The 288,358-nt window shown below is 40.1% G+C and overlaps 6 protein-coding genes and 2 long non-coding RNA genes across 13 annotated transcripts; 7 read left to right on the top strand and 1 right to left on the bottom strand.

The window, feature by feature from the left end:
• The first annotated feature begins 10,889 nt into the window (after positions 1 to 10,889).
• On the top strand, positions 10,890 to 20,262 carry LOC127547692 (chymotrypsinogen B2-like). The gene is made up of 7 exons (XM_051974660.1): positions 10,890 to 10,941; positions 12,147 to 12,258; positions 12,730 to 12,801; positions 12,920 to 12,998; positions 15,243 to 15,423; positions 18,124 to 18,257; positions 20,055 to 20,262. The coding sequence occupies exons 1-7, from the start codon at positions 10,890 to 10,892 to the stop codon at positions 20,166 to 20,168; spliced, it is 744 nt and encodes a 247-aa protein (XP_051830620.1). The 3' UTR covers positions 20,169 to 20,262.
• Positions 20,263 to 54,129: 33,867 nt separating this feature from the next.
• On the top strand, positions 54,130 to 64,368 carry LOC127547689 (chymotrypsinogen B2-like). Its single transcript, XM_051974658.1, has 7 exons — positions 54,130 to 54,181; positions 55,364 to 55,467; positions 55,929 to 56,005; positions 56,125 to 56,203; positions 58,451 to 58,631; positions 61,345 to 61,478; positions 64,128 to 64,368. The coding sequence occupies exons 1-7, from the start codon at positions 54,130 to 54,132 to the stop codon at positions 64,287 to 64,289; spliced, it is 789 nt and encodes a 262-aa protein (XP_051830618.1). The 3' UTR covers positions 64,290 to 64,368.
• A 5,930-nt stretch (positions 64,369 to 70,298) lies between these two features.
• Positions 70,299 to 78,075, top strand: LOC127546401 (chymotrypsinogen 2-like). The gene is made up of 6 exons (XM_051973530.1): positions 70,299 to 70,411; positions 70,530 to 70,614; positions 72,255 to 72,435; positions 75,086 to 75,219; positions 77,127 to 77,167; positions 77,997 to 78,075. The coding sequence occupies exons 1-6, from the start codon at positions 70,299 to 70,301 to the stop codon at positions 78,073 to 78,075; spliced, it is 633 nt and encodes a 210-aa protein (XP_051829490.1).
• Positions 78,076 to 90,908: 12,833 nt separating this feature from the next.
• On the top strand, positions 90,909 to 102,188 carry LDHD (lactate dehydrogenase D). Its single transcript, XM_051974650.1, has 11 exons — positions 90,909 to 91,684; positions 93,579 to 93,691; positions 94,438 to 94,579; positions 95,998 to 96,139; positions 96,522 to 96,681; positions 98,810 to 99,009; positions 100,288 to 100,416; positions 100,614 to 100,741; positions 100,958 to 101,048; positions 101,229 to 101,340; positions 101,627 to 102,188. The coding sequence occupies exons 1-11, from the start codon at positions 91,613 to 91,615 to the stop codon at positions 101,790 to 101,792; spliced, it is 1,455 nt and encodes a 484-aa protein (XP_051830610.1). The 5' UTR covers positions 90,909 to 91,612; the 3' UTR covers positions 101,793 to 102,188.
• On the bottom strand, positions 102,008 to 196,366 carry ZNRF1 (zinc and ring finger 1). 4 transcript variants are annotated; one of them, XM_051974654.1, is made up of 5 exons: positions 195,623 to 196,366; positions 134,277 to 134,372; positions 112,994 to 113,099; positions 111,330 to 111,420; positions 102,008 to 102,811 (listed from the first exon to the last, which is right to left on the bottom strand). In XM_051974654.1, exons 1-4 carry the CDS (start codon positions 196,047 to 196,049, stop codon positions 111,363 to 111,365), a joined length of 687 nt encoding a protein of 228 aa, XP_051830614.1. In that variant the 5' UTR covers positions 196,050 to 196,366; the 3' UTR covers positions 102,008 to 102,811; positions 111,330 to 111,362. The 4 variants fall into 4 exon arrangements, with proteins under 4 accessions (XP_051830614.1, XP_051830612.1, XP_051830615.1 ...); XM_051974652.1 differs by lacking the exon at positions 102,008 to 102,811 and adding an exon at positions 109,196 to 110,409; XM_051974655.1 differs by lacking the exon at positions 102,008 to 102,811 and adding an exon at positions 109,196 to 110,404.
• Positions 102,818 to 109,457, top strand: LOC127547686 (uncharacterized). Its single transcript, XR_007950251.1, has 2 exons — positions 102,818 to 106,165; positions 106,367 to 109,457. It is a non-coding gene; the product is annotated as an uncharacterized LOC127547686 (long non-coding RNA).
• LOC127547685 (uncharacterized) lies at positions 133,065 to 137,567 on the top strand. Its single transcript, XR_007950250.1, has 3 exons — positions 133,065 to 133,605; positions 136,122 to 136,160; positions 137,402 to 137,567. It is a non-coding gene; the product is annotated as an uncharacterized LOC127547685 (long non-coding RNA).
• Positions 196,367 to 204,150: 7,784 nt separating the features above from the next.
• Positions 204,151 to 273,996, top strand: WDR59 (WD repeat domain 59). Of its 3 annotated transcripts, XM_051974647.1 has the most exons (27): positions 204,153 to 204,249; positions 221,555 to 221,604; positions 223,674 to 223,809; positions 227,086 to 227,171; positions 230,230 to 230,310; positions 232,211 to 232,248; positions 237,380 to 237,468; positions 241,322 to 241,438; positions 242,611 to 242,688; positions 244,418 to 244,574; positions 246,708 to 246,787; positions 247,799 to 247,931; positions 250,195 to 250,319; positions 251,577 to 251,741; positions 253,791 to 253,886; positions 254,008 to 254,164; positions 255,163 to 255,232; positions 255,724 to 255,877; positions 259,775 to 259,831; positions 264,590 to 264,723; positions 265,407 to 265,488; positions 267,784 to 267,896; positions 269,324 to 269,471; positions 269,571 to 269,643; positions 270,447 to 270,573; positions 271,166 to 271,308; positions 272,005 to 273,996. In XM_051974647.1, exons 1-27 carry the CDS (start codon positions 204,196 to 204,198, stop codon positions 272,238 to 272,240), a joined length of 2,979 nt encoding a protein of 992 aa, XP_051830607.1. In that variant the 5' UTR covers positions 204,153 to 204,195; the 3' UTR covers positions 272,241 to 273,996. The 3 variants fall into 3 exon arrangements, with proteins under 3 accessions (XP_051830609.1, XP_051830607.1, XP_051830608.1); XM_051974649.1 differs by lacking the exon at positions 221,555 to 221,604 and having other exon boundaries at positions 204,151 to 204,249; XM_051974648.1 differs by lacking the exon at positions 259,775 to 259,831.
• The last annotated feature ends 14,362 nt before the right edge of the window (positions 273,997 to 288,358 follow it).

Genomic DNA, 288,358 nt, shown 5'->3' with positions numbered 1-288,358 from the left:
CATTCCTAATAAAAACACTTGAGAGGACAGGAATAAATGGACTTTTTGTTAAAATAGTCAGGAGCATATATTTAAAACTGTCAGTAAGCATCATATGCAATGGGGAAAAACTGGAACCTTTCCCAGTAAGACCTGGAGTGAAGCAAGGTTGCCCACTATCACCATTATTATTCAATGTTGTATTAGAAACGCTAGCCTCAGCAGTAAGAATTGAGAAAGAGATTAAAGGAATTAGAGTATAATGAGGAAATCAAGCTATCACTCTTTGCAGATGATATGATGGTATACTTAGAGAATCCCAGAAATTCTCCTAAAAAGCTATTAGAAATAACACATAACTTTAGCAAAGTTTCAGGATACAAAATAAATCCCCATAAATCCTCAGCATTTTTATATGTCACCAACAAAATCCAACAGCAAGAGATACAAAGAGAAATTCCATTCAAAATAACTGTTGATAGCATAAAATATTTGGGAACCTATCTACCAAAGAAAAGTCAGGAATTATATGAGCAAAATTACAAAAAATTTCCACACAAAGTCAGATTTAAATAACTGGAAAAATATTAAGAGCTCTTGGATAGGCTGAGCAAATAAAGATGACAATACTCCCTAAACTAATGTATTTATTTAGTGTTATTCCAATCAGACTCCCAAGAAAATATTTTAATGATCTAGAAAAATAACAACAAAATTCATATGGAAGAACAAACAGTCGAGAATCTCAAGGGAATTAATGAAAAAAAAAAAAAAACCAAATGAAGGTGGCCTAGCTGTACCTAAAACTATATTACAAAGCAGCAGTCACCAAAACCATTTGGTATTGGCTAAGAAATAGATTAGTTGATCAGTGGAATAGGTTAGGTTCACAAGACAAAATAGTTAACTATAATAATCTAGTATTTGACAAACCCAAAGATCCTAACTTTTGAGTTAAGAATTCATTATTTGACAAAAACTGCTGGGATAACTGGAAATTAGTATGGCAAAAATCAGGCATGGACCCACACTTACTACCGTATACCAAGAGAAGATCAAAATGGGTCCATGATTTAGGCATAAAGAACGAGATTATAAATAAATTAGAGGAACATAGGATAGTTTATCTCTCAGACTTGTGGAGGAGGAAGAAATTTGTAACCAAAGATGAACTAGAGATCATTATTGATCACAAAATAGAAAATTTTGATTACATCAAATTAAAAAGTACAAACAAAACTAATGCAAACAAAATCAGAAGGGAAGCAACAAACTGGGAAAACATTTTCACAGTTAAAGATTCTGATAAAGACTCATTTCTAAAATATATAGAGAATTGGCTCTAATTTATAAGAAATCAAGCCATTCTCCAATTGATAAATGGTCAAAGGATATGAACAGACAATGTTCAGACAAAGAAATTGAAACTATTTTTAGCCATATGAAAAGATGGTCCAAGTCATTATTAATCATAGAAATGCAAATTAAAACAACTGTGAGATACCAGTACACACCTGTCAGAGTGGCTAAGATGACAGGAAAAGATAATGATGAATGTTGGAGGGGATGCGGGAAAACTGGGACACTCATGCATTGTTGGTGGAGTTGTGAAGGAATCCAACCATTCTGGAGAGCAATCCAGAATTATGCCCCAAAAGTTATCAAACTGTGCATACCCTTTGATCCAGCAGTGTTTCTATTGGGCTTATACCCCAAAGAGATACTAAAGAAGAGAAAGGAACCTGTATGTGCCAAAATGTTTGTGGCAGCCCTGTTTGTAGTGGCTAGAAAGTGGAAAATGAATGCATGCCCATCAACTGGAAAATGGTTGGGTAAATTGTGGTATATGAATGTTATGGAATATTGTTATTCTGTAAGAAATGACCAGCAGGATGAATATAGAGAGGCTTGAAGAGACTTACATAAACTGATACTGAGTGAAATGAGCAGAACCAGATCATTATACACTTCAACAACGATACTATATGAGGATGTATTCTGATGAAAGTGGATTTCTTTGACAAAGAGAAGATTTAATTCAGTTTCAATTGATCAATGATGGACAGAAGCAGCTACACCCAAAAAAAGAACACTGAGAAATGAATGTAAACTGTTTGCATTTATCGACAGAAGCAGCTACACCCAAAGAAAGAACACTTGGAAACAAATGTAAACTATTTGTATTTTTGTCTTTCTTCCCGGGTTATTTTTACCTTCTGAATCCAATTCTCCCTGTGCAACAAGAGAACTGTTCGGTTCTGCAAACATATATTGTATCTAGGATATACTGCAACATATCTAACATATATAGGACTGCTTGCCATCTAGGGGAGGGGGTGGAGGGAGGGAGGGGAAAAATCGGAACAGAAACGAGTGCAAGGGATAATGTTGTAAAAAAAAAATTACCCTGGCATGGATTCTGTCAATATAAAGTTATTATTAAATAAAATAAAGTAAAATAGTAAAAAAAAAAAAAAAAAAAAAAAAAAACTGTTTGCATTTTTGTTTTTTTTTTTTCCTTCCCAGGTTATTTATACCTTTTGAATCCAATTCTTCCTGTGCAACAAGAACTGTTTGGTTCTGCACACATATATTGTATCTAGGATATACTATGACATATTTAACATGTATAGGACTGCTTGCCATCGGGGGGAGGGGGTGAAGGGAAGGAGGGGAAAAGTTGGAACAGAAGTGAGTGCAAGGGATAATGTAAAAAAATTACCCAAGCATAGATTCTGTCAATAAAAAATGTTAATTATTAAAAAAAAAAAGAAAAGAAAACTAGAATTGGGCAAAGGGAAGCTAATGATATTTGAAGTCACCAAGAAATAATAAAACAAATTAAGAGAATGAAGAAATAGAAAAAATGGGAAACATCTCATCAGAAAAACAACTGATCTGGAGAACACAAAGAAGAGAAATAATATAAAAAGTCAGATTACCTGAAAATAATGATTAAAAAAAGAATCTTGATACAGTATTATAAAAAATTATCAAGTAAAATTGCCCTGAAATTCTAGAACAAGAAGGCAAAGCAGAAATAGAAGAAAAAAAAGTCCACTGCTCACCACCTAAAGAGATCTCAGGAGGAAAATTTACAGGAATAATATAGCCAAGTTTCAAGGCTCCCAAATTAAGGAGAAAATATTAGAAGCAACAAGAAATTTTTTTTTTTTTTACATTTTGGAGCTGCCATAAGGATTATACAAGACCAACAACTAGTACATTGAATAACTGTAGATCTTGGATTGCTACATTGTATAGAGCAAAAAAACTGGGGATACAATCAAGGATAATTTATTCAGCAAGGTTCAGTTTAATCCTGAATGGAAAAAAAAAAGAGAGAGCCCATTGCCTCAGAAGTAATGTAGATAGAGTTATGTAAATAAACCAAAATTAGGATTAAGTAATTGTTCTCCTAAGGCACTGAGAGAAGACTCCAGGAAAGAATTGACTTCCAGAGTTTCTGCCAGGGTGAAGTACAAACACCCCCAGGCCAAGTCTGCTGTGGATCAGCAGATATCAAGCTTTGATCACAGCTGGGTGGGAGACAGCTTCCGATTTAGGAACTTTCATCACTGGCCCTTTTCAACAATACAACTATTCAAGACAATTCCAGTGGACAGGCTATGGAAAATGCCATCTGCATCCAGAAAGAGAATTATGGAGAGTGAATGTGGATATTTTCACTTGTTTGCTTGCTTTTTCTTTCTCATAGTATCCCCACTTTCAATCTGATTTTTCTTGTACAATATGACCAACATGGAAATAGGTTTTAAAGGATTGCATATATTCAATCTATATCAGATATCTTGTTATCTTGGTGAGGGGAAGGTTAAAAAAAAAAAGGAGCGAGAAAAATTTGGAACACAAAATTTTACAGAAATGAATGAAGGAGCAGCTAGATGGCCAAGTGCACAGGCTTTGAAGTCAGGAAGACCTGAGTTCAAATTCCACCTCAGATATTTAACACTGTGGTGTGGTGTGGTGTCTAGAGAGTGACTCTAGACAAGTCACTTAACCATAATTGCCTTGCCAAGAAAAAATGTTGAAAACTATTACACATATTTGAGAGATTAAAATATTGTTGAGGGAAAAAAACCTTTCATGTCCCAGATTGGAGGGAGGAGGGATTGATTTAGGAGCAGAAGATTGAAGGACTTTCCACTGTTGATGGATGCTAGAGCCAGTTGTGCTGACCAAATGTGTCCTAGGCTGTGGCAGCCACAGCAAGAAAGTAGCAATTAGCACACATCTGATGGATATAGAAGCAGAGGGGCTGTCATACTTGCAAAAGAGAAAGTTCCAGGGCAGAGAGGACAGATATAGTTTGTAGCTACCAAAAGACCAAAGGATACAAGATAGTCTGTGGGACAGTGTGGCTGGGAGCCCTGTAGGGGAGAGGAGAGTCCAAGGCTGGGTCCCAAGGCAGACCTCAGAAATACCAGCAAAAGGACTCCTATGCTTCAGGATGTTATACCACAGTTCTCTTTTATTATCCTGACTCAATTTCCCTGCTTCTCAGTTCTGCAAAATCTCTCTTCCCTCTTTATCAGAATACTTAGTAAGGATAAAAGATCTTATGTTTTAGAATATTAGAATGCCTCTCCCCATCCCAAGCTACCAGAATGTCAGATACCATCTTATCAAGATGCCTCTCCCCATGTCTGGGGAGCCTCCCCCAATTATGTCATCCCTCTCCAGAGGATCACCCCACCCTATCAGAGTCCCTTCTGGCTCTCAGCACCCTGACTCTGCACCTGCCTCAGCCTCCCCTCTGAATCTGAGCCACGTGTATATATGTCTTTGAGAACTCACATTGATTGCTGGATTCTTGGAGACAATAGTCTCATTCAGCCCTGAGACCAAACCATGGATCCATTTAGTCCCAGTAAATCTCTCCCATTTAATAAATTATTAAATGTTTTCTAAACTCTATCCTGCCTCAGTTTCTCCAGCATTACATTTTGGAAGTCCCACCGAGATATTAGAAAATGAGCGGATTAGAGATAAGAGACTTTGGGGTCTCCCCTTGGGCCTCAGGATCTGAATTCTTTGCCTGGAGAAGCCAGCCCCCTGGATTTTTTTTCTAGAGCCTCAGGTAAAGAGAGCAGTTTCCAGCCACAACTACCTGAAGGTGGACACCCCCATTTTGACCATTGGAGAGTAAGTCTGTCTTTGAATACCTTTTGAGGTACCATCAGGTTAAGTCTTAAGACCTGCTCTGTTCTGTCTGTATGCTAGCATCTGGATTCTTAGAATTATGAAATCCTGACAGGCATAAATTCTGGGCGTGATGTCCCTAGACGCAGGGGACATCACCTGAGTGTCTAAAGACACACCTGGTTCTGTGTGCCAATTGGCACAACTCTGGGCATTCCAGAGTGTAAATCTGGGTGTCTTTTTTTTAAGACACCATCTGGCTAAAAAAAAAAAAAAAAAAAAGAGCTCTGTTTGGATTCTGGGAGGGAGCTGACAACTTCCCTCAGGGCTAGTCTAAAATTTCCAGATAGCCTTGGTCTATGTTAAATGTTTTCTTTTATATTGTCACTGCTCAGGCAATGTCTGTGTTTTATGTGCTGTTTGTCTGTCCTGTTGGTTCAGAGCTCTGCTAAATTAAGAAATTTGGGAATTAGCTAAAATTTACTTGTGATTTTAAACTTCAACAACTGGCACTCAGGTAGTTTAATTTAGGTGTAGCTTGAATGAAGCTACCTTAGGTAAGGCCTCTGGAGAACAAAAGTTTATGCTAATTGCCTTGAACTCTGGCTGGAGAAAACATCTGATTAGAAATGAGATGATATGTTGCTCTCTAGAAGTACTGTGTAATTTGTTAACTATGCTCTGTTGGGTATATGTATTAAGTTTTATGAAATTTGGTTTTAAAGTTTTTTTAAAAAAGTGATTTAAAGACAAGGGACAAGAAAGGTTGATTACAAATGCAATTAATAGTTTAAATGGAGCATCTAGTATTGATTTGTTTAAAGCATATAGGAGAAGGTTTGAGCAAATAAGCATTGAAAGGAGAGAGAGAGAAATGGGACAAGAAGAGATGGTGTGAGAGAAGGAAGAAGAGAGAAGAAAATAGCTTTCCAGAAATGGGGAACAAAAAGGCACAATTCCCTAGTGAATTTGCCATTTGCCATGGGAAAGGAGATACCCCATGAGATTGGGGTCTGTCTTTAGCTAGCAGATTGGCTCCTGGGGGAAATGACACCCTAAAAGGTTAGCTGTGAGAAGTTGGGACCAGGAAGCATGGTGGAAGATGGTGAGTTCTTTTTTTTTTTTTTGACAAACTACAGCTCCTTCCTGGTTGAAATATTAATTGCTTCTACTATTTGATATTTTTACAAATCTTTCTGATTCTTTTCTGTTCCGTAAGTAATAGTTTTTCCTTGGCCTTTTGAAAATGTTTCTGTTAAATATGAAAGCTGACTTGTGAACTTACTGAAACCATTTTATTACTATTATCAAGATGAGGTTATGGTATTTCTAAAAGTTTAATATTTTAAAGAACCTCTTGGATTTGTATGGAATAGAGAGAGATAAGGTGAAGAACTTACAGGAATGTATGAATTCATTTTCTGTATTTTATTTTCATTATTTCTATGTTTCCCCTATGATGTATATAATATGTGTAGGCTCATATTTACTTAAACCTTGGCAAGCTAGAAACATATTTACTTAACTTAAGCTGATGAAATTTATTGGTATTTGACATTTATCGATATTTAGTCTATTAGCTGGACCACCCTCTGCTTGATTAAGCCTGAAGGCCTGATTTTCTGTTTCCTAGAAATCAGAAGATTTCAGGGAAACAGAAACCTTCCATTCCAATCTCTCCAAATAGCAACAACCAGTTAGATGCCTCCTCCTTCCCTTCTCAATGCTCTCTTACTTGTGATGTAATTTCTTGTATAAAAGCTATGTATCTATACTACTTCTTTAGCCCTCCTACCACGAGCTTTCTCTTTCTTATCTTGCCATGGGATGGTTCATCCTCCAAAGGTTTTCAATAAACAGCTTTTCTGCCTTCTACTGAATGATTTCTGAGTAGTCATTTTGAATAAGGGTCTTCTACATCCCTCACAGATTCTTTTATGTGATATTAGGATGTTCTGTATAGGATATTCTAACTTTTAATTGATTGTATTAGGTCATTCTAAAGTCATTTAAAGAGCCTCTGAAAATAATATTTTTTTTGTCATTTTGAAAATGTTGCTGTTATGGACAATATATAATTTGAATATTTGTTTATGTATTGGGTATTTTTAAAAGCAAACTGATTTTTATGTATAATGCTCACTTATATTCACTTCATCTACTTAGATATGAAAGAAGTGAACTTAGAAGATAAAAATATGCAGTTTGATAGCCCTTTGGGCATAGTTCCAAACTGCTCTCCAGAATGGTTGGATCATTTCACAACTGCACCAACTATGTATCAGTGTCCCAGTTTTCCCACATCTGTAATGTTCTCTGGTTCGATTTTCTTGTGATCTCTGGAAGCAGCCTTCCTTTCAGTTCAGTAATCACCAGGAGAACAGCCAGGTGTTAAAGTCCAAATCCTTTGTTGTCTCCTTGCCTGGGGCTAGACAGCTTTCTTAGAGGCCTTCCAGAGTCTTGATTTCAGTGGAGGAAATGCAGGAGGCCAGGCCAGAAACCATGAGCTTGACTGAAGATCGAAGATGGAATGAATCTGGTCCAGTCCTTGCTGGCTGTTATATACTCCATTATCATAGGTGTGAATCTTGTGGAACTATATTAAGTACTAAGTACATGTAAGCACCATGCTAAACTAGATACCTATTCCACTGGCTTACCACCTTATAAGAATCCTTGTTTCACTGAATGGATGCCCACCAATTGGAGAATGGCTGAATAAATTGTGATATATGGATGTTATGGAATATTATTATTCTGTAAGAAATGACCAGCAGGAGATTTCAGAGAGGCCTGGAGAGACTTACATTAACTGATGATGAGTGAAATGAGCAGGATCAGGAGATCATTATATACTTTAACAACAATACTATATGATGATCAAGTCTGATGGACCTGGCCCTCTTCAACAATGAGATGAACCAAATAAGTTCCAATGGAGCAGTAATGAATTCAAACAGCTACACTCAGGGAAAGAACTCTGGGAGATGACTATGAACCACTACATAGAATTCCCAATCCCTCTATTTTTGTCTGACTGCATTTTTGATTTCCTTCACAGGTTAATTGTATACTATTTCAAAGTCTGACTCTTCTTCTGCAGCAAAATAATTGTATGGACACATATAGACATGTATTGTAGTTAACATATACTTTAACATATTTAACATATATTTGACTACCTACCATCTGGGAAAGGAGGTGGGAGGAAGGAAGGGAAAAATTGGAACAAAAAGTTTAGCAATTGTCAATGCTGAAAAATTACCCATGCAAATAACTTGTAAATAAAAAGCTATAAAAAAAAATCATCATCTGAAAATTCTCTTGAACTCAGATTTTCTGATGCCAAGTCTAGAGCTCTGTTCAATTCACTGCCCAGCTGCCTATACTTCTTTCATATAGAAACATTAGTGAGGAAACCCTTCTGTTACAAATTGGTACCGGTTGTACTAGGAAAGTCTCAGGTTGTTACTCGGAGTACTGAGAAGTGGTGACTTGCTTGAGTCAAAATAGTGCAGCAGAGGTGGATTTGAACCTGGTTTTCTGTCCCTATAGCACACTTCCACACTGAGTGGAATATTGTGCAACTCTGTAATAAAATTAAGACCAACACATAGAAAGAATACAAAGATATTGGCCAAGATTCATAAAATAATGCAAAGTGAGGGGGCAGGAAACTGAAGCAGAAGGCATGTTAATTAATTATAAACCCCATAAGAAGAAAAGTGAATGAGAATGAAGAGAGAATCCTGAAGAATACTTAGAGGAAATCACTAAAATATGGCTTGGATAGAATAATGGAGCAAAATTCACTTGCTTAAATATGAGCAGTTATTAAGCAAGTTAAGTTGGTTGTACTAACTGTTTTTTAAAAAAACATTTCATAAAGCAATATGTATTACTAGGAAGCCAATTTTCTGACAATGAGCCCCAACTTTGCTAGGCTAGTCCCTGGATGTTCAATTAGTCAAGTCAACCAGCATTTATTAAGCCCTTATAGTTCATCATGCATCCCTGGGTCCATTTTCAACACTTTTTCAGCTTAATAGGGTATGCTTAAATTTTTTGAAATATATTTTTTAAAAATTATTTTGGTCATTTAGCCAACATTTATTTTCTCTCCCTCTTTCCTTAACCCCCTCCCCCCCAATTTCATTCATTCTTTATTGGTTTTTAAGACACATTGCTTTAAAACACATGTTGGGAGAGAAAAATCAGAACAAAAGGGAAAAACCATGGGAAAGAGAAAAAAAAGTTTTTTAGTCAGAAAAAAGAAGTGAACCTAACATGCGTTGATTCAATTTCCATAGTTCTTTTTCTGGATGCAGATGGCATCTTCTATCCAAAGTTTATCTGGATTACCTTGGAGTACCCCTACTCCCCAATTTTAAGCCCTGCTGGCAATTTAAAACCCTTTCAAGAACTCAAATCATATGTTACCATAAGTGCCTAATAAATGCTTGTTGCATTGAAGCTTCCTTTACCAATCTGGGAGCTCCTAGGAGGCTATATCTCAGATTTCTCTCCATTAGTAAGCTCTCTGTAAATATTTTTTGAATGAATAAGTGAGGTACTTGGAATAAAGGAAAGAAAAGACTGGGAAGCAGAGGGCGCCATTTTGAAAGGTGTGACCAGAAGGATAAGATTTATTTGCCTAAAATCTTCAGGGCATGTATCAGGTCCTAACAGAAGGCAATGGGATGGATTCCTTGACTTCTGCTGGTAGCCCCAAGATAGCAATTCTGAAGGGTCCCTGAGCATCCAAAGAGGGAAAACTCAATTTCTGGAGCAAAGTTGTAGGGTAAGAACAGGAGGCAGGTCAGGACAGGGGAGGGAGCAGGGGAGGCAGAGCTGCAGATGGGGAGAAAAAAGAACTAGACCCTTGGCCCTTGGAGAAGGACTCTTTGGGAGGAGGAAGAGTAGCAGCTGGCTGTAATGGGCTGAGGCTTTCACCTGAGGTGCTTTCACCTCCTTTCCTGAGAAGTCAGGGAGGGTGTGATCACCTCCCCTTGGGGGCTCTGACCTCCCTGAGGAGTCAGGGATGGCATGACCACCTCTGTTCTAAAACAAAAGAAAGCGGGAGATGTAATGGGCTGAGGCTCGAGTTGATGCACTGAGGTCCCAAGCACATCAGGCTAAATAGTAATTGGACTGTACTCTATTAATATATATGCTTGGAGAAAGAATGGCCCCCGCCCACTCTTTGTGCAACTCCTGATGTGTTGTATAGGAAATGATGATTTTGGTGGGTGGAGGCAGGGGAGGGGAAAGGGAAGTGGAAAGAGAGACTGCTGGCTGGATTCTTGACACAGCTGCTTGCATTGCTATCAGGACCACCCTTCACCTCCAATCCCCCTTTCACCTGCAATCCCCCTTCACCGCTGCTGGCTGGCTATCACAATCGCCCTTCACCTCTGATCCCCCCTCTGCTAGCTGGCTTCCTGTCGCAGCTGCCCATATTAATATTGCAATCCTTCTTCACCTCTACTGAGAATAAAGATTGAAGATTTTTCTTTTAACCTGAATTCCTGACTCCGACTGATTTTAAATATGCAGTCATCACAGCTGGCCCACCTGCTTATCACTGCAAGGTATCTTGGAGCTGGGGGAGGGCAGTGGAGAGAAGGAAGGTACATCTCCGGACTCTTAGGAGGGCCAAGGCTGTTGGCCCAGTGCCCCACTGGTGAGGGAAGGCAGGGATATAAGGAAGGAGGGAAATGCTGGGCCAGCTGTCTCACCCGGGCACCATGGCATTCCTTCAGCTCCTGTCCTGCCTGGCCTTCGTGGCTGCTGTCTCAGGTGAGTCCTGTTCCCTGATTCTCACCCAGCAGGCCATTCTCAGCCTCAGTGAGCTCTAGCAGAGTCAGGGAGGTCCCTGGAAGTAGATACTGCCTCTGCTACTTCCTACCTCTGTATCCCAGCACAAGTTGCTTAAACTCTGAGGAGAAAAGGGGGTTTATGGATGGCCTCTGGGGTCCCCTCCAGCACTGAATGTCTAGGTTTGGGACTCAGTTGATGAGACTGGAGGGACCCCTGCTTTGATTTCTCTCCCTGCCCCCCACCAATACTGGCATTCCTCAGATTAGAAATTCACTTTGGAAGGTAATAAGTATTTTCTTTTTAACTTGCACTTATCCCTGAAGGGATTTAGAGATAAAAGCTTACAGCTTAGTAAAAATTAGTCTGAACTTTTGCTATCTTCCTAAAGTGGTGTTGAAATGAGCTGTTAGTTGGAGAAATTTGGAGGAAAAAGTGATTTTAGATCTGAGTAATGGAGAGCTCCTGAGGGAGCATGGGGGCGAGGGGAGGAGAATGGGGTGGCCCAGAGTTGAGGAGCTACTTTCAAATTTCAGTCCTGGGTGGGTGGGGCTCTGGTTTCTTTTGCTTTTCCGGGATGGGGAGGTAGCTGTGGCCTGGAGCCCAGGGACAATATCTGGGCACCTGAGAGGGCTCTCTCCACTCCCCAGACCATGGCAAGGAGAGCCCACTGTAGGGAGAACCTTGTTCAGGGAAGGCTGATGGGAACCGAGGGGACTTCAGCTGCTCCTAGAGGCAATCCTTCATTTCCAGCCCCCTCTCCTCTTCCCATTCTCTGGCAGAAATGGGACTGAGTGTTTCAGGGGAGAGGGAGGAAGTTCCTTCCCTCATATACCAGAGCCAGAGGATCCCTTAAGAGCCCTCAGGGTGAACCTGGCAATGGGCTTTCTTTGTCCCTTGAGGTTTTGAGTCCTGGCTGGCATAGACCCTTTCCCTTCCTCAAACCCTGGACCAGGTGTGGGCCTCCAGCTCCCCTATCCCCTTTCTCCTATTTCCTGCAGGTGAACTGGGTTCAACCCAAAGCTGATTATTCCTAGGAACAAGAGGCTGGTCAGGGATGGGAGGAGGGGATCTCCAGTAGCAGCTAAGACTTCAGAGGCCTGAGAGACTGGGGGGGATAGTTAGGGCCCATCCAGCTCCTCCAAGGCCAGGAACCCTAAGCACCTTTATTTTCTCCATGTCCCTAGGCTGTAGTGTTCCTGCCATTGAGCCTCTCTTGAATAATATGCTCAGGATTGCCAATGGTAAAGAAGCTGTTCCTGGTTCTTGGCCCTGGCAAGTCTCTCTGCAGGAGAGTACCTAGACCTGCTTCATGGGGAGTGGAGCTATTACCCGCCCCCTCCTCTTCCTTCTCCACCCCCAGATCTTTTCCTCTCCCTACAGGATAAAGAAAAGTGGGTTGAAGGTAGAATGGCCAGTGAGGGAGAAAAGAGGGATTGAGAGGCTCCAGGAAGCCTCCTATGAGGTTGGCAACAGTCGCATGAACATCAGCCTCTATGACCCACAGCAACTTCTGCCCTATTAGGCAAGGAGAAAATGCCAGTTCTAGCTGGTGTCCAGCTTGGCAGGAGACCCAGCCAGTCTTGTCTAGGATCCTTCTTCATCCCAGTCTCCCGGTCCTGCACCCCAACTATGGTTCTCTGGCCCAAGGCTTGCTGGACCTCTTGTCTGCCTCTGAGACTGTCCCTCGGTGCCCAGAGGAGGCCCCTGAGCTCTTGAAGTTTTCAGAATGCATATGATTCCTGTCTGTTCCCTTCCTTTCCAGAGAAATGGTGCCCACTTCTGTGGGGGCACCCTCATCAGTAACAAATGGGTGGTCACAGCTGCTCATTGCAATGTCAGGTGGGTCAAACACAGGTTTTTCGTTCCCTCCTTTGGAGGGTGGTGGAGACGGTGAAATGGGACGAGTTCTTGGGCTATCCGGTGACCTTTGATCCATGGGCCCTTCCCTCTGCTTTAGGAGAACAGACAAGGTGGTTGCTGGAAGGCATGACCTGATGTCTCATAGAGAAAGGATCCAAGTTCTGTGGATTGCCAAGGTACAGTCTTGGCCCAGGGAAGGGGATGGGAGGAGTGTGGGGTATGCTGGGGATGTGGCAGCTGGGGCTTCCTGCATGATCTATGTATATACAAGGGAGAATTCAAGCATTTATGGCGAGCAGGCCCCGTGTAAACAAAGGTCAGCTCTCTGATGGGAACTAATAAAATTCGAGCTATGATTTATGATTATTAAAAGTTGGCATTTAAAAAGGGCTTACCTGTATAGTTGGCCAACAAGCATTTATTAAGTGCTTCTTATGTGGCAAACATTGTGCTAAGTTCTGGGGAAACCACAAAAACCAAAAAACAAACAAATGAACAAACAAAACCCCAAAAAAACCCAACCCCCCTAATCGAACAAAACAAAACAAAACAAAAAAAACCCAAAATCCAAAAGTCCAGGATCCCTACTCTCAAGGACCTCACACTCAAATGGGGAAGACTATGTTTAAATAATTGTGTACATAAAGGGTAAATTGGAGGCAGTCTCAGAGGGAAGGGGCAGGGGAACTTGCAAATAGTTCTATAGCAATTTAAAACTTGGAAAGCACTTTACAAATACTATGTTCTCAAGCTACTTTGGGAAGTTGATACACTTATTATTCCTATTTTGTGGATGAGGAAACTGAGACAAGCAGAGATGAAGTAATTTGACCAAGTTTATCCAGCTAGTCAATATCTAAGGCAGAATTAGAATTCAAGTCTCCTTGACTTTCAGTCTAGCCCACCATCTACTGTTTCATGCAGCTGAGTCTCATGCAGAGGGTAGGATGGAGCTGAGTCTCAAAGCAAGCTGTGTATATTTGAATTTGATCCCTTGTGAAGAAGGGAATGCAGGTCTTTGCCTTTTTCCAGATGAGGAAACTCAAGCTCAGTGAGCTTCACTAACCTAGCCATGAGTACACAGAGATGACCTAAGTTGTTCCCGTGGGAATTTTATCTTTCCACGGATGGGAAGGAAGTTGAGAGGAAAATGAGGATTTGGATAGGAATTTTGGTCTTGTCCCAGAGTCACACACAATCCAGGGGTTCCAAGGACTTCAATGGCCATAGTCAGTTCTAGAGATTGGAGGGAAGAAGAGATGATCAGCCAGTTAAGTGATTCGTGGGTTCAAACTACAGAGAAGTGGGAAAGGACTCTCCTTCTCTCCCTAGACAGAGAGAGGTAGAAAAAGAGAAAGACTTGGAGAATAAAGGCAGTCCATTATAGGGTTCCTTGGGAATTGGTGCCATGAACATTCGTGATTATTTCAAGTCTCTAACAGACAGCCTCATGGCAGGATGATTTCTATAATCCCTACAGCTCAGCCAGAGTCCCAGCCTCCGCATTGGTGGGGGCCCTTTCATCAGCCTGGAATATGTGATGGTAGTCAGAACTCGTGCTCCAGTGTGCAATGAACCTGCACTCTCTGGGGCAGTCTGGGCTTCAGACCTCTTCCCAGTGAGGTAGTAAGGAGAGCTACAACTAAGTTTTTTCACTGAGATGAATTCTGAGGGTGCAAGCATACAGTGGAACCTGCCATTTTTTCTTTCAAGATGAAATCCTCCTTAGCTTACACCAATATAGGCTGTTGAGGAGAATACAGCAGCTGGAGAAAGCTGCTTCTCTTTTGGAGGGAAGGGGAAGGTAGAAGAGACTTAGGCAGAAAAGCAAAGTTGAAGACAGCAGTTCTAAAGATAGCCTTTTAAGCTGGTCCTGAGCCAGGAATTCAATGGCTGAGTTTCAGTCCCAACTACTGCCTGTTCTAGCCATGAGCAAAGCAGCTAGGTGGTGCAGTGGATGGATTGCAAGGTCTGGTGTCCTCCTCGCGAGTTCCAATTCAAACTCGGCCTCAGAAACTTCCTAGCTGTGACTCAGTTTGTTTCAGTTTCCTCATTTGGAAAATGAGCTACAAAAGGAAATGACAGATGATTCCATTCTTTTTGCCAAGAAAATCCCAAATGGATGTGACCAAAATGACTCAGTAATAAAGAAGAAAAAGCTTCCTAATACTTCGAGCAGGGTAAAGGTGGAGTCTATGTTCTTGTGAGGTAGTGAGTCTCTCATCATCAGAAGTCTTCAAGGAAAGTCTGGATAACAGTGGTCAGGAAGGCCATAGAAGGGATTCCTCCAGATATTTAGCTGGACTGGGTTACCTTTGAAATTCCTCCTAATTCTGAGGTACTAGGAGGTGCCAATGAAGGTTTGGGGATAGAGGGGGGCGGGGGTTGTCTCAGTCTCCTGTCCCTGGTCTTCCTTTCAGGTCTTCAGGAACAAAAATTATGACAAGAACACTCTTAGCAATGACATTACTCTGTTGAAACCGGCCTCACCTGTCTGCTTCCGGAAAAATGTGTCCCCTGTCTGCCTGCCCAGTGCCAATGATGACTTCCCTGAAGGCACTTCCTGTGTTACAACTGGCTGGGGCAAGACCAGGTACAATGGTGAGTGTGAGAGGGGCTCACTGGGCACTAGATACTTCCATATCTTCCATAATTTGTTTACAATTAAAACCTATTAGTCCAATTCACATACCCCAAACTACAAGACCATGGATTTTATTTTGTTTGAGAATTAAAAAACACATTTATTATGTCATCTATTTTAGATTGACTTTACTTTCACGCAGAACTTTTTAATTAAATAGCAAAACCCTTCCATAATTTTAAGGCTTCAAGCTCAGCATAAATACAAACGAACAAAATAACAAAACAAAATAGAAAAAAAAAATGTGGATGTTTTTAAGAATCCTTCCCATACCTGCTGACTGCCATTTGTTCGAGTCCATTTGTTCAAACAATTTGTAAGAGTTTCTGGTTCACTTGAAATCATCACAAAATATCAGAAGCAAATCCAGTACTTAGTTCTTCAACCTGGATTTAATTATAATATCATCTCAATAAAATAAGGACTATAATTATAAAAATTATAAACATTAAATTGCTTTTATTTATAGTTATAATAGCATAAGCTTTAAACAAATAAGAACCATATTTGCTCCTTGTCTCTTTCCAATCTCTTCTGTATGTGTTCAATCCAATTCTGTTTTGAATATACCTGTAAGCAATGCGTGTCTTTCCCTATAGGGTTATTACTATTTTTAAGTGATATTGATATTTTTTTAATTTTTATATTAGTTCGGATGTATTGCTCTTTGCTCTCCCTCCCATGTCCTAATTGTCATGCCTTCCTGCAACAGAAGAAAACAATTAAGGAAAAATACTATTTACAGTGACCTAATTTAACAATGAAAATATAATTTTGTCCCTTTAGACCCCGGCCTCTCTCCTCTCTGCTAGGAGGAGAGCATGTCAGATAATGGTTTTTTTTTTTGGAACCAATATTTGTTTTATGCATGTGTTTTTAGTAATTAGAATTTGATTTCACACAGAATACTCCTTTTAAAAAATGTTTATTTTTAATTTTTAAATGTTTATTTCCCCCAATTATATGTAAAAAAAACCATTTTTTTATACAAATGTAATGCAGGAGAAACTGAGGCAGAATAGAGATTAGAGTGTATTTAATAATTTATTAAATGGGAGAGATTTACTGGGACCAAATGGATGCATGGTTTGGTCCCACCCAAAGCTGAATGAGACTATGGTTTCCAAGAATCCAGCAAACAATGAGAGTTCTCAATGACCTGTATACATATGTGGCTCAGACCCAGGGGGTAGACTGAGGCAAGGGCAGAGTCAGGGTGCTGAGAGAGGAATGGGACTCTGACAGGGTGGGGTGAGCCACAGGAGATGAGATGACATAATCAGGGGGAGGCACCCCGGATAGGGGGAGAAGCATCTTGATAAGTCCATATCTGACATTCTGCTAGCTTGGGATGAGGAGAGGCATTCTGATATTCTAAAACATAAGAGCTTTTATCCTTATCAAATATTCTGATAAAGAGGGAGGGGAGGTTTAACAGGAATGAAAAGCAGGAAAACTGAGTCAGGACCGGGTCAGGATAATTATGGCAACTGATGAGGGCAAGTAGCTAAAGTGAAGATCTCTCATAACCATTGACTAAAGTAGGCAAAGTCTGCAGACCTAAGTTTCAGCTTCTTAAATATCATGTGGTAGGGGGGAAAGACCGATTTATAGCCTGTCAAATTCCAGTTCCTAATCAGGGAACAGAACCTATATAACCAATCAGAATGTATATGAGGGGTACTGGGGGTGAGTCAGGGCTTTTTCTTGGGTTGTTCTCTATAAAAGTTGCAAGTGGGCACTGGTCAGTGGCTCTCTCCTGGCTCCAAACACATCCCTTTTGCTCAGAGTTTGAAGGACTCCCTGGCTCTGGTGAGATCCTGAATAAAAGTTTTGTTCTATACCTTGAGAGTTTAATTTTGGATAAAATTGTCCCACATGCTAAGAACTGTGGCATAATGTACATACAGTCATTTAAAAAAAAAACCTATTTCCTTATGTATCATGTTGGGAGAGAAAAATCAGAACAAAAGGGGAAAATCATGGGGAGGGGGGAATAAACCAGAAAAAAAAAGTGAATATAGCATGTGTTGATTTACATTCAGTGTCCATAGCTCTCTGTGGATGTGAATGGCGTTTTACATCCAAAGTTTATGGAATTTCTTTGGATTACTGAACCACTGAGAAGAACCAGGTCTTTCCTAATTCAACATCGCACAATCTTGCTGTTACTGTGTACCATGTATTCCTGGTTCTGTTTATTTCTCTCAGCATCAGTTCATGTCAATCTTTCCAGGCCTTTCTAAAATCAGCCTGCTGATTGTTTCCTATAGAACAATCATGTGCCATTGCTTTCATATAGCAAAATTTATTCAGCCCTTCCCCAACTGATGGGCAACCACTCATTTTCCAATTCCTTGCCACCACAAAAAGCTGCTACAAACATTTTTGCCCCCGTGGGCCCTTTTTCTTCTTTTATGCTTTCTTTGGGATACAAAGTAAAAACATCTCTAAAGAAAGTACTGAGCACCCTTTAAGCGCTCTTTCACAAAAGTGAATGAGAAAAGGGGGAGAGCCAAGCTTGAAGAGTCTGACATAATCTTCAGTCCAGACTCTATCAGAATCCCTTCTTTTTGAATCCTTTACCTATACTCCACCTCTGCCTGTTCAATTCACCAGCTCTATTTAACCTACTCTCCTGTCTTTTGTCTCTGCAGCCCCCAGTCTCCCAAACATCCTGCAACAGGCAGAGCTGCCCCTGTTGTCCAATACTAAATGTAAGACATTCTGGGGGAACAAGGTCAAGTACAGCATGATCTGTGCTAGAGCCAATGTCATTTCTCCCTGCATGGTACCTGCCTCTCTCTGTCTCTCTGTACTCTGGTTTTTCTCCTCTCTTTTAGAATCACAAATGTGGTTGCCCTGAAAAGGATCTTATTATCTATATTATAAATGAGGAAACAGAGGTTTAGGAAATCAAAGTGATATAGCAAAGTGAATAAGCATAACTTATTTAGTTAATAAGTTGCAAAACCAGTCTCAATCTGGTGATTCCCTCCCACCTCCAGTTCCATGACATTCCTCCCCTTCATCAATCACTCTTACAGAAGGAGAGTGAGAAGGAACCTCAGGATGTCTAATACATCTTCAGTCTCCCTACAAACTGCCTGTCATAAGTGGTCATCCATCTTTCCATTAAAACTACTCATAAAAAGGTACTCCCTGCCTACTCTACTTTTACACAGATTTAACTGTGAGGAGCAGCTAATTGGTGCAGTGGACAGAGTTGTGGGCCTGGAATCTCAGTTCAAATCTAGATTCAGACACTTACTTAGCTGGGTGACCCTGGGTGACACATTTCACCCTGTTTACCTCAGTTTCCTTATCTGTAAAATGAATTGGAGAACAAAATGGAAAACCATTGGCCAAAAAGACTGCGAATAGGGTCACAAAGTGTCAGATATGACTGACAACAATTGAACAACAAAAACTCTCTTTTGTCTGGTCAGTGACACTGCTGAAAGTCTTAGGTCCCACTTCCATCAGACTGTCAGGAAAGTTCTTTCTCCCCTGGTCCTCCCCATGAGGACCAGGACCTCATGCAAGATGGCACTTCATTCACATCTCCCCTTAATCTACACTGCTCACCCACATTTTCTGCACTAGAAAGAAATAGAAAATCTGACTTCTACTCTCAGCTATGCTACAAGCTCATTAAGTAACACAATCACAACTTTATCAGACTCAGTTTTTTTATTTCAAATAAATGGAGATCAATAGCCATACTCTTTCTACCTCCCTCTGTGGGAGGTCACAAAGAAGAACTGAGATCATATGGAGTAGCTGGATGATGAAGTGGCTAGAGCTCCAGCCCTGAATTCAGGAGGACCTCAGTTCAAAATCTGGTCTCAGACACTTAACACTTCCCAGCTGTGTGACCCTGGGCAAGTCACTTAACCCTGTCTGATTGCTTCAGAGGGGGAAAAAAAGAACTGCGATAAACACATGAAAACATTTGAAGAGGCAAAAGCACTTGGATAAATGTAATCTTTATTATTTTTGTATTTTCCTCCCCTCCTGTAATTGAAAAGTTCAAAACAAGTCTCTGAGATGTAATGAAAGACTCTAATCATGGTGTCATGATATTAATACCTGGAATAAACCACCAAATTTTCAGTTCTTTATCATTTTCATTTATTTCCATATCACCTTACAGCTTCAACAAGCTTCTAAGGCAGAAAAGATGAAGTAGTATTATCTCCATATAATGGTATCCTTTTTTGCCATCCCATGAAGCCTCTGGTCACATGACAACAAAGTATCAGCCCCAGGATGCAAGAGTCTAAATCATGAGTCTAAAAAAATTTGGGGGGGGGGGGAGAGGAGGGAAGGGAAGGAAGAAATCAGAAGAAAAAAAGTGAATATAGCATGTGTTGATTTACATTCAGTGTCCATAGCTCTCTCTGCATACGAAAGGCTTTTTCCATCCAGAGTTTACTGGGATTTCTTTGGATCACCGAACCACTGAGAAGAACCAGGTCTTTCATAGTTCACCATGGAACAATCTTGCTAGTTGCTCTATAGCACCCTGAGCAGCTTTGGGATGCTGACAGACTCTTTCAACCTTTCTTGTGTCTTGTCTCCTTAGGGTGACTCTGGTGGACCCCTGGTCTGCAAGAAAAATGGCACCTGGACCCTGGTTGGTATTGCATCCTGGGCATGTGCTCAGTGTCTTACCTACACCCCTGTTGCCTATGCCTAAGTCACCAAGCTCATCCCCTTTATCAAGGAAACCTTGGCCAACAACTGAGCAGTTTCCTGCCCAAGAAAGCTGGTACTTTTAACTCTCCCCATCCCCCAACACCAATAAATGTATCTATACAGGATCATTCAGCCTGTTTTCTTTGCCTTCAGTAGAGACGTAAATGCCCGTCGCATGTAGAACAACCCGTCCTCAGAGAGCCTGGCACAGTCCCAGGAGGCCAGAACTTTGGCAGGAGCTTCTGGGATACTGGTTTCATTTCTAGTGATGATGTTGCTGAGAGAGTTGAGAAGAGGCACAGGACTTATTTCTGAGACTCCACTTGGCAGAATGTAACATCTAAGCCTCGAAGTTGGGGCTCAGCGAGTGCCCCTCTTTTAGGAAGAGCCAATACCATCCCAGTGACTTTCCTCAAGTGCCTGACTTCAGTTGGGTACTTCTGGACACTCATCTCCCCAATTTTTCCCAACAGACACATTCCCCACATGCCCATTCATTTCCCTTAATGACTTCTTAGGGCACCATATTCTAGGAAGGACATTGCCACAAACTGGAAGAAGGGGAAAAGACTGGGGACCAGGCCATATGCTGATCAACAGCTAGAACTAGAGCTATTTAATTTTAAAAAAGGAGAATGGGACATGAAAGCTTTCACCCGAAATTTGAAGAGCTGACTGGAAGTGGATGTACTGAAACTGTCTAGAAGTTTCATGAATAATGGAAAGAACTGTTAACTCTAGAAGTAAAGGACTTGGATTCAAATTCTGTCATCAGAAGCTGCTTCCTGCCTGTTGGGCTATGGGAAAGGAAGGGATGAAGAACACTGGGTAAAAGCAGCAGAGAATCAGATTTAGGTTTAGTGTAAAGAAACACTTCCCAACAAGTGGGAACTCTTTTCCAGAGTGAAAGAAATAGCTTTAGGAGGTATTGGGTTTCCTTTTATTTCTTTTTGTTTTTTTAAGCTTTTTATTTTCAAAACACATGCCTGGATAATTGGACAACATTGATCCTTGCATAGCCTTGTGTTTCAGATTTTTTCCTCCTTCCCCCCAGCCCCTCCCTTAGATGGCAACCAATTTGGATTTCCTTTTGATGGAGTTCTTCAAAGATGTTCTGGATGATGCCTTGTAGTCTGGGTATTACTCTACAGGTATAGGTCATATGAGATGGACTCCAAATTTTCTTTTTTTGGAGCCAGGGATCTTAAGAGGTAGCAATGATGAGTGAGAACATTCCAGCTGTGGGGCAAAACCCATAAAAAGGCATGATGCAGATGGGCCACTGAGTATCCAATTGGAGAAATGGCAAGAAAGTATAGGTTGCTGAATCCTAAAATGAGTGGAGGTAACTTTTTTTTTTTTAAATGAGTGCATAGGGGAGAGATTCTGGGAAGATAGTGTGATGGGGCAGAACATTTCTAGTTTTCCAATTTTCCTGACAAAATAAATAAACAAAAAATAAAGAATAAAAACAAACCAAAAAAAAAAAAAAAAAGACAGCCCATTGCCTCAGAGGAAATGTAGGTAGAGCTATGGAAAGAAATGACAATTAGTATTACGTAATTATTCTCCTAAAACACTGAGAGAAGACTCCAGGAAAGAATTGATTTCCAGAGTTTCTACTAGGATAAAGTACAAACACCCCCAGCCAAGTCTGCTGGATCAGCAAATATCAAGCCCTGACCACAGCTGGGGTGGGAGACAGTTTCCGCTTTAGAAACTTTCATCACTGACTCTTTTCAATAATGCAACCATTCAAGACAACTCCTGTGGACAGGTGATGGAAAGTGCCATCTGCATCCAGAAAGAGAACTATGGAGAGTGAATGTGCATAAAACATAGCATTTTCACTTGTTTGCTTGCTTTTTCTTTCTCATGGTTTTCCCCCTTTCAATGTGATTTTTCTTGTACAATATGACCAACATGGAAATAGGTTTTAAAGGATTGCATATATTTAATCTATATCAGATGGTTAGTTATTGTGGGGAAGGGGAGGTAAAAAAAAAAAAAAGAGGGAGAAGAATTTGGAACACAAAATCTTATAAAAATGAATGAAGGGACAGGTAGAAGGTCAGGTGCACAGGCTTTGAAGTCAGGAAGACCTGAGTTCAAATTCCATCTCAGACACTTAACACTTACTAGTGGTGTGACTTTAGACAAGTCACTTAACCCCAACTGCCTTGCCAAGAAAAAATGTTGAAATTATAACACATATTTGAGAAATTAAAATACTGTTGAGGAAAAAAAAACTTTCATGTCCCAGATTGGGGGAGAAGGGATTGGCTTAGGAGCAGAAGATTGAAGGATCTTCCCCTGTTGATAGATGCTAGATCGAGCTGTGCTGACCAAATGAGTCCTAGGCTGTGGCATCCACAGCAAGAAAGTAGCAACTAGCACACACCTGATGAATACAATAGCAGAGGGGCTGTCACACTTGCAAAAGAGAACAGTCCCTGGTTTCAGTTCCAGGTGCATGGAAAATGTGAAGAAGTTACAGATCAAGCACATATTGCTCAGAGACTGTTAGCTAGATTAATTGAAGCCTTAAAGGCCTTGGTTTTGGCTTCTCTGGAAGCATGTGGTTTTAGATAAGGCCTGGCCTATATTTCATTGTTCAGAGGAGGATACATGGTGAGGAGGCTGTACATCACATTATCTCCTACATTCCAGTAACCAAATAGGGGAATGGAGACTTATGTAACCAATCACACCATATAGAGGCTGGGATTTGAGGGTTTTTTTGTCTGAAATGTATAAAAACTGTAAGCATTTTCAAGGGAATAGCTCTCCTGCTGTGAAATTCGGCTCACAGACCAGACTGGGTCCACTTCTCGAGATTCTAATAAATAATTCTGCTTTTTCTGAGTGATCTCTGTAGTAGTCAATTGGGGTACATCTCTTTTTGTCCCAAACATTTGGGAGCTCTCCAGAATGCAATCTTTGGGGATGGTGGATGTGCACCCCAGACAGGGACAGGAGCCCATGGAGCAGGTTTTTCCATGGTCTCTGGCTCTGAGTGAGCAGTCTCCCTCTCTCTTAGACAAGGGTCCGAGATAGTCAGTGGAAAGCAGAATTGAAGACTGAAGGAAGTAGAGTCTTGATGGCCAGCAAAATGCAATCTGGAAGACTTACACGTGTAATTTGAGGTACCTCTCCAGGGTCTGGAGGTCCATTGGCTTGGTCAAAGGGGACCCCGAGAGAGTAGCCCTCCTAAATTTGTTTTTGGTGGGGACTGCTGTTGACTCCAAGGAAATAACTACCTGAGTAGGCTTTCGGATGACTGCGAGCATGAGGGTGTCTTCCATGGATAATGGATAGCAGCAGTCCAAGAATTTTTGTCAGGATGGTAGCTAGGTATAAAAGGAAAAAAACAGGGAGGATGTTCCCAAGACCATATGGGTATATGTAGAAGGTGAAAATAGAGCTCTGTGTCTGTCTGTCTGTTATGTTTGTTTACTTTGCATTTTGTGTTCTGTGTTCAAAGAAATAGATAGGAATTCAGCCCTCTGTGTTGCAGGCTTAGAAAAATATCAGGCTGAATTATTGGGAGTTGGAATTCATTCAGAGTAGTGCTTCTTTCAGAGTGGCTTAGAATGTATTGGTCTTAGATCATGGTAAGGTAATTTGGGAACTAATTTGGGCTTCTCAAGATAGAGCAAGAAAAGAAGTTTGAAAAATCTTTTTCTCTCTTTCTCTCGCTTCCTCTACCTCTGGATGACTGCAGCAGCTTTGGGGAAGGGGCAGGAGGGAGAAAAGTGAGAAATTAAAACATAGATTGAAAGGGATTTAAAGTTTTAAAAATATATAGAAGAGCAGTGTGCCAACATTTAAAGAAAAGAAGTTTGAATAGAATATCTAGGCATTCTCTGTGAAGGCAGAGAAATGCACTAAATGGGCTTAGAAGTTTAAAAAAGCTCTGTTTGGATTCTGGAAGAAAAGAATTTCTAGCTGAAACAAACTTCTCTCCAGGGTATTCCTGGGGAAAACCCCTAGTCTGTTTTGTTGATTTAAAAGCTCTGTTAAGTTTTAAGAACAATGATTAAGAAATCTGGCAATTGGCTATTATGTTACTTCGTATAAAATTTTACTTGTGATTTTAAACTTCGTAATCTATTGTATTTTAAGCTGAGAGGAAAATTTTTCCCTTAAAGAAGGTTTTCAAAGCCTGCTAGAGTAAAGAGTAATAAAACCTTATCTGCTATTTTAGGGATGGCAGGGGAAAAAATCAGCCTGCTTTAGTGAGAGAGGAAGGAAAAGAGTGTTGGGAGCCACAGTCTCTAAGCTGATTGGCAAAGCCCAGCACTGAGATCAATTGTGCACAGCACTCATGCAGGAACATTTCCTTCTATGATTCTCATTAGTGGACTACTATTTCCTATATTATTTATAATTGGCTTGATTACAGCACTAAAACATTATCTAAAAAAATCTGGTGACAAGGGGAATTTGGGCAAGTGAACTAGAAATGATTCCACATGCATATTCTGTCCTAATAAAACTAATCTCTCACTGAGACAAATGATAAAGAAGAGAACACCATGGAGAGCATTGTCACCGTGGGAGAGAATCCAAAGGTCCAAGAAATAATGGTGTTTACCAACTTAGACTCAGAAAAGATCAGTATATCTAGGAACCAAAATATGGTTAAAGTATAACTAGGATTTGCTCTAAATGCTTATGTACACTAAGTCAGGGAAACAGAGGAATCAAACAATCCATAGAATTGACAAAGACGACATAAGTAAACTAATAAAATTCACTGACATTGAATCTTGTATAACATTTACTTTTCATTATTGGCTTCGCATAATGTAATCAATAATTAACACTTAATCATAAAAAACTTACTCAAATATTAAATGTCAAATGTAGTAACATATAAAGGTCAATAAGTCAGACACATGTCTGAAGACTAGTATATGATCTAAAGTATATGATCATGATATAATATAAAAATAAAGCCTGAAGGAGCCTGAGAGAAGTGAGAGCATCACTTTCATCAGTTCCTCACTCAAACTACCCCACGACTCCTGTCTTCCTTTGACACCAACCCTATTTCTCCTGCTCAGCCCCCTGGACCCCTTGCAGAGGCTGGACCCCTGCAAAAGAACAACAAAATTCAAGCTCTGCCTGGAGAGATAAGAGATGCTAATTGCTGCCAGAAGACTACTCAGGCAGAAGACAAAAAAAGAGGAAAAGAAAAAAAGAAAAAAAAATCTTTTGTAAGTTTTGAAGGGACAAATGAGAGGGAATGCAGGAGATTTATGAAGTATTGATTTGTTGGAGAAAATTGAGAGCCTGAATGATTTCACGGAGTCAGTTGGAAAAAGAAAAAAAATAAATTGATTGCCTAAATCTTGAGAATTCCTGTGTAGGAAATTGAGTGGAAGGAAAGGCACAGTGGAAAGGTGCCTTTGTTTGTGCTACAGCCCAACTGCTAAAGAAAGTAGTCTACTCTTTTAAAGGGACAGACTGTTCTCATAGGGTGTTAATTGACTGAATATTTGTTTCTTTGAAACATAATGGTTTTCATGTTTAAGGAATATGATCATAAATGCAATCTGTAGTTTGAAAAGGTTATTTCAAAAAGTTTAATTGGTGTTTTTAAGAACTTTTCAGGTTCTTTTATATGAATGATGCCAATTATTTAAAGGAACGCCAAGAATAATAGTTTTTGCCTTCTTCCTTTTGAAAATGTTTTTGTTATGGACAATATGTAGTTTGGGATTTTTCTGTGTGCTGGGTATTTTAAAAGCAAAATGATTAGTATAACCTTCAGTTTATGGAACATCTACTTGGGTATGTAAGAATTGTGTGAACATTCTGGGATAAATTTCTTACTGTTAAAAGCCAATTATGCAAAGTTATGCAAAAGTTTGCAATATCTAGATGATCCTCTTGTGGCAGGGAGGAAAAAGAGTCACTATCAGTTTGCTAAATTATTTAGGAGCACAAGGACTGAGAATTTCTCAAGACAAATTGAAATTTGTGAAACGTCAGGTAAAATATTTAGGTTATTGTATAAGTGAAGGGAAAAAGAAATTAGATCCTGTAAATTACTTGAGGGAAAGAAGGGAAACAGTAAAAGTAAGGGATTGGCACACAGGGCATTGATCACTGAAATTTTAACCAATCATATGTTACCTAAGAATGTTGTAGTGATTCATGTGCAGAGACACCAAAGAGGAGATTCATTTGAGACAAGGGGAAACCGCTTTGTGGATGAGGAGGCGAAATGAGCTGAAGAAGAGGAATCTGGATAAAGGCCTCATTTCCAAAATATATAGAGAACTGACTCAAATTTATAAGAAATCAAGCCATTCTCCAATTGATAAATGGTCAAAGGATATGAACAGACAATTTTCAGAGGATGAAATTGAAACTATCACCACTCACATGAAAGAGTGTTCCAAATCATTATTGATCAGAGAAATGCAAATTAAGACAATTCTGAGATACCACTACACACCTGTCAGATTGGCTAAGATGACAGGAAAAAATAATGATGAATGTTGGAGGGGATGCGGGAAAACGGGGACACTAATGCATTGTTGGTGGAGTTGTGAATGAATCCAACCGTTCTGGAGAGCAATCTGGAATTATGCCCAAAAAATTATCAAATTGTGCATACCCTTTGATCCAGTAGTGTTTCTATTGGGCTTATATCCCAAAGAAATACTAAAGAAGGGAAAGGGACCTGTATGTGCCAAAATGTTTGTAGCAGCCCTGTTTGTAGTGGCTAGAAACTGGAAAATGAATGGATGCCCATCAATTGGAGAATGGCTGGGTAAATTGTGGTATATGAATGTTATGGAATATTATTGTTCTGTAAGAAATGACCAGCAGGATGAATACAGAGAGGACTGGCGAGACTTACATGAACTGATGCTAAGTGAAATGAGCAGAACCAGGAGATCATTATACACTTCGACAACGATATTGTATGAGGACATATTTTGATGGAAGTGGATTTCTTTGACAAAGAGACCTGAGTTTCAATTGATAAATGACGGACAAAAGCAGCTACACCCAAAGAAAGAACACTGGGAAACGAATGTGAACTATCTGCATTTTTGTTTTTCTTCCCGGGTTATTTATACCTTCTGAATCCAATTCTCCCTATGCAACAAGAGAACTGTTCGGTTCTGCAAACATATATTGTATCTAGGATATACTGCAACATATCCAACATATAAAGGACTGCTTGCCATCTAGGGGAGGGGGTGGAGGGAGGGAGGGAAAAAAAATCAGAACAGAAACGAGTGTCAATATAAAGTAATTATTAAATAAATATTAAATTTAAAAAAAAAAAAAAGAAGAGGAATCTGTAAGTATGGAGGAGATAATGGTGCTAATTCTGGCATTTCTACCTCCAATGCCTCCCCCTTCCCTTACCCCAGAAGAGAAGCAAGAAATCCAAAGCCTTGGCGCTCAGAAGGATAAAGGGAAGCACTGGTTCCTCCCTGATGGTCGAAAGGTACTGACCACAGCAGGTATGTGACATGTACTCCAGCATTTACATCAGGGCAGTCATTGGGGTGTCCAAGACCTTTGTGATGTGGTGCTGAATAAGTTTGTGGCACCGGCTTGTACACAATAGTAGGCAACTTGTCAGCGAGTGTCTTGTGTGTCAAATAATAAATAGGGAGGCCCAACAACAAGTCTAAAAAGGAGGAAGGCCCCCTGGTATTAGGCCTTTCCAAAGCATTCAAGTGGACTTTACTGAGCTGCCATCAGTGGGCCGTAGTGGTCGTAGTGGACCATCCGACCTCATGGGTGGAGGCCTTTCCCCTTGCCTGAGCAACTGCCTTGGCAGTCATAAAAGTCTTCCTTGAGCATATCATTCCAGGGTGTAGGTTGGTGGAGCAGGAAGATTCGGACCAAGGCACCCATTTCACAGCTAAGATCCTCCTATCTATGGCCCAAGCTCTAGAAATATCATGGGATTTACATACCTCATGGCATCCACCCTCATCAGGTAAAGTGGAAAGGATGGATAAGGAAATTAAACAGCAACTGATTAAATTGGCATTAGAGACACAATTGTCCTGGATCAAGTGCCTTCCTCTTGCCTTATTAAGAATTAGGACAAAACCCCGAAAGGATGTGGGATTATCACCTTATGAATTATTGTATGGTCACCCTTATCCAAAAGGGATTCAAAATTCTTCTTTGGACCCAACATTTGAGACCAAGGATTTGTTTTTAAGGAAATATATCAGGTCTTTACTGCAACATCTGAAAGCTTTACAACTAAAAGGGCTTATTGCTCAGACTCCTCCCTTAGATTTTGCAGTGCATAAGTTCCACCCTGGAGATGGGATACTGGTTCGGGCGTGGAAGGAGGACAAACTGACCTCGACTTGGGAAGGACTGTCCAGATCCTCCTGACATCAGATACAGCAGTGCATACAAAGTCCAGAAATAAAGGACCAGTAAACACTGAGAGGGTGTGAACCTCAAAGCTGAATCTGGAGAACAAGTTGAGACAAACATTGAAGAGGAACTGATGAACTGTGCATGTAAAATCTTGATAGTGGTATTGAGCTGGGGTACCTTACTGGGGCATTGCCTAAATCAAACAGGTGCAGGGCCATAGATGGAAGAGAGTGAGTGTTAATGGACTTTTACTCATCAGCCAGAGAGGGTAGATATTATAGATTGTGGTGAGCATAGAAACAGATGGAGCAAGTCAAATATTGTTTGTGATGATGGGTCGGTGCTTAATCGTGTCCACCAGCATTCATTAGGGAGTAATGAGGAATGTTTGAAGGAATTTAGAAAGAACCCTATATGTCAAGTACCCCGTAATCTATTCAAACTGGTGAAGCTAATGGGTAGGGAGATGCCTGGCCCCCAGCACAGATTATCAAGGAATATGGTCCAGTGACATGGGTTCAAGATGGTGGTTGGGGATATTGGACAACTATATATATATATATAAAACAAATTAATTCAGTTGCAAGCAGTCTCAGAAGTAATGACTAACTAAACTGCTCAGTCCCTTGATTTATTAGGTGATCAAGCCACCCAGACAAGAGAAGTGGTTTTATAACATAGATTAGTTTTAAATTATCTGTTAGCAGAGGAAGGAAGGCTCTGTGGGAAACAACCTGTCTACCTGTTGTATGCAAATTGATGACAACGGACAAATAGTAAAAGAAATTACTAAGGGCATTCGAAGGATAGTTCATGTGTCTGTACATGTTTGGAAATCTCCCTTCACAAATAGCTGGTGGTCTTGGTTTGATGGTGGCTGATGGAAATAGCTCTTATGGTATAGACTTATTGCAATCAGTGGTATTATTCTGTTGCCACTATGTTTACCCTGTATAATTACATTGGTCACAAGAATAGTTCAAAGATCATTGTTAAGAATCTTACAGAAAATATAGGATGCCGTTAAAATAATGATTTTACAGAAAGGAGGATGGGAGGCAGTAGCAGCAAATGATCCAGAGAGGAGATTAGTAAGCAATGTGTAGAGATGTTAATTGAATTTCACCATAATGTTACTTCTTCATGAGGAAATATATATGTATATATATATATTTATGAATAACAGGGGGGATTGTGTGAAAAGGTGAAGAACTTACAGATCAAGCATATATTGATCAGAGACTGTTAGCTAGATTAATTGATGTTGGAATCTTTACAAACTGCTAACTCATTTGAGTTGAGGTTTTGGGCCAGAACCTGAAACAAGGTACTTAGAACTAATTGATACAATGCTTGTGTTCACCTTTACTCATTGGAATTCACAAGTATGGGAGATTCACAAAGTTAACTGTGTAACTTTGTGAAGTCACACCTCCCTTGAAGCTCTTAGGGCCAGAGAACATTCTGGGAAGAAACCCATAATCTCTCTCTCTCTCATCCCACAATCCCTCTCTCTCAAAGTAGCATAAATAGAGCTTCAATGGGCCAGTCAAGGAAGTTTTTCAGAGTGAAGAAGCTACAAGTCGAGAGTTCAGCTGAATTTAGATTGAGAGGGGAGTGTCAAGTGAGTTCGGCCAAAAGCCCTCTCTCTGACGCAAGAGAGATTCATGGCATTTTCTACCTGGCTGGCTGGAGGCTGAAGGACAAACCTTTGGATTTAGAGACATTCAGAGGGAGCTCTTGGAACCAAGCAGAGAGATAGGCCTCTCAACTAACCGGGCTTATTTTGGAAGGAGAAAATAAACGTTTGCATTTTTACCAGCTGGCTGCATTTTGGGTGATTATTACTCTTAATTGAAACTAAGGCTGCCTCCAGAAAACCTCCCCTGAGAAACCTGCTTTCTACCAGAGAGAACAATTATTTTAAAAGAAGAAAATCACCACAAATTGAAGTCTTAAAGGTCTTGGTTTGAGCTTCTCCAGATGCATGTGGTTTTAGATAAGACCTAGAATATATTCCATTGTTCAAAGGAGGATGCATGGTGAGGAAGCTGTACATCACTTTATCTACTACATTCCATTGACCAAATAGGGGAATAAAGACTTATGTGACCAATCACACCATATAGAGGCTGGGATTTTGGGGGTTCTTTGTCTGAAATGCATAAAAACTGTGAGCATTTTCAAGGGAGTGGCTCTCTCCTGCTGTGAAATTCGGCTCACAGACCAGGATGGGGTCTGCTTCTCGAGATTCTAATAAATAATTCTGCTTTTTATGAGTGATCTCTGAGTAGTCAATTTGAGTAGGTATCTTCATCCCAAACACAGGGCAAAGAGGACAAGCATAGTTTGCAGCTACCAAAAGACCAAAGGGTACAAGGTAACTTGTGGGACAGTGAGGCTGGGAGCCCTGTAGGGGAGAGGAGAGTCCAAGGCTGGGTCTCAAGGCAGACTTCAGAAAATACCAGCAAAAGGACCCCCATGCCTCAGGATTACAGCTTGATTATACAAATATTTACTACAAAATAAAACAAAAATAAAGAAAAATGAATAAGCAAAAGACAAAGAACACAATCATAGGGAGTTACTATAGGGATAGAGAAAATATGGGTTCACATTCAGAGAAAGATAATGGAGTTAAAACAAAAGTTATTGCTTTTTCAATAGGAATTGTCAAATAGCCCCAAGCAAAAATTCTTTTTTTTTTTTTAAATAATTTTTTATTGACAGAACCCATGCCAGGGTAATTTTTTTTACAGCATTATCCCTTGCACTCACTTCTGTTCCGATTTTTCCCCTCCCTCCCTCCACCCCCTCCCCCAGATGGCAAGCAATCCTTTACATGTTAAATAGGTTACAGTATATCCTAGATACAATATATGTGGGCAGAGCCGAACAGTTCTCTTGTCCAAGCAAAAATTCTTGAAGGAACTTCAAAAGGACTTTAAAATCAAACAAGAGAAATTCAGAAAAAGAAATTAGAAGAAAAAGAGATCAATCCAAGAAAAATGTAAAGGAAGTCAAACAAATTGAAACAGAGAATCAAAAACTCAAGGAAGAAAATAATTCCTTGAAAACTGGAAATGGGCAAAGGGAAGCTGATGATATCCGATGACACCAAGAAATAATAAAACAAATTAAGAGAATGAAGAAATAGAAAAAATGGGAAACATCTCATCAGAAAAACAACTGAGCTGGACAATACAAAGAGGAGAAATAACATAAGAAGTCAGATTACATGAAAACAATGATTAAAAAAAGAATCTTGCTACAGTATTATTAGAAATTACCAAGTAAAATTGCCCTGAAGTTCTAGAACAAGAAGGCAAAGCAAAAATAGAAAAAAAAAAAAAAAAAAAAAAAAAGATCTACTGCTCCACCTGAAAGAGATCTCAGGAAGAAAACTTACAGGAATAATGTAGCCAAGTTTCAAAGCTCCCAAATTAAGGAGAAAATATTAGAAGCAACAAGAAAAAAATTTTTAAAAATATTTTGGAGCTGCCATAAGAATTAAAAGAGACCAGCAACTAGTACATCGAATAACTGTAGATCTTGGATTGCTATATTTTATAGAGCAAAAGAGTTGGGGATACAACCAAAGGTAACTTATTCAGAAAGTTCAGTATAATCCTGAATGGAAAAAAAAAAAAAAGATAGCCCATTGCCTCAGAAGTAATGTAGATAGAGCTATGGAAAGAAACCAAAATTAGGATTAAGTAATTGCTTTCCTAAAACACTGAGAGAAGACTCCAGGAAAGAACTGACTTCCAGAGTTTCTGTCAGGGTGAAGTACAAACAGCCCCAGGCCAAGTCTGCTGGATCAGCAAATATCAAGCCCTGACCACAGCTGGGGTGGGAGACAGCTTCCGCTTTTAGGAACTTACAAGACTGGCTCTTTTGAACAATGCAACCATTCAAGACAATTCCAATGGACAGGTGATGGAAAGTGCCATCTGCATCCAGAAAGAGAACTATGCAGAGTGAATGTGGATCAAAGCATAATATTTTCACTTGTTTGCTTGCTTTTTCTTTCTCAGGGTTTCCCCCCCTTTCAATGTGATTTATCTTGTACAATATGACCAACATGGAAATATATTTTAAAGGATTGCATATATTTAATCTATATCAGATGTCTTGTTATCTTGGTGAGGGGGAGGTAAAAATAAAAAAAGGAGGGAGAAAAATTTGCAAAACAAAATCTTACAGAAATCAATGAAGGGGCAGCTAGATAGCAATGTGCACAGGTTTTCAAGTCAGGAAGACCTGAGTTCAAATTCTGCCTCAGACATTTAACACTTACTGATGAAGTTTAGATTTAGGGAACCCAAATGAAATTAGGGTTTCTGGTGGTCAGGGAGTTAAATGATAAGGTCTAGTGGAAGGTTCAGGGTTCAGGGAGCTAAATGGAGAGGTTTGGCTCCCCTGCACCCCCTTGGGATTCAATGCAAGGGCAGGGAGTTTTGGGGACTTCCTTCTGGTGGCACAGAATTTCTCTGTAAAGGAATTTACAGATCCGAAAACTTAGATTGATAAAAGAGATTTATTATGGGGATTGGAAGTATGGTTAAAGTCTGGTTAAGGAAATAGATGTGGGTAAAGAGAGGATGGAACTGGAAAGAGTATTCCATTGGACAGAGGCTCATTGGGATGCCAAACATGATATAGCTGGCATATTTGGAACTTCTGCAAAGACAGGGTTTTGCTTTGGCTGTTTTATAATGGGAGCTTTGGCTACAAGCTGAAGGGGGCTTGTGGGTGGAGTTCCAAGTTGGGTCCTAGCTGGGTTTCAGCTTCCAGCTAGAATTTGAATTGAATTCAGTGAGTTTCAGGACTGAGCCGACTCTGCTGAGATAACAAAGATGAAACTGTTTGTTCCTCAGGGCAAGGTCCCTCACTGAGGCAAAGTTGAAGGAGATGTTCTTCTTTAAGGATTTTCAGAGTTTGGGGGTCCCCTCTTCATTCCCCCCTCAAGCAATTAAAATATAAATTCATTTAAGGGAAAAAGAACTTAGGGCAGGGTCCCTTATTGAGGCAGAGTTGAAAGAGATTTTCTCTTTCAAGGATTTTCCAAGTTCCAGGGTCCTCTCTTCATCCAAATGTATTTGGTATAAATGGGTGACGATCTCTTCTTAACTGCTTCAAGCGGGCAAGAGTCATAGTGATTTTGAGGGATTTATTCCAGGAGGTGAGGCATGAGGTGTGGGGTTTGGGGATGGCAGCAGAGCATCTAATGGGTGTTTTGTAATGCTGGAGAAACTGAGCAAGACAGAGATTAGAGAACAATTTAACATTTTATTAAATGGAGATATTTTCTGGGAGCAAATGATCCACGTTTGGTCCCAGGGCTGAACGAGATTATCGTCTCAAAGAATCCAGCCCTGAGTATCAGACAGCAAGCTTTTTTATAGAATAATAAGAACAATGACATAATGGGGGAGATACCTGGATGGAGTTAACCTAATGGGGTGAGGCACCTAGGATGACATAATGGAGGGAGGTACTAGAAAGGTTACTGATACTCTAATGATGTCTAAAATAGATAGACCTTTATCCTGTCAAAACATTAAGAAGCAATGATTATAGCCTAAAGATAAAAAAACATTTATCTCATCAAACATTAAGAGGAAAAGGTTATAACCTGAGGCAGAGTAACTAAATAGGACAATTAGAGAAACTGGGTCAGGACACTAAAAGGCATAACAATTTGTCCTGGTCAGTCATCCCCAATCAGTTGTCCCATGTTCTCCAGGCTGAAGGACAGTTGAAAATCCAAAGTTTGAAGCACAGAGAAAACAGATCTCAGGAGCAGATTAAAAGTGGGGGGTCATCCAGGGTTGAGAGGGCGACATTTGGGAATGAGGCCTTTAGCAGGAAATGGATCAGGTTCCTTCTGTGGGCTGCCAGTAAGAATGTTGATAGTCCATCTTCTTTTTTTAAAAAATAACTTTCTATTGACAGAACCCATGCCAGGGTAATTTTTTCATCATTATCCCTTGCACTCACTTCTGTTCCAATTTTTCCCCTTCCTCCTTCCACCCCCTCCCCCAGATGGCAAGCAGTTCTTTACATGTTAAATAGGTTACAGTATAGCCTAGATACAATATATGTGTGCAGAACTGAACAGTTTTCTTGTTGCACAGGGAAAATTGGATTCACAAGGTAGAAATAACCCGGGAAGAAAAACAAAACTGCAAATAGTTTATATTCATTTCCCAGTGTTCTTTCTTTGGGTGTAGCTGCTTCTGTCCATCCTTGATCAATTGAAACTGAATTAGCTCTCTTTATCGAAGAGATCCACTTCCATCAGCATACATCCTCAGTATCGTTGTTCTGCTCATTTCACTTAGCATCAGTTCATGTAAGTCTCGCCAGTCCTCTCTGTATTCATCCTGCTGGTCATTTCTTACAGAACAATAATATTCCATAACATTCATATACCACAATTTACTCAACCATTCTCCAATTGATGGGCATCCATTCATTTTCCAGTTTCTAGCCACTACAAACAGGGCTGCCACAAACATTTTGGCACATACAGGTCCCTTTCCCTTCTTTAGTATCTCTTTGGGATATAAGCCCAGTAGAAACACTGCTGGATCAAAGGATATGCACAGTTTGATAACTTTTTGAGCATAATTCCAAATTGCTCTCCAAAATGGCTGGATGTGTTCACAATTCCACCAACAATGTATCAGTGTCCCTGTTTTCCCACATCCCCTCCAACATTCCCCATTATCTTTCCCTGTCATTCTAGCCAATCTGACAGGTGTGTAGTGGTATCTCAGAGTTGTCTTAATTTGCATTTCTCTGATTAATAATGATTTGGAGCATTTTTCATATGTCTATAAATAGTTTTAATTTCTTTGTCTGAGAATTGTCTGTTCATATCCTTTGATCATTTATCAATTGGAGAATGGCTTGATTTCTTACAATTAGAGTCAATTCTCTATGTATTTTGGAAATGAGACCTTTGACTATAAAAATGTTTTCCCAGTTTATTGTTTCCCTTCTAATCTTGTCTGCATTAGTTTTGTTTGTACAAAAACTTTTCAATTTGATATAATCAGAATTTTCTATTTTGTGGTCAATAGTGATCTCTAGTTCTTCTTTGGTCATAAATTCCTCCTTCTTCCATGGATCTGAGAGGTAAACTATCCTATGATCTTCCAATTTATTTATAATCTCATTCTTTATGCCTAGGTCATGAATCCATTTTGACCTTATCTTGGTGTATGATGTTAAGTGTGGGTCAATGACTAGTTTCAGACATACTAATTTCCAATTTTCCCAGCAATTTTTGTCAAATAATGCATTCTTATCCCAAAAACTGGGGTGATGGTCCATCTAACAATATCGAATGCCAAAGAAAAGTATAAGAGAAAATGCTAGGAGCAAAAAATTTAGCCATTTCCCTCCAATTTCCAGGAAAGCTAGTTTCTCCTGGGGTTGGGTCAGAGTGGTGTGGATTAAGCGTGTGGACTCAGAAAGCAGGCTAGGCAGGAAGCCTTGATATCTATTAGTCTTAATAAGCCACTGATCTTTTGTGCGGCAGGGTCTAGGGATGGAAGTGTTCCCGCTTGTCAGGGCTGCAAATGAAGATAAGAATGCAGTTTAAGCTTTTAGAAATCTCTTAACTGTCTGTGCTGCTCTTCAAAAAAAAAAATGCAGAGTTGGTTCTTCAATCTCACCAGAAAAATCATCAAAATGGTTAAGCAAAGATCCTGAACCTTCTCCAACTATCTCCAGTCTTTATGGGGGAGAGGTGGAAGGAGCCAGAGGGAGTGCAAAGTAGCAGTGCTGCCTACCCAGCTCATCAGCCCCCAAGATGTTTGGGTTGTCCTGGTAGATAAAAGGGGAAACAGGGCCAGACCCCAAATTCCTACCAGAGAGCAGGACGCTGGGGGAGGGGGGCAGTTCAATCCCTAGTGTTTGCTGTCATGGTGGAAAGACAGTTCCTTCTGCTTGAACTCAGGACAGGAACTGGGGTCTCCATGGACAGTTTCTGTGGCACCAACAGCATGAACTTTTGGCATTCCCAGCCTAAGCCTGGGAGAGATTTGCTAATTTAACAAGGCACCTCTGCTCTGAGTGCCCTTTCAGGAGGCAGAAGTTGCCCTGAGAAGAAAAGAGCTGAAAGTCTTAGATTTTTTAGTTCAGGTGAGAGAGTTAAAGGAAAACCAACAGCTGTTTGTAGCAGCAGAGTGGGAGAAACATTGAGGGCTCAGAATGGGCTCTTCTAGTTTTGGCCTTACTACATTGGCCTTGGACCCCCTGAAAAAGTTAGGGGGAGGGGGGATCCCAGGTCCCTCATTAGGTTGTAAGTTTTTTTTTTTTCAGCTTTGAAAGAGATGATTCTACTGGATGTGTTTCAGCTAGCAGCTTTTTGTCTGAGGGCAGAAGTGTTAGTCCCAGGATTTGAAAGAAAAAAAAGCACTTTTAAAATGCAATGGAGACTCCTTTCAAGGGCTCTAGAGAGTTGGTGAGTGGAGGGAGATTGGAATTCAGCTAATTTAATCAGTGTTCAAATTTTGAAGTTGAGCCATTTTTTTTCAAGAGGATTGTGTCTCTGCATTAAGAGACAGCCTAAAGGTAGGGGAACAGGTCCCAAGCACCCTGATTCTATAGCTTTCCTCTTCTGAGCATCCCTAGAGAGACAGATATGAAAAAAAAAAAACTTAATTTTTGTCAATTTCCAGAAGTTTTCTACATAAGCATGCTTATGGGAAAGACTCTGCTGAACCTTAGAAGGTCCAGACAGCTCCAACCGTGTCCCTGGATGTCAAGCTGTCCCACTTTGCTATAGAAAGGGTGAGGTGGTGGCTTACTGAAGGAAAAAAAAAAAAAAAAACCTCTGGTGAATAGTCACCAAATGGAAAATCAGAAAGACTGAAATCCTTGACTTCTAGGGAAAAAAAAGTTTTAGTATTCTCCATTCAATAGCTCCTCGCTTGACTCTAGACAGTATCCAGGTTATATAGCCCCTTGTCCTTCTCTAGAGAAGGAGAGCAACAAAATGCTCCTTGAGCTGTAATGCCAAAGAAACTGAGGCAAAATATCAGTTTAGGGAAACTGAGGCAAGATAGAGGTCAGATTAGGGAAACTGAGGCAGTTGTAATGCCAGAGAAACTAAGCAAGATAGAGATTAGTGAGTATTTAATAATTTATTAAATGGAGAGATATACTGGGATCAAAGTGGGTCCATGGTTTGGTGCCAGAGCTGAATGAGACGATCGTCTTCAAGAATCTATCAAATGATCAGAGTTCTCAAAGACATATATGTATATGGCTCAGACACAGGGGATAAACTGAAGCAGGGATGGAGTCAGGGTCCTGAGAGGCGAAAGGGACTCTGACAGGGAGGGGTCAGCCTCCTGAGATGAGATGACATAATAGGGAGAGGTACCCCCAGAAATGGGGAGAGGCATCTTGACATTCAGGTAGCTTGGGATGGGGAGAGGCATTCTGATAGTCTAAAATATAAGATCTTTTATCCTTATCAAGCATTCTGATAAAGAAGGAGGGGAGGTTTTGCAGAACTGAGAAGCAGGGAAATGGAGGCAGGACTGAGTCAGGATAATTAGGGAAACTGAGTCAGGAGAATAAAGAGAACTGTGGCATATCATTCCACACTCTCTCTCTTCTGAATATTCAAATAATTGAATTACCTTCCTCTAGAACAGGGGTCCTCAAACTATGCCCCAAGGGCCAGATGCAGCAGCTGAGGATGTTTATCCCCCTCACCCAGGGCTATGAAGTTTCTTTATTTAAAGGCCTACAAAACAACGTTTTTGTTTTTACTATAGTCCGGCCCTCCAATAGTCTGAGTGGCAGTGAACTGGCCCCCTATTTTAAAAGTTTGAGGACTCCTGCTCTAGAAGGTCCTAGCACCATAATTTTGATTATGTAAAGCATATCAATCAAACTAAAACTAGAAAAATGCAAGGACTTATGGCAAGGACCAGTTTCTCCCTGATAACCCCAGAATTATTAGCATCAAACAGCATTCCTCCTTTAGGGAGACACACAGGCCTCCCTGTTCAGGTCCTCTGCAGTTGGGGAGCATCTCAGGCAGAGGTGGACAGTTTGAGGCCTGTGGCCATTTGTGCATTAATTCAGCCTCTGTTAAATAGCAGTGCTAAAGACAGTCCTGCTACCCTAAGAGGGCATCCCAAAGCTGTCAGGGACTCCAAAAGGGAAAAAGTGGGGCCTGGAGTAATTCCACCTGTCCTCTCTCTATGGAACAGGAGCTGCTACTGGGAGACAGATTTCTGAGCAGATTATGAAGTTACACCAAGGCAGAGAACCCCAACTATTAGAGGCATGATATCAAAATGCTGAAATGCTCATTAAGGAAGTGGGGTAACAGGAGTGGAGAAACAGATTGGAGAGACTGCCAGTCTCAGGACAGGTGTCTGATTTTGGTTGTTTCTAAAAAAATAATCCCCCAAACTGAGTCTGCCAGGGCAATTTCAGCAAAATAAGGGAATTCAAAGTTAAAACATAACCAGCAAATCATAGTCCAGCAAATTTTAAGCAAGGAGTTAAATAACTTCCAATTCAATCTGAACTAATGAAATAGGGGGCAGGGCAGAAGAGCCTAAGAAAAATACAGCAGTTTTTCCCCACAATTGCCTGACCAATTTCAACCAGTTTTCTTGCTCCCTTTTTTTACATGGAAAAGAAATGATCAAATTACCATTCCACATATAAATCCCAAGAGTGAATCACAATTCCTATACATAACAGACTAGTACAGTAAGTTTCCTAAAAATCCCTCAAAAATATAGCAATAGTTAAACAGTTTTAACAAATCTTAAACACGGTGATAGTTAAATTTTAACAATAATTTAACCACTTTCCCACTCCCCAATGTCAGTCCAAATTACATCAGTAGCAGTAATCTTCTCAAAAATTGCTTTATGCTGAGGACTCCAAAAAGGGCATGGCCATACTGCCTGATAAGTTAGAACCCTAAATTCACATCCGAGCAGCTATAGAATAGAGAACAAGCCTAGAGAGAGACATACAGGAACCCCAACAAGGGAATCCTGCAAAGTAGAATAAAGGCAACAGGAAAGGCCTTTTTCCTTTTTAAGAGGCACCAAACTGAAAATAGTTAAGGAGTTTTCAAACAGTTTCACTCTCTCCCTCTAACTCATTTCCCTGCTGCAGTCCGGGAATGAGAAGAGAAAGCAAAGAAAGAAGCCATCTTCACTCTCTTAACAACTGAATTTGCTTTGAAATTTTATTCCCCAACCATCATTCTAAAGGTCTTTCTTGAATCTGCAACCTGGCCAGGGTTGGAGCTTAGAAAAGAAACCCTTAATTGCTGGCAGGGGCATAGAATGCCAATCCAGAAAAAAAAAAATAGGAGAAAGAGGTGCTAAGAGCAAAAGATCTTGGGACTGAGAAAATTAGGAGCAAAACGTTCCCACCTGTAAGATTGAGTAGGAAAGTGAGAGAAAGGACATAGCCGCCTTCCACAGCTAGGCTATTCATCACCCCACAAGGAGCTGAGGAAAATTTAACCAAGTGCTCTGAGACTAGGAAAAAACCAGAGAGTAGTTTGGAATCCTCCCTCCACCCCAGGTTTTGTTAACATGAGCATGAGCACACAAAAGCATAAAAGGTGTGACAGGAGGCCCTGCTCTAATGCAGGATAGATAGAAATTAGGGAAACCAAGTCTGGTTTTAAAATGTATGGGACGAGCATGATTCCTGAGAGGGCTGGAAGCTGTGGCTCCTTTAAGAGCCAGGCAAAGGGTCTGGGAGGGGCATGGCCCATTTGTCCAGATTGCGGGTAAACTTCTGTTAATTTCAAAGTTGGTGGGAAAAAAAACTTTTCTGGAGATTTGAGAAAATAAGATTGTGTCCCCAGTCCCCCCACTGTACACTACCCCAATAAGGGGACAGGATAGAAGCATTTAAATGGCAGGTGGCCAAGTCTTGTGGGAGAGATCTGAACCAGGCCTTGAGTCCTCTGTAATCCCCACTTTATGGGGGAGGGGGAAGGGAAGGAAAGACCAGAGGTGCCCAGCCAGGGAGAACTTACCTGGCGCTTCCTGAATAGTGAGGGCTCTGCTGTCCATGCTGGAACTTGAGAAAGGTTGGGGGGAAAGAGGGGGGAGGGAAGAGGGGGCGTTCATCTAGGCCCTCAAATCTTGCTGGGAAAGCAAGACCTGAAGGAAAGACTGCTTGCCCCTGTCCTGGGAGTAGTAGCCGTGGGTAGAGACATGTCTCTAAGCCCACCCCAATTCAGTGACCTTTCTCCATGTGGCTAGAGCCTGACCATTAGAGACTCCATTGCATTTAACAGTGGCGTGGGAGAAGGGCTCAAATATGGCTTCTCTTAAGGTTCTCTGGTTATCTCCCTGCAACAGATCAAAGAGAGCGCTGGCCTGGAACCCCTGAGAGGGGTCCCTAGAATAGCCATGAGTCTCCTTGGTGGTGGTGATGGTGGTGGTGGTGGTGGGTCTAAAAGCCTGAGGGCAGGGCTTTCTGGTGAGAGAAAAAAAGTTTAGGAGTTCCTTGAGATGCAAAGGAAGGGCCTTTGTCTCTGTAGGGGCTGGACAGAGGGAGTTTACTCAAAGCAAGTATCTCTGCACAAGGAAGGATTTTTAGAGGCAGAGGTGTTTCTAGATTGTGGAAGGGTAAAAGGTTTTACTCTTCCCAAATTCTTGCAGCACCTCTGTCTAGATTCGCTACAGAATAGGGAAAGAAAAAAAAAGTCCTTTATCTTGTCTAGAGTTCCAGAATTCCTGGTCCCACTATCTCTAAAAAGAGAATGTGACAAAAAGAGGCCTTTTAGCCAGAAAATGCAAATATCTCTCCCCCTCCTCCCCTCCGGGGAATAAGGCGCACAGCCCAAGCCCTGTCTGGGTGCCCACTACCTTTAGAGATAGAGTGAGATAAAAGAAGGAGTTCAGGTATTCTTCCTGGAAGAATAATAGACTAACAGCTCAAAACCCAAATTGGTTCTGAGTGTCCAGAATTTTACCATTCTAGTTTTTGGGGTTCAAATCAAAATCATCAAATAATAAGGTTTAGATTTAGGGAACCCAAATGAAATTAGAGTTTCTGGTAGTCAGGGAGTTAAGTTATAAGGTCTATGGCAGGTTCAGGTTCAGGGAGCCAAATATAGAGGTTTGGCTCCCCTGTACCCCTTTGGGATTCAGTGCAAGGTTAGGGAGTTTTGGGGAACCCCCTTCTGGCAGCACAGAGATTCTCTGTAAAGGAATTTACAGACCTGAAAACCTAGATTGACAAAAGAGGTTTATTATAGGGATTGGAAGTAAGGTTAAAGTCTGGTTAGGGAAATAGGTGAGGATAAAGAGAGTATAGCACTGGAAAGAGTATTCCAGTGGACAGAGGATCCTTGGGATGTCAAGCAGGTATAGCTGGCATGTTTGGAATCTCTGCAAAGAGAGGATTTTTGTTTGGCTCTTTTATAATAGGGGGCTTTGGCTACAAGCTGAAGGGGGCTCATGGGTGGAATCCCAAGTTGGCTCCTAGCTTCAGTTTCAGCTTCCAGCTAGAATTTGAATTGAATTCAGTGAGTTTCAGGACTGAGCCAACCCCACCTAGACAACAAAGATGAAACTGTTTGTTCCTCAGGGCAAGGTCCCTCACTGAGGTCGAGTTGAAAGAGATTTTCTTCTTTAAGGATTTTCAGCGTTTTGGGGTCCCCTCTTCATTACTAGTAGTGTGACTCTAGACAAATCACTTAACCCCAATTGCCTTGCCGAGAAAAAATGTTGAAAACTATTACACATGTTTGAAAAATTAAAATACTGTTGAGGAAGAAAAAAACTTTCATGTCCCGAATTGGGGGGAGGAGGGATTGACTTAGGAGTGAAATGGACAAATCCCTCCTTTCCGCCTGGGGCCAGCAGAAGAAAGTTTGCTCAGCTAGATTGGGGGATTTCTTTTGCATTTCAAAAGGCTGGCTCAACAATGCCCTTAAGGGTATCTGTTCCAGGTGGGTGGTACTCAGCAGTACTCGAAACTGATATATCTATGTTAAAATATCTGCCCCATCCTCCTATTGTAAAATGTGAATCACAGATTAAAATGTAACAAACTGAACAGAAATGCTTATAAGGCTGTCTTCAATCATTCCGTCCGGAGCTCGGTACCAAATAAATTCTAAATCTTCCTCATTGCGGCTGTCTTGAATTTTATTGCCTGGGCTATTTCAGGAGCAGAAGATTGAAGGACCTTCCACTGTTGATGGATGCTAGATCCAGCTGTGCTGACCAAATGTGTCCTAGGCTATGGCAGCCACAGCAAGAAAGTAGCAACTAGCACACACCTGATGAATACAGTAGCAGAGGGGATGTCACACTTACAAAAGAGAAGAGTTCCTGGCTACAATTGTCAGAGACAGACAGGGCAGAGAGGACAGATATAGTTTGTAACTACCAAAAGACCAAAGGATACAAGATAATCTGTGGGACAGTATGGCTGGGAGCCCTGTAGGGGAGAAGAGAGTCCAAGGCTGGGTCTCAAGGCAGACCTCAGAAATACCAGCAAAAGGACCCCCATACTTCAGGATGTTATACCACAGTTCTCTTTTATTGTCCTGACTCAGTTTCCCTGCTTCCCAGTTCTGCAAAATCTCCCTTCCCTCTTTATCAGAATACTTGAGAAAAATAAAAGATCTGATATTTTAGAATATCAGAATGCCTCTCTCCATCCCAAGCTACCAGAATGTCAGATACCATCTTATCAAGATGCCTCTCCCTATGTCTGGGGAGCCTCCCCCTGATTATGTCATCCCTCTCCAGAAGCTCATCCCATCCTGTCAGAGTCCTTCTGGCTCTCAGCACCCTGACTCTGCACCTGCCTCAGTCTTCCCTCTGAGTCTGAGTCACGTGTATATATGTCTTTGAGAACTCACATTGATTGCTGGATTCTTGGAGACAATAATCTCATTCAGCCCTGAGACCAAACCATGGGTCCATTTAGTCCCAGTAAATCTCTCCCATTTAATAAATTATTAAATGTTCTCTAAACTCTATCCTGCTTCGGTTTCTCCAGCATTACATTTTGGAAGTCCCACCAAGATATTAGAAAATGAACAGGATTAGAGATAAGAGACTTTGGGGTCTCCCCCTTGGGCCTCAGGATCTGAATTCTTTGCCTGGAGAAGCCAGCCCCCTGGATTTTTTTTCTAGAGCCTCAGGGAAAGAGAGCAGTTTCCAGCCATAACTACCTGAAGGTGGACACCCCCATTTTGGTCATTGGAGAGTAAGTCTGTCTTTGAATACCTTTTGGGATACCATCAGGTTAAGTCTTAAGACCTGTTCTATTCTGTCTATATGCTAGCATCTGGATTCTCAGAATTATGACATTCTGGGCTTAATGTTCCTGAACGCAGGGGATACCACCTGAGTGTCTAAAGACACACCTAGTTCTGTGTGCCAATTGGCACAACTCTGGGCATTCCAGAGTATAAATCTGGATGTCTTTTTTTTTAAGATACCATCTGGCTTAAAAAAACAAAAAAAAGAGAGAGCTCTGTTTGGATTCTGGGAGGAAGCTGACAACTTCCCTCAGGGCTAGTCTAAAATTTCTAGATAGCCCTGGTCTGTGTTAAATGTTTTCTTTTATGTTGTCACTGATCAGTCAATGTCTGTGTTTTATGTGCTGTTTGTCTGTCCTGTTGGTTCAGAGCTCTGCTAAATTAAGAAATTTGGGAATTAGCTAAAATTTACTTGTGATCTTAAACTTTAACAACTGGCACTCAGGTAACTTAATTTAGGTATAGCTTGAATGAAGCTCCTTAGGTTAGGCCTCTGGAGAACAAAAGGAGTTTATGCTAATTGCTTTGAACTCTGGCTGGAGAAAACATCTGATTAGAAATGAGATGATATGTTGCTTTCTAGAAGTACTGGGTAATTTTTAAACTATGCTCTGTTGGGTATATGTATTAAGTTTTATGAAATTTGGTTTTTAAAGTTTTTTTTTAAAAGAAAGTGATTTAAAGACAAGGGACAAGAAAGGTTGATTAGCAAATGCAATTAAATAGTTTAAATGGAGCATCTAGTATTGGTTTGTTTAAAGCATGTAGGAGAAGGTTTGAGCAAGTAAGCATTGGAAGGAGAGAGAGAGAAATGGAATAGGAAGAGATGGTGTGAGAGAAGGAAGAAGAGAGAGGAAAATAGCTTTCCAGAAATGGGGAACAAAAAGGCACAATTCCCTAGTGAATTTGCCATTTGCCATGGGAAAGAAGATACCCTATGAGGTTGGGGTCTGTCTTTAGCAGGCAGATTGGATCAGGGGGGAAATGGCACCCTAAAAGGTTAGTTGGGACCAGGAAGCATGGTGGAATGGGGGAAGAGCAACCACATGGAACCTTCCTCCCCCCATTAAGATGGTGAGTTCTTTTTTTTTTTTTTCTTTTCTTTTTTTTTTTTTTTTTTTTTTGACAAACTACAGCTCCTTGCTGGTTCAAATATTAATTGCTTCTACTGTTTAGTTGATATTTTTATGAATCTTTCCGATTCTTTTCTGTTCTGTAAGTAATAGTTTTTCCTTGGCCTTTTGAAAATATTTCTGTTAAATATGAAAGCTGACTTGTGAACTTATTGAAACCAATTTATTACTGTTATCAATATGAGGTTATGGTATTTCTGAAAGTTTAATATTTTAAAAAACCTCTTGGATTCTTTTATGTGATATTAGGATGTTCCTATAGGATATTCTAAATTTTAATTGATCGTATTAGATTATTCTAAGGTCACTTAAAGAGTCTCAGAAAATAATTTTTTTTGACCTTTTGAAGATGCTTCTGTTATGGACAATATATAATTTGGAATATTTGTCTATGCATTAGGTATTTTTAAAAGCAAACTGATTTGTATGTATAATGTTCACTTATGGGAACATCTACTTAGATATAAAAGAAGTGAACTTACTGAGACAAATTCTTATTGTCATAAATATAAGGTTATGGTAAATATTTAGGATATGTCTGAAACTTGGTTAATAGAATTTGTTATTAGAACTAAAATTCTACACTGTGATATATTTAACTTGTATAGGACTGCTTGCCATCTGGGGGAGGGGGTGAAGGGAGGGAGGAGAAAAGTTGGAACAGAAGTGAGTGCAAGGGATAATGCTGTAAAAAAAAAAAAAAAAAAAAATTACCCAGGCATGGGCTCTGAGAATAAAAAGTTATTAAAAAAAAAAAAAAAAAAGAAGAAGAAGAAGAACTAAAATTCTTTGGGCTTATAGTTAATACTATTTGGGAGTTTTAAAGCTCCATCCTCTGACAGTTAGTGAGACAATTAACAGGAGTAAAAAAATTAATTAAAACTATTTTATCCTGTTTTGCTGAAAGTTAAGTTTTAACTGCTTATGTTATGGTTGTGAACCTGCATTTTTTTCCTCCTGTAACTAATTTCTATAATCAAAGCAATGCTCAATATAAATTGTTAATGCACTTCAATTATGCCATACCTTGCTGTCTCCAATCTGATTATATATTATATCTGGTTATATGTAGTCATTATATCTTAAAAACTTGGCAAATGGGTATTTATCTTGATCACCTATTTGTTACTGCATATTTGTGTCTGTGAATATTCAGGTTTTTAAAGTTTTCTAAATAATGAGAGAGCAAAAGCCTACCTGCCTTTTATCTATTGAGAATTTGCTGGCCAATTCATACTGGCCTCTTCACATTGTGTATCAGTCTGTTCTAACCTTTACTTGTTATATTTGCACTTTTTGTTCTAGATTTTGGTCAATTACAGGTATTGACTTGCTTCTGAGATCGGCCCATCTGAAGCTTTGGTAGCAGGCAGTATGGCCATGTCCATCCCTCCCCTCTCAGGGCTCCTGATGTAATTTGGACTGATATTGGGGAGTGGAAAAGTGGTTGAATTATTGTTAAAATTTTAACTGTATCACCGTGTTTAAGATTTGTTAAAACTGGGATTTGTTAAAAACTCTTTATTGCTGTATGTTTGAGGGATTTTTAGGAAACTTATTGTACTAGACTGTTATGTATAGGAATTGTGATTCACTCTTGGGATTTATATGTGGAATGGTAATTTGATCATTTCTTTTCCGTGTTAAAAAAAAGGGAGCAAGAAAACTGGTTGAAATTGGTCAGGCAACTGTGGGGAAAAACTGCTGTATTTTTCTTAGGCTCTTCTGCCCTGCCCCCTATTTCATTAGTTCAAATTGAATTGGAAGTTATTTAACTCCTTGCTTAAAATTTGCTGGACTATGATTTGCTGGTTATGTTTTAACTTTGAATTCCCTTATTCTGCTGGAATTGCCCTGGCAGACTCAGTTTGGGGGATTATTTTTTTAGAAACAACCAAAATCAGACACCTGTCCTGAGACTGGCAGTCTCTCCAATCTATTTCTCCACTCCTGTTACCCCACTTCCTTAATGAGCATTTCAGCATTTTGATATCATGCCTCTAATAGTTGGGGTTCTCTGCCTTGGTGTAACTTCATAATCTGCTCAAAAATCTGTCTCCCAGTAGCAGCTCCTGTTCCATAGAGAGGGAGAACAGGTGGAGCTACTCCAGGCCCCACTTTTTCCCTTTTGGAGTCCCTGACAGCTTTGGGATGCCCTCTTAGGGTAGCAGGACTGTCTTTAGCACTGCTACTCAGCAGAGGCTGAATTAATGCACAAATGGCCACAGGCCTCAAACTGTCCATCTCTGGCTAGGATGCTCCCCAACTGCAGAGGACCTGAACAGGGAGGCCTGTGTGTCTCCCTAAAGGAGGAATGCTGTTTGATGCTAATAATTCTGGGGTTATCAGGGAGAAACTGGTCCTTGCCATAAGTCCTTGCATTTTTCTAGTTTTAGTTTGATTTATATGCTTTACATAGGGTTAATCAAAATTATGGTGCTAAGACCTTCTAGAGGAAGGTAAATCAATGATTTGAATATTCAGAAGAAAGAGAATGTGTAATGTTGTACCACAGTTCTCAGTTTTCATAATTATCCTGACCCAGTTGTGACTCAGTTTCCATGCTGCTCAAAGCTCAGTCCTGCTAAACCTCCCCTTCCTCTTTATCAGAATATCTGATAAAGATAAAAGATCTTCTGTTTTAGAATATCAGAATGTTTGTCCCCTTCCCAAGTTACCAGAATGTCAGATACTGTCTTATCAAGATGCCTCTCCCCATCTCCAGAGTGCCTCCCCCCAGGCCTCCCCTCACCCTGTCAGAACCCATTGTCAGAGTCCCATTCCCACTCTCAGCACTGTGACTCCGCCCTTACCTCAGTCTACTCCTTGAGTGTGAGCCATGTGTATACAGGTCATTGAAAACACTCATGGTTTGCTGGATTCTTGGAGACCAAAGTCTCATTCAGCCCTGGGACCAAACCACCAATTCATTTGGTCCCAGTAAATCTCTCCCATTTAATAAATTATCAAATATTCTCTAATCTCTATCCTGCCTCAATTTCTCCAGCATTACAGATTGGCACGTAAATTGGGTCCACCCGCCAGATCTCTCACTTCCACAGAGAAGAAAAGGAAGAACATTCTGACTTTTCTTCTGGATCAAGCTCGATCACAATTATATGGCATTCAATATATAGCTTTGATCTCTTGCTGATAAACATACAGTTTTTGAGAGGAGAGTTACGTTACTAATTACTTGAAAAAGTGCTCAATCTCATAATCAAAGCGATGCAACAGTTTTCGTGTACCAGTCCATAGATGTTATATTGACCAAAATCACACAAAGCAACAAAATCCCAGCTGGCAGAATTACAGAGAATCTTTGGAGTGTGTTTTGGTAGTACATAGTAAAAATTACAAAAATTATTATACCCACTGACCCAGGAATTCTATTTTTAGAAATATACCTTGAAGGCATGATTTATTTTTATTTAATTCCCATAGTATTTTATTTTTCAAATATATGTAAAAATAGTTTTAAACATTTGTTTTTATAAGACTTTGTGTTCCAGATTGTTCTCCCTTCCTTATCTCACTCTTCCCTAAGATAGCAATATGTTCAATTCTTTTAAGCATTTTAACATATTTCCATATTTTTCATGTTGTGCAAGAAAAAATATCAGACCAAAAGGAAAAAACCGTGAGAAAGAAAACAAAAAACAAAAAACAAACAAGAAGTGAAAATAGTATGCTTTGATCCATATTCAGTCTTAATAGTCCTCTTTCTGTATGGCGATGGCATTTTCCATTCCAAGTCTATTGGAATTGAACAATATTTTATGTAATTACAAAAAAAAGGAAACAACTTGAATATCTAATAATTATAGCTATCATTTAAGGTTTGCAAAGACATATCTTATCTCTGATTCTCACATTAACCTTATTAGCATCTTCATTTTATAGATCTATAGATATAGAATATCTTGCCCAAGTCATGCAGCTATTAAGTCTGTGAGATTGGATTGAACTCAAGTCTTCTTTTTTTTTTCTTTTATTGTTTTTTTTTCCTAGTTATACATATATATTAACTTTTAAAATACACATTTCTTTATGAATCATATTGGGAGAGGAAAAATAAGAACAAAAGGAAAAACCATGGGAGAGGAAAAAAAAAGAAGCAAACATAGCATATGTTGAATTACATTCAATCTTCATAGTCCTTTTTCTGGATGCAAGTGGCATTTTCCATCCAAGTTTATTGGGATTGCTTTGGACCATTGAAGTATTGAGAAGAACCAAGTCTGTCATAGCTGGTCATTGCACAATCTGGCTTTTATTGTGTAGAATATATTCCTGGTTCTGCTTGTTTCCCTCAGCATCAGTTCCTGTAAATCTTTCCAGGCCTTTCTAAAACAGTTTGTTCATCATTTCTTATAGAGCAATAATATTCTATTACCTTCATGTGCCAAAACTTATTCAAACATTTCCCAGTTGATGGGCATTTACTCATTTTTCAATTCTTTGCCACCAACGCTTTTGCACATTTAGGTCCTTTTCCCTCCTTTATGATTTCCTTGGGATACAGACCCAGTAATGGCACTGCTAGATCAAAGATATGCAGTTTGATAACTCTTTGGGCATAGTTCTAAACTGCTCTCCAGAATGATTGGATCATTTCACAACTCCACCAACAATGTATCAGTGTCCCAGTTTTCCCACATCTGTAATGTTCTCTGGTTCAGTTTTCTTGTGGTCTCTGGGAGCAGCCTTCCTTTGAGTTCAGTAATCACCAGGAGAACAGCCAAGTGTTCAAGTCCAAATCCTTTAATGTCTCCTTGCCTGAGGCTAGACAGCTTTATTAGAGGCCTTCCAGAGTCTTGATTTCAGTGGAGGAAATGCAGGACGTCAGGCCAGCCACCATGAGCCTGACCAAAGATCAGATCGAAGATCGAATGAATCTGGTCCAGTCCTTGCTGGCTGTTATATACTCCATTATCATAGGTATGAATCTTGTGGAACTGTATTAAGTACTAAGTACATGTAAGCACCATGCTAAACTAGATACCTATTCCACTGGCTTACCACCTTATAAGGATCTTTGTTTAACTGAATGGATGCCCACCAATTGGAGAATGGCTGAATAAATTGTAATATATGGATGTTATGGAATATTATTGTTCTGTAAGAAATGACTAGCAGGAAGATTTCAGAAAGGCCTGGAGAGACTTAACATGAACTGATGCTGAGTGAAATGAGCAGGATCAGGAGATTATTATATACTTCAACAACAATAATATAAGATGATCCAGTCTGGTGGAAGTGACTCTCTTCAACGATGAGATGATCCAAACCAGTTCCATTTGTTCAATAATGAATAAAACCAGGGACACCCAGCGAAGGAACTCTGGAAAATGAGTGTGAACCACTTCATAGAATTCCCAATTCTTCTGTTTTTGTCCACTTGCATTTTTTATTTCCTTCACAGGTTAATTGTACATTATTTCAAAGTCCGATTCTTCTTGTGCAGCAAAATAACTGTATGGATATGTATACATATATTGTATTTAACATATACTTTAACATATTTAACATGTATTGGTCTACCTGACATCTGGGGTGAGGGGGGGAGGGGAAGAAGGGGAAAAATTGGAACAAAAGGTTTTGTAAGGGTCAATGCTGAAAAATTACCCATGCATATATGTTGTAAATAAAAAGCTATAATAATAAAAAAAAAGAAAGAAAGAAAACACTATAAACAAAACAAACAAACAAAAAATCCTTGTTTCAGAGTTCTGGCCCATAACACCACATCTCCTCCAATATTCATCATTATCTTTTCCTGGCATCTTAGCCAATCTGAGAGATATGAAGTGATACCTCAGAGTTGTTTTAATTTGCGGTTCTCTAGTCAACAGTAATTTAGAGCAATTTTTTCATATGAATATAGATGGCTTTAATTTTATCATCTAAATTAGCATGGCAGAAACTAGGCATTGACCCACACTTAATACCGTACACCAAGATAAGGTCAAAATGCGTTCATGACCTAGACATAAAGAATGACATTATAAATAAATTGAAAGAACATAAGAGAGTTTACCTCTCAGACTTGTGGAGGAGGAAGGAAATTATGACCAGAGAAGAACTAGAGATCATTATTTATCACAAAATAGAAAACTCTGATTATATCAAATTGTAGAGTTTTTGTACAAGCAGAACTAATGAAGACAAGATTAGAAGGGAAGCAATAAACTGGGAAAACATTTTTACAGTCAAATATTCTGATAAAGGCCTTATTTCCAAAACATATAGAGAATTGACTCTAATTTATAAGAAATCAAGTCATTTTCCAAATGATAAATGGTCAAAGGATATGAATAGACAATTCTCAAAGAAATTGAAATTATTTTTAGCCATATGAAAAGATGCTCCAAGTCATTATCAATCAGAGAAATGCAAGTTAAGACAACTCTGAGATACCACTATACACCTGTCAGATTGACTAGAATGACAGGGAAAGATAATGCAGAATGTTGGAGGGGATGTGGGAAAACTGGGACACTGATACATTGTTGGTGGAATTGTGAACACATCCAACCATTCTAGAGAGTGATTTGCAACTATGCTCAAAAAGTTATCAAATTGTGTATACCTTTTGATCCAGCAGTGTTACTACTGGGCTTATACCCCAAAGAGATTTTAAAGGAGGGAAAGGGATCTGTATGTGCAAGGATGTTTGTGGCAGCCCTCTTTGTAGTGGCCAGAAACTGGAAAGTGAGTAGATGCCCATCGATTGGAGAATGGCTGAATAAATTGTGGTACATGAATATTATGGAATATAATTGTTCTGTAAGAAATGACCAACAGGGTGATTTCAGTAAAGCCTGGAGACACTTACATGACCTGATGCTAAATGAAATGAGCAGGACCAGGAGATCATTATATACTTCAACAACAATACTATATGATGATCAAGTCTGATGGACGTGGCCCTCTTCAATAATGAGATGAACCAAATCAGTTCCAATAGAACAGTAATGATTTGTACCAGCTACACCCAGGGAAAGAACTCTGGGAGATGACTATGAACCACTACATAGAATTCCCAATCCCTCTAATTTTGTCCGCCTGCACATTTGATTTCCTTCACAAGCTAATTGTATACAATTTCAAAGTCTGATTCTTCTTGCAGCAAAATAATTGTATGACTGTATACATATAATGCATTTAACATATACTTTAACATATTTAACATGTATTGTCAACATGCCATCTAGGGGAGGGGATGGGAGGAAGGAGAAGAAAAGTTGGAACAAAAGGTTTTGCAATTGTCCATGCTGTATAATTGCCCATACATATAACTTGTAAATAAAAAGCTATAATGAAAATTTTTTTTTAAATTTCATGATCGGAAAATTGTTTTGAACTCAGACTTCTGATGCCAAGTCGAAAGCTCTGTTCAGTTCACTGTCTAGCTGCCAACACTTCTTTAATAAAGAGACATTGGTGAGAAAACTCTTCTGTCATACATAGATCGGTACCTGTTGTACCAGGAAAGTCTCAGTTGTTTCTTGGAGTACTGAGAAGTGGTGACTTGGTTGGGTCAAAATAGTGCAGCAGGAGTCAATTTGAACCTGGTTTCCTGTCCCTATAGCACACTACCACCCTGAGTGGAATATTGTGCAACTCTGTAATAAAATGAAGACCAACACGTAGAAAGAATACAAAGAAATTGGCCAAGATTCATAAAATAATACAAAGTGAGGGGACAGGGAACTGAAGCAGAAGGAATGTTCACTAATTATGAATCCCCAAAGAAAAAAAGTGAATGAGAACAAAGAGAGAATCCTGAACAATACTTAGAGATAGTCACTAAAATATGGCTTGGATAGAGTAATGGACCAAAATTCACTCGTTTAAATATGAGCAGCTATTAAGTTAAGTTGGTCGTATTAATGTACAATACTGTTTTTTAATGAAACATTTCATTGAAACAATATGTATTACCGGGAAGCCAACTTTCTGACAATGAGCCCTAACTTTGCTAGGCTAGTCCCTGGATCTTCAGTTAGTCAGTCAACCAACATTTATCATGCATCCCTGGGTCCATTTTCAACATTTTTTTCCAGCTTAATGAGGCATGCTTAAATTTTTAAAAATATGTGTTTAAAATTTTATTTTGGTCAATTAGCCAACATTTATTTTCTTTCTCTCGTTCCTTACCCTGCCCCCCCCCCAATTTCATTCATTCTTTATTTATTTTTAAGACACATTGCTTTAAAACACATGTTGGGAGAGAAAAATCAGAACAAAAGGGAAAAACCATGGGAGAGAGATAAAAAAAGTTTTTAATCAGAAAAAAGAAGTGAACCTAACATGTGTTTATTTACATTCAATTTTCATAGTTCTTTTTCTGGATACAGATGGCATCTTCTATCCAAAGTCTATAGGGATTGCCTTGGATTACCTCCACTCCCCAATTTTAAGCCCTGCTGGCAATTTAAATCCTTTTTAGGAACTCGAATCATATTACCATAAGTGCCTAATAAATGCTTGTTGCATTGAAGCTTCTTTTACCAGTCTGGGAGCTCCTTGAGGGCTATATCTCAGATTTCTCTCCATGAGTAAGCTCTCTGTAAATATTTTGTGAATGAATAAATGAGGTACTTGGAACAAAGGAAAGAAAAGACTGGGAAGCAGAGGACGCCATTTTGAAATTTGTGACCAGAAGGATAAGATTTATTTGCCTAGAGTCTTCAGGGCATGTATCTGGTCCTAACAGAAAGCAGTGGGAAGGATTCCTTGACCTCTGCTGGTAACCCTCAGATAGTGAGTCTTCAGGGTCCCTGAGCTCTTGCATCCAAACAGGGAAAACTCAATTTCAGGAGCAAAGTTGTAGGGCAAGAACAGGAGGCAGGTCAGGGCAGAGGAGGGAGCAGGGGAGGCAGAGCTTAAGATGGGGAGAAAAAAGAACTGGACCCTTGGCCCTTGGAAAAGGACTCTCTGGGAAGAAGAAGAGGAGCAGCTGGCCCAACTGCTTATCACTCCAAGGTGTCTTGGAGCTGGGGAGGGCAGTGGAGAGAAGGAAGGTACATCTCCGGGCTCTCAGGAGGGCCAAGGCTGTTGGCCCAGTGCCCCACTGGTGAGGGAAGGCAGGGATATAAGGAGGGAGGGAGACGCTGGGCCAGCTGTCTCACTCGGGCACCATGGCATTCCTTCAGCTCCTGTCCTGCCTGGCCTTCGTGGCTGCCGTCTCAGGTGAGTCCTGTTCCCTGATTCTCACCCAGCAGGTCATTCTCAGCCTCCTTGAGCTCTAGCGGAATCGGGGAGGTCCCTGGAAGTAGATGCTGCCTCTGCTGCTTCCTACCTCTGTATCCCAGCACAAGTTGCTTAAACTCTGAGGAGAAAAGGGGATTGAATTGGGGGTCCCCTGCACCACTGGATGTCTGGGCTCGAGACTCAGTTGATGAGATGGGAGGGGGCCCTGCTTTCATTCCCCACCCCCCATACTGGCATTTCTCAGATTAAGAATTCACTTTGGAGGGTAATTAGTGTTTTCTTTTTAACTTGCACTTATCCCTGAAGGGGTTTAGAGATAGTAGTTTACTCGTTAGTAAAAATTAATCTGAATTTTTGCTTTCTTCCTAAAGTGGTGTTGAAATGAGCTGTTGGAGAAATTTGGAGGAGAAAGTGATTTTAGATCTGAGTAAAGGAGAGCTCCTGAGGGAGCATGGGGGTGAGGGGAGGAGAATGGAGTGGCCCAGAGTTGAGGAGCTACTTTCAAATTTCAGTCCTGGGTGGGTGGGGCTCTGGCTTCTTTTGCCTTTCCAGGGTGGGGAGGCAGCTGTGGCCTGAAGCCCAGGGACAATATCTGGGCACCTGAGAGGGCTCTTCCCATTCCCCAGACCATGGCAAGGAGAGCCCACTATAGGGAGAGCCTTGTTCAGGGAAGGCTGATGGGAACCGAGGGGACTTCAGCTGCTCCTAGAGGCAATCCTTCATTTCCAGCCCCCTCTCCTCTTCCCATTCTCTGGCAGAAATGGGACTGAGTGTTTCAGGGGAGAGGGAGGAAGTTCCTTCCCTCATATACCAGAGCCAGAGGATCCCTTAAGAGCCCTCAGGGTGAACCGGGCAATGGGCTTTCTTTGTCCCTTGAGGTTTTGAGTCCTGGCTGGCATAGACCCTTCCCCTTCCTCAAACCCTGTCGGTCTTCAGCTCCCCTATCCCCTTTCTTCTATTTCCTACAGGTGAACTGGGTTCAATCCAAAGCTGATAATTCCTGGGAACAAGAGGCTGGTCAGGGTTGGGGGGAGGGGGGTCTCCAGTAGCAGCTAAGACTTCAGGGGCCTGAGAGACTGGGGGTGGGGGGGATAGTTAGAGTCCATCCAGCTCCTCCAAGGCCTGGAACCCTAAGCACCTTTATTTTCTCCATGCCCCTAGGCTGTGGTGTTCCTGCCATTGAGCCTGTCCTGAATAACATACTCAGGATTGCCAACGGTAAAGATGCTGTTCCTGGTTCTTGGCCCTGGCAAGTCTCTCTGCAGGTGAGTACCTAGACCTGCTTCATGGGAAGTGGAAGTATTACCCCCCCTCCTCTTACTTCCCAGCCCCCAGATCTTTTCCTCTCCCCATGGGATAAAGGGAAGTGGGTGGAGGGTGGAATGGCCAGTGAGGCAGAAAAGAGGCTCCAAGAAGCCTCCTGTGGAGTTGGCAACAACTCCATAAATATCAGCCTCCGTGACCCACAGCAACTTCTGCCCTACTAGGCAAGAAGGAAATGCCAGTCCTAGCTGTTGTCCAGCTTGGCAGGAGACCCAGCCAGTCTTGTCTGGGATCCCTCTTCATCCCAGTCTTCCGGTCCTGCACCCCAACTATGGTTCTCTGGCCCAAGGCTTGCTGGACCTCTTGTCTGCCTCTGAGACTGTCCCTGGGTGCCCAGAGGAGGCCCCTGAGCTCTTGAAGTTTTCAGAATGCAATGATTCCTGTCTGTTCCCTTCCTTTCCAGAGATATGGTGCCCACTTCTGCGGGGGCTCCCTCATCAGTAACAAATGGGTGGTCACAGCTACTCATTGCAATGTCAGGTAGGTCAAACAAAGGTTTTTCCTTCCTTCCTTTGGAGGGGTGGTGGTGGTGGTGAAATGGGATGAGGTCTTGGGATATCCGGTGACCTTTGATCCATGGGCCCTTCCCTCTGCTTTAGGATAACAGACAAGGTGGTTGCTGGAAGGCATAACCTGATGTCTTTAACAGAAAGGATCCAAGTTCTGAGGATTGCCAAGGTACAGGCTTGGCCCAGGGAAGGTGGATGGGAGGAGTGTGGGGTGTGCTGGGGATGTGGCAGCTGGGGCTTCCTGCATGGACTAAGAGCATGTACAAGGGAGAATTCAAGCATTTATGGCAAGCAGGCCCTGTGTAAATAAAGGTCAACTCTCTGATGGGAACTAATAAAACCCAAGCTATGATTTAAGGTTATTAAGAGTTGGCATTTAAAAAGGGCTTATATGTATACTTGGCCAACAAGCATTTATTAAGTGCTTTTTATGTGGCAAACATTGTGCTAAGTTCTTGGGAAACCACAAAAGCCAAAAAAAAAAAAAAAAAAAAAAAAAAAAAAAAAAACAATCCCCCTAATCCAACCAAACAAAAAACCCCGAAAATCCAAAAGTCCAGGATCCCTACCCTCAAGGACCTCACACTCAAATGGGGAAGACTATGTTTAAATAATTGTGTACATAAAGGGTAAATTGGAAGCAGTCTCAGAGGGAAGGGACAGGGGAACTTGCAAATAGTTCTATAGCAATTTAAGACTTGGAAAGCTCTTTACAAATACTATCTCATTGTGTTCTCAAGCAACTTTGGGAAGTTGAGATATTTCTTATCCCTATTTTGTGGATGAGGAAACTGAGACAAGCAGAGATGAAGTGATTTGACCAAGTTTACCCAGCTAGTCAATATCTAAGGCAGAATTAGAATTCAAGTCTCCTTGACTTTCAGTCTAGCCCACCATCTACTGTTTCATGCAGCTGAAAGTCTCATGCAGAGGGTAGGATGGAGCTGAGTCTCAAAGCAGGCTGTGTATATTTGTATTTGATCCCTTGTGAAGTAGGGAATGCAGGTCTTTGCCATTTTCCAGATAAGGAAACTCAAGCTCAGTGAGCTTCACTAACCTAGCCATGATTACACAGAGATGACCTAAGTTGTTCCTGTGGGGATTTTTCCTTTCCACAGATGGGAAGGAAATTGAGAGGAAAATGAGGATTTGGATAGGAATTTTGATCTTGTCCCAGAGTCACACACAACCCGGGGGTTCCAAGGACTCCAATGGCCATAGCCAGTTCTAGAAATTGGTGGGAAATAGAGATGATCAGCCAGCTAAGGGATTCTTGGGTTCAAACTACAGAGAAGTGGGAAAGGACTCTCCTTCTCTCCCTAGACAGAGAGAGGTAGAAAAAGAGAAAGACTTGGAGAATAAAGGCAGTCCATTATAAGGTTCCTTGGGAACTGGTACCATGAACATTCGTGATTATTGCAAGTCTCTAACAGCCTCATGGCAGGATGATTTCTATAATCCCTACAGCTCAGCCAGAGTCCCAGCCTCCGCATTGGTGGGGTGACACCAGTGGCCCTTTCATCAGCCTGGAATATGTGATGGCAGTCAGAAGTCCTGCTATCAGTGTGCAATGAACCTGCACTCTCTGGGGCACTCTGGGCTTCAGACCTCCTCCCAGCGAGGTAGTAAGGAGAGCTACACCTAAGTTTTTCACTGAGATGAGTTCTGAGGGTGCAGGTATACAGTGGAACCTGCCATTTTTTCTTTCAAGATGAAATCCTCCTTAGCTTGCACCAATATAAGCTGTTGAGGAGAATACAGCAGCTGGGGAAAGCTGCTTCTTTTTGGAGGGAAGGGGAAGGTAGAAGAGACTTAGGCAGAAAAGCAAAGTTGAAGACAACTGTTCTAAGGACAGCCTTTTAAGCTGGTCCTGGGCCAGGAATTCAATGGCTGAATTTCAGTCCCAACTACTGCCTGTTCTAGCCATGAGCAAAGCAGCTAGGTGGTGCAGTGGATGGATTGCAAGGTCTGGTGTCCTCCTCGCGAGTTCCAACTCAAACTCGTCCTCAGAAACTTCTTAGCTGTGACTCAGTTTGATTCAGTTTCCTCACTTGGAAAATGAGCTACAAAAGGAAATGACAAATGATTCCATTCTTTTTGCCAAGAAAATCCCAAATGGATGTGACCAAAATGACTCAGTAATAAAGAAGAAAAAGCTTCCTAATACTTCTAGCAGGATAAAGGTGGAGTCTGTGTTCTTGTGATGTAGGGAGTCCCTCATCATCAGAAGTCTTCAAGGAAAGTCTGGATAACAGTGGTCAGGAAGGCCATAGAAGGGATTCCTCCAGATATTTAGCTGGACTGGGTTACCTTTGAAATTCCTCCTAATTCTGAGGCACTAGGAGGTACCAATGAAAGTTTGGGGATGGGGGGGGCAGTGGTGGTCTCAGTCTCCTGTCCCTGGTCTTCCTTTTAGATCTTCAATAACAGAAATTTTGACCCGGTCACTATTACCAATGACATTACCCTGTTGAAACTGGCCACACCTGCCCGCTTCCAGAAAAATGTGTCCCCTGTCTGCCTGCCCAGTGCCAATGATGACTTCCCCGAAGGCACTTCCTGTGTTACAACTGGCTGGGGCAAGACCAGGTACAATGGTGAGTGTGAGAGGGGTGCACTGGGCACTAGGTACTTCTGTATCTTCCATGGCACTTTTTGTTAGTACGTTTACAATTAAGACCTCTCAGTCTAATTCACATACCCCAAACGACAAGACCATGGATTTTATTTTGTCTGAGAACTAAAAGACACATTAATTATTATTTTCTAAAAATGTCATCTTTTTTAGACTGACTTTGCTTTCACCCAGAATTTTTTAATTAAATAGCAAAGCCCTTCTATAATTTTAAGGCTTCAAGCTCAGCATAAACACAAACACACAAACTAAACCTTTTTGGGTAGCCTCTGTGTGCAGATGTTTTGAAGAATCCTTCCCATACCTGCTGACTGACCCCTTTCAAGTCCATTTGTTCAAATAATTTGTAAGAGTTTCTGGTTCACTTGCAATTATCACAAAATATCAGAAGCCAATCCAGTACTTAGCTTTTCAACCAGGATTTAATTATAATACCATCTCAATAAAATAAGGAATATTATTGTAAAAATTAGAAACATTAAATTGCTTATATTTAAGGTTATACAGTATAAGCTTTAAACAAATAAGAACCATATTTGCTCCTTGTCTCTTTCCAATCTCTTCTGTGTGTGTTCAATCCAATTTTGTTTTGAATATACCTGTAAGCAATGCATATCTTATTATTTTTTACATGATATTGGTATCTTTTTATTTCTATATTAGTTCAGATGTATTGTTCTCTTCTCTCCCTCCCCTGCCCTAATTGTCATGCCTCCCTGCAACAAAAGAAAACAATCGAGCAAAAATACTATCTACAGTGACCTAATTTAAAAATGAACATATGATTTTGTCCCTGTAGACCCCGGCCTCTCTCCTCTCTGCTAGGAGGAGTAGGGAATGTCAGATAATGTTTTTTTTAGAACCAATATTTGTTTTATGCATGTGTTTTTAGTAATTAGAATTTTATTTCCCACAGAATATTCATTTTAAAAAATGTTTATTTTTAACTTTTATTTCCCCCAATTATATGCAAAAAAACATATTTTTTGTGTTATACAAATGTAATGCTGGAAAAACTGAGGCAGAATAGAGATTAGAGTGTATTTAATAATTTATTAAATGGGAGAGATTTACTGGGACCAAATGGATGCATGGTTTGGTCCCAACCAAAGCTGAATGCGATTATGGTCTCCAAGAATCCAGCAAACAATGAGAGTTCTCAATGACCTGTATACACATGTGGCTCAGACCCAGGGGGTAGACTGAGGCAAGGGCAGAGTCAGGGTGCTGAGAGAGGAATGGGACTCTGACAGAGTCGGGTGAGCCAAAGGAGATGAGATGATATAATCAGGGGGAGGCACCCCGGACAGGGGGAGAAGCATCTTGATAAATCCATATCTGACATTCTGCTAGCTTGGGATGAGGAGAGGCATTCTGATATTCTAAAACATAAGAGCTTTTATCCTTATCAAATATTCTGATAAAGAGGGAGAGGAGGTTTTACAGGAATGAGAAGCAGGGAAACTGAGTCAGGACTGGGTCAGGATAATTATGGAAACTGATGAGTGCAAGTAGCTGAAGTGAAGATCTCTCATAACCATTGACTAAAGTAGGCAAAGTCTGCAGACCTAAGTTTCAGCTTCTTAAATATCATGTGGTAGGGGGGAAAGACCGATTTATAGCCTATCAACATTCCAGTTCCTAATCAGGGAACAGAACCTATATAAACCAATCAGAATGTATATGAGGGCTACTGGGGGTGGGTCAGGGCTTTTTCTTGGGTTGCTCTCTATAAAAGTTGCAAGTGGGCACTGGGCAGTGGCTCTCTCCTGGCTCCAAATACATCCCTTTTGCTCAGTTTGAAGGACCCCTGGCTCTGGCGAGATCCTGAATAAAGGTTTTGTTTTACACCTTGAGATGCCCCTGAGAGTTTAATTTTGGATAAAATTGTCCTATATGCTAAGAACTGTGGCATAATGTACATAGTCATTTTTTAAAACCTATTTCCTTATGTATCATGTTGGGAGGGAAAAATCAGAACAAAAGGGGAAAATCATGGGGAGGCGGGGAATAAACCAGAAAAAAAAAAGTGAATATAGCATGTGTTGATTTACATTCAGTATCCATAGCTCTCTCTGTGCATAGAATGGCGTTCTCCATGCAAAGTTTACTGGGATTTCTTTAGACCACTGAACCACTGAGAAGAAGCAGGTCTTTGCTAATTCAACATCGCACAATCTTGCTGTTACTGTGTACCACGTATTCCTGGTTCTACTTATTTCTTTCAGCATCAGTTCATGTCAATCTTTCCAGGCCTTTCTAAAATCAGCCTGCTGATCATTTCCTAGAGAACAATAATGTGCCATTGCTTTCATATACCAAAATTTATTCAGCCATTCCGCAACTGATGGGCAACCACTCATTTTCCAATTCCTTGCCACCACAAAAAGCTGCTACAAACATTTTTGCCCACGTGGGCCCTTTTTCTTCTTTTATGCTTTCTTTGGGATACAAAGTAAAAACATCTCTAAAGAAAGTACTGAGCACCCTTTAAGCGCTTTTTCACAAAAGTGAATGAGAAAAGGGGGAGAGCCAAGCTTGGAAGAGTCTGACACAATCTTCAGTCCAGACTCTATCAGAATCCCTTCTTCTTGAATCCTTTCCCTATACTCTCCTCTGTCTGTTCAATTCACCAACTCTTGTTTAACATAATCTCCTGTCTTTTGTTTCTGCAGCCTATGGACCCCCAAACCTCCTCCAACAGGCAAAGGTGCCCCTGCTGTCCAATTCTAAATGCAAGAGCTATTTCCCGACGGTTGTCAAGGACGCCACAATCTGTGCTGGAGCCAATGGCGCTTCTTCTTGCATGGTACCTCCCTCTCTCTGTCTCTCTCTTCTCTGGATTTTCTCCTCTCTTTTAGAACCACAAATGTGGTTGCCCTGAAAAGGATCTTATTATCTATATTATAAATGAAGAAACCAGGGTTTAGGAAATCAAAGTGATTTAGCATCCTGTTAATAAGTAGCAAAACCAGTCTCAATCTGGTGGTTCCCTCCTAACTCCAGTTCCATGACATCCCTCCCACTCATCAATCACTCTTACAGAAGGAAAGTGAGAAGGAACCTCAGGATGTCTAACACATCTTCAGTCTCCCTACAAACTGCCTGTCACAAGTGGTCATTCATCTTTCCATTAAAACTCCTCATAAAAAGGTACTCTCCTCCTAGTCTACTTTTAGACAGATTTTACTGTGAGGGGCAGTTAGTTGGTGCAGTGGACAGAACTCTGGACCTGCAATATCAGATGTTCAAATCTAGATTCAGACACTTACTTAGCTAGGTGACCCTGGATGAGACATTTTATCCTGTTTGCCTCAGTTTCCTTATCTGTAAAATGAATTGGAGAAGAAAATGGAAAACCACTCTAGTATCTTTGCCAAGAATACTCCAAATAGGGTCACAGAGTGTCAGATATGACTGAAAAAAATTGAACAACAAAAATTCTATTTTGTCCGGTTGGTGACACTGCTGAAAGAACTGAGATCATATGGAGTAGCTCAGTGACACAGTGGCTAGAGCTCCAGCCCTGAAGTCAGGAGGACCTCAATTCAAAATCTGGTCTCAGACACTTCCCAGCTATGTGATCCTGGGCAAGTCACTTAACCCTGATTGCTTCAGAGGGGGAAAAAAGAACTGAGATAAAGACATAAAAATATTTCAAGAGGCAAAAGCACTTGGATAAATGTAATCTTTATTATTTTTGTATTTTCCTCCCCTCCTGTAATTGAAAAGTTCCAAACAAGTCTCTGTGGTATAATGAGAGACTAGTCATAATGTCATGATATTAATACCTGGAATTAGCCACCGAATTTTCTTTTTTTTTTTAATTTTTATTTAATAATTACTTTATATTGACAGAATCCATGCCAGGGTAATTTTTTTTTTTTTACAACATTATCCTTTGCACTCGTTTCTGTTCCAATTTTTTTCCCCTCCCTCCCTCCACCCCCTCCCCTAGATGGCAAGCAGTCCTATATATGTTGGATATGTTGCAGTATATCCTAGATACAATATATGTTTGCAGAACCGAACAGTTCTCTTATTGCATAGGGAGAATTGGATTCAGAAGGTATAAATAACCCGGGAAGAAAAACAAAATTGCAGATAGTTCACATTCGTTTCCCAGTGTTCTTTCTTTGGGTGTAGCTGCTTTTGTCCATCATTTATCAATTGAAACTCAGTTAGGTCTCTTTGTCAAAGAAATCCACTTCCATCAAAATACGTCCTCATACAATATCGTTGTCGAAGTGTATAATGATCTCCTGGTTCTGCTCATTTCACTTAGTATCAGTTCATGTAAGTCTCGCCAGTCCTCTCTGTATTCATCCTGCTGGTCATTCCTTACAGAGCAATAATATTCCATAACATTCATATACCACAATTTACCCAGCCATTCTCCAATTGATGGGCATCCATTCATTTTCCAGTTTCTAGCCACTACAAACAGGGCTGCTACAAACATTTTGGCACATACAGGTCCCTTTCCCTTCTTTAGTATTTCTTTGGGATATAAGCCCAATAGAAACACTGCTGGGTCAAAGGGTATGCACAATTTGATAATTTTTTGGGCATAATTCCAGATTGCTCTCCAGAATGGTTGGATTCATTCACAACTCCACCAACAATGCATTAGTGTCCCCGTTTTCCCGTATCCTCTCCAACATTCATCATTATTTTTTCCTGTCATCTTAGCCAATCTGACAGGTGTGTAGTGGTAGCTCAGAGTTGTCTTAATTTGCATTTCTCTGATCATTAATGATTTGGAACACTCTTTCATATGAGTGGTAATAGTTTCAATTTCATCCTCTGAAAATTGTCTGTTCATATCCTTTGACCATTTATCAATTGGAGAATGGCTTGATTTCTTATAAATTTGAGTCAGTTCTCTATATATTTTGGAAATGAGGCCTTTATCAGAACCTTTAACTGTGAAGATGTTTTCCCAGTTTGTTGCTTCCCTTCTAATCTTGTTTGTATTAGTAGCCACCGAATTTTCAGTTCACCATTTTCATTTATTTCCATACCACCTTACAGCTTCAACAAGCGTCTAAGGCAGAAAAGATAAAATAGTGTTATCTTCATATTAAGGTATCCTTTTCTACCATCCCATGAAGCCTCTGGTCACATGACAACAAAGTATCCACCCCAGGATTCAAATTCAGGTCTTCTGAGTCTTAATTATGAGTCTAAAATCATGGGGGGGTGGGGGGAGAATCCAGAAGGAAAAAAGTGAATATAGCTTGTGCCGATTTACATTTAGTATCCATAGCTCTCTCTGAATGCAAATGGCGGTTTCCATCCAAAGTTTACTGGGATTTCTTTGGCTCACCGAACCACTGAAGAACCAGGTCTTTCATAGTTCACCATGGCACAATCTTGCTATTTGCCCTATAGCACCCTGAGCTGCTTTGGGGGACTGACATACTCTTTCAACCTCTCTTGTGTCTTGTCTCCTTAGGGTGACTCTGGTGGACCCCTGGTCTGCAAGAAAAATGGCGCCTGGACCCTGGTTGGTATTGCATCCTGGGCAAGTGCTCAGTGTCTTACCTACACCCCTTCTGGGTACACCCGAGTCACCAAGGTCATCCCCTTTATCAAGGAAATCCTGGCCCATAACTGAGCCATTCCCTCCCCGCCCTCCCCCCCCCCCCCCCGCTAAGAAAGTGGGTACTTTCAACTCTCCCCATCCCCCAATGCCAATAAATATATCTATACAGGAACATTCTGCCTGTTTTCTTTGCCTTCAGTAGAGATCTAAATGCCCATCACATGTAGAACAATTCGTCCTCAGAGAGCCTGGCACGGTCCCAGGAGGCCAGAACTTTGGCAGGAGCTTCTGGGATACTGGTTTCATTTCTAGTGATGATGTTGCTGAGAGAGTTGAGAAGAGGCACAGGACTTATTTCTGCAACTCCACCTGGTAGAATGTAATGTCTAGGTCTTGAAGCTGGGATTCAGCGAGTACCCCTCTTTTAGAAAGAGTCAACACCATCCCAGTGACTTTCCTCAAGTGCCTGACTTCATTTTGATACTTCTGGATTCTCATCTCCCCAATTTTTCCCAACAGACACATTCCCCACATGCCCACTCATTTCCCTTAATGACTTCTTAGGGCACCATATTCTAGGAAGGACATCGCCACAAACTGGAAGAAGGGGAAAAGACTGGGGACCAGGCCATATGCTGATCAACAGCTAGAACTAGAGCTATTTAATTTTAAAAAAGGAGAATGGGACATGAAAGCTTTCACCCGAAATTTGAAGAGCTGACTGGAAGTGGATGTACTGAAACTGTCTAGAAGTTTCATGGAATAATGGAAAGAACTATTAACTCTAGAGGCAAAGGACTTGGATTCAAATTCTGTCATCAGAAGTTGCTTCCTGCCTGTTGGGGTATGGGAAAGGAAGGGATGAAGAACACTGGGTAAAAGCAGCAGAGAATCAGATTTAGGTTCAGTGTAAAGAAACACTTCCCAACAAGTGGGAACTCTTTTCCAGAGTGAAAGAAATAGCTTTAGGAGGTATTGGGTTTCCTTTTATTTCCTTTTGTTGTTTTTTTTAAGCTTTTTATTTTCTTTTTTTTTACTTGATGATTTGTTTCTATTTTTATTGTTCATTCAGAATAACTTTGCGTCCTATCCCTTCTCCTCCCAATATCTTTTTTTTAAATAACTTTTTATTGACAGAACCCATGCCCCTTGCACTCACTTCTGTTCTGATTTTTCCCTTCCCTTCCTCCACTCCCCCCCCCAAGATGGCAAGCAGTCTTTTACATGTTAATAGGTTACAGTATATCCTAGATCCAATATATGTGTGCAGAACCAAACAGTTCTCTTGTTGCACAGGGAGAATTGGATTCAGAAGGTAGAAATAACCCAGGAAGAAAAACAAAAATGCAAGCAGTTTATATTCATTTCCCAGTGTTCTTTCTTTGGATGAAGCTGCTTCTGTCCATCCTTGATCAATTGAAACTGAATTAAATCTCTTTATCAAAGAGATCCACTTCGATCTGAATACATCCTCAAACAGTATTGCTGTTGAGGTATATAATGATCTCCTAGTTCTGCTCATTCCACTTAGCATCAGTTCATGTAAGTCTTACCAGTCCTCTCTGTATTCATCCTGCTGGTCATTTCTTACAGAACAATAATATTCCATAATGTTCATATGCCACAAATTACTCAACCATTCTCCTATTGATGGGCATCCATTCATTTTCCATAAGCTTTTTATTTTCAAAACACATGCCTGGATAATTGGACAACATTGACCCTTGCATAGCCTTGTGTTTCAGATTTTTTCTTCCTTCCCCCCACTCCCTCCCCTAGATGGCAATCAATTTGGATTTCCTTTTGATCTGGATGATGACTTGTAGTCCTGGTATTACTCTACAGGTATAGGTTATATGAGGTGGACTCCAAATTTTCTTCCAAGGTTGAAATCTTGTGGTGAATTTGTAGTGTTTGCTCTGGCTTCTCCCAGGCTTGCTTTATCTACCCTTGGGGTTCTAGGATACTCTGAAGGATGGGAGGGGTTCTGTCTTCATTATTATTGGATCAAGCCCCACTAGCTGCATTCCCCTCTCCATATTAGGGTCTAAGAACTAGAACCCTAATTCCATTTAACCAACATTAATTTGGTTTTCTAAGAGAAAATTGATTTCAAAGATATGGCAAGAACATAAAAATACTTTCCCCTATCCCTTCCAGCATACCACACTCAATTTCTCGCTCATAATTTAATTCCTTCAGAGCACTGGTTCTACCAAGTTCACATATGCCAGGTGAGCCCTTATCTCAACTACCACTAAGCTGAGGTGTCAAAGATCCCTTGCCCCTCAGGCACTGATACTCCACTGTTTCCAGAGCATCCACATGATGAGGTACCTTTACACTAAGGTCACTGCGGCTCTAGTTTAAAAAAAAAATCTAGCAATTGTAGAGCATTTTAAGGTTTGCTGAATACTGACAGTTAATTCAATTAGCTGAGCTGTTCTGGTTGCTGGGTGAGTGAACAAGGATTTATTAAGAAGATTACTGTGTGCCAAACAATGTGTCATTTGCTGTATGTATCTATGTATGTGTAAATAACAAGCAAAACAGATTTTTGCCCTCCCAGACATTTAAGCCTTTAATGTCTGCTTGTTATCATTACTGTTGCAATGAAGAGAATATGTGTCAATATCTAGGTACAGAATATGCAACTACCTATCAAGGAGACACAGTAACTTTCTGGGACAGCACCAGCTCTCGGCACTACCTTTGGCATAAGGCGGCATTTGACTGGGCTGTTTTGGAGTCAGGGATCCTAAGATGTAGCAGTGATGAGTGAGAACATTCCAAGTGTGCGACAAAACCCAGACAAAGACATAATGCAGTTGGAGACTGAATATCCAATTGGAGAAATGGCGAGAAATTATATAGGTTGCTGAGTCCTAAAATGAGTTCACGGAACTTTTTTTTTAATGAGTACAGAGTGGAGAGATTCTGGGAAGATGGTGTGATGGAGCAGAAAACTTCCGGCTTTCTAATTTTCCTGACAAAATAAATAAACAAAAAATAAAGAAAAAAAAAAAAAGACAGCCCATTTTCTCAGAGGAATTGTAGACAGACCTATGGAAAGAAACGAAAATTAGGGTTAAGTGATTGTTCTCCTAAAACACTGAGTCTTCTCTAACTCCAAGAAAGAACTGATTTCCAAAGGTTCTGCCAGGGTGAAGTACAAACACCTCCAGCCAAGTCTGCTAGCAAATATCAAGCCCTGACCATAGCTGGGGTGGGAGACAGCTTCCACTTTAGGAACTTTCATCACTGGCTCTTTTCAACAATGCAACCATTCAAGACAACTCCAGTGGACAGGTGATGGAAAGTGCCATCTGCATCCAGAAAGAGAACTATGGAGAGTGAATGTGGATAAAACATAGTATTTTCACTTGTTTGCTTGCTTTTTTCTTTCTCATGGTTTCCCCGCTTTTAATCTGATTTTTCTTGTATAATATGAGCAACATGAAAATAGGTTTTAAAGGTTGCATATATTTAATCTATATCAAATGGCTTGTTATCTTGGGGAGGGGGAGGTAAAAAAAAAAGGAGGGAGAAAAATTTGGAACACAAAATCTTACAGAAATGAATAAAGGGGCAGCTAGATGGCCAAGTGCACAGGCTTTGAAGTCAGGAAGACCTGAGTTCAAATTCCACCTCAGATATTTAACACTTATTAGTGGTGTGACTCTAGACAAGTCACTTAATCTCAATTGCCTTGCCAGGAAAAAAATGTTGAAAACTATTGCACATATTTGAGAAATTAAAATTCTGTTGAGGAACTTTCATGTCCCAGGTTGGGGGGGGGAGGAGGGATTGACTTAAGAGCAAAAGATTGAAATAACTTCCACTGTTGATGGATACTAGATCCAGCTGTGCTGACCAAATGTGTCCTAGGCTGTGGCAGCCATAGCAAGAAAGTAGCAACTAGCACACACCTGATGAATACAGTAGCAGAGGGGCTGTCACACTTGCAAAAGAGAAAGTTCCAGGGTAGAGAAGACAGGTATCATTTGCAGTCTTTTGGTAGCTGTACAAGATAATTCGTGGGACAGTATGGCTGGGAGCCTTGTAGGGACGAGGAGAGTCATAGGCTGGGACCCAACGCAGACCGCAAAAAATACCAGCAAAAGGACCCCCATGCCTCAGGATGTTATCCCACATCTGTTTTATTGTCCTGACTCAGTTTCCCTAATTATCCTTACTCAATCCAGCCTGGGTTTCCCAGCTTCTCAGTTCTGCAAAATCTCCCTTCCCTCTTAATCAGAATACTTGATAAGGATAAAAGATCTTATGTTTTAGAATATCAGAATGCCTCTCCCCATCACAAATTACCAGAATGTCAAATACTGTCTTATCAAGATGCCTCTCCCCATGTCCAGGGAGCCTCCCCCAATTATGTCATCCCTCTCCAAAGGCTCATTCCACCCTGTCAGAGTCCTGTTCCGCTCTCAGCACCCTGACTCTGCCCTTGCCTCAGTCTCCTCCCTGAGTATGAGGCATATGTGTATATATGTCTTTGAAAACTCACATTGTTTGAGGGATTCTTGGAGACGACAGTCTCTTTCAGCACTGGGACCAAACCATGGATCCATCTGGTCCCAGTAAATCTCTCCATTAAATAAATTGTTAAATCCTCTCTAATCTCTATCTTGCTCAATTTCTCCGGCATTTCTTTTTTGGAGGCTTCCCATGGAGATGTTAGAAAATGAGCAGGATTAGAGATAAGAGACTTTTGGGTCTCCCCTTTGGGCCTCAGGGTGGCTGGGGATATGAATTCTTGACCTGGAGAGGGCAGCTCCCTGGATTTTTTTTTCCAGAGCCTCCAGGAAAGAGAGCAGTTTCCAGCCACAACTGCCTGAAGGTGGACACCCTCATTTTGGCCATTGGAGAGTGAGGCTATTTTTGAGTACATTTTGGGGTACCATCAGATTAAGTCTTAAGACCTATTCTTTTCTGTCTGTATGCTAGCATCTGGATTCTCAGAATTATGAATTCCTGACAGGCATAAATTCTGGGCGTGGTGTCCCTGACTACCTGAGTGTACATTATTTCAAAGTCCGATTTTTCTTGTGCAGCAAAATAACTGTATGGATATATACATATATATATATGCATATAGTGTATTTAACATATACTTTAACATATTTAACATGTATTGGTCTACCTGCCATCTGGGCAGGGGCTGGGGGGGAAGGAGGGGAAAAATTAGAACAAAAGGTTTTGCAAGGGTCAATGCTGAAAAATTACCCATGCGTATATCTTGTAAATAAAAAGCTATAATAATAATAATAATAATAATAAAAAGGCAGAAAGCCCTATAAACAAAAAACAAACAAACAAACAAAGAGAATCCTTGTTTCAGAGTTTTGGCCCATAACACACATCCCCTCCAACATTCATCATTATCTTTGTCATTTTAGCTAATCTGAGGGATTTGGGGTGATACCTCAGCATTGTTTTAATTTGCGGTTCTCTAATCAATAGTGATTTAGAGCATTTTTAAAATATGAATAAATGGCTTTAATTTTATTATCTAAATTAGTATGGCAGAAACTCGACATTGACCCACACTTAACACTGTATACCAAGATAAGGTCAAAATGGGTTCATGACCTAAGCATAAAGAATGACATTATAAATAAATTAGAAGAACATAAGCATTTACCTCTCAGACTTATGGAGGAGGAAGGAAATTATTGATATTCTACTCAACTGCTAATCTCGCCTTATTCCTAGGCCTTTTCGAAGGGATCTCTGGTAAATATAATATAATCTTACCTCAGTTTTGAGGTCTCCTGTGAGGTTGGCAACATAAATATCATAAAATATATCAACAACATAAATATCAGCCTCCGTGACCCACAGCAACTTCTGCCCTACTAGGCAAGAAGGAAATGCCAGTCCTAGCTGTTGTCCATCTTGGCAGGAGACCCAGCCAGTCTTGTCTGGGATCCCTCTTCATCCCAGTCTCCCGGTCCTGCACCCCAATTATGGTTCTCTGGCCCAAGGCTTGCTGGACCTCTTGTCTGCCTCTGAGACTGTCCCTCGGTGCCCAGAGGAGGCCCCTGAGCTCTTGAAGTTTTCAGAATGCATATGATTCCTGTCTGTTCCCTTCCTTTCCAGAGAAAGGGTGCCCACTTCTGTGGGGGCACCCTCATCAGTAACAAATGGGTGGTCACAGCTGCTCATTGCGATGTCAGGTAGGTCAAACACAGGTTTTTCCTTCCCTCCTTTGGAGGATGATGGCGACGGTGAAATGGGACGAGTTCTTGGGATATCCGGTGACCTTTGATCCATGGGCCCTTCCCTCTGCTTTAGGACAACAGACAAGGTGGTTGCTGGAAGGCATGACCTGATGTCTTATAGAGAAAGGAAACAAGTTCTGAGGATTGCCAAGATACAGGCTTGGCCCAGGGAAGGGGATGGGAGGAGTGTGGGATGTGCTGGGGATGTGGCAGCTGGGGCTTCCTGCATGGACTAAGGGCATGTACAAGGGAGAATTCAAGCATTTATGGCAAGCAGGCCCTGTGTAAATAAAGGTCAGCTCTCTGATGGGAACTAATAAAATCCAAGCTATGATTTACAATTATTAAAAGTTGGCATTTAAAAAGGGCTTACATGTATACTTGGCCAACAAGCATTTATTAAGTGCTTCTTATGTGCCAAACATTGTGTTAAGTTCTTGGGAAACCACAAAAAGCAAAAAAAAAAAACAACAACAAAAAAAAAAAACAAAAAAAACCCTCCAATCCAAAAACCCCTGAAAAACCCGAAAGCCCAGAATCCCTACCCTCAAGGACCCCACACTCAAATGGGGAAGACTATGTTTAAATAATTGGGTACATAAAGGGTAAATTGGAGGCAGTCTCAGAGGGAAGGGGCAGGGGAACTTGCAAATCGTTCTATAGCAAATTAAGACTTGGAAAGCACTTTACAAATACTATGTTCTCAAGCTACTTTGGGAAGTTGATATACTTATTATTCCTATTTTGTGGATGAGGAAACTGAGACAAGCAGAGATGAAGTGATTTGACCAAGTTTACTCAGCTAGTCAATATCTAAGGCAGAATTAGAATTCAAGTCTCCTTGACTTTCAGTCTAGCCCACCATCTACTGTTTCATGCAGCTGAAAGTCTCATGCAGAGGGTAGGATGGAGCTGAGTCTCAAAGCAGGCTGTGTATATTTGTATTTGATCCCTTGTGAAGTAGGGAATGCAGGTCTTTGCTGTTTCCCAGATGAGGAAACTCAAGCTCAGTGAGCTTCATTAACCTAGACATGATTACACAGAGATGATATAAATTGTTCCTGTGGGGATGCAGGTATACAGTGGAACCTGCCATTTTTTTTTTCAAGATGAAATCTTCCTTAGCTTGCACCAATATAAGCTGTTGAGGAGAATACAGCAGCTGGGGAAAGCTATTTCTTTTTGGAGGGGAGGGGAAGGTAGAAGAGACTTAGACAGAAAAGCAAAGTTGAAGACAGCTGATCTAAGGACAGCCTTTTAGGCTGATTCCCTGGGCCAGGAATTCAATGGCTGAGTTCAGATCCCAAATACTGCCTGTTCTATCCATGAGCAAAGCAACTAGGTGGTGCAGTAGATGGAGTGCAAGGTCTGATGTCCTCCTCCTGAGTTCAGACTTGGCCTCAGAAACTTCTTAACTGTGACTCAGTTTGTCTCAGTTTCCTCATTTGGAAAATGTGCTAGAAAAGGAAATGACAAATGATTCCATTCTTTTTGTCAAGAAAATCCCAAATGCATGTGACCAAAATGACTCAATAATAAAGAAGAAAAGGCTTCCTAATACTTCCAGCAGGATAAAAGTGGAATCGGTGTTGTTGTGAGATAGTGAGTCTCTCATCATCAGAAGTCTTCAAGGAAAGTCAATAACAGTGGTCAAGAAGGACATAGAAGGGATTCCTCCAGATATTTAGCTGGACTGGGTTAGCCTTGAAATTCCTCCTAATTCTGAGGCACTAGGAGGTACCAATGAAGGTTTAGGGATGAGAGGGTCTCAGTCTCCTGTTCCTGGTCTTCCATTCAGATCTTCAAGAACAAAAATTATGACAAGAACACTCTTAGCAATGACATTACTCTGTTGAAACTGGCCATACCTGCCCGCTTCCAGAAAAATGTGTCCCCTGTCTGTCTGCCCAGTGCCAATGATGACTTCCCCGAAGGTACTTCCTGTGTTACAACTGGCTGGGGCTGGACCAAGCACGATGGTGAGTGTGAGAGGGGCTCACTGGGCATTAGGTACTTCTGTATCTTCCATGGCACTTTTTGTTAGTACGTTTACAATTAAGACCTCTCAGTCTAATTCACATATACCAAACGACAAGACCATGGATTTTATTTTGTCTGAGAACTAAAAGACACATTATTATTTTCTAAAAATGTCATCTTTTTAAGACTGACTTTACTTTCACCCAGCACTTTTTAATTAAATAGCAAAGCCCTTCCATAATTTTAAGCTTCAAGCTCAGCATAAATACAAACACACAAACTAAACCTTTTTGAGTAGCCTCTGTGTGCGGATGGTTTGAAGAATCCTTCCGATACCTGCTGACTGCCCCCTTTCAAATCCATTTGTTTCTTATAATTTGTAAGAGTTTCTGGTTCACTTGCAATTATCACAAAATATCAGAAGTAAATCCAGTACTTAGCTCTTCAACCCAGATTTTTCTAATATGATCTCAATAAAAAATTGCTTATATTTAAGGTTATATAGTATAAGCTTTAAACAAATAAGAACCATATTTGTTCCTTGTCTCTTTCCAATCTCTTCTGTGTGTGTTCAATCCAATTTTGTTTTGAATATACCTGTAAGCAATGCATATCTTATTATTTTTTAAGTGATATTGGTACCTTTTGATTTCTATATTAGTTCAGATGTATTGTTCTCTTCTCTCCCTCCCCTGCCCTAATTGTCATGCCTCCCTGCAACAAAAGAAAACAATTGAGCAAAAATACTATCTACAGTGACCTAATTTAACAATGAAAATATAATTTTGTCCCTATAGACCCCGGCCTCTCTCCTCTCTGCTAGGAGGAGTAGGGCATGTCAGATAATGTTTTTTTTAAAGAACCACTATTTGTTTTATGCATGTGTTGTTAGTAATTAGAATTTGATTTCCCATAGAATACTCCTTTTAAAAAATGTTTATTTTTAATTTTTATTTCCCCCAATTATATGTAAAAAAAATTTTTTTGTGTTATACAAATGTAATGCTGGAGAAACTGAAGCAAGATAGAGATTAGAGTGTATTTAATAATTTATTAAATGGGAGAGATTTACTGGGACCAAATGGATGCATGGTTTGGTCCCACCCAAAGCTGAATGAGACTATGGTCTCCAAGAATCCAGCAAACAATGAGAGTTCTCAATGACCTGTATACATATGTGGCTCAGACCCAGGGGGTAGACTGAGGCAAGGGCAGAGTCAGGGTACTGAGAGAGGAACGGGACTCTGACAGGGTGGGGTGAGCCACAGGAGATGAGATGACATAATCAGGGGGAGGCACCCCGGACAGGGGGAGAAGCATCGTGATAAATCCATATCTGACATTCTGCTAGCTTGGGATGAGGAGAGGCATTCTGATATTCTAAAACATAAGAGCTTTTATCCTTATCAAATATTCTGATAAAGAGGGAGGGGAGGTTTTACAGGAATGAGAAGCAAGGAAACTGAGTCAGGACTGGGTCAGGATAATTATGAAAACTGATGAGTGCAAGTAGCTGAAGTGAGGATCTCTCATAACTATTGACTAAAGTAGGCAAAGCCTGCAGGCCTAAGTTTCAGCTTCTTAAATATCATGTGGTAGGGGGGAAAGAACGATTTATAGCCTGTCAACATTCCAGTTCCTAATCAGGGAACAGAACCTATATCACCAATCAGAATGTATATGAGGGGTACTGGAGGTGGATCGGGGCTTTTTCTTGGGTTGCTCTCTATAAAAGTTGCAAGTGGGCACTGGGCAGCACCTCTCTCCTGGCTCCAAACACATCCCTTTTGCTCGGAGTTTGGAGGACCCCCGGCTCTGGCGAGATCCTGAATAAAGAAGAGTTTAATTTTGAATAAAATTGTCCCACACACTGAGAGTTGTGGCATAATACATATGCAGTCATTTTTTAAAACCTATTTCCTTATGTATCATGTTGGGAGAGAAAAATCAGAACAAAAGAAGAAAATCATGGGGAGGAGGAGGAGGGTTGAATAAACCAGGAAAAAAAATGAATATAGCATGTGTTGATTTACATTCAGTGTCCACAGTTCTCTGTGGAAGTGAATGGCGTTTTCCATCCAAAGTTTACTGGGATTTCTTTAGATCACCGAACCACTGAGAAGAACCAGGTCTTTCCTAATTCAATATTGCACAATCTTGCTGTTACTGTGTACCACGTATTCCTGGTTCTACTTATTTCTCTCAGCATCGGTTCATGTCAATCTTTCCAGGCTTCTCTAAAATCAGCACAAGATTCCTATAGAACAATCATGTGCCATTGCTTTCATATACCAAAATTTATTCAGCCCTTCCCCAACTGATGGGCAACCACTCATTTTCCAATTCCTTGCCACCACAAAAAGTTGCTACAGACATTTTTTGCCCCCGTGGGCCCTTTTTCTTCTTTTATGGTTTCTTTGGGATACAAAGTAAAAACATTTCTAAAGAAAGTACTGAGCATCTTTTAAGCGCTCTTTCACAAAAGTGAATGAGAAAAGGGGGAGAGCCAAGCTTGAAAGAGTCTGACATAATTTTCAGTCCAGACTCTATCAGAATCATTTCTTCTTGAATCCTTTCCCTATACTCCACTTCTGCCCGTTCATTTCACCAGCTCTGTTTAACCTACTCTCCTGTCTTTTGTCTCTGCAGCCTATAGACCCCCAAACTTCCTCCAACAGGCAAAGGTGCCCCTGCTGTCCAATACTAAATGCAAGAGATTCTGCGGGAATTTTGTCAAGAACACCATGATCTGTGCTGGAGCCAATGGCGTTTCTCCCTGCATGGTACCTGCCTCTCTCTGTCTCTCTGTACTCTGGTTTTTCTCCTCTCTTTTAGAATCACAAATGGATCCTATTATCTATATTATAAATGAGGAAACAGAGGTTTAGGAAATCAAAGTGATTTAGCATCCTGTTAATAAGTAGCAAAACCAGTCTCAATCTGGTGATTCCCTCCCACCTCCAGTTCCATGACATCCCTCATTAATCACTGTTACAGAAGAAGAGTGAGAAGGAACCTCAGGATGTCTAACACATCTTCAGTCTCCCTATAAACTGCCTGTCACAAGTGGTCATCCATCTTTCCATTAAAACCACTCATAAAAAGGTACTCCCTGCCTACTCTACTTTTAGACAGATTTTACTGTGAGGGGCAGTTAGTTGGTGCAGTGGACAGAACTCTGGACCTGCAATATCAGTTCAAATCTAGATTCAGACACTTAGCTGGGTAATCCTGGGTGAGACATTTCACCCTGTTTGCCTCAGTTTCCTTAACTGCAAAATGAATTGGAGAAGAAAATGGAAAACCACTTGCCAAGAATACTGCAAATAAGGTTACAGAGTGTCAGATATGACTGACAAAAATTGAACGACAAAAATTATCTTTTGTCCAGTTGGTGACACTGTTGAAAGAACTGAGATCTTATGGAGTAGCTGGGGGATGCAGTGGCTAGAGCTCCAGGCCTGAAGTCAGGAGGTCCTCAGTTCAAAATCTGGTCTCAGAAACTTCCTAGCTGTATGACCCTGGGCAAGTCAGTTAATCCCGATTGCTTCAGAGGGAGGAAAAAGAACTCAGATAAAGACATGAAAACATTTGAAGAGGGAAAAGCACTTGGATAAATGTAATCTTTATTATTTTTGTATTTTCCTCCCCTCCTGTAATTAAGAAGTTCAAAACAAGCCTCTGTGGTGTAATGAGAGACTCTATTCATGGTGTCATGATGTCAATACCTGGAATTAGCCACCAAATTTTCAGTTCATCATTTTCATTTATTTCCATATCACCTTACAGCTTCAACAAGCTTCTAAGGCAGAAAAGATAAAGTAATGTTATCTCCATATAATGGTATCCTTTTCTGCCATCCCATGAAGCCTCTGGTCACATGACAACAAAGTATCAGCCCCAGGATTCAAATTCAGGTCTTCTGAGTCTAAATCACGAGTCTAGATTTAGGTTCAGTGTAAAGAAATATTTCCCAACAACTGGGAACTTTTTTCCAGAGTTAAGGAAATAACATTAGGAAGTATTGGGTTTCCTTTTATTTCCTTTTGGGTTTTTTTAAGCTTTTAATTTTTAAAACATATGCAGGGATAATTTGACAACACTGACCCTTGCATAGCCTTGTGTTTCAGATTTTTTTTCCTCCTTTCCCCCAACCCCTCCCTTAGATGGCAACCAATTTGGATTTCCTTTTGATGGAGTTCTTCAAAGATGTTCTGGATGATTCCTTGTAGTCTGGGTATTACTCTACAGGTATAGGTCATATGAGATGGACTCCAAATTTTCTTCCAAGGTTGAAATCCTGTGGTGAACTTGTAGTGTTTTCTCTGGTTTCTCCTAGGCTTGCTTTGGGTTCTAGGGTACTCTGAAAGATAGGAGAGGTTCTGTCTTCATTGTTATTGGATTAAGCCCCACTAGCTGCATCCCTCCTCCATATTAGGGTCCAGGAACTAGAGCCCTAGTTCCATTTAACCACTGAATATCAATTTGCTTTTCTAAGAGAAAATTGACTTCAAAAATATGGCAAGAGCATACAAATACTTTCCCCAATCCCTTCCAGCATACCACACTCAATTTCTCTCTCATAGTTTAATTCCTTCAGAACATTGGTTCTGTCAAGTTCACACATGTCAGGTGAGCCCTTATCTCAACTACCGCTAAGCTGAGGTGTCAAAGATCCCTTGCCCCTCAGGCATTGATGCTCCACTGTATCCAGAGCATCCACATGGTGAGGTACCTTTTGTACTCATAAGGTCATTGAGGCTCTAGTTTAAAAAAAATCTAGCATTTGTAGAGCATTTTAAAGTTTGCTTAATACTGACAATTAATTCAGTTCTGAGCTGTTCTGGTTGCTGGGTGAGTGAAAAAGGATTTATTAAGCAGATTACTCTGTGCCAAACACTGCAACAAATGCTGTATATGTATGCATAAATAACAAATAAAACAGATTAAGCCTTTAATGCCTGCTGTTATCATTACTGTTCTAATAGGGAGAAAATATGTTAATATTGTATGAAATGGAGAGATAAAGTGAAGAACTTACAGGAATGTTTAAATTCTTTTTCTGTATTTTTTATTATTTCTATGTCTCTGTGATCTGCATAAGTATGTTGTGTGCAAGCCAATATTTACTTAAAACTAGATATATTTATTTAACCAGAAATGATGATATTTATCCTTTCAATGTTATCAATATTTAGATTACTAAATGCCATCAGCTCAGTAATCTGAAATCTGAAGGTCTGACTGATGATACCTCTTGGAATCAGGGAAACAAAACATTCCGTTCTAATCTGCTTTTAGCACTAATATTTGACATTCAATTAGAGGAGAGGGCACCTATTTCTCAATGCTCCCCAACTTATGATGTAATCCTTTATAACCAAACCTATAAAAACTGTATGTCTTTCCTAAATCTTTAGCCCTTCTACTGCAAGCTCTCCCTCTTTCCCTCCTCGCTGTAGAATTGCTCATTCTCATGAAAATTTATGAACTTTTCTGCTTTCTACTGAGTGGTCTCTGAGTAGTCATTTTGAGTAAGGGTCTTCTACATCCCTCACAGTTGGAGGCTCGTCCAGGATGGGGTCTTTGTGGGAGATGGCTATGTGCACCCTGAACAAGGACAGGTATCCACGGAGTAGTTTTCTCCATGGTCTCTGGCTTTGGGTGAGCAGCCTCCCTCCCCTCTTAGACAATGACCCGAGGCAGGTATATTCAGTGGAACAGAGAATTGAAGATTGAAGGAAGTAGAGTCCTGATGGCCAGCAGTAGAAAAGAAACATGTGTTCTCGAGGTCACACTCTTGGGAAGTCTGGGATTCTATTGGCTGGGTCAAGGGAGATCCTGAGGGATTAGCCCTCCTAAATTTATTTTTGGTGTGGACTACTGTTGACCCCAACGATAAAAGACTTTTCTAAGGAGGCTCTCAGGTGGCTGTTCGGGTGTGAGGATAACAAAGGACCTCTGCCTGGGTGTGAGGGTAACTTAGGGCCTCTGCCGACACCTGGATCGGGTCCAGGGTGGTATAGAAGCAGTCCAAAAACTTGTATCAAGATATTAGCTAGGGAATTCAACACTGGGATGAAGTCCCCAGATATAAAAATGAAGCAAATTGGGAGGATGTATATCCCAGAACTTTTTGGGGATATCAGACTTAAATCTGTATGTAAAAGGTGAAAATAGAGTTTTATGTTTGTCTGTGTGTGTATGTCTGCTTTGAATTGCTTTTGTTCTGTGTTAAAAAGTTAGCAAGTCATAAAAGATAAGAATTCAGCCTCTGTGTTAAAAATGTCAGGCTGAATTGTGGGAATTGGAGTTCATTCAGAGTAGTAATTCTTTCTGATGCTTCAGAACGTAATTTGGGAACTAATTTTGGGCTTCTCAAGAAAAAAAAAATCTTTCTCTCCCTCTGCCTCTGGCAGAGGCTTTGCAGGAAGCGGGAGAGAAGGGGGAAAAATAAAAACATAGATTGAAAGTTTGGAAAATTTTGAGAAAATAGAAGAACAGTGGCTATCACTTCTGTAAACAAGGAGCCTGCTATCAGGACTCAGCCAGAGAAAAGAATTCTCAAGGTAAAGCAAGGATTGGTGCTTAACTTTTTCCTGGCTTACTAAAGAAAAGAAGTTTGAACGGAATATCTAGGTAGATTTTAGGAAATTTCACAAACTAAAGTACTGGTCAATTTTAAAATTACTTTAAATGGGTATATGTGTTAAGACAGGAAACTTAAGATGGGAAATAAGAAACTGCAGATATTGGAAGGGAAGAATAAAAAATAGAATAAGAGAGGTAAATAGCTGAACATGGGGGCTCGCTGACCTGTTGGACCTGTGGGAAAACTAGGCATGTTTTTTAAAATGTGCCAGGAGAAGAAAGAAAAATCATTAGTAAATTTGCTTTCATGGAATTAGAGAACAGAAAGTTTAAGAAGGCTAAAACTGGACAATTGTTTGTCTGCAACATTTGATGAAGAGTTTTGGGAACTTAGTATATTTTGAAATTAAAATAAAATTGAAATTGGGGGAAATAAATTTACTGTTGCCTTGCCCATGTTAAATTAATTAAGAGGATAAAATCTTTTTTTTTAATTTAAATTTTATTTTATTTAATAATAACTTTGTATTGACAGAATCCATGCCAGGGTAATTTTTTACAACATCATCCCTTGCACTCGCTTATGTTTCGTTTTTTCCCCTCCCTCCCTCCACCCCCCCCCCCAAATGGCAAGCAGTCCTATATATGTTAAATATGTTGCAGTATATCCTAGATACAATACATATTTGCAGAACCGAACAGTTCTGTTGCACAGGGAGAATTGGATTCAGAAGATAAAAATAACTCGGGAAGAAAATCAAAAATGCAAATAGTTGACATTCATTTCCCAGTGTTCCTTCTTTGGGTGTAGTTGTTTCTGTCCATCATTTATCCACTGAAACTCAGTTAGATCTCTTTGTCATAGAAATCCACTTCCATCAGAATACATCCTCATACAATATTGTTGTCGAAGTGTATAATGATCTCCTGGTTCTGCTCATCTCACTTAGCATCAGTCCATGTAGGTCTCTCCAAGCCTCTCTGTATTCATCCTGCTGGTCATTCCTTGCAGAGCAATAATATTCCATAACATTCATATACCACAATTTACCCAGCCATTCTCCAATTGATGGGCATCCATTCATTTTCCAGTTTCTAGCCACTACAAACAGGGCTGCTACAAACATTTTGGCACATATAGGTCCCTTTCCCTTTTTTAGTATCTAAGAGGATAAAATCTTAAGAATTGTTTGAATATTCATCTTTATATCTGAAGAGAAAAACTTTTTTTATTATTATTTGGTTGGACTTCAAATTAGAAATATAGGTTTTTAAATAAAATGCCAGTGGGGAGGGAGGGGTTGTGTTTGTATCTCTCTACTTAAATGGTATATTGCTTTCTAGAAGTATTGGGTAATTTGTAATAATATAGTTATAAGTTTTATGAAATTTGGTTCAAAATTAATTCTGAATCTTGAAGTTTAAAGTTTAAAAAGGTGATTTAATGACAAGGGGGAAAAGAGATTAATTTACAAAAGCAATTAATAGTTTAAATAGAGCATCTAGTCAGAAGTATTTTGGAGAAGGTTTGAGCAAATAGGCATTGGGAGGAGAAAGACAGAGAGGGGTAAGAGAATGAAGGTGATTTAAAAAGGATTGATTAGTAGGAGCAGATGATTTCAAGAAGAAATCAGTGGGAAAAAGAAGGAACTGCTTGGAAAGGGTAGTCACAGAGAGACAGCTGTGAGACGGGATCTGTTTTTGTTGGGGGAGAGTAGCAGAGCAGCAGTGGAAAGCTGCAGCCGCTTTTGGCTAAAGAAAACAAATGGTGATGTAAAGGGATATGCTTTAATTGATTGAATATTTGTTTCTTTAGATACATAATGGTTATGAATATTAAAGAATATGATCAGAAATGTGATCTATAGTTTGAAAGGGTTATTTCAAAAAAGCTTAATTGATGTTTTCAAGAACTTTTCAGATTCTTTTATGTAAAAATAGGAAGTTTTAATTAACTCTATTGATGCCAATTATTTAAAAAGACTCCAAGGATAATAGTTTTTGCCTCTATCCTTTTGAAGATGTTTTTGTTGTGAACAATATGTAGTTTGGGATTTTTCTGTGTATTAGATATTTTAAGAGCAAAATGATTGGTATAATATTCAACTTATTCAAGATTCAACATCTACTTGGGTATGTAAGAATTGTGTGAATTTTCTGGGATAAATTTCTTACTGTTACTGATATAAGGTCATGGTAAATAACTGTTGGGGATTTATCTGAAACTTTGGAGATAAAATTCTTTGGGCTTATAGTTAATGCTATTTGGGAATTTTAAAGCTCCACTCTCTTATGTGCTGAAGGTTGAGTTTTAATTGCTTATATTATGTTATAGTTATGTCCCTGCATTATTTTCTTCCTGTGACTGATTTCTATGATCAGAGCAATAGTTAATAAGAATTGTTAATGCAATTCAAAAAGTCATATCTTGCTGTTTCCAATATGGCATATGTAATCAATATATCCTTAAATACTTAGACAAATGAGTATTTACCCTGGTCATCTATCTGTTACTGGATATTTGTGTTTGTGAATATTCAGGTTTTTAAAAATGCTTCTAAATAATGAGAAGACAATTAGCACAGTGGTCTGTGAAAACTAACTGCTATTTATTGGGACTATAGCCGTCTGCCTGTCCTGGAAAGTAAACTTGTTCCTTCACATAGGAACTTTTGGCCAATCTATACTGGACTCCCCACATGTTCTTACAGTTCCAGACTGTTCTAATCTTTATCTGTTAGATTTGGATTTTTGTTCCAGATTTTGGTTACATTACAGCTATATTGACCTGCTTTTGGGACCTGGATCAGCCCATCTGAAGCTTAGATTGACACCACATCCACATTCCTACATGGATTGAAGCCTTTGCCCATGCTCCTGATGTAATTTGGACTGATATGGGGGAAGTAGGAAAGTGGTTGATAAATTATTGTTAAAATTACAACTGTATTACTGTGTGTTTAAGATTTGGAATGGAAATTGTTAAAATTGGTAACTGTTGCTGTTAAGGAAACTATAATATGTTTGTAATATCTATGTTCACTTCAGAATATGTAATTGTTGAGAGTTTTGTTTTTTTTTTTTTTTTAAGAAACTCCTCCTGTACTAGTCTGTTATGTATAGGAACTTTAATTCACTCTTGGGGTTTATATGTAGGATGGTTATTTGACTATTTACTTTTTTTTTTTTTTGGATGATTCCTTTCCATGAGAAAAATAAAGGAGAGGAAGAGATAAAGGGAAACGGGTGGGTTTTTCTCAAAATACCTAAAAGAGTAGGAACCCTTAATTTTTTGTTCACTTCACCTTAGCTACTTCTGTCCCACCCCCTATCTCACCAGTTTTAAGATTGAATTGGAAGTCCTTAAGTAGTCCTTTGTTGTTTTTACTATGCTTTAACTTTGAAACCCCTTATTCTGTGGAACTGCCCTGGCAGACTCAGTTTTTGGAACTATTTTGTTTTTAGGAAATCTCCAAGATATATACACCTGTCTTGGACCTGGCAGTCTCCAACCCTGTAACCCCAGTTTCTTAATTGGTATCTCAGCATTTTCAATAACATTGCAGTTTTGAGATCAATCCTTTAAAGTTCAGTGTTTGCCTACCTTGATGGTCTAACTGTGCATGCTCTGATAACTCTGCTCAGCAATCTGTATTCTAGTAGCAGCCCTGTCTGTCCCTCTGGGTGGGGACAGGTGGAGCTACTCCAAGCCTCACCCTTCTCCTCTGGAGTGGGTTGCCCCACTGAATGGGCTGCATGATTGTCTTGAGCACTGCTACTCCCTATATAAGCAGAAGCTGAGTTCAGTGCACAAATGACTGCAAACCACCTAAGACAGTGAACTGTCCACCTCAAACTGGATTCTCTGGCTGAGATGAGGGCCTTTGTACTGCTGATAACTCTGGGATTGTCAGGAAGAGACTTGCCCTTGCCATAAGTCCTTGCATTTTCTAGTTTCATTTTTTATTTATTTGCTTTATATTGTTTTGGCCAAAATTATGGTGCTGAGACCTCCCAGGTATCTAGGAGAGGTAATTCAATAATTCAAATATTCAGAAGGAGAGTGTATAATGCTATGCCTCAGTTTCCCTAGATTGTCATCTTTGTTTTTTATCTTTGTATTTCTTATGTTTGCCAAGTGCCAATCTGTTCTGTGATAACTGTTTCTAAGATAGTGGGTTGAAGCAATTTTAATGGTATGAAATTATTGCAGTCAGTGGTATTAGCCTGTTGCCACTATGTGTACCCTGTATAATTACATTTAGTAAACAAATATTGCATACAGAAGATTTTATTAAAATGATGATTCATCAGAGAAAAGAATGGAATGGAAAAATGTTGAAAACTATTACACATATTAGAGAGGGATGATATTGATGGTGAAGTTGATAAGCAATGTATAGATATGATAACTGATTTTGAGTACTGTGTAAATTCTTCATAGAAATAAGATAAAATCATTTACATATTAGAAGGGGGGAGTTGTGTGGAATGGAGAGATAAAGTGAAAAACTTACGAGAATGTTTAAATTCTTTTTCTGTATTTTTTATTATTTCTATGTCTCTGTGATTTGCATAAGTACGTTGTGTGCAAGCCAATAGAAATGATGACATTTATCCTTGTTCAATGTTATCAATATTTAGATTATTAAATTCCATCAGCTCAGTAATCTGAAGTTTGAAGGTCTGATTGATGGTTCCTCTCAGAATCAGGGAAACAAAGCATTCCGTTCTAATCTGCCTTTGGCACCAATGTTTAACATTCAATTAGGGGAGAGGGCACCTATTTCTCAATGCTCCCCAACTTATGATGTAATCCTTTGTAACCAAACTTATAAAAACTGTATATCTTTCCTAAATCTTTAGCTCTTCTACTGCAAGCTTTCTGTCCCTCCTCGAAGTAGAATTGCTCATTCTCGTGAGAATTTATTAATAAATAACTTTTCTGCTTTCTATTGAGTGATCTCTGAGTAGTCATTTTGGGTAAGGGTCTTCTACATCCCTCACAATATCTAGGTACAGGATATGCAACTTCATATCAAGGAGACACAGTACCAGCTTCTTGGGACAGCACCAGTTCTTGGCACTACCTTTGGCACAAGGCAGCATTTGACTGGGCTGTTTTGGAGCCAGAGATCCTAAGAGTTAGTAGTAATGAGTGAGAACATTGATGAGTGAAAACATTCCAGATGTAGGGCAAAACCCAGACAAAGACATGATGCAGCTGGGAGACTGAGTATCCAGTTAGAGAAATGGCAAGAAAGTATAGGTTGCTGGGTCCTAAAATGAGTGGAGGGAACTTTTTTTTTTTTAATGAGTGCATAGGGGAGAGATTCTGGGAAGACAGTGTGATGGGGAAGAACATTTCCAGTTTTCCAATTTTCCTCACAAAATAAACAACAACAACAAGAAAACAAACAAACCATATAAAAGACAGCCCCTTGCCTCAGAGGAAATGTAGATAGAGCTATGGAAAGAAACAAAAATTGGGATTAAGTGATTGTTCTCCTAAAACACTGAGAGAAGACTCTTTTTCATGGTTTCCCCTCTTTTAATCTGATTTTTCTTATACAATATGACCAGCATGGAAATATATTTTAAAGGATTGCATATATTTAATCTATATCAGATGGCTAGTTATTGTGGGGAAGAGCAGGTTAAAAAAAAAAGTAGGGAGAAGAATCTGGAACACAAAATCTTACAAAAATAAATGAAGGGGCAACTTGATGGCGAAATACACAGGCTTTGAAGTCAGGAAGACCTGAGTTCAAATTCCATCTCAGACACTTAACACTTACTAGTGGTGTGATTCTAGACAAGTCACTTAACCCCAATTGCCTTGCCAAGAAAAAATGTTGAAAACTATTACACATATTTGGGAAATTAAAATTCTATTGAGGAAAAAAAAATTCATGTCACAGATTGTAGGGAGGAGGAATTGACTTAGGAGCAGAAGATTGAAGGACCTTCCACTGTTGATGGATGCTAGATCCAGCTGTGCTGACCAAATGTGTCCCAGGCTGTGGCAGCCACAGCAAGAAAGCAGCAACTAGAACACACCTGATGAATACAGTAGCAGAGGGCCTGTCACACTTGTAAAAGAGAAGAGTCCCTGGTTTCAGTTCCAGGGCAGAGAAGACAGGTAAAGTTTGCAGCTACCAAAAGACCAAAGGGTACAAGATAATTTGTGGGACAGTGTGGCTGGAAGCCCTATAGGGGAGGGGAGAGTCCAAAGCTGGGCTCCAAAGCAGACCTCAGAAACTACCAGCAAAGGGACCCTCATACCTCAGTATTACAACTTGATTGTACCAATATTTCCTACAAAACAAAAGAAAAATAAAGAAAAATGAATAAGCAAAAGAAAAAGAACACAATCACGGGCAGTTACTATAGGGCTAGAGAAAATCTGGGTTCATATTCAGAGAAAGGTAATGCAGTTAAAACAAAACTTAATCCTTTTTCAATAGGAATTGTCAAATAGTCCCAAGCACAAAAAAAAAGTTCTTGAAGGAACTTCAAAAGGACTTTAAAATCAAAAAAGAGAAATTCAGAAAAAGAAATTAGAAAAAAAAGAGATCAATCCAAGAAAAATGTAAAGGAAGTCAACAAATTAAAACTGAGAATCAAAAACCCAAGGCAGAAAAAAATTCCTTGAAAACTAGAATTGGGGAAAGGGAAGCTAATGATAGTCTACAAATTAAGAGAATGAAGAAATAGAAAAAATGTGAAACATCTCATCAGAAAAACAACTGATCTGCAGTACACAAAGATGAGAAATAACGTAAAAAGTCAGATTACCTGAAAATAATGATTTAAAAAAGAGTCTTGATACAGTATTATAAGAAATTAGTAAATAAATTTGTCCTGAAGACAAACAAGAACAAGAAGGCAAAGCAGAAATAGGGGGAAAAATCCACTGCTCACTACCTGAAAGAGATCTCAGGAGGAAAACTTACAGGAATAACATAGCCAAGTTTCAAGGCTTCTAAATTAAGGAGAAAATATTAGAAGCAACAAGAAAAGATTTTTTATAATATTTTAGAGCTATCATAAGGATTAAAGAAGACCAGCAACTAGTACATTGAATAACTGTAGATCTTGGATTGCTACATTTTATAGAGGAAAAGAGCTGGGGCCAACTAAAGGTAATTTATTCAGCAAAGTTCAGTATAATCCTGAATGGGGAAAAAAAAAGACAGCCCATTGCTTCAGAGATAATGTAGATAGAGCCATGAAAATAAACCAAAATTAGGATTAAGTAATTGTTCTCCTAAAACACAGAGAGAAGACTCCAGGAAAGAACTGACTTCCAGAGTTTCGGCCAGGGTGAAGTACAAACACCACCAGGTCAAGTCTACTGGATCAGCAAATATCAACCCCTGACCACAGCTGGGGTTGAGAGACAGTTTCTGCTGCCTCTTTTCAATAATGGAACCATTCAAGACAACTCCAGGGGACAGGTGATGAAAAGTGCCATCTTCCTTCAGAAAGAGAACTATGGAGAGTGAATGTGGATCAAAGTATAGTATTTTCACTTGTTTGCTTGCTTTTTCTTTCTCATAGTTTCTCTGCTTTTAATCTGATTTTTCTTATACTTTATGGCCAATATGAAAATATCTTTTAAAAGATTGCATTTATTTAATCTATATCAGATTGATGAGGGTTGGATTTAGGGAACCCAAATGAAATTAGCATTTGTGGTGGTCAGGCAGTTAAATGAAATCTAATGGCAGGTTTGGGGTTCATTGAATCAAATGGGGCTCCCCTATAATCCTTTAGAATTCAGCACAAGAATAGGGAGTTTTGGGGACTCCCTTCTGGTGGTGCAGAGTTTCTCTGTAAAGAAATTTATAAACCCAAAAGCCTAGATTGATAAAAGAGATTTATTATGGGGATTAGAAGCATAGAGTCTTGTTAGGGAAATAGGTGAGGATAAAGAGAGGATGGCACAGGAAAAGAATATTATTCCAGTGGGCAGATCTATGGAAAATGGAGTTTTGCACTGAGAATGCACTTCTCAATGGGCAGAAAATGCTGGCAGTAAAGGGAACTGCCAAGTCCATCTGCAAAGAACTTAGTTGATGGAAGCTCATTTTATTGCTTGTCTTGTGGGGGTTGGGAAACCCGAGCGGATCATCAGAATGGGAGCTGGGAGAGCCTAAGTTGGCTCAGATCCATTGGGGGCTGGGACAAGCCTGGATCTCCTATTGGAATTCAAAGGGGTGCTTTTGACCAGGATTTGTGAATCAAAGACCTTGGCATCCTGAACTGAAATGCCTCAGCCAGGAGGGACTGGGAATAATCTGAAATGAATCACAAATACAGTTTCTTAATGGGACTACAACCTGCTTCAAGAGGCTTGTTATCTTGGGGAGGGGGAGGTAAAAGTAAAAAAGGAGGGAAAAAAATCTGGAACACAAAATCTTACAAAAATGAATGAAGGGGCAACTTGATGGCGAAATACACAGGCTTTGAAGTCAGGAAGACCTGAGTTCAAATTCCACCTCAGATACTTAACACTTCTAGTGGTGAGTCTCTAGACAAGTCACTTAACCCAATTGCCTTGCCAAGAAAAAATGTTGAAAACTATTATACATATTTGAGAAATTAAAATACTGTTGAGGAAAACAAAAACTTTCATGTCACAGATTGGGAGGAAGAGGAATTGACTTAGGAGCAGAAAATTGAAGGACTTTCCATTGTTGATGGATGCTAGAGCCAGTTGTGCTGACCAAATGTGTCCTAGGCTGTGGCAGACACAGCAAGAAAGTAGCAACTAGAACACACCTGATGAATCCAGTAGTAGAGGGGCTGTCACACTTGCAAAAGAGAAGAGTCCCTGGTTTGAGTTTCAGGGCAGAGAAGACAGGTATAGTTTGTAGCTACCAAAAGACCAAAGGGTACAAGATAATTTGTGGGACAGTATGGCTAGGAGCCTTGTAAGGGACAGGAGAGTCCAAGGCTGGGTTCCAAGGCAGACCTCAGAAAATATCAGCAAAAGGACCCCCATGTCTCAGGATTACAGCTTGATTATACTAATATTTCCTATAAAACAAAAGAAAAATAAAATAAAATGAATGAGCAAAAGACAAAGAACACTATCATAGGCAGTTACTATAAGGATAGAGAAAATCTGGGTTCATATTCAGAGAAAGGTAATGGAGTTAAAACAAAACTTATTCCTTTTTCAATAGGAATTGTCAAATAGTCCCAAGCACAAAAAAAAAAAAAGTTCTTGAAGGAACTTCAAAAGGACTGTAAAATCAAACAAGAGAAATTCAGAAAAAGAAATTAGAAGAAAAAGAGATCAATCCAAGAAAAATGACAAGGAAGTCAAACAAATTGAAACAGAGAATCAAAAACTCAAGGAAGAAAATAATTCCTTGAAAACTAGAATTGGGCAAAGGGAAGCTAATGATATTTGAAGACACCAAGAAATAGTAAAACAAATTAAGAGAATGAAGAAATAGGAACAATGGGAAACATCTCATCAGAAAAACAACTGATCTGGAGAACACAGAGGAGAAATAACATAAGAAGTCAGATTACCTGAAAATAATGATTAAAAAAAGAATTTTGATACAGTATTATAAGAAAATACCAAGTAAAATTGCCCTGAAGTTCTAGAACAAAAAGTCAAAGCAGAAATAGAAAAAAAAAAAAAAAATCCACTGCTGACCACCTGAAAGAGATCTCAGGAGGAAAACTTATAGGAATAACGTAGCCAAGTTTCAGAGCTCCCAAATTAAGGAAAAAATATTAGAAGCAACAAGAAAAATATTTTTTTAATATTTTGGAGCTACCATAAGGATAAAAGAAGACCAGCAACTAGTACATTGAATAATTGTAGATCTTGGATTGCTACATTTTATTGAGCAAAAGAGCTAGGGCTATAACCAAGGGTAACTTATTCAACAAAGTTCAGTATAATCCTGAATGGGAAAAAAAAAAAAAAAAAGGACATTTAATGAACTGAAAGTCATTCAGGTTTTTGCAACAAACCTCTCAAAACTTAAGGGAAATTTTGACATTTAATATTCAGGAGAAATATAAGGTAAACATTAAAAACTAATTATAAGGTCAAACTTAGTATATATGAAAATACTAGCAGTACTCTTAAAATTGTCTTCATTATTTGAGTAGTTTGAAAGAAAGGATTTGGCTGAACTGAATATGATGGGAATGATTCTTGGAAAAAAATAAAACTGTAGGGAGAGATAAAAAAGAATAATTATCTCATATAATTAAGGCATAAACGGAAAAAATTCATACAGACAAAGCTAGTGAGGGGAAGGTGGATAGTTCTGCAATCTTACTCTCTTTGGGAATGAGTTAAAGAAGGAAATTGTGTGTGTAACACATATCTAGAAGTATATAAAAGTCTTCTAGATTCAGAAAGACATAAGAGGGGACTCAGAATAGATTAAAGAACAAGAGGAGAAGGTACATAGAAGCAAGTAAGTAAGAGGAGTAAGAAGAGATACGTTAAACAGAGAAAAGAACAGTGAGGGAAAATAGGAAGGAGGAAAATACACAAGTAATTGTAGCTTAGAATGTGAATGGGATGAATAAAAGGAAAATGGATAGCAGATTAAAAATTTGAATTCAACAACTTGCTTTCAGAAAACACCATAAAAATAAGAGAGTACACACAAAGATAAAATAAAAGGCAGGAGTAGAATTTATTATGTACAAAAAGCAGGGATAATAATCATGATCTCAAAGTTAAAGCTAAAATAGATTTAATCAAAAGTAAAAAATAGAGAAATTACACTATGTATCAGCAATATTATTCAGTATTATTTTAGATCATTTAAAATTCCTAAATAGTATAAAATACCTGAACATAATGCTGCCAGAAACAGGCACAGGGATTCTATGAACATAAACATAAAACATTTTTATACAAATAAAGTCAGATTTTAAAAATTAAAGTAATTTTGTTCATGGGTTAAGTAAAGCCAATATAATTTCAAAAATGATGATTTTATCTATTTATTTAACATCATTCTAATTAAATTAATAACAATTATTTTACTGAGTTAGAAAAATAAAAAATTTTTGGAAGAAGAAAAGGTCAGGAACTCCAAAGAAATCATGGGGGAGGGGAATGTAAAGGAAATCTAGATTCATCAATATCAAACCTTAAATTATAAGATGAGAGCATTGTTGAAATGTAAAAATGATCATTTTGATTATTTTAAATTAATTTGAATTTTAAATTACATTTTCTTGTGTAAATAAAACTGAAAGAAAGGCTGAAAATGAAAAAAAAACTTCATAGATAATTTCTCAGAATATGTTTGTGTTGGAGTATTTGTTGTGGTGCAGAAAATGATAAGCTGGTTAATTTAGAAAAATATGGGATCCACCTACAGAGAAATAGATAGAAGTGGAAATAAGCATAGTACCCTCTTACCTATACCTGTATAAGTATATATGTTATGTTTGTATATATGTCTATAAAGATATGTACTATCTATCTATCTATCTATCTATCTATCTATCTATCTATCTATCTATCTATCTATCTATCATCCGGTCTCAATTGTACCTTTCTTTAGGCAGGGAGAGGGTGAAGGAAAAGAAGGGGGAAAGAAAGTAAATAATATAGCAGAGAAAAGAAAATCTATAACAAAACAAGGAAAAACTGGGCAGCTTTGAAAATAATATGTAATATTTATTATGGGTTTTCTTGAAATAGAAATTTATTGTTTTATATTGAATCCTCTCATGTTCTGCTGTGCACAAGACAATGTTTTTGTTTTTTTCTTATCTAGTTTTGTATTTAAGCTTAAGATAAATTTTTAAAAATTTACACTTCCCCTCAAAAAAAAAAAAAAAAAAAAGAATGGAGAAGAGGAAAGTATAAAACTGGAAAGATAGGAGGGTTTCAGGTTTAAAAGTTAAATAGAGGAGGTAATAGGGGGCCGCTAGAGTTTATTGAGGGGCGTGAGTGACGTATTTAGACTCGGACTTTATGAAGAACCTGAATGGATTTGAATGAGAAAGAGAGGAGACAGACAGTTGGATCTTTCTCTGGCCAGTACCTGGAACACGGAAGGCGCTTATAAAGATGCTTGTTGATGGATAAGCTTCTATTAGTCTCGAGCAATCAAGCCTGCTGTGCGCTTTTTTTTTTTTTTTTTTTTTTTTAACCTTTCGGGGGGTGGAATGGAGGAGATTGTAGTCGGCGGGGGATTCCCTCGTGCGTAAGTGACGTTCGGCGAAATTCTTGGTTCGGCCTAGCCCGGCGCTAGGGAGCTTCCCGCGCCTGACCTCACCGAATCGGAAGCGGGGCGCCAAGGCCACTTTTCAGGTCACTGAGTGAGGATGCTTTGGCGGACGGAGCCTGGCCCCGGTCCGGGCTAGGGAACCTCCGGCTGCAAGGTGGAACGAAGCCGTAACTGCCTTAAAAGCCGGCCCACCTTAACAGAGCCCGTCCTCCCTCAGCAGCCAATAGGAAAGCGGCGGTGAGGATCGGGCTAGTGGGGTGCTTCTCTGATTCCGGCCAAATCCAGGGTTTTCGAGCGGCAGCTTGGGTCTCCTCCGGTGGCTTCAGCTGAGCCCTCAGCCTCCACCGTTATGGCGCGACAGCTCCGGGGAGCCGCCCGTATCCTAGGCAGCTGGAGGAGCTACTGTTTAAAAGGGCAGAAGGTAATGGCCCAGAGCTTGGCAGGGGACCTTAGGGCCTGGCGGGGGGTAGGGACTAGGCTTCTGTCCTCCCCACCGCGGCCGCTCAGCCTCCCCACCCTAGAACACTTTCTCTTGACCTTGGGGGGTTACCCTGGGATCCTCTCTGAGGGGGAGGGGGTGGGGAGAGAAAGCTGCACAGGTTTAAAGTCTTCCTCTTCCACTTTCGCTTTGCCAGCCTACTGTGGGGGGTGGGGTGGGGGGTGGGGAGGAGGAAAGACCGCTGGCACTGGAACCCAATGTAATGGGCACCTCAGCTCGATTTCCTGTAAGGAGCCGCGAGGAAGGACCGGGAAAGCCGAGTTTCTTGGCCCGTTAAAAGGGGGCTGGAGGTTCGGGTGTCACCTGACTGTCATTAACGTGCTCTGTGACTTTGGACAAATCCCGGGTGCTCTCCGAGTCTCAGCTAAGACTTCGGACGGCTCTGCCCGGGAACCCTCGGGGCGGCCTTTTTCTATTCGTCCAACGGGGGCTGGACAAATTGGTGTCTGGGGTCCAGCTCAGGCTGCCTTTCTCGGGGCCTCTAAATCCGTTACTTGCCTAACAGGCGGACGCTGTTATTTAAGCTGTGGCCATTTTAAAGTACACTTGGGCCTCGTTGGATCTAACAGTTCTGAAAAATTGTGTACGGCGTCCTGTTCTGGCAATAAATTTTATTGAGCGCCTATTTTCTTCAATACCTTATGTAGGCATTGTAGAGCGATAGAAGCATGAAGCTTTATTTATTTGGTTTTTTTTTTTGGGGGGGGGGGACATAAGGATGAACCTTTTAAAAAACGGACAAATTTAGTTTGTTGTTTTTGTTTTGTTTTTTGTTTTTTTGCTTTGGCAATTGGGGTTAAGTGACTTGCCTATGTTTACACAGCTCGGAAGAGTTAAGTATCTGAGGTCACATTTGAACTCAGGTCCTCTAGACTTCAAGGCTGGTGTTCTATTCATTGCACCACCTAACTGTGCTGACAAATTTAGTTTTGACATAAGATATGAACCCCAACAAACTCACAGTGGTATCTTCCCCCGGACTATCCCTCTCAAAAGTTACACAAAATAGCATCAGAAGAATTGATTGCTTGAGACTTTGTAAAAGCTATTTTACACTTTATACAAAGTTACTTTTTAATAACAAAAAAGGAACAGTATGTATTTTAATAAGCTTTTTCTTTTTAAAATTACATTTTATATAACTTGTATTAGTTTGCTTGCTGTTCTGGGGAGGGGGGAATTAAGGGAGGAAGGGATAGAGAAAAGAATTAGAATCAAAAATCTTACAAAAATGAATGTTGAGGGGCAGCGAGGTGGCGCAGTGAATAGAGCACCAGCCCTGAAATTAGGAGGGAGTTCAAATGTGGTCTCAGACATTTAACACTTCCTGACTGTGTGACCCTGGACAAATCACTTAATCCCAATTGCCTCAGGGAAAAAAAAATGTTGAAAGCCATTTTTATTTGTAATTGGAAAATTAATATGCTATTAAAATTAAAAATTTAAAAATTACATTTTATGTTTATTCATCTATTGTCTCTTTATTTTTTTTTTTTGCTGAGACAATTGAGATTAAGTGACTTGCCCAGGGTCACACAACTAGGAAGCATTAAGTGTCTGAGGCCAGATTTGAACTGGGGTCCTTCCTGACTTCAGGACTGGTGCACCACCTAGCTGCCCCATCTATTTTCTCTTAACACCCCTCATGTAAGCTCCTTGAGAGCAGACATTATTTTATTTTCACCTTTTTATCCCCAGGGTCTAGTTCAGTGTTTGGCACATAACAGGTGCTTAATAAATGTTTGCTGATTGATCTTCTCCTAAGAGCTCAAATGTGCCAGAAGACTGAGATATTGACTCCTTGTGATTCTTTCAGAAACAAGTTAGTGAAGATTTTGTGGAGATGCTGAAAGCAGTGGTGGGGGAGCCCAATGTGTCCACAGCTGCTGTGGTGCTTGAACAGCATGGTCATGATGAGTCTATGCACAGGTAGGTGGTAGGGCAAGTGGGCATGTGTGTCCCTGAATTCTGTGCTGCTGAATCCAACCCCCTCGGCCTTAAACCAAGAAGAAAGAGGTGGGGGAGCATGGCCAATCAGAGTGATTAGTATTGGCAATGATAGCACATGGGCTCTCTCCACTATCTGCCAACCTTGTCTCTGGAGTTCTCTGCTCCCTCTCCTGATTTGTCCAGTATCTGGCTTCTCCGGGACTGTATCTGGGCATAAGGAGGTATCCTCTTCTCTGAAGCAGCCAGGTAACCTTGGGAGTATCCTAGGATCCTCTGGATCCTAGTTGTCTATGAAATAAAGCTTGGGGTCGGGACTCAATCCTTCCTAAAGTCTTCCGAGTCTGGGTCATTCTTTTACACACTTTGATATGCAATCAATGTTGGTTTAGTTCTGGACTTGATAAAAGAGGGACCTAAGGGGTTAGGAATGGAGAACAAGTTTTTAGAGTCTGTTCCTACTTCTTCCTAGTTGGACAAGTCTCTTCTCAAGTCCGTTGCCCAGAGAGCCTTGCTCCTGGCACTTAGAGACAAAGTTTAGCATGCCAGGGAAGAAGGTTGCCCTTTGGTTGTCCACACAAGGAATATTCTCTTCTGCTCCTCTACCTTAGCAGAAAAATTTCCCTTTGACACTGTTCACTGCCCACTCTCTTGGAGTCTGAGTTCCTGGCAGGCTGTCTTTGGGGCTAGGACCTGCCAGCCTCCTCCAGTGTTATCTTTCCTGACAGGTGCAGCCCCCCAGATGCAGTTGTCTGGCCCCAGAGTGTGGAGCAGGTCAGCCGGCTGGCAGCATTGTGCTATGATCACAGAATTCCCATTATTCCCTTTGGCACCGGGACAGGGATGGAAGGTGGTGTCAATGCTATAAGGGTATGGCCAGAGCCCTGGGATTGGGTGTCTTTAAAGTGGGGGCAGTTTCCCTCTCCATCCTTGAGATTGCTGTCTCCTTACCTCCACTCACGGTCCTCTAGGTTCCCTTCCCCAATTCAGACCCTATTATATAAGAATCCTTCTCTCCCCATTTCTGGTTGAGGCAAGATGCTGACTTGGCTACTTCCCAGCTCTGTCCTTAACACCCCTCCTCCTTACCTAAAGGAGTCCTGCTATTTCCTCCCCCCAGCAACTATGTCCACTGACTCAGGAACCCTGGCTAAATGGGCAGTACAGAATTCTAGGTAAAAAATCCCAGAGGTAATGTTCATACTGGCCCCTGGGGAAGATGAAACTTAGGGAGGAGAAGCAGCAAGTGCTGGCTTTGGAGTCAAGGAAACTTGACACCTGCCTGTAGTGTCATTTGGCTATGTTACCTGGACATGGTGTAATGGAAAAAGAATTGAACTAAGAATCGGGAAAAACCTGAACGAATCACTTCAAGTTGCACAGATGTGGTAGAATAAAAATTAAAAAAAAGTGTGTGGGGGCAACTTAAAAAAAGCATGGATTCATCTTTTTTCTCCCCCTGAGGCAATTGGGGTTAAGTGACTTGTCTGGGGTCACACATCTAGGAAGTGTATTAAGTGTCTGGAGTCAGATTTGAACTCAGGTCCTCCTGACTTCAGGGCTGGAGTTCTATCCACTGCACCCCTAGCTGCCCCTCATCATTTTTTAAACCAATTTTTATTGATCTTTAAATATTTTATATACACAAACACCCCCCCCCCAACATTTCCTCCTGTATCCTTCCCCCTTGCCACTCCTAGAGAACCATTCCTTATAGCAAAGAGAAAAAAAATGCAAAAGAGAACCCTCCAGGAAAATGGATCACCATTCATGGATTCTTTACTCCACCATCTTGGCTCTGCCCCTTCCCCTGCCCCTCGGTCATGGATTCTTAAGGAAAGCTTGGCGTATTGGGGGGCTGCCTTAAACTTCTCAAGTTAGGATCATTCAGCACAACTTCAGTCCCTGGCCCCCCGGCAGAAGCAGAACTTGCAGTGAGGGGGCCACCAAAGGTCTGGGTATCCTAGAAACAATCATGTTCTCCTTTTTCCAAGTTTTTGTGTCCCTTGAGCTTGGCTCCATGAAGGGTACGTTCCTACTTGCTCTAATCTGGGCGTTTTATTTCTAGAGTCCTTAGTGGGATTACCCCTTCCCTTCCCCTTCTTTTCTTGTTCCCTCTCGTCTCAACACATCTCTCAGCATCTATGAATCATTAAGGGTGTAAATGGAGGAATACTGGAAATCTTCCTGGGTATGTGTGTAGGTGTGGGGGCATGTGCATGTGTGTGGTGGGGCAGAGACCCCTCTGACCTCATGCCCTTCCTTGTCTCCCCTTCCTTCTTTGATAGGGTGGCATCTGCTTTAACCTCACCCACATGGACCGTATTTTGGATCTGAATGTGGATGATTTTTCAGTGACTGTGGAGCCCGGGGTCACCCGGAAAGCCCTTAACTCCTACCTGAGGGATACTGGTCTCTGGTTCCCAGTGGGTATGAATTGGAGGGCAGGTTCAAACTCTGGAGTGTTTCCTTTTGTGTCAGGCTACTATGGGGTTTCCTTGCCTTCCTTCTCAGGGACTGACACCCTCTGCAGTGGGGCCTGGTAGGTGTTTTAGGAATGATGGCTGGGATCAGCCCGGAGTTTGGGACTTCTTTTCTCACCCTGACCACAAGTCTTCTGCCTCAAGAGTTGGCCACTTTTCCCCAAACTCTGTGATCCTATTCTGAGGACATTAGCCAAGTGGTCATAGCTTAAGCCACCTGTTCCCCATCCCCCCCTAAAGCCAATGGGTTGGTTTTTTCTTGAGACTCCTGGGAGCTTCACACCCATTCCCAATTTGGCTCCTTTCCTCCATGTGCTCTTTCCTCCCAGATCCAGGAGCTGACGCCTCCCTCTGTGGCATGGCAGCTACTGGGGCCTCAGGTACCAATGCTGTGCGGTACGGCACCATGATGGAGAATGTTGTCAATCTGGAAGTTGTGTTGGCAAATGGGCAGATCTTGCACACTTCAGGGGAAGGCCGTCGATTCCGGTGAGTTGGGTTGTGGTGGTATAGAAAGGAACATTGAGAATTAGTCAGGACCTTCAGCAACCAAGGCAGCAACCAGTCCTAGGGAGCCAGGAGGAAGATGGATACTTCTTGCCCATGTTTTGGATTTGTCACACTCATAAAGGGTAAAATAATACAGCTTATCCAAAGCAAGAGATAAACCAGAAGCCATTCCTTCATTCTTGAAGAGGAGCAAACATCTGGGAGTGATGCCGTGATGTGCAAGTGAATTGGATTTAAGTGAGGGAGGGCTGTTCAAGGTCACCTGCCTCAATTTCCCCTCTATAACTGGTCCGGTGGCCAGATCTAGAGCATGATGATGAAGATGGCCCTGAATGCAATGGGAGTCCTTGGCCTTTTAAAGCTAAGGTCAGGTCTCAGTTTGACTGAGGTAACACCCATTCAGTGATTAAGGCAGCAAAGAGTCTCCTTTCTCACCTCATCAAAAAAAAAAAAAATCTAAATGAATGAATGAATGAATGAATCTCAGAGGGGAAGACCTTCAGGATTTCTATCCAAAGCAGAAGATCTATTTACATTCAATATGAGTCAATCGGGACCTAAATAGTGACTGAATAGATCAAGGTTTAGGACCTATTGGTGACAAATTAGAATCAGACTGGTTTCGGTTTAAGATCTGGTCCCTAAGAAAGAAATCTAGCCACTAACTCAGAAGATGTCTTAAGAGGGTTCAGAAGTGCAAGGGAGAAAAAAAATATTTTAAAGAGCATCTGTAGGTAAGGGTATGATACCTATGTGGATAAAGGGATGAAAAGAGGGAAGGAAAGAAGGGAGAGAAGACAGAAAGGAGGGAAGGGAGAGAAAAAGTAGGGAGAGAGAGAAGGAAGGAAAGGAAGGAAGCAAGGAAGGAAGAAGAATGGAGGAAGGAAGGAAGGGAGAAAGGAAAGGGAGGGAAAGAAGAGAGGAAAAAGGAGGAAGGGAAGGAAGAGAGGGAGGAAGGAAGGAAGGAAAGAGGGAGGAAGGGAAGAAGGAAGGAAAGAAAGAAGGAGGGAAGAAGAGAAGAAGGAAGGAAGGAAGGGAGGAAGGAGGGAAGCAGGAAGGAAAGAAGGGAGGAAAGAAGGAAGGAAAGAAGCCGTTCCTCAACTGATTTCTTAGAAAACATTTTGTAATTTCTTTCTCATCCCTGAGTAGATATATTCTCCTTTTTATGGTTGGCATGGCCTCAAATTTTGAAAAAAAATATTGATAAAGATACATTGTATATCATCTGTATTTCCCAATATTTTCCCTCTTCAGTTTTGTCCTGAGAACCATCCCTTACAATACGAGGGGGGGAAATACAGTTTAGCAAAAGTCACCATCTGTTTTTTAAAAGTATGCCATTATGTGCAGTATTGTCCCCAGGAAGGGTGTGCCTTCTCCCATCTCTTCTTTGGGGGACAGGTTTGCTCACCCCAATCTCACTGTCAAATTCCAGATGTTTAATTGCTGTTCCATCCACATCCATGGCTGTGGTCACAGCGTATTTGGGCTTAAGTGGCTCTATATTGGCCGAGCCAATCTATCCCAACCTGGGATAGAGCCCTCGTGCTGTCAATATTGTCTGCTCTACTGGAAAAGTCCTTGGGCGGGAGGCAGGAGCCTTGGGTTCCGCTTCTGGCTCTCGTCTCTCTTACTATTTACTTGTATGAATGAGCAAGAGACCCCCTCTCTCTGAGCCTAAGTTTGCTCATTTGTAAAATTAAGGTATTGGATGAGACCCTTGGATGGTGATTCACACGAGCTCTCTAGATCTTGGTCCCAGCCACTGGGAAATAGAACTTCGTTCAAAATTTGACTGGGTCAGGCCATGGCTGCCAATTGCCACCAGGTCAGGGAGGGGCCATCTGGGCCTGATTCCTGAAGTGGGGAGCATGGTATGCTGGGGAGAATTTTGGATTTGGAGACAGAGATTCTGGATTCAAATTCTGACTGATCCACTTTATTCTGACTTGTGACTGGGCAGATGACTTTTACCTCTATGGGTCTGTGTTTTGTAAAATGAGGGGATTGGACTTCTGAGATCCCTTCCAGCCGGAGAGCCTGTGTCACATGGATACTGCCTTAGGGCTGACCCTGGGACCCGTTCTTGTGTTCTTTGGGGGCCCAGGAAAAGCTCAGCCGGTTACAACCTGACGGGACTATTTGTTGGCTCGGAGGGGACCCTGGGCCTCATCACCTCAGCAACATTGCGACTGCACGGCATCCCTGAGGCCACGGTGGGAGCAGTTTGTGCCTTCCCCAGCATCCAGGCTGCGGTGGATTGCACGGTACAGATAATCCAGAGTGGAGTGCCTGTGGCACGCATTGGTGAGGGTTTCTCCCCCACTCCCCCGCCTCCAGGCTGGCCCCTAGGGACATCCATTTAGCACCTTGGATTAAGCCTCCTGGGGACCAATCCTGGAGTCAGGACCACATGTCTGGGGAGAACCTAATCCCACCCTCAGGGGACAAAGTGGTCTAGCAAAAGAGCCCGGAACTGGGGATCAGGGAATCTATTCCCAGCTTTAACACTAAATAGGAGCGGGATCCCTGCAAGTCACTTTCTCTCCGGGATTCACTGTCCCCCAACCCTTCCAGTTTCAGTGTATTGGAATATACAGCCTTATAGCTTGTTATTCATGGTCCATTTTTTTATTTTGGGGAGGGGGAAGAAGGGATGAACAGGAGACTGGGTCTCTCCATTTTAGGCTGAGTGCTGAGGTCTCTCGTGGGCTCTTTGCCATTACTGATCAGCATGAGCGCTTGACTGCGCCAACTGGTAGCACCATATCGGTGCCATACTTAATATAGACCTCCCAATTTAGTCCAAAGCGGTTCAGAATTCCTGAGTTTAAGTCATTCAGCTTGAGCTTCCCCAGTAGCAGGGGTCAAAAGCATGTGCCACCATGTTTGGCCATCATTCTGATTTGGATCTCCACATACTGTTTTGCACGATTTCATAATGAATTTAGCTGATGTGGCATCAAGAATACCGAGTGAGGAGTCGAGACACGGGCTGTATCCCAGCCCCTACGTAATATTTCTGTGACCCATGGCCAATCATGTGTTCTCTCTGAGCCTCTGTCTTTCCATTGATCAAATGAGATTGTTGGCTCGTGAAGCCAGTGGACCCTTTCACAGAATGATGTTTTTAAATGTATCAATTAAATAGAGGATTATAAAGGAAACCAAGTCTGTAAAATATTCATGAAAATGTCTCAGAATGTTTTAAATGCATCGAAAGGAAACCAATTATGTGAAAGTAATTATAAAAATGGTACCCCCCAAGTTCCCAGATCCCCTGAAATCTATCCTAGGATCCTAGCTTAAGAACTTGGAAAGTTCAGATCTTTTCTAGCTAAATAATGACTGATTAATATTATAATTCTATGAGGTGTTCCCAACCAATCACATTTATTAAGCGGACATTGAATGGATTAAGTGGAAGAAGAGATAATTCCAGGTGTGTGTGTGTGTGTGTGTGTGTGTGTGTGTGTGTGTGTGTGTGTGTGTGTGTGGTGGGTTTATCTTCGTCAAGGTCTGATTTTCTTGCCTCTTCTCCACTCACCTCTTCCCCTCTCCCCTCTACCTCATCATCCCTTACAGAGTTCCTGGATGAAGTGATGATGGATGCCTGCAATAAGTACAGTGGTCTGACCAATGCTGTAGCTCCCACCCTCTTCTTGGAGTTCCACGGCTCCCAGCAAGGGCTGGAAGAGCAGCTGAGGAGGACCGGTGGGGCTTCCTCTTGGCTTTGGGGAGGAGAGGTGGTTTGCAGGGTGGGGAGTCCCATCCCAATTACCTGGGGGGGGGGGGGGAGGGAGATAAAGGGATGTGGCATTCCTGTAGACTGTGGCTGCTTCAGGCAGGAGCTCTCTGGGGTCCTGAAGCAAATGTAAAAGGGGGTCTAAGGTGACAAGGATCTCCCACAGAGGAGATCACCCAGCAGAATGGAAGCTCCCATTTTGCATGGTCGGAGGAGCTGGAGGAGCGGAACCGGCTGTGGGCAGCTCGGCACAATGCCTGGTACGCCACCCTAGCTCTTAGGCCTGGCTGCAAGGTGAGTCAGTGCTGGGAGAAACAGTGCCCGCCTTTCCCCAGACACTTACTTAGGGGTGGGCAGATTCCCTTCTACCCCATGCCCTGGGACCTTACGCATCACTGTTCCCTGAGGAGCCTCTTTTCCTGGGTTGGAGGAGGAGAGAAGAGGGTAAGCATCTTGCTGGAGAGCAGCCATCGGTGTGTCTGAGTGCATTTGTATTCCTCATCCACTCAGGGTTACTCTACAGATGTCTGTGTCCCCATTTCCCGGCTCCCAGAGATTATAGTGCAGGCCAAGGAGGACATGAAAGCTTCTGGACTCACAGGTGACCTCCCCAATCTCCTCCTTGCCCTATTGTCTATTCCCCCAGGGTCCTGACCTCTTCCAGACCAGCCAGTCAGGAAGGACTCAGAGGGGGCTAGGGTTGGACTGGGGGAATGGGGCAGGGAGTTTATATCTGACCTCAAGCAGCCCTTCCTTCTTTCCTTCCTTCCTTCCTTCCTAGGAACCATAGTTGGGCATGTTGGGGATGGAAACTTCCACTGCATCTTAGTGTTTGATTCTGAGGATGCTGATGAATACCGCCGGGTCGAGGAGTTTGTGAAACAGCTGGGGAGGTACAAGGTTCTGTTGATTTCTCAGTTGGGGGTGGGGGGGAGACACCAGAATGAGGAGGCAGGAACTACCGGCCTAGGGACAGGAGCATGAGGTTCAAAGGGCACATTCCACATCTGGGGAGAGACTGGATTGGGAAGAAGGAAGGAATGAGGCTCCTGTGCAGCTGGATGCTGGTGCTGTCTTCAAGCACAGTAGAAACTCCAGAAGCCCTTGCTAAGAAGCCTCGGCCCAGTCCATCTCGACTGCTTCCACTAAGGGCACCACCTCTTGGGCTGTGTACCCTAGGAATGCACTGGCTATGCATGGGACCTGCACTGGGGAGCATGGCATCGGACTGGGCAAACGCCAGCTATTGAAGGAGGAGATTGGCCTGGTAGGCATGGAGACCATGAGGCAGATCAAATCAGTCCTGGACCCCAAGAACCTCATGAACCCCGGAAAAGTGCTGTGACAACCAGCCCCCTTCTGCTGATTATCTACCCCAACCCCCGGTCAAGGAGCTGCTCTCCTTGTAGGGATCAGGCTAGACATGAGAACAACACCCAAAGCATCTAGTGGGATTGATACTGGGTAGTACTGGGAGAGCCATCCCACTCATTGCCTTTCGGTGTGACCTCTTTAATCAACTCAGAGATTTGTGAGCAAAGACTCGAGTGGAGAAGGAGAGTGGCTGATCATCTTTTACTTGGACAAAATCTTAAACTTCAAAACACTGGTTTAGGGCACTCCTAAGTATCCTGGATTCCCAGAATCACAGGGGAAGGTTTACTACTTATTAGTCTTGGCCAGCTCAGCCTGGGCCATTCATCTATCATGATTTTTCGAAGTAAACAATTTAGAATTAGAATTTTTGAGACTCTCTTTTCTGCATTTCTCTCCCAATCTCATCAGGCTAGAAGATGTGGGGAAGGCAGGATCAGGCTACGCATTGCAGGCTACATCAGGTTTTTCTGCAGCTTAGGGTCCCAGCCAATAGCCTTCCCCTCCTCTTATGATAAAATACTAAAAGGAACTCATAGGGGAAAGACTAGAGCAGTTGGGAGCAGGGATCATCTGGGAGCAATGCCAGCTGAGATCTCCAGAAAAGGAATTGTACCATTTTATGACCTGGAGGGTCATCTACACTGACCTCCCGTGCCATACAGGAACTCCCTCTATGCTATCCCTTCCAGGTAAGCATCCAATTATCTTTGGAAGACAATTCATGACCTCACAAGACAGCTCGTTCTGTTTGGGGACAAGTCTATTAAGCAAAGTGCTTCCTTGTGCCAAAATTTGTGTCTCTGTAAAGCCGGCCCTTGGTTTCAGTCCGGCCACTGAGCACAAATGTAATCCATCTTCTGCAACAGCTCCAGAAGAACCCCCAGAGGAACATAGCTCTCATTTTCTATAAGTTTCACCCAATTCTCACAGGGCAGTTTCCAAATCACTTGTCTTCTCCCGGACATGTCCCAGTCTGTGAATCTTCCTCTGAAACGAGATGCCCAGAAGGAAAAACAGAGTCTAAGAGTCTGACTAGGTCAGTGTATAGTGTCTTATCAACTTTGTGGTTCTGAACATTACACTCAAACTCAGCTTTAGCTCTGGGGGCTCATCCACACCCTACAAGCTGGAAAGGGATCATCGCCCCGGGGTCATGTTAACACTAGAGCCTTTCTAAGCCTCTGATATTTCTATATGACTGATTTACCAAGAAAGGTCCTGGTGCTCCAGCAGTGTAAGTATAACTGAAGAGAACCTATGGTCTCTGATTCTGTGCTATTCAGTGAAAATCCTCTTGTTTTCCCATGATTGAAATAACTGTATTTTAAGAGCTCAGTTCCAGTTATACAAGAAGAGAACATAATGTGTAGTAGTAGAAAGAGCATTTGAGTAGGAAGCAGAACTGTGTCCTTAGTCCCAGCTCTCCCACTAATTAGCAAATTACTTCCTCTCTCAGGGGCTAAGTTTCTTCATCTGTCAACTAACTTAATTGGACTAGTGATCATTAAGATTCCTCCTAGTTTAAAAATTCAATGATTCAGAGAGCCCAAAATGTACCCCCTTTGAGAAAGAAGTGGTTATATTCCAACAACGAAATAAATAAAAAACAAATCCAAACATCTATCCAACCACGGCGGTGAGTTTTGGTGGAAGCGGCCAGTTGGAGAGTGGATTCATCCACGTGTGGCCCACACCCTCAGTGGCCGGATAAGGTGGAAAGGGCGCTGAAGAGCAAGTCTTGCCCTGTCACCATCCTCCATTTCTCCAGAAAGTGGGTTTTAGTGACTTGTGTTTGTCATGGCCCAGCTCGGCTTGGTGTTTCTTTAAATAATTGATCGAGCCCTCCTCAGGCAGCTTGGTCCACCGGAGACCAGAGCCCCAACCCTCCAAGGCAAAGAACCCCTTTCCACTTGAGTTGAAAAACACGGTTAAGTCTTGTTAGCTTTCTTGCCAGTCTGGTCCTGCCGTTCCCATCATAAGCCACCAGAGGGTGCACAATATGCTGGAAAGGGATCGGGGCCACTGCTGGTCCCCATTATTGGCAGCTTAGAATGCAGAAATATCCTCCTGGATTCCTAGGCAGGCTCAGTTGGGGAACTCGGCAGTCCTGGGACTTCCTGCAGGATAAGGCGGAAGATGGGATGCTTCCTCCCACTGGGCAAACTGGGGGCGGCTGGGTAGCGGATGTCTCCTTGGTTCCACTGAAATACTTGGCTCTGGCTCGCTATGGGATTTCTCTCCTCCCTCATTCTTCCCACATGTCTAAGCCTCTCCTGGCTCCTGTTTGGTCTAAAGCACAGAGGCATTTTCGTACGCAGCAGGAGTGCAGATAATTTATTCTCCAAATTATAGCAGAAAGTCCTGGAAACGGGATCTGTGAGCCTCTGCCACTCTGGGTGATTTCACTAATGAGTTAACATTTATATGGTACTTTGGACATATGATCTCACTTGGTACCCACAGTAGCCCTATGAAGTAGGTGCTACTATACCCATTACACAGATGAAAAAATGGAGTCATCGAGATTGTCTTGCCCAATGCCACAGAGCCAGAACGGGCCTGAAGTTGATTCCAAACTTGCCTGACCCCACGTCCGGCATTCCACCAGTTGTAACGCGCTGCCTCATCTGGCTGCCGAGGTCCCATCGGTACCCCATCCCCAGCCAGTGCTGTGGCCATTGGGAGCCTGGGAAACCCTCTGGTGTCTGCTCCCTGGGGTTCTCGCCCTCACTTTCCAGAATCCAATCCTGGGCCCAGTTCCTGATTGTATCACTGCTTGCATTCCACCAAGGGCGTGTTATGTTATATTGGTCAACCCTTTGGAAACAGGACGCAAGAGTCCAACTTTCCCAAGGAGGGAAGGGCTTGATGACCTGCCTGATTATCAGAGGGCTCCGAGTGGGACTCCATTCCCTCCCAGCCTCCGGGTCCTGGATGCCTCCCTTCCGTGTGCTGCTTCTAAAGGCAGTCCTGGAGTTGCAGCAGAGCTCAGGGAGATCTGAGATTCAGCCCATAAACCCTAGAACAGCCAGATCCCACCGGATAAGGAGCTGGGCAACCTAGATTAAATCCCAGCCCGAGGTCAATACCTGGCTGATCTAGGTAAGGCAGCTGGCTGATCTCTCCAGCTTGGGCCTCCCCAAGTCTGGATTCAATCGTGTCAAACCGCTACAGAAACGGGGACCAATGAACCGACATAGCTGTCTCTGAGGCCACCCGGTGACTCAGTATTGTTTCAATATTTCCCAATTATATAGAAATCTGGTTGGGGCTGTTCGGGGGAGTGTGTTGGGCCAAGCCAGCAAGATCTTTGAGACAAAGAGGTAGGACTACTTTTCCCTGGAACTTCAGCCTGTTTCTCTTAAAAAAACAAACCCCAACCCGACAAAAAAACAAATCCTGGGCTTCCCAAGGTGATTTGTTCAGGTCAGCCACTACAGGAGCTTCGCCAGGGTCCTACATGCCCTCGAGGGACAGCAGGAGCAGCTTCCTCTTCAGAAGCAGGGCTAGCTCTCCCACGTCCTCATCAACCACTTAAGTGACTGGAAAGATCACAGCACTAATGCCCACAATCCTCCTTTGAGGGTTCCGACTTAGGCCACTGTCCTTAGGGAGCTGCCCAGCCCTGCAGAGGGCCAAGAGGGGGGTGAAGGCATTGTGGCACAAATGATGTCACCTCGGTATCTTGTGCTATCAGGCGGCCTGGCCCCCGAGGCTAAGGGGGTCCACGATATTCTTTTGGCCTGGACAGTTCCTGTCCTCGAGCCACCCCCTTCCCCTGGTTCCTCTGTGACCCCAGGCCGCCTCCTCCCAGAAGCCTGCCTCACCAGCTCCCAATCCGGGTCTTGGTCCAACTGTGGGGTGTGGGACAGAGGTCAGGCAAGGAGATCTCCTCCAGAGCTGCTTCCTTCCCCAGCCTGCGCTGCCAGGGAAGTAAATATAGAACAGGGAGACACAGTTGCCAGGCAGGAGTGGGGATGACGTCTATACGTGGCAGACAGACAGACAGACACAGGAAGCTAAGCAAAGGCATCTGACATCCTCTGAGATGACAGAGAAGCCGTGGGATCTCCAGGCCCTGGAGGAAGCCTCTGATTGATCATTTCTCTTGCTCCTTAGGCTGCCCCTCGCTGCGCCTGGGGAGACTTTATGCTTTGCCTTTGAGAGAGCCCTGCCCCTGTGGCTCCCTGGGGAGCTATCTCTCCTTCAGAACAGATTTAGAAGGCTGGAGGACAGAGCAACAAATGAGTTTTTTTTAAGCAGCATTTCAAAAGGGCAGCGGCAAAAGGTTACAGATTTGGAGAGGGAAGATCTAGCCCAATATCTTCATTTTACAGCCAGGTAAGCTGACCCAGGGGTTACAACATCAGAATGGGAAAGGCCGTCTGATCCAGTCTACACCTGAAGCCTGAAGATCACATCTCAACAATGGGTCAAAGGTGCAGGTCACTAGCTTAGGCAAACCCACCGCTTCCCAAGGCAGCTCTTCCCACTTTGGGGTGCTTCCCCTCCCATTACACCTATATCTCCCTCTTCTTATAGGTGTTCCTGCAAATCTCAGCTCAGATGCTGCTTGTTAACACGTGGCTTTTCCCCTTCTCCCTCCTCACCTGCCTCATATCTGTGTACGTGCTGTCTCCTTGGAGGAAACTGAGGCATTCAGAAGGGAGTGACCAGGGTCACAGGGCCAGTAAATAGCTGACTCAGGTCTTCCCGACTCCAGGCCCAGCCCTCTAATGGATGCTGCCCATTCTTTATTCTGCTTGGAAGAAGTCTTAACCTCCTTCCCTGCTCCTGATATAACCGAACTGCAGTTCCATCCAGCTGATTTCCTCCCAGCTTAACATCCTACCTTCCTGCACCCTAGGCTCACAGGGCATGAATTTAAGGTCTTTATTCTCTTAGCTGCCCTCCTCTGGACACCCTCCAGTTCATCCCCAAACTTTCTAAATGTAATGTTCAAGACAATTCTCAGACGAAGAAATTGAAACTATTTATAGACATATGAAAATATGCTCCAAATCATTATTAATCAGAGAGATGCAAATTAAGACAACTCTGAGATACCACTACACACCTGTCAGATTGGCTAGAATGACAGGGAAAGATAATGGGGAATGTTGGAGGGGATGTGGGAAAACGGGGACACTGATACATTGTTGGTGGAGTTGTGAACACATCCAGCCCTTCTGGAGAGCAATTTGGAACTATGCTCAAAAAGTTATCAAACTGTGCATCCCCTTTGATCCAGCAGTGTTTCTACTGGGCTTATACCCCAAAGAGATACTAAAAAAGGGAAAGGGACCTGTATGTGCCAAAATGTTTGTGGCAGCCCTGTTTGTAGTGGGCAGAAGCTGGAAAATGAATGGATGCCCATCAATTGGAGAATGGCTGAATAAGTGATGATATATGAATGTTATGGAATATTATTGTTCTGTAAGGAATGACCAGCAGGAGGAATACAGAGAGGACTGGAGAGACTTACATGAACTGATGCTGACTGAAATGAGCAGAACCAGGAGATCATTATATACCTCAACAACGATACTGTTTGAGGATGTATTCTGATGGAAGTGGATCTCTTCGATAAAGAAAGCTAATTCAGTTTCAGTTGATCAAAGATGGGCAGAAGCAGCTACACCCAAAGAAAGAACACTGGGAAATGAATAGAAACTGCTTGCATTTTTGTTTTTCTTCCCGGGTTATTTATACCTTCTGAATTCAATTCTCCCTGTGCAACAAGAAAACTGTTCAGTTCTGCACACATATATTGTATCTAGGATATACTGTAACTTATTCAACATGTAAAGGACTGCTTGCTATCTGGGGGACGGAGTGGAGGGAGGGAGGGGAAAAATCGGAACAGAAATGAATGCAAGGGATAACGCTATAAAAAATTACCCTGGCATGAGTTCTATCAATAAAAAGTTGTTAAAAAAAATAAATGTAATGTTCAAAAAGAGCCCAACATCTTCGATACAGGATCACCAGGGTAGAATGCAGTGGGATTATCATCTCCTAGGCCAGGATGTGATGCTTCTCGCTAAGTTTTTCTTGGTTGCAGTGTCACAGTTGGCTCAGAGGGAGCTTTAAGTGCACAGAGAGGGACAGATCATCCCCAGATGACCTGTCTCACCCCCTAGCCTTGTGAAATTGATTTCTTGAACTCCAATAACTTGACATTTATTCCTATGAAAATTTCTCATAACGACTCAGCTCAGTCTTGTATCAGAATTCTGCCATCCAGAGTGTTAGCTCTCCTTCCTGGTTTGGTATCAAACTTTTGCAAATCTGAGAACCACACCATCCCGATAAGCCTTTAAGTTACCAAATTAAAAAAAAAAAAAAGTTGACCATCACAGGACCAATGACAAGGTCCCTGACAGATTAAAATTAAATCTTTAGGGACCGGCTCTATGGGTTTCTACTTCCAAAGCCAAATAATGGTCCTACTGTCAAGCCATGCATCTTTCCTATTTTCCACAATCTGTAAATGCTTGACTAAAACCCAGGTAAATCAGAGTTACAGCATTGCTCTGATTTACCAGCATGGTAACCTTGTCATAAAAGGAAATGCGAGTCTGCCTTGACTTGTTCTTAGTGAAAACCCGCTCTCGACTTTCCCTTCTCAATGTTCTTTAACCATTCCTTTCAGAAGACAGAAGAATCTTGCCAGGATCCAAGTCTAGCCCACGGCTCTACAGTCGACAGACTCCACATTCAACAATCAGGCATTTAGCTTCCTCCAATCTTGAAGCACCTTTTCATTTCCCACAATCTTTCCAATATCGGACCGTTGTACTTGCTAGTTCTGACTCCTGAGACCAGAGCCCCTCCCCAACTTTGTTACCCGCCCGCATGGGGAGCAGCTACTTATATCCTGCCCTTCTTCAGCTCTGTTCTTCCTCACCAATCCAAAGCTCGCTTTAAGAAACCAAGACGTATCACGCTTTATCACACAGGATGCAAAAGGAAGGTGTGCAATCTCACCAAAGATTGTCTGAAGGAAGCCAGTCAAGTACTTCTACACTAGCCCTCTAGTGTCCTTTACTTTCATCCCTCCTGTTCCCTCCGTACCAACTTCTTCCCAGCTGGGACAAAATCCCGTCCCTCCACTGAACATACACTGCAGCTCTGGCTGTTAGGACCCCTGGTTTTTCACCATTAGATCAGGTGGTGCCAAGCTTGCAAAACTGGTAAAAATGACTGTGAATATGAGTTTTTTTTCCTCTGAACCAGATAGGGAACTGTACCAATCACCAATCAACCACAGAACAATCCCAGGCTCAATGGGGAGGCCGTGAGATTAAAGGGAGGCAAAAGCCTGAAGCATCTCTATTTGTCGACATCACAAGCCAAACTCCATTAAAATAAAATCACACCAAGCATCTTTTATTGAACATTATTTTAATACCATATCAAAACACCTTGACTAATGAAGAAAGCTTTTCCCCCAAGCTTTGAACAATTTTTTAAACATTTTAAGTTTTTTTCTTTTTTAATATATAAATACATAAACCTATCCTGCATGGGCTGATGCCACGTGTGAACGTTGATGGCTAAAATGTTCTCAAACAGAGTGCCTGAAAACAGGGATGTGGCTGTACCTCTTTTCCTTTTTTTTTTTTTTTTTTTTTAATAAATTTTTAAAAGTTTTTTGAAAAAAAAAAAAGAGAGAGAAAATATCCACAAGGGTCTAAGAAAAATGTTCAGGCATCTTTGCAGGACACTTGTGATTTTGAGATCCTCTGAACTGTACTGAAGACCAAAACTGGGTGAGGAAAGGGGAGAAGAAATGGAAATGGAAGAGGAAGAGAAAACAGGAGGAAAGGTCTTGGAGGTTTGTCTTTTGGCAATTAGGAGTCGTGACACCGAGTGGAGTCTGGAGGCAAGAGGAGGAGAGTGCAAACCGAAACTAAAGATGGGCATAAAAGTGGGTGCAGAAGGGGGACAAGGAGAGAATGCTGGCTGTGAGGACTTGGCTGGGTTCAGTCACGCAAAACAGGAATCTTGTAAACATCACCAGGAAAAACACCAGTGGACACGAGACTTGTTTGTTTGTAAACACGTTAAAGACAGACCCACAATGCCTTTCAAAGGTAAAAGAAAATGCCCTTTCCCTCCTGGGGTGGGGTAGGGTGGGGGGAGAGGGGAGAGGACTGTGGTTACTTCTTCTTTCCAATTCTTCCTCCTCTGATGTGGTGTCCTCCAGGGAGAAGGGGGAAAACAGCTCTCTCAAAGTCAGTGCTGAAGGGGGCCTGTCCCCGTAGGTTCCAAGCTCTGTCTGGCGCTTGGGGGCCGTGTCCCGGGGACAGGGGGCTGTCCTTTTGTGGACTGTAATAAATAGGTCGTGCTCCGTCTGGCCAGAGGGCCAGCAGCAGCTCCATCCCACCAGAGGCCGGGGGCCCAGTGTGTCATGTCTGCTGTTGGTGTCTGGGGGGAGCCCCCTGAAGCCAAACATCATGACAGGATTTCAGGATCGCAATCCAGCAACAGGCTCCTCTCCTCTTCTCTCCCCAAGTCATCAATATTTGAGGTGAAGGTAAAAATAGCAGATGTCCCTGATTGGTCTGACATCATCTGTTCTGGGGGTTTAGTTGAAATAAATAAAATAAAATAAAACAAAACTAACCAAAAATGATGAAGAAAATGAAAACCCAATTGAGGTGCTGGAGTGGATTAGAGGGTATTGGCGGGTTTCTTTACAAAACAAAACACCAGCCCAAAACTTGGAAGGGACAGGTGGGATGGGGAAGAGGATGGTCAGCAGTAAAGCAAGGTGCCCTGGGAAAGAAAATGAAAGATCAAACCCCTAAGTCCGCATGTGGGAAGGGAAATAGATCATAGCAACAGCCACTGGGGACAGTTCAATGAAGAAAATCCAGCAGCTCAGTGCCAGTTGGTGGGTGAAGGGGAAGGGGAGATACACGACTCCCTGGCAGAGCCCCGTCAAATCAGATTTCCCAGGATGGTGCCCTCTGACTTCTGGAAGCTGAAAGGGTTCAGGGATCCCTCGACTCCAGGGTTGCGACACTAAGGACCTTCCCCTCTTGGCTGTTTCTCTGTTCCCTGTCCTGTTTCTAGAGAGATGCGCAAGGAGATGCTGAGTGGCCTGATGGACAGAGAGCTAAGGGAGGCCTGGGTTCGAAAATTGCTTCTGGCTCGGCTGGTCACGAGACTATGGACAAGTCACTTAGCTCCTCAGCTATGCCCTCAGTGTTCCGAATGGCAGAGAAGGTACCGTCTGTTAAGCAGAGACTGTTCTCTCCTTCCCAAGTTCCCAGGTTCAATTCCTGCCCCTACTTACGGACCCCTCAGTCAGACCCCTTTATCTCCCTTCTACCTAAAAACATTCTCCTCAGTGACACTTCCCTTTGCAGGCTTTCCTCACCTCCTTCCCGGGGCTGGGAATAGCATGGCCTCCTCCCCCAGACCCGAGAACCCTGCAGGCAGACCCTCGCCCCAGCCAGGCCAGGTTCCAGGAAGCCATTCCCACGGCACTCACCTTTGAGAGGAGGCAGCAAGCGTGCCCGATGAGTCAGTCGGAAGGGTGCTCTGGACAGGATCTGTTCACTTCAAACCATGAATCTATACAGCTGAGGCAAAGGGAGAGCAAATGAGATCATCGATCACCAGGGAGCCGCCATCTTCTCCCCACCATTCACATTCAAAGAGCAGGATTCCCGAGCACCAGTTTAAGCCTTTGCCAGGACAAAGGACTACACTTTAGACCGCCAAGCCCCAGGAAATAAGACCCCAGTACGGCTGACTACAGAGGACTCTGAGAGCAAACCAAGGACTAGATGCTGTACTGGGTGGGTAGAGACTGAGCTGGCAAGCTAGAGAACCCTGGCTTGACTTTTGAGCCTGTGTTTATAGATAATTCCTGATTATCCATCCTCTCAGCTAAAAAGTTCTGATGTATGAGCCCAGGAGGAAGGGAGGGGACTCTGCTAGGTACCCCTCCTCCCCAGGAGGAGTCCAGGGAAGACATCCAGAGCTGGGGAGAAGCACATGGGCTAAATCTGGGCTGGGGCACCAAGCCTTAAGAACAGGGAGGAGGAGCGAGGAAATAAAGACTCAGTGAAGTAGATGCTTCCTAAGGGGAAAATCACCAGAGCCACAGCTGGCTTGGCCGGGGTCTGTCCCTCTGCTGGAAGAAGAAAGGGGAAGAACTGCTACTTCCTGCCAGCACTGAGGAAGAGAACTGGGAAGGGGGCTAGGATGTAAGAAGCTGTGAGCCCCATAGGGAATTAGAGGGTAGAATGATGGGAGAAAATCCTAACTGCATGTCACAGTCTAGAGATATCCAAAGAGAGGGACCAACAATTTGCTTATATTCTTTCCTGAGGCCACACAGTTTCTCGCCCTGATCCTGTTTCTTTCCCAGGTTCCCCAGGGCCCTTCTCTACCAAGTCTCAGAGTCAGGTCATCCTGGCCCAGGGCCTGCCCGCTAATAGCCTCACCACTTCCCAGGGACTCTGTGCATCCGGAGGGCCAGGGCTGTGGAAGGGCGGGCTAGCCGGGGAGCTAGTTGTGACTGCAAGTGGGTGGGAAGGTGAGGGAGGGAGGGATTTGCTGGGGGAGAACAGGTGGCGTCCCACTGAAGGGACATAATGTCTCTTTAGCAGAGAACATGGAGTCATCAGGAAGGAAGTGTCTTCTTTCCAGTTGGAAACAAGACTGAGGTGCTGTGGTGGAGGCATGCAGGAGAAACCTCAGCAATACTAAATATAGCAGCTTTCGGTGGCACGGCGACACAGGTAGTGCTTCTTATTGTCCCCGAGTCCCCTGAAAGGATGCTGCTCCCTCAGCCAGCTCACCCTACGTAGCTCAGACTGGTAACCCCCCAACTCTGGAAGGAGGACATGGCCAGAAAGGATGGACGGTACATGGGGACCAGGCAGAGTTTCTACGGGATTATGGCTGTTGAGCTGAATCCTAGCAGTCCTGCTATGGCCCCTCTTCTGCCAGCTGGAGAGGCACTTGTGCCAGTGACCATAATGTTCTGGAGGGGGGGAGGGGGGCTGCGTGGAGGGCCTGTCCATCCCTCTAAGGTGACGCCATCGTGGGGATGGGAACCCTTCCTTTATAGCAACATGGAGGAGGAGGTCAGGCTTTCCCAATGGCAGCAGCCTGAGAATCTGGGCTCCTCCCGGCCTTCCGTACCTTTTGTGATAGATGCAGAGGCAGGGCAGCCTCGCTATGGTGTCTCCCTGAAGTAACTCCTCCAGGCAGATCACGCATTCTCCTGCGTCTTTAGTCAGCACATCATCTGTAAAGGGGACGAGGAGAAAGGACAGGCAGCATTAAGCGCTAGACGGAGACCTATGCACAACACCATGTCAATGTGGGGAGGGTGGAGAGCTACTGCCCAGTGAGATGAATGTATTTTATTGGGGAAACAAAGCCTAACAGATAGAGGATGGCGGTTTGAGGAGAAGGAAAGTTTAAAAAAAAAAAACAATAAAAAGCAACAGATGATTAAGTGCCAAATGAGTGGTACTAACAATAGAAGTCACCGTGGGTTGTAATGGTGAGGATAATATTCATAGAAAGGGTAGAACCTGAATTAGGTTTTTAAATAGAGAAAATATAGAGCTAGATAGAGAGTAAAAAGGAGTGTGTTCTAGCCGGAGGGAATGGTGGAGAGGTATATGAGTAAGGGGGACTTAGGAGAGAGGGGAAAAGGGGAAGAGTAAGAAAGTGGGAAGACAGGAAGAAGGGAAAAGAAGGGAGATAAAGGGGAGATAAATTCTGAGGAGAATGGGAAGAAAAGGTCCATAATGGAGAGTAGTCGGAGCCAATCGCTGGAAAGGTAAATTGGGATAGTTAGGGACCCTTGTCAAAAGCAATAGACCAAAGTTTCACTTATTCCCTACCCACAGTAACCATATTGTCTCAACCAAAAATCAGGGCATGCTCTGACAGACTCTTTAAATAGTCTTTTTTGAAATCTGTTTGGTTATTGTCCCCACACTTGTAGGGTGCCTAATCTATTTCAGAGAGCTTAGAGGATGGGGACATAATTCAACATGGTTCTTAAAGACTCTTACAAATGTCATCTGTCTCATGGATGCACACCTTGAGCTTCGTCCAACCAGAGGGTTCGGGTTACTGGAGTAATAAGACTACACTATTGGGTTGCTTGCCACTCTGAGATCTCACAAGTGACTGGGTACATTACAAGTTCTTGTTATCCCATTTTAATTGGGCCCTCACTGCAGTAAGGAAGTACTTTTATTCCTCCTTGATTGAGGTAGGTCTTATTCCACACAGAAGCTGTTCCAAGACTCTTCCTCCTCAAGTCTCTCTTCTTAATCCTTACACTGAGGACCTTGACTAATTTTACTAAAAACAACAAAAAAAAAAACAAAATGGAGGCCATTCAGTATGATCTCCTTCTCTTTCTATTGTCTTCATCTCCTAACCTTGATATCATTTCTCACATTCTCTTTTTGTTCCTCAGTCTCTGACAAAGAGGTGGCCCTTCATCCATTTCTACATTCTACATTCTACAGTTGACTATCACTTATTCAGCCCCTCCTCAATGTAAGACACTGTGCTCACCAGTGGGGATGCAAAAAAAGGGCAAACAATAGTCCCTGCCTTCAAAGAGCTCCCAGTCAAACGGGGGAGGTGACATGCAAACAACCATACACCGCACAGGATAAACTGGAAGTAGACTCAGAAGGAAGGCATTGGAATTAAGGAGAAACAGGAGAGGCTTCTTGAATAAGAGGATTTTAGCTGAGATCAAACATAGGGAACAGCCAGGGAAAATACAAAGCATGGGGATTGCAGAGTATGTGTTAAGGGAAAAGGTGTAAGAAACCTAGGAAAATAGAAGGGGTCCGGGACTTTATTTTATGTTTGATCCTGGAGGTAAGAGAGAACTACTAGAGACCTGCACCCTAGGAGTTCAACTTGGCGGCTGAGTACAGGAAGGACCAGTAGGGAGAGTTGAGGCAGGCAGACCCATCTGTGGCTAGCACTGTCCAGAGGGGAGGTGAGGAGGCTATTCCTTCTTCTCCTATCTCCTCTGGCACATCAACATTCTGTCTCCCTCCTCTCTCTAGAATCTTCAGCCTCACTGCATCAACTGCCTTCACATGCCCATTTCCCAATCCTTAAACTAATCTTCACTGGACGCTAATATCTCCTCAAATTGTCTCAAATTTCTCTTCCTTTTCTCAAACTCCTTAAAAAACAAACAAACAAACAAAGACTACCTGCCTGCAGCCTCTACTTCCTCTCCTCGTCCTCACCCTTGCAACCTGGCTCCCAATCCTGGCATTCGATGCTCTTTCCAAAACTAATCTTTTAATTGCCAAACTTGAAGGGCCCTTCTCAGTACACTTTGTCCTTGACTTAACTGCTGGACTAGACTGCAGATCACCCTGTCCTCATGGACCTTTCTTCTCGGAGTTTTCATGACACTGTCTTGACACATGCTTCTGTCTTGACTACCTCTCAATCTCCTTGAATGCTCCATCTTCAACTGAAGACCTGGGTATCAAAGAACACTGGGCTTGGAGGCAGGAAGGCCCAAGTTCACATCTGGCCTCACCATTTATCTCTCTGGTCAAGTGACTTTAATCTCTGTCTGTCTCAGTTCTCTCCTGTGTAAGATGGGGAGGACAGCTCCTCTCTCTCAGGGTTGTGGAGATCAATTGAGATGATAATGGCACACGCAGAAATGGTAGTCAGGACAAACGATTAAACCAATTAAACAGGGCACTTTCCATTATAATCCCTTAATTATTTTTATAGAATATGTATATAAAAGGAATATGCGTGAAGATTATATAGAAAGGTGATATTGCACTGCCTACGACATCACAACCTACAGAGGAAATACTGGTGAGCACCAACCTTGAATTACATGGGCTCCACAGAGTCATGAATCAGTTCATAAGAGAAAACACAATTAATAAGCACTTATTAAGCATTTACTATGTGCCAGGCACCTTGCTAAGCACTGATACAAAGAGGCAAAAGACAGCCCTTACCCTCAAGCTCAAAATAAAATAAGCAAACATTTATACAGACAAGTTGTATGCAGAATAAACAGGAAATAATTAAAAGAGAAAAAGGCACTAGAACTAAAAGGGGTTGGAAAAAGCCTTAATAAAAGATGGGATTTTAGTTGAGACTTAAAGAAAGCCAGGAAAGAGCATTCCAAGCATGGGGGATGGCCAGAGAAAATGCCCGTAGTTTACATAGATGTATCAATGGAGCAAAGTATAAATAACGATACTGGCAAGGTAGTGGGGCAACTAGAGCACAAAGAGTTTGGAATGTTAAACAGAGGATTTAGAGAATATAGAAGGGTAATGTCTGATTCCTGACTCACTGGGGTATATAGCAAGTGGTCATCCACATCAAGCCAACTGATGAACATGCAGAGGGCAGATCTTGAGAAATGGAGGAAGATCGTGGCTTTTATCGTATTGCAGACAGTTAGAAGTCATGTTCTCCCTCTTCTGCTCTAGCCCAGATGATCACTATAAAGATCCTTATGGCCTTTTGAAGTTCTTTTGAGTTCTAGGATTCTCTAGGCTACTGTTTCAGGATCCAAGATAATGTCAGTAACTATCTTTTCTGAGTTAGTTGCTCTTCTTTTTAGTTGTTGAGGATCCATTTCAATCATGTCTGTGTGATTTCATCTGATATCTTCATGATAGAGATACTGGAATGGTTTGCCATTTCCTTTTCCAGCTCATTTGAAATGAGGGAACTGAGGCAGCAAACAGGATGAAGTGAGTTGCTCAGGGAACCCAGAGAAGCAATGTCTGAGACCAGATTTGCCCTCAGGAAGAGTCTTCCTGCCTCCAGGCCCAGCGCTCTGTACCCATGGCTCCTCGTAGGTGTCCTTTCTCTTTGGTAATACTGACCAAACTTAAAGGAAGAAGAGGGAAGAGGAGGAGAAGGGAAAGAAATTCATGATGGAGGTTTCACTTTTCTGGGCTACTCTAATGCCAGACACCCTTCTTGGAAGTGCCTCCTGCCCCTCCCTTCCTCGCCAGGCCAACTCTCCTGATTGGCTTCTGCCTCAATTTCACCAGGGGCCTCATTGAAGTCCCCTTCACTGCTCCTTTGACTCTCTCCCTGATATCTCTGCCTCCTCAGCCACCCTACCCCTCTGTTCCCTCACTGTCATTCCCCCTTCCCCTCAATGTGTGGCTTTTTCCTTTCAGAACTTAAGCTCTTTGAGGAGAGACGCTATTGTCTGAGAGCATTCGTTCCCCTGTTATTTAGCACAGTGACTGGCACAAAGTAAGTGCTTAATAAATGCTCCATCTGCTGATCTCTCTCCAGTTCTATACAATATACCCAGACATGGCACAGATGAGGGCTAGAGAGTAGGGTAGAGAGAAGGGGACAACTTCAGAACTTTGACAGCATAGAGAGAATGGGGCCACTCTGCTGAGCTTGAAATCCAAAGCCCGTCTAACCCAGACTGTATAGTTCCTTTATAGGAAGATAGGTTAAAAAAAAGGAAAAAAGAGGAGGTGGGGGGAAATCTCCCACTAGGTTTACTGCCCCAGTTGACAGTTAACCATGCAATGGGGCAGACATAGGAAGCCATGGAAAGACCTGCATAAGAATCTCTTCTTAAACCCAAGGCCTGAAATCAAGCCAATTAAAGTTCCATTTCTTTCTTTGTTGTTATTCTTTTATTTCATTGTTAGAATATAAATGTCTCTGCTTTCAAGAACACTTAAGTTCTTATCAGCAATGATAAGAGTTTTTTAATGAAAGCGTTTCTATTCCTCCGAAGATGTTTAGTCAACAAACATTCATTAAAAGTGTTGACTATCTGCCAGTCTTTACTCTCAAAAAAAAAAAAAAAAAAAGTCTAGTGGGGGAAGATAATATACAAATAAATAACCAGTTACATACACACTACATACAGAGGAGACCAGTCAGTCAGTAAACATTTATCCAGTGACTCCCCTGTTGCAGGCACTGGCTGAAAAGGGGAGATAGAAGGAAAGTGAGATTGCTGAGGATCAGAGTCTGGGGCAAGGGAAAGAAAACTCCCCCAGCTTCTTTCTTACATAAATGCTCACAGCAGGGGTTGAGAAGGGCTTGTATGACGACCCCATTTCATTCAGCTCTGCAGCCCACTGTACTTTCCCAAGCCCTTTTACACAAATGAAGCCTTAACTGAAGATGCTCACACTCCCGTGAGTTGGGAGGGCAGGCATTTCAACTCCCATATAATAGCTGGAGAAATGAGGCAGATAAATGAAGTCCCTGCTTAAGGTCATGTATCTAGTTGGTGATAAAACCAGGACTAGATATCCTGAGCTTGCTGATTTTTTGCCAAGGACCTTTCCATTACACAAGGTTTTCCCCATTCGGCTGAACAGTTATAAATTTGTTTTTGAATTGTGGTAGGTTCTGTCAATTCCTGGGCATTGATGCCAATGAAGTGAAACACTGGCTTTAGTGGCCAGTGAAGAGACTGGCTGAGTACAGAGATTACTAGGCTGAAGCAATACCTCAAGGTCTGGCTGGGCAGGATCCATCTCTTTTCCACCTTTTATTAGAATGGGTCTGCCTTCATATTCTTTGTCAAGTCAATAAGCACATGATAAATGCCAAGTGCTGGAGACACAAAGAAAGAAAGAAAAAAACCCAACCATTTCCTTCTCCAAGAAACTCACACTTTAATAAAGATGTACAAACAAGACAGAGGTAGGATAACTTGGAGGCACTCTCAATGGGAAGGCAGCAGATGGAGGAAGAAACCAAATTCGTTGCTTGGGGATACAAGAGAAAGCACAGAGCTAGAAGATGGAGTATCTTGTGTGAGAATCAACAAAGAGACTGGTGCAGAGAGCATACATGGAGGAGATCAGGTCATGAAAAGTTTTAAAACACTGAAGAGGCCACTGGAGTTTGGTGAAAAGGGGAATGATGTGTTCATCTCAGTACTTTAAGCACAATAATCTGACAGCTGGAGGATGGTTTGGAGAAGGTAAGATATAAAGTAGGAAGACCAACCCAAAGACTGGAAATAGTCCAGGTGTGAAGTGATGAGAGTATGATATGGGATAACTTCTAGGGAAATATAAAGGTGGTTTGGGGGTTCCCTGACTTTGGGGAGCTTTTCTTCTAACAATAAGTCAGTAGCCTTAAAGATTCTAGCTTTGAAATCTGCCTCAGGAAATTCCCACAGATCAGACTCCTGAGACAATAGTGAATAAGACCACCCTCAATTCATTGCTGACTGGTAATCTGCTCACTAATAATCTGGTTAATAGATATTTGCATAGAATTAGCATATCTATGATTGAAAGCTGGATAAATGTATTTCTTTGCTTCTATTTCTCTGCTGAAATTCCCTTACAATTCCAGCTCACATCTGTAATGGTGTTAGAATTACTACTGCAATAAAACTTTGCCCTTTGACTAGGAGATGGGTTCAAGCCTGCAAATTCTTTTGAGACATCTCACAACACTGCTCCGGAACCTCAAACTTTTGGGGTCCCCCTTCCCAACCTCAACAAGCAAGCACTAAAGTGGCAAAAGAGACAGTTGACAGGAGGTACAATGAGAGATGCTAGAATGGTAATACTGACAGGACCTGGCAACAGATTAGATATGGAGGTTGGAGGTGGGGTGGTAGGAATGAGGAGTTAATGTTGACCCTAGGTAAAGAGAAGAGGATTGTGTCATTCACAGTAATAAGGAGGGCTTGGGTAGGAAAGGAAAAGCATAAATTCAGTTTTAGACATGTCTGGACATGAGCATAAGAGGTCAACTGGACATCCAGTTCAAGATATTAAATATGCATCAGAGGATATAAGACTGAATGTTTTGGGAAGAGAAGTTAGGGTTGAGAATTATTTGCTAAGAGATAATGGAATCTAAAGGGAGATGATGAGATAATCAAGTGAAATAGTATAGTGATAAGAGGGCCCATGGGATAAGGAGCTTTAGGGACAACCATGGATAAGGGGTACAACCTGGATGAAGAGCCAGCAAAGGAGATGGAGGAGTAGGGCAGCTCACTAGTGAGTGAGGGTTTTTTTTTAATTTGTCTTTTCCCTTTTCATGACCACAGAAGGCTGTGGGATGAGCAAAAGGAAAAGCACACTTCAGGATCATCAACTTCTATAAAACAAAAGGGATCAACTAAATTTGGAGAAAAGGTGGTAGTCTGGAGCTTCTATGAAGTAACATGTCTGTAAAGAAAGGATCAGAGCTCCCTATCTGGCTTTTAGCCAGGATAAGAGCAAGTATAATTCTCAGACTGAAAGAATTTGTATAAAGGCTTCTATTACCATTCCCTGGAGCTTCATGGTTCACAGTTGCTAAAACTTCCCTGGGGTAATGTGGTGGGACGTATCATTACAGGGGCTGAAGCTTCATTACACATGACTTCCTGAGCTCTCTAAGCTCATCTGGGCAGGAGTCAGGGTTAGGGGAAGAAAAAGGCGCACTTCATTTTGTTGTCATAATGATGTTATGGCTAGCTTTAAGGTGAAAACCATTGTCTACAAGGGGCAATGGGTCTATATGCTGCCCTCTGCAGATATCAGGGAAAATGGAGGCCATTTATTACGAGTCCCTCTTTTCCCTTCTTCATCACACTTCACTCAGATGCCTTTCCCACCTCCCCCTCCGTGACCTGTTCTCCCATGAAGCAGAACCTTCTGCTTGCCAAGCCAAAACCACAGTAATAGGGAGGACTTGGGGTAGGAAAGGAAGAGCATGAATTCAGTTTTACACATACATTGCACACAACATTGCCCTATGCAGACAATGGTTTTACTATATGCTTACAAGAAATACCCAGAATGGAAGAAATCATAGAGGGTAGTGTTTAAGTTGCGCAATAGAGAGAATTGGATCTGGAGTTCTAGAATTTGAATTAAAATCCCGCTTCAGATGCTAACTTTATGAACACCAGCAAGTCAGCTGGCTTCTGTCTGCCTCAGTTATCTCATTTGTAAAATGGAAATAATAGCACCTCTTAAGATTGTTGGAATAAAAATGAGATACTTGTAAAGTGCTTTGCAAACTGCTAAGTTTTTAAGTGCCCTGCATTGTTATCCCACAATGGAGAAAGATGAAGATTACTTAAAACAGTATACACAAAGCATTAAAAAATGTTGGCGGGGTTATAGAAATAGTGTAGCAGTTTCTTTGGGGGAAGAGGGGAAGGAAAGTAGAACAGGGAGTTATTAAATAATGAAAAAAAATTCACCCCTTGGATCCTTTGCCTTGAGAATCCAGTCAATAGCCAACACGCCAACTCAGAACCATTGGTCTGGCTTGACTAGGGCTGTATCTGGTGCTACCACATGGCTCCTGATTGTTCTACTCTCCAGATGGTCAATTAGCTTTCAGGAGCTACAATCCAAGCCAGCCAATTACCTCACTTACTTTTGGGAGATGAGGAAGACAGAAGATGTGACGATGAGGGACATCCTTTATATTTCTACCAGTGGAGAGGGGCAGAGTTGTTTAAAGTATTCTTGATTCATGCTTCAGGAGGAAAGCCATGGGTTGGCAAATAATGCAACCTCTCCCTGGCCTAGGGGATGAAGCACATCCTCCTTCAACCATCAGCAGGTGACCTCCCTTCTCTGAGCTGGCTGCAAGCATGTGGAGGAGGTAAAGCCAAGCTCAAAATTACCTCTAAGGAGGTAATTCTGGAGAAGAGGAAACGGCCAGATTGCAGGGAATCCACAGTTATTCCTGGCAGATTTGGGGGAGGAGAAGGGGGGAAACAGCAGTGGCTTTGGGATCTCTGGCCCAAGATCATTCCCCCTGCCCCACGAGATTCCGTTGGCATGAGCTATTCCAGGAAGAGAAAGAAATCCCAACACGCACATCATCTTTCTGCCAAAAAAGCAATGGAACCCTTCAGCTAGAAATGGAGACTGGTTTTTAAATCAGCAGCTGGGAGCAGGAATGCACATTCCCTTCAGGTCTGATGACAATTAAAAATTTCTGCCATAATTTACTGAGCAGGGAGGTGTTAGCCGGGGGGAGAAAGCCCTAGCGAACGATACAGAGACAGTCTCCTCCCTCTGACCTGATTTCCCAACTTTGCTCCCAGACTTTCCACTGTCAGTATGCAGAGGAAGATTTGGCTGCCCAGGTTCCCATGTGACGGGGAAGGTGTAGTACCATTCTGTTTCTGGCCCTGACAGCTGGCCTAAATTACTGCCTCTATCCTTAGAATGACCCTGGTAGGGAGGAGAGGGGCTTGGGAGATGGACACACACACACACACACACACACACACACACACACACACTCTCTCTCTCTCTCTCTTTCTCTCTCTGTCTCTCTCTGTGTGTGTGTGTGTGTCTCTCTCTCTCTCTGTCTCTCTCTGTCTCTCTCTCTCTCTCTCTCACTCTCCAGAGCTGTGAGATACAATGCAGGCCAGGTTCAGCGGATTGCAATCATGACCATTTTATGTAGACAGCCTCTTGCAGACCTTCCTCCCACTCTCAGCCATGCAGACCAAGTAAATCTGTAACCTTCAACTGGAGCAATCCCACTGGGCTTGGTGAGCAACTCCTTTCAGCAGGGTACCCTGACACCCAGGCTGCCTGCAGCTGGAGCAGCAGCTGGTAACAATTATTAAGCACCTAAATATGGACTGTTAGGCTATAACAATAATGTATTTATGCATATTATGCATAGCCTGCCTTCCAAGAGCTTACATTCTGAGACAAATGACATTTAGACAACATGAATCAAGTACAATTAAACTAAAACAGATGGAAAACAGAGATCAGGATAGCACAAATTAAAAAGGAAATATGCCCTAGTGAAGATGAAAGGGTTTTTTTTCCTTTCTGGATTTTCTCATCAATCAGGTCCTGCCTTACTCGATTTAATGATTGTTGATTATCTAATGCTAACAAACTCAAACCCAAACCGATACTTCAGTCCCTTCCCTGTCTACCACCTCCCCCTCCCTCTTCCACTGAGGTTCCTCCATCCATCTGCATCACCTGGATCTTTACTGCAGTCATCTATCAGCCTCATTCCTCTTGTCAAGGAATCCAACTTCTGGCTAATAGCCTTCGCTCTCCTCACTAACCCCTGGTCTCCATCAAGGGCCTCAGTATCCATTCAGATGGCCTCCCAACAACTGGACTTCTCTGTCCATTGAGTTCTGTGACTCCCATGACAAAGGTCTCCAGCCCATTCAGCCACTCACAGGGATACAGCTTTCACCTCCCTGATATGTACCTCTTCAAAAATAAAGGACAAATAATAACTACTACAACAATACAGTTTATCTCACATCATCACCCTTAACACCAAATACTGAAATTCTACTTTGATGGTGACTTCCTGTCTTCCATCTGTGGTTCACTCCTCCTCCAACTTCATTCTCCCTAACACCTCCAGCCTTTCGAGCTTTTTCCTTGTTTTCCTATCACTTTCCTCCCTTTGGAGCTACTTAGCTCAATTCTGCATTGCCCTCTACCCTTGAATTCCTGGTGTCCTTTCTATTCACACCGGCCAACTCCCAACCTTACACCACACGCCCGTGCTGTCCAGACTCTCAGGGTAACATGGCAATACTTAGATGCATTCCTGATTGACTTCCTATCTCAGTTCTTTTTTATAGCCCCCACTCCTACCTCACATCTCTCAAAAGATTTTTTTGTGGTTTATTACTTTACTAAGAAAATCAGGGTCATTCCCACAAGCAGCTTCAATACCTTTAATTTATGCCTCAAAATCCTTTCTCCTTCCATTCACCATCACCTTTGCTCCAATTTGTGGAGTTTTATCTTGAGGCCAGCTTTTTATATTAGTGCTCCTAATCCTATGCTCTTGCCTCTTAAAAATTATCTATTTAAGCACAAAAAGATTGATTATTTTATATACTTAAAACACAAAGGTTGTAGATGAAATCATGAGTATCCATTTCATTAAACAGCCTGCTTGTTTAAAAAAAAAATGCACTTAAATTTCACATGTTATTTCTAAAACTGTACTACTTGTTTGTTTCCCCTTAGGATTTCCCTCGTAGCTTATCCACATGTTCATTCCTTTTCTCTTTCATGTTCAATATTTCCCTATCTACTAGATCTCTTCTTATAGTCTACTCACATAGTAAAGTCTATTTTGTCTCTCAAAAGCCTCTCCCAGAGGAAGCAGAAAGGGGTGGCTACATAGTACAGTGGACATAGCGCCAAATTTAGAGTCAGGAAAAACAGATCAAATTTGGCATCAGACATTTATAGTTAAGATGACGCTGGGCAAATCAACTGGCCTTGTTTTTCTCAGTTTCCTCATCATAAAATGAATTGGAAAAGGAAATGGCAAACCATTCCAGTATCTTTGACAAGAAAGCCTCAAATGGGATCAAGAAGGGTTGTACATGACGGAAACAATTGAAGGTATCACAGAGGAAGCAGGGAGCACAGGGAATAACGCTGGACCCAGAGTCAGGAAAACCCTAAATTCAAATCCAGTTTTGGATATTTACTAGTTAAGTGACTCTGGGTGAATGACTTCTGCCTTGGTTTTCATAAACATCAAGCTCAACGTGACTAAAAGAAAACCCCCATCAACTATCCTTCCAAATCCTGCCTCCAAACCCAGCTTCCTATTACTGTCAAGAGATCCATTAGCCTCCCAGTCAAACAGGCTCAAGACTCTAATGTCATTCTTGACTTTTCACTCTTACCCCACATATTGTCCATGTCAGATATTGTCAAATTAAATGCCAAAAATCCACACCCAGTTTCTACCTTCACAACATTTCAAATGCACATCCCTTTTTCTTTCATTCAACACAATCCTGATCTGTAAAATGGGGATGATAATAATAGTACCCATTTCCCAGGGTTGCGAAGACAAAGTGCTCTATAAACCTTACAGAACAATGTAAATGCTAATTAATTTACTGTTTTATTTGGAGCCAGTCTTATTCACTGCTTTTACTTTGTTCCTACCCACTCATTTCACAATCCTACAACACTCTACTTAAATCACTTTATTTCCAATGATCTCTTAATTGTCAAGTTCAATGACCTTTTTTGGGTCTTCTTTGTGCTTGATTTCTCTGCAGCTGTGGTTGTTTGTCCTTGAAGAGGATCATCATGATCCTTTCAAGGGAAGAGATGTTATGACATACAAGTGAACTGAACTGATGTGAGGGAGGTCTGTATAAGGTCACCTCCCTCACTTTCACCTCCAGAGCCATCTGGGTCCAGTAGCCAGAAATAGATAAGGATGACTGGAGATGGCCCTGGATGCAATGGAAGATGATGGCTTTTTAAAGATAAGGTCTTTCATAGGCTTCAGTTTCACATTCATTCAATGATTCAGGCTAGGTAGCAATTGAGACAAAGAGTTTCCTCTAGATTGAATATAAAAAAGCAATCATTTCTGCAGCACCAAACCCTGTGGACTCATACCCTCAACCTATCAGAGAAGCTTCTTCCATTAGCTTCTGGAAAACTCTCCTGGCTCAATGCAGAGTCTGTCTCTGTTTCTGGATCACAGGAGCGTAGATCCATTGCCTGAATGGACCTTGGGAGGTCAGCATTTGGTAGATGAGGAACCGAAGGCTCACCAGCACAAAGGTAAAATGCATGATCCAATCCTCGCAATATTATTTACTGACCTCTAAGATATTCTCTTTAATTCTTCAATAAATTCAATGCCCTCTTCTTATCCCTTGCCCACATATTAGAGGACTTCAAAGTAAATACTAATTCTTTCTTAAATACCTTAATTTCCCAGTTCCTCAATCTATTTAGTTTCCTCATATGCAAAATAGGGATCATAATAGTACCTGCCTCTCAGGATTATTATACAGATCAAATGAGATAAAAATCCAAAAGTGCTTAACACAGTGCATGATACAGACTAAGTGCTAATAGAAATAGTAGTTCTTCCCATCATCCATAAGAATCTGATTTCCTTGTTCATAAACTCTGAAATTCCTTTACTAAACCATAAATTCTTATTATTCCAGCTTTCCTTATACTATATAATCCTTAACCCTGTTCTTGGTTTTTATGAGCCTTTGACCCTTAATTCTTTCCCAGGCTATGACCCTGCCACTTGCTATATTCTACCATTATTTTTTGGTGAACCAACTCAACTCTACACCACCTTTCCCTTCTCTAGCTTCCCCCCAATACCAAACCTACTCACTCTTCTCCACTTCTCCTTTGTTTCTATTCACTAGATAGTGAATAGAGATAAAGAAAATCACAAAGTCATGTTTATTATGACCACTACAATGCTATGTTATCTATTCTCAGATGGGCTCTGACAATATCATTTTATTTCTCCCTAATCAATTCACTCTCCCACTTTTCAAGGTAGTTGCTCCAAATATTCTCATTTCTCTTCAAACTTCCCACCCTACTCCACCCACCTTCTATTTCAGCTACAGACCGTCTTTCATAGTTTACCAAAAGCTCTAAGACCATGATTCTATTCCTCCCAACTTCTTCAGAAAACTGCCCTTACTGTTATGCCTGTGTCTTTTCAATATCTTCAATATCTCCCCACTACTGATTCCTACACTCTGCTTTATGAAGCATGCTCCAGTCTGTTTGATCCTTAAGAATCTCTCACTTTACTATCCCTGTAAGCTTTTCTCCCTTTTATGGCTATACTCCTTGGAAAAAAACCATCTATTTTCATTGGTTTCACTTCTTCTCCTTTCAATTGCAGTCTAGTTTCTGGACCTCATCATTTAAATGAAATTGCTCTCTTCAAAATGTCTAAAGACCTTTTACTTGCCCAATCTAAAGTTCGTTTCCCAATTCTCATGTTTCTTAATTTCTTAGTTAATTGCTTTGTCTTGCTCTATGCTCTCCTTAGAATTTTTAAGGACATTTTTTTTCCTGGTCCTCCCAGTCTAAGCAATCCTCAGTCTCCTTAGGTGGTTCTTCACTCACCTCTTGATAAAAGTGCATGTCCCCTGAGGCTTTCTCCAAGGCCTTCTCTCCTTGGTTCTTTCTATAATATCTCACCTGGTGATCTTATTATCCCCATGAACTAAATTGTTATGTCAATGGAGTGCTACATATCCATCCCTAATCTCCCTCTAGACTTCAGTCACACATCCCCAACTGCCTCTTAAAGCATCTTGAACTAGATCTGTTCCATAAGCATCAAGCTCAACATGACTAAAAGAAAACCCCCATCAACTATCCTTCCAAATCCTGCCTCTAAACCCAGCTTCCTATTACTGTCAAGAGATCCATTAGCCTCCCAGTCAAGCAGGCTCAAGACTTTAATGTCATTCTTGACTTTTCACTCTTACCCCACATATTGTCCATGTCAGATATTGTCAAATTAAATGCCAAAAATCCACACCCAGTTTCTACCTTCACAACATTTCAAGTACATCCCTTTTTCTTTCACTCAACACAATCCTGATGCTGGTCCAGTTCCCTTCTTGACTAAACTATTGTAATAACTTATTAAGTGGTCTCCTTGTCCCACAACCCATACACATCCTTCACTCAGCTTCTAAGGCAATTTCCCCCTAAAATCAGTCTAACCAAGCCAGTCTTTCTGCTTAGTAAGGTCCCGTGGCTCCCTATTACTTTTAAGATTACAAATAAATTCCTCTGTTTCATACTTCAAGCCTTTCGTGAACAGTCCCCTTCCTCTTTCTGTCCTTAAACTTTACCACCCTCGTCAGTCCAGCTACACTTGTAACTCCCAAAACATGATAGTATTTACTGGCTCTTCGCCTCAATCCTGAGTGGTGTCCATGTCTGAGATGCCCTGCCCCCTCCCTTCCCCATCTTGGCTTCCCTGACCATTCTCTCTCTCTTTGCCTTTCTCATATCTGGGAGGTATCTCATTGTCACTGCCTCATTTGATTCCCACTCTTTGGGGGTGGGAAGTTCTTTGTCTTTCTTTGTGCCCCCCAGCACTGTAGTACAACACCCAACATGTAGCAGATACTTAATAAATGCTTGTTGACTGATTATGTGCAATATAACAAATTAACAACTGAAAATTGATCGAGAATGTTAGAGATTATTCTTTCATTTTACAGCTGGGTGAATGAACCTACTCTGTCCCATTAGATGGCATGCCTAGGATCAAAAGGGAATCAGGGGAATGAAAATGGATTAATTAATTGTTATGCAGTTGATTTCTCTGAGTCTTTCAAGATTCAGAGAAGATACCACCTTTTCTTCAAGTCTCCTCCCCAGCTATAAGTGCTCAATTCTCCCTCCAATCAGCTTGTTACTGATCATGTCCTTTAACTCAGTAACAACAATTTACCAGATGTACAAGGCACACATATCTCCTAAAATATTCATGATAATACTTTTTGTGGTAGCAAAAACAAAACAAGACAGAAACAAGGCAGTTATCTACTGATCAGGAAAAAGCTAAAAAAAAAAAGTTCACATATGAATGCAGTAATTGCAATATAAAAAATAATGAATATGAAAAACTCAAGAGAAACATGAAAAGAGTTACATGAACCGATGAAAAAAAGAGATCCAACTTAACATATATTGGATTACTTATCATCTAGGGGAGGGAGAAAAATCTAGAACACAAGATTTTGCAAGGGTCAATGTTGAAAAATTATCCATGCATATGTCTTGAAAATAAAAAGCTTAATTTTTAAAAAGAGTACCATATATCCTAGCTATCATCATATTATCATCATATGAGTTCTCTAAAGAATATATTAAAAATAAATATTATAGTTAAAAAAAAGAGAGAGAGATCCAGGATAACAATTTACACAATTACTACAATCAAGTAAAAAAGTGATAAATGTCAGCTGAGCTCAGTTGAAACATAATCACCCATGCAAATGGAGGTGAATGGCCCAGTGTAGCTGGGTTGGTTCTGTCTCTACGACAGAAGAATGACTTGGGCAGTGACAAACAGTGATGCTTATAAAGGGTTGGGGTGAAAACCTGGGCACCAGGAGAAAAAAAAGGAGGGGGGGCTCTTTAGAGGGAATATGACTAAGTGCTGGGTTGGTGGTGATAAGAAGAAGAGAGTGGGGACTAAAAAGGAAGAAAAGGGCAGTAAAGAGCAGTTCATCGTATACAACTCGAAGAGGCCTTATTGAGCACTTAAGTCAATATTTTACTTTTGAGGCACAAGGAATCAGTAATTTGTCAGAGAATCACAGCTGTGGCTCAAACCTCAATCTTCTCTTGCCCTTCTTTAAGAGATTTCAGAGACTTAGGGCACGGAAAAGGTAACATAGCATCAACTTTCTCCTCCACAATGAAACTTTCCAATTCTTACATAGCCAGGATGACATAAGCCATCCCTCCTGTCAACCATGCACTCGGTGCCACTGAGCTTCATCTGTGAAAGAGCTAGGTACTATGTACGGGTCCTGCAGGAGAAAGCTTTCCTCTTTTCTAACTTGCAATTGACCATGATGGCCCAACCTTTTTTCCCCCAATGATGTCCTAAGAGATACTACCCACAGCTCTTAGAATTTACTGGCCTTATCCTTAAGGCCCTAAATCTTAATGTTAGCCCTAGAACCTATGTCTGCAGTGCCCCCGTGGCAGATTTTAAAGGGGTGTGGGAGGCATCAGCCAAGGGCCAGAACGGTGGTAAAAGAAAAACGAAGATTTAAGGTTAGTCTTGTCTCCTTAAGAAGTTAAACTATAAATAAAAAATAACAATAATATCAATAGAAACATTTATATACTGCATTAATGGTGCGTTTTCTAACAGTGCATTTTCTAGTTAAGGAATCTGAGGCAGAGGTCAAGTGATTTGGCCAATCCATGATAGAGGCAGAGACTGAATGCAGTGTGCTGTGCAGGCTCTGCTTGTCTTTAGTCTACCCTAAAATCAGGCTTATTTTGAAGCCAAACCACTTTATTTCCTAGATTGCGTCTGTTTGATAAATAACTTAGAACCCTAAAATTGGAGGATGCTCACAAGTAAGCCCAGTCTAGGTGACAGAGGAAGGGTTAGACAATTAAAAAGGATTCAGGAACAACTGAGCCTTTCAAAGAAATGATAAACTGACATGAACAGTCTTAAAGGCTATCAGAAGTCATATGGTGCAGGGCTCAGTGCTCACCAAAATGTGGCCGAGATTGGGGAGAGGGGAGGAAAGGGGGAAAGAGAGAGATGGCTGCATCCAACTATCCTTCCAACAGCCAGTCACAGTATGAGACTGTGCTCCAATCTGATCACACACCTTATATCTGACTCTCTTCTTTCATTTCCCTATGAAATCAGCCTGGAATGATAGATTGCACTAGGTCCAAAGGGCAATCAAACTGTGTATACCCTTGAGTATTATTGATTTAGTCAATAATACCATTACTAGGTCTTTCTCCTAAATAGATCAGTAAAAAAAAAAAGGGGGGGGAAGGACCTATGATGTACAAAAATCTTTTTTTTTTTTTTTTTTTTTTTGTGATGGCAAAAAAGTTTGGAATTGAAGAGATGCTGCTCATCATTTGGAGAATGTAATTCAATTCAATACTACTAAGCAATAAGAAACAAGGAGCAGGAGATTGTCAGAAAAAACCTGGAAAGGTTTTTATGACTTGATGCAAAGTGAAATGAGTAGAACCAGGAGACCACTGTACACAGTAATAGTAACACTCTGTGATGAACAGTTATGAATGACTTAGCTTTTTCAGTAATGCAATGATCCAAGACAATTCCAAAGGACTTATGATAGAAAATGCTTCTACCTCTTGAGAAAGAATTAATGAACTCTGAATGAAGATCAAAGCATACTATTTTTGATTTTTTTTGTATGTAGTTTTTTTTTTTTCCTTTTGGTCTGTTTCTTTTTTCACAACTGTGACTGATCTGAAAATGTTTTACATGATTGCACACATATAACCTATATCAAATTGCTTACCGATTTAAGAAGAGAGGAGAGAGGGAGAAAAATTTGGAACTCAACATTTTGTAAAAATGAATACTAAAAATTATTATGACATGTAATTGCAAAAAGTAAAATACTATTTAAAAAAGAAAAAAAGTTTGTAGATCACCAAGAATTTAAAAAAATAGGTTAGCGACAGATGAATTTTTCTTTTTATTGTATAGATAATAAGGAGTCATTGAAGCTTCTTGAATGAGGAAATGCCATAGTCACTTTTGTGTCTTAGGACTAACGATTTAACTGTCATATGGGATGGATTGAAGAGAAGAGCATGGAGATAGGAAGGCCAATGAGGAGAAACATCTCTTGATGAGAAGAGCTGAAGTAGGGAGATGGCTATGTGTTGTGCAGGTAGAATCAACAAGACTTAACAATTAGCTGGAAATGGAGGGTGAAGGAGAGTAAAGAGGAGGATGACGCTTTGATTTTGGGGCTTGGGTGGCTCCTTTCCATATGTATAGAGCTTTGTAAATTATGATATTTTAATACTGTGATCAAGTAAGGTCTTCATCATCTCACCCAAGTAGAAAGGGCAGGGAGTAATGCAACCAATTTCAGAGAAAATGAAAACAGGCTCAGAGTGATTAAAATGACTTATTGAAGACCATATGATTCACAAGTATTAAGGCCAGAACTAGAAACCAGACCTTTTGATTATCCTGTGCTGTCTCTGTGCTAAACCACTAGAGATAATGATTGACAGAGAGCTCCCTGCGACAACCAGATGACAAAAAAATCTTCATAAGACTTGTTTATGTATTTTAAAAGATATTATTATATGTATTTGAGAATGGAGATTAGAAAGTATGTTGTGACATGCTTTTACTCAAAAAAGAAATCTGTTCTGTTGTCTACCCCTCGCCCTGGTTCCCATGTAACTAACACGGCAGAACTGAGCTTGAGAAGATACAGGAGAATGTGAACAGACAAGTCAAAAGGGTAACACAGGGCACATGTGGCAATAGATCAACAACATGGCCGGCAGTTGTTCTCAGGAAAGACAGAAAGAATCCCCAGGAGAGAAGAATGCTAAATAGCATTCTTAGATAGAATTCTAAGCATTCTACTTAGGATGTGAAAGAAAATAATCAGCAAGGCCAGAATTGGGCTCTAATCTTGCTCATAAGTCATCTATAGGCTTTTAGGACATAGGTGACAGCTCTGCCTACTTATTAATAAACCCTCTAACATCTAGATGTGGTCAGCAGATGAAACCAGAGAAATATGAACACAGATCTCTACTTTCAGAAGCAGAAACTGAACCAATGCTCCTACTTGCTTCTCTTGGGGCAAATTTAGAAGGGATTTAAGTAATAAGCCAATTTTCTTTCTGTTCTTCCTCCCCTCTACCCCCTTGAAACACAAAATTATTGTAACAAATATGCAATCAAGAAAATCCCACATTGGCTATGTCCAAAAATACATATTTCATTCTGTATCTTAAACCCATCATTTCTCTGTGAGAAGGTAGAGTCCTCTGGAAACATGGCTGGATACTGAACTAAAAAGAATCATCATAGTTATTTGTCTTTACAATCCTATTGTAAAGAACCTATGTTTTCTGGGTTCTATCCACTTTACTCTATATCAGTTCATGTAATTCTTCTCAGGTTTTTCTGAAGCCATCCCCTTCCTTACAGCAAAACAGGATTCCATCACATTCATCTACTATCACTTGTTCAATTGTTCCCCAAATGATGGGCACCTTAGTTTCTGGTTCTTCAATGCAACAGAAAAAATGGGCATAAATATTTTTGAAACATTTGGGTACTTTTCCACTTTCTTTGCTCTCTCAGGGGAACAGGCAGATTTAGTATAGTATCAGTGGGCCACAGGTTTGCCCAATTTAGTGACTTTTTGGGCACAGTTCCAAACTACTTTCCAGAATAGCTGACCAAGTTTACAATTCCATCAAGAAGGCATTCATGGGCTTATTTTCTAGCAGCCTTTCTGTTTATTGGGTTCTTTCTTTTTTTGGTCATCTCTTTCAAACTGATGGGTGTGAGAGTATGACAACTCAGAACTATTTTAATTTACATTTTCCTTTTATTAGTGCTTTGAAGCATTAAGATAACTTTGATTTTTCCTTTGAAAATTACCTGTTTATATTGTTTGACCAATTATCAATTGGAGAACCAAATCTCACTATGTTAAAAAGTAGTAAAGAAAGGGGTGAAGCAGAAAGCACTGACATCAACAATGGAGTATCCACTCCATTTTCACATTAACAGAAAAAATGTGATGCATCCATGTCAACATACTAATATAATATATAATATGTATTATATATTATGCTATATATGATATGTATATTATATAATAATATAATATAATTATAATAATAAATGCACAGGCAATTTAGCCCTAATCAGGCTAATACTGGAAGATGGATTCAACATTCACTGGTAAGGCCTATACATGTTGATATACGCAAGTGAACTTAAATTCCAGAACCAGAATGTATCACATAAATCTAAGAGCATATATATTCAATTAAGGATCACTTCTCCATCCCTATTTTAGAAGATGTAATAATTTCTTTGTGAATATAATATATTCACTAAAACAGGATGCAGAAGTAATCAGTGACTTTGAAAGTAGGGGCAACCTTAGGGAAGTTTGTTCAAATAATCAAGCCCCTCCCAGGAGGGTCCCAAACTGCTTATCAAAGGGAAATAAAACTAAGGAATATTCAAGCTAAAGTAAAGTAAACCAAACCCAACAATCTCTCCCTAAATCACCTCATTCAAGGATCCTGTTCTTCCTTCAGAAGTTGCCAAAGATCTATAAGATGGTCCAGGTGGAAGGCACAACATACACCAAGCATCACCTCACTAGACCAATTAAGGCAACACAGCCAAGGCTGAAGAGTCCCTTCTCAAGAAAAAACCCAAGAAGAGTAAGTATGATTCTCTAGTAACCTGGGGTTTTTCTCTTAGGGACTTGGAAGTACAATGTGTTGGTTGTTGCCATCCATGTGGTGCTCCAAGGTTGTGATACAGTGTCATTATTAGAAAGTACAACATTTCTAGGGAGTTCAAGTTTTGCTTTGATCCCATCCAGTTGACACAAGAGGTGTAAATTGAAGGATATTTAATTGAAGCTTTCATGCAAAAAAGATCTTAAGAGAGGAAGGGCATCCTGCATAAACAGCTGGAGACTGAGTAATCCCAAATCTGAAAACTCAGTCTGCTGATCTCTCTCTTTTTTCCAGCACAGCCTAAACCACATGCCTCAGATTCCAACTCTTCCCTTCAACTCTTCTGGACACCTCCTTCTCCCCCCCGCCCCAAATTCCCCTATTTCACAGTTAGGCTTTCTGGAACCGAATCAGTCTGGAGAATTTGTTAGCTCACTGACTCTGTAAAGCTTTCTTGGTTTTATACAAATACTTCTGCCAGAAGAACTTCTCCAATAGCAGAAATGCTTTAGAAAACAACTCAAGCTTGGGAACACCCTGATCCAGAGAACACCTGAACAGCTCTCCTAGTGTTCCCTATGGAATCTGCTGTTTTGTGTTCATGGACTGAAGCCTGAAGAGCCTTGGAGAGAAATTAAGCCCTTTCTTACCATTGTAGGAGAGGCGTGGTTTGCTCAAACACATTATAAAGTGCATTTCCATCTCATCAGAAGCCACAGACTTAGAGCAAATGGGGCACTTGAAACCTGAAAGAGAGAAGAAAACATAATGAGATGTATTTCTCTAAGTCAAAGATGAATACACTAACCATGGTACATATTCAATTAACTATCATCACAGCAAGAAATTAAATTTGTTCATTCATTCAATACTTTCATTCTTGGTCTCAACATCCGACTAAAGCCCATCCCACCAAACTTTTCCCTTGCCTCTGCTCTTCTGCTAATGCTTTATAGGTAACATCAAAATGTCTGCTTTGATTTGAATTGTTGGGTTTGTTCTTTTTTTAAATTGGGGATGAGGAGGGAGAGAAAAAAGGAAGCAGGAATGAAGAGGAGCTCTTGAATTATAGCTGGCAGATACCCCTCAACTTCACTTAAGCTCAGAGAAGAAAGAAAAGAATGAAGCACTTAGCTCTAAGCAGAAATAATCAGTTAGCACTCCTATCTCATATTCAAAGAGCCCCTTTCTCCTACCTCAGGGACAAGATAATATGGCTCTTTGGTTGTACAGACTCAAGATGTCTATGTCTTTGTCAACTGCCAAACTCAAGGAATCAAGTTCTGGATTTAGAGTTCACGGTGATCAAGATCTTCCTATCTGACAAGGCATCTTGTTATTGTAATCTATGCCCATTACCCTTAGATCTGCACAAAGAAGGCTTGCCTTTACAAATAGTAACATTAATTAGATTCAGCACTCATAATCAACATTGAAGGATTAATTCTCTTACTTCTTTTAGAGTTTCAAACAATGTTTGATTAGGCTGCAGAAATTTAATTCTTGGGGCAGCTACGGTCAGAGCACTGGCCCTGGAGTCAGGAGGACCTGACTTCAAATCTAGCTTCAGACACTTGACATTTACTAGCTGGGTGACCTGGGTGACCTGGAGAAGTCATTTAATCCCAAATGCTTCACCAATAATAATAATAATAATAATAATAATAATTCTTGGAAGTCCCTGGAAATTTGAAATGATTATGGGGACTTCCAATTCACCAAGTCACCTTCCCCTCTTTCCAACTTCTCTGATCTTCTTTCCTTCATTCAGCCCACACAGGCAAGTCCCTAACAAATCCTTGTCAATTCATTTCTTATACAGATAACCTTCTCTCCATTCCCAGAATCAGCACTAGCTCCAGTCTTTACCATCTCTTAGATTACTGCAATGGTCCCTGAAGTAGCCTCATCGATTCCATCCAGCGGTCAAAGTGGTTTTCTTAAGACTCTTAGTCTGTCCATGCCATTCTCCTATTCACTAAGTTGCACTGGCTCCCTGCTACCTTCAAGATCAAATATAAAAAAATTCTTCTGGCATTTTATATCTTTCCAATCCAAAATTTTCTCACTTTTTTAGTTTTCTTATACACTTGGCTCTTTTTAGGATCCAGTTGCAGTAACCTTTCTTATATATATAATACTACTTCAGCTCCCATCTCCATGCATTAGTTTGTCTTGGATATCCATCAGATTTAGAATCCTCTCCTCTTCACCTTTTATTCTCAGATTCCCTATTCAAGAGTCAGTTCAAATACCACTTTTTAAAGAGGCATATCTTTGTCATTTTCTTACCTTCTCTCCTCCCCCCTATCTTGCTTTGAAAGTTCCTCCAGAAGAGTAAAGAAGGATAAAGTTAGATAAGTAGGTGACAAAATGAGAATGTTTGTGAAAGTACCTTGTAAAATACAAAATGCTATATGAATGCAAAGTATTATTAATACTTATTTTTTTTAGTACTACTTCTGACCTAGCTTGTCCTTCATTCTCTTCTATAGAACCTGGAGCCTGGGCAATTTCTACTATGCACCAAGCAGGTATTTTAGCTTTTTTGGAAATTCTGTTGGTATACAAAGAAAGGTAAAAAATCTCAGATTTCCACTCCAAATGGAACTATATCGTTAGTTTTATAAGTTTAATTTGCAAGTCATATTCTAATAAAAAGCTAAAGGGCAAAAGCAAGAAGGATATTTTATATCCAAGAGAAAAAAAATATTTTCATGTGGGCTTTATTGAAAGTTTATTTGGTGACTGGGATTCAATTCAATGAGCATTTAGGAACATGTTATAAGTCACTGTGCTGGAACACTATGGATAGAAAGACAAAAATGCCTTCTTATGGCTTACATTCTACTGGTATGGGAACAAATCCCATTGCTCAATTTTTAATTTTAAAATTCACTTATATTGAACCAGGAATACACTGTACACAATAACAGCAAAAATGTATGACGATAAACTATGAAAGACTTGGTTCTTCTCAGTGGTTCAGTGATTCAAAGCAATCCTACTAGACTTTGGACAGAAAATGCCATCTGCATCCAGAAAAAGAACGAAGGAGACTGAATGTAAATCAACACATGCTATGTTCACTTTTTTTTTCCTGTTTTTTTTTTTTTTTAACTTTCCCATGGTTTTTCCCCTTTGCCCTGATTTTTCTCTCCCAACATGATTCATAAAGCAACACATGCTAAAAAAGCAAAACAAAACAAAACAAAATTAATTAATTAATTAATTAGAAGTTTTCAATTACATTTAAGCTAAACATCTCTAAGGGACAGGAAAAGATGCAATCTATATTAGCTATCTGAATGTTAAGCAACCAGGAAAAACTTTGCAAGCTCCAATGAAATGAAAGGCTTATTTATACACTTACTACATATTCTTTGTTAACTTTTAATTTTAAGAAACTTAATGTTGTTTAAAGATAGAACACCATAAACTAAATTTCAAAGCATTTCCTAAAAATTTCTGACCACAGACCCACCTGTCTCTTTGAAAATGGTGAGTGCCTTCCTTGTGACTTAATAAGGAAAATAGCAAATAAGTCACTGTGGGATACTTAAATCCTTCCTACTGCCATTGTTCCAGTCTCACCTCAACTCCACTTCTGAATGGCAGTAATTACCTCAAGAAATATCAATAAACTATGTAAAGAAAAATACTTCCTAGCACATGACTGCTAGCCCCAAGTCTATTAAGTCCAAAAAACTACCAGTTAGGACAAAGTTGGGAACTAACAATAGGAATCGAGGAATTTCTGTTCTTTTGCTTTCAGGAACAGTAGGGGTAATCAGAAGAATGGTGCTCAAGCTAGAAGGCTGAAGTCATGATACTTTCAAAGAACTGGCCAGGAAAGTTCAATTATTCTGCTTCATCTAACTTATCCTTTATCTCCATCTAATAGACTGAATTGCATATTCAATAAATTTCTTGAAATGAAATGAATTCTGCTAATCCCAGTTCTTTTCCAGTTTTTCTCTATCAAGGATGGGTTGTTTCTTAAAAGAGGATAACATAGGGCTTTGTCCAAAGTAAAAATCAAGTTTCTTTTTTTTCTTCTTGTGATCAGATTAGATTTGTAAGGGCTCAGCTGGCTCCTATCCTTTAGCATGCACATTTCTTCCTTCTCAATTGAGGAAGTTTTCCCTGCTTGGAGTACTTAAGAGTCCTGTGCTGGTTTCCTACCTCAAGGAACTTAGATCTAGGACTCCCATATCTTGAAGATCCTTTTCCTTCAAAGATTGAAGCAGCAATGATGACAGCAACATCACATATTCAGCAAGCTACCTCATATTTGTTGAGCATGTTTACTTTATCATTTCAATGTACTTTCCAGAAGTGAGGCAGAAAATGGACCAAATGCTCCCTCCCATCTGATAGAAAGGGAAACTGAGTTATTAACAGGGAACACTAACCTAAGATCTCAATGGAATTACTAATCTGACTTCTAGTTCATGCTTTGCCCATTTCATTTGCATAAATGTGACAGTTTGTGTCAACATCAACTTCTCCGTCCCAAAATGAAGCTTCTCCTTTAAGACCTGATTTCTTCAAATCTTGTGGTTACTGCACATTGCTCCATTTTCCACCCTCCCTCCTTCATGCTGATGTGCTATTTTAACAGCTGCCCTAGTTCTGCCTGTCTCTGGGATCACCTGAAGGGATGAACAGTCAGAAGAGAAGCAAGCAGGGGGAAAGGACAGAAAAAAGGAGGAGGGGGATGATGGGAGAGGATTGGATGAGATTTTTTTTGCAAGTGCATAAGAGACAATAAAGGACTGAGAAGCTTTGGGGGCTGGCTTAGACACTCTTCTAGGCCAGCCTCTTCAGGAGAGGAACTAGACGTCATATCATTCTCTTCATTTAATTCTTGGCCATGAGCCAAAAAGAATTCTTTTCCTGTCATATCCTTATGGTGTTTGAAGATAAATAAATAGGACTTGATTAATGGATTTCATTAAATGGATTTATTACAGCTGGAAGTTCAAAGGGGGAAGCACAAGACTGACTGCTCTTCATTATAATTCTGTGTATAATCTAGGGCACTGTTTCTAGCAGTTGCTGTGGATCCCCATTTCCTCCCCCATAACACTGCATAGTTCATTCAGTGCTCTGGTGTGGGTCAGTCACAGTTCCAGAATCCTCTTGGTCAAGGACAGAATCAGCAAGTCTGCCTTTTTCCAACCTGTGAATCCACAATCTACAAGCATCCCATGTGCTCCTTTGGGTTGGTGATGTGTATATCGTCCCCAAAGAGATCTGGAAATGGCCAATAAGGTATTTACTGGTCCCCTAAGCAGATGCTAGAAAAAAGGCACAACTCTGACAGTAATAAATGATCATATTCCAAATTTAAGATAAAACTCTATCAGGGAGAGGGAGGCCAGAAACCACTACAGAATTAACTTACACCTAAACAGTAGAGGCCAGAACTTCCCTCAATCTTCTTTTTAAAAGTCTCTCATAATTCCTTACTTCCCCTTCAATATTTCCAGGGCCCTCATTTTTCTCCCCCCACGTCTCCATTTCCTTAGGCCACAAATGTTTTCTACTTCAGCTAAGGCCAGTCACTCCATGGCCAACCCCATGCATGATGAACTTTTTTGGCTACACCAGCATGCCACTCTTCAAAGGGTCCACACGTGATGCTTGTGCACTCTGGCAGAATCTTTTAGTCACCGACAGAATGAGATTTCCTAATTCTCCCCCTGTATTTTCAATGGTTGCTTACCCATTCCGATTTGAAACAGTCAGAAGGCCTTGCATGAGGGATTAATGTGTTTTTCTTTTTTCTTTTTCCCCACTGACTATCCATTCACCTTTTCCACAGTTGGCTTTTCATTAATATTTTACTGAAGTGAAAACAGAGATCACAGCCAAAAGCAAAATAAGACTTCTGAAGAAGTTGCACTGAGGTACTATGATGCCAAAATGAGGACAAAGCAACCCTGAAATGTGTTCAGAATTCTGATTCAGACAAGGGCTCTATGAGAATTAATGATAGTAAGGCAATCACTGAAAGCTTTAGAGTTGTAGGCCACATCTGAGCTCCTGTGTATTCAAGTGTCTCATTGTTGAAATGCAATTTGTGAACACTGTTATCACCTAGGATTTATCTCCACCTTTTGATCTGACTGAAGTGTTGAAAATTTCTCAAATGGAACTGGACAGGACACTCCACAAATATCAATCAAACAAAATGCATTTATCAAGAAGCCCTTATTATGAGTCAATTACTATTAATGACACTATTACTATTAACATTACTGTTGCTGCTACCATTGCTAGTGCTACTACTATTACTGTTGCTTCTCTTCTTCCTCCTGTTAACAACACTTACTACTTTTACTACTACTGCTACTGTTACTATTACTACCATGGATAACAAACAATACTTCTAGATAATTCTACCCTTTATAAAGCATGTTATATGTTACCTCATTTAAGCCTCAAAACAATCTCATAGGTAGAGTAGGTAGTAGAGTAGTATTCTTCCCATTTTACAGATGAGGAACCTGAGATTCAGAGGACAAGTAACTTGTCAAGTACCATACTGCTTGTGACTATCTTAAGTTTTCCTGTGTTTCTAGGTCCATCACTCTCTCCATTAGAGAAACTCAATGACGGGAAGAAAGTCAAGTCAATGCCTTCAAAGACCTCATATTCTAATGGGGAAGTTTGTTGTTGATATTCAGTTGAGATGATTCTCTGTGACTCCATTTGGGGTTTTCTTGGCAAAGATACTAGAGGGATTTGATAGTTCCTTCACCAACTCATTTTACAGATGAAGAAACTGAGACAAACAGGGTGAAGTGATTTGCCTAGTGTCCAATGATTAGCAAATTATCTGAGATTTTCCCGACTCCAGACCCAGGGTTCTATCCACTGCATCATTAGCTGCTCTCTAATGGAGACAATACGTCAATAATTAGGTCTAGAGGGGCTATAATCAGAAGGGAGGTCAGTTCAGAGGGGAGGGTACCAGCAGCTTGTGGAGGCTGAGACTCAAAGTTAACAAGGGAAGCTAAGATGTGAAGGTGAAGAGCAAGAGCATCTCAGGTACAGGAATAGTTGGCTAGTACAAAGGCATGGGGACAGCAGATGGAGTATCATTATTTGAGGAGCAGAGAGGAAGCCAGTGCAGCTGGATCCCAGAGGGTGTGGAGGGGAGCCTCTGTCTCCTGACTGGCAGGCATTCAGACACCACCAAATGTTGAGCAAGGATGGGCCCCCGTGGAGCTGGAGGAGGCATCTCTAGCTTGCCAACTAGTCAGGAGGCGCTACCTGCAGCAGGGAGGAGTGAGACAGAGATGGGACCCACTAAATTAGCCTGTAGCTTCACTTAAAATTTCAGAACCCAATTATGTTTAATTGGGTCATGGAACAAGATTTGTGGGGAAATGAGGCATGACTTTTGAATTCATTTCAGTTAAACCAAGCATAAATTCATGGACTTTAAAAGAAAAATAGATCTTAATTTTAGTCTCAATGCCTCCTACAGAAAAACCACTTTCATCCAGTTTTTGGACCTCAGTTTTGTTATCTGAAAATGTGGAAGCTAAATAAGATCTACATAAGGGAGCTTTTTTTAAAATAAAAAGGAAAGTAACAGTATTATCACCATTTTTACCACTCACCCCCAGTGGGAGGTCACCTAGTAGATTCCCAGATTCTCTACCATCTTTTTTAATAATGATATGTTTTCTACTTGTCTTTCAGTCCCTAAACATTTCCCCTGTTCCTTAGCTCTTTCTTTAAATAGCTGAAGCTCTGATGAGGGCAGGGATCAAGCCTTGCTGTTTATATCCTCCCAGGACTTAGCAGAGCATTCCACAGAGGGCTTAATGTTTATTGAAATATACAAGTTGAGATCACATGTGTCTGTCAGACTCCAAAATGACTTTTTTGCATGTATATAAGCATTTGCTTTACAGAACTCATGTAAACTCAGAAAGAAAAAATTACACTAGGTCTACCTACACACAAATGGTTGTTAGGTTCTCCAAAGGAAGAATTGTCAGGTATACAAGATATGTATGATGAAATGCACAGTGTATAAATAAATGTCTACTGACTGACTGTATACATCCCATTTCCTAAAGCATTTATAATTGTCGGGGAACCAACTAAGTAAAAAACAAATGTATTTCCTAGAAGCAACAGTCATAACCTATTAATATTTGACTATTAATGAGTAATAGATCTATGCTTCCTCTCTCCTTGCACCTAAACCTGGTATTTGTCCACAGAGAGACCCACAAGAGTAATTAAAGTATTTTTTTTTTGGATGGGTGGAGGGGGGTGGAGGAAGCTAGGAGATGAAAGTGGAAATCTAAGAGGTAGAAGGGACCTCTAGTCACCAAGTCCAAGTTATATCTGGGCAGGAATTTCTTTTAAAATATCTCTGATAAATGCTCTCAGAATTAACCCCTAGGTGGCTGGGTAAAGTGCCAAGCCTGAAGTCAGGAAGATTTAAAAATCAAACCCAGCCTAGATAACTTGCCAACAATATAGTCCCGGATAAGTCACTTAACTGCTGGCTGCATCAGCTTCCTTATCTGTAGAAATAGAGATAATAATAGCACCAACCTTTCAGGGCAGTTGGGAAGATGAAATGAAATGTGTAAAGTGCCTCATAAACCTTAAAGTAAATACTGTTAGATTCAGTTAGATAACACAGTAGATTGAGTGTTAGATCTAGAGTCAGATTCATGAGTTCAAATCTGGCTTCAAACACTCCCTAGCTATGTGACCCTGGGAAAGTTACTTAACTTTTCAGTTTCTTCATTTTAAAAATTTTTAATTAATTCATTTTGGGGTGAGGCAATTGGGATTAAATGATTTGCCCGGGGCACACAGCTAGTAAGTTTTAAAGTCACTGAAGTAGAATTTGAACTTAAGTCCTCTCAATTTCAGGGCTAGTATTCTATCCACTGCACCATCTGACTGCCCCATTGCCTCAGTTTCTTCAACTGAAAAATAGAGGCAACAAATTTGGCAGAGTTGTCATGAGGATCAAACCAGATATTTGTAAAGTGCTTTAGCACAGTACCTGGCCCACAACACACACTCTATAAATGCTTGTTTCCTTCCCCTTTCTCTATGTGAAGATCTCCAATGATGAGAACCTCATTACTGAGGCAACATACTCCCCTTTTGGATAATTCATGTTATGAATTTATGTTATGAAGTTTCTGTCTGCACTCAGTTTGAAGTCTGCTTCTACTCCCATCTCCTTCAGTCATTAAGATTTCCAGTCTCCTTAACACCTTTCCCATCCTCTCCAGGATTTGCTTCCACTTGTCTATGGCCTTCTTAAGCAGCGCCCCTGGGGGTGAAGTTGTGAACAGATCTAACCATCATGAAGGACAATTTGAAACCAGGCCCCAAGAACTATAAAACTGTGCATGCTCTTTGATCAAGGATTGCCATTACTAAATTTCTATCCCAAAGAGATCAAAAAAAAAAAAAAAAAAAAAGGAAAGGCACTATTATTGTTTGGTTTTTGTTTGGTTTTTTTACTGAGGCAATCGGGGTTAAGTGACTTGCTCAAGGGAAGTATTAAGTGTCTGAGAGCACATGTGAACTCAGGTCCTTCTGACTTCAGGGCTGGTGCTCTATCCACCATGCCACCTGGCTATCCCTGTTTTGAATTTAAGTACTTTATTTTTCCAAATATATGCACAGCTACTTTTCAACATTCATTTTTGTAAAACTTAGTGTTCCAAATTTTTTCCCTCCCTCCCTTATAACTCTCTCCTCCCCAAGATAGCAAGCAATATGATAGATGTTAAATATGTGCGATTCTTTGAAAAAAAATTCCCATATCTGTCAGGTTGTACAAGAAAAAGCAGATCAAAACCAGAAGAAAAAAAAAGCAAGCCAACAAACAGCAATAGAAAAAAAGGTGAAAATACTATGCTTTCATCTCTCCATAGTTTTCTCTCTCTGGATATGCATAGCATTTTCCACTTCAAATCTATTGGAATTACCTTGAATCCTCTCATCATTGAAAAGAGCCAAGTTAACATAGTTAATCATCACATAATCTTGTTGCTGCTGTGTACAATGTTCTCTTGGTTCTGCTCACTTCATTTAGCATCACTTTATGTAAGTCTTTCCAGGCTTTTCTGAAATCAGCCTGCTTATCATTTCTTCTTCTTCTTCTTTTTTAAATGTTAGCTATTATTTTAAAATGCTATTTCATTTTTCCAAATACATACAAAGATAATTTTCAATGTTCACCTTCACAAAACCTTGTGTTCCAGATTTTTTCCACCTCTCCTCCCCCCCAAGACAGCAAGCAATCTGATATAGGTTAAATGTGTCCAGTATTTCCATATGTTTAGAAGAATTGAACTTGTTTAACCTACATGCTCTCTTAGAGAGGGGAGAGGGAGAAAAATTCCATTATATTCACATCACATAACTTTTTCAGCCATGCTCCAACTAATGGGCATCCACTCATTTTTCAGTTGAAAGGAGCTATTTGTACAAAAATATTCATTCTTTTTGTTGTGGCAAAGAATTAGAAATTAAGTGAATGAGCATCAACTAGAGAATGTCTGAACAAGTTGCAGTTTATGATTGTTGAAATATTACTAACTCTAAGTAAGGATGAACAAGAAGATTTTGGATAAAGTTGGAAAGAATTATATGAACTTTTTTTTTGTAAGGTGAAGTGAGCAGAACTCATCAGTATTGTATGATGATCAAATGTGAATAACTTAGTTCTTCTCAGAAATATAATGATCCAAGACAATTCCAATGGATTCATGATGAAAAATGCTATCTACCCTCCAGAGAAAGAATTGATGTAATCTGAGACTACAGATCAAAGCATACTATTTTTTCTTATATTTCTTTTAGATCTGTGTCTTCTTTTACAACACGACTAAAATGTTTTCCTTGATTGCACATATGTAACCTATATCAAACTGCCTAATGTCTCAGGAAGGGGGAAGATGAGGGAAAGAGAAAATTCAGAATTCAAAATGTTAAAAAAAAAATTAAATGTTAAAATTTTGTCATGTAATTATAAAATATTTAAAAAAAAAAAGATACAGTGCCCACAACTTAAAACAACACTCCAGGTGTGTTCTAACAAGAACAAAATACTGTGGGATGATAATCTCCTTTATAATTCTGGACACCGTGCTACTATAAATGCAGCCAACTGAAGACTAAAGCAGCCTGCTAGCTAGTGCCAGTGACTCATGCTGAGCTTGCATTCTATTAAAGGCCCAGGTCTTTTTCATTTGTCTAGCTATACCTCTACCACTGTGTACTTTGACAGTAGATCTTTAAAAATCCAAGTGCAGAATTTGACAACCATCTATATTGAATTTCATCTTATTAAATTTGGTTCATTATTCCAACCTGTGAGATTATTTGGATTCTAATCTTTCATTGAACAAATCTGTTTGCTGTCTCTAATGTCTTTCCCCAACTTTATGCTCTGAAAAGTAGACCATCTATACACACACACACACACACACACACACACACACACACACACACACACACCCCTTCAACAGAACAGGTCTATATGCTATTCCTCTGATCAAACCTCACTTTGATATGGCTATAGGCTCAAAGATTTAGGGCTAAAGATACATCAAATCATCCAGTCCCACACCTCATTTTACTGAAGGGGAAACTGAGGCTCTCAGAAATAAGACTTGCCAGAAAATACCCAGGTATTAAGTAGTGAAGATGGGGAGGGTGTTTGTGGCTAATTTCAAATACTAGCTTCTTTCTTCGGCTTCCTTGGGAAGTCACATCATTGAGAAGGTCAAGAATTCTAGGATGGCTTAAGGTCTCCAGCTATTTAAGGGAGAGGAGAATAGAAGCACAGTGACCTTATGTTATTATACACTGAGCTGATTTTCCTGAACGAGATTTTTTTTAGGGCAAATCTAACAAGGTATAGATGCCAAGGCCTTGTCTTTTTGGTCTGTAAGTCATTTACTTGTTCCTCAATTAGGAGGAGGATAGAGAGTATATGGAATTCTAATGGCCAATGTCTGCTTATTTATCTAGAATTATCTACAAGCTAGATAAGAAACTTTCTTTTTAAACTGGACCAGGAAACATCATTGCAGCTAGAAATATCTAGCTGATGATTGTGTTGTCAAGTATTTCTAGCATGCTGCTCCCCATTTCTACCTCATTTCCCTAGATATCACATCTCCCCACATGCTGTCAGGAGAACATACAAAGAAGAGATTTTTCAGGTTCTGTTCCTGGGTGTTGCCAAAGCATGATCATTATTGCCAGTGGTGAGCACAATTTCCCAGCCTTCTTTCTACTTCCCAAGGGAATATGGAAAGAAATCATCTTCCTTAAAAAGGGCAAAGAGGATAATTATAATTCCAAGAAAGAAGTTCATGAACCCCTTCACCCATGGGATTTATAGAATGTCCCAATACTAACCACTACAACTTAACCCTAGGAAATATGCAGTATTTAATCTTGCCAAAAGTCCAAAACTTACAAGGTTCATTGTTTATAACTTCACCTCTAATGGACTTTCCTAAATGAAACAAAATTTGGGTTTGATTTATTTTTGCTATAGTCCCACAAGTTTTGCAGGTCCAAAATTATTTTCTAATGTAGTCGAGTCCAAACTATAAATGAAACTTGCATGACTGGGAAGGAAGTAAAGAGTGAAGGATACAGAGAGAAAAAAACATATGCTAAGTTCTTTAAGACTAAGTCTATATTAAGTCAATAGTTTATTTCTGGACTTCAGAAGCCACCTGCTGCTCACTTTATTGTCTAGACAGTCAATGGCAAGAATAGAAAAAATGTGTGAACATTATCACTGGATCAGGTTGAATACAATATTTAGATCACCAGGAAATGGAATTTACATTCACCAAGTAATTAGTTACTTCCTGCATTGTACACAAAACATGTTTATCTCAAACACTTTGCCTGTTAATGTAGGCCAGTCCTCTGAATCAAAATAAAATCACCAGAAAGCCAAAGACTCATCTTATTAACTGTCTAATGAAAACCTTCTGATGTACTGTATTTATTTTACAGAAACCGGCAGTTTAAGCACATTTTTCCACTGCAGACTGATATTTGCCATTTGGCAAGATGAAAATTAACAGGCTGGCTCCTTGCCCAGGCTTTGCCACTCCTAAGCAAAGATCACACCTACTTACTGAAACATTTTCAACACTTAAGGCTTAACTAATGCAAGTGAATGGAGGAGGTAGCTAAGGGCACATGGTTTCTCGGGGAAAAGGGAAGGAGAGGGATAAGAATAACTTGATTTAACTCAAAAGAAAATGATTCACATGGTAGAATTAAGCATCCTGAAAGAACAAAGTCTTTATAAAACCTGCATGATCAAATTAGAAAAAGGTAACGGAAGCAACTAACTTCTTGCTCCTAACTTGGAGAATTCCCATATGTGAGTGTCTCCTATTAAAGTAGCAAAGAAAAACTGGTATAAGATTCCAAGCTGAAAAGCAAAGTTTCATTTGCCAATGCTTCAATCCAAATACCATGTGAAACATGATTCAAATTACTAAGGTATTTTTCTTCTACTTTTGACAAAGCAATGACTTCTTTGACTATTTAATATGAGAAGGAAGATGGGGTTGAAGAAATATGTGCTCTAGATAGTCAAAGGAACTTCCCAACAAGACCATCTGATGCTTGCTCTCTAAAGAGGTAATTCATCCTATTGGCTCTTAAAACAACGACTGAAATCCAGATTGGTATTTAAAGCATCCCATGTGCTAGCCATGTGCTATCTTTCATTTTCCAGCCCATTGTTGAAGCTATATGAGAGTATTCTGTAATCCGGGATATGAGGCGCCTTGTGAACAGGAAGAAAGGAGATTTTGTAAAGTTCCACATCAGTAGTAGGGGAAGTAGAAGGAGTTTAAAAAATGACATTTTGATGAACCCCTCTAAGAAGGTTTCTTGAAGTAGTTTTCAAAAGTAATCTCTTTTTTCCTCAAATTTTTCTCCTTTTATCTACAGTGGGAAAGTTGTAGTGGTTAGCAACCAGGTAGTCGAGTGTTGGGTAACTACTGATTCCTCATGTGTTTTTCTCCCCAATGAAATCAGTCACAACTCTTAAGAAATTGTCTACAACAGAGCAAACAGAAAGAACTGTTTTGAAAGAATAGCAACATATTTTTGTGAATGTATATTTCTGAGTACATGTTAATGAGCACTTCTATTTCTTTATTCAACACAGTGAGCATTTATTCCACTCTACTGTGCACTAAGCCCAGGAAATACAAAGGAATCAAAGATCAATCAATCAGTAAACATGTATTAAGCACCTACTCTACAGGCTCAGGACTTCAAAGGGCCATCTAAAACAGAGGAGGGTACAGAGGCCCAGAGGGGGAAGTGTTTTGTTCAAGAAGAAATTCAGAGGCAGTGCGGTGATTCAAGCTCATGATGACTCCCAGTGGCCACATTCCCTTTACTCTAGCTCCCTCTTTTTTTTTTTTTTTTTTTTTTTTTTTACAGATAAAGAAATTGAGGCTCCCAGTGGCATCCATGTGAATTGTCAGGACTGGATCACAGGACAGGACCCAGCAAAGGCATGGCCAACTATAAATAAAAGAAGCACTTCAATGCCTTTTCAGTGGGATTTCCACTGGGGTGCAAACCTGGCTTTGGGAATACCTTACAACCACCAAGCTCAGGACTTTTGGTTTCAAGACTTCTTCATTTCACAGTTGGGTCCTGTTTCACTCCTAAGGCTAAACAAAACTAACATAACCATCTGATCTACCCTGGCCTTGGTGTTCAAGTGTAAGCTGTTCTTGATGGCCAAAGGAGAGAAAACCAAACCTAGGAGGCTTAGCACTATTCGGAGCATAATGAGTAATTCAAACATAACACAGAGAACAGGGAGTCATTAGAATTTCATTCAAATTGACATCACAAGCTATGTGACTCAGGACAAGTCACAAACTATTTGTTTGCCTCAGTTTTCTCAATAACAAGCACTTACTTCCCAGGACTGTTGTGAGGATCAAATGGGATAATAATTGTAAAGTACTTTTCAAGTCTTAAAGTGCTCTAGAAATACTAGCCTTTATTATGCCAATTTAAAAAAGGACTTTATTATTTCACCCTCTAAGGGACTTTACTGATAAAGGGATGACATATTCAGACCCGCACTTTCAGAAAATCACTTTGAAAAGTGGACAAAGGCTGGAAAAGAGATGAGGTAAAGAGATGAATCAAATGGCCACTGCAATAGTGCAGGTGAGAGATGAGTTGGGCCCTGCCTGAAGTGGAGCAGTAGCTCTGTGAGTTGGCTGAAGTGAACATATACCAGAGATGCTACAAAAATGTGCTGATGGACTGAAACAGGCTGAGTGGGAAATAACAGTCAAGACTAACAACTAGTCCAAAACTGCACGACTGAGAGCGCGGTGATACCCTCAATACTAAAAGGGAAATTTGAAAGAGAGAGTTTGGGTAGAACAGCAATGAGTTTTGTTCTGAACATGCTGGGTTTGAGATGCCTATGGGACAGTCACTACAAGATATACAAAAGGGAGAGTGTGATGTGGGGCTTTAGCTCAGGAGGAGCCGCTAGGATTGGAAATAGGGATCTGGGAATCATCTAAAGAAAGATAAAACGAGATGATGAGTAAGTGTGCATTTATAAAGCAAGAAGTTATTAATATTAAGTAACAGGTTAATGACAAAAGGTTAACTACAGTCCTTGTTGTGGAATAGTAGGCAGCTTTAGAAGAGAAGGTTTTAACACATATGCAATCAGATCACAGAGTAATCTTTTATTAGTTTAGTGGTTTCTACAGACTCAAATGTCTGTTCATGTGATTTCAATTTATTATAGGGAGCTGGGGACTGCTTTAAAGTTAGTGGGTGGGATTCAAACATTCACTTTAAGATTGGGGGAAGGGAAAGTAAATATATTAAGGGAAGTAAAAAAGCCTGAAGGACACTGATTTGGCATCACAGAACCACAATAGATGCCAAATATATGATAGTCATTTAAAAATTTTCCATATAATATCATTACTTACTGGCATATGTTTTAAACAGTTTAACTTGTATAGTCTAAAGAAAAAAGATAAGAGATCAATCTATTCCTGACTTCTGCTCTTACCTCTTACCAGTCAATTGCATGACTGTATTTAGATGAACTGTAAGAGTTAAGAGAAGTGGGTAAAACTATCTCAACTGACAGGATGTCTGTTAAAACCCCACTGAAGTCATGTTATTTCCTGCCCAACATGTGATGCCTTTGACAAGCTGCTATCATTTGCAAACACACACACACACACACACACACACACGCATGCATTAACACCTCTATATAGTTGGTGACCGCTGATCATAAGCCCACTTCCTGATGCCACATGACCTTGTGTTGTTCAGAATAGGCAGGTCACCCCCTCAATAAGGTGGGGAGGGAGGAAGAGAAGAAGAGAAGAAGAGAGAGAGAGAAAGAGAAAGGGGAAAGGAAGAAAAAGAAGAAAAGAAGAACAAGAACAAGGAGAACAGATACAGAAAGAGAAAGATAGAGATCTATGCAAGAACATAGTAATTTCACATACCTCCTGGCAGCAATTGTAGCAGGAAACAACTCTGTGAATACTCTCCCTACCCAGGAAGAGCTCCTGAGCCATTTGGATTAGATTTGTTTCCCACTTAACAAATCTATAGGGAAAAATCAAGAAGTTCCATCTTTTACTTCTGAAATGATGAGCATTTCTGTGTGGTATGAACACTTGGATGTGAATATTTTTTAATACTGCCTCTGGAGAATTCCACTTAGCTTAGAGATTTAGTAGCTTTATATGTATTAATTTAGTAAAGCAGTCATCCCATATCTTACAGATGGAGAAACAAAGGAGGAATAGGAGCAAATATTGGCAGGCCAGCAAATTAACAATAAGAAGAGAATTCAGGGGAAGTGTGGACTGCTCATTTTATGCTTGGGCCACAGAAGCTATTTAAAGAGCACTGGGGTGAAAGAATCTTATAATTGAGGAAGCTTAATCTGTGAACAACCAAATGAAACCCCAAACATTTCTCTGTTTTCTAGCTCCCTTGAATTAGCCATGTCCTCAGAGCAAGAGCTACAAATAAGTCTAACTTTTAGAAGGTCAGAGGAGAAGAAAATTAACGGACCATCACTTTGAGAAACTGAATGAAGAGAGGTGCTTACTAGAGATTTCACAGACGGTTTAGAGAGCTGGCAAACTCGACTGAGGAAGAAAATATAACTTATAATTCTAAAAAGTTGCTGGTTATCCAAATGCCTCATCACCTCACACTTAGCGGTCTTCCTGATTTCTTCATACCTTTTCACATGGAGGAGATAGCCACTTGGTCAATATAGCAAGCCAGAGTATGCATAGTTTTTTTTTCTCCTTTCCAGATATAACATCATCTGGATTTGTTTGTTTGTTTTGGTGCCATGAGAGGCATGTTTGTGGACATTAGTAAGAATGTCTGCACAATTATGGAATAGCTGTTAGAGATCATTTAGTCCAATTCAGGGATTTAGTGGCTGGGAAATCAATGACTCTACAGTAGGACATTGTAGTGAAAAAAAGCTAATTGCTAAATAAAAGTTGTATAGTGTTTAGAGCAAGGAAGGTGTTCGGTTCAAAACATATCCAGATAAGGGTGACCAGATTGATGAGATTAAAGACAAGCTAGAACAAGGATGAGGATAAAGTGAAGGAAACTGAAGAATACATACTCCAAATGTATAGGAGGGGGTGAAAATAATAACAGCACTTAGATGGTGCCTACTATGTGCTAGGCACCATGCTGAACACTAATTATTTCACACCTGGGCCAGAGATGCTATTACCATCCTCATTTTGCAAAAAGGGAAAATAAGTCACGGAGTGGGGAAGTGAAACCTGTCCAGAATTCCACAGCTAGGAAGAATCTGAGACAGAATCTGAAGCCAAGCCCAGTGCTCTGTGTACTGGGATGTGCACATGGGACGGCATCGGGTTAGGTGCTGGAGTAACAAGGACCAAAAAAAGAGTCCCCACCTCTTAGGATCTTACATTTCACCAGGGGAAAACAATATGATAAAGCTATTTTAAAAGAACAAGAAGCAGCAGCAATCTGGCCTCGTGGCCCTCTCTGAGCTCATGGTGGAATACAGAAGATTTGGATTCAAGCCCCACTTTGGACACATTCTAGCTGTGTGAGCTTGGAAACATGTCCTCCCAGTCATGGCTTACTCTCCAAAGCTTGATATCAGAAAGAGGTGCCAATTAGCAGTGGTGGGAGGAAGCCTTCAGTGAGACGGACTGGAACTCAGAAAGATGCCAGTTCAAATCTATGCCTCAGAACATTACTAATTGGGTGACCCTGGGCAATGTACTCAAGCCCTCTGGACCTCGTTTCCTCTCAAGTTAAATGAGGATAACAATAGAGTCTCCCAAATTGGAGTGTTGTCTGGATGACAACTAGATGATAGATACACAGACACAAGGATAGACAGGGAGCATAAACTGAAAAAGACTCAAGGTGATGGCTGTCTCAACTATTTGAATAGCCATCATATGGAAGAAATAGCAGATTTGTTATGCTTAGTCCCAATAGGTGGTAATATGATTGGTAAGTAAAAGTTACGGAGAGGCAGATTTAAACTCAACATAAAGAAAAACATTTTCACTAGCATTATCAAAAAATATAATGAGATGCTTCAGAAAGTGGTGGGTTCCTCCTCTGAGGTGATTTTCACAGGCTGACTGACAGCTTGCTGACAATGTTGTAGAAAGGATTCTTGATCAAGGTAAAGATGGTCTTCAGATCTCTCCAAACTCTGATTCTGTAAACATTCTCATTTTAGAGATGACAAAAACTGAGGAAAGAAACTAAATGCTTTGCCAAACATGACAGCTATATCAGAGCCATGATTAGAAAGAACCCACAGATTCTGATTTTTACTTCAGCATTTTTTTCCATAATGATCATTTCGACTCTGATAGAAAGTAGTGAATGATAGTCATTTGGGGAAGGGAAAGGAAGGGAAAGGAAGGGGAAGGTTTGTTTTTGAATTACGTAAAGCAAGATAATTTTTCTGTGACAAATTGTCACATCTACAATAACAAAGGGTTGGAAATATAAATATTTACACACACACACACACACACACCCCTACCTAAAATCCCTTAGACAGAGGGATTTGTGATAGCACACATTACCATTACAATATATACATCAATATACCTGCCTATACACAAGAAGGGTACCCAACCTATCTTCAATTGAAACAATTCTACAATGAACACAATGTCGCCACTAGGGGGTAAGCAGTGAAGAATGAGTACATTTTCCCAGCTCATCTGAATCCTGTAATGGAATAGAATGGAAAAGCATTTATTAAGTGCTTACTCTACACCAAATATTCACGTTATGAATGAGAATAAAAATCAAGATGGGGGCAGCTAGATGGCGCAGTGGATGGAGCAACAGACCTGGACTCAATCATACTTCCTAGCTGTATGACCCTAGGCAAGTCACTTAACTTCAATTGTCTGTCCCTGGCCCCCTTCCCAATTTAAAATCAAGATAGTCTGTTCTCATAGTTCCCACATTCTAATTGGGGGCAACAACACATAGAAGGAAAATTCAGCTCAACAGGAATAGAAAGGGTAGAAAACATTCCTTAGGGAGTACACTGTTGGGAAGGGGGGATCCTTGTAGGACCTGGGTAAGTGGGGCTAAGCCAGTATGGTCATAGGAAAAAAAAAAGGCTGGAATCATCAAGCCAGGAAGACTGGTCAATTCTTATAATCCTTTCCCCTGATTTAAGCCCTACAATCTGGGTTAGACAAACCAATTCCAATGGTGTAGACAATTTGTGTAGAACAAAATGTGGGGATTAGAATACATCACACCGAGCAGAACTGCTTCTAGTGTCTACACTATTTTATTTCTCTGTTCCATAGGCTGCAGAATCTCTAATGTGGTTTCTTAGAACATTCCTTAACAATGTTACTGTTAATAATGATACTATTTAGAGAGACTTGAATCTTTTAAGCACTTTCTGTAATAAGTCACCTCTTAATAGGCTAATATTTATTGGGCAACAAGGACGGGAGCTTTAGAGACAAGGAAATGAGACTGTTACCCTTAAGATGATTTTAAATGTTTTTAAGTTCTGCAATTAGAAAGTTTGGTTAAACAATGAGATGACTGATTCCATTTCCAATGGTCTTATCCTGAAGAGAGCCATCTAGACCCAGAGAGAGGACTGTGGGAATTGAGTGTGGAGCACAACATAACATTCTCACTCTTTGTTGTTGTTTGCTTGCATTTTGTTTTCTTTCTTTCTTTTTTTAATTATAGCTTTTTATTTACAAAATATATACATGGGTAATTTTTCAGCATTGATAATTGCAAAACCTTTGTTCCAATTTTTCCCCTCTTTCCCCCTTCACCCTCTCCCCCAGATGGCAGGTTGATCAATACATGTTAAATATATTAAAGTATAAGTTAAATGCAATATATGTATACATGTCCATACAGTTTTTTTGCTGTATAAAAAGAATCAGACTTTGAAATAATGTACAATTAACCTGTGAAGGAAATAAAAAACTGCTTTTTTTATACTCATTTACTTTCTTTTTTTGATCTGATTTGTCTTATGCAGCAAGAGAATTGTATAAATATATTTATACATATTAGATTTAACATATATTTTAACATGCTTAACATGTATTGAATTACTTGCCATCTAGGGAAGGTGGGAGGGGGAAGGAGAAGAAAATCTGAAACATAAGGCTATGCAAGGGTCAATGTCAAATTATCCGTGCATGTATTTTGAAAATAAAAATCTTTTTAAAAAATTAAAAAAAAGAAAAGAAAATTGAGACTCACAGACATTAAACAACTTGTTCGAAGTCAAAAAAAGAAAATAAAAAAAGAAAAAGAAAGTTTGGTTAATCCTTAAAAACTGAGCCAAACAGCCCAAGAGTGGCCTGCTCAAGACTCTTGAGGATAAAACTTGATCTTTCTATCTATTCATCCAAATTTAGTTTTTGTTAATATTTCAGGGTGGGGGAGAGAAAGAGAAATCTAACCAAACACCAGCATGTTTCAGATAAATTACTATTGATACCAATTCCTCAGCATAGATGTAGCCTCAGGGATTTCTTTATCTAGTGTACATCAGATTACCTAGTTTCAGATCTGGGTTCAGATTCTAATTTGCTCTCTTTTTATGCAAACCTCCTTGTTCTACAGAATAGTAAACTTTGACAGCTGTTGATGGAAAACTTGAAAGCCCAAGTTACAGCCTTCCTCTTTTTTTCCCTCCCCCACTTTCGAAACTTCCTGATAAGACTACACACTGTCAAGCTGTTGTCTTGTTCAGACCTTAGACCTGGGTGAACGAACACCCCCAATGGGAATGTCAAAAATGAAAACCAGCTTAGTTATCCTTGCATTATTTCACCTAGCTGCCTTAATCTTCATGGAACCTTCCAAAATTCTAGGAATAAGAAAATACGGTTGACCAGAAAAGTAGCCTCTTCATCCTTCTTAAGCTTCCAATCACAAGCAAAGGGACTCGGTCTAACGAACAAAAGTTGTGACTTCATAATTTCTTTGGACTTTAGTTTCTTCTATAAAATAAAGGGACTAGATTAAATAGGTCCCAAAACCCTGCTTGAGATCTTTTGTGTAGAAGCCTAGGCCTGCCCTGCCCTGCTCCTCCATTTCTGATAGAACACAGACACCACCTTCCATCCTTTCCCCCCTTAATTTACCTTCCAGTTTCAACATCTTACTTAATAACCTAAACCTGCAATGGGACCAATGGAATGTATGACACCTTATGAAAAGCATAGCTTCCTTCTCCTAAAAGGGGGTAAAAGTCACTTAGCAAGTAACAAAATCATCAAAAACATAAGCCATCATGAAACTGTCAGCACTGTGGGCAAGCAGGATGTTAGTGCGTTCAAGGCAGCTAACCCTTGTGCAGCATGAGAAGGCTTCCCTTTGTGGGAAAGGCCCTTTCTCCTGGTTGAAGAGACTGGCTGTGGAATTTGGAGAATTTTTGTGAGATGGGGGAGGGAAAAGAGGGGAAGGCAGGGAAGAGGAGAGGACTGGCCACAAGACAGCTGCCTAACCCGGAGAGGCAGGAAGGAGAAATGGCTTGTTGTCAAGGGACAACAGTGCAGAAGTCAGAAGAAAATACTAATCCTTCCCAGGCTCTCTCCAAGCTAGAATGGGTTGCCTTAAGCAACTCTAAATTCTACCCCATCCCTCACTCATTCTGACAGTGGCAAATATTGCTACGAAGTTCTGGCTAAGGGTTTTTTATTTTTAAATCAGAATTTTTTTCCTCAGTAACTTTGAGCTTGGGTTCATTTCTCTTTTCCATCCACCCACTTCTTTCACTAGTCTGCATCTGGAAAGCACATGTTCATGATGATAACTAAACAGAGAATAAAAGCTAAAGGAACCCAAGGAAAAGACAACCAGCAAGTATTGTATGATGAGATGAAAAGAGCAGAACTGAATGAAGGAACTCCTCTTTTCCTTCCCCTCCAATTTGGGTGAGTGGGAGAGAGGGTTGGGAAGCCTGAGCAAATGTTTACTGTAAAGTGTGATTTTCATATTTGATTTCGGCTTGGAATAATATCCAAGAATAGTTCTTTTTATAACTCTTGTGATAACTTAGAAACATGTTAGAAGAACTAAAATTTAGATTGTAGAGGCATAAACCCATTGATTTTAAAAAGCAATCCACCCAGCAAATTCTGCTCTACCCTCATTTTAAGGTTATAACCAAAAGAAAATTAACACAACTTGAGAAAAGTCTCCCCATGTTGTTTGTTTGCTTAACTAAATAAGAAAACAGTCAATACTCTATAATTTCAATTTTAAAGATAGGCACCATAGTCAAATAGTCTACTATGTTCATTCTCTAATTTTGTTTCCTCACCTTTTCAATAGATATGGCTGGAAGAAGTTAGAGCCTATGGCCCTGAGTCATCAGTAACAAGTCCTGTGTCAATACACCCTAGGAAAGGGCTCTTCCAGGCTCTCTCAATTCCCAAATCTACAGTAAAAATTACCCTTCTACCTTCTTCATAAAGGGTTCCCTTAATTTACCTCCCCTAAAGGCAAAGAATAATTTCAGAAGGGGGAAAAAAAGATTTCAATAAGACAAGGACCAAAACAGAGCAACAATTTCCTTCTCAAGGCAAATGATGATTGAGAATTATAGGATTTTTCAGTATGGCAGAAACTAGGCATTGACCCACACTTAACACCGTACACCAAGATAAGGTCAAAATGGGTTCATGACCTAGGCATAAAGAATGAGATGATAAATAAATTGAAAGAACATAGGATAGTTTACCTCGCAGACCTGTGGAAGAGGGAGGAATTTATGACCAAAGAAGAACTAGAGATCACTATTGACCACAACATAGAAAATTTTGATTATATCAAATTGAAAAGTTTTTATACAAACAAAACAAATGCAAACAAGATTAGAAGAGAAACAATAAACTGGGAAAACATTTTTACAATCAAAGGTTCTGATAAAGGCCTCATTTCCAAAATATATAGAGAATTGACTCTAATCTATAAGAAATCAAACCATTCTCCAATTGATAAATGGTCAAAGGATGTGAACAGACAATTCTCAGACGAAGAAATTGAAACTATTTATAGACATATGAAAATATGCTCCAAATCATTATTAATCAGAGAAATGCAAATTAAGACAACTCTGAGATACCACTACACACCTGTCAGATTGGCTAGAATGACAGGGAAAGATAATGGGGAATGTTGGAGGGGATGTGGGAAAACAGGGATACTGATACATTGTTGGTGGAATTGTGAACACATCCAGCCATTCTGGAGAGCAATTTGGAACTATGCTCAAAAAGTTATCAAACTGTGCATACCCTTTGATCCAGCAGTGTTTCTACTGGGCTTATACCCCCCCAAAGAGATACTAAAGAAAGGAAAGGGACCTATATGTGCCAAAATGTTTGTGGCAGCCCTGTTTGTAGTGGCTAGAAGCTGGAAAATGAAAGGATGCCCATCAATTGGAGAATGGTTGAGTAAATTGTGGTATATGAATGTTATGGAATATTATTGTTCTGTAAGGAATGCCCAGCAGGATGAATACAGAGGACTGGCGAGACTTACATGAAATGATGCTAAGTGAAATGAGCAGAACCAGGAGATCATTATATACCTCAACAACGATACTGTTTGAGGATGTATTCTGATGGAAGTGGATCTCTTCGATAAAGAGAGCCTTAATTGATCAAAGATGGACAGAAGCAGCTACACCCAGAGAAAGAACACTGGGAAATGAATATAAACTGCTTACATTTTTGTTTTTCTTCCCGGGTTATTTATACCTTCTGAATTCAATTCTCCCTGTGCAACAAGAAAACTGTTCGGTTCTGCACACATATATTGTATCTAGGATATACTGTAACCCATTCAACATGTAAAGGACTGCTTGCCATCTGGGGGAAGGGGTGGAGGGAGGGAGGGGAAAAATCAGAACAGAAGTGAGTGCAAGGGATAATGCTGTAAAAAATTACCCTGGCATGTGTTCTATCAATAAAAAGTTATTAAAAAAAATAATAATAATAATAAAGAGAATTATAGGATTTTTGAGCTGGTGGGTCCTTAGTAACCATTTTTCGGAGGTAACACTATCACACAGGTAGCAGACCTGTGATTCTGACCTAGATCTCCTGACTCCAAACTCAGGGCTCTTAGTGCCTTCCACCAGTGAAAAAGATCAGAAACCACAGAAAAATGGATCTGAAACCAAGGGCATGTAGAGGAGAAACAAGTGGCCAGCCCCAGCTGTAGGCCAGATTCTCATAGCCTAAGATTATCAGGGCTGCCTTCTATGCTTCCTTTCTATTCATTAATATCAAGGTACTTCTCCTTACCAAAGTTTTCCAATCTGAGGGTCACTCAATGGTGGAGAGAGGGCCAAAAATCTAAAAAAAGCTTGCTAACTACCTCTGTTCTGTTTTGAAATAACTGTATTAAAATCTGTTCAGAGGTGTGGGGAGCTGTGAATGTGAGTATGCAAGTGTGAAATAAGTACCTACTGATTTTTCAATTATTCAGGGGAAAAAAAATACAGTTTGAAAAGGCCCAGTAGATTGGACTACAAAAGAAATCTCACCCCAAAATTCACAAGAACTACTACTGATAAAGAGGATGTGTGATAACAACTACCAAGAGTTTTCCTCATTTGTCTTTGCCAGTCAGGGAAGTGAATGCAGAAGGGCAGTGATCCCAGAGGTTGATTCTGAAAACTCTTGTCTCTTATTACAATACTTTTACAAAGGTAAAATATATCTTTTAATTAGGCTTTTCAGCATGAAACATTTTCTACCACTTTTCTTGGAGCACCTCTCTCAAACTTTCAAGTCTTTTTTCCCCAAGTGCTTCATTTGAATCAGCAACCAGTAGAGACTTGTTTCCACAAATGTGTGGACACCTGGACACACAATCTGCCCTTTAAAAAATAATTTGCTGATAATTTGTTTTTTTACATCACCTAAATTTCTTATTGTATCACTATCTACTTCCTTCCAGACACTTATACTGTGTCACAAAGTGTTAACTTTTCCAGCAAAGATAAAAAAAGTTCTCCAAATTTCACTAACATCTTAAAAATTTTATGCAGTATCACACAGTCATGAATCTCTCACATCTATGAGTAGAGGGACACTAGGGGAAGGTATCTTCATATGTTTCCTATGGAATCAATCATAATCATTATAATTTTATATCATGTAATTCATATTGTTTTGTTGTTCTCTGTCCCAGCACCTGTAGAGTATACCATTTCTCTTATTCCTTGCTCTTGCTAATGATTAATTATAATTATAATTATAATGATTAATAATAATCTTCTTTTTTGAACCCACATTTCCTGGATGGTACCTTTCATACTGGCAGGTCATGGCTGGTAATAAGCTATGTCTATTATACTCGCCATTAAAATAAATATGGAATTTAACAATTTCCCTAGAAGCAAATAGTCTAGATTGTATAAAATTCCATTCTCTATGTTCTGACAACAATCATTGCATTCTGCTTCAATTAATGCTTCTAAATGGCCTTAAAAGCTGGTCCCAGGTCTTGGATCAGCAATAAATCAACGTTCACTGTGTAGGGCATGGCAGAAATGTTATATGTCTTCAAACTTTGTTATTTAGTATGCAATCTTCTTGAATGAATATAAGATGTACTCAGGTTTGAGACATTGCTGGTTCTCTACAAGGAAATTTAAAAGTGATCTCATGTCCAATGCCTAGAAGATTTCAAGAGTACCTAGCTACTACATAGATTCTGAATTGCAAGCAGGTTTGCTCAGTGGAGAACATAAAAAAATCCCTGTCGATGTTTCTCCCTCTCCTTTTAATAACAATAAATGAAAATTCCAGAGATGTCGATTTAGGATGTATAGAAGGAAAGAGTTCCTGTTGGTTGTCTTAAAGTGAAATGGATTTCCTTAGGCAATCATGGATTCCCCATGACTAGAGACCTTTAAAGTGGATGACCACTTGTTGAAGTAAGAGGGTTTCTATTCTATTCTATTCTATTTGTTGAACTAGATAATGTATGAGGGTCCAACTGCTATGAAGGTCCAATTCTGGTGGGGGAAACAACATGTATGTACATAAGCAAACAGAATAAATACAAGGTAGTAAAATGCATGGTAGCTAGGGAAAGTAGACAATAGCATTTGAGAAAGAGCAAAAAAGAATTTGTAGAGATGGTGTCATTTTGGCTTTGCTTTGAAAAAGAATGTGATTACTATGAGGAGAAAGATGAGAGTGCATTTCTGGAATGGGGATAGACAGTTTAACGGCATGAAATAGGAGACAAGGTAGTCAGGCTGAATCATATAGGGTAGGAAGGTTATAGAAGGTTTTAATAAGGTTATAGAAGGTAAGTGTGTGAAAAGCTTTAAAAGCCAGAAATTTATAAACTTAACATAGTCGTGTCCCTATTGTTTTCCTTGTGCTTTTTCATTTTCTTTTCTATTTGTATAATGTGAAATTGTTTCTCTTGTCAAAATTTTTACATGTTTTAAATAATGTATTGTTCTTCTCATACTGTTTTCTTCATTATGTATTACTTCACAAATTGTCATATTTCTTTGAAACTATTTAGTTTCTCACAGTACCCATAACACTATTTATTTAGTCATTTCCCAATTGATGGATACAAAATTTGCTTCTAGTTCTTTTTTTTTTTTTTGCTAACCAAAGTTTTTATACAAGCATACATTTATTCCTTCTTGTCAATTGAAGATATAACCTTTTATTGTAAAATTCCATCAACTGAGCTGAAATTTCAGTACAATTTACCAATAATGTGGCATTAAGAGGAAATATAGAGGAATGGAGCAATGGTACAATAGACTCTCCAAGCTCAATAGCAAAACATTTAAGAATATTAATAGAACTCAAAACAAGCATTAGCTGGATATTACAGCAAATTGTTTCAATAGTCTATAAAGTAAAATGATTTCCTAGACCTTCAAGTTCAGTAGTCCTAACTTGGGGTTCATAAACTTGAATTTTTATAACAATTTAAATATAAAAGATTTGCAATCCTAAGTATTTTATTTTGTGCATTATGAGAAAAGTAATCACAGGTTTCATTAGATTGTCAAAGGAGTCCATGACACAAGAAAAGTTAAGAATCCTTGCTCTCATTATTGAGTCTTTTTAGAGCTAAAGTTTGGATGAGAAACACTAAAATGCCCATGGGAGCACATATAGGGCTGATCACTGACTGTTCTCCATAACTGTCTTTTTCTGTGGTATGGGTGATCTCTCCCATCTTGATACTTTCACATGGTTTCAGGTAGCTATGGAGTTGCATTCTCAAACCAGAGGCCATAACCTGGTTTGATAATTTTGTTGTGACACAGGCACAACCCAATGAATTCCCTGTAATACACACTCATACACCCCAGTGGATTCATTCCCAAATGTAGAGTATATTCTGTTTCCAATTTTTTATTTTAATTCATGCTATGGCTCTTTTTGTGGTGGCTAAGAATTGGAAATCAAAGAGATAACCAACAACTGGAGAATGACTAAGTTATGATTGTATGATTGCAATAGAATATTGTGCTAAAAGAAATGGCGAGCAGGATGATTTCAAAAAAACCTGGAAAATGTACATGAAATGATTAGCAAAATGAAGTGAGCAGAACCAGGAAAACATTGTACAGAGTAACAGAAATATTGTTCAACAAAGAATTGTGGATGACTTAGCGATTTTCAGCAATAATCTAAGACAATCCCACAGGACTATAGATGAAGCATAAGAAAGAACTGATATTGATTGAATAGATTGAAACATACTATTTTTCTACTTTCTTTTTTCTTCTTTTATTTTAGTTGTTTTGTACAAAATTACTAATATGGAAATGTTTTACATTATTTGATATATATCATCTATATTTGATTGTTTGCAATCTCAGGGAGAAAGGGATAGAATTCATAACTCAAATCTTAAAATGAAAATGTTTAAAAATTGGAAAAATATAATTTATGCTATGGTTATTTTGTACATATGTGTCTTTTGCTCTTGTCACCAGCAAGATGTGAAAAATCTCTTAACTTTTACTGTATGTCCTAAACTAGTTTCCAGAACAGTTGGACTAATTCCTGTTTTCCCACAACTCTTTTCATACTGCATTTTCCTATTTCTTATAACTTTATAAGTATAAAGTGATATCTAAGAGTTGCTTCAATTTGTATTTCTAATTATTATCACTTTTCATTTCAGACTTAAGAGTTATTTTTCTTTTTGAGAATTTATTTATTCAAACCCAGGGGTTTACCACGTATAGTACAATGGATGTAGAGTCAGAAGAAGAATGAGTTCAAATCTCCCTTTTGATACTCCCTGAACAACACTGGACAAGTTACCTTTGCCCCCGGGCCTCAGTTTCTTCATCTGTAAAATGACTACATAGTCTCTGAAGATCTTTCCAGATTTTCTAGAGACTTTCTAGGGTCCTATGACTATGTGCCTACTGGCAAATGGTTTAATCTTGTTCTCTGCCAATTATCTAGATTTTAAATTCCAGATTAATGAATAATAATCATTAACACTTTTATGGTGCTTTAATTTTTGCAAAGTACCTTAAAATAATTATCTCTTTTCATTTTCACAACAACTCTAGAGGGCAGGTACTATTTATCCCCATTTTATGAATGTGAAAATGAACCCAACAGAAGTTAACTGACTTACTTGGGATGACACAACTAGGAAGTAACTAAGGCAAGACCTGAACACTCAAGTCTTCCTGGCGCAGGCTTGGTATTCTATCCATTGCACCTAGCACATAATTTTAGATCTCACTGAGTTAGTAAAACTATGTCTTCTCTCCCCCACCTTCTAGTTGAATACAAGCTAATTAACGGCAGGTTCTTATATCCCCAACAGCTAGGAAGTATTTGTTGAATTGACATTCCAAATGGAGGATACAAACGAGGAGGAATAGAAGGAAGCAATGATAGCTCCTTTTGAGATGGGTACCCTATAGGGACATCTTTCTGAAGACCAACCTGAATTTACTCTAACTAGGTACGGGGATCCCTAGAAACTCTAGTTTAGCTAAAGTGGAAAAAGAGAGTAGGAGGTAGAAGAGGGGGAAAATGACATAAAATAAAGAAAGCAATATGTTTATTAGTTTTTACAGAAGCTAATCTATATTGATGATCACTTAGGAAATCTCCTCACTACCTGACATATCCATATGGAAGGATGCTCCGAGCTTTTTAAGAGCCTATAATATCTATTTGAGACTGAACAAATCTTATCCCTAAGAAAATGGTGTTCTCCACATTTTAGGCATCTTAGCTAGCTGTCCCTCTTCTCTTCCTCACATCTTGAAAAATTGGGTTTGGCTTCCTGGGTATAAAACACCAGAAACTTTTAAATGAATTTGATCTTGGAATGGGCAGCTAGGTGGCACAAGTGAATGGTGTGTCAGGCTTGAAGTCAGAAAGACTTACTTCTTTCTCTTTGGGAGTTCAAAACCAGACACAGTCATATGGTCCTGGGCAAGTCACTTAACTCTGTCTCAGTTTCTTGGTTCTTTCTTAATTTACTTTTTTTTCTGTTACATTTTAAGCTACAAATTGTTTCTTTTTCTCACTCCCCACGTGACCCAAGAGAAGGCCACCATATGACACAGATATATAGATATAGATAAATAGATGGATAAACAGACAGAAAGACAGATGTGGAAAACCAAACTTGTATTTATTAGTTCTTTCTCTGATGGTGGATAGAATTTTTTTTTTTAATCACAGATCCTTTGTAATTGATTTGAGTAACCATAATTCTTACAATAGCTTATCTGTTCAGTTATTTTTTTAAAAATATATTGCTATAACGGTATACAATGTTTTCCTGGTCCAGCTCATTTCATTCTTCACTATTTCATGCAAATCTTTCCATGTTTTCCTAAAATCAACCTGCTTGTCATTTCTTAACACAATAGTATTCCCTTACAACTGTTTAGTCATTTTTTGGGGGGTGGTCCCCAGAAATTCTTAAATAACTAAGTAGTGGATATGTTTCAATGTATAACAGTGGAATATAACACGTTCTTTTAAAAATCACAGTTCTTTAATCCCAAAAGGGCTATAAAGTGGCAATATCACTATTTATTCTACATTCAAAAGACACCAAGAAAAAAAGGGGGAGGGGAAGACCTATTTTTACAAAATTTTTATAGCAGCTCTTTTCATGGTGGCTAAGAGTTAGAAATTGAGAGATGCCTGTCAATTGGAGAATGGCTAAACGTGTTCTGGTATATGACTGTGATGGAACATTATTGTCCTATAAGAAATGACAAACAAAACAATTTCAGAAAAACTGGAAAACTTACACGAATTGACACAAAATGAAGTAAGCACAACCAGGAGGACACTGTATACAACAACAGCAATATTATTTGATGAAGAATTGTGAATGACTTAACTCTTCTCAGCAATACAAACCTTTTTTTTATTTTCTGCCAAGGACCAGTTAGATATTTATAACATTATATATGAGCCAAACAAAATTATGAACCTATAGAAGTCAAGCAGTGGCAGGTTGTTGTACCTAATGGTTACCTTCTCAAGCCTTACATGGCCCAAGGGCTGGATGTTCCCCACTGTGATAGAAGACAAATGCAAAGGACTTATGAAGAATGAAGCTTTCCATCTCTCTCTCCCTCCCTTCCTTCTTTCTTTTTCAGTCTTGAACAAAATGACTAATTTGGAAATGTTTTACACGATTGCACATGTTTAAATTATATCAGATTGTCTACCATCTCAGAAGGAGGGAATGAAGGAAGGAGGAATGGAATTTGGAAGACAAAATTTTTAATATTTCTTTCTTTCTTTTTTCCTGAGGCAACTGGGTTTAAGTGACTTGCCCAGGGTCACACAGCTAGAAAGTGTTAAATGTCTGAAGCCAGATTCCTGACTTCAGGGCCAGCATTCTAGGTACTATGCCTTTTAGCTGCCTCAGAAGTCAAAATTTTAAAAATATGCTTAAGAATTATTTATAACATGTAATTGGGGAAAATACATTTTTATCTTATCTATCCATCTACAAATCACAGTTCTTTTAAAATATCAGTGAAGAAAAGGTAATTAGAAAAATGTCCACAAACTAGAGCTGTTAAAGATGTTCAAGTTATACAGTTGTCAGTAGCTTGATCCTGCCTGGTGCAGAAAAGAAGAGACTGGTTGGGGATTGATGGGAATTGGAGAATGTAGGGGATGTTACTATAGAGGAAACTGTCACAAACTTTTAGATCCCAAAAGAAAAAATAAAGGGGAAACAATACAGAAGGCTGTTTTACTTTTTGCTACTTGTATAGAATTCTTCTATGTCTAAGAGAAACAACCCATTTCTATTTTAGAAGAACAATTAGAAAGCAGCTCTCTTTATACTCTTGAATATAATCAGTTGAAGATTCAATGTGAAGTGATCAACCAAAAAATGGTAGATGGTGAAAAGAGAAAGCAAGTTATCTCTGAAGACTCCACTCCATTCTATCTACTCAATCACAAGACACTATCTCTTTATTTTTTTTCCATTTTCACTAGTTATCCCCCAGCTCTGGAATTCTTACCTTCCTTATCTTGGTCTCTTGGTCTCAAATTCCAGTTAAAATTCCCCATTCTGCCAAGATACCTTTCCTTTTGCCTCCATCTCCAATTTATCTAATATATATCTTGTTTGTACATAGTTTTTCCAAGTCATCTCTCCCATTAGACTGTGTATGTACCCTGAGAGAAGGAAATTTTTTTTGTCTTTCTTTGGATGCCTGGCACTTAGCACAGTGTCTGGCACATATTAAGTGTACAATGATTGCTTGACTTGACTTTACCCTATAGCTTACACCTTGCAAATGTATTAGTTAAAGAGGAGTTATGGAATGTACTTTATAAATCTGAAAGTCTAGTCTTATGAAGTCTGAATAAACTCCACTAATTTAGATTCACTAGGTTTACTAGGTTTTCAGTCTCATGACTATTGAAGCCAATATGGCAGTAGCTAATATCAGGAACAGAACTAGATAGGGACCAAGACAGCTTAGCAGCTGTGGGAACTTTGTCCCAAGGTTTTTGGGAGAAAGTCTGCTTTAATGACAGAATAGGGGCTCTCTTAGCTTCTCCCCTGCCTCTTGAATGGTCCAAGACAGGAATGGAGACCCATCCTCAGGTTTTTAGGAAAATAGGTGGGTTGTCACTCTTCGTGGGGTGAATAAGGCTGGCCCAGCATGTACCTTGCAAAGATCGAGACATCCTTCTACCTGCTTAGCTGTTCAGTTTGTACCATGAAATCTGGGGCCTAATGTCTGTTTTTGACACTATGTGAAACTAAAATGGTGCAATGGGTGGGAAGAACTGGACAAGGTGTTCCTTAAGAGCTGATAATGAGATGGTTGCCATTTAACTCGAGTTCAGCTTAGTCTCAACTTCAGGAATGAATCCCACTGTGACCTTGGGCAGAGAGACCACTTCCCTACATGAAACCTTGATTTTTTTCTTCTGTAAATAAAGGAATTGGAACAGAAAAACTTTTCTACTTGAAGTTTAATATTGTTATTATACTTGGAGAGCTGGGGAAGTAGGTGGCTTCAAGCCATCTTTTGGCTCCTGCCTAAAAAAACATTTCTTGTTGCTGTGAGGATCAACCCAGCTATGTGAGAAAAAAGTAGCCATCATAGCATCTAGTTATCCAAATTAGTCACGATAAGAAGCGACCAACTGACCCAATTGCTCTCCCCAGGGGCAACCTACCTAGCAGCAGCCTTCCGTGATGTCCTACCCATGGGGATGATGTGACTGTGTTCTCTCCAACCTAAATGAAGTCACCCTTTGTGCTAGTTGTCCTCTGCTTGCCATAGGGGTAAAAAAAATTCCTAGTTATGGGCTCAGTTAAGATGTATTTCTGGCTGTTGTGATTTCCATGTGTTTCTGAAAATAAGACCCTATCTAAAAAAAGAAAATTATCCAAAACACCCATAAATCCTTCAAACTGGGACCTCAGCAGGGGAGCAAACCACGATTCTTTTTATCTTTTCTATTTTTAATAACTTTGTTCTAGTTTAATCACATATTGAAAATAAAATCAAACCCACACATTCAAATGCTGATGTGCTGATGCCCTCAGAATTAAAAGATTAAATAAGACAAGAATATAATAAATCCAGTTTTTTTATTACAACTCATCATTAGTGATTTCTATGTAAACAGGATCAAGATTTACCTTTGGTCACTTGCTCTATTCTCATTTCATAAGTGAATATATCTGAATATTATGAACATTAATCTTTACAGGAACTCAGAATGAGCTGTATCATTTTATTAAAGCAACAACAACAAATCCAGAAAGAAATAAATCCACAAATCTTTGTATGAATATGATGATTAATTCTACAAGGTTGGAATGTTTATGAGAATCAGATACTGTCTCTTTCCTCTTTCTTTACTAACTATATGTAAAAAATTTTAGAGGGATGTGTTTGCAGAGCAAGCTAAAATCACTCCCACACTGTCCCTATCCCACTAACAGATACACATAATGGAGGGGTAAAACCAACAAGGGAAGGGGTTTAATTACTAGGATGTTTAGTTTTAAAGTCAAAACATAAGGGCAATCTTAGGCAATGTCCATTTAATGGGATGCTTGGTTTCTTGCAGTTCAAAAGGTGTCAGGGCTAAATATACCATAATTTTCATCCAGTACAATTACTCAATTAGATCATTAAAGGGAAGATACAGCAGAGGAGTGAAGGCTCAGAATACTGAAAATGGACAATCAAAATACTATTCAGGCAAGGTTTCCACTCATTAACAGCAATGATCTAGAGATAAATATTAGATAGCTCATTAAGAATGTTACAGAAATTTTACAACAAAACAAAACAAAACAAAACAAAAACAAACAAACCAACCTCTGGCCCTCTAAAAATGCTTACCATTCAATTTAAATTAGCCCCATCTATACTTAGTAATTCTCAACTCCCTAATTCAATATTTCTTTTAATTCCCTAATTCCTAAAATAAGAGGATTCAAATATCTGCTTAAACCAAGTTTCTTCTCTTTTAAAAAAAAAAAAAAGAAAAAAAGAAAAGAAAAAAGTTCTGATGAAAATGTAACCAGAGAGCTAATGGAAAAAGGAAGTAGGATTCAGATTTTATTAATTTAATTGTAGGTCAGTTACCAGATTTTATTTAGGTACCTGTGTTTAAACTTGGGGCATGGGAGGAATGCATGTCTGCATGAAGTAATTCATTCCTTAAGCCAGCTGTTAGTGACTAATTAGCTTTTTGCTCCCTATTAAGAAGTCCAGAATGCTTAAAATGAATGACAATGCATTCAATCGTACTCTATGTATGATCATCTATCTAACTGAGATGAAGTTGTTCTCTGGATGATGGGACTACTAACTGAAATGCTCTGCCAGCTTGCTGCACCTATATAAATGTCTAAATCAAATATTAAGCAACATTAGGGAAAGGAACAGAAAAAGAGGAATTATGACTACTCAAAGAAGGCAGACAACTAGGGAACATGTAGAAAATAAACTGGGTTCTGTCTTCAAGGAGTTTGTACCATAACATTAACCATATGCTCCAGAACTATTGTTTACAAGATAACTTGTGAAAGCTTTAGTAGCTGCCTTATATCAGGGTTTTATGAGGAATGAAACAATCAAATAATTTAATAAAATGCATTCCTTGTTATAAAATTATTAACAGTTAATGAAAGCAGAGGGCTAGGAGAGCCTCTGAGAGTCAAAAAGTACATTTCTTCTCCATGTTGGAAAGTTCAGGGGTCACAGAGGTAGTTCAATTTTGTTGTCAGATCTTGTAACCCTGTCTTCAGGGTCCTATTAACTGGGTTAAATCCTATTACCTTTTGTGTGGTAGTTATGGAAAACATAAAAGGAATGAAACATACCCAGGAGTTTTCCACCTGGAGGTAACTTCAAGGTCTAACAATCATAAGGCATGATGATCAAGGAGTTTTTGACTGGAACATCATTATATGAGTATCCAATCATACTAGACTTATTAAAAAAAAAAAAAAAACTTCTCAGAGTGCAGCAGATTCACTTGAAATGTAAAAAACAAAACACTGGAAGGAAGACAAAGCAAATATATATTATCAAAAGATACTTTTAAAGGGGATCCTGTGCATGTATACTTTAAGATATCCACAAGAATAGGATTTCTGAGCACTGTTACATATTTAAAGGCATTGTAACAGGAAAGGAACTAAAGAAAGATTTCTAGCTGAGTAAATGAAAAGTTTCTACTCTCTTATACTAAAAATTAAACTCAAGGAATAGTGAACTAAATTGGCCTTTACTTTCAAATTATGGTGGTGGTCAGAAAATCTGCCTTAAGACAATGCATACAGTAATTTTCTTCTTAAACAAAGTGCTATTTATTTGCAATATTTTAATATATTTGCTTGTTTCAATTCCTGCTTTCTAACATCTCCTTAAAAAAAAAGTTTTAAGGCTATGTTTAAAATGTTATGCTTACTGCCTTCAAATCTATAAAGTTTTTCTGATTTTTTGAAGGAAATGTGTAATTTTTCCACTGAATTTTGCATTGTTTTGATAGATACTGAAGTGGCATCTTGGAGCATTAAGACTACTTCCATAAACTTAACTTGACAGTCCTTATTCTAAGGTGAATATTGGGATAAATAATAAGAGGTCCCTGTCCTCCAATTATTCTAAATTCCATCAGGGAGCCAAAACCAATGCTCAAACATCTAAGATAATAGTATACTTAACACTTCCACATCATAACTTTCCCCATCACAGTTTCGCTGTATCATGGTTCAGCATAAGAAATTCAATGGGCATTTGGGGGAGTTTTGCAGAAACTGCAAATGATGCACAAAGACTTGCAGATGACATGCAAAGGTCATCTGATAACACAGAACCTCTGACCAAACATTTGACTAAATTTTTCAATAAGATACTATAAAAACCCTTTGAAAGACAAAAAAAATCAGATTTTTTATTTTGATATGAAAGGAGGACCAAAATATCTTTTGGGGATTTTCCAAATCATTGAGGTACCATGCACCTTAATTCCCACAATGTGAAAGTGACAACTGTACATGTTAGGATAATATAATAAGCTAGAAGCGCTAAAGGAGTTCAGAGAAAAAAATGATGAATGTGGACAGGACTTGTCAAGTAAACTGGTATTATCAGGAAATAGTACCAGGTAATACTGAAGTGCTCTTCAGTCTCTATCCTGCATGACTCAGGAGACGAGAAGCTACTGGTAAGGATCTGCCCCCATGGAATTCCACATTGTATAAGTCATCAGAAACATGCCAGAACACATCCATGCAAGTGAACCCCCAAGTATGGAGAAGCGGCACACTGCCAACAGCTCCTCAGAATTCTCCACACATAAAAAAGATGAGGCTGGTAGCATTAAACTTTGCTTTTAATGGCTTGTTTAGCATAAAGGAGAACACACAGCTAGGACAGAAAAAGAAGTTGCTAAGACTACCATATAAATTCACATTCAAAAAAATAATAAGCCTCATGTGGATTATTATGCTGCTTCCAACGAGTGGGTAAAAGTTATTGGGCCCACAATGCTTTAAAAATCCAAAGATCTAGTTAAGAGATATAAAGGGCAAACAACCAAAAAAGTCACAGTGACTTCCTAAATGGCTCCCAAATTTTGTCTTAAGAGTTTCTGTTTCTGAATTTCACATTAAAAGGCTATTTACACCTTGTGTTCTTTTTTTTTTTTTTGAAAGTTATAGTACCAAGAGTAGATGAGGTACTTTTTGGTCCTGCATTTCTACATCTCATAAGTATCCTAAGGTCTTGAAACTAAGGTCCTGAAAAGTTACAGGATTATCTATCCATAGAATATAGGCATAAATGAAGATTAATGTACTCCAATGATTCTAGGAATAGATCTATCTCCAAAGCATCCTTGCTTAACAAAATTGGTAAAGCACAGGATTCTTTTTGAGCATCCAACTCTAAGGTTTCAAACGTATATCATCAGAAAGTACAATAAGTTCCAATGAACAACAGCTCCTAACAAGTATTTTCTCTTTGGTTGCTTTCTCCAAATCCTCCTCCCCTCCCCCATGATACAAATAGAAAGAAGAATCTAGAGTTTCAACATCACAAGAGATTTGGGCCCTAACCACATCTAAAATTTTGTCTTCTATGGAAGCTACAAAGAACAAATGATTCAAAACTTGATAACTGACTTGGATAGCTTGCTCTGTCCAAGTTGATCTAAAAATAGGACAACTCAAATGTTCCTGTAGCTAGATGGGGGGTGGAGTAAAGGTGGCATGCAATGGGTTGGAATTGGTCTTGAAGTCAGGAGGATCTGAAACTTTAGTAACTGTGTGATCCTGGGTAAATCTCTCAGACTCAAGTTTCCTCATCTGGAAAATGTGGATAATAAATGCACCTACCCCACAGGGTTTCTGTGAGCATCAAATGAAGTACTTCATAAAACCAGAAACACTATATAAATGCTAGCTACAATTTATTAAGATTTGCTACATACCAGCAACTGTGCTAGGGATACAAAGTAAAAACTTAAACAATTCTTGCCCTTGAGGAACTTCCATTCTATGGGGAAAGAGACAACATGTACAAAGATATAAGGATATACAAAAGGAAAGCATGTTTCAAGAGCACAACTCAAACTGAAAATTGTATCTGGAAAACATACTGCTCAATTCTCATTAGGCATTTGGGTCAGTTCTGTAAGCATTGGTGCATCACATACATTGTCAAACATTCTTGATTAGATTCTTGATTAAACACGGTCCTTGGAAAGGAATTTGAACTGATACAGAACACACAAGCAGAAACAGTAGAACAATTTACACAATAACCATGATGATAATTTCTGTGACGATGACTCTCAAATCTACTCATTCAGTCTTAATTTCCTGGCTGACTGCCAATGAGAGATCTTGAACTGGATGTCCTGTAGACTTGTTAAACACAGCATATCTGAAACAACTCATCTTTTCCCCAAACCTTCTTCTCTTTCTAACTTCTCTGTAATTCTAGAGAAGATCACCATCTTCCCCATCATTCAGGTCCTTCATCCTAGGTGTCATCCTCCACTCCTTACTTTCTCTCATCCACTCTATTGCCTACACCTGGAGATCTTCCCTCTCTCCTCTCTTTACACTGTCCTTCCCATCTCATTTCTGCACCACTACAATAACTTGCTTGGATCAGTTTCTTCAGACAATAAAACATGCCTCTTGCCTTTCTACAGAGACATGGTGGCCTATAGATGAGAAATAAGGTTTATATTATAAGCCACAGTCAATGTCCTCATTTCTTTTGCTTCATTATACATTTTTTGTTAAAAGCTAACTTTCTATTGCTCATGACAGGGAAGTTAATGAGAAGTGATACTGATGAAAAATAAAAAGCATCAATAAAACAGTTCTATATTTTAAAGTATATATTTTCCTTGTAAATTAAATAACCATGTCTATTTCTTTTTTGTAATATTTAGTGCTTAATGTATCTGACATCCTCTGATTCTCTTCTTGAGAAAAAGATTCATGAGAAGAAGAGGGGGAGCTAGATAGTGCAGTGGATAAAGTATCAGCCCTGAAATCAAGAGAAGCAAATCTGGCTTCAGACACTTGATACTTACTAGCTATATGTCCTGGGGCAAGTCACTTAACCCCAATTGCCTTGCAAAAAAAAAAAAAAAAAAAAAAAAGAATAAAAAGTTTTTTTTTTTAAGATGACTATATAATAGTCCAGGTAAGAAATGATAAAGGTCTGAATTGTGGAGGAAAGGAGAAGTATATAAAGGAAACATAAATTTGTCCACCAGTTAGCTATGAAGGGGGAAGGAGCTAAGGATGACATCAAGAGCCCTAGGTGACTGGAAGGATAGGATGGTGGTGGTCAATCAACTGAAATAGTTTGGAAGAGGGAAGTGTTGTTGGTGGAGGGATTTGAGGGAGAAACATTCTTTTGATGATGATGAGCTAGAGATGCCTTAGGCTCAGGAAGACTACTAGAGATAGATATGCAGATCTATCTGGGAGTCATCTATATGGAGATAATAACTGAAACCTTGGAAACTGATAAAAAAGCCAGATAGCACAGTGCATAGCAAAAAGAGGCCCCACAACAGTGCTTTACAGAACACCCATGGTTAGTGAATGTGTGTGACCTGAATGAAAATACAGCAAAGGATAAATAAATGAATAACTAGAATAAATGAATAAGCAAAAAAAGCCTTTATTAAGCATTTTCTGTGTAAAGTCTAATTCTAAGCAACAGGGAAACAAATAGAATATTAAGACAGTCCCAGCTCCCAAGGAGCTCAGAGTTTAATGGGGGAGACAACATATGCAGAAGATGTGTTCAGAGAGGAAGAGCAGGAGAAAGTGGTATCAAAAAAAAATACAGAGAATAAAAATGAGGTTTGAGAAAAGGCCCTCGTATCTGGACTATTGATTTTGGAGAACAGATGATAACTGAGATAATCTAGCAAAAATTTCTCTCTTTTCGTCATCCTTTCCAGCAGTTACTGGTTCATAAGATTCCATGATCTCCATGGCATTTTAAATTATAATTACCATTGCCTGACAAGCTGAAGTGACCAAATGCTCCAGAAATGATTCTTCCTGTTGCTTTTGGACACATGATGAAACCAAACAATATCAGGCTCTAAAGAGAGTCTTGTGAGTCAGCCTGCCATTTAATTCCTTTTATTTTTATTCATAGAGAATATCAATATTAACACAGTTTAGGTACTCCAGCAATATATCAACTAGGTAGTAGTAAAGACTTCACACTTAGAGGGCCAACTGTTAATTTAAGATGTATAGATGGTCAATAACTATGAATTTTAGCATCCTCTGCCTCTATTCCACCATCACAGAAGCTGATTGTAGCAGATTCCTCCAAGCCCGACAGCATGGAAGCCTCTTGCCAAAGTTCTCAGTCTTCATATTAATCCTAACAAAATTCCAGGACTTAGCAATCTATCAGTCCACATTGTTTGGCTTCAATCCATGAGGCTATTCTCTTCTTTTACAACTGCTGACTTTCTGTGATTTGCCCAAAGTCATTCAAAAATGCTATTTCATTTATGAAATTTAGATATTATTATTATTATTATTATCCCCCTGCTCAAACACTTCTGACAATTCTATCATGGGGATTTAAATCAAAAGCTAAGTGACACAGTAGATAGAATATTTGTCCTGAAGTGAGGAAAATTTGCCCTGAAGTGAGGAAAATTTGCATTCAAATTGGCCACGTAAACTTTACTAAGTGTGTGACCCTGTCACTTAACTTTTGTCTGCCTCAGTTTACTCATCTATAAACTAGGGATAATAATTATACCTAAGTCCCACAGTTGTGAGAGCCAAATGAGATAGTTATTTGTGAATTATCTCTGAGAACTTTAAAATGCTAGCTATTATTATTATCAGCAAAATGCTAAAAGATCATGAGATAAAAGTTGATAAATGCATATTTGTGTGTGTATATAATTTTAATTAAAGCCATATTCAACTAGATAATTTCTCTTGTTTCATAAACTTTACCACAAATCTAGATTTGGGCAGAAGCAAAATGCACTGTAAGAGTTGCAGCTTTCTTCTGGCACAGAAAAGAAAATTCATGCTTTTTCTCTGCTATTTTATAAGCTCATTGAGAATGACAAGGCTTAGTGAACTCTATGAAGGACAAAAGAAGAGGAAATGATTCACACAATTTAATTTTTGAAACTCACCATTGATGGCAACCCCAATGAGATAATAATGTAGGCACACACTTTTACAAAATTAAATACTACAGTTACTTGTTATTCCTTTTAGTATTTATTTTTTCAAAAGAGACAGTGACCAACAAAAAGACTCTTTGTCCACAGAAAGGATCACAGATACAAAAGTCTTAGTAGTAAAGTTTGAGGGCTTCAAAAACCAATGTGGAGCTCCTGCCTGGGGCTCAAAGTATTATGAGATTTGAAAATGTCCCTATCCTATAAAATTCAATGTCCCATTTATAATAAAAGGATCTAGTAGGCTTTCCTGACCTCCAAAGGTAATGGGCAGGGAGAGGAAATATACAGTGCTTTGGTTCTTGGCAGAAGCAAACTGGAGTTCATCTTTCCGGTGTCCTGGATTCCCCTATGGCTGTCTGATGAAGCCTATGGGAGGCCTTCTTAAAATCAAGTTTTTTAAATTCATAAAATATATACGTATATATATACAGGATTATAAAGGAAACCAATTAAATTAAGTTATTAAAAACACAAGTTTAATTAAATTAAAAAGGTTTTGTACAAACAAAATCAATGCAGCCAAGATTAGAAGGGAAGCAGAAATCTGGGAGACAATTTTTAGTCAGTGTTTCTGATAAGGACCACATTTCTAAAATATACAGGGAACAGAATCAAATTTGTAAGAATACAAGTCATTCTCCAACTGATAAATGGTCAAAAGAGATGAAGAGACAATTTTCATATGAAGAAATTAAAACCTTCTATGGTTATATGAAAAAATACTCTAAGTCACTATTGATAGAGAAATGCAAGTTAAAACCTTTCTGAGGTACTACTTTACAACTATCAGATTGGCTAAGATGACAGAAAAAGATATATGATGAATGTTGGAGGTAATATGGGAAAAATGGGACACTGATGCATTGTTAATGATGTTGTGAACTGATCCAGCCAAAGAACAATTTGGAACTATGCTGAAAGGACTATCAAATTGTGCATACCTTTTAATTCAGCAATATCTCCTCCATGAGGCCTGTATCCCAAAGAGATCATTAAAAAGAGGAAAAGACTCAAAGGTGCAAAAATGTTTGTAGCAGGGTTTTTTTGGGGTTTTTTTGGTGTCAAGGAAATGGAAAATGAGTGGATAGCCATCAATTGGGGAATGGCTGAATAACTCATGGTCTATGAATGTAATGGAATACTATTGTTATAAAAAATGATAAGCAGGCTGATTTCAGAAAAGCCTGGAAAGACTTACATGAACTGATGCTGAGTAAAGTAAGCAGAACCAGAAGGACATCATATATGGAAACAAGATTATATGATGATCAACTATGATAGACTTGGCTCTTTTCAGCAATATATTGATCTAAGAAAATTCCAATAGATTTGGGATGGAAAATGCCATTTTCATCCATGTTTGCTTTTTCTTTCTCATGGTTTTCCTCTTTTGTTCTGATTTTTCTGTCACAAAATGACTCGTATGGAAATAGGTTTATACATGTACAATCATTTTAAACATATGTCAGATTGCTGTCTAGCAAAAAGGGAAGGGAAGGAGAAAAATTTGGAACACAAGGTTTTGCAAAGGTGAATGTTGAAAATTATCTTTGTATGTATTTGGACAAATAAAATACTATTAATTTTTTAAAAAGGAATGTTGAATGAGATGATTCAGATTAATTACAATAAACTTGTGATGGGGAAAGTTATCTGCATCCAGAAAAAGGACCATGGGGACTGAATATGGATCACAAATAGTGTTTTCGCCTTTTTTGTTGTTTGCTTGCTTTTTTCTCCTTTTTTTTCTTTTTGATGTGAATTTTCTTGTGCAGCATGATAAATGTAGAAATATGTCTTTAAAAGAATTGCATATGTTTAACCTATTTTAGATTACTTGCTGTTTAGGGAAGGGGGCGAAGAAGGGAAGGAGAAAAATTTGGAACAAGGTTTTACAAGAATGAATGTTGAAAACTATCTTTGCATGTATTTTGAAAATAAAAAGCTATTATTAAAAAAGAATGTTGAAAACTATCTTTATATGTATTCAGAAAAATACTACTGAATTAAAAAAACAAAAACACAAGTTTACAGACTCCAGATTAAGAAATCCTGAATATAAATACTGTATAAGCAACTTTACTTTCTAAAACTTTTTCTAGAAATGGAGAAAAGACCTTTGCTTCTTGTACACACAGACTTATAAGTAGCTCATATCAGAGAGATTTTAATCAATAGTGATATTTTAAATAAGTTAATGGTTCATCTCTTACTTGGTAGCTGTCCTTAACCAAATTTTCCCTACACATTCTCTGTGTATTGTATACTTACTTGTGCCTAAGGTTTGAGAGATTAGAACAGGAATATAACGCAAAAAAGATGTTTTCTATTATTAATTATTATCATTCATGTGTAACTAGAAGAAGGGAGAGTAAGAATAGAAGAGAGACAGGTTTCTATACGCAGAATCCAATAATTATTCAGTCTTTGGGTCTCCCTGATGTGTGATAGACAATCTGAGATATGATCCAACAGCTTTGCTGAGCAGCCACATGGGCTTCTCCCATGTTTTCATAAGTGTGCTCCTTGCTTGGCAGTTTCTGCTTTGCAGAACCCTTAGTAAGTCAGAGCATTTCTTTGAGCCAAAAGACATGAATAGCTGCCATTTAGAAATCTGGCCTCAAGTGTACAAGTCTTTGCAGCACAGCCATTTTCTTTTAGAGGTTCTAAATTCAGTTGAATAACTTGGAAACTGAAGCCACATTTTAAAAACTCTTTCTTGCACTAGCCATGGACAGAAATAGTCCCTTTGCAAAAAGAGGCTTGGGAGGAGTCAGCAGGCTCAGGAACAAGCTAGCTGTGTCCTCCTTCCAAATGGAAGGAGTTAGGGAGGAACAAGCAGTTTTATTTAAAGCTTATTCCCTCTCATCAGAGATTTACTGGGTACCCACTACATTTGTACCAGTCAAAAGATAGATGGATTTCACACTGAATGGATGGTGAAAATCCAGTCCACCCTCTAGGTGCTCTGTAATTTCCTTGTCCTCTTTGGGTAAGCTGCTCCTGGGCTGGGTCTTTCCTAGTCCAGCAGGCAATTCAGTTTCCACACTGGCAGCCTTAAACAACTTGTGGCAATGATCAATTCAGTTTATGGTGTCTTGACCTAACAAGAGATAATGATCTGTCTAGCAAAGAAGTGGAAGGACAAATTTCAATTTAGCTAGAGTCACACAAATCACTCTGGAGAATCTTCTATAAATGATTTCCTCAGGATCTCACCTCAAGGTGAGAAAGGAAGACTGGAAAAAAAAATCTCTCTTTAGAGAAACAGACAAAAACGAACTAGTCCCTGCCCTTCATGAGTCTTCATTCTAAAATTGTTCTTCAAAGCTTGCCTTTGTACCACCCCCATAACCCTTGCCACCTCCTAGCTCACATTCCTTTTTAAAGGCAATTCAATCCCAAGTTCTTTTACCCATAAGGAGGTAGAGCAGTGCAAGAGAAAAGAACACTGCTGTGATGGTAGAAATCTGACTAGGCAGTATGGAATAAAAAGAGGGTCGGATTTAGAGTCAGATGACTCTTGTATCAATTGTGATTCTATTAACCCTGGCTCTGTAACTGAGAAAGTTTCCACCTTGTCAGGCATCAATTTTTCACCTATGAAACAGGGGAGAGGGCTGCCTTTAGCCAAATCTAGGTGCCTATAATCTTGGTCCAAGTCCTGCTATACAATTATCTCAGTGACCTTGAGAAAACTGCTGCACCACTTGGGGTTTATAAAGTGAGAGAACTGAACTGGATGCTCTCCAAGGTCCCTCTCCAAATTCTATAGATATCCAAAACCCACCAAAAGGCACTAAACACTGCAGAAAATGCTAGTCTTATTCCTCTATCACATCATTATCCTCCTTCCCCAAAGGCATTTCATCCCTTTTCTGGTGTTTTATCTAAGTAACATGTTGTTTTCATCCTCAGCAACCAAGGACCAAGCTAAATGCTGTCTGTATATAAGCATCAAAAATGCCACTTTTCCAAAAAACACACTTAGAGGCTGATGCCAACCCCAACACAAGCTTTCACACTTCATTTTCTCTTTGGCCTTTGTCTAATCTAGTCACTCTTAATTACTGCAGTGCTAGATGTAAAATTAAGGGAGGATATCCCCTTTCTTTTTTTCCCCCCAGGCTGTATTCTTTAGGAAACTGCTATGTGAGCTTTGACAAGTTGCTTACTGGGCTCTGTGATTCTGTTTCCTCATGTGAAATGAGGACAGGAAATCCTGTCCTGTGACCTCCTCAGAGGGTTTTTAAAATTACATTAGATAATGAACTTTTATTTATTTACTGTAGGGGGAAAGGGAGAAAAAGTTCTGTATCTGTGAATTCATAAATATAGGGAATTCCTGGAGAGGAATGAAGACTGACACCTGTTCTGCTACTCGGTCATAAGAACGGTCTGGGGCACAGCTAGTATGTGTCCAAGGTGGGACTCAAATCTAGATCCTCACGTATTAGAGGCTGGTTCTCTCTTCACCTAACAAAATGCCTCTCAAATTACTTTCATGAGGAGGAAGTATACATATGTAATATATAGTCCTTCAACTCTCCATGTTCAACTTGGCCAAAGCCACACAGGGCAATCTAACTCAACAGAATAATATCCTTAAATTTCTAAATCCTCCTATACTCACAGTAGGTTACTTAACCAACATAGGAAGGGGATCTAAGGACAATTTTCTCCATTCTCCATTAGACTAGATCAAAGATGGTGCAAATATGGTTGGTTTGTCCAACTTTCCTAAGTTTGATTCCTCAATATACATGCATGGTCCATAACTGGGCCTGCCCTCTCAGGATTTTGTTTGTCTTTTCTAACTTTTAACCCTTAAGGAGTCTAAAATTTGTCAAAAGGTAGCTGGGCTATATAATCCCATGTCCTGAAGCATTAGCAAATCCTCCATTCACCATAAGAATAATGCAGAAGAGAACAGAAGAAAACGGTAGTGATCCCAGGAGGAAGAAGAAAAAGTCTGTCTCCCTAAAAAAATGTAAAGCATTAAAAGTTTAATATGGCATCTCAGCACATCCAGGGGATGGAGAAAGGCTTAAGGCTACTGTTGCTATGGCAACAGATCCTTGCCACAGCTGTGAGTCCCTACAGGGTGCAATTCTGAAAGGTTTCCTTAGGAAGGAACACTCCTCCTCTGTGACTATCAGAACAACAACAACAACAACAAAAAATGGTGGGTTTCCTGCCTCCCTCTGTTCATAGTATTTTGCTTCACAGTAGATTGGGAAAACCAAGATGGTTTTATATATTTCTGAGCCAGAAGAAATCTTAGAGTTCATTTAGTTTAGAAACTAGGTAGAAAGGTTAATGACTTTCTGAAGTCTTGCAGAAATGACTTTTCTCTCAACAACGGAAGACCCACCAAATTCTAGCTACTTCCTAATTCTTAATTTATCAAGAGAACTCCAAAGTTATTTCAAAATCCTTTGGGTTACAAATGTAATTTCTACAATAGCTTTGAGGAAATCAAGACACCCTTGGCAAAGTCAACCAGTTTCCATTCCTTTGTAACCATAACCAATGACCCCCAATACACATATTCCTCTACCCTAGACTAAAGATGATGGGAACTTCATGCCAGCAAAAACAATTTGCTTATAAAGTGTACACACAAACATCAAAACCCATTACAATCAGATACCAACATTTTGAGATTAGTTTGTTAAAACAGAAAAAAGAGCAGGAAATAAGTTCTTTCTTGGGTCCACTGACTATATATTGCTTGTGTATTATTCAAGTACTCGATTTGCAAATGGGTATACTGAAATTTCTATCACCTATGTCAGAGATGAATCAAGAAGATAATCAAATGTATTTTATGGTAATAATGTCATTCAACGCAATAAACATTTATATGTTCTATGCCAACTATCTGTAAACTATTAAACTATAGCTTCTGAGCCAGAGTCCCCTACCCTCATAGAGTTTTCAACTTGGTAAGGGACATAAGTACAGTCAAATTAATATAGGTAATAAATGCTAAGAAAGATAAACAAGTTTCAATGAGTTGAGGAAATTTTGCTTCATACATATTGCACCTTATACCTAAAAGAATTATTTCTGTCTTGATATTTGCCTGGTTGGTAGCTACACAACAATGGACACATTCAGCACAAGTATCCGACAAGTTCAAGTATATTAATTAACTACATTTGGTTCTTTACACTACCTCTAGCTCTCTTTTCTCTTTCTCACATACATACACACACATGCATACAATAATTACAAATTAAATATTCTAAGAATTTGGTTAACTAAGCTATGAAAATCCACCTCTGAAGTAGAATTATAGGCAGTTTGGGAAACGGGAAGAGAAATAAGTTGTAAGGTCGAATCAACTATGCAAAACTTTTGAATATTTCTACAGAAAAATCCATTTTTCTGCTACACAAGGCAAGAGCCAAATCAGCCTCTCCTTTTCCCAGAAGCATCACCACCAGGGGAATGGTTTGTTGTTAAGGGTAGAATTTGAGTGTGAGGCTGGGGGTGGAGGGAAGAGCCTTCTCTGGGGATAGAGATAGAGAGAGCAGTGTAGCATAATCAAATGCTGGGTCATATGAGAACTCTAGGGCTTTCTATGCTGACACCAAGTCCTGAATTCAACCAGCAAGAGAGAAATGGGATTGTGCTTGATGAACAGCAAAGGTAGCCACTATTGGGCCGTGTGGTGACACTACAGAATTCAGGGAATTAATTCAATGAAACATTTTTCTAGGGCAAAGGAACATAAAAATGAGAAAGGTCACAAAACAAAAGATCAGATCAAATTAAAAATGAAAAAAAAGTATTGTATTCTAGTTGTAAAAATTATCTTTGGAATAATGATAAAATAGATATTTGACTTTCTGGCCTCATTCCTCCCTCTAATCCCAATTAAATGCCACTCCAATATGCTATAAAAGGCGGAGATTAGTTTGAAGTTTTAAAGAAGGAAAGTACTAGATGCATTAATAGGAAACACCCCTTTGTAAAGGAAGCTAAATGAAAATGCAACAACCAATTCTACTGACTTCTTAGAGTCTCAACCTACTAGAGGCTCCAAAGCCCTTAGTTACCACAGGCACTAAGAAAAGTTTACTTACTGTTTGAATTCATGGGAGACCGGAAACATTTTTTTTTGCACTGGAAAACTAGGTTTCCTTCCTTGTCCCTGTACACAATGCTTCAAAAACCTGTTCCCAAACATAAGCTACTTATAGACCTATTATTTTTAATTTGGGACAAAATTCCAAATCCTGGTAAGCCATCAAAATTTTTTTCCTCGAATGGGATCAGGTAAAGCTTTCTCAAAAAGTCTATGAGACTAAGCCTAAGTCATGTGATTCTCAGAGGTCTGTGGAGCTGGAAGATCAAGTCTAAGGCCCAGGCTGCAGGAAGTCACATGATCGTTAGGCCTAGAGGTCTCTAAAGGTCAGACCCTAAATCAGCTACAGGAAGTGACCCATAGGAAGTGGACATTGGTGACCACTGGTCAATGATGATTACTTTCTTATAGTCTATCCAATGAAAAGACTTGGTCTTTTGGTATTTAACCAGCTTGTCAGGTCAGGCATATGTTGGGAGCTGAGATGCTTCCCAAGTGTGCTGGTCCTCTCCCTGCAGGGACTAAATAAATGCTTTCTCTTTGTACTTGAAGATGTCTCTGATTAATTAATTTGGGGAAGGGGGTCTAGCACAGTACCACACATCCTTATTAAAAATCTCTTCAATGTTTCACAAATTAGTAACTGTTTCAATACCATTTATACAGAAAAATTGAAAGGAAAATAAAAATGTCTTATTTTTGAGTGCATATTAGATCTGATAAATAGAGAGCAAAAGTTGCCCTTTTGTGAAATATAGCAGAACATGAAGACAGGAAGAAGAGGCTTGACTCTATTCAGATTCAGAATGAAAACAGATCGTCCACTTAAGGGTCTCAATTCCTGTGCCTACAATTCAGGGAAACAGGAACTACAATGCAAAGGATTCTTGAGTACTAAGCCAAATAGCTTTTTAATCACACTTTTATACATGACAAGCTTATCAAAAAACTTCTGTGATATCTTCCACAGGTTGAAAAGAGGATGGATATCACACAATTCATTCACAGAAATGGAAAAGAGCAAGCTAGAATATTTTAAAATGACATGACCTTTTGAAGTCAGTCCTGTATTCTGTCAACTGACAAAAGATTGAGAAAGTGAACAGTACCTGAGCACATTCTTCCTTTCAAGAACTAACTGATGAATTCTTTTTTTCGTCTTGCTCTCTGGTTCTAATGGGAGCTGGACAGTTTTCTTTGGTGATCTCTTGAAATGTGGTGTTCGGTTTTTCCTTTGGTCATAGTTTTCAAAGAGTCTGATGATGCTTAAATTATCTCTCCCAGACCTGTTTTCTAGGTCACTTGTTTTTGATAGTTGATACTTTCAATCTTGTGACTTCGCTCTAATATTTCTTGTCTCATGGGTTGACTCTCTGGCCTATCCTAATTTTTTTTAAAGGGAGACCATTACTTGGGTAAGGCTTTCTATCTTCTGGGAATATTTTTTAAATTCTGAATCTAAAACTGAAAAAGGACTATTTTCATATACATAGAACAAACATATATAAGGAGAACTGTATACAAAAGTATGAATTCTTCATTTCATGCAACTTGCTTTAAAAAAAAGTATGAATTTTACATACTTTCAAAACTGTTCTGCTTTTCTGTGCTTCTCTCTGTTCCCTTCTGTGCATTAAAAAGTGTTTCACCCTACACATACTATAAGAAATTAAAAGGCCAAAGGAAAGTCTACCTCTCAGATCTGTGGAAAAGGAAGGAATTTGTGGCCAAAGAAAAACTAGAGTGCATTATGAAATGCAAGATGGACAATTTTGATTATTTTAAGTTAAAAAATTTTTGTACAAACAAAACCAATGCAGATAAGATTAGAAGGGAAACTGGGGAAAAAATTTTTTTACAGCCAAGGGTTCTGATAAAGGCTTCATTTCTAAAATATATGGAGAATTGACTCAAATTTATAAGGATACAAGCCATTCTCCAATTGATAAATGCTCAAAGGATATGAACAATTTTCAGATGAAGAAACTGAAACCATTTCTAGTCATGTGAAAAAATGCTCTATCAAAGAAATGCAAATTAAGACAACTCTGAGGTACCACTACACACCTCTCAGATTGGCTAAGATGACAGGAAAAGATAATAATAAATGTTGGAGGGGATGTGGGAAAACTGGGACACATACATTGTTGATAGAGCTATGAACTGATTCAACCATTCTGGAGAGCAATATGGAACTATGCCCAAAGGGCTATCAAACTGCATATTCTTTGATTCACCACTGGCTTTACTGGGCCTGTATCTCCAAAAGATCATACAAATGGAAAAGAACCTACATGTGCAAAAATGTTTGTAGTGGCAAGGAACTGGTGACTGAGTGGAAGCCCATCAGTTGGAGAATGGCTGAATTAGGTATATGAATGTTATGGAATATTACTGTTTTATTAGAAACAATCAGCAAGATGAGTTTCAGAAAGGCTTGGAGAGACTTACATAAACTGATGCTAAGTGAAGTGAGTAAAACTAAGAGAACATTATACACAGCAACAAGAAAATTATTCAATGATCAATTCTGATGTGGTTCTTTTCAACAATGAGGTGATTCAGGCCAATTCCAATGAACTTATGATGGAGAACATCATCTGCATCTAGAAGGAAGACTGTGGGGACTGAATGTAGATCACAACATAGTATTTTCACCCTTTTTATTGTTTGCTTCCTTGTTTTCTTTCTACTTTTTTTTTTTTTCATTTTTGATCTGATTTTTCTTGTGCAGCATGATAGTTGAGGAAATTGCGGAAGAGCTGCATATATTTGACGTAGATTGTTTATAGTTTAGGAGAGGGAGTAGGAGGGAGGAAAGAGAGAAAAAATTGAAATATGGGGTTTTGCAGGGATGAATGCTGAAAACTGTGCACGTTTTTCTAAAATAAAAAGCAAAAAAAAAAGTTTTAAGAGCTATTTTTTGGGTGGAGGACATTCTTAAAGTCTTTTGATGTTTTCTTTATTATGTTGTTTTCTTTGTATAAAATGTTCTTTTGCTTTTGCTCAATTCATTCTGCATTAGTCCACACTACCAAAGACTATCTGAAATCATCTTTTGTCATTTCTTCTGGCATAATAGTATTCTATTCATATGTCATAATATGTACAGCTACTTTCCAATAGAAAGTGCTCTCTCCCTTAAATCCAAGTTCTTTGCTATTCTCTTTTCCCACTCACTCTAATCTCCCTTAGAGCTATTCTCTTCTCCTGTAATTAACACACACCCCCATCCCTGTTTGTTTCCCTGCTGGGTTTGATGTATTTCTCTGCTGGTGTTGGTGAGTGTCTATTTCAGAGAAGAGTGAGGTAAACCAGTGCTTGCCTCTTCAGCCTTTCCTCCATGTTTGGATACATCTCATGCACCTTTACTGTAAAAAAATAAAAGTTCCACTCCTTTCTTCTTCTTTTCTCCATCAGTATATTCCTTTTTACCATGCTTATAAGTGTTGTGGGGTTTCCCTCTTCTTTTGTATTTCATATTAATTCAAAGTATTTTTTCATCATTTAGTGTATTTTCCCCTTGTACGTTCTTATTTTCAGTTTCAGTTAGTGGACTATGATTTTGTTTAGGAGAATTCCCTCTGATCTTGCTAGATGTTTTGGGCAGGTCTTATTTGGGCCTATTTCCCTCTTCAATCTGAATAAAGGCTGCCATTGCCAAACTCAATATGGTGGCTGGTGCTGGACCCCAATCTCTGCATGGTCCACTGTAAGCACTGGTCTTGCCTAGACTCTTCTTCACCTTGAATAGTCCCTAAGAAGACGTTGTTTTTGAGTCTTGCTGAGGCCCTTACGGGTCCCAGAGTTGCTAGAAATCACACTAGTCTTCTGCAATTTCCTTGGTTCTGGGATTGAGGCCTGAGTTAGCAGGCCTGCATTGGTTCTCCTGCATTGCTTCCTGGTGCTCCAAGTGTACATCCAGGCTCTTCCTGCTCAGAGATCAATGGAGATGAATTCTGTATGTACTAGTTTCTATTCTGAAAAAGCAGGATTGAGGTCTGGTTTCAGACCTTAATTATTGGCGTTTCCGATAGCTTGCTCAGTGTAGGTTCCCTGACTCCAGGTTTCTTCAGAGGTATTCATACTGTAGAACCTGGCATGGCTTCTCCCTCTGCCTCCAGCTGTTTACCTGTATTAAATCTCTGCTAACTGGCCTGGTGAGATCTCTGTATCATTCTGGGCTAGGTGCTGGTGCTTATTTGAAATTCTTTATCATTAGTCTTTCTGCGGATCTTGGCAGCTAATTTCTAGGGTTTCTACAGGACAAAGATCTGGGAATCTATGAGTCTCTATGAGCTTTCACTGTGCAATCTGAAGCAGAAGACTACTATATTTGTTCTTGATCTTCCCATGCTCATGTTTTTGGGGGCTTCCCTTTCATATGTATAGCTATTATGGCTTAATACCCCAACTTCAAGTCAAGAAGGCTAGAGAAAAGATAGATGACAATTACTTGGAGCTGTTTTCACCTTGTCAAGTATTAGCCAATCCCAAAGCCTTTCCCACTACACCCAAATCAAAGCATGAAGTTAATGTGCTGATTAAATGATTATGATACTGACAACTAATAAAAAAAAGAAGCCATACCACATACATATGATATCCCCCTGGAGCAAGTGACAGAAATTCTTGGGGCCTCAATCTCCTCCTCTGTAAAATGAGGTTGGGCTAGATGACTTTCAAAGCTCCTTCCAGTTCTCAATCTAGTGAGTCTATTTCCTCATGGGTGAATTGACCTCTATGTTGTGAATATGTATCCATGAGATTTGCTAAAGAAAAAAAAAAAAAAAAGCCAACTGGAACTCACAAGATCAAAGATTTAGAGCTGAAAGGGACATTTGTCTAACCCCTTTGTTTTTCAGATGAAAGAACTGAGGCTTAGAGAAGTTAAGTGACTTGCCCAGGCCTACACAGGTGGTGACAGAATTAGAATTTGAATTCTGGGCCTGGTAACAAATCCAGTTATGTTACATAGCAATTTCACAACTCCAAGTTCTTCATTTCCCACATAGCTGCACGCCTTTGGACATCGCCATCATGCCACAGGACCCTATGATTGGGCAAGACTATAGCCTCTGCCCCTGGGCCCCCTGACTGGAGGCAAGAGAAAAGAGAGCTTCCCCAAATCTCCACTTAAGGAGGGTCCCCCCAGGCCCTCTCTTCATCTTCTACTCTGATCCACTCCTCTGGACTTCTCCATCATGCCATCTTCACTCCTCCATTGGCCCCCATCTTGTACCTTTTCAGATTCTTTCTAAGTGTTGCCTTTTCTCATTGGAACATTGGCATTAGGTGAGTGGGATGGGGGTGTAGTCTCTCTCTTTTTTTTTAATGTATAAACCAGCTATTTAGCACAGCTTTTGTCACAGAGTAGGAGCTTAATAAAGAAATTTTTAACTGAATGATTGTTGAACTAGTGTATTATCTAAAGATTTACTTCTGGGTTCTAAAAATCAATGCCAAAAATACAAACTGAGGGTGGTATAGCTAGACAGCATTTCATATGAAGAAATACAAATGAGCAGCATACTTTGGTAGCCCCAAAGCATAAGTTATTTCTAAGAGGTGCAAAATCAAGATAAAAGTGGTAGAGCACCCCTGTTGTTTGCCCTGGTCAAGCTGTATTTGGGGGCATGCATTCAGTTCTGAGTATCACATCTTAGGAAGCTGGAGTTGGAAGCATCCAAAGGAAGGCAACCAGCATCGATAGGGAAGGATCTTGGGCTCATGACATAAGAAGAGTCTGAAGAAACTGATGATATTTGGCTTAGAAGTCACATGATAACTGTCTAAGTGTCTGAAGGGCTGACATTTGAAAGGCTTGCTCTGGTTGGTTTCAGAGAACAGAATTACAAGAAAGAGTGGAAATTTCAAAAAGGAAATTGAGGTTTAATGTAAGGGAAAATTTCCCAACAATTAGAGCTATTTAAAAATTGCAGGGATTGCCCCAGAAAGTCATGAGATCTCCCTTATTAAAGTTTTCAAGCAAAGGCTGGATTTTGTTCAGTCCATTTTAGGGGAATTACCATTGTTGGGGTGTGAGTTGACCTAAATGGCCTTAGAAGTCCCTTCTGATTCTGTGATTTAGGTTCCCTAATTAAGCATATGCTTGATTGCTGGAGTTAATATCTATTTTCGATCTTGTCGAAAGAAATGCTTAGGAGGTTTTACACATCCCTAAAGAGATACAGATTATGTGATATGGGAATAAATGGGGAAGGTTACTCAAGAATCAGACAGGCAGTTGATTAGAATGACGGATATAATTTGGGGCTCATTGAAGACAAGAACCTTAGTTTCTATTCTCACCTTTTAGGGACTTTCAGAAGTACTTAATGAATAGAAAGGACTTCATGAGAAATCTGAAGCAGAGTTAAGAAGAGCTCTGAAGTATTATTAATAACAAAGAAAAAGAATGGAAGAACATTTCAGCATTGCTTACATGTGCCAAACACTGTAGGAAGAAACTTGGGAAGCAAAGCAGAAAGTGAGACAATTTCTGCCCTCAAGCTCATATTCCAAAATAAAGTTCAGGTCATGGCAGATGGATAGGCTAAGAGGTGCTTAGATTTTGGCAGGAAAGTAACAGAGTAAATCTGAAGATCTCCCAGGATCTTGTGAAGCAATGGGGAAATGGTTTCCCAGCAAGAATGGTCAAACTGCAGTGGGCTTTGCAATGGGCTTCAGGGATATCCTGTCAGGCAGAGGAGGGAGTCCAGCATGTAGCTGACAGGTGGTTACCAATAATATACCTGCTGAAGCTAATTACGGTTACTGTCTATTGTCATATGGCAACTCTAGTATTCCTGATCTGCCTGGAGAACCACAGAAATTAAACCACTTGCCCTAGGGTAACTTTTTCATTTAAGAAAGGATTAGGGTCAATAGCATGAGAGCAAATACAAATAGCCCCTAGAAAGACCTTTTAAATATGATACCCAAACCATGGGGCCTAAATCACTAATAAACCTAACTGCAATTTTCAGAGAGGACTCAAAAATATAAACAGAGAAAGTGAATAGCAACCACAAACTCTCAAGGTGGAACTTTCCACCAGGTGTTTTCTAATCTTATTTTCCAAAATACTGCAGTTAAGAGGTAGACAAGTGAATTCAAAGTTTGTCCAAGTCAGAGGGAATCTGTAAAGAAACCAAAGTTTGTTTGGCAACTAATCACAATGCTCAGATTAATTTTGGTGGGTTGGTGAAGAGGAACAACAATGAGATGGTAACCATTTTCCCCACAAGCATATTCTTTCGAGAGGTTTCCAAATCCTTCCCACACAAAACAAGCAATTCCAATTGCTAGTTCAAATTTGAAAAGAAAAAAAAATTGATCTGTATTTTGTCTCAGAGTCAAGAGCTCTCTGGGAAGTATGTCTGTCTAGCTACATGGCTGAGGACACATAAGGCAGGATATTATAACATGGCAAGGCCTTCCGCAGCCCTGGCAGCCAAAGAGGCAGATGTGACTCATAAGACAGATCAGGAGGGAGATAAGTACAGAAGCAAAGGGGATATTTTCATTGTTATCTTCTGTTTAGTGACATCAATTCCCAGAGTATATATCAGTTTAGGGCTGGCTTTATGAGAAAATCTGTTTCCTTCCTTTCCAAATAAAACAATCCAAAACAAGCAACACTCTTGGGTAACAAGTACCATGTTGGACCCCAACTTTGGGTAATATCTGACCACTTAATAAGACTTAAAAAAAATAACGCCACAAAATGAACCTATGAAAGTATCCAATGTTTTCTCTTCAAGAGTTAGAAACCAACAAGTTTCAGATTTTCTTCTGACCCATTAACAGAACCCTAGAAACTCTCAGCTTGGCCCATAACAAAACATCTGCCACTGCCTGACCAGTTGGGGTAAGGTCGGAGAAAAGCTGTCAGATCCCCATCTAACCGAGGATCTTATCTATCAAGATTCAATGAATCCAAATCTTTCTAAATTTGAGGCCAGTCAACAATTTGACTTGAATGAAGTCTCAAGGCCTGTCGTTCTAAAAATGTTGAGTCCAGTTACTTGTTTAATTCAGAAACTGTGTATTTCAGAGAGAACATTTTAATTAATATAATTCTAAAGAAGTATTCAGGTCATTCATTCCCATCTAAAACCCCAGAAACCCCATCTCTCTATGATCATTTTATACCAGACTTGTTCTGATCAGGGCCAGGAATCTGGATTTTGGGATCCAAGAAGGGAACTATGAGAAGATGGGGAATCTGGTTTTTTTTTTCCTCCTGAAATGGCTACTCTGGCAATACTGGGCCTAGCTCTGTTGCTGTGAATAGCTGAGCTTTATATGGTACTTTTGAAGTGTCACATTATTTCTTCACAACCACCCTGTGAGGTAGGGAATGCAAGCATATCCATTCTACAGATGCTAAAAATAAAGACAGAGTTCCAAGGCAGAAGAGGCTGGTCCCAGGCCCAGTTTTTCTGACACCAAGTCATGGCCACCTTCCACTATTGCACAAGGTTTCTTGTGACCTTCACCCCTCAGAAAGCTACTTTCCTCCCCCATTCCCAGGTCCTTCAGCAATCTCCTTAAAACTAAGCCGCCCTCCAGTCAAGTCAATGGCAAAGTATTACAGGAGAAACTCAAGAGGTCTGTTTCTACTGAGGTCCCTCAAGGCTGTGACTCAAGGTACCAAGAAAACAAGGCCAATAACCCATCAATAAAATCCAAAATGTTGACAGGAATAAACTAACGTTTTATATCTAAGGCTTCAACTGTTATCATCCTCATTTCATAAAAGAGATGAGAATGCTGAGGTATATGCAATGCTAACTGAGGACTGCTTTATGGGCACACAAGAGGCAGGATTCAAAACCAGCTCACTAAGTCCAAGGCGCTTACCACCTGCCCATAATATACCGGACCAAGAGAAAGACTTCCTGAAGGGTCACCAACAGAAATCAGATTAAAGGATGCAATGAGAGAAGGAGTTATTTCCAATATGGAAACATTCCAATGCAGATGTAGTTTCAGAATTGAATTCACTAAAATGTCAATTTCCAATATAACTTCCTTAAATAATATTGCAGAAGGAAGCTTCATGGTATAGCAGACCTGGAGTCAGTAAGATCCGAATTCAAATCTAACCTCAAACACTTCCTATCTGCACGGGTCTAAGCAAGTTCACTTGATTCTGTCTGTTCCAGTTTGCTCATCTATATAATGAGGATAATAATAGCACCTACCTTGCAAAGTTACTGTGAAGATCAAATGAGGTAATCTTTGCAAAGCACCTGGCACATAGTAGGCATTATAGAAATGCTTTTTTCTTCCCTCTTTTCTTCTAATACAAAACCTAATCTTTTTTCCTAATTAAAATATAATTATATAGTTCTTCAATTAAAACAGTAACCTGGCCCAGAATATTTATCATAGTGCATTCCTGACTTGTTTTTGTTTAATCTGAAAATGTATACACTCACAAAAAACAAACACATTAATAGTCTGGCTAACAGAAATCCTTATTTCCTGCAATACCTTTCTGACTCCAATGGGGAGAGTCTCATTGCTTCTACTTCAAGAAATTAACTCTTCTATGAGGAACAGAAATTTTAGAATTAGGCAGCAAATCTGCCATCATGATGCCTTTTCCCAATACTTTTTATCCTTTGAAAAACCATAAATTGTAGAAGCAGTATAGCCCAGTGGAACACTATGAGCCCAGAAGTCTTGGGTTTAAGTTCTGTCTTGAATACACACTGCCTGTGTGGTCCTGTCTAAGCAATTTACTTTAACTCCCAGAGTTCTAGGGAATTCTCTAAAGACTCTAAGGTACAGAGAAGTTGCAAACCTGCACTGGTAGTTTTCTCATTAGGGAAACACTTTATAATAATTAAATTGCAAGTCCAGATCCTATCTCTATCCCCTTAAGAAGTTTATGAAAAATTTTCTGGTCAAGGGGTTCATTTCTTCTCTTTTGAAACCCAGAAGGCACAATGGTTAAGAGTGCTAGGCCTGTAATAAAGAAAACCTGAATTTAAATCCCATTTCAGATATTTATTATCTGTGAGACTCTAAGTCACTTGACCTCTTAGTTTCCTCAACTGTTAAATGGAAATAATAATAGCACATACTTTACAAAGTTATGGTGAGGATCAAATGAGACCATATTTGTAAAGTATTCTGTAAATTTTAAAGCACTATATAAAAGGCTAGTTATTAATATTAAAAACCTGTTTCAAGGTTTCTTCTCTCTTCATGGTAAAGCACACATGAAACTTTTCTGATTTCCAATTAGTATAAGTTAAAGGGCTCTCTCTGATCAAATAAACTTGAAAATAAAATCTGCAGCCTAGTCTTTTAACATTTTAAGGTGGCTTGTCACCATCTTCAAGTGAGTGATTCATGGCCTGGTGACAAGAAAGGATTTTCTCGATACGTACATGTGCACAGGAGACATGACTATGATGTCTGAACTGCAACATTCATTGACCAGTCATTCAGTGGAATGTAGAAAATACAGCCAACATGTTGGGACCCAGGTGAATTCTGCCCTTTCCTCCTATCTATATCCACATGTTTTTCTTAGAAAAAGTGTTGGCAAATAAAAATCAAGGCCTTTAGCTGAATGGTCCAAGCAGCTGTTTCAATAGCATCCAGTATTAGCTAGGAAGAGGCCAATAGTTAAGACAGTATTTGCAACTGATATTACTGAGTAGCATTTACTGAATAGCAAGTCTCAGAACCAATTTTTCAGGAAATCATGGGCTATAAAGGTCCTTTCTAGTTCTAAATCCTAGAAAAGCAGAGCTTATTGATTAAGAGGCTGGCTCTGCCGTGAAAACTCCTAAGGGGAAAAAGACATTTTACTTATTATAGTAGTATTAAAGCAGTATAACTACTTTATTATGTTCTTTAATTCCTTCTCAAAGAACTTATCACAATTGAGCCAACATCAATGAATCACTGGCACATTTGTGATCATGTAGATTTCTAATTGTTTGGCTTATTCTTGAGTAACTAAGTAGTTGCAGCATCCTCTAGTCCTCTTAGAACCCCAAAGTTATACAAAGTTTACACCTTTCCAGGACAAGGGTAAAAAAGATGACTCAGATCTCATTCCAGAGAGGATAGGTCCATCTTTTCTTGCAAGAGAGGTATCATGCTAAATCTTGGTTCTTATATGCCAGGAGACAAAACCTAATACTTAAAGAAGTAAAAAATAAATAAATAACCTTAATACTTAAAAAAAAAAAAAATAGAAGGCTTAAGAGGTTCATTTCAAAGAAACTTTATTGGAAAAATTATTTTAACTAAAAAATCAATCTAGTGAGGATTAATATTGCTATCCCCATGTTCCATTTTTTTCTCCTTTTTATTCTCCTAGATTTCACATCATAACAAAATGAAACTAAATAAAAAAGTCACACCTTCCAATGGTCAAAGTTTTTCTCAAGCTCTAAGGTTTCACAAAGTTTGCTAGTTTAGCATCCAATTGTTGGCTGGCATCTACCAGCAAGGAACTTAGTAGTGGCATAAGAGTATAAAAAGGAAGGACAGATAAGTATATCTGGATATAGAGAGATACTTTTTTATAAAGTAAAGAATGGACTCTTTGGGAGATAAGAAGGGAGAGGGAAGAGAATCCATCTGACTCTAGAGAAAGATCCTTTCCAAAATGTTTTAAAAACCTAAAAAAAGATCAAAACACATTAGAACATATATATAGATCACAGATACTTAGGTAGAATTATGATGTGAGGGCTGTTTTTAAGGAGAAGTTTATCATTTCAAGATGCCTAATTTAGTCACAGAGTACATAGATATCAGTGATTCTCAAGCTAATCATGGCACTCAAGGATACAATGCAGATTATATTCTCTTCAACTAAGCCTGGAAATATATGAGGACAAGAAAATATCAGTTCTGCAAATAATTTCAATTGTTTCCCAACTTCACTCACTACTTCCCTTATAATTAACTAGAGTTCATAAAAGATTTCCTTTTCAAATTCAAGTGGAAGAACAGTAAAAGGAAATCCATACTATTCCCAGGAAAAAAAGATCTACCTCAAAGAAGAAAGGCAAGGATAAAGAATCCAAGACAATCTATACATTTACTCATCTCATTGTAGTTCAATTCAAGTGAGACATATTAGTTATACTCCAGCAAGTGGTGGTCCACAAAACCACTCCACAGTCTTTCTTCTACTACATCCGGAGTAAGGAGGTTGACCAGTTCTTTCCCTATAGTCCAGCCAGGACTTTGCTGGCCCGCCAACTGGCAGCCTGGGAAACCCCATTTCTTGCTCTTACTGACTTTTCATCATGTTAGCAAAATTAGTTTATACAGTCTCTTTTCAAAGCCCCATCTTGTTTATCCCCCAATCCCATTCCATTATGTGTATATACAGGAAATATAATCATATCTAATATAGTTTTTTCCTAAGACAAAAGAATGTAGATTCAGGCATCTATGGACAGAGGGAAAAGACTCAAATAAACCTCCTGAAGCATGAGCGAAAAAAGCTGAGCTCTCCCCCATTGTCCATTCTCCCTTCCTTCCCCCATACCTTTTAGGATGGGGATTCTTAACCTTTTTTAACGGCATGGCCCCTTGTTAGTCCAGTGAAGCCTATGTGGATCTCTTCTCAGACTTACGTTTTTAAATGTATAAAATACATAGGATTAGAAGGGAAAACAATTATAATTAAATAAAGATGCATCTTTCTTCATTCAAGTTCAGACACTATCCTCCCCCCCACCCAATCTATCTCTCAGGGGTCTGTGGATTCCAAGCTTAAGAAACCCTGTTCTAAAACAATCTTTTGTTGGAGATCTATTGGCCTGAAGTACAGACTTACACCTGTCTATGCTAAGAGACAGTTCATCTCCATTTTAAGTGAATACTAAAAGAAAATGAATTGAGCCCAAGGCTTTCCGCAGGGTATCAAAATGGATGGCCTCCTGGACAGAATACCCCTATTTCAAATGCACCTGCCCAACACATACACATACACACATAGGCAGACAAACAGACAGACACACAGCTATTCTAAGAGATTGTTACTAGACCAAACTGGGCTCATCTTTCTGACTATAGTAGACAGGCCCAACCAATGCTGCAGTGACAGAAAGGAGGCACTAAAGGTGACCTACTGGAAAGAAGGGATTTTTAAAACCAATCAGAAGAAATTGGGGTTGAAGGCCTATCCAACAAGTGAACAGGTTATACACATTGCTCAACTTCCAACACATTGCCTTTTGTATAGAGACACTTTATCTAACCCCCAAAATCCTTTTGCTAAGGGTTTCCGTCCATTGGACTCTAAACTGTGAAAGAGGACTTGGAATTAGGTAGGTTCAAGTCATGTCCTATTAAGATCTGTCCAGCAAGTATGGGGTTCACTGGAGGCTGCCCATTTCACACAGGTGAGGCAATGGACCAGGCTCCTATGCCCACCCATAGACAGACAGACAGCCACACACACACCCCATAGCCGCCGGGAGAGGCCTCCGGGCCCGGGCTAACTCACCGCTGTGCGAACTGAACCACCTGGGTGCGATGTGCAGAGGGAGCGCATCTGCCAGCGATGCTCGGGAGCCCAGGTACAGCATCCCGTCTCTATGGTGACTACCACCTGTCTCCTGGTAACCATTGCCGTGGGCATACGTGGAGTCGGCCCCGGAGCCGCCGCCGCCCGGTGCCCTTTCGGTATCGCCGGCCCCCCGGGCGGCCGCCGTGCTGTAGAGGCCGAAGGGCACCCCTCCGGCCGTGGTGGGGTCCATGCCCATACCGGCCACCGAGCTGACGGAGCGGCTGCGCAGCCCCATGGCCCCGCCGCCCGTCCGATAGTGGCCGAAGTGGGGGCCTCCCCCCGGCGGGGGCACGGCGCTGTCATCCGTGGAGACGCCTGGGAAGGGGCCCCGGGAGCGGCCCGCCGTGCTCTGCTTGCCCCCCATCCCCGGCCGAGCCTCGGGCTGTAGGGGGGCTCGCTCCCCGAGAAAGCGAGAGCGCCCCTCCCCCACCTCCCCGCGGCCGGAGCGGGTCCTGGGCGCTTAAAGGGAAGCCGGGGCCAAGCTGGGGGTGGAGGGGACCCCGGGAGGAAGGCGGGGACTAGAAACTAAGAATCAAAGCCGAGCCGGGCGCATGTCGCCCGTACGCCCGCCCGGGCCCCGAGGCGACGCACACTCCGGCCCCCCGCCTGCCCGCCCCGAGCTCCGGAAAACCGGGGGCGGCGGCGAGAAGCGGGGCCCGGCAGCTCGGGCTCCTGCTCAGGGCTGCTGCTGCTGCTGCTGCCGCCGCCGCCGCCGGGGCGCCGCGGCCATGGACAGAGCCACGGGCTGACTGGCGGGCGGGCGGCTGGGCGGGGAGCGCTCCCTCGGCTCGGGCTCGGCCTCGGGCTCCGGTTCCAGGCGGGGGGAGGGCGGCGGCGGCGACGGGTCGCGCTCCCGGCTCGGCCGGCGGCTCCGGCTCTGGCTCTGACTCCGGCTCCCGCGGTCTGGGATCCTCTCACTCTCCTGCTGCTCCTCACTGCTGTGGAGACAATAGAGGGCGGCAGAGCGCAGGCGCGGCCCGGCGGCGGCATTTCCCCCCTCCCCCCTCCCCGTCCTCCTCCTTCCCGCCCCGCCCCGCCCCGCCCACTGCACTTAACCCTTTCGCTGCTGCTGCTGCCGCCGCCGCCGCCGCCACTGCCACTGGCAGCGCTCGCTCTCCGACCTACCTCCAACAGGCGGTGCAAGTCACCCTATCACTCTACCTGGCTCAGGAGGAAGGGGAAGTTATCGTAGTCTTCACCGTTCCAAACTGGGCGCCCTGGGGATCCGGACCAGGATTGCCTCCTTAGGATAGTATATAATAGCATCCTACATCCCCCTTAACTCCCTTCCTGAGCAAGTTCCAAGCTCATCCCCAAGGAACTGCCACCATTCTGGAGTAACTGAAGGGGGAAGAGGGAAGATTTCTGGATGACTTTCAACCATCAGTGATAATGATTTCAATCAATCCATCCACCAATAGCATTTGAAATGGGGGCATTCTGTCCAGGAGTAGAGCCCCAACTCTACAGGCGCTGGTGCAAGCACAAAGAACCTGAAATAATTCCCACTTGCAGTGGTCATTCCTTATTTTCTTTTTTAATATTTTATTTTCCCCCGTTATATGCAAAGCATTTTTTAAACTTTGGAAAGTACTTGTGAAGTTATACAAAACATTCCTATAAAAGTCACTTTGAGAAAGAAAATAGATTTTCCCCCTCCCCAAAAAAAATTCTCAAGAAAAATAAAATTTGAAAAAAAGTATGCTTCAGTCTGTATTCAGATACTCTCAGTTCTTTCCCTGGGAATGGACAGCATTTTTCATAAGTCCTTCAGAGAAGTCTTGGATCGTTGTATTCCTGAGAACAGCAAAGTCATTCACAGCTGATCATCCCACAACATGCAATGTGCCATTCTAATGGGTGAGACAAGGACACATGAAAACAAGCAGGATATACTTAAAGTTAATAAAAGCTTGCTTATATATGTGTATTTACATGATATATATGTAGATGTGTATGTATGCATACTATAGTGTATATTTACATGATGTATATATATACACACAATCTATGTATTAACCATGTTGCATGTGTTACATATGCTAATATGCATATATACACTCCGCTAGTCATCAACTTTGTTCTTATATTGAATATTTTTATATGTGCTGTATATTCTTTACATTAGCACACACAATTACAATGTATATCTAAATACAATGTATGTGCAATATAAATACAATGTATACACATATATACTTGTATCTATATTTGTATAGACCCGTACACAAAGTAAATGTTTACAAAGTACTATGAGACAGAAGACTATTTTTTGCCAGAAAAGAATACTAAAAATGTCAGACTACCAGTCGGGGTTTCTGAAAGCCCTACTTACTAAAGAATATCTTGAGACGCGGCCTTACAGAAAGGGTTACCCGGAAGTGGGGGAGGTGGAGAAGTCTGAGTTTCAAAAATCCGCCAGGGATTTTCAATCCACCCAAGTTCCTTTTGTTTCTATTCTGATGCAGAAAGGTCTTTGATTAAGCACCCTCTTGCTAAAATTCTGCCCCCACGGCTCCTCCTGGTGGGCATGCGCAGTATTTGCTGTGTGGTCCCTCTCCTCCTCCCATCAGCCCCTCTGCCTTTCTCCCTCAACTTTTTCAGGACAGGTAGTTTGAGATGGAAAGTAGATTTTTTGTTTCCTCCTCCTTTGGGATTTTCTGCTTTTCCATCAGAGTGCGTTATAAAATTACTTGAGGTAGGTCCAAAAGGCCCCTGACTTAGGTACCTGCTATATGAAAGCTGTCCTACTCACCCTCCCAAAATTACTTTGCACCAATTTTGTGTGTATTGAGTTTGTTATTATTGTTATTGTTCAGTTGTGGCTGACTCTTTGTGATTCCATTTAGGGTTTTTTGGTTTTTGTTTTTTTGCTGATGCAATTGGGGATGACTTGCCCTGGGTCATACACAGCTAGAAAATATTAAGTTTTTGAGGCCAGATTTAAACTCAGAACCTCCTGACTTTCAGGGCTGGTGCTCCGTTTAGGTTTTCTTGACAGAGATACTAAAATTTGTTTGCTATTTCCTTCTCCAGATAATTTTACCTATGAGGAAACTGAGGCAAACAGGATGAAGTGATTTGCTCAGATTTGAAAAGCTATCGTCGTAAGTCTGCATTTCAACTCAGGCCCAGTGATCTATCAGTTGCCACTTAGCAGCCCATTGTGTTCAATATATGTCTCTATATGTGCATGTTGCCTCCCTCATGAAATGTAATCTTCTTAAGGACATAGACTACTTTATTTTTTTTTTTTTTTTTTGGTTCTCCACTGCTTAACCTAGAGTAATAATAGCACTTTGAGATTTACAAAGCATTTTGTTATCTCATTTGATCCTCACAGCCAGTTTGCCATTATTAGCTCCATTTTACTAGTGAGAAAACAAATTCAGTGACTTGTCCAGGAAGACCCAGCTAGTCTATGAGAGGATTGCAACTCAGGTCTTTGAAGTCAGGTACTCTCTACACTCTCAGACATGCTGCATCTTCCAGAGGAGAAAGGGTAGAATTTAGAACTCAAAACTTTTCTTAAATTTTTTTCAAAGATTGTTTTAACATGTAAGTAGAGGGAACTTTTTTTTCAATTAAAAGAACTACCCTCTCCCAACATGTGATTGGGGGAAAATAAAATATATTACTTGATGGATCTGTGTTCGAGTTTTGGCTTTTGATATAAGACAGGTGAATCACAACTTGCAACTCAAAATCTATACATACTTAAGCTCTTTTTCTTCCTTTGTATCTTCATCTCATATACCTTAAAACCTCCCAGCCTAGGAGGGGCACATATCTATATCCCTAGTTTAAATTTCCTCAAAATACTTCCAATCCAAAGAGCTCTAAAGATTTGTGTTTGAATTTCCGTAAGGGCATCTGAGTGACCATCAATAAATGATTTAGTTTCTTCATTTCTAAAATAAAAAAAAGTTGGCTGGATGATTCCAATCTCTTCTAATTCAATTCTGTTACTAGGTTAGCAATAGGTGGTACAAACAGATAAACAACCATTTGAAAAGGGAAACTTAAAAAGGAGAACCAATGCTGGACTGTTTTTTTTTTTTTCCCCTAAAGTGGTCACTCTGGGCAGAAATGGGGAAGATGAGGAAGAATGCCAGCTTCAATGAAGCCAAGCTGAAGTTTCATTCTGAATTGCCCCAGGGACCTTCCCCACCCTATTTCATCCTTTGCACCCCTCCTCCTCAGGAAAATGTTACAATTTAAACCAGAAAAAGGCCAAGGGACAACCAGGATAAAGGTTATGTCTGTAAATTACTCCCATCAACAGCCTTAGCTATTCCTAAATTTAGGATCGAAAGAGGGATACTTTTAGCACAGTACTATGGCATCTGTTGAAATCTAGAGAAGTCCAAAGGCTTTATGAACTTACAATATTAGACTAATTTCATTTTATTTGTGGTATATCAAGTTTGTTTGTATTTTCCATCCATCTCCCACCATAGTTTGGTTTGTTTTCCTTGGGTACTAAACAGATCTTGGGGAATAAGGAACCAGATTGATCAATGTGCAAAGGAAATGAAAACAAGTGGCAGCTGGATTGGTGGGGGGGAGAAGGGGAGAGGCATTTCCTTTTTTTTTTTTTTGAACTTCCTTGTTGACTTTGAGTAAACTGCCTCACTGCACAGTTTTGCTGTGAAATGGGGTTGATAAACTGCTGATCCAGCTTCCAGGAGAGAGATAGGCAGGGACACAGAAAGACAGAGACAGAGACAGACTGACAGAGACAAAAAGATGGGTAGACAGAGTATATATGAGGGTGATGCCGTTAGGGAACCAAATGATGCAGAGTTGTGTGAACCCCTCTTTGGTCGTTGCAGGTCCAACATGAAAGAATTCATGAACCCAAAATATTAGACTGGCAAAAAGAAAGTTTATTGTGGGCACTGCAAAAGTTAGCTTTTGCTAAGAAGACTGACTTCCGAGAGACAAAGTTCTGGCAGAGAGATAAAGGTCCTCGCAGAGAAATCCTGGCAGAGAGATAAAAAGAGGTGTTAACACTGAGAAGAGAGTGTCTTCTCATAGGGCAGGGGTCCTGACAGGCAACTATGCCAAGGAGACAAGTTCCTTGACAAGGCATGGTCCTGCTTTTGGGCCTCTGCAAAAAAATGAGCCCCAAAATTATCCTTTAAATAGGAAATCTGAGACTGAAGTTTCAATTGAATGAAATTACTTCAATGTTGTCACTGCCCCCAGGCCTAGATTTCCAGTAGAATGAGACCACTTACATTGGAGCTAAGTAGGAAGTGGTTCTGGGCCAAACTTAATGAAACCATTTAATTGCTCCAAGGGCAAGTCCCTGTCAGGAGAGTTTCAGGGCTCACCCCAAAAGTCAAGGACAGTTTCAGGCTTCCCCATCAAGGGGAGGATAACTGATAATATTGATTTCCAAACCCATTTTCAAATGTGTTTTCTCAATAGGTCAGACTTTTAAATATCCAAGGAAAAGGCTTAAATAAGAGAGAGCCTGGGAGTCTGACTCAGAACACTTGAAAAAAAAAGAGCATCAGAGTTTATATACATCTATTTCATTGAACTGGACACTTAGTATTCTCCCTATCCTGGCAAATCAGAGAAACCTTTGTGGGATACTTATACCTTCCATACCCTGCAACTACAGCAAACATTAAGTCTCTATTCTGAGCAGAGTGTTGGGGTCTCTGAGAGAGAAGCAAAAGTTAAGTAGCCCCATGAAGCCCATAATCTAGGAAGAAAAATACACATAATCATAAAAAGAGACAATGCTATACAGTAAAGAAATGAGAGTTCTGAATTCAATCTGGTTTCAAGTCCTGGTTGTGCCACCCATGTGGCAGTGGGCAATTCATTTCATTCTGCTAGAGCTCTATTTCCTTTTGTAAAAGGAGGGAGGTAGACTAGAATTCTAAACTTTAATTTTAATATTAAAAAAGTCCATCTTGCTAAGTGAAATGAGTAGAACCAGGAGATTATTATACACCGCAACAACAAGATTATATAATGATCCAGTCTGTTGGACATGGCTCTCTTCAACAATGAGATGATCCAAACCAGTTCCATTTGTTCAATGATGAAGAGAGTCATCTACATCCACAGAGAGGACTGTGGGAAATGAGTATAGTTCATAACATAGCATTTTCACTCTTTTTGTTGTTGTTTGCTTGCTTCTCTCTCTCTCTCTCTCTCTCTCTTTGCTTCTCTTTTTTTCTTGTGTGGCACAATAATTGTATAAATATGTATACATATATTGGATTTAACATATTTCTACCATGTTTAATATATATTGGACTACTTGTCATCTAGGGGAAGGGGGAGAAAATTGGAACACAGGGTTTTGCAAGGGCTAATGTTGAAGAATTGTCCATGCATATGCTTTGAAAAATAAAAAGCCTTTCATGAACTGATGCTAAGTGAAATGAGCAGAACCAGGAGATCATTAAATACCTCAACAACGATATTGTAGAGGATGTATTCTGATGGAAGTGGATCTCTTCGAGAAAGAGAAGATCTAACTCAGTTTCAATTGATCAATGGTGGACAGAAGCAGCTACACCCAAAGAAAGAACACTGGGAAATGAATGTAAACTGTTTGCATTTTTGTTTTTCTTCCCGGATTATTTCTACCTTCTGAATCCAATTCTCCCTGTGCAATAAGAGAACTGTTCGGTTCTGCACACATATATTGTATCTAAGATACACTGTAACCTATTCAACATGTAAAGGACTGCTTGCCATCTGGGGGAGGAGGTAGAGGGAGGGAGGGGAAAAATAGGAACAGAAATGAGTGCAAGGGATAATGTAAAAAATTACCCTGGCATGGGTTCTGTCAATGAAAAGTTATTTAAAAAAAAAAAAAAGCTTTAAGAAAGTGAATACAAAAAAAATCCATCTCAGTGAGTGTGTGTTCCCCTTCCCCCGCCCCCAACTCTTTTCCTGTGGCTTTCCATTTTCCAGCTTCACCAAAACAGACATTAAACAGAAACCAGTAATAAAGGATAATTAATCATTAAGTACATGGAAAACAGAGCTAGAAATAATAGGTAGCTTGATTATGTATTTTTAGGTTAAGATATATATGTGTGTATATATATATTTAAATATTATTAAGACTAGCAGAAGAGACTCAAGATTTTATAGCAGAAAAAATTTAAAGCCTTTTTATTACACAGATGGGAATATTGTCAGAGAAGTGAAGGAGCAACCTTCAGGCTACACAACTAGCTAGTTATAGAGGACCAGACCTCTGACTGCAAGTGCCCTTTAGCTTGGCTAGCTGGTGATTCTCTGGCAAATATTGACTGGCTTGGTGAGGAGGACCTTGCAGCTTTGTCAGCAATTTTGCTAATGACCCTTGCTAGTTTCTAAAACAGGATTTAGGAAAGTAGTCGGTATAAAGTTGTCAATTTTGTCGTCAAATCCTAGATCTTTAAGGAGCTGTAAGAAAGCTGAAGTTTGATCAAGGCCAACCTAGGCTTAGTTCTATACATGGAATTCTGCCTCTGAGGTCCTTTTTTGAGCTTGGTTTTATACTAAGAAACATGATTCCATTTGAAGCAAGAATCTCTTATTTTGATAGTATTTGTAGCATTAGATACAATTTACATGGGTAAAATATTTGTAAAAGTGCTTAGTACCATTCTTGGCATATGTTAGGCACTATAGAAATCTTTATTCTGTCTCTCTTTCCTTTGAACAGAATCCAAGGGAAAGAGAACCAGTTTGAAATGTGCTCCCTCTCATAAGAAGCAATCTTAACAAGTTCTTTATTTCTGAAAACCTTAAAGACTCATATTTGCCAAAAATGAGAAAATCTAACCATAAAAAGCTTGAAAACATGAGCTTTTCACAATGTTCTGACATGTTCTAGATACTGCCTGGCAGATGTTTAGGACTTTGGAGGTGTTGTTAACAAGGATGCTGGGAGAGAGGATATCAACATCTTTGTCCTTCCATTCATCCATTTATGTGTCCTTGTATTTGCCTCAGCATCTGATCATCTATCCCGTCCTTCCGTTCTTGAATAGGGTTTAGGATATCGGGAAGAAGGAACCTGAACCGGTCCTTTGCCCACCTGTAAGTAATCTTTTTTGCCCCGCCCACAGCTTCTGCTCAGGTTGGCAGTGGACTACAGTACCCGACAGAGCCCGCGGTAAAACGGAGTGGGGCGGGGCTCCAGCTTCAGAGAGCGGAGGAGACCTCGTCTCCGTGTTACGTCACGTCACCTGGAAGCGATAAGAGCCCTAGCTGGGTCAGGGAGGGGAAGAGAGGTTAAGGAGAGCGGCTGGTTATGTTTGGCAAGGCGCGTGCACGCTAGACCACGAGGGTTGGGGGAGGAGCCAATGCAGATGGAACAGCCAATGGTTAGCCGGACAGCAAGATGGGCGGGGCGTAGAGGGGGTAGTTTGAGGTGAAGGGTGCGTCCTCCTGCGTGCCGAAGCCCCGGCGCGTGGGGCCGAGGGGAGGAGCGCGGCGGCGGCGGCGGCCGTGGGGCGGCGGCGGCGGTGGTCTGGCCGGAGATGGCGGCGCGGTGGAGCAGCGAGAATGTGGTGGTGGAATTTAGGGATTCCCAGGTGCGCAGCGGGGGTGGGGTGAGCCGAAGGGAGCCGTCTGAGCATGCGCCTCGTGCCTCCCCCTCCCCCCCCAGGCACAGTCAATCGTAGGGCGCTACGGGCCGGGAGCTGGGGGGCCGGGACCGGGGGTAGCGAATGCCGGCCGGTTGGAGGGAGAAGAGAGGGACGGACACCCGGAGGCGAGAGAGTGTTCGAGGTCTGAGCAAGACCTTTCGGCCCGATGGCCGTTGGTGACCGACCGTTGGGGCCAGGCAGAGGCCTGGGGGCCGAGGTTGGGCAGCCGGACCCTCTCCACGGGCGAGGTGAAAGGCTTGGACCAGCCAATGGCGGATGCCAAGAGCTCGTCTCCCATAATGCTTCCCTGCAAGAGAGGGCTGTCATTCCTCCCACTTTACTGATGGGGAAACGGAGGCCAGGGCCGTGCCCACAGCCACTCAAGCTAGCTGTGGTCGAAGCGGGGTTTGAACACGAAGTTGGCTGACCCCTCCTCCATTCCTACCCTGCTTCCCTGGGCCCGGCCGCTGACCGTGACTACCTAGGGGAGCAGGACCCCAGACTCCCAAAGAGTCGGGGACCCATTCAGTATTTGGGTGCCTTTTTAACCTGAAACAGCAATCCTCTCACCAAAGGTGGCCTGGCCTCTGCTTAATGTCATTAACGAAGAGAGCGCCAATCCCCTTTTTAATAGATGAGGAAACTGAGGCTGAAGGGGTATCAGAAGAGAAGGCTCGGGCCTGGTCTTGGAACCTAGATCCTCCGGCCCAGAGCCAGTGGTAACCACCTGATCAGCAAACACTTTTTAAAACTACATAGATGTAGGGAATGAGTAGACCTTCTCCAGCCAACCCTCCCTGCCCCCTCCCATCCCCAAAGCAGAAACCAACTTAGTCTTTTTCCCTGAGAAGCTTAAGTTCCATTGGGGGAGACAGCAGATGTAGGCGAAATACCCAATGTAAGCAAAATGTCAGGTACTTGCAGTTGTGTTGAGGGAGCACTGGCAGCCAGCCTGAGCTTGTCAGAGGACTTGAGGTTGGGGGGCAAAAAAGGGAAGCTGCTTGTGCAAAGATACAGCAAGAAGGATAGAAGTAGACACAATAACAAGCACCAGCATTTACAGGGCTTTCAGGTTTAAAACCCAAGGGGGTTTTACAAACATCTCCTTTGATCCCTTACAACAGCCTTACCAGATGAGGGTTATTGTTGCCCATAAGGACACTGAGGCAGATAGGAAGTTAATTGGTCAGGTCACACAGGCAGCAAAATGAATGTATAGATTGGAGTAGAGGGTTTTAGTTGAACAGGGGTTCTAGACATAAACTGGGGATCACAGCAATGGGGAAGTATTAGGGACATTATCAGAAGTGAAATTCTCTTTAATTGCCATAGATGATCTGAGAAGCAAAATGGTGGAGCGATAATATTAATAGCATGGATATCGCACCTACTATATGCCAGGCATTATGCTAAGTGCTTTACCAATAGAATCTCGCTTGATCTTTGCAACAACTGTGTTAGGTAGTTGCTATTATCTCTTTTATAGGTGAGCAAACTGAGACTGGTTAAGTAACAAGCCCAGGGATCACAGTGTCTGGGACCAACTCAGATTGAACTGGGATCCTCCTGACTCCAAGCTTGCCGCTCAATCCACTGCCTTACCAACTACCCTGTGAATAAAGAGTGAGTCAGGAGAAAGCTGATTTCCAGTCAGACTCTGCTGTTTACTGGATTTGTGGACCTTGATTTAGCCTAAAGTAGAACAAGGTAGTAACATTTGAGATTTAATCTCAGGGCTTTGGGCTCTCCACAGCCAGTGTTCTTATCAATACACCACCTGGATTCTGCCCTGTAAAAAAGCAGGAAACAGAATGTTTTCCTTCCATAATAATAAAAATGAATGGATGAAAAGAGGCCCTCATAAGTTCCTTAGTGGTGCCTGGGACTCAGCTTCCCATAAGGGATTTCAGTCACATCATTTCTCCCAGAGGACACTGAAGTGCTTTGCACTGACTCACACAACATGTCTGATTGTTAGGGTTGTCCTCTCCAGGGAAGCACAAGTTATCCAAGGGATAAGAACAGTGTCCCCATTTATGTTTTAGTTGATTGTTTTTAGCTGGAAGAGACTTCAGAAGCTATGAGGAAATGGGGCCCACTGGGAGTTTGGCTGGCTTCAGGTCAGCCAGCTGGAAGGGCCCAAGCAAGGTGTGTCTTGAGTTCTGGGCCTCTGCTCTCAGAGCCAGTTTTCTTTCTATCCATGCTGCCAGCACAAACCTGCTTGTTATACCTCTAATGTGGAAGCTGCTAATCTTCAGGCCCTTCAGGCCCAGGTAGCTTCACCTCCACTTTTCAGTGAAGATGTAATTCAAGCCACCTGCAGTGAGGCTGCTGGCACATGCATTAGGAGGCTGTGAAGTACTATTGGAAATAATGGAGGGACACAGAAAATTTGCCAATTGAACTCTGTGAGTTTTTCTTTCTGTGACTTTAGCATTTAGTAGGAATGATGTGGTTTTTACAGTATATCCTAATCTGTTAAGTAGACTGTGCATCCCATAATTCACTTCTTAGAAGTGTAGTCACTTGGTCCAACCCCTTCATTTTAAAGATGAAGAAATTGAGGCACTGGGAGCTTATGACTTGTCCCAAATTACACAGCCAATAGTAACTAGCAGCTTTAAAACTCTTTAACTGCCCTGGCCAGTTTTCTTTCCTGCATAGAAAGAAAGGGGGATGGGGAGATTAAGTAAGGCTCCTTTTGTTGCTGTTTTACAAATTCATATATGTGTTTTCAAATCAGTCCTAAATCTCTAAAAATACATTTTCATGTGGCTTTCAGAATTTTATAGTGAAGCAATCCTGGGTTCAGATTAGGTTTTTTTGTTTTTAATTTTAAGATTCCATGAAAAGGTATCCTGTTAGGTCTACCACCATTTAGCCAGTAGTGCTCAGGACCCAAGAATTGGATTAATCCTTGGCACATATTCATGTCATTCTGAGCTGAAAGTCCTTCAGAATCACCTGGTTGAGGGCTTGGGGATTTGCCTGTGTGAAGGGCTCATTCTCTAGGAGAAAAGGAGTGGAGAAATGGTGAAAAAAGCCAGGAAATATGGCTAACATTACACAGAAAACTATTGTACAACTCTCAAGCTGAGGGAGCAGCATAATAATGAGCAAAAGGACCCAGGCTTGGCTCTGCTGTTTGATGCTGTTATTACTTTGGACAAGTCACCTGACCTCAAAAGGGCTTAGATTTCTGCATCGTTGCAATTAAGAAAGTTGTAATAAATGATCTGTAAGATTTCTTTCAATTCTAAATCTGTGATGGGGCATTCAGTATTTATAGGAAATAGTTTCCTGAAAAAATTCATTCCTGTGGTGTAGGATAGACTTTGGAAAGACGGGACAGGAAGACCTGGGGAAGATGTTTAGATGCTAGAGCACAGGAAGTCCTTTGCTGGGACTTAAATGTCAATAGAGAATGAAATGAATTCTCAGACATTTGAAGGCATTTAGGACAAGAAAAAGCAAATGTGCAAACTAAAAGCTTGTCTAATAAGAGTTTAGATTTTGGAATCTTAAATGCCTTTCCCACACGGCCTTGTCCTTGGCTCTTTCCTAATTAGAGTTCCTATAAAAATCAGTAACGTAAATGAAAACAGATGATTTCCTTATCAAACTTGTGAAAGACAAGTTAGCAGGGAATTGGATGGCAGAAGCAGGAATCTGAAAGACTTTAATCAGGTAGAATTGATCAAAATTAAATTTAACAACTATTATGTTCAGTGTTTAGATTAAAAAAAAAAACATTGAAAATACAGAATGGGGTAGACTGCACTTAACAAGTTCATATGAAAAAGACTTGGGGAACTTTCATTGACTGTAAACTTACTCATCAGTGAGACATAGGCTCTCATGGTGAGACAATGACCAAGAACCCAAACCTAAACAGCCTTGGTTTCCATCAATAAAGTGATATTCAACTGAAGGGAACTAAATCTTTTCTGCGCTGGTTAGACTACACCTTTTAAAATCTTATATTCATTGAGAACTTTGTCAGAGTAATGGTTGAAGGAATTGGGGATGTAAGATATCTGTAGGATAGATTCAGTGTAGGTACATGGGAAGTTTCTTAAAGGATTTAAAGGCTCATTTAGAAGATTACATTTAGTCTATACAGCTCCAGGCAAGAAAAGTATGAGTGGCAGGTTTGGCGTTCAGGGAACCAAATGGAAAGGTTTGGCTCCCCTGCAACCCCTTGGGATTTCACACAAGGATAGGGAATTTTGGGGACTCCCTTTTGATGGCGCAGAGGTTCTCTGTAAAAGAATTTACAGACCCGAAAACTTAGATTGATAAAAGAGGTTTATTATGGGGATTGGAATTAAGGTTAGAAATCCTGACAGAGGCATAAAAAAGTCTGGTTAGGAAATAGGTGAGGATAGAGGATGACACTGGAAAGAGTATTCCAGTGGACAGAGGCCCTTGGCATGCCAAGCATGGAGCTGGCATGTTTGGAACCTCTGCAAAAGAGGGTTTTAGTTTGGCTCTTTTATAATGGGAGGCTGAAGGGGGGCTTGTGGGTAGAGTCCCAATTTGGCTCCTTGCTGGGTTTCAGTTTGAGCTGGAATTTGAATTGAATTCAATGAGTTTCAGGACTGAACTGACCCCACCCAGATAACAAGGATGAAACTGTTCTTTGGGGCAGGGTCCCTCATTGAGGCAAAGTTGGAGATAGTTTCAGGGTCCCCTCTTCAATGGGAGGAATTCCTACTTTGTGGGGGAGATTGGGCTGGATCACCTTTAAAGTTCTTTTCAACTCAGGAACGCTTGTGTTTCTGTGATTTAAGAATTTTTTTTTGATACTTTTTTTTATATTGCCTTCATTTCTAAATATATCACTCACTTTCTCTTTTATCTCAAAGAATTTTTAAATAGGGAGACTCATTTATTGAGTCTGAAAGGTTATGCACTATTCAGTGCCAGTAGTCCCCTGTCATAGCAAGGAAGGGAAGAAGCATCATTTTCTCAGCTCTCTCCAGTGCCAAGCTTGATTATTATATTGTGATTACAAAGCATTCAAACTTTGTTTTTGTCATTGTTCTTTCCTTTTACATTGTTTAGTCAGGCATATTATTGTCCTGGTTCTGCTTCTTGTTTTTCTTTTTTCTTTTTTTAAATTAATTTCATTTTGCATCCATTCATATGTTTTTTTGAACTTTTCATGTTAATTGTTCTTAACAACATAGTAATATCAATCAACATTTATTAAGTGCTTACTTTGTGCCAAGCACTTTACTAAGTGCTAGTGATATATACAAAAAAGAAACAGGTTCTGCACTTGAGCTTACAGCATGAAAACAAATACATAGGAAACAAGCTATATTCAGGATAAATGGAAATTAACTAACAGAAGGAAGGCAGTGGAATTAAGAAGTGTTGGGGAAGACTTCCAATAGAAGGTGGAGTTTTAGTTGATATCCAGGTGAAATTGAGGAGGGGGGTTGGGGAAGGGAAGAGAAAATGCTCAGTTCTGAGAGATGGGAGAATGATATTTGTGAAACAGTGATATGTAGTGTCCCTGGATTGTATGGGAGTGAGATGTGAGAAGATTGGAGAGATAGAAGGGCTTAGGTTTAGAAGGACTTTGAATGTCAAACCTTTATGAACCATAGTTTTAATTGTTCCCCACATGTCATCCCTTGCTACCACAAAAAGTGCTGTTATGAATATTTGGGGTGCATATGGAAACTTTACATTTTTATTCTTTCTGGGATGTATTTCTAACAGTGAGATATGTGGGTCAGAGCATATAGACTTTTTAATAAGTTTTTTAAAAAACATAATTCCATATTTTTTTTCCGGAATGGTTGAACCAATTCACTGTTCCATTAACAGTAAAGTGTACTTGTCTTTCTACAGCTTTTCCATCATTGACTGTTTCCCTCTATTGTTATATTTGCCAATTGTAGAACCTCAAAGTCATTTTGATTTGTATTTCTCTTATTATTAGTGATTTGGAGTTGTCTTTTGAGAATTGTTTATTTACTTATCCTTTGGGGAATGACTCTTGGTTTTAAGAAGATTTCTTAAAGTCTTTCTCTTGGAATTATTCAACTCAGGTTTGACTGCTTGATTCCCCACCTCCTGGTTCAATCGATCAGAAGATGGGTGACTAACTTTCTTAGACCATTATTTTCTGGATCTGAAATTGAAAATTAGAAAGAGGAGCATTATGTAGACTCTGTTGCCGTAATGATGTATGATTTATGAGTCTCATCTTTGCTGTAACCCTTCTAGACAGATAGGCATCCGCGAATGTCTTTTGCTTGAGGGGGGAAAAAATCCATTATAAATTCAAGGCCATAGCAGTTCTGGCAAATTTTTTTACTAAAAAAGAATGAGAAAAGAGGGGCAGACTCTCTTGACTAGTTTCATTTGTTCTGGAAAACAGCAGAATCATTTCTAATAAAAATGACTAGAATCTGAAGGCACCATTTTCATTTTTATTCTCTAGAGAGATGGTGATGCCCAGGGTAAAGTCTGCCAAAGGAAATCGCACACCTTCCTCAACATTTCTCATTCATTCAGCATTTCTTGATGCATGGTATGCCAGGGCCTGGAACATGGTGAAGTTGAGATGAGACATGGTTTTTGTCTTCATTAAGTTTAGTCTAGTTGGAAAACAAACCCAGACAACTGGGATATACATTATATGATCATTGTTTGTGCAGAAATGGGTTTTAGTTGTCATTTAGCCATTTTACAAATAAGGAAACTTGAGGCTTAGACATGTGAAGTCATTCTCCCTGACACAGATAGGTAATGGCCTTTTGTTTAATAGTTTACTGTAAAAGGAAACTCCTTTTTTAGGAGGAGATGTGTGCCCAGCAGCCATGATAAGTGTTAAGAGAATATCAGCTAGGACTTCCAGCCAAGATGGCGGAGAGGAGGCACACTGCTGTGTAACCTCCGCGTTTTTCTCTCACTATCGATTTCATTTCATGCCTCTGAATTAATGCTCAACTGAAAAAAAAAAAAACATACAATTACTTACCAAGAGAAACCATCCTTGAGACTCGTCAAGAAAGGTCTGTTTTTGCGCGAGGGCGGGGACGGTTATTAGATTGGAAGCAGACTGCGGGCAGCAGCTTCAGCGAGAGCACAGAAAGCAGCTCAGAGCCGAGCAGAGTGGAGAGGGGGTGGGGTGTGATTGCAGCCGTCTCTGAGGGGAGAGCTTTGCTACAGGATTAGATACTTTGCTCCGGTAGCAAGTCAGCAGCCCAGCAGAGAAGCTAAAAACACCGGGGGTGAAGAATACAACCCCAAACAGCTGGAGTCTCTCGGGACCTGGCCACCCCTCCCCCACAGTGTCTCAGCACGCTCTCGGATCTCAGAGCGCAGACGCAGCACAGCCATCACTGTCCTGTTAGGGCCTCACTACTGCCCCCCCCGCCCCCCCCCCTGCAGTCTGTAGAAAAAGCTCGGCAACACCACCCAGCCCCTCCCCCAAAGAAAGCAGCCTCCATTCAAGGGTTTTTTTTCTTCTGTTTCTTTGATAAGTTTGTCTTTGATTATTAGACAGAATGAGCAAGAAACTGAAAAAGACTTTAACCCTTGACAGCTTCTATACAGATAAAGAGCAGACTCCAAATCCTGAGGAGACTAAAAACAAACAGTCCCCAGGTGAATCCCCAAAGGAGGAGATCATCTGTTCCTCAGCACAGATGAATCTCATGGAGGAAATTAAAAAGGCTCTCACAAGAGAGCTAGAAGAAAAATGGGAAAAGGAGAAGGAGGCTTTGCAAAAGGAGAGGGAGACTTGACAAAAGGAGAGGGAGGCTTGGCAAAAGAGTCTGGAGAAGTCATCCCACTCAGTTAAAGAGAGAGTGGATAAAGAAATCAAATCCTTGAAAAATAGGATTGGTGAACTGGAAAACAAAATTGGCGAAATGGAAAAAAATTCCACAGAACAAAATAACTCAATTGGACAATTAGAAAAAGATCTTTAAAAAGTGAGTGAAGAAAATACTTCACTGAAAATCAGGGTCGAACAAATGGAATTGAATGACTCGAGGAGACAAGAAGAATCAGTAAAGCAAATCCAAAAAAATCAAACAATGGAAAAGAATGTGAAATACCTTCTGGGGAAGACAACAGACCTGGAAAACAGATCCAGGAGAGACAACCTGAGAATCATCAGACTCCCAGAAAAGTATGATGAAAAAAAGAGCCTGGACACTATTTTCCAGGAAATTATCAAAGAGAACTGCCCAGAAGTCATAGAAACAGAGGGTAAAATAGACATTGAAAGAATTCATCGATCCCCTACTGAAAGGGATCCTAAAATCAAATCACCAAGGAATATAGTGGCCAAATGCCAGAACCCTCAGGCGAAGGAAAAAATACTGCAAGCAGCTAGAAAATCCCAATTCAAGTATCAAGGAGCCACAATAAGGATCACCCAGGATCTGGCAGCATCCACATTAAAGGATCGAAGGGCCTGGAATATGATATTCCGAAAGGCTAAGGAACTTGGGATGCAACCAAAAATAACTTACCCAGCGAGAATGAGCATCTTTTTCCAGGGAAGAAGATGGTCATTCAACGAAGTAAGCAAATTTCACCTATTTTTGATGAAAAAGCCAGAACTTAACAAAAAATTTGATCTACAAGTACAGAACTCAAGAGAAATCTAAAAAGGTAAAGATTAATCTTGGGAACTATATTTCGGCTATAAAGATGTATAAAGAATACATGTATACCTTGTTCTAGAAACTAGATGTGGAAAGGACATTGTACCAGAAAAAGGGGAAAGTGGGGGTACTACATTTCATGAAGAGGCAAAGAAAACCAATTATATCTGAGAGAAAGAATGGAGAGGGATGAATATAGTGAGTATTTTACTGCTTTCAGAATTGGCATTAAGAGAAAAATTTTAGACATATTCAATCTATGGTGAAACTTCTCCCACCTCATTGAAAAGTGAGAAGGGAAAAGTGAAAAGGGAAGGAATAAGCTAAGTGGAAGGGAATACGGTAACTGGGAGGGAAAGGGGTAAGTTAGGGGGAGGAACTCTAAGTGGGGGGAGGGATACTAAAAAAGGGCTGTGAGAAGCAAGTGGTGCTCACAAGATTAATACTGGGAAGGGGGGTAAGGGAGTAAGAAGGGAGAAAAGCATAAACCGGGGTTAACAAGATGGCAAGTAATACAGAATTGGTCATTTTAACCATAAATGTGAACGGGGTAAACTCCTCTATAAAGAGGAAGCGGTTAGCAGAATGGATTAAAAGCCAGAATCCTATAATATGTTGTTTACAGGAAACACACCTGAAGCGGGGTGATACATGCAGGTTAAAGGTAAAAGGTTGGAGCAAAATCTACTATGCTTCAGGTGAAGTCAAAAAAGCAGGGGTAGCCATCCTGATCTCAGATCAAGCTAAAGCAAAAATTGATCTAATCAAAAGAGATAAGGAAGGGCACTATATCTTGCTAAAGGGTAGAATGAATAATGAAGCAGTATCTATATTAAACATATATGCACCAAGTAGTGTAGCATCTAAATTCTTAAAAGAGAAATTAAGAGAGCTGCAAGAAGAAATAGACAGTAAAACTATAATAGTGGGAGATCTCAACCTTGCACTCTCAGAATTAGATAAATCAAACCACAAAATAAATAAGAAAGAAGTCAAAGAGATAAATAGAATACTAGAAAAATTAGATATGATAGATCTCTGGAGAAAATGTAATGGGGACAGAAAGGAGTACACCTTCTTTTCAGCAGTTCATGGAACTTATACAAAAATTGACCATATATTAGGACATAAAAACCTCAAACTCAAATGCAGTAAGGCAGAAATAGTGAATGCATCCTTTTCAGACCACGATGCATTGAAAATTACATTCAATAAAAAGTCACGGGAAAGTAGACCAAAAAATAATTGGAAACTAAATAATCTCATACTAAAGAATGATTGGGTGAAACAGCAAATTATAGACATAATTAATAACTTCATCCAAGAAAACGATAATAATGAGACATCATACCAAAATGTATGGGATGCAGCCAAAGCGGTAATAAGGGGAAATCTCATATCTCTAGAGGCCTATTTGTATAAAATAGAGAAAGAGAAAGTCAATGAATTGGGCTTGCAACTAAAAATGCTAGAAAAGGAACAAATTAAAAACCCCCAATCAAACACTAAACTTGAAATTCAAAAAATAAAAGGAGAGATCAATAAAATTGAAAGTTTAAAAAAACTATTGAATTAATTAATAAAACTAAAAGTTGGTTCTATGAAAAAACCAACAAAATAGACAAACCCTTAGTAAATCTGATTAAAAAAAGGAAAGAGGAAAATCAAATTGTTAGTCTTAAAAATGAAAAGGGAAAACTCACCACTAACGAAGAGGAAATTAGAGCAATAATTAGGAGTTACTTTGCCCAACTTTACGCCAATAAATTCGATAACTTAAATGAAATAGAATACCTCCAAAAATATAGCTTGCCTAAACTAACAGAGGAAGAAGTAAATATCCTAAACACTCCTATCTCAGAAAAAGAAATAGAACAAACTATCAATCAACTCCCTAAGAAAAAATCCCCAGGACCAGATGGATTTACATCTGAATTCTATCAAACATTTAAAGATCAATTAACTCCAATGCTAAATAAACTATTTGAAAAAGTAGGGATTGAAGGAGTCCTACCAAACTCCTTTTATGACACAGATATGGTACTGATACCTAAACCAGGTAGGCTGAAAATAGAGAAAGAAAATTATAGACCAATCTCCCTAATGAATATTGATGCTAAAATCTTAAATAAAATATTAGCAAAAAGATTACAGAAAATCATCCCCAGGATAATACACCATGACCAAGTAGGATTTATACCAGGAATGCAGGGCTGGTTCAATATTAGGAAAACTATTAACATAATTGACTATATCAACAACCAACCAAACAAAAACCACATGATCATCTCAATAGATGCAGAAAAAGCATTTGATAAAATCCAACAGCCATTCCTAATAAAAACACTTGAGAGCATAGGAATAAAAGGACTTTTCCTTAAAATAGTTAGGAGCATATATTTAAAACCTTCAGTAAGCATCATATGCGATGGGGAAAAACTGGAACCTTTCCCAGTAAGATCTGGAGTGAAGCAAGGTTGCCCACTATCACCATTATTATTCAATATTGTATTAGAAACACTAGCCTCTGCAATAAGAGTCGAGAAAGAGATTAAAGGAATTAGAGTAGGCAATGAGGAAACCAAACTAGCACTCTTTGCAGATGATAGGATGGTATACCTAGAAAACCCCAGAGATTCTACTAAAAAGCTATTAGAAATAATTCATAATTTTAGCAAAGTAGCAGGATACAAAATAAATCCCCATAAATCCTCAGCATTCTTATACACCACCAACAAAAATCCAAGAGCAAGAGATACAAAGAGAAATTCCATTCAAAATAACTGTTGATAGCATAAAATATTTGGGAATTTACCTACCAAAGGAAAGTCAGGAATTATTTGAGCAAAATTACAAAAAAGTTTTCACACAAATAAAGTCAGACTTAAATAATTGGAAAAATATTAAGTGCTCTTGGATAGGCCGAGCGAATATAATAAAGATGACAATATTCCCTAAACTAATCTATTTATTTAGTGCTATACCAATCAAGACTTCCAAGAAAATATTTTAATGATTTAGAAAAAATAACAAAATTCATATGGAACAATAAAAAGTCGAGAATCTCAAGGGAATTAATGAAAAAAAATCAAATGAAGGTGGTCTAGCTGTACCTGATCTAAAATTATATTATAAAGCAGCAGTCACCAAAATCATTTGGTATTGACTAAGAAATAGATTAGTTGATCAGTGGAAAAGGTTAGGTTCACAAGACAGAATAGTCAACTATAGCAATCTAGTGTTTGACAAATCCAAAGATTCTAAATTTTGGAATAAGATTTCATTATTTGATAAAAACTGCTGGGATAACTGGAAATTAGTATGGCAGAAATTAGGCAAGGACCCACACTTAACACCATATACCAAGATAAGATCAAAATGGGTCCATGATCTAGGCATAAAGAACGAGATTATAAATAAATTAGAGGAACATAGGATAGTTTATCTCTCAGACTTGTGGAGGAGAAAGAAATTTGTGACCAAAGATGAACTAGAGACCATTACCAATCACAAAATAGAAAATTTTGATTATATCAAATTAAAAAGCCTTTGTACAAACAGAACGAATGCAAACAAGATTAGTAGGGAAGCAACAAACTGGGAAAACATCTTTACAATTAAAGGTTCTGATAAAGGCCTCATTTCCAAAATATATAGAGAACTGACTCAAATTTATAAGAAATCAAGCCATTCTCCAATTGATAAATGGTCAAAGGATATGAACAGACAATTTTCAGATGAAGAAATTGAAACTATTACCACTCACATGAAAGAGTGTTCCAAATCACTATTGATCAGAGAAATGCAAATTAAGACAACTCTGAGATATCACTACATACCTGTCAGATTGGCTAAGATGACAGGAAAAAATAATGATGAATGTTGGAGGGGATGCGGGAAAACGGGGACACTGATGCATTGTTGGTGGAATTGTGAACGAATCCAGCCATTCTGGAGAGCCATCTGGAATTATGCCCAAAAAGTTATCAAACTGTGCATACCCTTTGATCCAGCAGTGTTTCTATTGGGCTTATACCCCAAAGAGATACTAAAAAAGGGAAAGGGACCTGTATGTGCCAAAATGTTTGTAGCAGCCCTGTTTGTAGTGGCTAGAAACTGGAAAATGAATGGATGCCCATCAATTGGAGAATGGCTGGGTAAATTGTGGTATATGAATGTTATGGAATATTATTGCTCTGTAAGGAATGACCAGCAGGATGAATATAGAGAGGCTTGGAGAGACCTACATGGACTGATGCTAAGTGAGATGAGCAGAACCAGGAGATCATTATACACTTCGACAACGATATTGTATGAGGATGTATTCTGATGGAAGTGGATTTCTATGACAAAGAGACTTAACTGAGTTTCAGTGGATAAATGGTGGACAGAAACAGCTACACCCAAGAAGGAACACTGGGAAATGAATGTGAACTATTTGCATTTTTGATTTTCTTCCCGAGTTATTTTTACCTTCTGAATCCAATTCTCCCTGTGCAGCAGGAGAACTGTTCGGTTCTGCAAATATGTATTGTATCTAGGATATACTGCAACATATTTAACATATATAGGACTGCTTGCCATCTTGGGGGGGGGGGGTGGAGGGAGGGAGGGGAAAAAAATAAAACATAAGCGAGTGCAAGGGATAATGTTGTAAAAAAAATTATCCTGGCATGGATTCTGTCAATACAAAGTTATTATTAAATAAAATAAAATTTAAATTAAAAAAAAAAGAGAATATCAGCTAATTTTGAATAAACATTCAGTAAGGGGATGAAGAAGATTGAATACACTAGTTCAAAATAGCTCTCCTAGCATCTCTAGTCCCTAATTTAAGAATATTGGATCATGTCATATGAAAATTGTCTGATTCTTTTATGCCAGTGTATTTCAGTTCTTGCTTTTCCAGTATGAAATCTGATAATGCAAATATTATAGTCCTTTACCATAGGCCTGTGACAAACTGATGTTAAAGAATTGACTTGACTGATTTGCATTGATTGAATGTTTCTAACATGCATTATTAGAAGGATGAACAGAAAAGTGCTTCCATTTTTTTGAAGTTTATTACTATTCTCTCTAGTTCAGCTGGGATTTCAAATAGGAAGGTTTGATTTTCTCACGTGGTCATTTAAAATGAACAAGTCACAGTAGTCCTCAATTCCAAACGGATGCAAAATACTGGTTTCCTTTGAAATTCAATTGGATCTAATGAGACTGGACAGGTAAACCTGCAAAATTCTGTGTTTATGAATTTCTCCCAGTGAGATCAACTTAGCAGGAAGACCACTTGTGATATACAGCATAGTGTAAAATATGGTATAAGATATATATTTTTTAATTTTTATTTTTAATTAAAGCTTATTTTACAAAACAGTGGATAATTCTTCAACATTAGTCCTTGCAAAACCCTGTGTTCCAATTTTCCTCCCTTTCTCCCATGCTCTCCCCTAGATGGCAAGTAATCCAATATATGTTAAACATAGAAGAAATATATGTTAAGTCCAATATATGTATACATATTTATACAATTATTGTGATACACAAGAAAAAAAAAGCAAAATAAAACGTAGGCAAACAACAAAAAGAGTGAAAATGCTATATGGTGTTGCACGCTTTGTTCCCACGGTTCTCTCTCTGGGTGTAGATGGCTCTCTTCATCACTGAACAATTGGAACCGATTTGAATCATCTCATTGTTAAAAAGAACCATGACCATCAGAACTGATCATCATATGGTCTTGTTGCTGTGTACAATGATCTCCTGGTCCTGCTCATTTCACTCAGCATCAGTTTATGTAGGTCTCTCCAGGCTTCTCTGAAATCATCTTGTTTGGTTGTTTATAAGATATGTTTCGTAATAAAATTCATCACTATGTTGAATTCATTTTGTTGCTAGAAATGAGTTATCTTTTCATTTTGAAAACATTTAAAAATAGAAATAGTATTGTTATCCTAGACAAAAAGACTAAGGATACTAATTTAAGTTTAGAAAGCATTGAGTGGATCCTCTTGAGCTCTGAGTGGTGGGGGACAGTGGCTTCAATGCCTGGAGTGGAGGACCCTTTGAGGTGGGGCTACCCCTGTGGCTTTTGGGGAGCCTGAGCCTGAGCTGAGGTGAATTTGCATAATGCAGAGTAGATAAAAAGAGAACTGTTTGTGTATGGTCTGCGGATCTTCATTTAGATCAGGGCTTAAATTTTTTCCACCTCTTTTCAAACTCGAGAAATTTTTATATGATCCCCTGGGTATATCGATACATAAAATAGGCATACCAATCAAACATCTACTAATGGTAATCATAATTTTGCAATCCCCACATTAAGTTACAAGACTTCATATAGGGTCACGAACCACAGTTTAAGAAACTGGCATATAAATGAATAAATGAAGGGGAAAAAGTCTTTATTTTTATTGTCTTTGTGATTTCAAGCACAGAAGTTACAAATAGAGTTTTAGAGAATCCCTGCTCTCAAAGAGCTCTAATTGTCCATAAAAGGTAATCCATCTGCAGGCAGGCAGAAAGGCCTGGACATTCTGGGAGTGCTGCAATGGGGCAGACAGCAAGACTCAGAGATCTTTAGAGTTATGGTCCTAAGACAAAGGATGATTGGTGAAACCAAGGTGTTCACTACTCAGATATTGAAGTTAATTTTTTAAAATCTGAATGTTCTCTTCTCTATACTAAATGGATTTCAAGCCTCCAGTTACGGTCATTCTTGAGTTTAGCTTTACTTCAGTCAGTAAGAATTAGACTATGAGTAATACATTTTTATTCCTGCTTATTGTAGTGGAAGAGAATTTGAGTGTGATAAGTACTCTCAAGCCTAGAAGGAGGGTGATGTTAAAAGGAGAGATAGTCTTTCAAAATAGTACAACTATCATTTAATAAGACCAAGCTCTGTTACAGTTTGTGGGAATATAAAGACAAAAGACAAAGGCTTAAAAAAAAAAGTTCCTTCTCTCAAGGAGTTTTTGGTCTCATGGGAGGGGATTCTGTTTGTACATAGATGCTTCCTGTGCTAAGCAGAGCCTCACAACAACCCTGGGAGGTGGGTACTATTGTTATCCCAATTTTACAGGTGAGGAAATCGAGGTCAACAGAAGTTAAATTGACTTGTCCAGAGTCACCCTTTTCAGTGTTTGGGTCTGTATTTGAACTCGGGTCTTTCTGACAATAGGCCCAAAGTTCTATCTACTGTGCCACTAGCTGATAAGTATTAATACATGATAGGGAGGAAAGGGGGCAGAGGAGGGATCAGCCCAAGGTATTCTAGAAATAGTTAATAGCAGGAGGAATCTGGGGAGGCTGCATAGAAGAGGTGGCCCCTACTATAAATTACAAATCTATTCATTGCATGGAAACTGATGTCTTCTTGCTATCCTAACCCTTTGATACTGTTCTTTTACCACCAACCTCTAAGTTTATCAAGCCCCCAGACTCAGGACCAGACTTCCTGTAGAGGCCTTTCATAGCTGCCCTTGGATTGGCTGCATCACCAGCTGGATTTCTCTTTGCTCATGCCCACAGAATGAAGGGGCACCTGTCAGCCTCTAGAGTTCAGGCCTGAGTCTCTTGTCTCTGATACTCTGACTTCTTTCTTGAGGTTGCACAACTGTAAAAAACAGCTTCTTTCTAGTCCACCACTTGTGATTATACCCAGATGTTCCAAGTGGGATCTTCCTTGATAGTCTCCTAGAAAAGGCATTCAGCGGGAGGATGGCAGTAATACAGCTAAAAACCTGCTCAATGCAAGAGGGCTGCTGTGAATGCCGCCAGGAGTAGCAGTGTCTAAATTAACTTCCAGGCACAGCAGGATTTGAACCTGTCCAAATAAGAGAAGGGCTTTGTAATTGCAGTGATTAAAAGCAACTTCTGACTCTAGCTTGAAGACAGACTTATTTGGTTCAGTGCTTAATTTGGGGAATTGAGTATTGAATGATGAAAGATCCTTCTCTCCCAGAACTGGAGACCAATGTAATGTCCTGAAAACTCTAGATTGAATATGAGCTTTTCTTTTATTTTGCTAAAATTTAATCTCAGGGATACCTACTAGGAGGAACTCTTAAGAACTTGGTAACCAAGTGTTTGCTTCATCTTAGATGTAGCAAAGATGAGATTTGAATAGCTTACTACCTCTATGGCACCTAAAATAAGTCACAGCCCTTTGAAATGACACTGATACCTAGCTTGTTTGGTGACGTCTGGGTGGAATTTTGGTTCACAGGAGGAGACTTTTCTAATTTCTCTAAATGCATTTGCTAGTCTAGCTTATTTTGTCAAGGTCCTAAGGGCTCCCTGTCCTAAAATCTCGGTTCATTAACTCCTTTTTACCTTTTTAAGTTATTGTTAAGTATATAACAATTAGAGCTGCCTTTTTAAAAGGTAACTGAAAGATAAAAGAGTTTGAGATTCATATTGAGAATATATGGAGAGAATTAAAAGTTCATCTTTATAAAATCTGATAATTATTAGCCAGAAAGATTTTGGACTCTTGATCTCAGTGATGACAAAGACACAATGAAAAATAATTAAATCTCCTCTATTTGGGGCTTGAGTGATTCTTTTCAGCTCATTTTAAAAATTGAACAATTGTTTATGTTTTTTAACAGGCAACTGCAATGTCTGTAGATTGTCTTGGGCAGCATGCAGTGCTTTCTGGGTAAGTGAGCTCCAAAGTTCTCTTGTTGTATGATTTCTGGGAACAAGAAGTTTCTGATCAAGTGAAGGCTACCTTGTGTTCCCTGCAAGGACTAAGCCTTTAAATTCATGGGGATCATGCTTCTAGAGCTTCTGGAGCCATCCAGCCTGCTTGTTTTATAGAAGAAGAAACTAAGGAGTTAAGTGATTGACCCTAAGTCACAGGAGTCAAGCTTTGGATGCAGGCCTCCTGATTCCAGATCTGATCCTTTTCCCATTTTCCTATGCTGCCTCCCTACTTCCTAATTTTCATGATCCCTAGGATTCAGAAAGATTTATCTTTTTTTTTTTTTAAGTCCTGTGCCCACTCTAGTACCATATAAGACTATCATGAAACTGTATTTAGTCCTGAAACTACAAAGTTTAATTAATTTTTACCCGATTTTAGGGGGGTTAAGTAACTTGCCCAGGGTCATACAGCTAAAAAGTGTTAAGTTCTGAGGTTGGTTTTGAACTCAGATCCTCCTGACTCTCTCTACTGAGCCATCCAATTGACTTACCATTTACTTTTATTAGAGTAAAATTTACTCTTTAGAGTATTATTTACTCTTGATCTTCTCACTTCACTTTCTCTTCTTTAACACTGCCCTTCAATCTTCAGTTTCCTTTGCCTTGTCTCTTTTTCAAAGGGAAAAACATCATCTTATCTACTTGACTTCTCTTCCTGCCCATATCTTTTATTTGGGGAGAAGTGTCCAAAGCCAAAGCTTGCTCTTAGAAAATCAGAGTTCCTCATTCTCTGAGAGTGTCTAACATCTTAATGCTCTTTGGAATTTTGCTTGTAGAGCTTGTGCTTCTCTCTCTAGTAATGATCTGATTCTTTAATCTGATAACTCTCATCTGAACTTCTCTTCCCACTTATTTTCATGCTCTTTTAATTTTTTCTTTACTTTTTTTCCTTTAAGTAGGAGCAAATAGTTTTCATACTTTTCTTTGGCAGACCTGCTTATCTTCATGGGTATCTTATGATTCAGAGTTGTTTTTAGCAGAGAGACTGATGTTTACCCAACATGTTTGTGCATGTAGCAAGGAATGTGAATGCACATAATTAACACACTAAAAGTGAAATAGTCGGGGGAGCAGAATTGAAACACTTAAATTTATTTCTGCCCCTTTCAGTTTCAAACCTTTCAAACACCTGCTATACATAGTATACACTACTAGGTGCTAGAGATAAAGAGACAAAAAGGAAACAGCTCCTGTCCTCCTGATGGATATAGGTCATATATACAGATGAAAAATAAAGTCTTTCAGAACAATAGAGAGCATTAACATTGTAAGGGGGAAGGGGAATCCAGAAAGCCCTGCTTTGTGAGAATGTTGCTGAACTGAGTGTTGAACTGAAGGATTCAAGAGATCTAGGGGAGGAAGGACTCATACTCATTAGGTGAGATGTCCTTCCTCACCATAGCACCTATGAGGGATATTTTGAAGAGAAAGATAGGTGTGAGAAATAGAATAATTCTTTTATTTCAACTTTTGTGCAGGATGCATACCACTGGCACTCAATATACTTGTTTAATTTTGAGTATAATTTATATTGCTTCTTTCCTCATAATCTTTTAATTTGCTTGCTGAAAGATTAAATTTGGTGCCTAAAAATAGTCTATTTGCAAGGGGATTTATTGTTTTGTTCCAGGATATGTGTCTGTCTGTTAGTGTCTTAAGAGTTTGTTTGCTGTTTGCATAGCTCCCATGAGATGCACTTGTCATTTGCCCATAGTGGGCTGCCTTTCAGAGTGGGTAGATAGCACAGAACATGAGTCAGATGCAACCTCATTGTTGCCTTCATGCTGGATTATACCTATATTGGAAGGACTGCCTTCTAAAATTATGCTGTGACCTAGCTACTTAGTTTCTATTTTGTTCTTTTTGTACTCTTAAAATTCTTTATCCTTTCTGAGGTCTGAAAAATTTTTTCTGTTTGGGAGAAGTTTTGAGCCCCAATTGCCAAATAGGTCTGGTTTAAAAGCAGACCCTCCACAGCAGAACTAATTCCCTTGCATATATTTGGTACCCTTCCCATTTCAGCCGCCGATTCCTGTACATTGTGAATCTGGATGCCCCATCTGAAGGTCACCGCAAGATCTCTCGTCAGAGCAAATGGGACATTGGGGCTGTGCAGTGGAATCCACATGACAACTACGCACACTACTTTGCAGCTTCGGTGAGTGCACTTTGGCAGCAGGATAAGTTAGTAAACATGAAATGGCAGGGTCTCTGTTCTGAGTGGAGAATGAAACCATCAATTTTCCATGCAGAAAGTCAGTCGGTAGGGAATGAATTTGGATGATATCATTTCCTTCCTAGAGAAGAGTAAGAGAGGCAAATCAAAAACCCAATCAGAGTACTGTCATGGGTATCATATTTTGTATCTGGCTTTGAATAGTCATATTTTTCATTCTAAATTTCTTAAAGGAGAATAAATGTTACTCTTTTCATTTGTGTCCCTGTTGGATATGTTAATGAGCTTTTGTTCATTTGAGTTATCTGACCAGCTGATAGAAATATGCTAAAGATCTCTAATACTTGCCCATTGCTAAGTACTATTGAGATCAGAAAATTTTATTCATTCACTTATTCATCTATTTATTTATATAACATAAACACAAAATAAAAAAAAATTTTCATATACACAGCAGAATTGAGAGGATTCAACATAAAACCATGAATTTCCATTTCAGACTGTTTACTTTTTAAAGAAGCTGTGTAACAAATACTACATATTATTTTCAAAGCTAGCCAGTTTTTCCTTTTGTTGTTTGCACTTTTCATTTTTTTCCTTCCTTGCCCACTCCACCCTAGACAAGGCTACAATAAAACATGAATATAACACATGATATATGTATATGTTATGCGCACCCCCCCACATATATATATACACAAAAAAAACACATATTATACATATTTCTATTTATGAATTCTTTTTCTGGAGATGGGCAGCATCTTCCGTCATAGATCCAAATCTTTGCATGTTTTTCTAAAATCAATCAGTTCATCATTTCTTAAAACAGTAACATTCCATCACAATCATATACTACAATTTTATTAGACATTTTCCAATTAAAGGATAGCTATCATTTTAAGCAGTCTGGTAATTGTAAAATAGTCTTCCACTGCATCCAGGGCTACATACAGCCCCCTGTTCTTTATCTGTCCACTGGACCCAGATGATTCTCCAGGAGAAAACGAGGCAGGTGACCCTGCCCAGTCCCAGTCCCCTTCACTTGCATCCGATTAACTTACATGTCATGGCATCACCTCCCTGCTGTCATGGTGGTCTTCAAGAATGAATGACAAACAACAACACTGTAAGATATTAAATTAAAACTTGTTTTAATTGGCATTTCATTTCTCTCATCAATAATTATTTAGGACATTTTTTTTCCCACACAACAATATGTGGTTTTGATTTCTTCTTCAAAAACTGCCTGTTCATATCCTTTGGACATTTGTCATTTGGGGAGAAATTGAAAAAAATTATAATCTTGATTGCTGTCAAATTTATAGATGATTCTATCCTTTTATTGGGAAGCAAGTACATAAATAAATATGAAAGATGTCTTTACAGGAAAAGGAAGTGATCTCTAAGGGTGAGCAAGTTTTCTTTTCTTGTGTTTACTGATCCCAAGAGTCTTTGCCCACTTACTGGGCACTTACTGGGTGACCTTGGCTAGAGCACTACTTTCTCAAGTCTCTTAGTTTCCTTTTATCTAAAGTAAGGTCCCTTCCAGGTCTATAGGACAATTAAATGTCTTAACGCTGCTTTTTTGCCAAGGTGAGGAGAATGTTAGGGAATCCCTTGTGGATGAGTTGCAGGTAACCAGGGAATGGAATCAATTTATAGTGCTGCCTGGGATGAAGTCTTTTGATATTGTCAGCTAGTGAAGAGACAGAGAGCATGTGAGAAAGGAAAGAAGAGCGATTCTGTTTTAGCCACAGAAAAAAACAAAGAGCTTCTCTTACAAGCCACTCCCTGAAAAGTTGGGTGTCCTGTCAGAAGAGGAGAGGAGAATTATCTTATTACCTTTCCTTTTTACTCCTTTGCTTAGCTTCTTGTCACATTGGAAGAGTACTGTCTTGTCATCTTCTCTCGTTAGCTCTTTAGTTCTCTGCTCTATTCTCACCCAGGTCATTGTCCCAACTCTTTTTATTGGATTTAAATGTATCATCGTTCTATTTGCCACTGAAGATACTGGCCCCTGAAAGGAGTTGAGACATCTCTTACCTCAGGACTGAACATCTACCTTGTTGCTGTGTTTTATTTTTTTAAATAATATTTTACTTTCCCCCCAATTACATATAAAAATAATTTTTAGCATATTTCTTTTAATTTTGAGTTACAGATTCTATCCCTTTCTACCTCTTCTGCCCCTTCCCTGAGACTATAAGTAATCTGATACAAGTTATCCTCCCTTTTTTCAGAGGAGCTTTGGAGCTTCAGAAGAACTTGGGCATCTGTCTGCAGGCTGGATGCAGATGGGCTCACCCCAGTTGTCAGCTCACTCTCCAGCCTCCCTTTGTGGGAAAATCTCAAGTGAGGTCTTTGAGAGCCCCAGCTGCTGCTGCTAGTGGTGCTCCTTTTAAAAATAGTCAGTCACAGTCATCTTTGAAGTTTATTTTCTGCAGTTGTGGCTTCTCTGTGTCTAATATTTCTTTGCCTCTGTCCTGATTGAAGTGCTGATGTAATATTTTGGTGAATTTTAAGGGTTCTGCTTATTCCTTCTTCCTGGGAATGTCTTTTAGGTTGTTTCCCTTCTTCACTCCCTGCCTCAGTGGTCCTTTGTACAGTAGTGTATAACAGTGTAGGTGAAGATCATGACCTTTATGGAGTGAGAGTGGGAGAAAGAGAGCTATTAACTGGAAAAGTGAGTGTAGGTCATGGCAGTGAGTGCTGAATTGTGCACCTGAGTACTGTAACTTTGGAGGGGAAATGACTTTTACAGGACTCTGGTATTTAATTTCTGTGCACGTGTTATTTTCCTCCAAAAAAAATGTATTAAAGACAGAAGCAAACAAAGCTAAGTGGTGCCTTCCTTCCTGTTTGAAACCCTTAGTTGTGTCTCCCTACTTGCTTCAGTGAGTCTCTGACCTTGTCTATATGAGTAGTCTCTAGGCACGACTTCTTACTGTGTGTGACTCTTGGCCGTGTCTTCTGTGGGAAGGACTGGTGGGACTTGTAGATTGGCTGTCTGTAATCCCTCACCCTCGCTACAGAGAAGCTGGGGAGGAAATTTGTTCTGGGTATTATTAGCTCTACCTACATTGGATTTTTTCCCCTTTCTTGTGAGCTTAGACTATTGAAAGGTTTTTAAGCTTTCTTGGCCTGTTTTCTGCTTAGCTTTCTCTTCATTTATTGCACATTAGAGCTTTCCTAAGCCTGGTGGCACAATGATTTGAACATTTTGACATGAATTACCTTATTTCTTCTGTTTGATTTCAGAGCAACCAGCGGGTCGATCTTTACAAGTGGAAAGATGGCAGTGGGGAAGTTGGCACAGCACTACAGGGGCATACCAGGGTGATCAGGTAGGTAGCAGAAGGTCTGTGGCTTATTGGGCTGTGATTTGTCATTTTGATTCTGCATTAGACATAGCACATACCCTCTCTGCTGGAGCTTTGTGTCGAGTGATCCCAGGAGCTTGCAGTACCATCACCCTATTTGTCACAGTTCTCAGGGGAACCAAACTGAAAGACTGCCATCCTCCCACGGTTCCAGCTTGAGCATCTGTTTAGTGTTAGCATTGGATGGCTGATAGGCCATTAGCATTCCCCAAGGTGAGGGACTTCTTATAGAAAATCAGCCAGTGCTTGGGAACCAGCATCAGAGGGACTGTTGTGCCAATTCCCTAAAGAGCTTAGATAGGTACAACCTCTTTAAGAATAAAAGATGAAAGCCACGTCTTGTATGGGAGTGGGAGGAAGTTGAATGAAGTCTCTGTCCAAAGATATACCGAAAGGATCAGAAAGCAAGAGACTGTTCTTTCATCTATTTGAGTGTTTAAAAAATTGACTGTGCTCTCTGGAAGGAGATCCATTAGCCACATGCAGACATTCTCTAGCTTGTTATATCCCAACTTGGTTCCAGATTATTTTCTCCCTTTCCTCCCATTGATCCCGGTTGGGGATGGAGAAAGCCAGTTTGGGAAGCGTGTTTCCATGAATGTGTGATGTCCCAAAGGCAGCCTTGGGGTTGGTAGATAAGGTTAGATTTCCACAGAGGACAATCTGGCATTTTTCCAGTGCCCTGTTCAATAGCCATTTGGGTGTTGGGGGGAGGCTAAAGGATAGCAGAAATTGGATACTCTTCGAAGATTATTTGTCATTCATTTTAGTAATTTTTTTTGTTTTTGAGGACTTCTTACCCCTAGATTTCATAAACCTCTTGGGATTAGATTTCATGGGATTGGTGAACATGGATGGGAAAAAAATTACCTCTTTCATTACCTTTTTTTTCCCCAAAAAATATCAATGTAAGCAACAACTTTCTTCTAAGAAGGGCTATATAGCCTTCAATTTGCCAGCAGGGTTTTTTATGGAAAGAAGTGATTAAGAAGCTCAGTCTTGAGGTTATCCTGCTTTAGCATTAGATGCTGGATCCAATGCACAGCTAGTAGTACTGGCTGATAAAGCTGAACCAGAAGTTTAGGTGGACAGAAGTGTGCAAAGAAGCATTATACAGGAGAGGTGTTACCTTTGTATTGTTTTATCTGTTTAAACAAATAAAATGTGCTGAACCAAGCCAGCTAATTTTTAAATACAATTTCCAAGTATTTGTCTGCCCTAGCTAATAGTTAAAAATTGTGCTGCTTCTTTTGCAGCGCCACCCTCTGGCATTTCGCAGAATAAAAGACTCAGAATTGGAAGGGTGTTAAGAGTCCACTTCATATCTAGGCAATGATTGCCTCATACATTATTAAATGGTCATCCAGTTTTTGCTTGAAGACCTCCAGTGAGGAGGAGCTCACTAACTCCTAAGGTTCTACCTCAATTTCCCTTTTTGTACCTTCTACTCCCTTGGGTAGAAAAATTCTTCCTACTTGTAACAACCTTTATTTTATTTTAAATTTTAAAATGCTGGGAAATTTGTGTGTGTGTGTGTTTTTTAATTGAAGTTTTTTATTTTCAAAACATATGTAAGGATAATTTTTCAACATTGACTCTTTTTTTTAATATTTTATTTTATTTTATTTAATAATAACTTTATATTGACAGAATCCATGCCAGGGTAATTTTTTTACAACATTATCCCTTGCACTCGTTTCTGTTCTGATTTTTCCCCTCCCTCCCTCCACCTCCTCCCCTAGATGGCAAGCAGTCCTATATACAACATTGACTCTTGAAAAACTTGAGTTCCAATTCCTCCTCCCCCCTTTCTCCCTACTCTGCTCCCTAAAATGGCATGTAATCCAATATATGTAACAATCCTTTAAGTATTTTGAAGACAGCTGCCGTATCCCTCCAGTTTTTTCTTCTCCAAGCTAATTCTCAGTACTTCAGCTGACCAAAATTAGAGGCCCTTCTCTGTCCTGCTTGATTTTCCTTTGTATGCTTTCAATTTGTTGATGTCCTTCCTAACATAAGCTCTGATTTCAAAAATTATTGTCCAGTAGAAACTTCAGACTTTCACCTATACCATGTGATACACTTGGAGAATGGAATTTTCTTTTTTTTTTGAAAAATTTTCAATAGCATTTTATTTGTCCAAATACATGTAAATTTGGTTTTCAACATTCATTTTTATAAGACTTTGTGTTCCAATTTTTTCTTGTTTCATTATCTCCTCCTTTCCCAAAACAGCAAGCAGTCTGATATAGTTTAAATAAGTGCAATATTTTTTAACATATTTTCATATTTGTTTTGCAAGAAAAATAAAACCAAAAGGGAAAAAACCATGAGAAAGGAAAAAAAAAACAAAAATGGTAAAATACATTTAAAAAAAAAATCATGCTCCACATTGTTGAGAAGAGCCAAGTCCATCACAATTGATCATCACCTAATCTTCTACTTGTTGTGTACAATGTTCTCTTGGTTCTGCTTATTTCACTCAGCATCAGTTCATGTAAGTCTTTCTGGATTTTTCTGAAATTGACCTGCTTGTCATTTCTTATAGGAAAATGAAATTTTCTGGTATTAAAATAAGTATATTTTTATAAAGGAATATTGAAAAATATCCCTCAAGCAAACACACACCCTGTCCCACATGTGTTATAGCTTGCCTTTCCCATCCCTAGTCTTGGTTGTATTTAAGGTTTCTTCCAACTCTTTAAGTACTAAGTGTTAATCATTTTGTCTCTACTTCAAAGTGTGCCTGGATTTTACTCAGAGGAACTATAAAATTCTCTTCCCTTCTTGTCCCCTTCCCCTCCCCCCCCTTTTTTTTTTAAACAAAAATGGTAGGTGGAGAGAGTAGCTGGGAACCACAGGGAGTGGACCTGCAAGTTGGAGGCCTCTTTGAGGTCTAGTTTTTTCCCAATAATACTTTGGAAACAGGGCTGCAGAAAGATGGCGGCTTTTTGGAGCCTCATAAAATCTGACTCTGACTAATCCTGCCACTTCTTGTGTTGTTTGTTTCTTACATTCTCAGTGACTTGGACTGGGCCGTGTTCGAGCCAGACTTGCTGGTTACCAGCTCTGTGGACACCTACATCTACATTTGGGATATCAAGTAAGAACAAGTAGGAGGCATTCTTTTATTATGGAACTTTTGGGGCAGGGGACTTTGAGAGAAAGTGACCATTGTTTGCAAATTTTTATCGATGGACTTTTGTCATTATGTCACAGTTTTTTCTAAGTATGGGGAAGCATCTTGTTGAATCCTTCTTCCCCCCAAAAAATAAAACAACCCAAAATATCAGTTATAGTGGTAGAATCTGACAATGTAGTCTTGTGGTCCCTAAACTTCTAAGGAGGGAAATTATGGTTTTCCAATAATTTCAAGTCTGGCTTCCTTCTAGTAATTATTTCATTTATGGTTGTGGTTGTGGTTAAATTGTATTTATATTTCTTTTGTTTTGTTAGCATATTTCACTGGTTAAGTTCTTACAGATCTCATTTCTTTGCTTTCATCATTTTAGTCATGTCTAATTGTAAATAGTGTTCCATGCATTCATATATCATGTTCAGCTTTACCCTAGGTCATGGACACCCTTTTTGTTTCCAGTCTAGGGTATCACAAAGTACTGCTAGGAATGTTTTTGTGAATATCAGGTCTCTCTTTCTACCTTTTACTTGGTTGGGGATATATTCTTAGCATTGTGGGATCCGTTTAAGAATTTTTCTTGAATAATTCCAAATTGATATCTAGAATAAATGGATCAGTACACAGCCCCACTGTCAGTTTGTAGTGTTCCTGTCTTCCCCCAGCCTTTCCAACAGGACTGTGGTACAAGAAATTTGGGGGGATAGACCTGTTCACCGTCATCCCTTTAAATTAGCCAAGCCTAAGATTACATAGTAGGCTATATGCACAATTCTAGCTTTGGATAAATGGCTCTGAAATGTCTTCTCTCTAGCAGAGCAGGAGGTGAAATTTGTTGTACTCTGCAGAGCCTAGCAATTGGAACAGATGCTTGTTTTCCAGTCTCCTGGACCAGGGGAAAAAAAGAGGAGAAGGAAAAGAGGGTCTCGTTGTCTTTTATATTTAGAATAAGGGGACTCTGGCTGAGCTGGAGGCAAAGCCTGAGCCAGTCTGCTGTGACTAGGGTCTATGCTTGTCTTTCTGGCTTTCTCCTGCCCCTTATGTAAGTAAAGCACTTCCAGGTATGCTTTGGAAAAGGGTGATCATGATAGAATGTAGAAGCCTGGGAAACAAGAGGAAAGAGAAAAAGATGTAGAGAAACAGAAATTTGAGGAACCAGACTTTGGAGAAAATTGCTCTTGTATACTCAAAAAGTTTCATTCTAAAATGATAGATTAATTTTGCTTTCTCCAGACCCAGCGCTTGTGTGTGTATGTCTATATATATATTTGTGTTGTCTTTGAGTAAGGATCTTTGAGCCTTAGAACACTGCCTCACTTTTAGCATTGTCGTTTGGTATAGAAGTTATTCTATATACTTTGGCCTGAGAGGTCAGATGTAAGACTTCCTTTCTCCCTGTGAGTTGGCTAGGTTCACTTTTGGGCCCAGAAAGAGCTTTTTATCCTCGGCTGAAGCGTTGTTTGGAAGCTTCGTGTAGGGTCACGCTTCATTGGCAGTCATCTCATTGCTTCTGTGAGAAATGACACCATAGAGGGACTATTTTGGCTTCTCCCTGTTCACCCAGGCTCTGCTGAATCATGAGACTTTGCCTTGGATATGGTTGACTGTTTTGAAATAAAGACCTAGAAGAAATTGTAGCTGACCGAGAAATGAGAAAGCTCAGTACCTCATTTGATATGGAGGAAAAGGCGTGCTTTTTTGCAGCAAGATGACTTTCTCCTCTTGAGCCAGAGAGCTTTTATTTAATTCATCCCAAGTTCCCATTGAGTAGAAAGTGAATAGCAGCCACGAAAGGCATCTAGACTACTGGAAATAAGCTTCAAATGGCAAAGGAATCAATATATGATTTGGGACTTCTGTGTTTCAGAGACACAAGGAAACCTACTGTTGCACTGTCTGCTGTAGGTGAGTACTTACTCCTGTTGTTTGATGTCCATACATTATATTGCTCTTCCTTCTTTCCATTCCTTCTGTGCTCTTCATATTGGATCATTTAGCTGACTAGGTGCCTCCCTACCCCATCATTCTACTGCTTGGGTGAGGTGGCGGTGGCTTGAGGCTCAGTCCAGACTGCTCTTAAGGCTTTCAGGGTACTAGGACAAAGGTGCTTTGCGGGGCTATGTCAGAAAAGGCTTAGGAATCCTAAGACAGCAACATCTAGTTTTGAAACTGCTTCTGATTGTCAGTGTCTCCCTTTTGTGTGGGGTGCTTGAGTAGAGTACCCCACTGTCATGCTGAATAGGGGAATCTTAGTTGGTTTAGCATTTCCTCTCCAATAGATGCATGGGTCTCTCTCAAGGAGAATGCTCCTTCAGATTCTGAGAGATTTCACCCCCTTTCTCTAACGAGGCCAGAAATTCAGTTATATTTGGGGATAGTGACTGTCTATGTAGGGCACTTTAGAGGTAAACTTCTTGAAGGACAGGGTCTATACCATTTGTCAGTTTTGTTTCCTCAGTACCTAACAGAATTCCTTGAGAGAAGCAGGACCTTCATGTTTTGTTTTTTTTTTTTAACTGAATATTGGTGGAAGTGCTTCCTCTACTGACAGGAGCCAACCCTTTCTGCCTTAGTAGAGAAGCCTTTCTTCAAAGACTTCAAGAAAGTCACATGGTGACTGATGTTGTGATATAAGCCTTTCCAAACCTAGCTGAAGAAGCCATCAGACAAGAGATACGTGAATTGTCACCAGGTCCGATTTTGAGGATTTTATGTTTTGGTATGGGACCTGACAGAATGTGCACATTGCAGACATAATCCTTAAAAACCCCGGGTTACCTAAGTGTGGTGTGGAGCTGCAGTGTTACTAAGTCCATAACAAGCGACATATGGCACCTAAAAAACCAGTCTATAAGTGGGCAGTATGTACTTAACAGTACTTAAACTTCTCTGATTTCTCCTTGGCCAAGCCAGCCTTTGAATTTAAAGTCAAGTAATATTGGTCAAATCCTAAAAGCATTTTTCTTAATGGTTTTTTGAACTGTGGTTAGCTATCCCCTTCCACCCTTTTAATTTAACTATCTCAAGTGATTACTCTTGTTACTACAGCTTCAATGTAAGCTTCTCAAGGGCTTGGACTACAGTCATTTCTGTTATTTTGCAAAATACATTCCTTCAAAGCTCCATGCTATGCAAAATTGCACAATAACTACAGGAATTTTTGGGGAAATGGGATTGGGGCATAACACTTAAAAGTTTCATCAGTGACACATTTTTAGAAAGATAGAAACTTTCCTTACAGAAGGCAGTTATACTGCTTTTAACACAATTTCATTTTTTGTTTTTAATTTTTTTATTATGAATTTACAAATGCCAAAAGCCCATGAGAATTTCATATACCAAATATAACACACAAAAAATTATATGTCATGAATCTACATTTCATACGGTTTCCTTTAAAAAAAAGTACATATAGCAAAGTTAATCCATTACTTTCAGAACTGTCCTGCTAGTCTGTACTTCCTTCTGAATTACTTTCTACACTCCTTTGTGCACTTTTAAAAATGTTTCATTTTCTATCCTTTTTTTTCCGTTCCCTTTCTCAACTCTTCCCCCTCCCCCCACCTCCCCCCCAAAAAACCCACAACCTTATAACAAGTAAGCATAGACAAATAACACAAATCAATGGAGTGGCCTAGTTCTGAGGGCTTGATTGAGTCCCTTTCCCTTTCTGTCTGGGAGGTAGCAAACCTGTTCCATCTTAAGTCTCCTGGAGAGTTGCTAGTTGGTCATTTCTTTAATTAGAGTTCTCAGCTCTTAACAAAGTTGTTTTTCTTTACAATATTATCTACTGTGGCTGGGTGCTAAGTGGATAAAGAATGAGAATTGGTGTCAGAAAGACCTGAAGTCAAATATAGCCTCAGTTGCTTAGTAGATGTGTGAGCCTGAGCAAATCATTTAACTTTCCTTAGTCTTAGTTTTCTCATCTGTATAATAAGGATAATAACACTATCTACTTCCTTGGTTAGTGTAAAGATCAAATTAATTAACATTTAAAGTATTTTTCAAACCTTAGTGCTACATAAATATTAGCTATAATTATTATTAATCATCTAAAGCTCTAGCTATTCTTTTCTTTGTATTTGTATATTTGTTGCACTTTTCTGGTGCACCTTTTTTTCTTTCCTCTCTTATAATGTTTAACATAACCAGTCTACTCTTAGTCCTCTGTTTTTAACTCCCTGAAGGACCTTTGAAGACATTGAATTTATGAAAGGGCACTTAATTCTTCTCTCTTTATTAGAATGGAGAGCCTCTTGTATCATACAGCCCCTTTTAAGGAGTCAAATAAATTTACCTTCCTGGATTTTTCTTAAATTTTGTTTTTTATAGTTCCTTCTCAGCACTAGAATTTCCTTCAGAATGCTTGCAAGTTTCCTATTCCATTCAAGGTCCAGTTTTTTCTTTTAGAAAACTTTGCAGAATAAATTATTCTTTTTTTTGGGGGGGGGTATAGCTTTTTATTTACAAGATATATGTATGGGTAATTTTTCAACATTGACAATTGCAAAACCCTTTGTTCCAGTTTTTACCTTCCTTTCTCCCACTCCCTTTCCCAGATGTCAGGTAGACCAATACATGTTAAACATGTTAAAGCATAAGTTAAATACAATATATATATACATGTCCATATAGTTATTTTGCTATATAAAAAGAATTGGACTTTGAAATAGTGTACAATTAGCCTGTGAAGGAAATAAAAAATGCAGGCGGACAAAATGGGAATTCTATGTAGTGGTTCATAGTCATCTCCCAGAGTTCTTTTGCTGGGTGTAGCTGGTTCAATTCCTTACTGCTCTGTTGGAACTGATTTGGTTCATCTCATCTCCAAAAAGGGCCACATCTTCAGAATTGATCATCCTATAATATTGTTATTGAATTATACAATGATCTCCTGGTTCTGCTCACTTCACTCAGCATCAGTTCATGTAAGTCTCTCCAGGCCTCCCTGAAATCCTCCTGCTGGTCATTTTTTACAGAACAATAATATTCCATAATATTCATATACCACAATTTATTCAGCCATTCTCCAGTTGATGGGCATCCACTGTTTCCAGTTTCTGGCCACTACAAAGAAGGCTGCCACAAACACAGAATAAATTATTCTTGATTGTAAATCCATATCTTTCCTCTTATGAAGCTTTGCAAAATAAAATTTCTTCTTCCTCTCCTCTCTTTTTTTCTTTCTTCCCTCCTCCCTGCTTCCTCCTCCTTTCCTCCCTCCCTCCCTTCCTCCTTGCTTTCTCCTCCTTTCCTCCTTCCATTCCTCCCTTCCTTCCTTTTTTCCTTCCCTCTTTCCTTATCCCCCCTCCCCATCCATTCCTTCTTTCCTTTCTTTCTCTTTCTTTCCTCTTTACCAGTAATAGTAGAACCTCTCCTTGTGCCTCAGCAAATTTTCCTGGGTCTAAATTTTCTCTAAAACTTTTAGAGTTTAGCTTCTTGACCATGGGTGGGAAAAGGCTCAAGTGAGAAGATTTTTGCTTTCTTTACTTCTTCATCATGCTATTTGTGAGTTACCCTGAGAAAATTGTCCTCTTGGAAATTGTGAACTATCCTATGCTCAGATGAAGTTCTTTTGCTTTGGTTCTTTCTGAGTAAAGGGGTATCCTTTTAACTTTAAAATCTTAGGATCTTAATCCTTATTGTAGCCCATGTTCTATATACTCTGGGATCAGGCTATCTGTCATGTCAAAACCCTGTATTTACCTATATTCTCACTGGATTTTTGTAGCAACTCTGTGCTAAGGCAGCATTCGCTGTCATTCTTTAGAAGCCGGGATTTGGAGAGAATAAGAGAGCTGTGTTGGCTGCTTTGTACTGCTCTTGTTAATGTGAGGCTTTATTCTGTCTTTCATACTCTATACTACTGAACAGTTTCAAACGAAGATTGACAAAAATGAAAACTTGGAGCCTAGAGAGTCAAAATTCAGTATCTCTGGGCAGAAGCGTGATCTGTGCCTTAACGTTTCAATTTAGGTTGAGTTCTCAATTATTGATCCATCCCATGTTCTGTGGACTTGTTCTATCAGAGCTTTGTACCTGAAGTGATTTTCTTTAGAAATGAGCTACAGGAGAAAGAAAATATTGAAGCAGTGTCATGATTGATGTGTACCAGAGATGTGACATTTGTGGGAACTCTTATATATTAGCTTGTCATTTTTTGGGTAGAGGATGAATTCGTTTCTTTTTAACTTTATTTTAAAAGTTTGTAATAGCCTTTTCTTTTTCAGAATACATGCAAAGATAGTTTTCAACATTCAGCCTTAACAATGAATTTTTTTCTGAGAGCCAACCCTCTTGTGCCTTGGTTTTCTCAGTAGAGACTGGATTTTTCCTAATGGTTGAGTCCTGTGGGCCCCCTTGAGCAGCTTTTTAATTGCCATTACTATGTTCCTGTGTTGGCAGAGTGGAGAAAGGGACTTCCTGACGCTAGTTTTTTTCCTCCTTTATCCGGCTCAAAGCAATAGCAGTGACTATGCTTTGCCCTGGTGGCACATAGTGCCCTCTACATAATGTTTAGTAGGAGCTTCACTGGTTGCTAAATTGAATTGGTGGAAAGTGGAATGTCTGGGGGATCCCATATAAACCTCTGTTTCCATTTGAGAGATGAGGTGAACATGTGTGTGCTTCTTCTGAACTCATGCTTTAGGCTCCCCACCCCCATCCCCCCAGCAAAAGTCCGATTGGGAGGCTTCTAGGAAGGATGACTGTGGGTCATGTTGTTGGATGAGTTGTCCCAAATGAGCAGTACTATGAGTCTGTAGTAAAACCATCCTTTCTAACTGGTTCTACTGCCAGGTTACCTTGAGGTTTATTTTTCTCTTGCGTGAGTTCCCAATTAAATCCCTATGATTCTTTTCCCATGACTTAACTTCCTTGGGGCTTTATTTCATCTTTAAGTGGTTCATTTGGTGCCTGCATAAGAGAACCTGACCCTGAAGGAATTTTTGTGACTGTTGAGCTAGCTGTGCTACAGGACAGCAACTTACTGAATATGCCTCTTTTCCCTGCCCTCACCCCTGGTTTTCCTGTTCAGCGGGCGCCTCACAGGTGAAATGGAATAAGAAGAATGCTCACTGTCTTGCCACCAGTCATGATGGGGATGTTCGGATATGGGACAAACGGGTGAGTTACCTCTTCACAGTCATTCTGCAGCCATCGCCGTACTTGACCATGTAGGTAGATGATAACAGTTGATGTTTAGATAATGCTGTAGGATTTACCAAATGCCTTATATATTTTATTTAGTTTTCTCATCTTAAGAGAGATGCAATGGGTATTATTCCCATTTTACTGATAAGAAAACTGAAGCAGCATAAGGGTGAAGTGAATTCCCCAGAATTATATAGCTAGTAAGTGTCAGAGGTAGATAAGAAGGTTCTATGAGCAGTTAATGAGTCGTTCAATTATTTTAATTTTTTCTGACTCTCTGTGACTCTACTGGAGGTTTTCTTGGCAGAGATACTGGAGTGGTTTACCATTTCTTTTTCCACTTCATTTTACAGATGAGGAAACTGAGACAAACAGGGTAAAGTGACTTGTCCAGGGTCACACAGCTAGAAAGTTTGAATTCGGGTCTTCCGTACTCCAGGCCTAATGTTCTATTCACTGTGTCACCTAGCTGTCCCAGTTAAAAAATACTAGATGCCATATGCATTGTGGATATTGCATTTTGAGCTCAGTGTGGAAAGAAGTTGTTTTCCAGCCCAAATTATTGATAAGCTAAAATAGAGACATTGGCTAGAAAAATAGTGGAAAATGGTTAAAAGTTGAAGATCTTAATCCCTGTTACTTTTTAAAATAATACTTCACTTATATGTCACGTTGCAATTTGAAAAACACCTCATTTTCTTCTCCCAGCAGCCCTGGGTGAAGGGTGAGATAAGTGTGGGCTTCATTTGTCAGAGAGGATGGATATCAGAGAAATTAAATAACATATGGTAGTTCCCACAGTATTCAGTAGTGCAGTCAGAACCCAAGTTGGGTCTTTTAAAAACTTCTGATTTTTAATAATTGTCTTTTATTTATTCAGAGTATTCCTTTCCTGGGCTCTCTCCTTTTTCCCTCCTTACTTAGGGAATTTTCTCTTGTAACAAAGAATAAAAAAGGGAATAGAGAAAATTTATTCAGAAATGCAGCCAGTAGTTGACAGAGAGCGCCAGAATTACTATAAACAATCTGGAAGCCTCGTTGCTCTTTGTAGCAAACAGGGAGGAGCACTGATAGGATTCTAAGTGGACTTTTTGATTTTGATTAGGACTTGTGGAGGTCTCTGATAGAATCTGAGCAAAGAATTCTTTGCATTAACAAAACCATCATAATTCCATAGTTATTGAAAGCCAAGTTAAAAGGTTAAACCCCTGGGTTATATTTCCCCTATAAAAGATCTACTCTATGTAATTCCCATGCTAACTTTTTTTAGGGCGCTAAGTCCTTTTTAGGGTTAGCCTGCCAGTCAATTGTGAAATCTCTCCCCACCTCCCCCATATACACACACTTGTCATGCCTTAATGACTTCTCCTTTCTGGTGTAAAATCCCTTTTCTTTGCTAAAAACCCTTATGGATTTAGTCTACTATTAGCAGTGTCATAAAAATCTTTGAAAATCTTTGCCCTTTGCTTTGAAAAAAATAAAACAAAAAGAAATATAGCCAGTGCATCCCCCAAGCTTGATAGTCTCTTTAGTATGTCCAGTAGCTCCCCTTGTTTGCAAAGAATCAGTAAGTTAATAGGTATTTATTAGAAGTTGATTCTTATGTATTAGGCATTATGTGGGGCACTAGACATACAAGTAGAAAGAATGAAACAATCCCCTCATAAGGAACTTATATTTTAATGGTAGAGAAAACTATTATTAAAAATAATGTGCATCATAAGGTATAGGTATGGAGGGTTGCATCCTGGGTGTATGAGAAAGTCAGTGCGAAGGCATGGAGTTGAGAAAAATAGCATGTGCCCAAGGATCCCTGAGTGATGTCTCCCTGGTGGGGGGGCATTCTGTGGGTGGTATCCTGCTGGCAGAGGAGACTTGAGGAGGAGGAGCAGGCAGGTGGTGGGAGGCTGTGTCCTGGGGAGGACGGGCATCAGCCTTCCCTGTAGCCCCCATTTTTGGACTGAGCTCAGTGTTGTTTTACTCCAGCACTCAGTTTAGTCAATTGGGAGAACAAATTGTGTCTCCAAATTGAGATCATTTACTTTGCTTCCTGCAGACTGCCTTCTGATCCCTGCTCCCTGAGGGTAGCCAGTGGTTTTCAGGACTCACTCAGTAGAGACTCTTCCCCAGAAGACTGGTGGGGGGAGGAGAATGTCTGGGCAGGCAGAACATGCATGGAGCTTGAATTCTGCTGGAGTCTGGATACCCATCTGCCTAAAAATAGTCTGTGGATCACATGCTTTCTCTGCAGCAGCCCCTGAAAGCATTGGGCGTGTAGGAGACAGCAGGTCCTAGGCTGCTGCATCAGGAGCTCCCCTAGAAGTTTGGTTGTCTCTGAGTAACGTGGAGGGTGCCAGAGGTCCCACAGACACACAGACAGTGGGAAGAAGGGGACTTTACTGATAGCCCAGGGTGAGAAGGAGCCATGTTTGAAGCCTCAAGCTTACTGTTGTGAGGGTGGAATAGGGGTAGGAAGAGAGAGAGGGATAGATGGGTCAATTTATTAAGCAGAGAGGGGGAAGGAATGAACATTTTCTTCCCCACCAGGAGTCTTGGTAAGCCTTGGAGACAGGAAAAAGAGGTTTGTTCAAAGGCAAGGTGGGGAAGATGGGTTGAAGAAATGGGGAAATCGCCTGCTGTAGGGAACATTTCTGCCCAGCCCCTCTTCAAAATGGAGTTATGAGATCTTTTCCAAACTCTGAGTCTTCTTGGACCTATGATGATTTGTGAATTGTGTCATTATAGTGTTGTGAGTGGTTTGCTAGAAACACAGGAGTGAGGGCATCCTAGGATCCCGTGGGTTCATCCACTGGACATTCCCTATTCTCTCCTTCCTTTAGGTCAGTCTTGGCAAGTAGCTACTCACCTTCTTCCTCATCATTGGTTTAAATGGACATGTAGAAACGAAAGTTGGTTTTTCCTCATTTACCCTTCTCTGAAGTAGAGGGGATGGCTTACAGAAAAGTGTACATAATCGGTTGGAAGAAGTGATAAGACTTTTGAGCCTGCTCCCAGACTTTCAAGCAAAAAGGAAAAACGCCCCATTCAGACACCTTGGCTTCCAGCCATTCATTCTGTCAATACCTGTTTCTCAAAGCTCTCCTCATTGTGAAATACACTGCTTAGTGATTCCCTTTTCATTTCCTGCCTCAAATCAATGTCGATCACAGTTTGCTACATCTTTTATCCAGGAAGGTTTCTTATAAGAAGTAGGGAAATAGTTTTCCAGCCCTTCCTGCTAATTGTCTTCTTCAGTTGTTAACTCTGAAGACTGCCTTTGTCAGTGGTTTCCCAAACAGCCCAGAATGTAGGGATCTGGGTGTGATAATGAACTTGGAAGCCTTAACTTTGTAATGATGGTGTCATGGAGAGGTCAGTGCTGGCCTGGCTTTGATCAAACACTTTGCAGATGCTCATCTGCTCTCCAGATGTGAAGAGGAGCAGCTGTAACAGCTGCAGCTGCTGTCGACGCTGTGACCCTGCTCCTGGAAGTTGGGACCTTTGGGAAACCTGCTTCTGTGGGAACCGTGGTTTCCCTTGTTGTCTAAAATGGCAAACATACCACTTGGCACTTTAGCTGTAAGAAATGGTGCTTTGTGAACTTAAAAATGCTGTTTTAGATGCACGTTCTCACAGCCTTTTTAGTCCCATGTTTAGCTGTTTGCTTCTTTCCTCCTCAGTATCCAAGCAATGATGTCTTTGGTCAGAAATCATCCGTGGCCTGAAAGCTCACTATTAGGAAGCACCAAGCAGAATGTTGGACATTTTAATGCTAAATAATATTTTATGGGTTTGAAGAAGAAACTGGGTGGTTTCTCTGTTGCAGAAACCTAGTACTGCCGTGGAATATCTTGCTGCCCACCTGTCTAAAATTCACGGGCTGGACTGGCACCCAGACAGCGAACATATCTTAGCCACCTCAAGCCAGGACAACTCTGTCAAGGTGAGTGGGAGGGTCTGGCAAGGGACCTCTATGTAAAGAAAAGCTGGGGTATGTAGACGTATTAGGCCTGATTACAGAAGGAAGAAGTACTTCTTGTTAGCCATACTATCAGTCTGTACCAATAAGTGGGGAATAGGGTATGCCTGGCAGCAGCATTGCAGGCTGTTCAGGAGGATGCCTGCTTTCCCAAGCTCCAGCTGGTCATGACCATCAGGATGGGAGGGGACATTATGGTGGACATCTGTTGTCTGCCTGTTTTTTTCAACTGCCCACTTAGAGCAGATGGCCTATGGAGAGAACCAGTGACTTAAAAGCATCCCTCTGTGCACCTTTGGCTTTCTTGGGATCTAGAACATTATGTAGTCCAAATGACTTCATTAAATCCCAAAGATGCTATGCTTGGATGTTTCTACTTCATGCCTGTATGGATATTTGCCACTTGAGATTAATTGTATTAACTTTTCAGTGTTGTGGAGAGAGGGTCACTGAACCACCTTGAACTAAATTAGAAGGCATTTCATGTAGAACATCTTTATAGATGATACTCGATTTTCTTTAGGCAAGCAGCCCATGTCTCTTTGGCAATATTTCACTTCTCAATTTATAGTTGCCATTATGGAGTTGTATTTGCCATTTTATCCAGAGAATACTAGGTTTTTGAAAAGGGTTTTTCTTAATCATAATGTTCTTTGTTTCCATTTTGATTCAATGTTTTTTGAAAATAAAAAATTCAAGTAATTAATTTTTTTGTCTAGAATGCCTTTTGTTCATGATCACAAATATTGATAGATCAGAGTACCCTCTTTGGTTAGTGTGGGTGGAGAATGCAAGTGAAATGATCAAAATATCTTGCTGTGTCCTTGGAGCATAAGTTTATAGTCAGATCAGTGTATATCGTGAATTGCCATCACTGGGGACCACTTAGAAAATTGTCTTGTGATATTTGTAAGATAACAACTATGAGAACCTATTTTCTTGTGATGAAAGTGGGCCATGTAATCTAAGAAGCATGAGTCTTGTGAACCGTGCTAAAGTGATACTCAGAAATATGTCTCACAAATACAAATAGCAGTAAGTTATAAGGAAGCATCTTTTTCAAAAAAATAGAACTAATTTAGTAAGTTTAATCTTTATGACATTTATTCCATAAATCTCCTCCTTTATTTGTCTAGTTCTGGGATTACCGCCAGCCTCGGAAATACCTCAATATTCTCCCTTGCCAGGTGCCTGTCTGGAAGGCCAGATACACTGTGAGTGAGATACTCTTAACCCCGCTCTAGAAAAAAAAAAATCATTCTGATATCCTAGTGTCAAGGAATCATTTGAGTCTTCCTAGATTTTTTTGTGTGGTGGACTGTTTACTCTTTCTGTTCTGTATTTGATTGGTCTCTGTTTTTTGTTTTATTTATGAGTATAGATGCGTATCAAGTAGTCAGAACTTGGGGAGACAAAAGCAAAAAGACACACCAACAGGATAAACAGAAAATAAGGGAAGGAACTAGAATTTAGGGAGATTGGAAAGGACTTCCTATGGAAGGTGGGATTTTAGATGGGATTTGAAGGAAGCCAGGGAATCCTTTAGTTGGAGATTAGGAGGGAGAACATTGTAGACAAGGGGCCAGCCAGAAAAAAATCCTTCAAATTGGGAGATGGAATATTTTGATCATGAAGTAATCAGAAGGCCAATGGTATGGGATCAAAGAACCCTTGAGAAGGAGGGAGGGGGAGGATATAGGGTATAAGTAAAATGACAAGTGGGGAGAGTAGGCTGGCTGTGAAAGGCTTTGAATAGTGGAGGATTTTGGTTTTTATCTTGGATTGAATTGGGGTATTGACCTGATCAGACTTGTTGGGATGAGGGATGGTGGTAGCAAATGCTTCTATCTCTGTCTCTATCTCTGCCTTTCTCTCTGTTCATCCTTGGATCGTTTGAAATCTCAAAAATCTTGATATAATCCTAAGATAAGCAGATGTTGCAATTGAGAAATGGAGAGAGGAAGATCTTAAGAGGATAACTTGCTGTAGCCATTTTGCCATGTCTCTTTGAGCTGATAAAAAGGGAGAGGCATGTGAGAGAATTTGATTCTCTTTTTAAATTACTGCAAAAGTTAGCCTTGGGAAAAATAAAACTGCCTTCATATACCTTGAAAGGAGCTCTGGGTTTGCATGGGATGTGGATGTGAATGTGGGCAATTGGTTGTTTTTGTACTTCAGAGTTTTAGGCATCGAATTAGAGAATGTCTTTAAGAACTGAAATACTTCTTTGAATTAAATATTTGATTTAACAAAAACAACCAACCAACCAGCCAACCAGACTGGGTATGTTATGAGGAGGATCACTCCATTCTTACGTAATGCCAGAAACTAACAGTGACCATGGTACTAATTAATATTAGTGCTAGCAACCAGCCCAGGAGCTGATATACAGAAGACATTTAATAGATTGTTGAATGCTCTTACAAGAAATATAAATCCAGATGACCCACTCGGTAGTTCAGAGGTAAGGACTTAGTCTGTGGTAAAAATTAAAATGTTTGCTTTTTGAATACTCTTATTCCTGTTGTGCTGTCTACTTCTAATGATGTATTTCTTATGTAAAGAATAAGTGAGATGGTCTATTAGAAGGTTCTTTGAGATAGCTGTGGCTGCTTTTTCTGCAGTGCTCTAGAAAAATTGACTTGCTTGGACTCATCTAAGAGAATATATACATAGCAGAAGAACTGCGCTGTGATTACATTTTCATGAGATAGCACTTGGAACCCTTTGCTAATTTGGGGGTGGAAGAAGAACTTTTTCCTAGAACCTTTTTACTGTGACTTCTTTCTTTTCTCCTTTGAGGATCTTGGGGCTGGGAGTGGAATGTTGAGAAAAGTTAGCTGCTCAAGTTGGGTCCTTTATCTTAATTCATTAGAGAGGAAAGGGTTGATGAACTAGGCCTATGTCTCCAATAAACATCCTTTGTTATTTTCTTCCTTTAAGCCTTTCAGCAATGGGTTAGTGACTGTGATGGTTCCTCAGCTTCGTAGAGAAAATAGCCTCCTTCTGTGGAATGTCTTTGACTTGAACACGCCAGTGCACACTTTTGTGGGCCATGATGACGTGGTGCTGGAGTTTCAGTGGAGGAAACAAAAAGAAGGTGAGTGAAGGGTGGGACAGAGACTGCCAGAACTTTTTCTTAGAAGCTCATTTGCCAGTGGCACCAGTCACTTAGGACCATGTATTAAAGCAGGGAGAAAGTAAAGTTGCAGACTTTAGAGGTTTTTGTTTCGGCTCGGCCCTGGAGCCAGATTTCATCAGTGTGAGGAGTTTTCCAATGAGGAAGCTTCCTCTACCGGTACAGATTGGCCATGTGGTCTTAGATTTCTGAGGACTTTGTGGTGACTCATTCAGCATTTCACAGCTGGTGCGTGCCAGAGGTGGGACCAGGGTACCAGACTCCAGAGTTCTCTCAGTCCCATTAAAACACCTCCTGAACAAGAGGATGACCTATTGAATGAACCAATGACTTGAGTAATGGAGGTAGGCCTGGTCTCGGGGAGAGAGTGTCTGTGGAACCTCCCCCTTTACATGGTAGTGAGGAAAAGGGGTTATGCTGCTTTTGACTGTGAGCCAAAATTCTTCCCATCTTTCCTCCTTGATTTTGGACGTGGGCCCAAGTAGACATTGCTCTAGGACTAACATGGAGTTGAAAGTCCTTCCATGAACATAGGGCTCTTCCCTTCTTACACTGAGGCTGTAGGTTGTCTTAAACGTGTGTCAGGCAGAAAACTTGGTTTTTAGTTCTTCCAGTAACTCAGTATATAAAACTAGACACTTTTTTTTTCTGTTATTCCATTGTTGTTTAGACTTTACCTAGTGCTATAGCTTCTAAACATTTGATTTAACTGCAGTGGTTTTTTGGTAGTTGTTCCCATTCAGTAGAAGTAAAACCGAGACACAAATAGATGATCTAGTTTTCCAAGAGTTTAAAAAACCAAGCATTACCAGAACTGGGGTTAGAGTAGTCAGTTTTTGGTTTTCATTTGCTTTGGAATCTTGTAAGCTTTTCCAGGGCATGTTTGTGATGACTTTAAGAAACCTTTCTGGGCACTTATAGTAGGCTGTCTCTGTTCTAAATGTTACTTCTCCTGCCAATATCCTCCCCTCCTTTGCCCTTTTCTGCAGCTTTATGCCCTGTACTGGTCCACACTTTTGTTTGTCACTGGCTAGGTCATCAGAAGTGGTGTGTCTCAGCAGAGACACCTGAGGGAGGGAGCCCCCACCACCATTCCCTGTACAACTCTTAGTTTTTACCTGTACTCTTGAACTGCCCTGAAATGGAAGTGATAAAACCACTAGACATTCCTAGGAAGAGTGACAGCTGCTTGCTGGAACTTGGTAAACTGTTGAGAGTCTCTTCACTCTAAGCTCCATGCTAATTTTCTTGCTCCCTGGCCTATCCAAACTATGTTCCTACTGCTAGGAACATGAAGCCCAGAGGAAACTAGTAGTGGCCACAGGCAGGACTTGGGATGCCCTTAGACTTGTCCATCAAATAGATAATGGGAATCCCCATCAAATGGCTTAGAAGGGGCTGGGTCCTCCAGGGTTGAATTAGAAATCCTGCAGTGAGAGCTTCTTGTGGTAATTCAAGTCACCTTGCTTATCTGGGCAGCCAACTAGTGAGCCCTTAATCTAGGAGTGATGAACGACCTTCCAGCCAGTGTGTTATGGGAACATCTTCCCACTCTGTTTCTCCTCAACCTCTTCTAGAGGACTTTTCCTTTAGTAACAGGAGTGACTTGGTCTCACTGCTGTCTGATGTCACAGATGGAGTTGCTCGCCATTATTCAGTGTCACTAAAATAATTTCCTGCTCATTCGGCATTTTGAGAGAGGATTTTGAACAGACTCATCGCCATTTTGGAATAATTGGTGAATTTGATTTAAACAAATCCAGTCTGTGAAAATCCAGACTTGTCAAATAGTCAGGAATGATTGGTAATTCACCTTATAGAAGGACTTACTAACTTTGATCTATAAGAGTCACCAGAAGATTCCTTATTAGGCTACTTAGAATATTCATTTTTAAAAATTGAGACAGCTTTTCAGGATGCACTAATCATACAAGGTCAAGTATTTCTGTAAAATAGAAAGTGCATTTATTTGGGTTTGTGATGTGGTTAAACTCTAGTGCCTTACTTCATGGAGCCTCTTTTATGGCCATAGAGAATTGTCCCAGTTTGTTGAAATTGATGCTGAATCCATAAGATGTTCCTGGTGATTTCTAGGGTCCAAGGATTACCAGCTGGTCACCTGGTCCCGGGACCAAACTCTGCGGATGTGGCGAGTCGATTCACAGCTGCAGAGGGTAGGTATTAAATGCTTTGAGTGGTGTTGAATGAATTATATATACTTTGTCCCAGAGCCTTTAAAAAAAAGATTCTAGAAGTTGTGTTTTTGCAGGTCAGAAGATGTTTCAAAGTTCCTGATTAAAAACTTGCTGTTTGATTGATTTGTAGTGTATGCATAGCAAGATCAGACCCAGGGGAATGTGCCCTTGGAAAGATCTAAAACTTTTAGTGTATGTAGAATATCGACCCCTCCGTTGTCTAAAGTGCTCCTGCCATTCATAGCTCTTTTGATAGTCGTTTATTTTCTTGCTCTGCTCTCATTCTGATTTGTGAGGGCAGTATGAGATATCCTAAAGGGACACCAAATGGCCTGGAGAAGGAAATCAGTTGCATCTGCAGAATTGCAGAGAGCCCTCAGAGCTAACATATGATCCGCTTCTAGGTACATTCTGAATATGAGGGAGTTAGTCACTTTGGCTGCAGACATTTTTAGGGAATACAAAAGCTTCTGCTCCTGAGAGTTTTTGAGGCTCTGTAGTTCATTTTCATGCTTCCCCAGCTTTTTGAGGCTTACATCCTCTCTTCCGAGCCCCAGGCTCCATCTTCTCAGCAAGTAGCACGCCACTTGGTGCATACATGGCTAGTGCTGTATAAATGTTTTTTCATCAAAGTATATTCCACATGCTTAAAACGTACTTGGAAGTTTGTATTCTCTTTCCCAACCAAATAAGCTTATGGAACCGTTAAGATTTTTTTTGGAGCTGCACGTCAAAGCTGCTCTTTCTATTCTAATTTAGCTGTCTTTCTTGTTCTGTCTTTAACAGGGAGAGTTGGAGTTGGGTATAATTGATCATGATATCAATTGATAACTGATACATCTGTTTTTCACAACCACCTACTTTCACATACTCTTACCCAAAGACAGATGGTTTCTCCTTTTCTGCTGTGTAGATATTATCATAAGCCTGATGCTCTTAGACTCTTGTTAAGGAAGTCTGCATGCCTCTTCTTGTTTCTTCTTGTTTCAGCTCTGTGCAAATGATATTCTGGATGGTGTTGATGAGTTCATTGAAAGTATTTCCCTTCTACCAGAACCAGAGAAGATCCTCCACACCCAAGATTCAGATCACCAGCCTAGCTCAGGCCATGGGGAAGAGGAAGGTAATCTGGCTGTCCCGTGATTTGGGTGATGTGATTCTCTCAGGGTGTGTAAGTGACACAGTGATAGTGCTAGATAACACCTTGGGGTTCTAGCATCATGGAATTAGAGGGAGGGAAAAGATCTTGAGAGTCAGGGAACTGAGAAGGGCTCTTTCTCTTCATTAAGAAATGGAGATTTTTTTTTTTTTTTGTGGGGGGGGAGGAAGGAGAGACAGCTCTTTCTGAAAAGACTTTGAAAATGCAAAGTCATCGGATTTAAATCTGAGAGGGATCTTAAATACCATCTCGTTTAAAACTCCTTCATTTACAGACTGCTGATAAGAAGAGGATTTGGTTTTTGTCTTTATTCTGTGTAATTGGGAAGTTTGATTTACTAACATTGCTTTCTACCGTTAAGAATTTTGTAAATTCTTCAGTTAGTTTCTGGAACTCAAGCTGATTTATTTTTGCCATTCCATGATCGTAGCTTGTTATAACCTGAAAGTACTTATTCATCATATTGTATTTACGCTATATGTGGAGGTAATAATACAAATTCAAAGGATTTCAATTTATTTTAGTAACAGTCACTATCACATTCTGCATAATGTCTAGGGCCACTCAGGGCCACTTTACTTTTCTTTGTCTTATGTCATCTCTTAACCTAGGCGCCCTGAACTTAATATTTATAAGAAGTCTAGGATATAATAAAGGCTAAGAGGCAGTAAAGGGTGTCCATGTGGACTAGGAGCAGTTTGCTCTAGCTCTTCTTTGAAATAGGGATTGCCTCCAGGAAGTGCAGTATCTATTATGACCTCTAATAAGACAGAGACATCACTATCACTGGTAGGGAAAGAGCTCTGAAAGAGCAGTGCCCAAGCATTAGCTTTTTTTCAGTTGTTTCTTGGGGGCACAATACAAATGGGTGACCTGGACTAATAATGCCCAGTTCTTGTTAACCTCAGAAAAGGCCCTTCCAGAAGACTGGGGTATTTTTAACTGTCTTAATTCTCAGCCGAATTTATGTACTTCTTTTCTTTCCTTTAGTCAGATGCTGGGAAGTTGATGACTTTGCTACATTTCCCAAAGTGATTTTTTAACAAAAATCCTTTTTTTTTTTTTTTTTAAATAACTTTTTATTATTATAATGAGAATCCATGCCAGGGTAATTTTTTACAGCATTATCCCTTGCACTCACTTCTGTTCCGATTTTTCCCCTCCCTCCCTCCACCCCCTCCCCCAGATGGCAAGCAATCCTTTACATGTTAAATAGGTTATAATATATTGTAGATACAATATTATGTGTGCAGAACCGAACAGTTTTCTTGTTGAACAGGGAGAATTGGATTCAGAAGGTATAAATAACCTGGGAAGAAAAAAATGCAAGCAGTTTATATTATTTCCCAGTATTCTTTCTTTGGGTGTAGCTGCTTCTGTCCATCATTGATCAATTGAAACTGAATTAGCTCTCTTTATTGAAGAGATCTACTTCTATCAGAATACATCCTCAAACAGTATCGTTGTTGAGGTATATAATGATCTCCTGGTTCTGCTCATTTAACTCAGTATCAATTCATGTAAGTCTCTCCAAGCCTCTCTGTATTCATCCTGCTGGTCATTTCTTACAGAACAATAATATTCCATAACGTTCATATACCACAATTTACTCAACCATTCTCCAATTGATGGGCATCCATTCATTTTCCAGCTTCTGGCCACTACAGACAGGGCTGCCACACACATTTTGGCACATACAGGTCCCTTTCCCTTCTTTAGTATCTCTTTAGGGTATAAGCCCAGTAGAAACACTGCTGGATCAAAGGGTATGCACAGCTTGATAACTTTTTGAGCATAGTTCCAAACTGCTCTCCAGAATGGCTGGATGTGTTCACAATTTCACAAACAATGTATCAGTGTCCCTGTTTTCCCACATCCCCTCCAACATTCCACATTATCTTTCCCTGTCACTCTAGCCAATCTGACAGGTGTGTAGTGGTATCTCAGAGTCGTCTTAATTTGCATTTCCGATTAATAATGATTTGGAGCATATTTTCATATGTCTATAAATAGTTTCAATTTCTTCGTCTGAGAATTGTCTGTTCATATCCTTTGACCATTTATCAATTGGAGAATGGCTTGATTTCTTATAAATTAGAGTCAATTCTCTATATATTTTGGAAATGAGGCCTTTATCAGAACCTTTGACTGTAAAAATGTTTTCCCATTTTATTGTTTCCCTTCTAATCTTGTCTGCATAACAAAAATCTTTTTCTTTCTACTGCAGCTTCAAAGGAAGACTCCTCTAGCAGTCTTCTGATGGGGAAGAAATCAGAACAGTTGGGGTTACCTCAGACTCTACAACAAGAATTCTCCCTGATCAACGTGCAGATCCGGAATGTTAATGTCGAGGTAGTAGCAGTTTAAGAAACTTTGACTCTCTCATGTGGGCAAGAACAGGAGGGAATATTCCAGGTGTGGGTTTCCAGAAAACTTGGGTTGGCCAGTTGCTTTAAAACGCCAGTGGTTTTCTTTTTTGTTTCCTACAATATCCACAGTTCATTTGGGATTAAATTAAGTAAAGGAGGGTCACCCCTTCTCAATTGTCAAGTGGAAAGCTAGGATACTTGAGTGCCTTGCATTTTTAGAGCCGAGAGTGCCTCTCAGAGATTATTTATCAGAGAGTCAGATCTTTCCATTTTACATATAGGGAAGCTGAAGCCCAGAAAAGTGAGATGCAATGTCAAACCCACTTGGCTAGTTAGTGATGGAGGAGTTCTTAGTTTTTTGGACAACTCCTCATGGGCCCACTCGATAGTAAGCATACTCTCATTGACAGGTTTATCAGGTGTAATCACTGATTATTTGAAAAGTGTTATTCTCTTCCGTTCCCCCCCCCCCCCATTTTATTTTTGGCGAGTGATATTAATGAATTTTTAAGGAATTGGAATTTTCCTCACACTAGGAGGGATCATTAACACGGGATATTCTTAGGATTGCAGGGAAATACATCAAAGATCATTTGGAGTTCATTGAACTCTCCTATCTAGCATGAAGTATTGTAGCCTAGTTCCAGTCTTCTTTTTCTCCTGCTGAGAAATAGTGCAGACATCTAGCATTGCTTGAGAATAAAGAGATCAGGGCAGCTAGGTGGTACAGTAGATAGAGCACCAGCCCTGTAGTCAGAAAGATTTGAGTTCAAATCTGGTCTCAGACACTTAATACTTCCTAGCTATGTGATCCTGGGCAAGTCATAACTCCAGTTGCCTCAATTAAAAAAAAAACCAAAAACAAATAAAGGGATTGGATTTCACTTTCCAAATGAGCTTTATGTCTAGAGGCAAATCACTTCTATACCTTTAATACCATCCTTTTATATCTTATTTTCTTCACTTGAAAATAAATATAATAGATCATGTTCTGTTTCAAGGAATTGGGGTGAAAAATTTTCAATGACATTAAAACTCCCGAAGCCTAACTGACAAAATGCTATTATAAATTTAAAATAACTCTCCTTTGGGGATGCTGGCTAAATCATTTAGTTTTCTTTGGTTCAGGGAGATCCTACATTTCAGTCTGACCCTGGAAGCTTGGGTCTGACTTCTGTTTTTAAACATTTTAGAGGCCCTTTGAGATCTGATTCAAAAGCATCTGATTTGTCTCTTACAGATGGATGCCGTTGATAGAAGCTGTACAGTGTCTGTTCACTGTAGTAACCATCGAGTCAAAATGCTGGTGAAGTTCCCAGCCCAGTACCCTAATAATGCTGCACCTTCTTTCCAGTTCATTAATCCTACAACTATTACATCCACCATGAAAGCAAAACTTCTGAAGGTGGGTATCTTTTGATAGAGTAGCTATTTGGGTTCCTGTCCACCAGTATGCAGGTTAAGAAATGAAGCCACCTAAAATCTTTAGGTTAAGAAGTGAATGTTTTCTGTTCTTTATCTCCCATATTGTTAACTAAATGAAACTCTTGAGTACACCAGAATTCAGTACTCTATCTCTTTCTACCCAGTCCCTCTGGCAATCTTACAGCAGAAGCAAATAATTGTCCATACTTACAGACTATTGTATGACGTTTATTTTCTGCATTTATTAATGGACTCCTCTGAGTCTTTTGCGTTTTCTAAAGGGTGAAATACTCACCCTATCACTATACTCACTCAGTAAATTTAAAAAAAAAATTTTTTTTCTTGGTGCTTGTGTGAGAGCGGTGGACCTCTTTTACCCATATGTGGAGACCTAGATATGAGCTATATTTGGAGCTTTTTCCAGTAGAGGTTCTGGATTAGGGCAATACCAAACAGAGAATGATCTTTTGGGACCACTCCAATCATCCCAGCCTGTGTGAGGTCCGGGCCCATGCCCCTCGGTCCCAGGTAACAAAGCCATGTCTAGAAGATGAACTCAAGGTCCAGTAAAGGATCTCAAACACAACATAGGTCTGTAGGAATTGTGTCAGAAGCACAAAAGCTCAGAGTGGGCTAGGAGGCTAGCGGGAAGGAGCCTAGGAAAAGAAGAATGGGAATGGGAGAGTTAGGTGGTATGGGGGAAAGGTGGGGAGTCAGGTATGCTCATGGACCACTTGAGATAGGGGAAATGATATTGGCAATGGAGAGATCTTAGAACTGTTCCTTCCTGATCGTTTCTGTTTTCCAAAGAGAATAAAGTTGGAGTAGAGAAGAGAGAACAAAATCAGAAAGAAGATGATAGCAAAAATAAGGAGTAAGACCTCATTGGTTGTCTGGGAGGAGTTCTAGTAATAGACTCAGATCAGTGACAACACAATACAGGGTCCTGGAAAAGGTGGTAGAGGGGAATGCTGAATTTCCCAGTGACCTGCCAGAGGAAGGGGAGGCGTGCCCTAGCCCTGGAGAAGGGAGAAGATGCCAGTTTTCTTTTAAAAAGCTAGGGAGTAGAGAAGTGATACATAAATAAGAGTACATCTTCCAGGCTAAGTGCTGGGCTGTATTTTGTAAGATGACATTCAGTTGAGATAAGTGTAAAATCTTATATTTGTTCAAAAATCAGTTTATAGGTAGAAGAAGGAGGCGTGACTAAGCCCATCGTAAATGGTCTGAGAGTTCTAGGGTGCTGTGAACTCAGCCAGACATTTTGGGGCCCCACACTTTAGAAAGGGCATGATTAGGCAGGGAGGTTCCCGAGGACAGCAGCTGGGAAGGGGAACAGGGTTGCGATCGCACTGTCTGAGAATGGGCTGAAGAAATTTGGGGTGTAGAGTCTGAAGAAGAGACCTCTTAATGGGGCCATGATCACTGCGCGAACATGGCTGAAAGGCACACATTAGTTTCACGTCAGCTCGAAGTGGTGTTAAAATAGTGATAATAGCTAAAATGTATATTTGTTATAACACTTACTATGTGCCAGGCACTTTACAAATATGGTCTCATTTGTGCCTCACAACAATCCTTGGAGATAGGCGTTGTTATTGTCCCCACAGCTGAGGAAACTGAGACCAACAGAGCTTAATTGACCTGCCTAGAGTCACTCAGCTGGTCAGTGTTTGGAGCTGGATTTGAGTTCAGGCCTCCTTGACTCCAGCCCCCGGGCTCTGTCCACTGTACCATCAGCTACTTCGAGATTTGGCCTTCTTGGTCCCAGGAGAGCAAAGCTGGCAGTAGCACCGTGGGGAAGTTGCCAGGAGGCATGTTGCAGCTCTGGCAACCAGAGGTAACCCAGAGGGGCCCAGGCCGTGTCGAGAAGTAGAGAGCTCCCGTCCCTGGAGGCCTTTAAGCCAATCTGGATGGCCTGTAGCCAGAAGGTCTTTGTTCTGAAAGGACCCAGCTGGACGATCCAAGGTCTCCTGCCCCTCTGACCTGTGGACGTGCTCTGACTTCTGGCCTCTCGGTGCTTTTCCAGATTCTGAAAGACACCTCTCTGCAAAAAGTGAAACGTAACCAGAGTTGTTTGGAGCCCTGTGTGCGCCAGCTGGTCTCTTGCCTGGAGTCCTTTGTGGTAAGCAGAGCGCCTCCCTGATGAGCTGCTGATATCAGCCCACTCGCCCAGCAGGGCACCCTCATTCATAGTCCTTAAAGGGGTTGTACAAAATACATTAACAGACAGGTCTGTATTTCAGAACCAAGAAGACAGCACATCTAGCAATCCCTATGCTCTCCCCAACGCCGTCACTCCACCCTTACCCACCTTTGCCCGGGTGACCAGCGCTTATGGATCCTACCAGGACGCCAACATCCCTTTCCCTCGGACCTCAGGAGCCAGGTTCTGTGGAGCAGGTTTGTTCCTTGATGGCTCGGTGGGTCCAAAGTCTTGGATTAGGAGCAGTCAGAGTGTGCATCTGCTTGACTGTACCACCTGACTCCTCCACTGAGATGGGTGTTTGATTATGAATTTTTTAATTGACTCTGATTCCATGGTCTTTAGAGAAAGCACCAAAGTTATTCATAGGAATTTAAAAGACTTAGAGAATGTGAGTGATATACTCATTCTGTGAGTTGTCACTTAAAAATCTAATTTGACTTCTAAGTTATTAATCAAGAATGGATTTTGGAGGTATGAAGCAAAAAACAGAGTATCATAACTGTGCTTCTTTATTATTTTTAGCTTGCTCTGTTTTCTGTAATTGTTTCTTAAAGCGTGCCAATTATAACACCTATGTTATAATTCCATTTGGCAAAAATAGTTCAGGAAAAAATTAGTGATTTGTAAGACACCCCCAGAATGCAGAGCTCAGAGTCCTGTGCTCTGGGAGAGGTGGTGGTTATTCAGAGTGACGGGACCTGGTGGATCTTAGGAAGGATGTGTTTAAGAACTGCGAACTGCAAGCTTGTAAAGAAATATGGTTGGGTATCAGAGGGCCTAAAGTATACAATAACCTAATAGCCAGAGGAACCCAAGGGACGAACACATGACAATTCTGTGCCATGTTTTGGACAGGTGTCCTCTAAGCAGGGCATCAGGAAGCTTTTCAAACTGACTCATTTTCTACCAACATCCTTCTCACGGTTCTCTCTCTTCTGAACTAGTGAAATTTTTTGTTTCACCATTACTCAAAATGAGAACTGAGGAAGTTTCCCGTTGTCTGTCAGCATTTAACCTGGCAGTTCCCAGTCTTGAATTGTGGACCCTCTTGATATAGCAATAGGAAATTCATCCAAACTCTTAACTTTTTTCTCCTGGCATGGCGAGGGTGTGGGGGATCGGTGCTTTACTTAAATTTTCCATGTTAGCCTACGTGATATCAGCTGATTTGTTTGTTGTCTCTTTTCTGCAGGTTACCTGGTGTATTTCACAAGACCCATGACAATGCATCGGGCAGTTTCTCCGACAGAACCTACTCCTAGGTGTGTTTGGAAAGCTGCACAAGAGGTCTGTGCTTATAAGACCAAAAGCAGGTGGACTGTTAATAGGAGCTACCAGGAATACACTACTAACTGGTGCAGGGAAATGAATAAATTTATTTGATGAGTTCAGTTTTTCCTCTTCAGAAAGGAGACAGTCACCATTGTTTCTTCTGACATAATACTGACCTTTCTTGTATTAGTTCACTGTCAAACACATAGGATCAGCTTAGTAAAAGCAATGTCTAAATCAGATCAAGTCTCAAATTAGGAGAATTTTTGCATTTTAGCAACTTGGGAATGATGCCAGGTACCCCTGAAATCATGTCCACAGGTCACTGAAGCAGCACACAATTTTTTGTTGACACTACTTAGAGTTGTGCGTTCTCTCTCTTCTCCCTCCCTGTCTATTTGTCTGTCTGACTCCCCCCTGCTCCCCATCCTCTTTTCTACCTCTCTCCATTGTTCCGACAATGCTTTATCTTCGATTACAGGTCTCTGTCAGCCTTGTCTGCCTATCATAGTGGTTTGATCACACCAATGAAAATCCGCACAGAAGCTCCTGGGAACCTACGCTTGTACAGTGGGAGCCCTACTCGTAGTGAGAAGGAGCAGGTCTCCATCAGCTCCTTCTACTATAAGGAACGGGTAAGTTTCAGAGCAGTGGACTTGGGCTTTTGTCCCTTTCCCTAGTTTTCCCTAGTTTTGGTTCCTCTCACCTGAGGCCACCACTTCTCACACAGATGGCTGATTTGGTCTCCTCTCATTTTTTAACAGCCTGTATATATTTTCCGTTGTGTTTTGGGAAAGCTCACTTCCTTTCTTCCCCATCTAACCTCACTCATTTCCATTCATTTTGTGAATTATCTTATTCCTTTATATAGAGTGGGTTAGTTTCAGGTTTTTCCCAATGCTCATCCACTATGTTGGGGATTGTAAAGGCTCCACAGAACTTGATGTTTCTAAGGTTTAGTCTTTGTATAGTCTTTTTTTTTTGTGCTAGGAAATGGAGAATGGTCAGAGAGGGGGCATTTATGTCATTAATCTTGATTGTTCTGTTGAGCAGTTTTCCCTGCTTGTTTTGTTCTTGTATGAAGGAGACTTCCCTGGGGTGGGGGCACCCCTTTTATCAGGAAACGATTATGATGGCAAGAGGGAGACCAAACTAGGAGTGGTCTCAGGTCAAGCTGAGCTAAAGCATTTGTGGTCCACGTGTCACTTAGGCCCAACTTTCCCTGCCCAACTTTTTGGGCTAAGAATATTGTAAGATTCAATTGGGACATAAACATCTTCTTGGTGATAAACAATAGGTTTAAAGCGATAGCTGTGAAAACTTAGAAATGCCAAATAGGTAACAGGTCTGTTTTTAAGCTAAGTTGTAATGGTTCCTGTGTTTTCAGGAAAGCCAAATCAACTTCCCATTTAAATGGGTCTCTTGGTACAACACTCACTTGAACTTGTGCCAGGGCTCTCAGATTCTTGAGAACACTCACGGACCCTTTCTGTGATTACTGTGAAAGGCCTGAAGTGGTTAGTAATTTCTGGACTCTTAGTCATGCTAGGGAGAGCTCAGCTTCCCTGGGAAGTGGGTGGGCACAAATGGGGCATCCTCCTGATTGCCCTTAACTGGGGCTTGGCCTAGAGTTGTCTTTTTCAGAATGAGATTTGAAGAGGCTCTAGCATGGACCAGAAGCTCAGCCATTGTATGGCTGTAATTACAGGCCTGAGATTTCATCAGGACAAGTAATTCCTGAGGAAGGAATTCTTCCCCAGTGCAGCTCAGCAGCCAACTTCCTGTTTAAAGTTGTCTGGACCCCTGACGTCAAGAGTCACACATTCATTCTTGTGTCAGAGATAGGACTTTAATCCATGTCTTTGTGACCTTGAAGCTAGGTTTTTAGCTATTGTACCATTATTTTTCTTACCTCTTAGGCAAATTTTATTCTCCGAAGGAATTGAATTGAAGTCTTCCTAGTTTTATTGTGAATTTTGAGCCAATTGTAGGACATGGTAACAAGAAGTTGAAAGGGTTATTCCCAAGGTCACAGAGCTAAAAAGTAGTAGCAGACCACTGAGGGGATGACCCCTTGATTAGGCAGGAGAGGGTTCAGGAAGGCCTTGGAGGCTTGGGGTTCTGTCTATTAGTCCCCCAGTCCCAGGACTCCATTTCCTAGTTATCTGTAGCATTTCCCTTGCTTCTTTTCATTCAGGCTTTGGTGAAGCTCAGATGAGATAATCAGGTGAAGTACTTCACCAGTCCTAAAGTAATCTCTCCATGTGAGCTGTTTTTATTGTGATTTTTCTTCCTTTTCATGCCCTGAGAGCTCTATTGAGTACTTTCTGTCTTACTGAATAAAATGATTTTTGTGAGGCTTGTAATACTGGATAGTTATAACCCTTAAAAAAAAATACTGAATTACTGATAATTATGGTACTCTACATAGAGAACATTTATTCTTCAGGAGTAGGTCTCTCTGGAACACATGGTATAGACATGCCCTGTTCTGTTGCAGATTTCTTGAAGATAGGTTGCTTAGAGAGTCCATTACAGAGTTTCTCTCCAGTACGAATTCTCTCATGTACATCAAGGCCTTTTACAACTGAAGGCTTTTCCATATTCATATTTTTTAAGGTTTCTCTCCAGTATGTATTCTTTTGTGTGAATTAAGGGTTCCCTTACAGTTGAACACTTTTCCACATTCATTTCATTTATAGGATTGGAGAGTTTGTTCCGAGTTCTCTTCTGCCCACACCATTTGGTGTGTCTGAAGAGGCTAAATTAGGGGAACACAAACTTGATTTTGCTATAGATTAATGTCCTTAGTTCAGCCAGCCCATAATGAAGGCCTGCTGTGGTTCCAAAACCACTTAGAAAGACCACTTAGAAAGGATAGAAGTGTGTACCTTGGGCCTCTGCACTTAAAGGATGACCCAGGTGGTGTACATTGTTTAGCCACACATTGAAAATCAAACCTGTATCTTTAAAAAGTGTTTTACAGCCAAATCTTTTCCATGGAAAAACAAATTAAAAACTAAACATCTAGGATATTAAATAGGAACAATGCCTCAGGCTCTGGGGCCATCTCTTGGGGCTCATTGCTGCAGTCTTCTGTAGAAGATATTCCCTGATCCTACTTCCCGTTTGTTTTGACCTTTTTGTGAGAGTCTCTTCGAAGTTTAGTTTAACAACCCCTTATTTGATTTTGAAAACCCATCTTTTCTTTGGGTATTTTTCCTTTTTTGTAGATTCTCCCTTTTACCTCTTTGAGTGAATCAGAATAAAGAATACCGCCACTGCACAGTGAAGGGAAGAGATCAAGCTCACCAGTAAGCAAGTTAGCTGTTTTTGGCTGGCTGCTCACCGCCCTTAGCGGGGCTGTGTTGGGTGTCTTGTGTGTAAGCTCATCCAAATATTGTTTTGATTTTTGTTCTGGATGGCATAATAGTCTCTACTTTTGATTGAGACTGAACTCAGAGCCTGGGAAAGTGTTATAGAGAGTTAGAAAGAAAGGATTCTTCTAGTCATCAGATTGATGGTTGGGAGGCTCCTGAGACATTGCCAAAAATTATACATCTAGATGGAGGTGACCGGTCAGGTGGCACAGTGGAGAGAGCACGGGGCCTGGAACCGGGAAGATTCATCTCCCTGAGTTCAGATCTGCTCTCAGACCCTTCCTTGCTGTGTGACCTTGCTATCGTCCTGTTTGCCTCAGTTTTCTCATCTATAAAATGAGTTGGAGAAAGAAATAGCAAACTGTACTCCAGTGTTTTCCCAAGAAAACGCCAAGGGGGGTCATGGAGAGACATGATTGAAGTGACTAGACACCAAGAGCACCCCTGTAGCTGAGGTCTCACGCTTGCAGGATTGCTCACGTCACTGCCTTTGCCCCCTGCTCTGTCAGAGGCTCTCCTTCAGCAGCACTGCTGCTTTTCCCCATCAGCAGGGATTTCCTGTTTGATCTCAAGCCCACGGGCCGCTGTAGTAGCCCAGTGCAGACGAGTACTGCCCCCCTTTCCCATTCCCTCCCCCCCATCCCCTTCTCCTGCTTTCCTGCCCTTCTTTGGTTCTCAGTTTGTTGAAGGCGTTCCCTCAGGCCCCTCAGACACTTCAGGTCAGTCTTGAGCCACAAAGACTCTTCTCTCCGGCTCCCCATCCAGCTGGTTAGAGGCGCAGCTGGGCATCTTTATGTGGCGAGCAGCTGTGACTCGGTCAGACCTTTCAGACTGCACAGAGCTTTGGTCAGTCTCTAGCCCCTTGGCTCGTGGAGGGTCCCCTAGCCTCCCCAAACTTTAAATGGAATCGGCTGCCAACGGTTATGCCTGATGTACCTGGAGTTGGGGTGGGAGTGGGTGGTGGAAGAACAAAGTACTGTGAATGCTTAGGTTTTGGTTTTCTACAAGTATGGTTGTGGTTTTGTAGTAAATCAGAGTGCTTTTCTGATCCATCAGATGTTTGGAGAAATTTCATTTTACTCTATATTTTTCCTTTTTAATTTTCTTGGTGTTTTTCTTCCCTCCTCTTGGGTGTAACGTTTTCATGCACAGATGTCTCCTCGCTCTGCCCGGCGACGTTGGTCCATACAAGCAATTAACGACTTCCCGGTACTGTGCGCTGTGCTAATACTCTCCTTAACTAACCCTGTCTCCTGAGGGCCCAAGAATAAAATGCCGCCTGTCTGGCTTTGAGAAACCCAAACAACAGACTGGGTAGCTTTCTGATGATGATGAACTTGTTTTCACTTTGGTGGGGTGGACAGTGGGGATGGACAGGTGCAAATGGTGGCAGTGGTGGTGCTGGGAGACACCTTGAGTGGACTGCTGAAAATGGGTTCCAATTCTGCGTTTCTTGGAAATGACCCTCATGGGAACATTTTTGGCATGAATGCATGTTACTTTTGAGAGATTCAAAATAAGCCATTTTTGGGGTGGAGGAAGGTATGAGAGGGCTTAGTTACTTTGTTCCTCTCAGCAGCTTTACTCCTTTCAGAAAAGGAGGGCCATATCCCTGCCTAGAACTGAATGTGTCACAGTTGATTCTTTAGGGAGTTTTCAGTGGAAAAAATTTTTTTCATTCATTGTTTAGTAACAAAGTCTTTAAAAAAACACTCAAATTCATTCCTGATGACCATCTACATTTTTCTGGCCTTCTTCCCTACTTTTTGAAATTGATGGAAGTTGTGCCAAGGATAGATGAGAAAGATCTGGGTGGGGGGTGGGGGGGGTGAACCTGTGTGTGTGTGTGTGTGTATGTGTGTGTGTATGTGTGTGTGTGTGTGTGTTGGTCTAGGCCTGTGATTTCATTTGTGTGGGGAGTTTCTGATGAGGAAACTCCCACTCGGGATGCACATTAGCATCTCTTCTACAACTTTCATCTTGCCTGGGGCCCTGGGGGGTTTCCTCACAGATCACACAGCCAGAATGCCCCCTCTGTGAAATGGGAGCCTAAGGCCAATCCACACACACCTCAGTGGATCTGTATAGATTGTGTCTGTGTGGGTCTGTGCACTGAAAAAGTGAAAAAATCGCCTGTAATCATTTTCACATCAAAAGCACATTAAGAGCATCTCCCTCATGCTAGCTGCGGTCGGTGAGAATCCCTGACACAGCCACCATCGCTAAAAGGCCCTGATGAACCAGCCTGGCTGTTGAATTTGCCCAGTTCTGAAGGAGCCTGGAAAGGTGTGGGTAGTGGCCCACTCTGCTGATTGTGCAGGGCTAATTGGGATTACTCCGAAGCAGTTGGCGGCTTATTCTTGGGCTACATGTTTTTACATTTAACCATTTAGTGGCATCCCTGTTACCTCAGGTGACAATGACATGCTTAAATCTGGTGGTTCAATTGTGAGCTGGCTTTTTTGGTCATTATTCAGTGGTTTTTTTCACCAATCCTCCCTCTCCCGAAACCTACTCCATTTCTCTCTTCCCCATAATTATGTGAACTCTTTGGTTCCCCATGCATAGAATGGCTGATTGGGTCTCAGTTGGTTATCATAGTAATTGGCACATGTGTTTCAGTTTGTCTTTGTCTCCCTGTTTTTGTCTTCTCCTTGATTCTGAATCCCTGTGGCAGGAGCGCTTCCTACCACTGGCGTTGTTCCAAAAACCCTAAGAGAGATTCTGGGTCCTATACCAAATATTAGAAATATTCTACATTTAGGCTTGTCAGAATGAGACTGGAGCAACGCAAGGTATGTGACTTTAGTGACTTTCTCTTCCCCGTGAAATGCTGGTACCCGCAGCACTCTAGGCATAGCAAGGAGCCCGTGCTTTGTTCTGACGGTAAGTTGCAAAGTGATAGGAGAAAATATTAAGAGAAAAAATCCAATTAGGAGAAGCAAAAATGGAATGTTTAATTTCTTATCCCCAAAGCATTGTAGAAGGCACATTAAAAATTGCTTAGTCTCCTGGCAAGGACCAGAACTATTCAGTCTGGGCTAGGAGATTCAGCAGCTAGAGGTCCCCAGTACTGTACAGCTCTTGCCTCTCTAGCGCTGGAGATTATTTGGCCATTGTGCAACCTTGTTAAAAAGTTTGGCCTCTCTTTTTGTAGCGAGATATTTCATATAAAAATTCTATGCCATGGAATATCTAGGCAAATCTCTTATTTTATGTAGTTATCCTATAGTTGAATTAAAAGACAGAATCTTATAGGGACTTTTGTAGATTGATTATTGGAGGCAGATACCCCCTGTGATTTAGATACTGAAAGCCTCCATAATGCTTTGCGTTGCCAGTAAAGAATGAAGTATCATTCTGAAAGATCAGAGATTCTGAGAAAAGTCCCTGCAACTCTAGGCTCAGGTTCTACTAGTTCAATAGGTAAATAACTACAGAAAGTCACTACAGCATTTTGAGTTGAGACCTGTGGAAGCTGCAAAATTCAGTCTACAATCAGATCTCTTATTGTTCAATGCTGTGTAGCTGTAAACTCCTTCAGCTAGCCTATTAAAGAAATAGTTATAGTTCACATTTACTCTTCCATTTACATGTTCATCTGACTTTTGCAATCTGGGGAGGGAAGAAGGGCAATTAATCTAAAACTGTATGTTCTTCATTTAACAATGAGAAATCTGATGCTGGATGGTGGCAGGGAATATTAAATTTGGCCAAGATTACCTGGTGGTTGGAATTCAGAACAGACTCAAGATTTTTACTTGTAATTCCAAGCCTGTTGTTATTATTATTATTTCCTGTCTTTTTGCAGATTGGTCCGTATATTTTCAAATGGAATATTGTTCTGCATACAGTCCATATTTTAATAAGTATGACTTTTTTATTGTTGAAAATTAAGAAGCCAGAAAGCTGCTATGAAGTTAGTTAATGTCCTTGTGTTCTAGAGCATTTGCTACTTGTGAAATAGTAGAAACACTTTCCCTGTGGAGCGTTTCTTTTAATTCTATCCAGTGTACCATTATTAGCATTAGTGAATTGCTCACATAATAAAATATTTCATCTTCTCTTAATATACTTAATATGTTTTAAAAATATATTTATATAAAATAAGCACCTGGTTTGGCTTCCAAGAAGATTGATTTAATAGCCTATTGGTAAACTCATCCAACATAGAAGACTAAATGAAATTGTTCAATATTTAGCATTTGAAAAAGGGATGTTGTTAGACAGATCCTGGTTTTGCTTAGAAATGGTATGTTACTATGGTTAGGGTAGCAAGTAACTCCTCATTTGACTCAGTTTAGCAGTATCCATGAGAGAACAACCTCTAGCACATTCTTTGTCTTTACAGATTTGGTTACTATCATGGTAAAAGTGAGCTTAGTTATTCGTTTTGTAATTGACTTAGAAAATACCTGAGCAAATAACTAGGCGCTCTTTGAGGTCATTGCTCAGATGAATGCTAAGAGGCATATTAGTGTCAAATGGTATTTATTGTATGATAACATGAGAGTGTGTTCTAGCTGTCAACATTGCCTGGCTCCAGCCTATTCTGACAGTCTGTTATCTTCTAACATACTAATTGCTTAGGATTTGGGCACTTCCTCCACTTGCATGCATTTCATTGTTTGATCATTGAAATATTAATTAGTTTTATCAGCATGCATGTAGATATGCTTAAGAAAAATCTGAAAGAATTGAGGGGCTATCTAGTCATTATGGACTAATCTTCCTTTGACATTGCAGCATAATTCTATTTATGGTTAAATGTGGAAAATGTTCCTTCAGAAAAATTGGTTTCAGGTCCCAAATGATAATGCACTCACATTTTATCTCATAGGTTTTTAAAACAAGGTTATTCCTTCCTCTACCTGCCATGACCTAACTTCAGGTTCTTGGAATTTTGTTGTTCCTGTAGCACATAATGATCTCTTCAGGAGAATTGATTAATTGTCCTCTTTTAGGAAGGCGGTGTAATGGAATCTTGCCAAGAGAGAGCCATTCTCAAAAAGGGCCTACACTCGGCTTGTGATTTGAGAAATGAAAGACAAATTTTGTTCAGATGAACTTAGTTATAGATGTTTTTCAAGTTTTCTTAAGAACCTGAAGTTTCTGAAGAATCTTTAGCACTGGAACGCAGCCCCCATTAGCAAGTATCTTTACTTCCTTATCCAGTATATCTGTTCTGGGAATAGTCACACCCTTACTTAACCTAAAGGTTATAGTATGATAAAGCATTGATGTCACAACTACTGTTACTGAAAAAACCCCAATGGGAGGTAAACATTGATTATTCTCACAGCAATGAGAACTTCCCCAAATAGGCACAGTTAAATTGCATGTAAGGCATTACATATCCAATACCACAATCTCTTTTTTTCCTGACATTTTGGGTATTCTTAGGTGACCAACTGTAGAAAATAATGGCTAGTAATTACAATAGGGAGGATTCAGGCTATATCTTGTTTTTAGCTATCAATTTTCTCTCCTTCCCTAGTAAGAGTAGTAATTTTCTTCAGGATCAGGATAGATCAGATGGCAAAACCCACATGAATGTGCACTGATGAAAAGTGCCAGCAAAGGCTATTGGAATTGACTGAAGGGAAAAAAAAAAATATGGATGTCAGTTTAAATACAGAATTTTGATTCAAGTGATGAACATAGCTAAAACGGTGATCTAGGTTCTTTTGTTTCAGATGGCTTTTTGCCATCTTTCTAAAGCTCTCTTTTGTTCTAACTTCAGTCATTAAACACCCACTAAGTGTCCAGTCCTGTACCAGGCATTGACAACTCTTTCTGGGGTTTTTGGGTGCCCGTGGCATCATTTTACTTCCAGAAGATGCTATTTTATGGGCATGCTGCAATGAAAGTGTTTTAGACTAGGAACTGACCCCAACCCACTGAGTTATTCAGTCCTAGGATGGTATTGTTGGTGACTTGTTCTTAACATGTTTGCATCTCTTATAGAAATCTCGGAGATGGAAGAGCAAGCGGGAGGGTTCGGACTCTGGCAACCGTCCAATCAAAGCTGCTGGAAAAGTCATAATCCAGGATATTGCCTGCCTCCTTCCTGTACACAAATCACTAGGAGAACTCTACATGTAAGTAGAGAATTCCAAGAGTCCTCCTTGTACCTGGAAATCAACGATTGCTTTTTTGTCACTGTTGTTGGCATTTTTAGTTGTGTTGAACCTTTTGTGATCCCCTTTGCGGTTTTCTTGGCAAAGATGGTAAAGTGTTTGTTATTTCCTTCTTCAGCTTATTTTACAGATGAGGAACTGAAGCCATCAGGGTGAAGTGAGTGGCCCAGAGTCCCACTGCCTAGGACGTGTGAGGCTGGATTTAAATTCAGACCTTCCTCGCTCCAAGCTCTGTGGTGCCTCTTAGCCACCCCAAGGTTACAGTACCCATCCTTCTGTTCTGCAGTTCCTCTATTCTGAATAGCAAAAACCTATTCTTATGGGGTTTTATTTGCAAAGTCCATTTTTATGGTTTTTATGTCATTTGACATAAAACTCGACTGGTTGAAAAATTAGTAGCCAGCTGTGGCTTCTTCTGATTTCTCAGAGCAATGAGTGATTCTAGTTTAGCCCCTGTCTGTTCCCACAAGACTGGCTAGTACCCCAAGTGATCTTTGCTTTAGTAGGGCAAGGAAGAGAAGATCTAATGACTGAGGTATGTCTAGGATCCCTTTCACCTCCAAGCATAGTTCTCTTTTTAAAACCAGCAGGGGTTCATTTGGAAAGATTATCTGGTAAGACTCATTCCACTTTTTATTTTTCAGATTGAATATTAATGACATTCAGGAAACCTGTCAAAAGAATGCTGCCTCGGCCTTGCTTGTGGGCCGCAAAGATCTTGTCCAGGTACTGACTTTTCCCTTTGCAGAGATGGCAGCAATTGGATTTTTTCATCGAACTGGCTGTTGACTCTAGTTACTTTTTCTGGTTGGCTGGCATTTTATAATGTGCCGTGTCAAAATCCTTTCTTAATGGTCTATGCCAGTACATAGGACTTGACCATCTTCCCAGTTTTCTCCTATTTCTTGCTTAGTGTGAAGAAGTTGAACAATTTAAAGGTGTTTCTTATTGTTTCCTCTTCTTGGCTTACACTAGGCCAGTATCAAACATCTTATACTTGAGTGTCATTAGCCTAAGAGTCTCTTGTTGAATTTTGTCATTTACATGATAATCCTTTTGCACAGTATTAAGATTGGATGTAGGGAGAGCAGGCTACTTCCCACCTGACTATTGTTCACCTTAACTTTTTTCCTTGTCTGTACTCTGATCAAGAACCAGTGCTGAGATCTTGATTTTTCTCTAAATAAAAAATCCTTAATATCTCTCATTCAACACATTTAATGGTCATCTAGCCAACACTGCTAAACTTGATTAATTCTTTGGGATTTGTGATGGGAATTCTAGATTAATTTTTAGCATTCTAAGATAAGCATATAGTTGATTTCTCCTTCCTTGCCTTGTTCTTGGTATGACTGTCTGGCTTTGAAGCAGAGTGACTCTTAACAGATTTTAGTTTCAGTAGTATTCTCGGATAGAAGGTAGGCTGTCAGTCTATTAGTATCTATCTTTTTATTTCTTTTTTTTTTTTTTTAGCTGAGGCAATTGGGGTTAAGCAACTTGCCCAAGGTCACACATCCAGGAAGTGTTAAGTGTCTTAAGGTCAAAATTGAACTCAGGTCTTCCTGACTTCAGGGCTGGTGTTCTGTCCACTGCACCAGCTAGCTGCCTCTATTAGTATCTATTTTAATAAAGTTGGTGAAATGACAAATTGGTGAAAATACTTGTAAAACAGTTTTTGCTATTTCCTTTAACATATACTTCAAACCATACATTTAAGATATCATATGCCTTTTACTCAGCAAGGATCTACAGAAATGGACTGGGTCATTATTTCTTATGGAGGATTTCAGGGCATATTTACCCCAAAGTTATTAGTAGTTCGAGATGGTTCGTAGCAAAATCAACAACTAAATTTCTGCCAAAAAACTATTAGGCAGTTACCATAAAGTGAGCTGCTGATGTTAAAAAACTAAAAGAAATGCACATGCTCTCTTAAAATAGCTGCCTTTTTCGGGCCAGGTGTTAATTATATGAAATAATGAATGTCTGTTATGTGATAGGTGAATACAAATTTTAGATAGTACCACTGACTTTCCCCCCTTCCCTCAGCTCAATTTCTTTAACTCTTTGGTATATATAAATATTCATACTTCTATAATTGATTTTACATAAACTGAGGAATTATTTATCATTTGGTTTTACATATTTGATCACCAATTAATCAATTAATGTTAATAAACATAAATTAAGTGCCAATCAGGCGCTATCCTAGATGCTAGGGTTACAAATGCAAAAGTGTTACAGTCCCTGCCTCCAGGGAATTTACGTTCCAGAAGGGAATTGCAGCTTGTCCACATATAAATAAATATAGCATATGTACAAAATATCTCCTTGAGGGCAGAAATTTTGTTTTCTATTTCTTAGTATCTGTTACTCTGCTTTACCCATAATAGGAAGGGAATAAAATTATTTTACTAATTAATTGTAAAGGATATGCCTGAACCCCATAAGCTGATAGTTATGGAGGAATTCCCTAAACTTGATATTAGCAAAAAATGAAATCCAAATCCCTCAGCTTCAGAGGGAAAGAATAGATTGCAATAAAAATAATACAGCAGAGTTCTTCATTGCAGTAAAGGCAACCTCTGTTTCAAAATGAAATATGACCTGTTAAAGAGATCTCAAACAAGGAATCCAGTTGTCATTTTTCTTTGCAGATAATCTGAGAGGCAGCAGGGAAGAGTATAGAAGAGAAACCCTGAATCTGGTTTTCATAAGAGGCACCAGTGGCTTTACAGGACTCATACCAAGTGGCTGATGAGCCTTTCTTTTCCCAGTTAGGTGGAGCCAGAGCTTCCACACATTGCTCCTGCAAGACCAAACTAAACCAATCTAATCTTGCTTCCACAAGATAGCCCTTAATTTACATTTTTAAATATATGTGTCATTCCATCCCTAAATGATGGGTAGCTTAGAATCTTTTGTGTCCTGGGCTTCTTTGGTAGTAGATGAGTTTTGTTTACTGCCTCTGGTTTCATCCTCACTGAGGTATGTTCAAATGTGTTTCTTTGGTCTTTCTAGGTTTGGTCACTGGCTACAGTAGCTACTGATCTTTGCCTCGGCCCAAAGTCTGATCCTGATTTGGAGACACCCTGGGCCCGACATCCGTTTGGACGACAGCTGTTGGAGTCCCTGTAGGTTCTTAAAGACTAAATTGTGGGAAGTTATTGGTTTATAATAGGGTTAAAGAATCTATTCATTAAAACATATTAATCTAGTTCCCATGATAATTGATTAAGAAGAAGGTATAGACTTAGATCTGTTTCTTTATTAAGAAGAAGCTCCTCCTTATATACATGTGTAAGATTTTTCATTGGCCTATAGACTACTTCATTTTAATAATGCAGATGGGAGACCTCTTGATGTAAAAGTTTATAATCAATAGAAAGCAAATTTCAAGTCACTGCTTGCAGCTACTTTCTTGAATTTGTTCCTTGATGGTCAGAGTCAAATTGCTTCAAAGCACGGAGTCTTTGTGAAGTTTGTGGCACTTTAATCTGATAAAATGGAGGTTTGTTAAGACTTAACCATATATAATATTTAAAAAATTAAAAAAAAATTTTATTAAAACTTTTTCCCCCAAAATATATGCATAGACAAATTTCAACATTTATCCTTGCAAAGTCTTGTTTTCCAAATTTTTTTCCCTCCCTTCTTCTTTCCCCCCTCCCCTAGACAGCAGATAATCCAATCATATAATATTTCTTAAAAGTGGACTCCCCAGCAAGACAAGCTGATGCCTCAGCATTGTGAAAAGATTTTCTCCATTTCTACAGGCAACATTTGGATTTATCTAATTGAGAATAGAGCCTGGAGTAATACCATTTTTTGGAGATCTCTTTTGTAAAATGAGAAGATTACTACCTCCTCTGCCTATCTTCCCAGATTTCTGCAAAACTTAAATGAGACCATATATGTGAGGACTCTGTAAATTATAAAAGGCCAAACCCTGCAAGATAACACGACTGTCATTATTTATTCTCAGAGCAAGATCCCTATGGTCTTTTCTTTAACAGTCTAGTACAGGGGCATTTTGGTAGCACATTATTAACTCTTTCCTAAAAGGATACACTTTAAGAGTTCTACCTCAGGGCTTCTTTAACCCAAATAGCTGCTCTCTTTTAGCTGACTTCTCAGTTGCTTTAGATGTATTATAATAGGATTGTGATGATTACAATACGAAACCAGAAAGAAGCACTTGTCTGCTTCAGAATAAATGTTTACTAAAAGATCATGAGTTTAAAAAAAACCATATTTGCACTAAATAACTGGTCTTCGTGTTTGAATATCAAACACTAAAATCTTGAAGTATTAATGGAAAGCTAGATAGAATTTCTCAGAACTATATCTTAGTCATTTGTAATCAGATCAAAAAGAAAGCAAACTATTTGACCCGTGGAAAGCCTCAGTTCTTGTCATTGAGTTTAAAATCAGAATATCTCATAGCTAATGTGAAAATTCATGAGTCATTAAGAGATTGAATTCATATTTGCCAAAACTCTCTGAGATTATTATAGTTACCCTTTTTAAAATTCATTTTAATTCATTATCCCTTCCCTAGGCTGGCTCATTACTGTCAACTTCGGGATGTCCAGACCCTGGCCATGCTTTGCAGTGTGTTTGAAGCGCAGTCTCGGCCACAGGGAATACTGAACCCCTTTGGGCCCTTTCCTAATCGTTCTTCTAACCTTGTGTCTCACAGCCGATATGTAAGTCTATTGATTTCTTGATTAGTCCTTATTATTACTAACTGGTATTACCACTAGGATCCTAATAATAATAATAATAACCATTTTCCTTCGTTGCAGCCTAGCTTTACTTCCTCTGGCTCTTGCTCAAGTATGTCAGACCCAGGACTCAACACAGGTGGATGGAATATAGGTAGGCATGTAAAGGACCTAAAAAGAGTTGTATTTCTAGCATCCTAAAGGACTTGTGCAAAAGTACTAATGCACAGCCTTTATTTAATTGAAATCTTCATCATACTGTTTATTGTGCATTTCATTTTCTCCTGGAATTCATTTATAAAAAAGTCCATTTAAAATAATGAAAACCTTATTGCAATGAGTCTGTAGCCTTAAGGTTTTTGTTCTCTAAATGAAATTTTTCTACAGAGAGACTTCTTGGCAGGCTATCATTCCTTTTATCTGCACCAGTCACATAAAACATGTGTAATGGGCTTTTTCCAGCTTTGATCTGACAGCCCTAAACCATGCTATCTACTGACCCTGTCTTCTTCATTGGCTGCTGCCTACTAACTCACCTTCTAGTGCCCCTCTTCCAGTAAGGAAAACTAAGAAACAGGTGGCCCTATAGACGCGTAGATGAGAAGGCATAGAGGCACCTGTGCGGCGCAGTGAATAGAGACCAGCCCTGAAGTCAGGAGGATCTGAGTTCAAATCTGGTCTCAAGACACTTAACACTTCCTAGTTGTGTGACCCTAAGCAAGTCACTTAACCCCAATTGGCTCAGCAAAAGAAAAAAAAATCAATGAGAAGGCATATTTACATTCAGAGTTGTACAGTTGTCTTAATGATGTGGGAAAATCAAGCTAAGGAACAGCGGGGTAGTTCTTGAACGGCAGGTCTGAGTTTCCCACGTTGCACATGGCGAATTAAACCCAATTTGTTACTGAACCAGCTTTCTGAGAGTCATTGTCCTTTCTCTTTTTAACTTTGGTAAAGTGGGTAGGGAAACAGAACATGCATCGTCCCCCTGGGGAGAGTCTTCACCTGATGAATTGCGCTTTGGGAGTTTAACTTACAGCGACCCTCGTGAGCGAGAACGAGACCAGCATGACAAGAATAAAAGGTAGTTCTCTCTCTCCATGGAGAGCGCTATTTTTCTCTGGCATCTGAGGCTTTAAAACAGTGTTGTCAGAAATATACAGTGCCCTGGCCACCATCTGATAACAAAGTCCTGAGCACCTTAATATCAGGGCACAAAAGCCGTTATCTTATCACTGGGGATGACTAGAGCCTGTGATCTAATTTTTACTTGAGGAACTCCTAGATTTCCCAGAATCAGGATCCTCACTTTGAGAGAGGGATGTTCAGCAACTTTATTGTAGAGGACTGTTTGGTAAGAAGTAGAAACAGTAGTTTTCTTTGTTACATGTAGATATTAAAGATTCTTCGTGGCATGTTTTTCCTCAGAGAACAGAAAAATCACCATTTTGAAGACCTTAATATTGGGGACCAGATATATTAATATCTGGGGTAACTCAGAGCCTGCTTTTTCTTGTATGTAGCTGTCCTGTAACTCAGGGAAAACACTGATGTATATTTGAAAAGCTCTTTAACAATTGTGGGTATATGATGTTTATGCTTTTAGTCCTTTTAAAAAAAGGGGAATGGGTGGGAGGGTGTAGCAACCAGCAGAAGAATTTGTGAATTTTCTCCAGGCTCCTGGACCCTGCCAACACCCAGCAATTTGATGATTTTAAGAAATGTTATGGAGAAATCCTTTATCGTTGGGGTCTGAGAGAGAAACGAGCTGAAGTTTTAAAGTTTGTGTCCTGCCCTCCTGATCCTCATAAAGGAATTGGTGAGTGCTGTGGATTTCATTCTCATCCTCTTCATTGTCTGACAAGTTCCTCTCGTTTAAATTACTTGGTGTTTAAATCCTGGAGTAAATGTTCAGTCTCTCATTTATAAGCTGAACTTTTGATATTTTAAACATCTTTTCACTGAGCTTGTGAAAATTCACTCTTCAGCTTCCGTTTGTCAGTACCAAGGAGCAGAGAAATCTATCTCTTCAAACATTAATGTTTAAAAACCTTGTTTATTTGATTGACTGACAAAAAGAGCTGGAAATAATTCAAAAACTTAATCAGCTTATCAGATTATGAGAAGTGTTAGTACAGTCTCAGGTAAATGTATCCCACTTTTGCAATTATCAGTTTCCTTTTCATTAGAGCTAGTCCTAGACACAGCCATCACAGTGATCTCTAGCTCTCAGGCCTTGGAGTTAAGGAACATCTAGGTTCAAATCCTTCTGAAACACTCCAGGAAATCACTTAACCCTTCAGTGCTCCAGGCCCTGAGGAACTGAGGTGCAGAATCATGTTGGCAGAGGGCATTTTCCCCATGAAGAGTCCCTGCACCAGTAAAGTCACAGGAACAAACCAGCCAATCAAACAAGCAAGCAAAAATCCACTGAAACAAAAAAAAAAAAAAAAAAAAAAAAAAAAAGCTAACATTTTTACTTTAACTTTTTCTCTCCATCTGAAACCATTTCCAGAGTTTGGTGTGTATTGCAGTCACTGCCGCAGTGAGGTTCGTGGAACACAGTGTGCCATCTGCAAAGGATTCACGTTCCAGTGTGCCATCTGCCACGTGGCGGTGAGAGGCTCCTCGAACTTCTGCCTGACCTGCGGACATGGTGGGCACACCAGCCACATGATGGAATGGTTCCGTACCCAGGAGGTGTGTCCTACCGGGTGTGGGTGCCATTGCCTCCTTGAGAGTACATTTTGAAATCCCAAGCTGTTGACTCTGTGTGGAGGATGTCCCCAAAGTCAGGGGATCAGACTCCCTTCCAGGACTGGAGTCCCTGCGCCTCCCCAAAAGGGCTGATCTTGTTCACCGAACCCGGTTCTGACCTGGCTGTTTTCTCTTGGATTCCTTCCCAATTTATCCGCTGCTGGCAGTGGCACCACTTGAAGGAAATTGAGTCAGACACAAAGCAGTGCATTATATATTCTCAGCCCCCGGGGAGCCAGCACGTTGGACATTTTCTTGGAGAAGAGCCCTTGCTTCCAGGGCCAGTGCTCACTTTGAGGGTCGATCAGAACAAACAAGAGAGACCAAAGCCAGCCGCAAAGGACAGTCTTCTCAGCCTGCTGACCGTAATTGTTCATTCAACTGAAAAGTGTTCTCTCCTTGCACTGGCTTTGGAAACATGATTGTACATTTAATGAGCTCATGGGCAGTGGCCTGTAAGCTATGCCATTTAAATTATGAATATATGATGTACTTAAGGATTTTTAAGATGGTTTTTATTTTTGAGCTGCTATTTCTTGGCCAGTAAAATTCTGGTAATTGTGTAAGACAAAGAATTAAACAACATTTTAAATGGAGCATGTACCATGTTCTTATTGTTGTTAACTAAAATTGCTATAAAAAGATCAAATTTGACCTCAGAAAATAATTTCACTTAGTAAATGGAAGATGGAAGAACGTTCCTAAGAGAAGTACCCTCTTCCTTCTCTGGATGAAGATGGAGGTGATGTGATGGCTCCTGGAGCCATTTTCTTCTCCATTTTTCTATTGGTGTCATTTGTTTTGAACTTTGTTCAAGGTGACATCCCGGGTGGGACGTGAATGAGGTGCTGACCTGTCCTCCTGAATGCTTTCTTCTCTCTCATTCTTTGGCCCTCCTGACTCCACTTGTTAGTTTTTTACATGGCCTCAGTGAACATGGGAAGGGAGACTCCTAACTTATCAGCAAATATTTCTGTTGAGTCAATCTAAACAGAACTTGAAAGTTTACAACTCCAAATAGATACAGGTTTCATTAACATGGATACAATACAATGATACTCAAGCATCTGTGATCATGCTTTGGACTAACTGTGCCTTAAAGAAACAAGCGCCAGTCTTTGTGACAGCTTGAAGACTGGCTTTTTAACAGGATTTCAGATTTAACCAAGAACCTTGCTAGTGCACCCGCATCCCCCAGACTACTGGCCTCCTCAACAGGGAACATAAAAGAGTTGGCAGAGCCAGGAGTGTTGAAGATGCCCAGAAGTCAGAGAGACCAGGAGTTCCTTTCAAATGTGCTCTTGTCTTGTCTGTGCAGTTTGATCATTGACAGTAACAAATGAGAGCCTCTGGTAGCCGAACCCAGCTGAACAACGCAGAGGCTGTCTGAGATTTGCACAGAAGACAAAGGATCCATCACATTTCTTATTGGAATCCCAAGTTGCATCGAGCAAAAAAAACACTTTCCCACCTCCAGGTTGCTTGGTCTAATGTGAATGTTTGTCTCTCTCTGTTCCTATCAAGAATCAAATGTATTTTTTGTGTTTACAAGTATGCTGTTATATAAAAGTCCTTCCTTCTGGAGTTGAGAAAAAAAAAAACAAACCCAAATCAAAGTTTTGTTAAAGTCTTGTGAGTCTGTTGTTGCAATCGTGTGATATGAATTTAAAGCTGAAAAGTATTTCTCTTTGCTTTCTCTCACTTTTCAAAATGGAAATTCCTTTTAAAATATATCTCATTCCAAAGTTGAGATTCCTGACTTTCTAGAAACCTACTTCTCCCTTCAATTATGCTAGATCTTTGAGTGCTTTTCACAGTGGTGCTCTTTCTTCTCCCTTCCCCCTCAGCCCTTCTCTCTTTCAGAATAGTACAGCAGTCTTCTCACAAAGATATAAACAGTTTCTTATTGTCTGATCCAGGATGTCTGTTCTTTCCTCCATCAACAGAGTAGAAATTATCTTTGAAAGTATAGTTAAACTAAGAGAACAAAAGAGGAAAGAAATGGGACTTGAGGAATCCCTTCCATCCTGTAGAGAGAGCACCCCATAGAGGGGTTATATTTGCTCAGATGAACTGTGATCGAGAGAGCTGGGCAAAGGCCATTTAGTCTTAAGGACCGATTTACCGTGTTCCATTTGGAAATCTTCCTCCCCAGGCCCCGAGTGATGAATATTGATTTTTTTGCATATATGTTGCATCTTCCCCAAGTATTGGGGAAGTACCTGGAGCTCTTTAGATCTGAGGTGTGTCAAGACCAGGCAGCTGCCTGTGGCCTGTAGTCTTGCCTTCCTAGGGTTCCAGAAGTGGCCACAAGCTGGGCCCAAGGTAGAATTTCTCCATTTCCTCACCCAAAGGGGAAGCTTTGGGAAATGCCTGCTTTGGGTTCTCACTTCGCATCCTCAAAGGTAGTAACCAATTATACAGCCAGCAGTTGGGGGGTCCACCCTTCCCCCAGCTCCCCTTGTGGTCTCCATATCTGTGACTTCAGCTCAGTCAGTCATCGAGATGCTCACTGGTCGTTCTCATCTTTCATCCCAAGATTTGTATTGAAACAATTCTCGAGGGCATTGTGCTATTAGGGAGTTCTTACAAACCAATTTCATCCCCTCAGGCAGAGTCTCAGCCATAGTCTTCATTTTCACCATTATTCAACTAATGCAATAAAAGAAAAGAAAAAGAAGGGAAAATGAGAAGGACTACAAGAGCTTCACAACAGCTTTGGAATCTGGCTCTCAGTCCTCTGCTGGAATATATATTTTGGGGAAATTTGCTGTAAAAACGATGGGTGATTTGGAACAAAATGCCCCACATAGATATCTGGCTGTGCCATTTACTAACTGATTCCTAGTAGGTTTCTTTTGTTTGCCAACGGCTTGATAAAAGAGGTGTGGTGCATCTCTTAACAGGTCTCATATATTAAAAGTCAACATTTTGAAAAGCTAATTTTTTTCTAGAAAATGAAAATATTATATAAGCAGCCTCGTAAAAGTATACCAGATTTTGAAGACGGTGGTTTCCCCAATTTGTGGGTGGGAAAACCATACTTTTTTTTGTGCCAGCCTTTGACAGCAGGAGTAGCAGAAGCATTAAATAACATTAATTACATGCCTACTTATGTGTAGACATAACCAGTACCATAGCAGCTTACCCATCTAAAAGAAAACCATCAAATTTCCTATGGAGAATGAATTTGGAAGCTCTCAGTTGTAGGGAAGAAAACGTAGATTTTGAATCTGGTTTAAATTCACTTATATTAGTTCTTGTTGCACAAGAATTTCATCTTGATAGTAAATATGATTTAGTGATGACAGCTTTGGAAGGGTAAAGCATCTGGCCTTGGAGCCAGACTGGGGTGTGCCATTGGAATTTTCTCCACTGTGCTTAGAATTGCCATGTCTGTGATTGAGGGGAAAGTTCCCCTAATTGACCATTGAAACTCATTAATTCAGTCTTTGCTATAGAAATGGTGTCAATTTGAGGTGGTCTTCTGAAAATGTTTTTTCAGTCTTACTCGAAGCTACTGATTAAATAATTAAACAGATTCTCAGGTCGTAAGGGACTTAAGAGACTGTCACACCCAAGCCATGTTGAATATAAATCCCATTGACGCTATCTCCAACAAATTGAGGAATATCTCCCCACTTCTGAGGTAGTGCTGCCTATTCCACTTTGGCATCAGATAAATAATGTTCCCATGTGTAAGCTTATATTTACCTCTGAAAAAAATTTTTTTTCCTCTGTAACTTTTTAAAAATTCAACTTTATTTTTACTTTTAGTTCCAGATTCTCTTCTACCTTCTTTCTCTTCCACACACTGAGAAGGCAAAGAAACAAAGCCCATTATAAATATGTATCATCACACCAAACAAATTCCCACATTGACCATATCTGAATAAAAAGAAAAAATATCCCTCTGTGAGTCCTTCAACTCTCTCTGTAAGGGTGGACAACATGCTTTATCACGAGTCTTCTGTAACTGGTGTGTCCTTGGGTTGATCTAAGTTTATGAGTCTTTCATGTTTATAGTATTGTTTTTATTGTATATAAAGAACTTGATTCGATTTGTATCAATTCATATTGATCTCAGATTTCATTGAAACCAGTCCCTATTAACTGCAACTTTTTCCCCCCTGAGGCAATTGGGGTTAAGTGACTTGCCCAGGGTCACACAGCCAGAAAGTGGTGTGTCTGAGGTCAGATTTGAGCTCAGGTCCTCCTGACTTCAGGGCTGGTGTTCTGTCCACTGCACGACCTAGGCTGCCTCACCTATGCAACTTTCATGGATTATTCCTAGTTTTGTCTTCTTTAGTTATGATCAAAAAGGGTCAATTTCCTTTTTTGTGAGTTAGCACATGAAATACTGTAAGAAATTCTCACATCCCCCAAGTTTTCTCCAGAATAAACTTATTCATTTCCTTCAGCTTTTTCCCACATAATTTTTCCTAATTCTGGGACTTGGCCCCTTAGTGAGGTGGAGGATGGGGAAGAGGCCAAAAGTCTCTGATCTCTTCTAGTGTAGCTCCTGCATAAAAGGGTAAGTGCAGGAAAAGGCCTGCTTCCCAGGGGCTGAGCACTGGGCTGAGTGCCGGAGATAGTGGTGAGCAGAGCATCAGAAACCTCACTCCCATTTTAACGGGGAGAGAACACATAGTTCTTAGTGTGCAGTAACAAAGCAAACAATAATGTGCCTTGGTGTCATTTCCATGAATCAAACCACACTGAGTTCTGATCTTGGATGATTTGACCGTGGTAAGGACTTTGAGGATGAGAACTGTCTTTTGAAGGGCTTCCATAGGTGCGATGCCTACAGAGGCGGTTGCCAGGTCACATCCCCACATGGACTGCTCCCTTAGACCCTGGCGGTCCGGACCAGGTCTGGAAACCCAAGGGAACGCTGCTGCTGTTTGTTCTGGGCAAACTCCGAGTGGTAACGTCAGCAGTCAGTAGTAGTGGGGAAGGGTGGAGAAGGTTTCTCCCCTCAAGGGCTGCTAGTGGGCTGGGGCCCTTGGGCTCTGCCCTGGCACATCTGCTTCATGTGAGGCCCTCGGGATTCTTAGACATTTAAAAAGTAATCAAGAAGTCAATGGATTCATCCCAATTCACAGCAAGGTATATACTAACAGTCAAGTTGGGAATCGGGGCCTGAGGAGCCTCCGCGGTGCCATCTGTCACTCTCACCACAGTTGGGAAAGATGCGTGATACGCGCCAGTGGCGTGGTCGTGGACTTCACAGTTAAGTCTTGTATAGAAGTTAAAAGAACCAAAATATCTACAATGCTTTTCCATTGCCATCCATCTTAAGTACAATTGACTGAGCTGGCTTCCCAAAAATACAAAAAAATGAAGGGTTATGGGTTATTGTTTGTAGCTTAATGTGAAAATATGCTTTAATGAATAAACATCTAACTTGTTTGAAGAGACGTTGGAGACACCAAAATGACCATAAGCAAATTGGACATAGTTTAAATACAGGAATGGAAGATGGCCCAGATCTAGAAAATTTAATCCACTACATCATTAGGCTTCAAAGACACTTACTGATAGAAAAGACCATTCTTGGTTTTGTTTGAATGTTGTAGCTCTCAACAGCATAAGATCTAATACATTGAAATGATCTTTGGAAAGTGCCCATGCAGAATATGTCGACTAAATGAGTTTTTCTGCAGAAATGTGCTTTTTGCTCTCTAACCCCTCTTTTTTTTTTTTTTTTTTTTGAGGGGGGGCGGGACCGAGGCAATTGCTATATGCTTTTATATTTGCAAAGTTCTTGTCACGATTAAAAATCTGCAGTGAAGAGAAACTGAGGCATGAACATGATCGATTTATCAGCAAGCCAATAATTGAGATCTCATTCCCCTCAGCCAAAGCTAGAGCAGCCTTTTTAATATTTTTGAAGATATGAGATGCTAAAATTAGTTCTGTGGTAACAATTAAACTAAGATGGTAATTGGCCCCATCGGTCAGAAGTGAGGGTGGGCTTGCGTTTGCCCCGACTCACACAAGGGCAATAGAGGAAAGTCCTGTTAGGGGACCCCTTACACCAGCGTGGGCTAGTGCTAGGCTTATGACCAGGAAGAACATATTGTGGTCATATGGACTCATCCTCCCTCCTTCCTTCTGGTTTAAGATTTGAGTCCAGGCTGTAGCCCAGAGAAATAGAGAAGTTAAATCTGTGTAAGTCAAATGGTCTTCCGTGCTCTAATGTTAAGAAATACAACTGTCTTTTAAAATCAAACTAATTCCCACCAGAACCTATGGGATGCAGCCAAAGCGGTTCTTAGGGGAAATTTTGTATCTCTAAGTAGCTACATAAATAAAATAGAGAAAGAGGAGATCAATGAATTGGACATGCAACTAAAAAAAAAAAAAAAAACTCAAATTCCCAATTACTGTTTCCAGTGATTAGAACAATTCTCAATTAAAAATCCAGAACAATGTAGGGTATTAATTTCAGTTTCACAATATTACATACGTCCTCACTTGATCTTCATAACAATACTGTGAGACAGATGCTAAGGCAGAATTTGAACTTGGACCTTCCCGACTCCCAGTCTAATACGCATTCCTAGGTATTGTGCCATCCAGCTGTCTCAGATTCTTCTTGGATTTAGAGCTGGCTGTGATTCACTAGTTTTCAATCTTGCTCAACTCTTGGTGACTTTTTCTTGGATTTTCTTGGCAGTGATTCTGGAGTGGCTTGCCTTCTCCAGATCATTTTACAGATGAGGAAACTGAACTAAGACTTGCCTGGAGTCACACAGCTAATACATGTCTGAGGTCAGATTGGAACTCGGGAAGAAAAGTCTTTCTGATTCCAGGACCAACACTCTATCCACCGTGCCTCCCAGCTGCCCTAGTGCCTCAAAGGGCACACAGTACAACCCCCTATTTACAGATGGAGAAACTGAGACCCAGAGAAGTTAAGGGATGTCAGACTCCCAACTGTAGCAATCTATCACGGAACCCTAGAGCTTAAATTCCTTACTGATCCTCCAGATTAGGAGAAGCAAAGTCTCTCCATAGGGGAGGAAATCCTGGGAATGAGCTCGCTCAGAAGGGCGTCTATAGCTCATTTTTTATAAAATGAAAGGGTTCCTTCCAGCTTGAATTATTTTTCATTCTTCACAGCTGAGGAGAGATGGCAGCAGAGAGCTAGATCATGAAGGGAGCCTCCAAAGCACTTATTTTTATCAAGTAAATATGGAGCCCCACTGCAGAGCTCATAAACTATTTCATACTTTTTTTTTATGTCATCCAATAAAGTAATTATTTCATTCATTTTTATGGGAAACTATGAGGACCGCCAGGGGCAAATATTACTAATCCCATCTTGTTGTTTGGGGTTTTCTTGACAGAGATATTGGATTGATTTGCCATTTCTTTCTCCAGGAGGAAACTGAAGCAAACAGGGTGAAGTGACTTGCCCAAGGTCATACAGCTAGTAAATGTCTGAGGCTAGATTTGAACTCAGGAAGAGGAATCTTCCTAACTGCAGGCTCAGCACTTTTATTCACTTCCATCTAACTGCCCCGATCCCATCTTACTCGTTAGGAATTTAAGGAAGACTGGAATATTTTGTTCTAAGTTATGTAGCCAAGGGGAGAGAAGAATAAACATCTACTGCCATCCATTGTTTTCTCTGTGTGAACCAGATTGTGGTGGTTCAAATAGCCATTAACATCTGATCCTTAAACATCATAGTTTTGATATGGTGTTTTGTTTTTTTTTTTTGGTTGATCATGCAATTCTTCTAAACATATTTCCATATTCATCATGCTACACACACACACAAAAAAAAATCAAAAGGGAAAAAACATCAGAAAGGAAAAGAAAAGCAAGTAGAAAACAAAAAAGATGAAAATACTATAATCCACATTGTCTCCATAGCTCTCTCTGGATGCAGATGGCTCTCTCCATCCCAAGTCTATTGGAACTGGCCTGAATCACCTCATTGTTGAAAAGAGCCAAATCCACCACAGTTAATCATCACATAATCTTCTTGTTGCTGTGTATAACATTTTTCTGTTTTTTCTCACTTCGCTCAGCATCATTTCCTGTAAATCTTTCCAGGCTTTTTTGAAATCTGCCTGCTCATCATTTCTTTTAAAACATAACATTTATTATTATAACCAACATCTATAACAAAATTATTATTATTATTATCAAAACATAACATTCATTTACCATAACTTATTCAGCCATATTCCCAACTGATGGGCATCTACTCCATTTCCAGTTCCTTTCCACTACAAACACTACACTACACTACAAAAAGGGCTGCTATAAATATTTTTACACATTAAACATATTTTGAATCCCAAAAGGTGAGCAGGGCATGGAGGACCAATAACAAATTGTCTACAGTGGAAGGAGCAATGGATCAGAAATATTGAGACTTTAATTTTAGTTCTGGCTTTGTCCCTAAGGTGTTATATGATACTCTGGAAGATTTTTCCCCTCTCTGGGCTATAGCTTTCTCATTTATAATATAAGGGCTTTATATTAGGTAATCTCTTGAGATTTCTTCCTTTCACCTCTAGATCTTATGAATATAGCAATACAGTTCAGGGGCATCTAAACAGCTACTGTGCATAAGTTCCGTGTTAAGGTCAAAGCCAAAAAGAAGGCAGAAACATTTTATCATTGAAAGGGATTGATGTCATCATTAGATTTATCTAATAAATCCCCTTTTGGTCCCTTGGCTCTAGGGCTTCTCTGCCAATGACTAATATCTCACATTGAATAGAATCAGTCACTCATTAGTAGGAAGCCCAAAGACCTTTTTACCAAAGTAGAATCCTCCCATCTGGTCGTGGTCATTCAGCCTTTGCTTAAGGCTTCTCTGGGAGAAAATTCGTGCTTCCCTCAGAATCAACATTAGATCAAGCCTCTGAACGAATATTGAAGTGACAGAACCATTGGAGTGTAACAAATTTCCACCTTAAGATATCTTGGAGGGACTTCGGAAAGGTCTGTCTCAATTAGGCAGGGGAAATGCAGTCCAGCAGGATCCAGCCAGGAGAAGGCTGGAGTAGAGAATCTAGCAGGAGGCTCTTGGCCAAAATACAGCAGCATGGGTTACTCTGTCCTGGTTTAGAAGACCAGATCAGTAGACCATCTGTGAGACTTCCAATGCCACCACAGAAGGCAAATTGTGGTTCCCTGAATCCCAGCAAACAGGTGGGACTTGGCCAGACCCATTCAGCACAGTGGGTCTGCAGCACTGGCCCCAGCATAGTCAAAGAGAAGCCCTGTAGCCCTAGAGAAAGCTCAGGACAATCTACCTTCAGGAGACAATATCCTCAGATTTCAACTTTTAAAAATGAGTGAAAAAACAAAAATAGCTCTGAACATAGGGAACTACTATGGAGACAGGGAAGATTAGAACACAAACCTGAAATAGTACAGCAAAGACAAAATGCCTCCAGGTGAAGTCTCAACGGGAGAAATGATCTCCAATTTATTTTATTTTATTTTTTTAAATAATTTTTTATTGATAGAACGCATGCCAGGGTAATTTTTTACAGCATTATCCCTTGCATTCTTTCTGTTCCGATTTTTCCCCTCCCTCCCTCCACCCCTTCCCCCAGATGGCAAGCAGTCCTTTACATGTTGAATGGGTTGCAGTATATCCTAGATACAATATATGTGTGCAGAACCAAACAGTTTTCTTGTTGCACAGGGAGAATTGGATTCAGAAGGTAGAAATAACCCGGGAGGAAAAACATAAATGCAAGCAGTTTATATTCATTTCCAGTGTTCTTTCTCTGGGTGTAGCTGCTTCTGCCCATCTTTGATCAATTAAGGCTCTCTTTATCAAAGAGGTCCACTTCCATCAGAATACATCCTCAAACAGTATCATTGTTGAGGTATATAATGATCTCCTGGTTCTGCTCATTTCACTCGGCATCAGTTCATGTAAGTCTCGCCAGTCCTCTCTGTATTCATCCTGCTGGTCGTTCCTTACAGAACAATAATATTCCATAACGTTCATATACCACAATTTACCCAGCCATTCTCCAATTGATGGGCATCCATTCATTTTCCAGCTTCTAGCCACTACAAACAGGGCTGCCACAAACATTTTGGCACATATAGGTCCCTTTCCTTTCTTTAGTATCTCTTTGGGGTATAAGCCCAGTAGAAACACTGCTGGATCAAAGGGTATGCACAGCTTGATAACTTTTTGAGCATAGTTCCAAATTGCTCTCCAGAATGGCTGGATGTGTTCACAATTCCACCAACAATGTAATGATCTCCAATTTAAAAGGCTCTCGGAAGAATTCCAAAAGGATCTTAAAAGAGATCTAGAAGAAAAATGAGGAAAAGAAATGAGAGCTATAAAGGAGAGTTATGAAAGATTTTTTTTTTGGAGGGAAAGCCAATAGTTTGGAAAAGGAAGCACAGAAATTGACTGAAGAAAACATCTTAAAAATAAATTTGATGAAATGGGAAAAATATATACTGAAGAAAACAACTGTTAAAAATAGAATTGGTGAAATGAGGGGTGGAAATCCACTGGAGGTGGGGGGTAGAGAAACAATTCCTTTAAAAGTATAATTGAACAAATGCAAAAGGAGGTAAAAAAAAAAAAGTTGATCGAAGAATGGGACAAATGGAAGTGAATGACTCAATGAGACATCAAGAATTAGTCAAACAAAATTAAAAAATAAAAGAAAATGTAAAATACCTCATTGGAAAAATAACTGACTTGGAAAATAGATCCAGGAAAGACAATCTAAAAATTATTGGACTATCTGAAAGCCATAATGAAAAAAAAAAATCTGGACAACATCTTTCAAGAAATCATCAGGGAAAAGTGTTCTGATATCTTAGAGCCAGAGAGTAATAGTCATTGAAAAAATCCACCGATCATCTGAAAGAGACAGCAAAATGAAAACTCCAAGGAACAAAATAGCTAAATTCCAGAATGAGCAGCTCAAGGAGAAAATACTTCAAACAGCCAGAAAGAAACAATTCAAATATTGAGAAGCCACAACCAGGATTACCCAAGACCTAGCAGCTTCCATATTAAAGGATCTGAGGGCCTAGAGTGATATGGAAAACCAAGGAACTTGGACTACAACCAAGAATCAACTACCCAGCAAAATTAAGCATTATATTTCAGGGGTAAAGATGGACTTTCAATAAAATAGTGGATTATTAATTATTTCTGATGAAAAGACCAGATTATTTTAAAAAACATAGAAAAATTTAGATGAATTGATACAGAGTGAAGTAATTTATGCTATAACATCAATATTAGGAAAATAGTTTTGAGAGCTATGAATGAAATGAAGAATGAAATGAGCAGAACTAGGAGGACAATTTATAAGATACTTTCTTATCTAAAAAACAAATTTATAGCTTTGAATTATCTGCCCTTTAAATGTTTAATCAAATTCTCTTTGGAAGTTTGTCTGAAGGAGGTTTGTTGGATTCTCCTCCCCCCCCCCCCCAAAAAAATTCAATTGATCAATTTCTTTTTTTGAGAGTGTATTGTTCAACAAGTCTATTTCTTGTTAAACTGAGCATTTTATGGTTTTGTAGGTAATTATCTATTTACTGGAATAGAAATGCACATACTAATTTCTAATAATTCTCCACACACACATTTGTGAGTTCATCTTGTTTATTATTTATTTTCTCAGATTGAATTTTCTCTTTCTTTCCTTTTGTTTTTTAAAAAAATCAAAACAGCCAATAGTTCAGTATTTTTAAAAAATCTAGTTCTTAGTTTTATTGATTGTAGTCTCATTTCCAGCTTCACCTATTTCTCCTTTTATTTCCTTTTTTTTCTTTTGTGCTTGTTTGCAGCTTGTTAATTTGTTGATTTTCTAGGTCTTAGAATTGTGCATATTCAGCTCAATCAGCTCTTCTTTTATTAACATGTATTTTAAGAAATAATTTTTTCCTGTGATAATTGCTTTATAATTTCCTGTGATAATTATTCCATAAACTTTGTTATACTTATTGTCAACCATTTCCAATAAACAGTTATTTGTTGTTTCAATCTTGTGTTTTCTGACCTACTCATTATTTACACCATCACCACCTGGTTTCCATTTAGGTTTCTGTCTTTTGCTTATGCTTGCTTATTGATGATTATTTTTATTGCTCATAGATGAAAAGGATGGCATAGATCAAGATCTAAAAATATCCCAACAGTTATAAACACAGGAATAAAATAAGATGAAATCTAATGAGGATAAAAGTAAACTCTTACAATAAAGTGTGTCTCATTAATTGCGTCAGTACAGGATGGAAAACCTGGTTAAAGAGTACATCTTGTAAAACAAACAAACAAGCCTATGAGTCAAGAGAGTGGACACTAAAAAAGTGATTACAATGTAGGTACTACTGTTTGAGGATGTATTCTGATGGAAGTGGACCTCTTTGATAAAGAGAGCCTTAATTGATCAAAGATGGACAGAAGCAGCTACACCCAGAGAAAGAACACTGGAAATGAATATAAACTGCTTGCATTTATGTTTTTCCTCCCGGTTATTTATACCTTCTGAATTCAATTCTCCCTGTGCAACAAGAAAACTTTTCAGTTCTGCACACATATATTGTATCTAGGATATACTGCAATCCATTCAACATGTAAAGGACTCTTGCCATCTCGGGGAAGGGGTGGAGGGAGGGAGGGGAAAAATCGGAACAGAAATGAATGCAAGGGATAATGCTGCAAAAAATTACCCTGGCATGCGTTCTATCAATAAAAAATTATTAAAAAAAAAAAAAAACAAAACAATGTAGGTACTAGAAAGTATCTGGATCAGTAGCAGTAGTAGAAGTAATAGTAGCAACAATAGCAGTAGCAGCAGTAGTAATAAAAGTAGCAATAGTGGCAATAGTAGCTGTAGTAACAGTGGCAGGAGTATAATAGTAACAGTACTAGTAATTATAATAATCACAAAAACCTTTAACTGATCTGTGATTTTATTGGTGTTAGTACTCCTTCCATCAAGTTAGTTCACCCCAAGTATGTGAAGACTCCCTCTCTCCCCCATAATGGGCAGGTAAGAACAATTTGTCCATTGGCCATGAAAGTAGCTGAAGCAGGTGCTGTGGAGAGCTTAGAGATTGGTCAAATATTGAAGATACCAAAGTCATCCACTTCAGTGACACTGGAAGAGAAAGTAAGATGACATCTTTTTGCAACTCTGTCTCACTTAAATCCAATTCATAAGCAAGTCAGGATATCACCCATCATGTTATTGGTCCTTTTAAAAAATGAAGGGAGAAGTAAAATAACTCCTTCCACCCATTCAACTTGCAGTTTTCCCCTTTACTAAGTAGAGAGTATTTAAATATTATTTTGGCTAAAAGCTTCTTTATTCCATAATCAATTGTCTTTGTTCTGGCCAGAAACTCTGAAGGTCTTCACCTGCCAAACTGATTCTTTATGAAGGCAAACTAGGCTATCTTTTGCCTCATTCTCACCTAGCCTTTAATTACAGAACGGGCATGGGCTCAAATAAAGTGAGATCTGGGAATGACCTAAGCTTAAAAGGGCCAGCGTCTCTACTGCATCGGGGCCATCCCCAGCCATCCTGCTCTTTCCACTGGACTCTGGTCTGATAATTCTGGAGGAGAGAATGTGACTGATTACTTTACACGGTTCTTATCACCTCAAATTCAATTTGCTTGCAAGTCTTCACCCTCCTAATGTCATTGGTCCTTTTCAAGAATGAAGAACGACCAACAAACACATTATCCTGTGACCTTCCTGCTGATAAGTCTTTGAAATTAGCCAAGCTGATCTTCAAACAGTAGGTCCAACAACCCATTTCTGGGCCTATACTGGGAACCCTTCTAGCTGAGAGGGACCTTCCCAAGCTGGCTCATGAACATGGTCTTCTAGACTCAACTCCACCATACAGAATTTGAGTAGGACTTTGTGGAGACATGATAATAACAGTAATTCTCATTTAGACCTCTCTTTAAGATTTACAAAGTGATCAAGGGAAGCAATAATCCCATTGTTCCCTGCACCCATCAGACTACATCTGAGCAATGGTATTCCATTCTAGAAACCACAGATGAAGAGGGGTTTAATGGTATTTAATCAATAGTTGTAAGAGTGAGGGATCCCTTGCTTACTTTTTTGGTTAAGTAGAAAAGTAAAACTAATCAGGCCTCTGGCCACAGAGAGGTCAAAGTATCCATTTCTCAGTTATTTGATTTTTCCCTTCAGTGACAGAAATTAGGTTAAGCATCTCATTACCCCCAATCTAAAATGATGTGATCAATAAAGCTGGGTTTGTAGCAGAACACTTGCTTAATTAAGTGCTTCAAGGATCCATGCTTTTGTCAATATGTGATTCCTTTTATACCACTATTAGTAGATGATCAACAGCTGCTATAGGCAAAAGATTCATTAGCTTATAGCTAATCCAGTTACAATGAGCCTCCACAAGCTGGCAAAACCACAGCATAGAGGGGTGCCCCCAGAACATGAGTCCCATCCAACAAGTGCCCCGCTGTGCACCCAGGGATAGACTGTTAGTCTCACATTTTCAGTCTGACTCACTTTAGAAAAGTTTGTAACTAAATTGGTCACAGAGTGATGAGCTTTTGTAATCTAGATGACAGTGGGTCTGGGTTTGGAATCCGGTGACAGTGACCTCCTGGTCTTTCTCAAACCATACACTGGCAAAGGTTCTGATAAAGGCCTCATTTCCAAAATATAGAGAGAATTGACTCTAATTTATAAGAAATCAAGCCATTCTCCAATTGATAAATGGTCAAAGGATATGAACAGACAATTCTCAGACAAAGAAATTGAAACTATTTCTAACCATATGAAAAGATGCTCCAAGTCATTATTAATCAGAGAAATACAAATTGAAACAACTCTGAGATACTCTGAGATACCACTATATACCTGTCAGATTGGCGAGAATGACAGGGAAAGATAATGCTGAATGTTGGAGGGGATGTGGGAAAACAGGAGCACTAATACATTGTTGGTGGAATTGTGAACACATCCAGCCATTCTGGAGAGCAATCTGGAACTATGCTCAAAAAGTTATCAAACTGTGTATAACCTTTGACCCAGCAGTGTTACTATTGGGCTTATACCCCAAAGAGATACTAAAGAAGGGAAAGGGACCTGTATGTGCCAAAATGTTTGTGGCAGCCCTGTTTGTAGTGGCCAGAAACTGGAAACTGAGTGGATGCCCATTAATTGGAGAATGGCTGAATAAATTGTGGTATATGAATATTATGGAATATTATTGTTCTGTAAGAAATGACCAGCAGGAGGATTTCAGAAAGGCCTGAGAGACTTACATGAACTGATGCTAAGTGAAATGAACAGGGCCAGGAGATGAACAACAATACTATATGACGATCAATTCTGATGGACGTGGCCCTCTTCAACAGTGAGATGAACCAAATCAGTTCTAATAGAGCAGTAATGAACTGAACCAGATACACCCAGGGAAAGAACTCTGGGAGATGACTATGAACAACTACCTAGAATTCCCAATCCCTCTATTTTTGTCCACTTGCATTTTTAATTTCCTTCACAAGCTAGTACACTACTTCAAAGTCTGACTCTTTTTATACAGCAAAATAACTGTATGTATATGTATGTATACATAGATTGTATTTAACTTATACTTTAATATATTTAACATGCATTAGTCAACCTGCATCTGGGGGAGAGGGTGGGGAGAAGGAGGGAAAAAGTTGGAACAAAAGGTCTTGCAATTGTCAATGCTGAAAAATTACCCATACATATATCTTGTAAATAAAAAGCTATAATTTAAAAAAAAAAATACACTGGGCATTCTCTTTGGTTGTCCCCATTAACCGAACTCTCTCCCTTCTCACCTCTGCTTCCTGCCTTCTCTGGCTTTCTTTTTTTATGTACATTCATTTTTTTTTTACATATTTCCATATGAGTCATGTTCGGAGAGAAAAATCAAAACAAAAGAGAAAAACTATGAAAAAAGAAAAAACAGAAAAAAAAAGGTGAAAATAATATACTTCTTTCCACATTCATTCTTCATATTTCTCTTTCTGGATGAAGATGGCATTTTCCATCCAAAGTTTATTGGAATTGTCTTGGATCACCACATTGCTAAGAAGAGCTAAGT

Source organism: Antechinus flavipes, chromosome 2, assembly GCF_016432865.1.
Source record: "Antechinus flavipes isolate AdamAnt ecotype Samford, QLD, Australia chromosome 2, AdamAnt_v2, whole genome shotgun sequence".
NCBI classification, from domain to species: Eukaryota; Metazoa; Chordata; class Mammalia; order Dasyuromorphia; family Dasyuridae; genus Antechinus; species Antechinus flavipes.
The sequence above is the reverse complement of the archived record's forward strand: the minus strand, read 5'-3'. Positions and strand labels throughout refer to the sequence as shown.

Bases quoted from the DNA above. Each gene is read 5' to 3' on its own strand.
- LOC127547692 (XM_051974660.1), top strand. From the start codon at position 10,890: ATGGCATTCCTTCAGCTCCTGTCCTGCCTGGCCTTCGTGGCTGCTGTC. The intron at 12,999-15,242 runs GTACAGTCTTGG...TCTTCCTTTCAG, and splicing joins AAGTTCTGTGGATTGCCAAG to GTCTTCAGGAACAAAAATTA. The intron at 15,424-18,123 runs GTGAGTGTGAGA...TTGTCTCTGCAG, and splicing joins GGGCAAGACCAGGTACAATG to CCCCCAGTCTCCCAAACATC.
- LOC127547689 (XM_051974658.1), top strand. From the start codon at position 54,130: ATGGCATTCCTTCAGCTCCTGTCCTGCCTGGCCTTCGTGGCTGCCGTC. The intron at 54,182-55,363 runs GTGAGTCCTGTT...CCATGCCCCTAG, and splicing joins CTTCGTGGCTGCCGTCTCAG to GCTGTGGTGTTCCTGCCATT. The intron at 58,632-61,344 runs GTGAGTGTGAGA...TTGTTTCTGCAG, and splicing joins GGGCAAGACCAGGTACAATG to CCTATGGACCCCCAAACCTC.
- LOC127546401 (XM_051973530.1), top strand. From the start codon at position 70,299: ATGCATATGATTCCTGTCTGTTCCCTTCCTTTCCAGAGAAAGGGTGCC. The intron at 70,412-70,529 runs GTAGGTCAAACA...CCTCTGCTTTAG, and splicing joins GCTGCTCATTGCGATGTCAG to GACAACAGACAAGGTGGTTG. The intron at 70,615-72,254 runs GCTTGGCCCAGG...TCTTCCATTCAG, and splicing joins TGAGGATTGCCAAGATACAG to ATCTTCAAGAACAAAAATTA.
- LDHD (XM_051974650.1), top strand. From the start codon at position 91,613: ATGGCGCGACAGCTCCGGGGAGCCGCCCGTATCCTAGGCAGCTGGAGG. The intron at 93,692-94,437 runs GTAGGTGGTAGG...CTTTCCTGACAG, and splicing joins CATGATGAGTCTATGCACAG to GTGCAGCCCCCCAGATGCAG. The intron at 96,682-98,809 runs GTGAGTTGGGTT...TTGGGGGCCCAG, and splicing joins GGGGAAGGCCGTCGATTCCG to GAAAAGCTCAGCCGGTTACA.
- ZNRF1 (XM_051974654.1), bottom strand. From the start codon at position 196,049: ATGGGGGGCAAGCAGAGCACGGCGGGCCGCTCCCGGGGCCCCTTCCCA. The intron at 134,373-195,622 runs GTGAGTTAGCCC...TCTCTCTTTCAG, and splicing joins GTGGTTCAGTTCGCACAGCG to GTTTCAAGTGCCCCATTTGC. The intron at 111,421-112,993 runs GTACGGAAGGCC...CCTTTGCCTCAG, and splicing joins CTCTGCATCTATCACAAAAG to CTGTATAGATTCATGGTTTG.
- WDR59 (XM_051974647.1), top strand. From the start codon at position 204,196: ATGGCGGCGCGGTGGAGCAGCGAGAATGTGGTGGTGGAATTTAGGGAT. The intron at 241,439-242,610 runs GTGAGTGGGAGG...TTATTTGTCTAG, and splicing joins GCCAGGACAACTCTGTCAAG to TTCTGGGATTACCGCCAGCC. The intron at 253,887-254,007 runs GTAAGCAGAGCG...TCTGTATTTCAG, and splicing joins CTTGCCTGGAGTCCTTTGTG to AACCAAGAAGACAGCACATC.